At 42.2% G+C, this 244,241-nt stretch overlaps 1 protein-coding gene across 4 annotated transcripts; it reads right to left on the reverse strand.

Annotated features, from left to right (window-relative positions):
- Positions 1-115,600: 115,600 nt before the first annotated feature.
- On the reverse strand, positions 115,601-243,494 carry CHD7 (chromodomain helicase DNA binding protein 7). Of its 4 annotated transcripts, none has more exons than XM_055704495.1 (38): positions 243,378-243,494; positions 202,760-204,619; positions 173,107-173,528; positions 164,686-164,821; positions 161,274-161,411; positions 160,155-160,220; positions 155,527-155,582; positions 154,134-154,248; positions 152,667-152,750; positions 151,607-151,744; positions 151,389-151,510; positions 150,674-150,917; positions 144,802-144,978; positions 143,172-143,315; positions 140,530-140,785; positions 135,677-135,887; positions 134,925-135,120; positions 134,540-134,707; positions 133,784-133,963; positions 133,386-133,496; positions 133,072-133,277; positions 131,910-132,109; positions 131,149-131,308; positions 128,193-128,282; positions 127,550-127,653; positions 126,051-126,180; positions 125,698-125,770; positions 125,420-125,474; positions 124,466-124,694; positions 124,094-124,302; positions 123,276-123,953; positions 122,708-122,868; positions 120,841-121,068; positions 120,194-120,637; positions 119,412-119,633; positions 118,856-118,996; positions 118,284-118,388; positions 115,601-117,488 (listed from the first exon to the last, which is right to left on the reverse strand). In XM_055704495.1, exons 2-38 carry the CDS (start codon positions 204,443-204,445, stop codon positions 116,535-116,537), a joined length of 9,039 nt encoding a protein of 3,012 aa, XP_055560470.1. In that variant the 5' UTR covers positions 204,446-204,619; positions 243,378-243,494; the 3' UTR covers positions 115,601-116,534. The 4 variants fall into 4 exon arrangements, with proteins under 4 accessions (XP_055560470.1, XP_055560471.1, XP_027666901.1 ...); XM_055704496.1 differs by having other exon boundaries at positions 122,708-122,865; positions 164,686-164,824; XM_027811100.2 differs by having other exon boundaries at positions 164,686-164,824.
- Between the last annotated feature and the right edge of the window lie 747 nt (positions 243,495-244,241).

Here is a 244,241-nt window from a genome sequence, read left to right on the forward strand (position 1 = left end):
TAGTGCGCTTCTGTTCCTTGATACCCCTGGCTCAAAACCCCTAATGGTTGACCTTGGGTTTCTCCTGATTTTTCTGTCAGAGGCTCCACGTGAGACCACCCTCCCCAGCTGCAGTGTAGAGTACATTTTGCACAGCTGGTCCTGTCTGGACAGGCCTAAGAGCTACCTCATGAGATATTTCCTGTTTGATATGCTCAAAGGCTTGTTGTTGCTCAGGGCCCCCCCCTCAAAATAGTTCTTCTTTTGGGTTACTCAATAGATTTGGCTCATAAGCTGATTATAACCTTGGATATGCCTTCTGCAGAACCCCACAAGGCCTAGGAAAGCTTGTGTTTCCTTCTTGTTAGCTGGTGGAGACATAGCTGCTCTTGTTGACCACATCCATAGGTACTTGATGGCATCCATACTGCCATTTTATTACCAAGAACTGAATCTCCTCTGTACGTCTCTTGGCCTTGTTTTTTTTAATGGGGAAACTAGCTTTGGTAATAACTAATGCCCCACCTCCTTCTCCTTTCTCTTAGCTTTTATTGCTGAGCAGACATCATGTGGTGTGGAATACTCCTTTGGTCTATTTGGGTCAGCTGTCCTGGCTACATCCCCTTCCCAGATCTTGCCCACTCCCATCCTACTGGTGAGGGGTAATGTTGGAGAGACAGCCTTGATGTTGTGCAAGCACTGCTCAGCAGTAACCAAAATGCAGGTGTGTTGTCAACACCTTTCTAGCTGCCAATACAAAGCACAGCATTATGAGGGCTGCTATGGGGAAAATTATCTCAACCACACCCAATACAATGACAGAAAAGCTGGATAGTGGCTGACAAGTAAGGGGGCAGTCCCGAGCCAGTACTGTTGCAGATAGTGCCAGGGAGGCACTGACTCTCCCTTATGGACATTCATTGTCAGCAGTTTGTCACAGCCCCCAAAACACATAAAGAGTACCTAATTCTTGGCTCTAGTTACCTTGCAAGCAGCTGGAAGATCAGCAAAGGGGGATCCAATACTTCCAAAGGGACTTCAAAAGCATAAGGTAAAGTGCAGAAAGGAACTTGCCATTAATTTTGTAAAATCCACATCTAACTCTGACAAAGCTGAAACATTTCATTAGCAAACAGAAAAGTGGTTCACTGAATTCATGTAAAACATGTTGAGGCATGATATTAAAATGCTTTAATCCATACAGTATATACAGCCTGTATTCAACAGTTCAACAGAATAATATGGTTGGGTAATTTGTACATGAGTATAGCATGAAATTAAAATATAACGTTCAAATAAAAAATTTTTTGTCTTATAGAAATGGGCAACTTGGCTTGATCCCACTAGAGGAACAGCTGTGGAATATTTCCTTTAGTCTTTTTAGCCAGAACCAACTTCTCTAGTCATTGGTTTTAAAATACTTCATCAGCTTTAATCATGTCTCCAATCAGATGTAAAAATTAAGACATGGAGGAGTAAATGGCTTTTTGTTCAAGTCTACACAGAAAGCTATCTGAAAAATCATGAACCTCTCCCCCTGCAGGACAGTGCCCCTTGCAGCACTTACTATGACCACGTCCATACAACTGTAGTGTTAACTAATGAGAATTCAGATTTTCAGGCAGTGCTTTACGGTACCCTAACCCATTTGAGAATCCATCTTTTCTTTTCTTTCCTACACTGTTACAGTTACCTCAAACCCATTAAGCAGTAGATAGATATGGAAGAGCTAGATGATAGTGCATTCCACTGGAAATGTAGATACTGCATGGGATTGAAAACCCTACCTAAACACAGATGCTCATCAGCTTACAAAATCAATCACATCTGTAAGTCAAAAGGAAAAAAAATGTATTTCACTAATAAAATCCAAAGACAGTATTAAATAATCCCTCAAACACAGACACGTAATTTTTAAGAACTTATCACAGATACAATTAAAGTTCTGTATGAAGAAAAGCCATGCCAATTAATTTTCCTTTCAGTCTGAGAAGCTTGCTTCCCAGTGAGCACTTTCTGTACTGCAACCAAGACTGTAAACTACAACGCAGAACAGCACAGTGAAAGACGCTTCCTAAACCTGCTCCACGGACACACTGAGTAGGGCTGCTGAGATCATGATCCCTTTTAAAAAGAAAACAACTAGCATAAAAGAGGACAACATCCCTTCTGCCTGCCCATGACCTTGCAGCTTTCCTGGAGAGCTTTCCTGGAGCTTTGAGCTGGTAAGAGTTTGACCTCAGAGAACAGGGGCCCAGTGTCCCACCAGACCAGAAGTACTCTCATGGGGTGAGCTCCAAGTTGAAGGTTTCGGCTGGCCCTGCAGGAGTCCCAGGAGTGTGCTAGTTATGACTGCTCAGCAGGGTGCTGCAGCCTCCTGCCTCTCCCGGACACCATCCCTCCCAGCACAGCAATGTAGGATGCCGAATGTTTGGGTGCGATCAGACACCAGGTGATGGATGGTGGCCAGAGCTCAGACAGGAGGCACTGTGTGTGTATGAGTCTGCCTAAGGGCATGCACACAAGGAAACATTACTGCTCTGCAGAAGTGCCCCAAAACACCAAAACTTTACCTTCAAACCACCCAAAAGGCCTGCTGTGTGCACAGGCTCCCCTCGCCTCAGCCCCCTCCTGCACAGGCTGCTTTTTCGTTTGCAGCTACATGTGCCTCCGCACCTCTGCAGCCTTCCCTCTCTGGCTCAGCCTTTCAGTAACACCATGTTACCGGCAGCCGAGGTGTTAATGCAATACTGGCAGGCACTCGCTGGGAAATCAGACAGCACTCCCAAACGCGGAAAGTTCCCAAACTCACCCTTTTTTATTGCTGGTGATTTGACACAGCATCTGCTCAACTGCTGCTGGCTGACACGTTAGCCACACCTCAAGGACACAGGTCTGTGGCTTGGCATTGCCTGTATAGATGTTTGGAAAAGGTTCTTTCCTTTATGCTCCACCAGCTTGCAGAAGGCTGGGGGGAAATTCCCTTCCCCTCCCCCTCACCCCTTCATTTTCACAGGCTTTGCTCACAAACTGATTGGGAATAGTCAGTGGGAATATAGTCTCTGTAAATAGTTTCTTCTTCTGCCTGCCTCCTCTGTGCAGCCAGGAATTCATGAAGCCAGAGAAAGACAATTCAAAAGAAGCCCGTCTCTTTAGCACAAGCAGTTGAGGTGCTCCGCGGGGCTGAAGCAGATCTCAGTCCTGTCCTTTTGGCATTTATGCAATCTACGTTAGATAATGAAGTCAAATCAGACATGATCTGAAGACCACCTACTCAGCTACCACCCACCCTCCCCATCTATCCATTACTGACATACCAGCCTGAGCTTTCTTCCCATTCCCAGCTGGCCCTGCCGCATGGGAGCTGGAGCAGGACCAATGCCCCAGCCCTGCGCCAGAGCACGGGGCTGCTGGCTCACCGGAGCCCCGCTCCCCGGCAGAGCCTTCCCCAAGCACTGCAGATCTCCCCTGCCACACGACCTGGCTGCACCTAATCCATGACCCTGCTACGAGACCCTGTAGGGACACAAAGAAGTTGGGAAAACTTCGGAAGTTACCCGGTGCCTGCCCTCGGCCCCCCAGCCACCACCCTGCTGGTCCTGCAGCACGGAGCGCGTGGTGCTGGTGGGGGCTGTCCTGCTTTGCCAGTGAGACAGCCCTTCGGAAGGCATCGGGAGGCAGGCTGAGAAGAGCAAATTAAGACTCTTTGTTTTAACAAGCTCTGACAGAGGCAAAGGGAGCAGCTTCCCCGTTTTTTCCGAAGGTTTCTTTCCTTTAGGTGGCAGTATGTGTTTACAGCTCCCGCAGCACCGCCTGCGCTCCCAGCCCTGCCGCCGAGCATCCTCTGCCGGTGCTCAACCATCGCTGGGTTAATTTTCCAGAAAATCCTGCACAAGCAATTAAAATGTTAATGTTGTGAGGGAAATGCCTCCGTTGAAGTAAACTCATTCGAGAGTCAGTTGTGCTCGGTGGAAGGGGAACAGTCTATTGATTTTGAACAAGGTCATATCTCATCAGACTTGCCACCTGGATTATTTTTGTTTGCGCTGATCAGCTACCGAGTCCTTGATTTCACAGTGAGTTTGAAATCACCTTAATGAAGCAGAAATTTGACGGGGGGATGGTTTCCCTCCCCAGACTTTTCTTTATTACAGAAATGTGCTCCCTCACCTGTTTATCTCTGACCACCTGCTCACCTCTGCTTGTTAACCTTATTTCACTAAAGCAGTGATAATGGATGCAAAGCTCAGTCCTGGCAGCTGCCAACCAAATTGACACCTTACACTGGGATCTGTGCTGCAACCAGCCAGCGGTGCTTTCCCTCAGGAGGATGGGAACGCCTCAGAGTGGAATCCTGTTAAAACCCAAGAAATTCAGCAGTGACATTTGTGTGGGCATAGGGTAGTTCTGCATTGTACTTTATTGAAGAAAGGACTATAACAGAATAAAAGTTGTCCGCTTTTTTACAGCAATTCCTGCTGATGGGGAATGCCTTGCATACAGAATACCTAACCCCATTAAGACAAGGTATGCCCAGTGATATTGTGCTGGTATTTCATTACAAGCAAGAGACACCTGGGACAGAGAGGCAGAAGCACCTAAAGGCTGATTTCATTTGCAGATTCCTTGTGGTCTCCTTCCAGAGCTTGTAGTCTTTCCTCCCTGAGCCAAAGGTCTTACAGTGCTCTCTTTTCACGAATGTGGTCACGCTGGAAAAGGTGGATGTGCTTTTTCATCATATCTAAAATAGGTTATGCTATTTCTAGTGATACAGGCTATGACTCTCTAACCCAAATGCTAGGGTATTTGCATGCTTAATTCACATGTCTAATTGCCATAATTGCACATGCTCATTAGGCAATTTTGTGTGCAAATGCTGAGTTAGGCACATAACTAGGCATAGTGCTTGCAGTGTGATTTGGTTCAACAGTCGTGGAAAATTTGTGAACAAATTAGACATGCAATTGAATGCACATTTTCTATGTTAAGAAGCTGGGCAGGACCTGGCACCAGGCAGGCTACGGTCTAAATGAATGAGCAGAAAGTACTGCCCTCTCAAATCCTGGTGCGAGATTGAGTCCTTCATCCACAGAAAAATCAGACCTAGGCTGTCCTTCACATTATCCAAAGATTCACGCCTTTCTTTCAGGCTGAGCTGGAACACTGGGAAGCAAAATAAATTTAACGTTCATCTGGGGGCATAAAAAAAAAAAAAGACCAACTACAATCACGAAGCTCTAATTTTATGATCTGATTGCTGAGGATGAGAGATACAGAGCATCCCTGTCAGAAGGGAAACAAAGCCAGCCTGTCTCTTCCTATATTCTCATAGAAGACACAGCAGTGAGTAACCCAAGTAGCTCAGTGTGAGCAATAAAGGATACTAGCACGGCTTTAAACTAGCACAGCTGATTTGAGTTAGAGCCTGCCTTTGGAAGCATGACTACAAGAAAGCCCAACTTTCATGGTCTAATGTTTGTAATTTCTCTCTCTTGCTGAAGATATATATATTTTTTAATAAAAAGTACAGAGAAAAAACACCCCAAAAGTAAGAATCCAAAGCACAGAAGGACTGAGTTATGGTTTGTTTAATCCTTCAATTTTACCCTTCCCAAGCCAGCCTGCAAACTCTAGCTCTGAATTTATGACAAGCAGGACTAAAGGGACTGTCTATAGATTAACATTGACACTTCCTTTGTGCATTAATCCTTTGAATCTCATTTACCATACATTTCTGCTGAATGACATAAAGATGATTTTTTTTTATTATTACTGAGTAGATTATGATGAGGTGCATTTTCACCACCATTCAGGAAAATATCAAATGGGAGTCAGAGCCATCTTTTTATCTTTGCCTGTACAGTGACAATGTGGGCTCCGTGTGAGGGGACTGCCTTTTGGAAGACAACGAGGTGCAACTCCATCCTGCAAACTCCCATGAGCTGAAAACACAGGACATCACAAGGTCGGGGACACTACATCGGCTGTAACACCATGCAGCAATGAACCCCTGAGGTGGAAACACTCACAAAAGAGAAATCCTCACCTCTGCCAGGGCTGCCCAGAGGCAGTCCTGCCTGCCCAGGCCAGAGGCTGCAGTTCTGGGTCTATGTCACCTAATGTGGCTCCATGCCCGAAGTATTTTTGCAGAAAGCAAGCTTGCTAGCTGTAGGTAAGCACCGTAGCACTTACCCACCCACCACGAGACTCCCCTGCCACCAACAGCACAGCCTGACACATGCAGTTGTCTGCAACTGGAAAGAAAAGTTGTGATGGTCCTGTCTCTTGTAAACTGCAGCTTTGCATTACATTTCCTTAGGTCCAAAGTTGTGGAAAAGCTTGTCAACATAGTGTAAGAATATATACTTCATTGATATATACTTACAGAAACAGATACACAAGTATTTCTGAAGTGTGAAGTTCTTCGTGTGTAGTTTCGTGATACAAAGGATTTGGTGAAAAGACCAACTTAAGGAGTTTTGTCCACAGTACTCCTGCCCACCCCACCTCATGGTCTTCCCCACAAGAATGGATATTTTTAACCCAGACAGGTTCAGAGAAGAGATGTACTGGCATGAATGAGCTGTGGTGTAGGGCTGGAAACAAAGAGAGACTGAGGGAGGTAGGGCTGCTTAAGTCCTCTTTGCCACCAAAGCTACAAAGGGAGAGGGGAGGGGAGGAGGCTGCAGCCATCTATGAGCAAATGTGATGATGCTCTCTTCACCCAGGGTTTCACTGCTGTATCACTTTTTGTCCTGAAACATCACAGTTACTCTGACGTTATGTGGAACTGACTTGGAATCTCCTTGTGTTCAAAGGTTGAAAGAAAGCACAGAAAAATACATACAAAAAGTTGTAACTGGCTGGGAGAGGAAGGAGGGAAGAAAGAAGGGAGGGAAGGAAAGAAGGGGGAGGGAAGGGAGAAAATACCTCTGTACAATAATGCATGTGCCTATGGTGTTAGCAAATGGGGTTTATTAATATAAAATCCTCAATTAAAAAAATAAGCTTAAACCACACAGAACATAGAGAAGTTGATATCTTACTGAATGTGAACAGGAGAAAAAAGCACCCAAGTGAAAATTCAGGGGCTAAATACCCCATCCTGCTTTATAGCACACACAGCAGACTAAGCCTAGGAAATATTCCTTAGGCTATAAAATTACACAAAGGACTAGAGTGTCCCATTTTTCTTTTTAATTTCAAGAAAATAGCCAGAGCCACTGAAGAGAAGGAATTGACCTCTTTGGGTCTCTCACTTTCTCAGAGACGTTTCTGGTCAATCAAGCCTGCATGTCATTCCTGGAAGAATGACCACAGCCTCCACACTTCTGGCCTCTACCCTGGAAGAAATTGCTTATATTTCCATTACCCCACTGTATCTCAGACCTGTCCACAGCCTTCATCAATGGCAAAAGTTCAGAAGTCTGCCAAACTTAGATAGTGGCATGTAATATCCCATAAATTAGACACAGAAATTTCAAAATCCATATTCCTGAGTGATGGGGCATGTTGTTCCCCCCTTTCTGCTTCTTTAAAGGGGTTGCATGCAGTTTGGCCTGCGCAGCTTTACGATCCATCCATTTTAAAAACAATTAAAATGATATAACATTGATTTTATAATTTTTTTTTAAGCACCACAGCTTTCAGGAGTGCTGAGTGTGAGTGGCTCCTTCCCATATAACATAGTGTGTAATACCTTCCTGGGCTGGGGACCACAGCGGCTGAGCATCCCTGCTTTGAAGGCATCCCCCTTTTTAATGACACTGGGAATGAGAACAGACGACAGGTTTCTGCTTGGGAGCAAAGAAACACTGCAATGCCAAGTGCCATGCCCAAGCCTCTCAGAGGAACAGCTATGCCCAGCTGAGGCCAGGCTTAGCTGGGAGGCATCTCCCAGCACCGGCTGTGCCTCAGGTTATAAATCATTCCAATTTTCCTTTGCTAAGTTGTGGTGAGTTTTTTTTCTCTTTCTCTCATGGGGAAGACAAGCTCCTCTGTGAGGGTGGCACAGCCCGATAAGAAAAAAGCCACCCTCTGAATCTGAGGGATGCTGGGCATGCTGAGGGATGCACTTTGCCTCTGCTGTCAGAGCAGTGAGGCTGCTTCAGAGCCAAGGCTGTGCCTGGCTGCCAGGGGAGGCAATTACCCACCATGAAATATTGGGGGTATGGGACATGGGGGGACATGACACATACACACACACACACATAGCGACAATGCAGGGCCTGATCTCCAGAACTGCTGAACATTTGTGAGGCAGCAGACACCTCTGGTGCTCTAGGGCAGGAGTTTAGAGCATTTGGCACTTTAGGAGAGTTGCTAAGCATCCCCAGGAATTGCAAGATTGGGGAGCAGGGGGAGTGGTTTACTGTGGGGTTTACCTGGTCAAAGCATCAGATTCTGTGAGATCCCTTTACACCTAATTAAGAGAAATGGCGGAGAAATATACAAAGTTGCATGATTTATCCGCTCTTTGACTGATTTAAGTGTATCCCCACAGGGAACTACACCCATTTAACTAAAATAAAGTTAAAAATCAATTTAGTTACATTAGTGCATTTTTCGGTATGGAATAGCCCTTAATTTGAATGGGAATAAAGACCCGCAGTGGGCTGATTGATTTTGTTAGGTGAAGGAAAAGCTTTTATTTTCGATATAGCTAAATCAGATTCAGAACGCTATGGGATATTATATATGGGAGACATTAGGATCTATGAGTATAGTCTTGTTTTTTTTCACACAGCTCTGAACATTTTCATTCCTCCTGTGATTTCAAGCATTCCCACACAGAGTTATCCCAGGAAAATCTGAAACAGGGAACAGTTTCCCTTCCAAGAATCACAGGGGCTCACTTTCCATGGTAGAATATGCGGGCCTGAGAAAGGTCTTTCCAATTTAATGTGTGAGCTCAGGAGACATGGGAAAAGGAAAAGCCTGCCCTCCAGGAGCATGCAGGGGGAAACTGTGTACACTGGGAGGGAAAAGAATCAGGACAAAAAACGCCATCTCATCTGCCTGTGCACCTCCTCCGGGCAGGGACAGGGACAGAGCATGGCTCTGCAGGGGGAAGGGGAGGGAGCAGACCTCCTATTTGCATCCAGCGGGACCTGGAAGGGAGAAAGTGTCATCAGTGGAACAGCTTGAGCAGCATGTGTCCCCAGAGGAAGGATGGAAATGTCCCTTCACCTTCCTTAGCTTGTTCACTTTCCCCCAAGGTACAGAGGCTGAGCCTGGGGACATTGACTGGCCCTGAGAGTCTGTTTGCAGCTGCCTCTGGCTAACACACCTCTGGCTCCCTTCTGCTGACAGAGAAGATTCTGCAGCGTTGTGCCCCATGGGCATTCCCATTTGACCCCATTGCCTGCCCGCATCTCTGTCAACAGAGAGATCAGGTGAGGGAGAGGGAACAGAAAACAGGGGTTTTCCAGTCATGATGGTCTGCTCATCCCAGTTACTTAATTTTCATTATTGTCATTTCTTAGACCACTGAAGATCGCTTGCTAACCTTGCCCCCGCTATCCAGCCTCTGACCTTCATACAGGGTCCTAGGAGCAATGTTATAAAAGATATATGAAGTAAGACTCTAGGTGGCACTTCAGGCTGCATAACTGTGACCTTGTCTATCAAGACACAGCATTTAAATCATAAGTTTAATCAGGTAATCCTTAGGCAATCATGATGATCAGCAGAAGTACGTTAGTGCTGTGTAGTCCTGTGTAGTCCCTGCAACAATTCCCAGTACACCTTTCCTGCGTACCCCAACCTATAGTTCAGTTCCACTTCACCTGCAGAAATCAAGATAAATCTCACTCAAGAAAATGAAACTACTCCATGGAATAAATCAGAAACAGGCCCATGGAGCTCTTGCAAGACTGGAAGTTTGGCACCTGGACAGAAGCAAGAAGCCTAAATATATGTGTGAGCCTAAAATACCAGAGGTATAAGTGTTATAGCAAAAACCACGGGAAACTCAGCAAAACGCTGCACCACTCCAATACCTGCAGAAGGGATACACACGGTGTATATTTTGGTTCTGGTGAAAGTATTGCATTGTCTGCTTTCTGTATGTTTCATCAGTACAGAGCTAGCGATATTTGCTTTCCTCCTTTGTCTAAGCCCCAGTTTGGCAGTGTATCACTAGCTGGTGGGTGCCTTGGACATACGTTTGCTTGACAATTTACTAAGAATTAAGCAACAGAGCAGCAGTGAAGCATGCTCCAACATCCTTTTTGGAACTGGGGCCCAAATGCAGATACATCCTTTTTGGAATTGGGGCCCAAATGCAGATGCATTTCTCAGCTGATACCTGAAGATGTTATTCCACACTACAATTATCTAATGGCAAAGTTGCCAAAGGAGGACCCTGCCTTTTCTCACCCACAGCTATTTGTTACTCTCTCTCCTCCCTCCCATTTATCACTCCTAAGTGTGCTGATACCCTTTAAACTGAATTAGTGAAATGGCCAGTATTAGCAAAACCAGGGGGGGAAAAAACATGCTGATCTGTTTTAGACTTTGACACCAGAAATAACTACCTTAACAGAACCGTGGGAGGGGACAGGAAACTGCAGGAGGGAAAGGAGAGAGGGAATGCACTGGGAAGGACAAGGACCTCTTCACACTGCTTTCTTCCTACAGAAATATTAATGATGACCAGCAGCCAGCTGTCTATACTAACTGGACCAAAAAAATCGCTTGCTTCTTCCTAGCTCATGACTGGATCTGCGTTAGACTAGTTCATGATTCATCATTGGGAAGTCCCATAGGCTGTCTGGAAAAAGACAGGGGATTCAGGGCACACAAGAGATGCATGTCCCCCTCTGCGTGGGGTCCTCTCCTCTGCCACAGCACATCTGCAAGCCCTCAAATGCAATGCAGCCTTTATCTTGCCGCCCTTCCTATGCCTCATGCAAGGCCCCTGGGAGGGTTCATGTACCTGGGAGGAGAAAATCTGGCCCTTTCCCCCCCGGGTGTCGCTAGCAAGCAGCAAAGCTGGGCCAGCTGCTCCAGAAGGTCTGTAACACCTTCTCCCACTGGGCTAGCCCTTCCCTATCTGCTGCTGAACAGGCAGCAGCCAGCTGGCAGCTACAGGGGATTGAGGAGCCTTGTGAAAGGTGAAAAGTAAAAACAATAAAGAAGGTGAATCCCAGACAACTTGTAGAGGATTTGTAAAATGAGGGTCAAATTTTGACAAACATTTTCTTTCTTTCACAGTGAAACTGGTGGACTCAGTTCAAAGTCCACGACAAACTTCCCTCCATTTTCTCCTAGGGTGAAGTGGCCTAACCCACTGAAGCTGGCACCACCATGCACAGGTTAGATATTCCCAGGTAGACAGGTGTATGAATATACAGAGCGAAAACAGAACGAAAGGGATGCTGTGTTCATTTTTTATTGGGTCCTCTCCCTCTCCATCTGACTCCAGCCTTCCATGGCTGCAGAAACATTTAATAGTCATGGAATTTGGTAAAGCGAGTTCACCTTTCAGCAATGGGGACATCAGTCAGTCCTGCCCTCCCCACCTTAGCCTCTTTTGCAACAACATCAGAACATTTCACCATTATTTTATTGCTCATTATCCTCACAGTTTAACCTCAGTTTACCCCCGGGATGAAGTGAAGGCATATTTCACCCACTGAGCAAAGCTATAGACAAACTTTATGGCAGCCCCAACAGACATTTTTGATCCTAATTTCCAATGAAGGCCAGGAAGGTTGGTGTTGAGCAACACTGGTGCATAGCCTATCTGACCTCCTTGTGATCCTATAGATTGTGTGCACAGACCTGGTACCTTCTCACAGAGGACTCCCATTACCCTGAGGTCCCTTGGCCGGGTTTCTTCCAGACAGCAGGAGCCCAAGGAGATGCAGTGTCACGGGGGTCACCGCCCACCCAGGAAGCAAAGCAGCCAGGGCAACCTGCACCGATGGAAGCTGAAGGAAGGGGGGAAACAGACCCACAGGAGGGGCCCCAAGGTCACTCTTAGCACCCAAACTACTGTGTCAGGGTCACTGAGGGAGCAGCACACCAGTGCCCGCTGATGAGACAGAGCCTGGCACTGCACAGCAGGTCCAATGCTGACAGCGGCGAGCTGTCATTCCCAGGAAGAGACGGAGAAACACCGTCTGTGTGTGGCAGGCACAAGGCACCATGTGCGGGACCAGATCCGTTTCAAGGCACTGGGCTGCTGCAATACCCACCTGTGGGCTCCTGAGGCAGTCACTTCCCTGCTTCTGCCTTTGGTACCTACAGAACAGCTCTTCTTTTAAATATCTTATTGCTAATGTCTTCCCCTTGCGTCTCAGTGATAAACTCAACTGACATTTTTTTATGCTTGCTTTTATATATATGGAATATGTAACCTAAAAACTAGGGGTCTGTGTCCTCTGGCCCAGCTCTGGACAGTCATGTCGCGTAACGAGGGATGCAATAAATGTCAGTTTGTCCTAGAAGACACTCAGCAGGGGTTTAGGTTCACCATCCACAAACAGTATTATCTTCAGTGCTGCAATCAGCCTGGAGGAGGAATGGGTTCCTCGGACCTTTGGCATTTCAAGTGAAGTAAAGTTATACAATTAAACTTCAGTTAGGAAATATCCATAACTTACCAACAGGGGAGAGCAGTTAAGAGCATTACCAGCTGTCAGCACCTGGGAAACTAAATTGAATAGCCACAGCGCTGAGATATGAAAACTGAAGAGAAAAATCACATGTGCCTACTTTCTTTACGGCTGCAAAGTCATAGGTCATATGTTGTGCTAACCTGCAAGAAATAATAGGAACTTGGAGAGAAAATATAGCTCCAAATGTGAACCAGGCCATGGCATAGAAGAAGTTAAGCAAGGACAAACAGATTACTAGTGCTCTGAAGTATAAAATCACTGTCTCAGAGACTGCTCTCTCTACTCCTAGCAGCTTCATAAGCTAAACCAGCTGTTGCAAATAACACTGTTAGATTTTTAAGGACATCTATTTACTTGACTGTAAACAGATATACCATTTCTTTAAACTAAAAATACTCTCCCTGTTTTTTGAAAAAATTGAATTAGCAATATATGTAATGGCAGCCTTTCAGGGTTGTGTGATGCCTGTACAGATATTACTGAAAAATTTGCTATCACTCATATAAATCTATCACTCCCTTCCTGAATATCGTAAATTATTTGGGCAACATACTGCAATAAAGAAATAACAACTGAAATGGTTTGGTGGACTTTATGTGAGAGGAACCGTGGCCTTGCACATGGAAGAGGAGATGTCTTAGCCCAGGCTCTTTGAAATGGGAATAAGCAGGAGTAGCAGGGAAGGGTTCAACCTGTATCTGAGGAGGAGGAATATGAATGCACTGAAGCATCTTTTGACTGAGACTGAGGAGCCATAAACACCTCCCACTCCTCCATGCAGTGGAGTTACTTGTTTTCCCCTACAGCAGCAGATGTGGGACAACTACTATCACGTGTGCAGGCGTGATCTATCATCGCTGTGTGGCATCAACAGCCCAATTTGGAGGGTCAGTGCAGGACACAGCCATTTGGCATCGCGCAGCAAGAGGGGCCAAGCAGAGCACAGGAGCAGGTTGGGGGAAGGAGAGTGGTAGAGGAGAAGAGGCTGGTAGGAGCTAGGGTCAAGCCTAGTGTGGTGTGAATTAAGACCCTGGCTAAAAGCAGGAAATGTTCACACTTCTCAGAAAGCTTTATGAGCAGTGATAATGAAATAGCAACCCCCGAAGCACTTACATTCCCATTCACTTTTCTAATGCATCCATTTGAACAGTAGCTCCTGTCACAGGCTGTACCTGTGGAGCAATGGGCACAGCGTGCATGTGGCCCAAGAGAAGCACAGTGACACAGTGGTGTACACCAGCAGCATGTACCAGCCTGTTCAATGAGGCCTTCCACTGCTCCCTGCCCTGCTGACAGGGCGCTGTGGGTGGCACTGCCGTGAATGCCTTCACCAAAACACTTGCCTCATGTCAGGGAGGTGCACCCATTTGTAACCGCTTCCCTGGCTCTGCAGGCGCCTCTGGCCACACGCCACACTGAGGGGGAGGCAATGACCACAGCTGTGATGGAGCCTCCGAGGGAATGCTGACTCACCCCCATCCAGAGGTTGCAAGAAGCACCCAGGAGTCTCCCTCAATGATTCGCAGCAGATGGGGAAATCTAGGCAACAGGTGCAATACCTCCCCAGCCTGCCATAGCTTTGAAATGCCATGGCCTCATGTAATGTTGGTAAAACAAATACAGCAATTAAAAACCTCTGCGTAACAAATCTGGTTCTGCAAACATGCAAATGGGCAGCAGAGCGGTGGCGATGCTGAGTGTTGCCTGGTAATCCATTTGCTCAGAGCTATATAATGGCTACATCCATAAAGAAACAGGGGAGGAAAGGCAGGGAAGTGCAGGAAATCCATTACTGCCATAAAGGGAAGGAAACGGAACAGGAGCTTGGACCTGAATCTGGATCCTCCTAGATTCCTGACCTCCTGCCAGGAAAAGATATTAGAAACCAATAGCGGGGTGGGGTGGCAGTAACCACTGCAGTGATTCATTCCCTTGTGAAAAGCAGAGTCACCCAGACAACTGGCACAGCTCCTCACTGTGTGCGTGGCCTCTGAGAGCTCGCCTGGTCACTTAAGCAGCTGGCACACTTCCTGCAATTAGCAAAAAATGCAGATAATGTAGCCTGGCTACCTGAGCCCCATCCCTATTATTGTCTGATCTAAATGGAAACAGAGTCGTCCTGATGTGACTTTTGATCCCCAAAAAAGCATGTAGTACTATGTGAGATAGCCGGGAAATGAAAGTCCGGATGGAAAGAGATTAGGAATTGCTCCTTGAGTAGGTTAAAATCACAGCTGACCTTATTATTTGGTGGTTGAGCAGAAGGAGAGACAACTCCAAGACAGGGCGACATTCAGGTTTTCTCCTTACCCCCGCCTGTACTGCTGTCACCCATACCCAATTCTGGTCATGTGCTGTGTTCTCACAGTTCCTGCACAATCCCACCCTTGTGCTCCCAACTCGGGGACGAGGAAGCTGTTTATCACAGCATTCCGTTTGTCACATTCATTTCAGGCGACAATAATACCCCGTTGCAAGTAGATCATTTACATCAGCAAATGTTGCAGCCGTTCTTCTCCACATGGGGAATTGAAGGCTTAGGGGGGTAAAAAGACTTTCCTTTGGCCACCTAGCGAGTCACTGATCCCCCAGATTCCAGCGTAAAATTAAACATAGCTGCCTAGGCTTGCTTTTAGATTTAGCTTACCAGTACACCCCTCTGAAGTCCATACATGGGAACTGTGCCCAACAACTGCACCTTAAATTACATTTTTCTTGTGGGGAGAAGGTGAAGGGAAAGGGTAGTTTATGCCTTGGTGCTGCAATCAAGCACTCAAAACCCCGTGTGCTTTCAGCATTTGGCTAATCAAATTTCAGCAGAGTGCACATAGCACTGTATCCAATCTGTCTATTTGTAAAACTTGACAAATTTTTGGCATCAGCAATAGAGAAGCCCATTCACCACCATCTTCCCCAAATCGGGAATTCACAGCCTGCTTAGTGCAGCTTGCCTTCACATGCCTCACATGTCTTGAGGGAACAGTTTTACCTGTAACTGCATCTCCAAACACCGGTGGGGAAGGTCTTTGGTGTGATAGGCTGCATTCTTCCTGCACATCTTCTCTTTCTTCTCCTTTCCTCCATCCACTGCTGCTAGCCATAGCCAATGCTACAGAGATGCATCTTGACATTGAAGGTTATAGGGATATATAGATATTAGAGACAGAGTTCCTTCAGAGTTCAAAGCTGGCTTGCTGCGTGTTTTGTTTGCTTCTTGAACCTTCTTAAAGCCACAGCTGGGAATTTTAATAGTTTTCCCAGCTGCCTGTCCGTGATGGGGGAAGACACAATGTCACCGAGGGCCTGGTATGACTGCACTCTAACTTCCAGGTAAAATTTAAAACCCTCCCTGAAAGTAAACGGGGATTTTGGACTTGAAACCGCACAACTGCTGAGATGAGTTGTTCAGTTTCGGTGGCACCCAGTAGTTCAGTGCGTCCTCTGTCTAACCCATACCAGAAGGGAGCAGTTCAGGAGGGCTGCTGTGAAAGGTCCCTTACTCCAGGCCCACAGGAACACAAGACATCCTCACTGCCCTATAGCATCGCTTCTATTCCCCCAAGCCCCACAACTGCTCAGCAGCCCTGACTGGCTTGTTTAGCCTGCACTTCACGGCTCCTGCACTTGCCCTGAATGTTGACATGCTCTAAGCGTCCTGGGTCTGATGCTAGACTGCTGCAATACTATTATTACTGTGGATCGGACAATTATTAGTATTTAACTATGGCTTTATTTTCTTGGTTCTTCATAGCAAACAAATGAGAGTGTGATCTATAGCTGTTTCCATTTCGGTTTCTGCAGCTCTACTGCAGAATGCCATCATCCACACCTCTGATTCCTGTGAGTCCTGTTAGCGCATCTTGTTGGCAGCAGAAGTATTCTTCCACTGCAGGTCTGATCCAAAACAGCGTATTCCACCATCTGCAGCTACCTGCTGGTGTCCAAGATGTTGTGAGGTGGTTGCTTTCTTTATCCAATAGAATTCGCCAATATTTATCTTTGGCACTAAGTGCTGAGGCTATTTTTGCTTCTGCCAAGTCAGGTAACATGTCTTTCATTACAGACACTTGGTAATGAGCAGTTTGTGGTACTTTGACGAGGTCGCTTGGCCTTATGCGAATGAAGCATTTGCCCGTGTGGAGGTTGGCTCCACACACCCGACAGGGGATGCAGCAACTGCATCACTGACACCATCTCTCTCCGTTCACTGTAGTGATTGCTACTTCTCCTTTGCCCTTGGTGCACTGGTTACACAGGTGCCATCCTGGCTGAATCACTGTCTCTATTTCAAGGTGAAATATGGCTGGAAGATATCCCAGTCCTTCAAAAATATCTTGATAACCTTTCAGCAGTCCCAGCTACAGAAGCAACACAGCGCAATGCCTGCTCTGACTTTTCGTGGACCAGCTTTTCTGCTTTGCTTGTGTGGTTCTTACTCCAGCTATTACACCCAGCCTCATGTGCAAGTTATTTTCTATTAATTATTTTTTCCTACCTGGTATCTTCCTCTGCAGATTATTTTCTCCCTTCTTACTTGTCTTCTTGCACAAACATCAGTATTTCTCCTTTTTCCCTCCTTCCACCCCCAAAATGCAAGCTGGAGTGGCACTCCATCTGCTCTGTGGCTGTGAACTGGTGTGTACTTTCTTTCTACATAGCCATACCTCTCCTAACACCAGGATGGGCTCTTCAAGCAGCCTCACAGAAGTTACTTTCAAGCATACCACAAATTCCTTTTTTTAATATACAATCTATTAAACAAAGAAGCCAGTGATTTTCTTTGGGCATTTGGGGCAATATTCTGATCTATGCTGATTCTTTGATTTTGGGGCAATATTCTGATCTACTCTTGCCTTAGGTTCAACTACATTCTTTGAGGAGATTCTTTACTTGTGCTTTATCTAGGAGAGAGGAAAGTTTGGAAACTGTTAGAGTTTTTCTAGATCTTATATGAGTCCCGTTGATTTGCCTGAAAGCTGCTGCAATATGCCCATGACTGCTGCTAGCATGGATGCTATTGATTTACTCTCTTCTGTTTCTCTCCCTTTTCATCACATTTTCCCACACGATCCAAAAAGCATCCACTTGATAAATTCATTCCCTTTCACATCCATCTTCCCAAAGATGGAAATCTTGGATACCGTTCTTGCTCTTTCTTCCTCCTTCCTATCCATTTTCCTTGTAAATAAGGATGATCAGAGCTTTCACTTCTTATTACATGAGCAGAGGAAGCAGATCATCTCTAAAATCATGGTCTCCATGGAAAGGAGATGAAAAGGCCTAATGAACAAAAATGACCTGGAAAAAAGAAAATGGAAGAACCGTGGACTGTCGCCAGCAGCTCTGCTGAGGACCCAGCCTGCTTGCCAGCAACTGAAAAGCTGCTAGCAATTGTAGGTGACTCAACCTGGGACATTGTTTCAACGTCTGCCAAAATCAACAGTAGGCCAGAAGATGGCACATAGCAACTGCTGGACTTGTCTTCCAGTTCTGCCAACAAACTCCTGGCATATTCCCAATCTGTGCCTCAGCTTCCCTGTCTCTGGAATGGGAATTGCTGCTAAATTTTGTTACAAAAAAAGGAACACACTTTATGTGTGTCAGGAAATTAGCAAACACAACAGTGGGAAGAGATCAATAGAGCAGATTGTAATGAAAGAGCTAAACTAAATATCTCTTCCTTCAAATGCCTCATGCACAGCCAAGGCTGGAGATCAGCAGAAACCAAGGAGAAAAATCCCCTTCCCATAAAGAGTTCAAAGCATTCAAGCCATTTGCATCTTATTAATATGGAGTACAATTACATGGCGGAGAAAGAGATCCCATTCCTGTACTGTATTTGTACTGTAAGCCTTGCCTCCTTCCTTTCCTTACAAGAGAGCATAAAGCTCTTGTACAGGCATAGTTTACAGGGACAACCTAGACACTGAACCCAAAGGCCTGTCCTGGACTCCATCTGAGGGGTGTGCAACTGCCTCCCCTTAACTATTGGTCACCACATTCTTTACTTGGCTTAGTCTCAAGTACACATGGATCCCTATTTAGCAAGCTACTTATGTACTACCCAGCTGTGTTCAAGCATACTTTGCTGGATTAAGGCATAGGACATTAAAAACTGTAACTATATAGAAAAGAACATAAACCCAAATATATTTAACAGTCTAAACAGATTTTACTGCTCAACATGAACTCCTGGCTCTGCAGAGGGGTGCTTGTTTCTATCTCTAGCTCTAACTAATCTTGCATACTGCATTCAAAACAATGCAGTACTGCATACTGCATTGTTCCTTCCAGTCCCGTGCCTGTCCATGAGGAAAAGTGGGACCACAGGACACCCTGATGTGTTCCCAGATCACACTAGACCACATCCAGCCTTGGCCTTGGCACACTCATGACCAGACGTGGCTTCATATGCAGCTGTGCTGGCTTCACTGTGCACAGGTATGGATCTTTGGCTGGATCCAAAGAGAACAAATCATGGACCAAAGCCATTCTCCAAGGTACTGTACAAACACTGGAAAGAAGGAGTACCTTGACCCTAAAGAATAAATAGGAGATGTATGCCAAGAATGCTAAAGAGGATTCAATAATGTTAATGTTCTTTAGACCTTTCCACATGATGTTTTATAAATTAAGACTTTTAGCCAGGCTTGAATCAAAAGAGGTATCACGTGAAGATGAACCAAAGAATGGGCAAGGGGTGGTAAAAGAATATGTATTATACCTTCCAGAGAGGCAATTCTTCTTGCCACAGAACAAGATCAAACTGATTTAGTCACAGAACATAAACACTAGGCTAAAAAGCAGATCTGGTGTGCCTAGAAAGAAGGTAATAATTCAAGTATACCTGATTACCGTGTTTGTAATACAGCAGCTTTATTTCAGATGATAAAAGGCAGCGTCCCAAGGTACAGCTCCTCTGAAACTGAATCCATGCTCATGCTCAGGTTCAAACACAAGTGCAATGAGCCCCTTGCTTCTATGTAGTGAATGAGGTTGAGCAAGAACCAGCCCTCACAGGCTGACTGCTCTTGCATTTTCTTACCATTTTGAAACACTCAATATCAGAATTGCTTTCTTTCTATTAACTCTGTAAGACCATAGTATTTACTTCTTTCATTCACTAGGTGTTTTGCTTCAGCTGTTATACTCAGTAACTAACCCTTTCAGTAAACTTCTTTTAAAATCAGTTCCTAACAATACTTTGGTTTTATTTTCTGGAACTGGTTTGTTGAACTCTGGTAGATCCCAGCTCATGTCTGGTATCAACACAGGCAATGAAGGCTGCTTCCAGAAGAATTAATTTGCAACATTTTGTGAGCAGGACAGAGCAGAAGAAGAGCAAAGATCAAATGCAGACATACAATGACATACACGTTCATGGGAACCAAGTTTTTGGGAATACCTATTGTAATATTTCTTCTTATAAATTTTTTAGGAATTAAAATCTTCTTAATGTATTCCTTCTCTCCCACTCTCAGGAACAGTTACTATTGCAGATACTTTCTTTAGAAGATTTGCATCTGATTGAACATTTCCAGGACAAAGCCTTTAGCCCCAGCTGTCCAGGCTTCTGCACACATGCATTGGTCACAAGCAGCTCAGCAGGACTGCTCACATGTAGGAAGTTATATTTAAATATTTATTTATGCAGTTTTTTCAGGTTTAAATTATTTTACTTAGGACAGCTGGACTTAGAACTCTGATGTTCAGATGATGGGAAACTATTTCCTCCCAAAGAAAGAAATGTTACTGATGGACATTCTGCCTCCACCTTCTTGTGACAGTAGTATCTATGCTTCCTCAAGCATAAGTACCTTTCACATAATTGAGGTTAACATAATACAAAAGATCATGTTCTCTCGTTAAGCGGTATAGAACATGTATAAAGAAAACATATGTACAGAAAGAGAGGAAATAGCATGTTGCTGCCCTTGTCATCTGTGGAAATTATTGCCTTTACCCCTTGTCCAGTTTTGGATTTAGTTTCTAATCCCTTTAACAGGCTTTCCCAAATCCTGAGTAGTTTAAACTATTATTTAATATCTTATTTGCCAGGAAGATTTTCTGTCTGTGTCTATGTCTCTCTATGTACATTATATTATGTATGCACATACACATAATATTATTATTCCCTTAGTAGCAATTAAGCAGTATAATCCACCTCAAAGATATTTACAACAATTTAAACTACCCTGAACCAAGGAGTTTAGAGGATTAGAGATGAGATTTAAGCAGTTACTGAGGGGATAAATTTTACAGTTCCTGTGCACTGCAGCACCATTTGACTTTAAGGCCAGAGAACAGAGGGTTTGGAGGTGATTGAAGCAAAGAAGGAAATGAACCAAAAGCTGAGTCAAGTGTAAAGCCCAGAATGGTTTGTTGAAATCTTCTAACCTCCATGTTTAGAGGACAGTAGACAGCTGGCTCCTTGGATGAGTTTGTCCAACTTTTGTGCAACCTCCCAGTTGTCAGTGAGCACGTGCGCACTCCTGCACTGTCCCCAGCACCCCATGTGCCAGGGCGTGAGCAGGCAGAACAGGTCTGGCTTCAACTGAAAGCTCTGCTGTCTTCAGTAACACAGGGCATGCTCTGGGACGGAGGGCATAAACTGGCAGTGAAAGTTCAAACCAATCTGGATCTATCAAAGGAAAAGGGTACCCTACCCAAAGACACTACAAGGAGATCCAAAGATAAAAATCTGAATATGCTGAAGAAGCAGAGCACTGTAGTTTGATTTTTCTGATGCCTGCATAGCAAACCAACACACCAGCATTGCTTCATGTTTAAGGGCACACCCTGTCATGTATTTATATCAACATATTTATGTTTTTCAGTCTCAGACTTTTCAGCTGAAATAGCGTTTGGCTGAAAGTGTCTTTGAAGTAAAACTCACCCAAGGTATTCACCCCTTGCACAATCCCAGGGGCCCTTTCCTCTAGTCTACCTTGTCAATGAAGCAAGAGTAAACTCACTCTGAAACTGCCCCTCATCTGTGTGTAACACCTGGGATATTTCCCATTTGTCTCTCTTTCTGCCAGTGAGAAACTAATGCTAAAAAGTAAAAAATAGAGACAAATTATTGTTGCCACCTGGTAAGCTAAATGTACCTCCCATACAATTCCCCAATAAATTTCTTCTATTATTCTCAGAGTGTTGAGGGGGGAGGAGGGAGGTCCAAATTTATTTTTCGTGAGTAATATCTTATATACAAAAATGCATCAATCTTCCTGTCAAACCCCAGGTGTCAGCTCGCATTATCCACTCCAGAAGAGAGCAGCAGAGTCAGAGTAGGAAATGGAGCTATCTGGAGGGAGCAGGCTTTCCAAGCCATCGGTCTCCCACATGTGACTTTGCCCAGCAGCTCGAGGGCAGCCATGCCAGCAGCCCCACGGAGCAGCCCCACAGAGCAGCCCCCACCAGCGGTGCTCCTGCTCCCTTCCCCACACAGGGTTCTGGTAAGCCTGGGAGCCATGAAAATGTACCCCCCGCACAGTCAGTATTGCTTTGCTAATAAGAGTGTCTGCTGCTTGCTAGAAAGAAGAGACAAATAACAAAATGCATGTGGAAGACATGAGGATGGAGAAGCCAGGCACAAGGAAGCCCTGTAGTATGGGTGTCACCTCCTGGAGATCCACACTTGGCCATGAATGGCATGGGCTCTTGTCTCCAAATGCTGAGATGGAATGCTCATTACTCTTTCTCCTTGTGACTGTGGCTACTTTGCTTAGTAGAGACTCGTTAAGGGGAATGACCTATTTGCAAAGCCTGTAAAAATCCTAATTTGAGTGTGTGGTGGTTTTTCCTCTTATAAAAAAAAAAATATTTCAAAATACCTTTAAGTGACTGCAGCAGGGCCATGGGAAAGTGAATCGCCACATTCACATATTAGAAGGAGAAACAATCTTTTGTATATGGCAATGGATTTCATGTTTACAGTGCTAAGAAGGTTATCGCATTTAATGGGGAGTGGAGATGGAAATTAAAAAAATGATGATAAATAGCTTGCCATAGCCCATCTATAAATTTCACCTGCTGACGTGGTTTAGTGGGCAGACGCTAATACCACCCTCGGGAGGAAGAAGGAAACCAGCGCTGGGACAGGAAGGGGTTAGGCAAGATTTAAGTGAGTGTACAGGAAGCAATAAAGGTTGTGGAGATTTAGCTCAAGTCTGGTGAGTGTTTGATTCAATCCTTGGTTAGGCAACAAACTTGACAACATTATCTGGTTTTGTTGTAGGAACAACTGTTCACTTGTCTAAATCCTGCCCTCAGCACTGATATATATCAGCCTTCAATTTACTCTTACTCCCATTCGAATCACAGTATGAATCAAGCACATCCCCCCTGCTCCTATGCAGATGGCGTGCAGAGAAGCCCATGTACAGTTTGTTTTAAGGATTCTTTTTTTTTTTTTTTTTAATTGAATTAGGCCTGATTTGTTCTTCCATTTCCTGCCTAGGGTGAGTTTAGCACAGGTGGTGTCTTCCAGGGCAGGGCAGGCGATTTGGGTGAAACCTCAGAGCTGCCTGAACACGCCGCGCTCGCTCACTGCTGCCAAGCTGAGCACGTGTGTTTTGCAAGTCCAGGTTTGGCAGGCAGCAACACCAGCGGGGCCAGCCCCAGGAAGGGTGCTGGGAGCTCAGCCCCGGCCACCGGCAGGGGAGCCCGGCCAGCCGCCTCTCAGCAGCCCGAGCCAGCGCCAGGTGCCAGAGCCGATCAGATCAGAGGTCCAGCTAGCCTGAAATCCTGCCGTTCCCGCTCACCAGGAACACATGCAGAAGAACCCTCCCTGCAAAGGACAAACGCCCGTCCAAAAACGTGCTCAGCAGTCAAGTTTCACTGCGAGTGGGAAGTATTCATCGTCACAAGGCCTGAAGCAGCGATCTGAGTTATTAAAGTAATATTGCATTAAAATATGAGTTAATAGATTAACTTTTACCCTGAATAGTTTAACTGCAGATGTAGCTAGTATTGATTGCAATGTCTAACATTTTTTAATCCTGCTAGGCTCTTTACCTCAATATTTTCTCAAGGCCACAGAAGAGGCACTGTGTTAAAAAAGCATTTGCTGTTCTAGATTTAAACCTGTTGCTTTTATTTCCAAGTGTCTCTCTGATATTTATGACAAGAGAGGGTACACAGGAGTGACCACATGACCCCTTGGTACCATCTATTATTTTATATACTGCAATGACATCTCTTACTTGCCACCTTCCACTACTCAATTGTCCATATCTTCATCTCAAAGTGTCACCATACCTCTTCGTCACAGGTTTTGTTACTCTTCTCTGGACTTAAAAATATGTCCGCCATATAATCTTTTATGAGGTGAAACTACCCTTACCTAAAAACAGCATTCTAGCTGAGAACGTGCCATTGATCTTTCCATAAAAAGGCATTGTAATTCTCACAGCACTATTCTTTATGTCCCCCTTAACAGGAGGATAACCTGATTCTGGGAACCTATTCCCAGCATGCATCTAGCTGGAAATAGGTTCAGGTTCTCTGAGTTTTGACCAGAACTTTTATGATGCAGCAGAGCCCAAAGCTATATCTATCAGTGGGGTCACCTTAGCCGTACACACATGTAAGGCTCTGCCCTGCTGTCTGCACCCTGCTCAACGTGCATTTCAGCTGCCACGCGTGGCCTTTGCTTGCCTGCCTAAAATCGGATGCTGAGCACCATTGTGGGCTGGCCATTGCCCCCCACACAGCGGCGGTGGCAGCAGTGCAGGGACGAGCAATAGCAGCAGCTCCAGGGGGCCCAGGGCAAAGGTGGAGGTTATGACCTCTTGTGTATCATTAGGCAATTAGCCAGGGCCCTCTCTAACCTCTCAAAACACAGGGCCCTGGGCAAACTGTCCTCCCCTGGCTAAGCAGGGCTGACCCTCCTCTCTTCGTAGCCACACTCACATTGTTTTGACACTCCCTCAGATACTCTTCTGTTCTGCATATGAACCGCATTATTATATGTTTCTCTTTCTGCATCTTGCAAACTTACAAGATGTTGAGGAACTGGAAGACCTTATTCCAAGAATTTCATAGACCGGGAGGGTTTTAGACCAACACTCCCAGGATCACCATAGAAACAGGCTGGGTATTTACCAGTTTTGTCCAAGGTCCTATCCCATCTCAGGATCCTGCTATCAGTATCAAAAATGGAATGTTTTTACCCAAAGGGGCTTAGAAAAAGGAGACCAGAGCCATGTGTGAAATGAGAAGATACAGAAAGGAAAGATTTAAGGATTTAGACATAATTGAACCTTGCCAGCTCAGCTAAGCAGACCCTGTTGAGGTCATTCCTGACTCCCTTGTAAATGTACTCAGATTTGGTCATAATAAAATGGACAAATTTCAAATGCCTTTTTCTCATTTTTCTTCCCCTTATATTTTCAAACCCAATTTTAGAAGATATGTGCCCAGGTATACCTGGTACATTTCTGTTTGTACATTGAAAGGTTAGATGGATGGTCTGAATGTGCTGTTTTTAAGACAGTGGTGCTTTCTTCTTGTAAAATTGACATCAATGTCCTTTGCAAGAGACAGTAAAAACAAAGGAAAGGGATGATGAAAGGAAAGACGAAGGCAGGTAAGAGGAGTCAGTCTGACAGAAGAGGAGAAATCAGAACACCAGATGTATGCTTCATGTATAGCATTTTATCAGATTACTCTGTAAGCAATGGTGCAATTTTATGTGTAAGACAGTACAGGCCCTTCCCTCTCAAGGCTATGGGAAGAGAGAGAAAAGATGGTCGCCTCATTAAGGTAGTGACACAGGATTCTGGAGATCTGGCTCCCATTCCTGGCTCTGACACAAACCTTGTGTAAATCACTTAATCTCTCTGTGCCTCTGTTTCCCATCTGTGAAACAGAGATAACACATCCTTTTTCTCACCCCAGTCTGTCTTGTCTATTTAGATTATCTGCTTTCCTAGGCAGGGAAAGCTTCTTACTGCATGGGCTTGGGTTTTCAGTTTGTTTGTCCTCAGCGCTTTCTGCTGGATCTTTTAAGACCAGAGGGAACCACAGTGAACATCTGGTCATGACCCCTTATACAAGACAAGTCCTGGGAGCTCCCAGAATTAATTCCTGTTTCAGCAGCTGTGATAGACAAAAGAATAGTTTTAGGAGAAATATATTTTTTCTTTTTTTTATGTAAAAAAGAAGAAAAAAACCCCAAATCCAATGTAGCTTTCAATAAGCAACTGATCAGTAACTTTCACTGATAAAAGCTGTTGCTCTATTCCTTGCTTGATTTTGTCTAGACTCTTTTCCCACTACTAGAATGATGCTTCCACAGCTGGCCGCTATCCTTGCTGGGCTCAAGAGCCCTCTCTGATCAATGTGTGTGTATTTGTGGTGGGACTTCTTTAACTTTAACTATGCATGTAATCTAACCTAGCTGCCCAGTGACAGAAGAACCTGAATAGAGGAACTGATCCTAAAGATCTTGGATACCTGTCTTGGGATAGGACAAAATGGCCTCTGAAAGGCTCTGTATTGACTACCCATGAACCCTGGATAAACTTATTATCCTTGTTTGCACCTGTAGAATAATTCTGGAGCAGTCACGTGATTTTCTCCATTTTTCTTCTTGACATAGCTTTTCTTCACAGAATTTGCACTCGAGTTTCATTACACTTCATGATGAAAGCAAATGTGATTATAACTCGACTTTGACCGGGATTGTTGCTCCTGTTAACGTGTGTTCATTCTCTCCTTTCTCAACCATCACCATATGCCAATAACTGGTGAGATCCAGTGAAATAAGTGGATTTGGAATATTTTCAATGGAGGAAAGTATTCAGTCTTGAGTTTTTCTAAGCTGGGTGAGTGCTCTAACCACTGAGTAAGGGAATAAAAGCCCTTTTCCTGCGGTCATACGTTAAAGGAAGGTTGCATCTGCTTTTGCATTTTGTGCATAGGCTGTTCCTTCAAGTGTGCCACAGGCACACACCTTGGACCAAGCTCCGTAAAGGAAACAAGCAGACAAATGTATAGTTATGACATTGATACTGAACTGCTCAACCCTGTCAGGATTGAGGTGTCTTCTGGGACTGCACAAAAGCAGAACCTCAGTTGCCTTGGAAACTTCTCCAGCTGAAAACTGAGGAGATTAAGGCAGTTCTGGGCAGCCACTGAGCTGAGCTTTCAGGACTGCGGTTTTAGGTTCAGATGCCTAAACTCCTCCTAACTTCTCTCTTTAACCATTGTTTGTAGAGCTGGCCTCTGTTTGGATAATCAGAATGTCAAGCTGCACAAACATCTTAGAGAAAGCTAAAGCTATTGCATCAAAACTGTAAATTAAATCACCCCATCTGAAATCTGATTTAAAATGATATCAAGTTAGTTTGACAAGAACCATCCTGATTGCCATTAATTCTATTCCCTTCTTTTAATTCCTTATTACTCAAGCACCCTATCAGCCATTCCATTATTTTGCCTGGAATCGAAGGCAAGCTGACAGGCCTATAATTACTCGGGTCACTGCATTTACCTTTTTTAAATATTGGCACAACATTAGCTTTCTTGTAGTCCTCTGGAACATCCCCAACGCTCCATGGCTTGTTAAAAATCAGAATTAATGGTCTGTGGTGTTACTTGACTATTGATCTTAAAATCTTGAATGCAAATTATCCAGACCCACTAATTTTAATGTATCTAACTTTAGTATCTGCTGTTTAACACATTCCCTTAGTTACTGCTAGAATGGAAAGTGTTTCATCATCATTCTGTCCTGGATCATCTGGCTTTTCCCCAAATACTGAACAGAGGTATTGATTGACCACTTCTGCCTTTTCTGTGTTATTATTGAGAATTCTACCTGCAGATAAACAGATTAATACCATATGTAGTGTAGGCTTTATACCTGAAAACCTGTAAAAATTCCTTTTGTTCTGTTTATGCATTTCTACTTGTATCATTTTGCTTCCCTACTGCATTTTCTACTGTTTTTGCCTTGAACTTCTGGTGCTTGCTATATGCTCTTTTTCCATTTACATGTTTATTCCCCTGGTTTAGGGACTTATAGCAGTTCTCTGTTTTATGAAATTGACCCTTGGGAAGCCAACATATATGTGTTTGTGTCTATTGAACCAAAAATAGGATTAGGGACCTGTCTAAGCCTTTCTTCATCTAAAGTTTTTTGAAACTTGGCCTCATACACAAGTCCATTGTATCTAAATCTGCATTTCCCTGTATTCTTGGAATTAACAATCATTTTGTTAAGTAAATCGATCAACATTTAGCCTGTGATCCAAAATCTCAGGTGATGAATTTTCTGACATTACAGGAAGAAATTATGTGAAACTGGGTTCTTCCTAAAACTTCAGACATGTACTGCTGAGGCATGTAATAATATTTTGGAACTGGCAGCAGCAGATCCTCTTTCTGTTTCCACCAAGGAGACTCACACCCTCCTCTTGCAAAATCTCAACACTCTTCTACTAAGTGAGCAATGAACTTCCAACAGCTTCCTACAATGCAGGACATGTGCCAAGCAGATGAGCAGTTTTGATCTCATCTCATGCAATAGTGAGCAGCAATGCTTACATAGATGGGCCTGTTCTTAAGCATTTCACGGGAAAAGAAGAAATGACATTTGTTTTCTCAATCCAGTATCTGAGACAAAATGAGCATGAAAATTAGTTGTGAGCTGGGAGAAAAAGGGGACTTTCCAGGGGAAGTTAACAATTTCTGTGTTGGACTTTGTGTAGATCCCTTATGTCATTACTATGTAAGTACTTTAATAGCCTTTACCTACAGTGTATATGGAGCAGACACTAAGATGAAGTCAAACCATATTACTCCCTTCAAATCAATATTTGCTGTACTCATTCACATGGTTGAGCTGTAGTACTAACTGTTTTCAAGAAATAAGACTAATTCTCTGAATAATCAGCTCCATGAATGGCTGGGATTACTCTACACTTCTGTGGAAAGAAAGCAGCGCTTTCTCCTGCTAGTACCTAGTGATGATGGAGGATGTAATTTCTTTCTCAACATTAAAGCTACAAAAGCTGAGGTTGAATGTACGAGAGTACATCCCACTAGAAAGGGGTATGAGAGCTAAAGATGGCAAGGTTCCAACAACAGCAAAAAGGGTGCAAAAGTGAGAATGAAATAGCACTAATTCAGAGAAGTTCAGAGTAAGAGAGAAAGTTCCACACTTGGCCTATGTAGATGTATGAAGAAGCAACAGGGATTTCCAAAGCATGACTGATCTCACCACCTTCCAGACTGCAAAAACTAGTCTCAGAGCAAGCTGATTGTGGAGACAAAAATGGCCGCTGTCTAAGTAGACAACTCATAAATCCAAAGCATGACAGCACCACTTAAGAAGTCAATAAAATATCAGAACTAACTTACACTTCTAGAGTGCTGTTATGCACAGTAAATAAGCTGCAGAAACTATACAAACAAAACCTCAGCCCCACTGAACTCAAAGGGAGTGTTCATCTATGCATTTATACAAAGAGCAAAGCAGAATTCTCCTGACAATACTTTTTTGTTTAAAATGACAAACATAAGCTAGGAAGAGCAAGTTTAATGTTCCAGAGAGGCATTAGGGCCTACCTACTTGCATCAAGATGCAGGCTCTATCAGAAAACTCTTCAAAGCAGAGATATTTCTTCTTTAACCACTTTTAAAGATGCCAGCATGTTACAGTTGCAGTCATTTCTGAAGACGAATGCAGAATATGTTAAAGCACAGAGTGAGCAAATAAAGATTAGGAATCACAGCTTCCTAATGTGTAAGAAACCTCTTTTACAAGCAAGTGCTGGAAGGAAAAAGTTGGTAGCTTGCCTGATTTCAGAGCTGAGGGACCTACAGGTGCTGACAGTTGTACATCTGCTTTGCTTGCCTTCTGATGGACAGGAACCAACTCCAGTACAGGAGCTCTGTAGGCACAAGTCCAAGGTAACAATCTCAAAGTGGCCCAGCTGTGGTTCTTGATCAATTCAAGTGCATTTTACACTCATGATGAGCAGCAAGACCCTACATCCATGGGGACTTCCAAGTAATCTGAGCTCCCAGCTGTGGCAATAAGCAAATCATCAAAGGATGATAAAGTCAATATTGCTTGGTTGCCTTGGGAACGAGACAAATGTCCAGACATGTTCCCTTTGGTAACAGAGTGGGGAGATAAGTCATCACTACCTCCCTCATGTGAAATGTTCCCAGAGCTCCTGCTCCATGAGGTATGTGGGATGTGTCTTGCGGGTTTTGGAGAGGTGAACATTTTGGTGTGTGGTTTGTGTAATCAAAGTTTTGGTTAGCAGCCTGTAATAAGACATGCTGAAATGCAGGGTATATTTATTCGGGTTTAGCACCACAATAATGCAGCTGCTCCAGTGCTGGCCCACATGTGGCCAGCTTGGTGTGTGGGTGAAGGAGAGGTGTGATTGCCTGCACCCATTAGAGTAGACAAAGCCGAATGACTCAAAAGCAGACATCTGACTAAAGCCCCATATATCTGACTCACAGACCTATCCTTTAATCACCAGCCATTTCTCAGAAAATGTGTCTGGGTTAAATACTTAAACTGTATTCTTAGAAGTGGGGGGGGTAGGGGGTGGGTGAGGGTGTTTTGGGAGAAGAGTTTCTTTTAAGAGGAACATCAGTGTTCAGGTGAAGGACCCTACCAAGGCTCAAAAAACCCAGATTTAAACAGCTCTAATCCAGTTGGATCAGCAGCATCTGAATAAAGGCAGACCAATAAACCCTTCTCCAGGTTCAAATATTACCTGGTGTAACCATGCTGTCTTGCACTTATTTCTCATTTCTCTGAAAGCTACTTCTATTAAACTACCCAAATCATAAAAACATGACACATGCATAGAAAGATAGGGTCCAAAAATCAGTCCTACAGCTGTTGCAAACACTTAAACACTTCAATAGTGTTTATAAATGAATGCCAAACTGGAATTATTACTAATATTATGATGAGTATAGCAAAGAACTCTAAATTAATAAATGATTGTGTAGCATCACTCAGAAAGTAATTTTATACAAAAAATATTTGCCCTAATGTTTTGGTCCAAAGATGTTTCAGTAATGACAGCAGAAATCGAAACATTGACAATAGTATAATTTGTCTGATGTTATGTAACTGAAAGATACTGTAACATTACTCTGTCACAAATCATCATCAAGACACTTTTCAGAAATTACAGTAATGTGGCTGGCTCTTTCCTTTTTTAAATTAAATTCATCACTGACTTGACATGTAAGATGTGTAAAATGAGAAGCAATTCTTTAAAATTCCTATTGACACCTAAAATAAGAACATCTTTATAAGACCTCCAGCAATATCTTGTGTCAATGTATGCAATTAAAAAGAAAGGAGAAAAAAACCCTAAATTAAGTGAAAATCAAAGAGAAAAGATTCTTTTGAGGAAAAAATATTATATAACAATAATTCCAACAAGGAAAAACAAATGCAGATTTAGGAAGACAGCAAAGAGGAACTTTACTTATATTGATTGGGTAATACAAGGATGACAAGCAGAATACATACCTCAAGACCTCAGGTACCCAACCGTTTGCTGCCCACTGCTGAAAAGGCAAAAGACTACCCTAGGTATGTTCTGCAGGGAGACACTTCTGACATTTAAGGAAACATCTTCCAAATATAAAGCAGTAAGTGACAAATTAGTTGAGCCTTCATCTGAAAAAATGCAGACCCAGAAGATCTGTTGAATTTCTAAATATTTTCTAATCTCACTAATTCCTCATCAGTCTCAAAGGCAAAAGATTACCAACACTCAAGCTGAGCAAGAATTATCTAAGTGCTATTCAACAGGGATTCAGCATACTTTCTCCTCGAGGTTGATTTATGGCTGGTCATCTTTGCTTTAATGCCCTAGAAGTCTCTCCTACATAATATATGTTATCAAGATTGAGTAAATTACAAAAGAAGCATCATGCATAATTCTAATTCTCTTCTCACAACAGGATGTTTATTTCCTGTTTCGAGATAGTAAAAAGGATTTCCAGTTATCATATTACAGCAATTTACAAAAAATGCCTGTAGGCAGGAAGTTCATGAAGAGTGAAACTGGCTCATAACTAGGTTAGCACATGTGAATGGACTCTGAAATGTAAATTTATCTTATAAAAAAAAAAACAACAAAACATCGGACAGATACACCCAGGTATTCAATGAACCAAAGGTCACAGTGGCAAGATTAGTGCCTAGAACCAGAGGTCCCTGGTCCAGGCTGGAGCATCCAGGCACCCATTGTGAAACCAATTACAATAATGCTAAGCCAGTCTTTTACATAAATAACTCTTTGTGTCCTAAGGAACAAAGGAGAAAAGACCTTATCTTTCAGCCTCTGACTTTTCATTAGCCCCTTTGGGCAGAACTGGATCCTCACTCTGACCTCCTGCAGATGCTCACGGACATGCCTGAGGCTGTCTGAGAGCAGGGTTTGGACTCTGGTAGACTTCAGGCAAAGTTACGCGCTTGCAGATAAAATTCAGCTTTGCACAGAAGCCTGAAATTTACAGAAACTGTAAGCCCTAGGGAGTACTGAGTGGTCTGAAAACATATACACTCTTCAGAAGATGCAACATGAAGACTTGGTCTCTAAAGGTGGGATGGCATTCAGGGAAATGTCCCTGTGCTTAAATATCCTGTTCCCTTTGGAAGGTTCAGGCTGTAAATGTGATGTGGTGGGTGCTCAAAGCATGCCATGACTGCTCCACACAGCAATTGACACCAACCTGTGGCAGAGCAATCCTAAACTCCTCCAGTGTGCAGAAATCCAGAGCCAACATCACCAACTTTGTAGTCTCTTTCCTCCCCGCTTCCATCCCAGCGTGTCCCCAGGTGGAAGCACTAGACCTTGCTGAAAGCTGGTTTCACTGGCTGCTGCAGTACCAGGTAGGGTGTCCCTCGGGACTTCTCTGATGTGTGGGTGGAGTAAGCAGCCACTGGCAGCCCTGCTTCCTCTCTTACCAGGTTCTGCCCTGGACAAAGAGGCACTCCCTCACTGACAGCAGAGATAAAGAAAATTATCATCAGGAAATTAAATTCCTCAAGCTTCAAATGCCTGTGCAGAAGACTCATTAATCAGCTGTGTGAAGGAAGGGCGGATGCTCCGGTGAACTGTAGGCATACATGTAATTTGAAGGTGCAGTGCAACATCACAGATACCGTTAATTAGAAGAGCAGCCATCCTCTGAACTCTGAGCTCCTTTTTCATTTAACTTCATGAAACCCACTTGGCATGTGGCTCACTGATACAGGTACTTGCTGCTCTGGTGATTACACCAGGCCCTCCATATTTCCATGGATGTTCTCCAGGAACACATGCCTGGGAAAGTGTAGGGGAGCGTTTAGCAGGTATGGACAATGCGACAAAGATAATTCACTTGAACCGGAGAGGCATCCATCTTTCAATAGGGTGAAATTAAATACAGAGCCAAATGTCACTAAAACAATCTCATCCTTTTCAGAAGTTGATCCTCAGCTGTTATCGACTAAGAGAACTGCAGCATTTCCAGAGGGGCTTCAGACCCAGCTGGGTATCTGACTGAAAGAGTGTGACATACTAGGTACAAATCAGAGAATCAGAAGTAAATTCCTCTGAATTATAGTGATGTAAACCTGGAGTAATATCACTGATGTCAGCTAAGTAGCACAGATTGCCACCACTGTGCTTTAAAGAACTTGATATTTGATCTCGTTCTTTTGCACAAATCCACCTTCGAAGGCCATCAGGCATAGTCAGTTCCTTTGTCTTTGCTATGCTGCTACTGCTGTAATTAATCTTTTTGCAACCACCCTATTGGCAATTTCCCTAATGCACACATCCTCCCCCTCCCTCCCTCCCTCCCTCCCTCCTTTTCTCTCTCCTCCAATTCCTCTCTGCTGTGCACTTCCCCCTCCCCAGCCTTTTGGGAACACATCAGCTCTTCAGTGAGCCTGTGAGCCAGATTGTCTTTAAACTCTACTTATCTAGGCACAGAAGTCTTTTACTCAGACGTATCTGTGCCTTGAATATGGGCTTGGTTACTCAAATGGTGATATAAATTAAACCCAGGCTTCACATTAACATTAGTACTAACATAACCACTTGGCAGTATGGGTGTAAGTAAAATCTTGTGAATAAAGTTTCTGACTGGAGGACTACATGCTATTATTTTAAATCATTTGTCATTTTTCCTATCAAAACAAAACTTTTTGGCAGTAAACCACTTTGAGTCATGTGAATGATCTGAAATTAAAAATCATTCCTTCATACAATTTTAGCTAAAATTGACACTAATTTCAAAGCAAAATATTATCAAGCTAATAAAATCAGGGGGGTTTGCCTAGAAAATACTGACATGAAAATTCTGGTCACTATAACAAAATCAGTATCTGAAATGTAATTTTAGATAATCCTGATGGGCAGATCCTATTGGAAAAACATCTTCCAAGTGTTCTCCTCCAGAGCTAGAGGAAAAACAGTCCTTAAGTTCTGGGGTGCTTTTATCACGTGCTGTAGCTGAAGAGAGGACTGGAGGCTTTTCCCTGGACTGATAGGTCAGTGAACTCCTGGGAGGGAAGACAGCATGGCCAGGCAGCCCCTGCTTACCCCTGCCTTGTGCTCTCACAGGTGCCGGAGTCCGGGGGATGCAGCAGCCGCAAGCACTGGCCTCTCTGGCACTGTCTGTCACTTGTCCTTGCCCACTGAACCTTTTGCTTATATTAACATTTGCACTCCTTTTATTGCAACAGCAGGGTCGTCTGTGTTTGTACAACCCACCCAGTTACACAATCTACCGATTATGTGATTCTTCACAAAAATGAAGAAGCAAGAAGTTTAAACTAAAACTTTTCAATATATTCTCATAATAATAATAATAGCAAACAGACAGATTGATGTGTGTACTACAGCACTTCCCCAAATTGCTTTTTCTCTTGCAAAGCAACCCCTTTGTTTTCCTGACACAGCTTCTGTGATGACAGGTGCACTCTCTAATTGCCTGTATCAGGCCTGTGAACCATCTAAATTATCCTGTTCCTGGTGAAAGGCCCCTCATGCCTTCATGATCCTTTGCATTGCACACCCTAATAGTACAAATAACACTAGGGACACCGGTGTGGAAGCGTGCAGGCAGCACATCTCACCCCCAGTCAGCCAGGTGCATGCTCCCTGGACACTGAGGTAAGTGGAGCCATTTTTTCCCAGGTGCTTTTTCACCCAGGTCCACCTTCAGGAGCCAACACAAAACATAGTTGCCTGGGCCACTTGGGAAGGCAGGCACTGCACTGATATCTGTGTTACTGTGTGATAATGCTGTTCTTCATGATCAGACAGGTTAACTCCAGAAGACCTTACCACCCTGCTTTCTGTAACCAGTTAGCACATCCCACGTTGGTGTTGATGGTTGTCCAAAGACTGGATCATGGCCAAGTAGTATTTTCTTTCGCACACACAGAGGAAGACAAAGAACATATTTCTGTCACTAATGTTCTCAGCACAATTTGGGTGTTTTATTTCTTCAGTAGTAACCATGATTTTGGTGGGAAAAGTAACAATAATAGACTTCATGTTCTTCTATCACCCCAGTACTGACACCTGGTTTGCTAACGACAGTCCAGCAGATTTGCAGCTATGTCGTGTAAATTGCTGACAGAGGATGATGGAAATCTGCCTCAGGACTTCCTGAGGGTGTCAGGTCAGAAGTGTCCTAGCACTGAAGGAGGGAAGCACACTCTTTGCACAGTTCCTTGGAGGTCCCAGCCCTCCTAGATCTGTAGGACAGTCCTTCTTGAGCCAGTTTGTCCTTGTGCTCTTGCTCCACAGCCGGTGGTTGGTGCATAAGGACAATGAAACCCTCATGGCTGCATGGCGGTCTGTGTGACCCACTTACTGGTGTGTGAGATCACCTTCCGTACACCACCAGAAAGCTCTAGACCATGTCCCATGCTATCTTTCCATCCTCAACCTTGCACCAGCTTCTGTCTCTCCTGTCTCATACCCCCTTGGGTCTGCTGAATGCAGAGAGATGGGATGAGGTTCCCTGCCCATAGGGTCAGCATTGCCCATGTTTGCTCAGCAGTTCCGTACAGAGAAACAGTCACTGTTAGAACTATGGTATGAAACACTTCAAAGGTCTGCTTCAGCTTTTCAGAAGTCTTAGTACTGTGACAGTGTGGCCGTCACTAAGCAGGTTATAACTGCACGGTACAGCAGAGTGGACACATGCAAGCGAGCCTGAATGGCCAGACCAAGGTAAACCGTGTGGTAAAGGATCGGTGGTGCTTCTCCTGCCTGCTATTTGCCTCTTCCCTGCTTTTCAAGTTTCACTCATTTACTGCTTGTCTCCCTTGCGTCAAATTAATTTATGCAAAGTGTCGACCTGTTAGACTGAACGGATTTTTTTCTGAGCATTCTAGGGAGATGCAGAGACCGCCTTCATTCAGCTTGTTCAACTATCTTATCCATAACCTCTTCCTAACAGGTGTTCAACACATCCCAACAGGATACATTTATCCTGAAGCTTCCTTGCTGCTTTAAACAAAACCTCGCATTCCCTCTGCCTTCCCTTTCTCCTTCCTTTGATCCATCCCTTTTTTAAGCTTCGTTTGTGCTATTAATAATCGAGGGTTCAGCGCTGTCAGCACATTCAACACAGTGGAGAACAAAGGGCAGAAAACAGCCCCACCCAAAATGAGTTTACAGGCTAATGAAGGCAAACAAAACCCTGCACTTGGCTGGGCGCACAGGGTGGCAGGCTGAATGGTGACTTCTGGGCCGGGAGGGGGGCTGTCCTTTAAAAAGCACATTTTTAGGTGGATGAGAGTCTGCTTATTCACAAAAGAAAAAAGTGTAAGGGGAAAGTTCCTGAAAGTGAAAATGAAAGCCTGATGAAGCGATTTTGGGGCAAAGGGATGCCGGACAGATGGAGATAGGGAGATGGGTGGGTGCAGAATGTAAGTGTGGGGAGATAGACGGCTTAAATAGCTAATCAGTAAGAGGGCAAAGGCACCCAGACACCCTGTGAAGACACTTTTATAAAGAACCAGGGACAGATGGAGCTAGAGCTGTGCAGAGCCTTTGAAGGAGCAGATAAGCAGGTTGAATTTAATGGGGGAATGTGAGAGGTTGTAATTGAAGAGCTCAGGACGCTGAGGATCATTAAGAATTTGCAAAGAGAATTGAGCACTGCATGAGGAGCTTGGAAAATCTCCACATTTGAAGGTCTTAAGTACAAGTTAGATAAACATCTGTTGAGAATGTTGTAGATGTGGCTGATCCTGCCCTGGGGCGAGCGATAGGCCCGATGACCTTTTGAGCTCCCTTCCCGTTCTTCTGTGTGGGTGTGGTGGGCCAGGAAGATAGTTTGCCAGATGGTAAACACATTTTTGTCCAGATTGAAGTAGAATAAGGAGGGATGAGGGGTCCTGGGCTGCACAACTATGCAAAGGTATCACATAAAAGCTGGAAAGGAGGAGAAAGAATTAGGTTACTGCACTGTCTTTTCTGCTGAGCATCAGCCAAGTATATGGATGGGAGGGGAATAAGAGAAAGGGGAGATGAAAATGGGTCAGAGATTGCAAGTGTAAATTCACAGTTGTGTTCGATATGATGAAATCATTCCTATGAAAACTATTGTATCGCTGAATGCCACTGTGTATTCACTCAGAAGGCCGTAAGTATGTCTTTCCCAGACTAGCTATAATAGACATCTTCATGTCTCTACTCAAAACAGACAATGCCAAGGGGGTCAGCAGAAGCAAGGAGAAGCACTTTACTCCAGCTAGTCTGCAGGTGAAGTGGAAAGGAAAGAAGAGCCAGCAGCAAAACAAAGGAATGGAGTATTGGAGGACACACGCAGAAGACACTTACCTGAGATGGCAGCAAGAGAGGGTTTAAAGTAAGAGAAGGGAACAAAAAGATATGCCTTTGTAATAGGAAGACCCTCTTTACTGACAAGACCAACTGTACTAAAGTAAGCTGAATGAAACTTTTGGTTTAAAAATAATTTGGTGTTGCAGAGAAAGTATTTTCTGTGTTCTTAAATGGCTCTAAACTGAGCTCAAAGACTGCATCCAGAATGAGGAAGAAACAGAGGTAATGCAAACGCATGGAGGCTTTATGGCTTTATTAACCTTACCTAGAATCACATGCTTCTTGTATTATTCAGGTAAGATGAGTCAAGTTTTAGACTCTTAAGCAAACTCTGTGTGTATGTGTCTGTGTGCATATGCAGAGAGATTTTTTTTACCTGCACCTATGATGTGCCCTTGAAGAAACAAAATGTAAACCAGATGAAGACTGATAGTCCTTCCATGGGGTACAAGGAGATGTTACCTGCTGAGAAGAACTGGGCAAAGAAGGTACCAGCTGCAGAGCTAGGTTATCAGACCGAGGAATCCCTCCTGGTGCCAGGCGTAAGGCTTGCTTCTGAAATGCAGAGCAGATGCTTAAAATCAGGAACAGGGTTTAACCTGTTCTCAGTCCCAGCGAGATAAGGACTTATAGCCTCCAGAGTCTGGACACTATCATGACCATCTGGTGAGAGTCAAGTCACGTCGCTTTGCCAAGGAGCCTGGGGAATTCATACTGGTAATGGAGCAGGAAGGAAAACAAAAGATAAAAATAGAACCTGGTTGATATAAAGCTGAGTTTGGGTTGATGAGGACATCATAGCAATGTGAGAGCCATAGAAGACTAGAGACAGAATGGCCAGGCAGTGGGTCAAGAACAAGAAGATGGCCATGTGAGCTATCAGCATGGACAGGGGAATGGGCTGCCAAGGGATCACCAGATGATGAAAACAAGAACAGGCTAAAGACAGAGCCAAAATAACAAAGAATCACTGAAGGACTGGTCATAAAGGGAAGGCTGAGAAGGGGGAAAGCACAATCAAAGATGTCTGAGGAGAGAATAATCAATGAGAAATTGATTATTTGAGTTATCATTGGTAACTCAGTAGTCACAGACAGGCTGGGGAAGATGAAAATAGCAAGAAGCCTTGGCAGCAGCCAGAAAAGGTCCTGTTGGCCTTGACAAACACCTTGTTAGTGGATGAAGGTGCCTTATTTCAGCCCCATAGCAGAGTAATCCATAGGAGATTCAATGGAAGTCAGGTGGTGGCAGTAGGAGGCACTTTCACAAAGTTTGAAGTCAAAGGTAGATAGAAGCTGCTGAGAAAGAAAAAGCCTAGATGAGATTTTAAAAAAACTGAGGAGGTGAGGGGTGGGTCAGATGACAGAGGGAAAAGATACTTAAATAGTGGGAAAATAAAGTATCTGCAACCTGGAGGATAGGGATAACCCCAACAATTTTCAGGTCTTTGTTCATGCCTATGTGTGCTGCCTTTTTTATTTCTAAAACTGAAAAACCTCCTCACTTCAAGTAGTGATAACCTGTAGAGGTTGATGAATGGGTGACAGGAGAACTCAGGGCTATCACTGCTGAAAGGAGGCTCCTGGCACAACCAGCCAGTAACAGCAGACCTCTGCTGCTACAGCACAAGTACCATTTAGGTGCCCAGCTTCCACATCTTATCTACATAGCTTCAAAAAAGTATCCAAAGTCCATCTGGAGTGACTTTGAAACTGCATGAAAATTATGTTCCTAGTTCTATGCCAGTATCTTTTGTTATACAGGAGGCAAGGATCACAGCTTTATGACAGTGACTCACCACCCATACCTGGATGTTTTTTCAGCTAGATTCTCTGCCTCCATTTTGCCCAGCAGTAGGCATACCACAGTGCTAAGCTCGGTGAAAACCAGTAGGAACTCTCATACAGAGCTAAAAATCACAGATCTCGCTCTTCCATGTGGCAGCAGCAAATTTGCTATCCTCTGTGCATGTGAGTGTGCATGTGTATATGTATGTATATATACATATATATGCATGAATCATCAATGATCTATCATTATTAATTCATTAGATATTCATTGTAATTGCCCTGCTTGTGATTAATTCATTTGGTATTAATTTAGATGTCATATCTACGGTACTTTTGTAAGGCTTGCCATATGATTCAGCCTTAATTAATCTATATCTAAAGAAAAATGCTAACAATCAATTCACATTACTGGGATGCTTAGGCTGTCAGCAGGAGCACGTTTATTATGATTATTATTATTTATGGACACAAGGAAGAAGACATTACAATATTTGCAATCATCTATGTGTTCCATACAGTAGGATATTTTAGTCCCAATATAGCTATATATCTGCGTGGCCTTGCTTAACTGATTTGTCTAATCGATTTGTGAATGTCCTTATCTTTAAAGATGTCACCTTGTATTTACAATCATTGGCAGGTCATTATCCATAAAGATATCTCAAGTCATTTTTTTCTTCAGCAATGTATCTTGTTACTTATCCGCTGTACAGCAAAATCTCTTTTCACTCTCTTATGCTCCTTTTTTGGGGTAGAGGAATTTATAAGGAGGTATCAAAGGTTTAAAAACAATCTATGAGACATTTGTATTCCAGAATGGAACTTGGGTAAATAATGAAGTGACACTCAATTTAGAGAAGGCTTTATTACTAAAGAAGGAAATCTTATTTTAATCACTTCTCAATTCAGTTGAACTCCAGTTCCGTTTTCTCAGTGCCATAGTAAGAAGACCAAATGCAAACATTGATTAGGGTAAGATATACAGAAGCATCAAATAAGAACAAGCAATATTTCTGTTTAAATGCACCTCATACCTCACCATAAGAAAGCACTTAAAGCTATCAAAGTGGAAGTACTTTTGGAATAGGTAAGAACTATGAACTCTATTTAAATTAAATGTAAATAGCTAAACCCAAAGTAAAGCTGCAATACGTAAGGAATGTACTGCAGGAAACAATGAGATACAGAATTTCTGTTATGTACAGACTTCCATATTATTCTTACTATGATTTGGGATACATCATTATTCCTTGTAGCCCTCTTGGTACTTTCAGTTTCCAGTTCCTGGGAACAGGATACTTATGCCTGCTGAGATCTTTTTTCCTAAATTTTGTTTTCAATTTTTCTCTGATGCAATGCTCCATTCTGTGTAGAGGCACTGAATAGCTTATTGTAAAATAAAGGATTAATATTAATGCACATTCTTAACAGCTTTTATCAGGAATACAGTGTGAGCCTCCTTGAAAGATTTTTTTTGTCCTTTTCTTGGGATATGACAGTATGATGTATATGATCTATCATGCTCATTTCCTTCACGCATTCTTAGCCCTACTGGAGCAGCCTTAGAGTGATGGTAATCTTATGAAAACTCAAAATGATTTGTTTATTACTGAAGGTTTATTTAGGGCTGTCACCATGACCTATATCCATTAGTAACCTCAAGAATTCTTAAAGGGACACCGGTGCCATTACCTGCTATTTTCAGCCATACTCTGTGATAGTGGAAGGCTAAGGCTGTTGCTTCTAAGAGCTTTTTATAAATTATATTGCTATCCTTCCCTCCCCATCAACCTTCTTTGTTCTATAGATCTTTTGCCTGGAAAAATGTTTAATCCCTCCCATATCACTCAAGCAGCACATATAAAGGTATTGAAAGAAGGGAAATGAGGTAGCTACATCCATGTATTCCAGTGTATTGACTTTCAGCAATTTGACTCTACAGGCGAATTGTTTAGAATAAAAAAGAGCATGAGCCCAGATTCGGTCAGAGGACACAATGACCTAGCTCAGCACTGAAGTCCACTACCTGCCTGGCCTTCGCATTTCCAAGTTTCCACCCTAGTTCACTTAGAGACAAGTGACCTAAGGTGCCCCCTTTTCTTCAAAGGGGGCTGCCCAGCCATAGGAAAAGCCCCTGTCCCACCTCCCTACTAAGGCTTGCAAGGCCCAGAGCATGATCACAAGAGGGCTTGGTGCAGCAAAGGTAGGAGAGAAAATAGCGCAGTCCCTTGCCATCTCTAGGCTTCACATTTAGTACCTAATCATCACTCAGAAAAGTATATTTCTTCACCCTGTTTTGAAGAATTACATTCTTGCCTCCCACGTCCCCAGATGAAGCCTAAGTTATGACCCCTCATCACTGCAGCTAGTCCCGTCGAAGCCATTACACTTTGCATTTCACTCTACATTCAGATGGGAGACAGGGCTACATCCTGACTAGCTGCTACATAATCCTTCTGGCATACCTTTAGGCTGAATGATCGTTCCAATGCATGACATCGAGATACAAGTGAGGCAGCAGTTCAGTTTTTGCAAAAGAAGGGCAGGCACCATCCCCAGAAAGGACCTGCAGCCATGGGTTCTGGGTGGGGAGGGGTGGCCGGCCCCCACACGAGCACAGTCAGTAGCTACTTAGGACCTGCCCTAAGGATGTGCAAGGGTGGACCTACCTTACAACGTATTACAGCTATATTATATGTGACTGCATTACACCAAAGCAACACGTCTGTCATCTGCCTTTTGCTGAGTATTTACACTGCTCAGGGAGTAACAGGCTTGGGTTTGGGCTCTTTTCAGCCTGAGAGGCAGTAAACCCACATCCAAAGAAAAAGCCCTGACCACCAGCCCGCTGCAAGACAAAAGGTCTACCTCAAGCCTATAGCATAGGAATGGTAAGGGTTTCTTCTTGCAACCAGACAGGTGCTACTTTTCCAGAGAGAAACCCCAGTTACGTATTCACAGGATCAGAGGATAGCTTGGGAAGGGAGCTCAGGAAGTCTCTGGTCCAAGCTCAGCCCAGCTATGAGGTCAACGCTGGCTGGCCAGTGCCTTGTCCAGTCTGGTGCTGGAAACCTCCCAAAGGTGGAGATTACAGCCTCCAGGTGACCTGTTTCACTGCTTGACTGTCCTCATGTGGGCAAAGGTTTTCCTTATACCCACCTGAACCTCTCTCGCCTTAACATACACCCATCACCTCTCATCCTCCTGACATTCCCCTCTGCAGAGCCTGGCTGTGCTTGCCCAGCAATGTCGTCACATGTACTGGCAGGCTGCTAGGAAAGGCAGGGTTTTGCTCCTTTTGACCTGTTGCAGTTCACAGCAGTCAGGTTCCTCCAAAGCAACCCCAGGTCCTTCAGTCCAGCTACACAGGGTAAGGGCTCCAGATCCAAACCATCTTGGTAGCTTTCATCTGGACTTGCTCCATTTGATTGATGCCTGTCTTGTACTGAGGGGCCTGAAACTGGATGAGATATTCTAGGTGCCATCTAAGGAGTGCTGAGCAAAGGGGGATAATCACTTACCACCCTGTACTGGCTACACTGCTCTTAATATGGCCCAGGATACAGCTGGCTGCCTTTGCTGCTGGAGCACACTGCAGGCTCGTGTCCAGCTTGCCATCTGCCATGGCCCTCCAGGCCTTCTCAGCAGAGCTGCTCCCCAGCTAAAGCATCCCCAGCCTGTATCACTGCAGGGTGATCCCAGGTGCAGGACTTGGTGCTTGTCCTTACTGAATTTCATAAATTTTCTGTTGTTCCATTCCTCCAGTGTGCTAATGTCCCTCTGGATGGTGGCCTTCTGCCACGATGTCTTTTCCATCTGAAATCTCCCAGTTTATTTTACCTTATCCATGGACCTGGCTATGTTGAATTCTGCACAAAGTCTGCTGAGAAGTGAAAGAAGTGCTATTAAATTACGTTTAATACTCTAACCTCGGAGAAAGCAGAAACATCCTTCTCTTGCCTTCTTTCTTGTAGAGGGAGAGAAAAATTTGTTGCCCTATCAGAACCTGATATCGCCCAGTATAACTCTTTATGCTGAAGTCCTGGTCTAAGAGTTCAGATCACAGGCTTGAATCATCCCTTTGCTTGGTCTGTGAACTTGTACGTCTCATACAACACAGATGTGAACAGGCTGTGGCACAAAGTCAATCCCCAGAGTCAAGAGGCTGTAGGCTGTAAAGCTGTGCATAAGGAAAGACCCGAGACACTGAAAAAAGTGGTGAATAAAACCCCTTCTCAGCCCTAGCTGAGGACTGAATTCAGATGGGATTCAGAGTCCTGTACATCCACACAGATTTCAAATTTGTATCTTCCATACTGATAGAAAGTGCCCTGAATACCTAGCCACAGGAGCATTAGAGGGGAGGAATGAAGATCTGTATTACCTTCTCTTTTACCACAATTTGAAACTGTGGTTTCTGTGGAACAGAATAAACTCAGCAGAAGACCTATGCTGTACAAGGACCCTTAACAGTCCTTGTCACCTGTCACCAATGTGTCAAGCTCAAAACATCCAAGTTACAGACTTCATCTGGCCAAAGTGTCCACTAGGAAGATGCCCATACCCTACAATTCACTTTATCTGGTCAACTACCAAAAAAATACAAAACCAGCAGCATGAAGGGTCAAGTGCCTGACTCTCATTTCCGTAAGAGTTATGAATGCCCATAATGTGAATTAGGGCCCAAGCTTCAAAGTGTCTTTGGGCACAGAGATCTCTGGAAGCAGATAATAAGTAAAGTAAGCCACACAGCTTTGGGTCTACAGACCTGTAACAATACTCTGTAGCCACCTGGAACTATAGCCTGTCTACAAGTCCTGGTCCAAAGAACTGCATATAGAATTATAAACTTTAGGCCTTTTGAAATATTTTATGTTAGTCTAGAATATGGAGCTGTTTGCAAAATTAAAGGAGATAATTAAAACAAGATCTTTTAGAGAATGTTTTTATTCTAATTCTTTTTTGTATTAAGACAAAACTTTTGGCTCATGCAATGCCTGTGCTCCTAAGGTGCATCAACAGAGTACACAATTGAAACTAGTCCCTACAAATGTTTAAATGTGCCAGTGTTATCAATAAATAATGAGAATAGGGGTTAGTTTCAAATAAACTACTATTTCAGTCATGCCAAGTTCAGGATCCGAGGTACAGAGAAAAAAATCAGGACTTTTCTATGCTGTGTCTTCAAAATCCCCATTCTCTCTGATTATAAGGGTATGATAGTCCATATGGTGAGAGATGATTTTTAAAGTTTGCAGATTTCACTGTTCAGCTATTGGGAAACACATTTTCTTTGGTAGCAAGGCAAAATGAGGCATCATTTGAAATTCTTGCAGGGTAAGGAAACTTGGGTTCACTTTTAGCTGTAAGAAAGTGGCCCTTCTTTGGGACACTACAATTCCAATCACAGCAAATGTCCCGCAAGGACCATCTGTTGCTCTGTTGAAATGCTTGAATAAGAGGGTGAAGGAAGAGGAGATAGCTGATAAATTAGAGCTCTGCTGAAACATCTATGTGCATAAATGTTACATCGAAAATAGCTTAGTGGTGTCAAGGAGGGATAAGAAATTGTTCTGGTATGGGTGAGTGGAGCATGGATGGAAACTCTAATGGAGTGTTATGTTTCAAAGAAAATTTAAAGTCCAGGTGGGGAGTGGTACATAGGGCTGTGTGCATTTCAACTACCTTTCTATAAGCTGTGACTTAGCTCAGCTGCAAATTGCTCGCGTAAATGAAGAAATCACAGTGTGAAATCATATGCCCGGTGCTGTGCAGGAGGTCAGACCGGATGAGCATAATGGCCCTTCTGGCCTAAGAACCTATGGAGCCTACCAAACTGTGCAGAAGGCAATGTCTATGCAAACAAGAAATATGAAAATCAAGTACATAGTTACAGTAACACTATACGTTAAACAGGGATCTAAAACTAAACATTGTAAATGAGTTAGAGGTTATTTTTTATTTATTGAAGGGCATATATATATGTATATATACGAAAGATGTAAATTACAGTGATCTGCAGATTCAGTCACTGACTAGATTTGTCCAAATTATAGAGATTATTCTATCGAAATCCTATAAATTTCTGTATTTTGGAACGAAACTCAAAATAAACAGCGGCGTTAGCAGGTACTATCACAGAAAGGCCTTTCCAAATCACCAGCATCTGCCTCTAAACACTAACTGGCTTGCTCACAACTGAAACGCGCACAAGAAAGATTGGCATCTGGTAATGAAAGTATTGCTTCCCGGAGATGTTGGGTAAACACCATTTTGATTAAATCATTTGGGGTTTAATAAAGAAGAATGGGTGCTGCAGAAACACAGCGAAAGCGGCTGGGTCCCTGGCAGGCACAAGATCTGTAAATACACACATGTATGTGTGTGCGTCTATACATATATATATACACACATATACATACATATATACTCAAATACATATATATATATATATATATACACACTCTCCTGTGAAGGTTTTTGGCTGCCTTGTGCTCCGCGGAGCGCTCCGCGGCCGGGGGGCAGCGCCGGGGGGACGGGGGAGGCGCTCAGCGCCCGCGGAGCGGCGGCCCCGGGGCCGGGGGCTGCGGGACGCCCTGGGGCAGGGGGGACGTGTCCCCCCCCGGGTGCCGGTGCCGCCAGCCCGCGCGGCCGGGGCACGGCGAGGCGGCGGCGCGGGGCCGGCAGCCGGTAGGTGGAGCGCAAGGCCAGAAACGGGCCGGGGAAAGCGCTCGCTGCGCGGCGAAACCGCCGGGTATTTCGATTCATAAAATGCGCAAATCCTCCAGGATGAATAATAACAGGAAAACGCAGTGACTGTGCGTTTCCCACGAGGCGAAAATTTTCCAGGTCCCGGCACCCGTGCTGTGACCGGCCGTACCTGGCCTTTAATCCAGATGTGGACAGCGGTTCTGTAGGGAGGCTGCCGAGGTTTGAGCGCCTTCTGCGCGTTCCTGACTCGGTTTCACTCACCTTCCTGGTGCCAGGAAAAGTCCGTTTCCATCGCCCCCCTGCACCTGAACAGCACAGCATGCAATAGCTGCTGCCTGGTGCTGGGAGACCTAGCATGCACTGTACATGCAGCAGCGTATACAGTCTGAGAAGCAGAATAGTTCGGTTTGTTAAAAGTGTATTAAAAAAATAAAGACATTTTCAGGAGCCTTTAAAGAAAAAGTTTTTAGATACGTGACCCACGAGCAGAGATAAATCCCTGAATTTCAATGTCCTATAACTCTTGCAGAAGCTTCATCATCATTGTCACAGCTTACATACAACATCGATTTTTGTGTTATTATCCAGACCAGCCAGGACATAATGTATGAACATCTACCATCTATTTTTCCACTGGCTTTTCTTTCTAATGTGCCTCAGACTCTGAGCAAACGTGAATTTGAGCCTCTTAGTTCAGTCGAATTTATTATCCTTAAGGGAGGGGGGCCGAAATCACAATTGTAAGTGCTCCCTCCACTCACACACGCATGCACGCACACACACACTAGATGCGCTGTCTGTGCACCACTCCCCTATTGTTTTCACTGTAACTGATTTTGGCACCAGCTCTTTAGCACTTTGGAAGGGCCTTCATTAGCACTGGGACACTGTCCAAAAGGAATCCAGAAAAATCAACACATGGCTGCTCTTGTTCTCATGATAAATGACAGCTTTGGCTGAAAAACAACAACAGTAAGGAAGCAAAACAAAACCCAAAAAGCAACAAGGGTAGCCATAATGTGAATAGGAGAAGTCAGACATGACTAACTCAGCCTGGATAGGGGAACGGGCTTGGATGGGAGGGGGCAGGGGGATTCCTCCCCTGGTACTGTATTAAAAAAGTGGTTTGGCCTTCGTGCTGTCATGGAGGGTTCATTCTCAGAGGGGAGAATGCAGGGGAACGGGGAGAGACTGGGACCAGACAACACCGCTCTGGTGACACGAAGGAAAGGGCATCAGCACGGTGGGTTATGGACAATAAAATGTCTGCCATCCTCACAAGGAGGACGAGGGATCCAGTCCCTTATATAAAGCAGAGCTTACAAACGCAGAGAATGTATTAGGCTGCTGTATTAACCCATTTATTCCCCAATGGCTGTGTTTACACTCAAATCCTGAAGTGCTTACTCAGGCAAAACTCCCAGTTGACCTAGTCCTGAAGGCTTTAATCAGGAAGTATGCCCAGTGACTTCAATGGGAGCTTTGTCTCAATAACTATTCAGGATATGGCCCATAGGGATCTTGAAACTAGAACTAATTGAATTTTTTGCACGACATGTCTTTTCGTTTGAAAAGAACCCTTTTTATCCAAAAACAATTCTTCACAAAATGTACCACCCATTTTTCTTTATTATTGGAAATTTTCTATCGTACTTTACCAGAATGCTCACAGGCTTTTTTACTTTGTACAGCTAAAAACACAAACAAACAAACAAACAAAAAAGAAAAAGAAAAAAAAAGAAAAAACAACCAAATCCTTATGGAGACTTTTACTCTTTTGCTAAGAAAAAAAAAATGACAAGCAAATAGTTTTGAAACAATGCTGGTGAAAACTGTGGAAAACACCTAGGGAATGTCAAAAGAAAAAGTAAAGTCCTCTTGTAAAGCAAGGAAAATGAGCTTATTAGGATTTTGTTGTTGCTGCCATTACAATCTCATTCCTTGCATTTTGATTTCTTCCATTAAAAACTGCAATATACTATCACTGAACGCACAAGTTTGCATATACAGTTACCTAAATCATCACAGACAATTTTTAAACTCATTTTGGAGTCTCTAAAAAGGAAAGAAATGTCAGCCCTGACCTGCGAGGTCTTCCATACACGTAAGCATGTGAGCTATGGGCAGTCCTTCAAGTCACACAAATTCAACAAATATTGTAGAACAGGCTGACGTTCCGTACAGAAGACAGATGTGCAAAGAAACACCATACAGAAATTTTTGAGGTGAGCATCGACAAATCTGTGAAAAGTTGTACAAATGCATCACAACTATGACAAAATCCTCCTGAAACTTCTTAGAAAGTGGGGTTTGTGCCTTTATTTTCAAGTCTGACTGCTTTCAGTATTAGGCGGTATTTCATGGTCTGGAGTCCAATGCAAGAGAGCCTTAAAATGCATTTTGAACTTACGTTTTCAAATGAGAACTGCTATTGAATTTCATGGGCAAAAGACCCATTTTGCAAGGTGCAAATCTGTTGTAAATAAACCAAAGCAGCATTTTCCAGGAATCCTTCATGAGCTTTACACACCACGTGTCTCATCCAAACTTGGCATATATCAGATGGCTGGTCAACAGTGACCCATGAGAATACACACAAGACCCTCACACATCAGCTGCATTACAACTTGTTCATTACCACACACAGCATCCCACATTGATCGTGAATATATATCATTAGAAAACAAGCTGTACACTGATAAGAAGCAGTTTGTAAATTGTCCTGCTTGGAATTCACAAGGAATGCATTTCTGATAGATGTTTAGACTGTTGACTTAATATGGTTAAAAGCAAAACAAGTATTTCATTGGAACTTGCATCTAAATTTCTATTCATTCAAAAATATTAAAGGAAAAGCCCTACATACTGATTTTGATTTTGCTACAAAGCCAAAGGCCCAATGAGGTTTTCCGAGTGATCCCCTCTGGTCTCTGAATTTGAATCAGGGTTTTGAACAAGCTTGGGTCAGGCATCTCCTCTGAAACAACCTGAAATAGCACCTCTCAGTGTTTTCAGATGAGCTTCACGTAAAGCTAGATCTTTGCAGGGTTACAATTCAAACAAAAGTTCAGGGACACTAGTAGACAAGAGCTGATTCTGTCCCATATCTCCCTTATGAAGTTAAATCACTGGGAACAATCAGCTGGGTGACTTCTAAATTCCCCTTCACACACCCCCAATTAAACTTTTATTATATGGGTTGATCCCATGATATAAAACACAAGTGTGTCTTAATGCGATTTGAAGTCGCAGGCAGCCTTCTGGGAGACAGGCAGATGCCTGATGTACCTTATGCTGATGTATTGGATGCTGCTTTTTCCTGCTTTATGCCATTAGTACACTTGTTCACCATCTCCCCTACCACATTGCCATCAGGGAGATCTAAGCTTGGCAGCAGGCTGGGATCCCTGCCTCTAAGCTGAAAGAGGTTGAGCTATTTGCAGAAATAATGCTTTCCAGACGTACTAAACAGCACTCATCTTTCCAGATGGAGGGGCATTAGTGTTGCTTCCAGCCATCTCTTCACCTTCTGGTGTACTTGCCACTCCTCCCGTATGCACCATGATCCTCATGCTTCAGATACCTCTCCTGCATGCTGAGAAACTCTGTGATCTGCCTGCACCTTGCAGCCCTGGGAGCCAGCTGGAGCAGAGAGATACCCCAGCCCATTTTAGCATGGGATTCCTATCAGATGGGAAATGGGGGCTCTGGAAGGAGCAAAACATTCAGGGACCCTTTTTCACTTCAGTGGTGTGTATTTCTACTTAAAGGATTCCAAAAAGAGAGGATTTGGCAGGTAGAGGGTCTGCTGAACATGAGTGCTGATGGCAGCCAAGCTAAAGGGATATATATAGAGAGAAAGTCAGCAATGAAGAGGTAACGGCCCCATTGCTAAACTGAAGCTTTTAATGGTCCCACAAGACCTGCAGACTGTCTGGTCCAACGACTAAGGGCTAAGAGCCAAGCCTTGAACATGCAGATCTTGGATCTGTGGCACACCAGGCTACATCAACCCTGATGAGGTCATCTGGATCACATGAATGCTTCAAGTCAAACAACTGAAAAAAAATTTATTTTTTCTTTCTTTTTCTTCCTTTTTTTGTTCTTCATGTGAATCCCCAGTGGAAGAAATCCACCGAACAAGCATGTTGATTTTGGCAAAGGCACACACAGTCACTCTGTTCTAAAGATGAGCTGACACGTGCAGATTCACAGATTAGCCATTTCTAAAGGTTAATTAAATATTGCCATTGTTTTCCAAGCTATTAATGTATGTTATTCTATTTTTCTCTGTTAAAGAACATCTGGGTTTTGGAGTTAAAAAATATGCAACCCTCCATCCCCCTTCAAAAAAGGTCTTAAAAAACACACACAAAATGTCTCCTTTAAAAATATGGCATGACCATCTTCAGAGTCACATTACAAAGTTGAGGAAAAAAATCTTTGAAAAAATATTACGAAAAATGTTCTTCCATAGATCAAAACATTTCATGTGTGTTCTCGTCTGCCGAGCGCGTCTCAGAACTAGCTCACACACAGTAAATGAACTGTAGGAGAAGCTCCTGGTATTAGTCAGCCCTTCGTTATTTGCTGAAGTTACTGGAAGTGATTAAATTCAGATATGTTCCTGCTCCATCCTTTGGTGCCAGGATGTATGACAGCCAGTTTTGTTTACAGTGCTGGCACTGCCAGGTAAATGAAGTGGATTTGTACAGCTTTCCTTCTCCCTGTCCTGTGTCCCTCCTCGGCAGTTTGGACTCAGCTTATGAATAGATTTGAGGTGAAAGAAAGAATGAGTAGGATTAAGAGAATGGAGGTGTAGAAAACCTGATTTGGTAGCGGTTTCTTGGCAGGGATGTAAATGACTACAAAAGATTCAAGGCAGTCCAAGCCCTAGTGATCAGGCTTGGCAGCAGGAGCAAAGGAAAGTTAGGCTTTGCTTGCAGATTTACTCCACTGTTCCTGTGATACCTGAGACAAACCAGCTTCATTCTTTGCACCAAACCTCCCTCATTACACCTCCAAGCCCAGGCGTTAGGCAGTCTGAAAAACCAGAGCAATATCATTTGTCTCCTCTTTGCACAGACAGTAGCAACTGCTTAAGATGCCAAGGAAAAAAAGAATCTAATCCAGTATCGCCTGTGTCTCCATTTACCTTTCTGTAACTGGTGACAGTCACATAAAAGTAACTCCCAGATATGTCAGGAAGTTCAAGTTCTAATGCCAAAATAGTGCTTGGAAACTCTCAGCTGTAAGGAAAACAGAAACATAAAATACTGTTCTAAGAATGAGAATGTGAATTTGTGAATTCCATGGCTATTCCTCATCAGCCAGACTTTAAGCTTCAAGCTATCTGTGCTAACCAAAGTCCCATGCAAATCAAAATGAAGTTACTGACCATCCCCAGCACTGGTTCTGGCCCAATTCATGTTTAGGTCCCAGTCATCAGCTAGTGTATAGTTCTACCAACTTAGTGGCAATGAATGAACTAAGCCTGCTCATGACACAAGGCACAGAGACCAGTGATGGTCTGACTCATGTCCTTCTGCATGACCTTATAATCTCTGCAGCCAAGCTGTAGTAGTAACCGATCCCTTTCTCACCCCATTTCTAGGATGGCAGGCTGTGGTGGATCGCTTCCCTTATTCACCTGGTCATACGAGCAGAGGTGAAGGGAGCCCTGCCTTGCCTCCTGCATCCCTCTATAAGTCATCAGAGGCCAGAAAAGCAAGGGCATAGCACCGATGGTGGTAGGTAAGTCTGGCATGGAGCAAGACCAACCAGCTTTTTACAGTGTGCCTACCGTACCCTATGCTGCCATGAAGTCAGCTATCTGCACTCTATACCACCATGTGCAGTCGGTTTCCCCAAGCTACTGCCCGGTCCTATTATACTCAGCCCTTCCTGGTCCTGCTGGGATCACAACAGTCAGATGAAATGAGGATTACTCTGTTATTTATTTCTGTCATGTTCTGCTTGGAAGGTTTGATGATTCCTCCTAATAGGCATTTTACTACTTGACAAAAAGTTATCCATATTGCAGTGCTTGTTCTGACCTGTGAGTTAGCAAACAATAAATCTTAATTACACTTAAATGCCAGAAATCTGCAAAGAATGAGGCAACATTAGTCAGCTGTGAATTGGTCCTGACTCCTGCCTCTGCTTTGGCTGGAGATGCAGCTGCAGGAATACATAAATTAGTTTTTGATTTGTTTGTGCCTGTACAATCAGTTGTAGCTGTTCCTTAAGAGCATTTCCAGTATTAGTGGGCTTACTGGCATTCATCCTATTAGCATCTCAGATGCAGGTGCCATCTGGAAAGTTTTATTTTAAAAGACTTTTGGTATTGTACTTAGGTTAATAAGAAAGCATTATTTTTAAATATCGCAGCCGTTTTCCAGAGTATAACTCAAGTCTCCTGACATCTGCCTAGTGGATACTTGTTACCTTTGGGTTTATTGAAATAAACCCTCTGAATAACCTTTTTGTTAGCAATCTGCTTGATAGGCTCTGCAACGGAACAGTGTTGGAGTGCAAAGGGAGTCGCTAGCAGAGGGGAATTTCTATGCTGTAACAAGCTCTTTGGTATTCCGGCACTTACATGTCATAATGTTCAATAAAATTGCCCAGGCCTCCTCCTCGTTTCCCTCTTTGTGAGATTCTGCCATCTTTATCCAAGAACTGGAGCTCAGCTGACAGGCCGGTTCAGCTCAGCAGATGCAGTGCAGTTCCTATTTCGGAAAAGGGGATCTGGGGAAGGTCTCACTGCTGCAGTATAGGTGGCTCTATCACCTTCTGTTTTAAACACTGCAATGAGGCCAATCTGAAGTGACTGCTCCTACCGTTTGGGAGCTGAGGCCAATCTGAAGCGACTGCTCCTACTGTTTGGGAGCAGTGACGTATTATATACTGGCTGAGTAATGGCTCGTTCGCAATAAATGAATCACCCATTCCACTTCCAAAATTCACCCATTCCAATATTTAGCATTCAATGGGAAAACGATTCAATGGAAATACTGTTGGTGAACAAAAGGTTTTCATTTATACTGAGCAAATTAGGTCCCATTGCCAGGAAGAAAAACACACCCTTCATGAAATTCACCTTTATTAATAGCTGACAGAGCATAGCTGGTAAACCAAACTAGCTATTCAGCAACCGCCATAAATTAAACCAGAGCAGAAACTGTTTTTACAAAAGGATCAGCTGAATCTTGGGCTCCTATTTGGTGACATCATCCTCAATGCACTAAGCCAAACTTTGCAGATTAAAGAGCAAGAAAGCTGCAAACGTAAACCGAAGTCGAGAAACTGAAATGGTCTTTTTCTGTGAAACACCAGCATAAGAACTGTCACTCTGAAGAGTTAGGCAGGCCCAAAACCTCTGGCTGGGTTGGTTTTGATGTGGCTCCACAGAAATTAAGGCAGCAAAAGTGCAAACAGAGGCTGAGCTGATTTACAATCCTGAAGTGTTTTACAACTCAGTGTAGCTTCTATTCCAGTGTCAAGGCCTAGATCTCTTTAAATATAGCTGAGTAAAAATAAATAAATAACATTCCCTGAAGCTGTTGCAGGTCTTCTGTAAGCACTAGGAAAATGCGGTCATTCTAGCTGACAGCTAAGCTGGAAACTCCAGAATTGTAAGAGTGTTCCTAGCATACAATCTGCAGAAATCAGACACAATCTTAGGAGGTTCCTAAAGGTACACCACCTTTATCAAAAAATCAGAATAACACAGAAGTCACCAGACTGTTGGTCAGAGTGCCAAAATAGCCAGATCTTGCTTCAGCTTCAGTCAAAGAACATGGACTGAAGTCATAAAAGTTAGGTTTGGGAGTAGTTTTCTAGCCAAACCTCGGATTTAGGTTCATTTCTAAAGTAGACAAAGAATGTTGAGTTGGTCTTGGAAGAAAGAATGTCACCAGCCAGTTGACACCAGTGTGATGCTGTCAGTTTTTTACAGGGGTCTTTTCTTCTGGTGTCAAACCTGTCTTGAGGAATAGTTTACATGGTAGAGTTTAAAGAAAAAATTTAGAAGAGAGAATTGAGATTAGCCTCATGGTTTAGATGACAGCTACCAGAAATATGGACTTTAAAAATGAGGTAATATACAAGGGATATTTTAGGTGTCTTGGGAACATTAATTCTGGATACAAAGCCAAAGTTTTATCTCTGGCCACTGGGCAAGAGCTCTCAGAAAAGTCCAAGAATAATTAAATAAGCAGGTGGCATGTGCAAATCAGTTCAAACCAGGATGAACAATGGCAGCTTGTTTCAAATACAGAGAAACGCCTTTGGTAGCAAGGTCAGATCAGTCAATTTTGGACTGCCTATAAAGAAAACTTTCTCCACTTGGACAAATATATTTCCTTCTATGTTTTTCTACATTGTGTCAGGTTCCCTACAGATGTAGGGATGCATGTCTCTCAGTGCTACTAAGCCAAGCAACAGCAGTGTTGTCAGGTGCAGTGATTCTGGGTCTGGACAGAGTATCTGGCCACAGGGCTGTGAGATCAGGTCCAGGCAGTCCAGGAGCTGGATCAGAGGCTGATGACCATCTGTACTAAGTCTGTCAGCCAGAACTGTCTTGGCCAGTACAGAGCTGGAGAATGATCATGTCTTTTTGATCTTTCAGATTACCCTGGGAATCAGGGGAGCTACTGGAAAAGCATAATACAAGGCTCAGCAGGAGAAAAACAATCCAATAACAATCCTGGACCTGAGCCTCCTGGAGCAGAAGCTTCTATTCTTGGAGGTGAGCAAATCTGTTCCGGAGTCCTCCCCCTGTTGCCTCCATATACAAATACAGTCTGTATTTACTGCTTATGGATTGCCTCCTCAGAAAGATGCTGCATGGTTGGTTTTTTTCAGGATTGGATCCTGGAGCTGAAGGACCATGTGGATTCCTCAGGTGGATGTCATCCAGATCTGAGTGTGAAGCCTTCATGGAGATGATCTTTCTTTGCATACATCTGTCATGACTTTGTGAAGAGTATGCAGGATGCTGCTGAGTTTTGAGATCCGAATGCTGTTCAGGCCACTTACGTATCTCCCACCTCCAAGAAATTTGTATGTAATTTCATAACATAGTCTCTGGGCCAAAGTTCTCTGACTACAAAGGTGGCAAAAAAATTAGTGGTAACATGTTAGTGACGCAGCTGTGATTAAGGTCCTTATCAAGGAGAAGCTTTCCCATGTATTTTTATGTTCAAGCCACCAAACTCGTTCTGCAACAAGATGTGGCACCAAGAGTTTCCTGCCTATCCAATGTCTTATCTGAGAATAGACTGACTTGACTCAGAGCTAATGAGGTTGCAGACTAAATCCATAAGGCAAATTCACATATATCAGGCTGACATGAGATCTAATTATGGGGTGTTGGAATAATTTTGATACCCACAGGAATAAAAGCACTTGTAATAAAGGAAATCTGCCAACAGGGAACTAAGATTTTACTGATCTGAGGTTAGTCATTAGCCCCATAGGCTGAGAAAGAATTAGCAACAACTAATGGGACGCATAGAAATGTGCGTATTTATCTGAATGCCATGCATTCTTAGATGGGTACCTGCCACTGCTGGGCATTTTATAAATCTATTCTTGTTTATCTTGTTAAATCCTGTCCAAATGGCAGGATTTTGTGCATACAATTGTTTAATCCAACACACTGCCTCCAGTCTACTCTGCTCTTTCTCTTTTTTCTTGCTTCTTGGTCAAGAATTGACAAATCCAAAGCTCAGTGCAGACAGCAGATGGGACAATCTCTAGTTTTTGTTGCCATGCCACCAATAGCCATTGAGGGTGAGGAAACTAATCAAGAGCCACAAACACACCTACCCTTTTTTTACTCTTGATTAACTACACAGGGAAGCAGTCATCCCAGAGCTGCTGCTGTTTTAAAGAATCCACACATGGGTATAGGCACCTTAAGTGAGATCTACTCTCATACAGACCTGAAAAGCAACAGCACGCTTACAATTGCTCCTCAGGCTTCCTGGAAGAGGAGACGTGTGTGGAGAGGTGACAGCAACAAGTTCTAACCTGCTCCAGGAACTGGGGCTAGAGGCGGTTCACAAGGAGACTGACAAGGCACAGTAGAAAGGAGGAAAGGAACAAATAAATGTGTTTCCAAATGCAAAGCAACTTCTGCCAAAAGCAAATCCCTCAGCAAGATCCTTTGAAGAAAATGTGTAGGTAAGAACCATTAACTACTCCTGGGAGATGAAGACTTGACATCACATTTTTACTCTACACAAAAATGTGTTCCTATATACCTTAGTAAAGCATGCCTACAACTCCAGCTCTCCTACTATCCTCCAATATTATTTCCTCTTTTCTTATGCTCACCCAGTTGTAGAAAAACAAAACAAAACAAAACAAAACAAAACAAAACAGCCTATTAATGGAAAACCTCTTCACTCCAGTGGAACCAAAGAATGTGCACTGTCCCTGAATTCAGCTCCAAGGGACTGAAAAACGCAGGTAACTCACAGCTGTCTTACACCCGTCTAAGTTTCTCTTAGTCCAGGTGTCACAATGGTGTTACCACTCTGACCATCGCTCTGACACCACTTTTTATCTGGTCTCTATGAATTAACAGTGATATTTGAGACAGGATCAAATGCTAACAACCTCACTTGGAGTGTGCCAGTACCATCTAACTCTACCAGAGGTATGCCCCAAAGTTAAGGGCTCTGACTGCAGATCCTGGTGATTCTACCAAGTGCCAGCTTGAGCCCCCACCATATCTGCAGACTGCAAGTCTGTAGGCACATCTATGGGCATGGCTGGACCGTACCTTCCAAAGGATGCTGAGATTCAAATATCAGGTCTTAGCAGACGGTATGGAGATAGCAGGTGGATAGGGTACAGCACAGGCCATGTTTATGGCAACCCATATATCTTTCTTTCACAGTACTCTGAAACTGCCTAGTCCAAAGGAAGACCATCAGCATTCATCTCAAAGTGTTTAGATAGCACTAAGTCTCAGCTGATTTTGGCTCTTCATCTGCGAATCTGCTACAGCACACCACTTAAAACACCTTTTCCCTTTGCAGCTTTTTTTCCTAGGCTGACCTCGAGATGTGTAGATAGGGGAAATGGTGGCAGAGGAACAACGCTAGGCTTATCCGCTTCCTGCTGCTGGCAGGCCTGGCTGGGTTTACCTAAGGCTTGACCCCTATCTCTCCTGCACAGCTGCCCCAGCAGGTGCTGTGCCCATCATGGAGATGTGCTACTCATCAAGATAAAAGGAATAAGAATCTATCTCAAAGCACTTAGGTATGATTAAATAAAGGAGGCCATTTCCTGTGCTGCTAATCTGGTGCCTTTCAAAATCACTAACTTCACTTTTTTTTAAAGTTACCATCTTTTAATTCTCCTGGGTCTCCTCTATAGTTCTCCTCCCTCCTTTCTGGGAAGGAGTGATCCACTTCATGATACGACAGTGGCTCACAGGGCTGATTAAACTGAACTCCGTGCAACACAAACAGCAATTTTTCATGTACAAAATGAAATAATTGAACTGCTCTCTCTTTTGAGTTTTGACTGGGTCAGGATACCCAATTAACCTGCAGGCTCCTGTACTGGCAGTTACCTGCTCTTCACTTTGAAATCAAGTCACTCTCCTGTTTTGGGAGCTCTACTGCTCTGGAAGCCTTCTTTTCCTTTAATATTATAGAACAAAGCAGAAACAGCTACTGTGAAAAAAAAAAGAAAAAAACAGACTCGTTCAATATGGCCTCTTACTATACGTTTGAGCACTACAGTCTAAAGTTCAACAACATCGTAACTGCTTGGCTACTAAGAGACAAGATATTTTAGGACTTTAATATTTGATGAGTATTTACAAAGTCAAGTAAGTCTATAAGTTGTACCTTCACACTCACAAGAAATCCAGGGTTTAGACTTTGCAACTTCTGCACTTGTTTTTCTTTTTTTCTTTTCTTTTTTTTTTTTTTTCTGGTGTCATTCCTAGTCCCAGAAACTGTCAGACTACATACCTTGCTGGGTTTCCCACATTAAGTACTAGATACTACATGCAGATGCAGTTTCCCATGGAAAGCTCTAATGTTTGGCAGTCCTCCTTTGTTCTTTCCTTTTTAAAAAAAAATAAAAATAAAAATTGGAGGAATTTGTATATTTATCAAAATAAAAGTGTGAAGCAGTGAGTGTGATTAAGCTGACTTTTCCTGCAATAAACATACAAAATGGCCATTGAGCATATAAGGAAGGACCACGTACAGGCAGCAAAGCTCAGCCTGCTCTAGGCATAACAGCACCCCAAAGCTACAACGGTGGGGCTTGACACTTGAAGTGCAACAGGCGTCTAACCACAGTGAAGGCATCCCTTGCCTTTACTTTGGACTGCTGATCTGTGAATGTGTCTGTTGAGCAAAGCCACAGGCAAAAAAGGGTTGGATATATCTGATGAAGTGTCAAGATGCAGGGGGCTTGTGCTGCTCAGAGCACAACCCATATCTCCATCTCAGTTAGCCTAGATGGGAATGTGACTGCCATAATTTGTCAGAGCCCATCTTCACAGCATCCCACTTAGGGTCACCAGTAGTACATGAGTAATCAAATTACAGAAAACCATATGCAACTGATATTTCTCTGCTGCAAAGTATGACACAGAACTAAGTTATTTACACACTGAGCCTGACTTTCCCTTATCTTATGCTACGAACAGTCTTTTACATTTGTGCAGAATGATGGTAAACCACCACCATGACAGCACGATAGTGTAAGGTGTGAGAAAATGGAGAATGAAGTTTCTGCACCACAGAGGTCTGTTTTTCTGTTTTTCTTTTCTTGAAGTATAGACTCTTAGTCAGAGCTAATGTATGATTTTAAAGCTGAATATTTTGGAAACAAGTGTTCTTTACTCTTTCTCAATCCAACTTCACTCACTGCAATTTTGAAATATGTGCGCTGCTTTGGTGGGGACATTTTTGCTTCAACTTTAATTTCACGCATGTGCCGCATTGTAAGGCTATGCCATGCCATAAAATGCAATTGTATCTGTGAGAATGTCCTGCACTAGCTGCACGGAGGCTGATTGCTAAATCTCCCAGAAACCTTAGCTTTTCTGCATCCCAGAGCTTCTCATCATTAGAATTCCCCAGGTTTCCACCTCCTTCCTCGACAGCCATCTGGCCTGTCCACACTCCAGCTGCAGTCAGACGTCCCTCACCACTTACACCTGATCTTTTGACTCCATGCACCTGAAACAATTCTCACTCAATCTATCAAGCTATATACAATTAGACAATCAGGAAAGCTCTTCCAAAAGCTATGATCAATTTGCCCAGCTTAAAATCACCACTCCCTTTCCATGATATCCCAGACAGTATTAAATTGAGGAGAAGATTTATTTGAAGAAGAAAATGCAAGTACGTTTCAGTACTGCAGTGCATCCTGATGGAATAGGGTTTGTAAAAGTTTGTACTTCTTTGGCAGTTAGTCTTTTAATGCTTACTGTTGGGATATTTTGATGGGCAACTCCATCTTTGCCTCCTGATAGTTAATGGATCGAAGTTTAAGATGCAAAGGAAGGTAGCGTCCACTCGGAAGGGCACGGCAGAAAGGGAGAGCAGCACAAGGCGTGCTCACGTGGCAGGCACTGTGTGTTCGCAGGCTGTCACTGAGTAGCGGTGGGGCATGAGACTGGGAGGAAGAGGCTGCTGTGCTTTGAGCCTACCTTGTCTCAAAGCTGAAGGACATCCCCCTTATAACACAGACCTTTCTTTTCAGTCCTGCTTTCTCCGTCTTTATCTTCCGTATCAAAATGCAGTGCTAGATTACTTACAGTATTTTGTCCACAAAACATTTGAGGGGAAAAAAACCCCAAAAGAAACCTCTTTTTTTACTCAAGCTTTTTTGAACTCTTCCAAACAGCAGGTTTTTGATAGTTTATAGCTTAGTTAGGTTAAAACGAGCTGTTCTATAGCAGCAAGAAATCTGTTAAAGGACAGATGCCAGCATGATTATAAGAGATGGGTAAACTTCAAAAGGCCTGAGATCTGGTTTGGTTTCCATGAAGCTGAACCTCTGGGGATCATTGCTTCCTGTTGGGGGATCTGGGTTTGGAAACAACAAGGGCAGGGAGTATTGTTTCTAGTGTTATTTTTTGCTCCTGGTTTTAGGCCAAATTTGAGAGTGCAGAGGTGCTCGATTACTTTAATGAACAAATACAAAAGTTTCACAGCCTGGAAATAGATTTGCTTGTGGTTTGTTTCGCACACTCAATTTTTATTTTATCATTGAATATGCTGGCTTACCTCTAGACCTCTGTTGCATGGTAGACTTCTCAGAACTTGCCAAATCAAGAAAATCTGACTCCTTATACTACCTCTGTCACTGCCCCAGCAAGCACAGAAACACACTTTCTGTTAATATTTTTTTGCATTTCTCATTAAAGGCCAGAGCCCACTCTTAATGCCTGTCAGATTGCCATTGACTTCCACGTAGCAACTCCAGATTTACACTGATCATCATTAAGAGCTGTTATACCACCAGGCTCATAGCAATAACTTCATTAACATTAGTTTTGCCGATGTTACTCCCTGATTTTTCCCAGTCAAGTAAAACCAACATTAAAGAAGATTTCTTCACTGGTCAGCCTGGAGAGCCTGAATTCTGCCTCTCAGATCTTTCCTCTCTCTGGCTTCCCGTGCCCAGTCTCCCCTCACCAGTCCCCTCTCACACACGCTGTTTTATAGTAACAGGGTCAGTAGAAAACATAGAGTTCAGCGCTATAGAAGTGGAAACAGAAAGCAGCCATGGGCAATTAACCAGGGCTGTGACTGCTTATGTTTGGTTCCTGCTTCCATTTCTGTTTCCATGGAAATGGACATCAGATGATTGAAAACAAAGTAAATTTTCTACTTCTCCTCACCTTCATATCAGCTGGGCTATATGATCCAAATAAATCTAAACTTACCTAATTAAATGTGAATTTAGTAATCTTTTCATTTCATTAAAATAGATTGACAAAAGCAACGTCGCTTTGCTATTGGCTCAGATGCTATTGGCTGTCCTTTGGGAAAGGGGTAGGTAAGTTTGCCCACCCCTTTTTGCTTTGTAAGGTATGGAAACATGCAAACATCCATCTTACCCCTTGCACTGTGCTCCTGCCTGCCCATTAATATTGTTGTGCTGAACAGTACTCATCACTTGCCCATTAGGGGTCATTTAAGCATAAATGACCCCCCTTACAGAGACTGCTTGGGTTAAAGACCTCTTCTTTGTCTGGCTGCTAAAGCTTTGAGGTTCATTTGTATTGCAGAGCAGCTGCACAAAAAAAGGTTCAAGCCCACCTTTAAAGGTCATATGGTCTCAGAGGAGGAGCTTTGACCTAGAAGGGTTTCCCAGGTGAAAAGCTCAGGGTTTGGGAACAAAGAAAAAAAAGTGGTTTTTAAGCTTTCACATTCCTGTGAGAGGCTGAGAAAGATAAGACTTGTGTCTTTTGTAAACAAAGGTATTAGACACCGAACACTTGATTTCTCCTCTAGACATGAAGTTGATCTGCAAAGCTGCCGGACATATAAAGGGGTAATGATAATTTTCAGTTTGGCTTCTGTCACAGTAATTAGACAGACAAAATCTTGAGGGCCAGCTTCAACAAAAATATCCCCTGTCATGAGTCAAAATTCTTCCAGATGCAGCAATTGCCTTTACTGGTTGGAGAGGGAAGGCACAACTCAAAACAACTTGCTGGTCTACCAATGTACATTACCCATCAGAAGATGCTTTATACTTTCTTCTCAAAGCAGCCCCCTAACTCTGTTAAACCCAATGAACTAATAAAAACTTGCTAACAAAATAGCACCAAATAGTATCTCTGCTTGAATTGGCATCATGCTTTGTAATTTGCAGGGATTGAAAGCATAAATATCATTACTGTATTAATGCAAACCCAATGCCAATAAATAACTTGTTTTCTAACGGGGTCCATTTTACAGCAGGAACTGGGGAAAGCTGGCTTTTCCAGGGTCTATCAAAGTGTTAATTCCTGGAGTCTAGTAACAGGAACAGTAAGAAAGAAAGCAATCAAAGTGGATCTATAAAGGGTGGTAGATTTAAACCATTTAATTACTGTAGCTGTAGCTGCTTGTTGCTAAATGCATGGATCACAAAAGCTTCACTCCTGTAGAAATCAGTCATGCGAGGGAGATCAGGAATTACAGATACTTCACCAATGTGAGGGATTTGCTCTGGTCCTTCAGAGAGATTTCCTCCAGTGACAAAAGCCTCGTGCCTGTTACTAATGCACAGTACGTAACAAATGTACTTTAAAGAAAAGTAGCCCATCACCTAATGACAGTTAGTCCTAAAATATATGCTTTAAATGACTCATGTTAAACCATTCAGTCATGACGTAGATCTCTTTTATTTTATTATTTAAATCCACCTCTCTCGAAGATGCTAGCTTGTCTTGAGGAAATGGAGAAAGCTAGATGATGGGTAACTACATGCTGTCGATGCTAAAAGGTTTGGGTTTTTTCTCTTTAACCAAAAAGCAAGCTTCAAACTTTTTCTGCTATAATCCCCAATCATTATGGTCGCTATTTCAAGCATAAACACAATCTCCAAGACAAATCTATCTGTATGAGTTTCCTTCACCGAAAGGCATTGCACACACATTTTAAACATAGAATAAACACAAAGGCTATTGAAACTGGTGTGATCACCCACAAATTAATATGGATCGGGATCTAACTTCACAGCACTGGAGCACTCACATAGTACTGGGAAATTAAGAGCATTACAGACTGAATGAGGGAGAAGTCTAGTAAATATTATTTGGGTTTGCACAGAAATACATGCAAAGGGCAAGAAGCAAGGTGCAAAATATTTAAGAGGCACAGTAAAAGGAATAAAATAGCTCTAACTACAGGTTGAGGTCTAGTCTACAGTAGTAGGTTTGCACTGACAAGGCTTTCTAGGGGTGATGCAATATATGTTGATAAATAAGTAGGTACAGGCTGTATTTATTCAACAGTTCTCATAGACATGGAAGGCAAATCACAATTTCTTAAGAAAACTGCATCTGCACTTTAGCTTTTATTTCAATAGTTTAAAGAAAGAATCATACCCTTAATAGCTGTTACAATCAACCTGCTAGTTTAGAACTTGTCTAATTGTCATTTTGTAGAATAGATCCCCAGAGACCCTTCTGTTATGTGTATTGAGTTTGTTCATATCTTAGGAGACTTTTTTCAAGTAATAAGAAAGATTTAAAGTGGTTGTCTTTTAAAGGATAACAAATACCTGGAGAAGAATGAGGAAATACATTAAAGCTGAATCACTGCTGTATCACACCAATTTTCCCCTTTTACTCTCGAGATTCCGCTGAAATCAATGAAGTTACAGTTACTTAAAGCTGTAGGATTATACAACTGAAGAACCAGGCACATCGCAGTGCAATAAATGACTAGAACTTGCTGGCAGACTTGCTCAGAACCAAATATGTCCCCTTAAATTACACACTATTTTCACAATCTTGTAGCAGCAAAGCAAAACAAGAAGTTCACTGTGCAGTCAGAACAAAATCTTTTTTCTCTGGTCTAAGTATTTATCCAATACAGTATCACAGAAACATTGATTTCTGTTCCCAGCCTAAGAATCCTCCTGATAGTTTCGTACAGAACCAAAGACCCAATACAATCTCTTCTTTTATGGCTAAGAAAATGCTAGGAGAATCGTTATCCCTGGGAAAGATTTCTCTGATAGACGAGGAAGGACTGTTCATTAGTGTCATGAATGATGCTGCCTCTTTTTTATGCAACTTGCATTCACTGATGCTGGCACTGTCAGAGTCTCCAACTGTGTGCACAATTCAGTTCATCGAACAAGGCGGCATCCTTTCCAGATACACTCAACGTGAGGTATTATGGTTGGGAAATTCATTCCACAGAAGAGAAACATGAATTATTTCAATTCTAAAAAAAAAAAAAAAAAAAAAAAAAGACACAGTCTGTGCCTTCTTTTTCCGTGCTATTAGAGAGATTATCAGGAAAAAATAAACACAGCAGTTGTTCGCGGTTCAACACAAGCAAAACAAGGACTGCAGGCCACTTCATACACAGTGCTGAGCTACTGCTCTGTTTACTTGTAAGATGTAAACTACCACATTTTTCAATTCTTTTTGGTTTTTTTTATTAATTATTCAGTGCTGGCAGAGCAATTTTGCAAAAATTTTAAACAGGAAAAAGGGCCTAAACATTCACAGCTTTAAACACACTCTGTTCTCAGCTCCTCCGGCTCAGCCATTTCCTTTCAGTGTATTTAGTGTGGCAGCGACATATCAATTTGTCTGCAGGGAATGGCTGCCTCTCACGGATGCTGAGTGTAGGTAGAGGCCAGTCCCGTGCTCCTGAGTCACCTGCAGAGCTCAAGGTGCATGAACAGATTACATCTGGTCCCTAAGCAGCAAGGACCAGATCCAAAAAAGCCAAGCTACAGTGCATGTCAATGTATGTGCCTTGGTGCTTGCCATATGAGAGAGCCTGGAGCTAACGGCGGGGGAGCAGATACATCTACTCCAAGAAGCAGAGAGCCCTGCAGAGATAATAGCTCACGTCCCAGGAGCTGGGTAGGTGCTTTACATTGGTAAAGCTGACACAGGGCAAAAAGCCCATTCTTCTCCCTAGGGCTGAGCTGGTACTGTCCCAGCACGGTGCTGGGGGCAGCCTGGCTCCAGCTCGACCAGGGATCAGCTGAGTGGGCACAGCTGTGCAGGACAGGTGGGGTGTGAGGATGTGCTGATTCCAGCACCCCCTTCAACCTTGCCTCCCCCAGCAGACAGGGGAAATGCACAGCTGGGGGACAGGATTTTGTAAGATCACAGTATTTGGCCCTGATCCACGTAGCTGTGAGCCTGTACTTTAAAAGCAGCAGACTGAGCAAGGAGCCATCATAGCCCACCTCTAGGAAAACCCTGAGGGTGGGTGATAGGACAGCAGTTAAAATCCCTCTTCTCTCCAGAGCTCAGTTATTTCACATTGTGCATTTTCCCACTTGGGATGCCTCTTTCAGAAAGATGTCTTTTTCCTGCGGAACTGAGCAGGGTCACACAGTGTGGTCAGAAAAAGAACCCATGTCACTGGAATCCTCCATCTTTCCTAACATACAGAATAGTCCCACCGAAAGTGCTCAGTCCCCTTTTCTGCCTGGAGATTTGCTTCTCTGTGCAGAGCTCTCAGTCACCGTTAAGGTATTTAAGGTGGAAAGACCACCCTTCCCTTCTCTTTACAAAGCAGTCATGCTTTGTAGGAAGTACATATTTACCAGATAAGATAGATGAAACATGACAAGAAAGAAGAAACATTTGGCCTAATGGTCAAAGAAGGACCAGATCTGGCAGAGTGCAGCAGGTGGACTTGAAGTGTCTGTGGTGACATTGAGCCCTGCAAAAAGGGGATGAGCACACTGTTCGTGGTTTCTAATTTGACTTAATTGTCAGCTAAGTACCCTGCTGCACAGTCCGGTCAAGGCAGAAGCTCTGGTTAGGCATGCTCTGAAATGGCATTAGGTGACTTGGCAACTGTGATTGTGAAGACTGAAGGACCTACACAGTCTAAGTGCCTGTAAGACCAGATGGGAGCTGAACACGGGTTTCAGGGAGCTTTACAATCAGGTCCCTAATTTCCTTCTGGTTACATTTAACATGCCTAATTTCCCTCCTTCACTTGGTGCGAGATGCAGGTACATTTGGGATGCAGAGCCTGGGGGGAGCCGCTTTCCCCAGCCTTCTCTCACCGGGAGTCCTACAGAAATGACGAGCAATGTCCAATTCACTAGTGAATCACCCAATAAGGACTTCTTGGGGTCCTTTGAGATAAACGCCAACTTTAAAACACGAACAAAAAATCCAATGAACATGCAAATAATCCATGGTACAGATGGAGTGGACTGGAATGTGGAGCATTCATTTTTCCATTATCAGCCATCAAGGTAAAGGGAAGGAAGTGAATAAATTATGTGCCTGAAATATTTGTATGGAAACCTTTTCAAGCTAGATATAAAAAGCAATTATTTATTACTTCAGGAAATACTCTAGAATCAAGCAATGACCCCAGGTTGGTGTCAGTGCTTACCCAACAGGATTACCGTTCAGAAAGCTTTATGGTTACCACATAAAGTTTAATCAATGCATTAAATATAAATTAAAGATTTGCTAATTGTAATGTAATTAGCTTAATTTAATTACATTGCTCAGTGACTGAGAATTTTATTGTTATTGTGAGATCTTTTCTCATTTGGGGCCTGAAGTTAAGTGGCGCAGTATTGACAACTGTTTCTTCCCTTAATATTCATCTTCAGGAATGGGCTGAAATTTTAACCTGAATCTTGCAATTTATCACAATCAGTATCATCACAAATAACAGAAAGCATCCAGTAACATGATAACTTCTAAATGAAGTGTCTGTAACCAGGGCAGTAGCAGCCTCAGCTGTTAATTTGTCATATTTCATAGCCAGCCTGACACCCTGTCCAATTTGCTTGTAAGCTTTATCACAAAGACAGCTATGTGAGCTGCCTCTGACTATAAGCAGGATGGAGATGGACAGAAATTCAGCAGCGGCAGCTTGGCTCTTTGGGTTCCCTGGCTTTGAGTACAATCCAGCTGCAAAATAAATGGCCCAATGTCTTGATGATCTTTGTTTTCTCCATTAAAATCTCTCCCTGTTTCTTTTCCCTCCTCACTTCCTCATTAAGACAACCAAATTTTTTTCTTTAAGATTTCCTGCTAACCATAATCCAATGATCAATATAATTTATTGGCAGTTACAGGAGTTAAAAGTAATAAGAGGGGTAACAGTACTCAGGGATCATCGTTGCCTATCTTATGCAGGCTCTTCATTTCAGTCCAAAGCATGTCATCCTCTCAAATGACCTGCAAGTTTTTACTTTCGGGCAGAAGTTGTGCAGCATTGTAAAAATGGCCACGAATATCCCTTCTGGAAAGTGGTCTCTCTTATCCTGTTATCTTCCAGATGCTCTGAGGCCCTCAATCAATTTGCATTGATTTAAGCAACATCATTCAATACATATTATCAATCTGATCTGAGGGGAATTGTGTGAAGAGCAGGTCTTCCCTTCTGTTCCCAACATGCCAAGCACGACAGCACAAGAAGCTACAAAACCCATAAAATGGTTCCTAAAAGACCAACAGGTGTTAAAGGATGCCTGGACTTACAAAATGTGAGAAACTGCATTTTAATTTATCTAATGCATTAAAATCAGGTTGGCCAGCTTGGAGCGCAGACAGAGCAAACGTCAGCTTCGCTGGATTTTGTTGACAGTACTGGATCCAGGAACACCGGGTTTTAAATCCCTGGGCTGGGTACTTGCAGCACTACCTACTTTGTACAATACTGGGGTACAACCAACTAATGCCAGCCCAACACACTCGGATTTTTCTGGAAGAGAAAAATAAGGCTTTCCATAAGGCAGGAGGTATTGTGCTCCTTTCTACTCCCTGCTCCAGCAGGTGAGCCCCAACGCCCACCCTTCTCCTCCTGATGGCTGCCCAGCCGCTGACGTTGGGCTGTGGGCTCCACCAGAAGACCTAGCAGCCAGGCTCTGCAGAGCTCACCTCAGCAGCCTCTAAGCGGTTTTGCAGATCTGTCCCTTATTACACCAGCAATGAAGAGAGCAACCTGAGGGAAATTAGCAGACAGCATTCCAGTCTTTACAGCTGAGCCTCCAGAGGGGCTATAAAACCTCAGACGCTGTTAGGGAGTCAAGAGAAAACAGAGAGCTTGTGGTGCCTGCTGTTAAAAAGAGGAATTTGAGAATGGGGACTGTGCGCGCACACCGAGACTAAAGGGCACAGAAGAATGAGAGGACAGAGAAGAATGAAGTAAGGTAGGAACTGGTCAAGAAAAGCCACAACTGTAGAAATGGCAGAAAGAAGGACGACAAAAATTCAGATAGATTTTCAAGTTTGAAGGAGCTTATTTGACCCAAGTGACCATATGTCAGTCTCCTGAGGTTTTGCCTATCAGGTTGAACTCCAGGCCCACTGATTCTGTAGAATGCAGTCTTCAGCACACAGCTACCACTGTGAGTGAGTCATTTGGTACAGTTCCTGTGGCAAGAATCCCAAATGTGTCAGGCCTGGACTAAAAAGCAAGTTGGAAAATGAATACACCTGAAGGCACATTTGGCACTTTAATTCTGAGCAGATATCACTTCTAATTATAGCCAGCCTTATGCCAGCTGACTACCGTTCAAGCGCTTGTGGGTTCGCGCATTGAGTGCCAAATTTAATCCATTCAAGGTAAAGCGCAAGAGAACCAATTGCGTTTTGCATGCCTTCTACCTGAATGATTTGCTTTGTTGTTCCAAATTTGCAGTTTGACTGGAAGATTTGCACCCCTCTGGTTAGTTCTAGTTGGCTTCTCTGCAGCCATGGGGGCATATTTTTCAGCTGAATGGAGCCCAGCTGGCAGGCTCAATTTGCCCCACCAATGAGTCATATCTTTCTCTAATTTCACCTGCATGAGAGGATTCAGGTTCCTCTCCTAATTCCTCGAGTTCACCATTGTTCCTGCAAAAAGAAGGCTCATGGCCACCCCAGCACATGGAACTGTAACCCTGCTTGACTGGAAGACAGTGGCAAAGCTCCAGAGAAAGACACTAGTGAGCATTACTTGAATAGTAAGTTTAATTAAGAGAAAGCCTTTCCCAGTCTGATCCTGTATCAAATTTTGATCTTACGTGGTGCCTAGTGCTTCACAAGAACCAGTGCTCAGCACCTCACAAGGACATGTTGTTTTCCAATATGATGTAGGGCTTGGAGCAGAGGGAAGGTATAATACAGTCATGTGTCTGTTTTCTTTCCAAGCAGCACTGTGAAATGCAGAACAGAAGGAGGATTGCCTCTTTGCCCCATAAGTCCACTTAAGCTTGGATTATGAGCCATATTCACCCAATTTTTCCTGGAAGCTTAAGGCAGCACCATGCTGCTGTTGGTTTGTGGGATGCTGGGAAGCTGAGGCAGGATTCAGAAGGCTCCAAACTTCCAGAAGTGGAATAGCCACACTCTTTGATGTGCGGGGATGGAACACCATAGGTCTATGTTCAGCCATGCTCTAGGTCTGTGTATGGACGTAGATGAAGTGTACACAGCACAGACGGAAAAGGTTTGTTTTAATAACTAGTCTCATGCTAGTAGCTTTCAGAGCATGTGCTTTTTAGCAGCTCTGCCACACTGAGTTGACAAAGAAATAAAAGGGAACACTTCTCCCCACACAAATTGCTATTGATCTGAATATGGATCTTGTTTCAAGATAGAGAACAACTAGCACTGATGCTGTCAAACAGAGCCTTCTGGAATTATTTCAGAAGCTCCATTTTCCGCCCTTATGCCTCTTTTCCTTCCTGCTAACACAGAGAGAGAAAGGGGGAGAGGAGAGAAAAGGAAAAAAAAATAAAGAAGAAGAAAAAGAAAAGAAAAAGAAGAAAGTGAAGAAGAAAAAAAAAGAAAAAGAAAAATGAAAGAGAAAAACAGAAGAAAAGAAAAACAGAAAGAGAGCCAGCATGGCTGCTGGAAAGCTGTGTGAAACCTCTGCACACGTCACCTGCTGCAAGCACCGTTCTTCCCGTATGTACCCCAGTCCCTGATGAGCTGGCTCAGTTGTGCAAGGTAGCTCCTAATTACCTCTCTCCTGGTTTCTCTCTTTCCCCCCTGAGGCTGGCCTTACCAAGAACTAACTGCACACACACACACCTGGCACTGTGAGATAGGGAGCCTCACCATGGATACCAGCCCCCCATTCCCAGTCTGACCCACACTCTTGGGATTCGAGCAACTATCTCCAGGATGCTGCGAACTCCAGATGTGCCTTACCTAATGCCTGGAGACACTGCGTGCAAACGCCACTTACAACTGTTATTCTGCACTCATGCGTGCGCACGCACGCGCGCACACACACACAAGCACAGGTTCTGGCTATGCGTATCAAGCTTTCAGAAACAAAATAAAGCAAAACAGTAATCTTAATCTTCCCTTTAATATGCTACCCCATGCCAGATAAGAGCAGCTGTACTCACACAATGTGTCCAACTGGACATGATAAATAGCCTGGGAGAAAAGAAAAATACATACATACACACAGAGAAATACATACTTACATACCTGCTCCAAGGAATTTAAAATATTTTTGTTTTCAGAAGTGGTGGCCTCCAGCTCACAGGTTCCTTGATTAATAAAAGGGTTGATGAGAAGTAAATATGGCCTGCCTGGTTTGGAATTGTACACAAAATCCTAGAGTAAATATCTGCAAGAGCAGCCCAAAGGGTTAATCTTACCAATGCACAAATACTGGCTCTCCTCCTGTTACAGTTTAAATGCTGATTGGAAGGAAGAGATCATTCTAGGTCAGTATGTCCTTTACATTGTGAATAGCTTGACAGGGGCTAATAAACTCCCCTGCCTATGGCACCGATAATTTATTATATATTCCTAGGCATCACATGCAATTTTTTATTTATACATGTATAATTTGCCGGTTTGTTTTTAAAGAGGTGAAACAGGGCAGTCTGGGTCAAGAAATATGCTTAAGCCCAAGGATGCAGAAAGCTCCACTTTCCTAGTCTTAGCCTATGGTGAAGAATAACAGCTTGGTTCCTGCTCCCCGCACTGCTTGCAGGGATTTTGCACGGCAGCCGGGCATTGCAAAGAGCCAGACTGCGGGCCAGCACAGCTGACTGCTTGCACAGGGTTCCGATGGGTGCATGCATGAACACCCCCGCATGCCCCTCTCACGCTGTGAAACAATCCCAGCTGATTTATGAGGGACCTTTTCAATTGAGATAATTGCAAAACTAACAGATTTCAAGTTTATTTCCTGAGCGGCCGAGCAGAGGACCACTCCTCCGCAGCCTGCTGCCGAGGGAGCTGTGCCCCTGAGAGCAGCCTGCCTCCCTCCTGCCTTGCACTCGCTGCATTTCACATCGATGAGGTAATTCGACTGCAGATGAGGTAACCCTGCGAAGTTGCCCACGAGCTGGAGGTTACCATATGATCGCTCATGTAAACACGCAGCCCGGTCCCCCTGGACGACTGCTGACAGCTGCGCTCTGCCGAGGCGCAGCGACGCCGGGCTGGTGGGCGGCAGAGGCCGTGGGGAGCCCCTGGTCTGTGGGGGCTTCGCACCTTTCTGAAAGCAGCTGGGTGCGTGCCAAGCATGTGCCGCACGCCGTGCACAAATGTGCTGGGCGATGCTCAGCTTTTGACCTGTCCGGCGGGGGACCCTGTTTTTCCAGCGCCCCTGCAACCAGGTTCCCCATTCGGGTGGCTCTTTCTCACCCCGCACTGGGGTTTCTAGATGTATGTGGTTTCTCACACATCTCTTCCGCCAGCACTGGGGAATTACTTCCTCCTGTGGCTGCAGGCGTTAGACCTGGGGGAAATCCCTCCTCGCCCTGCCCAGGGGGTGCAGGGGAGAGGGGGGGCGAGTGTGCTGCAGGGCAGCAGTGTGGGAGCTGCCTGGGCAATCCCCGCCGGTTTGGTTTGCAAGCACTGATGTTTTGTGTGTGTGCGCTTTGCACAGATGCTGTTCCTAGAAAGTCCCCTAATTTGCAAGCAGAGAGAAAAGTGACTTTTGTGGTTAGGTAGGGCTGATGACTCTGCCCATCTCCAGTCTATGAGCATATGCATCAGAGGATCTATGGGTCTCTGCTCACCCAGCAGGCAAAAAGCTTAAACAAAAGCCCCAAAACCCAAATACCTTGTCTTCAGAGTCTCTTATCATTCCCATTTGCAGTGCAGCACAATCTAGCAGCCCTACTAGCTCTGCTGTGCTAAATAATCCCAGTGCCGATCCCTATCCAGGTGCTGGGCAAAGCAGACCAGTGTGATAAATGTGTGAGAAGGAAGAGGAATTCACAGCAAAAAGAAAGAGCGGGGCACGGGTCTGTCAACTCCCTAAGCCCAGGGCTCGCCTGCAGCCTGCTCAGCACCAGGATTTCTCAAAACCTCCTTGAGACTAACAGGATGGCCAGGATCAAATCATACCAGAGCTCCTAGTGACTACCTGTGCCTCCATGCACCCTACTTAACCTCACAAAGCGTGTTTGAGAAGTTCGTTTTAACAAACTTCATTACAGCAGCAGCAGCTGCTGATCTGGAAATCTGTTCCAGGCAGATCTCAACCCAAACTACATGTGACAAGTGACCCAGGAGGGCCCCGAGGGCTAACGTGTCATTAGGTGCAGGAAAGCAGCTAGGCTGAATGTCTTCTGCTCAGTTCCCAGGTTCTGAAGTTCAGCTGCCCTGGTCTGGCTGGTCTGGAGGAGGTCTAACCCAGCACCGGTGGCAAGGACAGCATGCCTATGCCAAGCACCCAAAGGAAGCCATTCCCCTCAGCCCTTTAGGGGTGCAAGGATCAAAGAGCTTCCAGCAAGAGGGAAAGGCTTTCCATCACCCTCTGGTGAGTTTATTTGGCCAAAAAAAGGAACTACAATGAGCAAGGCCTGGAGGAAGTCACGTCTCTTCTTCCCCCACCTCCCACAGCAGCTGCTTATACAAGGAACAGGTCAAAACAACTGACTTATAGTTGGGGTATACGGAGGGACACACACCCATTACTGCTGGAGCTGAGCTCGCCTCACTTACTCAAGGGCTGAGGCCAGGACTCTTCCCCTACCCTGAGTTCACAAGACTGCCAAAGGGACAGACAGATCTCCTAAAGCCTGCCCAGAGGCGATTCAAGGAAGCAAGGGGAGACGGAGGGCCACATCACATTCCCCTCCCTCCCTGCCAGCTTGGAGAGCTGGCAGGCTCCGCACCAGAAACCCTGCGGCAGGACCCCAGGGAGCCATGCTGTGGGATGTGTGCTGGACTCCAGACATCACAGCTAGATTTTTAAAAGATGTGGCTAATTTTATAAGCTCTAGTGGTTGCTGTCATGCATAATGAGGTACAGTTAATCATATCCCTGCCTCATGCTGTAGCTGGATCATCTGTGCAGCCTTTTACAGGGAAAAGCAAGGTGTGGCAGGTTTTGCACTTCCCTCTCTTGGACTGGGTGCCGGTCATCGTTCAGGGGAACACCAAGCCTGGCAGAACAACGACCTTCCTCCACCTCAAAGGGGTCCGTGAACAGCAGCTGGCAGAGGCCCAGGGCATGCTTGCTGTGACAGACACCAACCTCTTGTCCACATGCCCTGAGCTGTTCTGAGATGCTCTGTGTGGAGGGCAACACACGGCCATGTTGATGCAGTCCTGGTGGCCTGAGCTCTCCCAGAGCAGTGTGCAAGCAGCTCAGGTGGGATTTGCCCCTCCAACCCCTGCCTGTGGTGCAAATGTCACAGTCCAAGCTTGTCATCCTGCTTTATGGTTTGGGGGGACAAGCGTGCCTCCTGTGGGCACAGCCACCTCTGAGATAGTTACGGCCCCAGACGAATTGTCCTTCAAAGATGCCATTTCCTCTCTGGTGGCCATAAATGTTCTCTAAAGTCATTAGCTTGGACCCATCCCCTGAAGAAGGACATGTTTGGTCAGGGTAGTCCCACCCTCTGAACAGGCTCGGCAGCCAGGCTGGCACCCACAGCAGGGCCTGGGTGGCATGGGTCCTCAGCCCTGGGGCACAGACCCCAAACCTCTGCTGCCCTGCCTTTGGACGCAGCTTCCCCTCCGATATCTCAAATACAGGTGCCATAACACAGACAGGGCATTAATTATGGCAAGAGCCGATGGAGAACCAGCAGGAAAAGAGTTAAGAGAGCCAGGGCTTGTTGCTATTCAGGAACCCAGGCTATCTCACCTCCCAGGATAACCATCAGCCAGCCCCTTCTCAAGCCTTTTTTGGCAGGCTTCATTGTCAGAAAACCACCTGTTACTTGGGAGAGATTCAAATGCATAATGAATTAAAAAAGCATATTGTGTGTTACTATCTAACCCCCAGACAGATGTGTTATTTAAGTGTGGTTATGATCTGTGCTGTTAATTTTAAACAACATATGATCAAAGATCATGTCTGGCTTTGTGCTTTGCTTCCTTTCAGGTTCTGGCTTGTGTGTCCGTGCCAGACAGTTGTGGTTTCTGTCATATGGCAGGAAAAGCTTAGTTTACATGCTGCCTAAATTTATATTTTATAGCACATTAAAACAGCCCATCAGAATTAAGTTATCGCATTGTTTATAATGGTAAGTGAATAGCAGCTGTGGAAATAGGGCACCACACGAAACAATTTTTAGGCACACCTACTCCCTACACTGAAGACTTTCAGCCATTTTAAAGACAGCAGCAGGCTGAAGCACAGGCTGAAATATATAAACCACATCACCGCTCCTGTGGGAAGGCTGGAAAACTGTTGGAAATGGCAGTCATGCCAACCAATCAGTCCAAAAGCACCAGCCAGGCCCTCGGCAGACAGAGACACGCTTAACAGAACATGAGATTTTTTTTAAATAATACAGTTGGGATTCTTTTATTTGCTCCCTGGCCTGAGCCTTCAAGCTTTGCTGCCCAGCTAGAATAGCTAGACATCTGCCCTGAATGAATAGGTAAGTAAATAAACAGACCAAAAAAAAGGAAGAGCAGCCTCTTGTGATCACTCGGCTCCTAGAGGTGAGGCTTTAACTCAGAGGTAACACGTATTTGAAGACATCAAGTAAAGTTGCAGGAGCTCTGGCACACTCAGAATGGTAGAGGGGCAAATCTTCGCTTGATGTATGTATGCCTAACTACGCTGCTTTCCAAAAAAGCACACAATTTCGGGCAGATGTAAAGCACAGCCAAGAAGTCACTTCTGCTGGTTCAGTGTGCAGAATGTTTCAACCCTGTAGCGTGTAAGGATACAGCCTGCATCTCAGTTCAGACTTTCCCGCTAAATCTATGAAGCCTGTGTGGAAGTGGGATTCATCATAAGAGAACTGAAAGGGAGAGAACCTTTCAGAGAGATTTAAGGCTTGCAGACACGGAGCCAGGCTCAGCCCTCATCCGCACCGAGGTAAAGCAATGCTGCTGCCACGGCAAGTGCAGGGCTGTGAGCAGCGAGCCGCCGCCGCCAGTTGCCTGCCTCTGAGGTGCTGGGGCTTCAGCCCTCCTTTTGCTAACAGCCTTCTGCCAGGCTGCAGGCAGCTGCCAGGCTCTGACCACCCTGCTGGGGAGGTAATAATCCTCTGACTAAACAAACGAGTTACTCAGCCCCTTTACAGGAATCAGTCATCTCTGCCACCCAGGTGTGCCAGGAGGGCTGCTCTGACTCAGAGCCAGAGTGGTCTGTCCCTGCTCTCCCCAGCCTAGTGATTTTGACCCAGGTCCCCTTCCCAGCTTTTTCAGCCTCTGAGAAACTGTTCTTTGCTTGTTGCAGGGTTTCAACTCTGCCCACTCCAGGCCTGGAGAAGGTTTCCCACTCCTCCGACACCGATGCGCTCCCAACCCCACATGGAGCAGATCCATGAGCTGGGCTGGCCACTGGCTGCCATTGTCCCTGCGAAAGGCAGGCCAGCCCTGGATTGCAGCCATCACAGGAATAAATAAAGGGAAAAGACACGAACTCTCCCCCTCTGAGGCTGTACTGAGACATGCCATGGTGGCTCCAGCCCTGCCAGCCTCTGGCTGTGGGGCTACTACTCTCCGGCCATGTGGCAGAGGTACCGTCCCTCCTGCCTGAGGGGGAAAAAACATTGCTCTAAAACAGCTCCGTGAAGGGGACCCAGACAGGAGATATCCATGATATATCTGTGAAGGCTATCCCCACCTCTGGGAGCCAGGCTGAAATGCCGTGTGAAGGCTCAGAGGTGAAGCGGCGAGCACAGGCTAAAGGGATCGTACTGTGCTATTTTAAAATAAAATGCATCCTGCTCCGGGGCTGCAACTGTTAGAAGACCTGAAAACACCCTCGCCCACACATGCAGTACTGAACAGGAGAGCATGAGGGGTAAGAGGGGATTGTGTGAGAGAAGAGACTAGAGCTGAGGAGAGGATTTTAAGGAGCACAAACTTGTTTCATATGGCTGAATGCCGGCAACACTAGAAGAAATTCAATAGATTATATTGCACCAGAGGTCAGAATATAATTGTCCCTTCTGGCCTTTAAAACCTGTGAATGTATAGAGGAACCTTGAAATGACCAGATTCCTCAGGAATTTGATTCCTGGGGTTTATTTATTTATTTTCTTACCAGCTGCCAGACACAGCATGCTCCTAGACAAATAAGGAGGTGGTAGCTATGGGGGTGAGTAAAGCAGTAGTGCTAATCTCTTGCGGGGCTTCCCAGTAGAATTTCTATCTCCCTCAGAGGAGACAAGGTTAAGGGACACAAGGCAGTTTCGTCTTAAAAACTAAGAAAAACGGGGCTATTTTACAAGTGAATGGATGCTAGGGACAACAAGGGAGAACCGAGGAACTTAGCGCACAAGTATTCTCCTAATAGAATTTTTTTAAACAGCGCTTTCCCAACCCCCATATTAAATAGCTCTCTGTTGTCCTTGCAAAGGGCCAAAGAGCTAAAGATAGCTCCACTAATTGCTACTTCCCTTTGTCCCATAGCTCTAGAGATTCCCATCTTCTGTGTTATTACTTCATCATTTTAATTGTGCAAGAAGCTTTTATCCATCACAGTATTAATTAGAATAAAATCATAATGATGCAAAATATAAACAGTTATTAGTATCTAGGTAGCATCATTTTTAGAACTTTTGCAGAAAAGTATTAGCCAACCCTTCTGTCTGCCCGTGCTCATGATGGGTGGCCTCATTCTGCAAACCAGGGACCCGTTCTGTGACCCGCACTCACACCAAGGGGCCGTACCCGGCAAGTGTGTTGCTGTCTCCTGAGACATGCACTAAAGAAAGTCGACAAAAGTAAGTAATAGGGGGATGTTCCAGCCCTGAAATAACATAGGAAGAGAAAGCCTAGAAAGTTTAAGGTGACTTACGGCCACTGTCTTCTCCACACCCCTGGAGGTACAGGGCACAATCTACTCTGTAACTGATGTCCACATGGGGAAGCAACTTGGAAACCTCTGACCCTCTGATACTAGGCACAGACATTCAAGCAGACCAAATTACCAGTGTCATTCATTTGCACCTTTCAACTTAATGATACCTTACAGGGAAGGAAAATTCAAATTAAAAATTGAAGCTATTAATATATCTTTGAAAATGGTAAGGGAACAAGATTAAGACCAATAGGAGGCCACTAATCTTGGCATACTTCTGACTTGTGCCCTTTAAATCATTGTAATACCTTGTTCAAATTCAAACATAAGTAGGATTTTTTTTTATGAGGGCGTTAGTGCTCCTGCTGCATCAAAAGCCATATTACATTTTACGATTCCTAGAGATGAGAATATTCATTCCCAAATTAGAAGGCCTTCTTGCCAGGTGATCGTAACGCAGATGACAAAATAACATTACATTGACAAATACATCTGTAGAAAGTGAAACACAAGGGCAGACAAAGAAGAACTTTTCTCCTACACCTTTTGGGAGGGTTCAAGGGGCTTACAAGGTTAAGTAGGATGCATTTGCAACTTTCTAGCGGAGATACAGTATATTGCGAAGTAACCACATCCTCTACCTTCGGCTGCTTCTCCCTTCCTGGCGACTAGGCTCACCTCATACATGTGACAAGCAATATCCAAGGACAGGCAGCAAGAGGGAACTGTTTCCAACCAACTGCATCTTTCAATTTCTTCCCCCGCCCCTCCATTCTGCCTGTCTGCCTGTCTTTGTGAATGGCTGTTACCCTGGAAGTGGCAGGGGGGGACCCAAGCAAACCCTGAAGCAATCCCAAATTGCCTTGGTAGGGGAAAAAAACCTGTTCTCCAGAGATCAAACCTTCGGTGAATCATTTTCCACCGCTCTGACATGTCAAATACTCCAGTGATTCACCAGTCATGGAGCTCTGATTCACCTGCAGTAAACAGGGCTGATTGCTTCCCAGAAGCACTGTGGTTTGCATCCCTCTTTAGAGGCTTCACTTCCCCCACACAGCCCTGCACTTCCCACCTCCCCACCTCCCACCACCACCACTGCCCCCCTGCCACCACCCACCACCACTGCCCCCCTGCCACCACCCACCACCACCACTGCCCCCCTGCCACCACCCACCACCACTGCCCCCCTGCCACCTCCCACCACCACTGCCCCCCTGCCACCTCCCACCACCACTGCCCCCCTGCCACCACCCACCACCACTGCCCCCCTGCCACCTCCCACCACCACCACTGCCCCCCTGCCACCTCCCACCACCACTGCCCCCCTGCCACCTCCCACCACCACCACTGCCCCCCTGCCACCTCCCACCACCACCACTGCCCCCCTGCCACAGCAGCAGCCAGGGCAGCAACAAGGAGCAAAAAAGCCCAGACTATTGGTTTTAGTCCGAGGGGCAAAGAGAGAAGACAGTCCTGAGTAAAAGAACCATGAGAGGAGAAGTTAGGAGGGCTCATGAATCTTCCCTCATTCCCATTTAAACATGAAAAAGAGAAAGACAAGAACGAAGGGACAGGAGGGGGTTGGTATTTATTTGTGCCTTTCATTGGGTTCATCTCCCTCCCAGCACAGGACACCGTTTCTCCAAGAGGGAGCACCAGAAATAGAACTGACATTACATCTAATGAGCTTTTTGGTGGCATATTCATTAAGCTTGTAGAAAGGGTAAAGAAACGCAGGAAGCTTAGTCTTGGAAAGCCTCCAACTGGACCCCTTTGACTCATTAAAGGAGGGAGTAAAATGAACCATGCCCCAGGGCAATTGTAAAAGGATAAGCAGGAAAGCAGGAAAGGGTCAATTCATTAAGGACTGGGGGACCCCGGCAGTCCCAGTCCAGCAGTCCCAGTCTGGGCCAGGCAGCCGGGGGATGGGCAGCTGGGATGGCCGGGCACGCTGGAACCCAGCGGCAGGGATGCCCGCCGGCCCTTGGCATGCTGCTGGGGCCGCTGGTGCTGCTTTGTCCTGGCCCAGCCCCAAAAGGCAGCAGGCATCCCCCCGGCTGCGGCGCGGGGAGCTCGCTTTATCCCGGGGGCACTGCCTGTCCCCCGCCATCGCCACGAGTTCCCTGTCCACCACCACCACCGGAGTCCCCTTCTCCATTTCCAGCTCGGACTGGCCTTCCTCCCCACCGAGGGGAGGGGGAAGCGGGGGAAAAGTCACACAGACCCTCCCGAGCCTTGCGGGGGCAGGGGGAGGGGAGGGGGAGGCAAACTCAATTGAGCGGCTTCGCGGGGGGCCCCAGATTTGTTCAAACCAGTCACGCCAGCTGCAGCCCAGCCATGATGAGAAAGGAGGGGAGACAGTGCGGCAACGGCTCCCGACCCCGGGGGAGGAGGAGGAGGAGGAGGAGGAGGAGGAGGAGGCCCAGGCGGCTAAACTGACACCAGGCAAAAGTTGGCCGCGTTTTCCCCCAGCCACGGAGGAATAGCACAGGCAAGTCAGATGTGACCGTGCTACAGGAGCCAGGAGAAAATAAAAACAAGTGACAGCTGACTCTTGAGGACTTTTGGGGGGGGGGGGGGGATGGGGGAGGGAGGGAGAGACCTACAAATACTGGGGGAAGGGCAGAGCGCAGCCCAGGAGCCTTCTGCAGCGGCAGATGGAGAGGGAAGCTACTGCTGATTCCTGCAGAGTCAGGGAAGGAGAGAGCATCGCACCGAGGTGATCACATGAATAGGGAATGAAGGCACAGAACAAAGAAGGGGTTTGGGGTTTCGAGGAGAGGGAGCGGGAGGCCCTGCGCGGGACCCCCAGAGCCGGGGTGTCCCAGCACAGCACCCCAGGGTGCTGCAGCAGTGGGTGAGGCTGCACCGGAGCTTGGGCACTGCCGGCCAAGGCTGCTGGAGGACAGGGTCAGCATCAGCACAGGGACAGAGGAGACATTTGTGTGGTTAGTAAGGGGTGAAGTTCAGTAAGATCCCATGGAAGATATAATTCCTTGGACCAGGACCCAAGCACATAGTGGGAAGGAAACCTAAATTCACTTGCTCTGGGCTTGGGGGCTTCCTCTGACCTGCTGGGGGATGAAGCCGCAGAGCAGATCCCGCTGCCTGCCTTTCTGCTGGTCCTGAGGCCCCCAATGTGCTGGCGGTGACTGTTGTAACAGTCATTCTCACTGTGATTGGCACCTCCCGGTTAGATCAAGATCACTCTTACAACGCATCTTTTCATTAAAATGGCTGAGAGCCTGTCAATGACCACAGGTCAGGGCTAATTAAGGGAGGACTCAACGCCCCTGCGCGGGTCCGTGGTCAGGGCTGATGCCAAGCCACCCACCCCAAGGGGAGCCGGCGGAGCAGTTCTGTCCCCAGCATCTCGCACACAGGGAGGACATAGATGGTCCCTGCATGCCGGGCCACCTACCACCACCCTCGCTGCTGTCACACCAGAACACCAGTATCACCTCCTTTCACACAGCTTATGAGGAGCACGATAGCATCCCAGGCACCTGGGGACAGCCCTTGTGTCCACTAGGTCATGGGCCCTTGAAAGGGGAAGGACAGACAGCAACAGGCTCCTTACAACATGATCAGGTGCACATTTGAGGGACAGTGACCCATAAGTGGCCTTTAGATTTGAAGAAAATCCTTTTAACAAAAATGTCTACATATGACCACGGTGTTACAATAGCTAATTTCTGGGATAGTATGAGGTTTGTGCTGTGCAGGACCTAGCAAACATACCAAGGTCTTCTTAGGAAAGGACACTGTGGGAATGGGTCCATGTTGCTTGTATAAATTAGCAGCTCAAACCCTGGCATAGGTGGGATGCAATTACACTGACCGAAGAATTTTTTGATGTCAAACACTGAGGTGAAGCCATACACTGCCAGAGACCCCTATAAATATTAGTGTCTCCTATTTTACACACCTTTTGGATAGTACCTGCCCATGGTCTTAGTTTGGCTAAACAGTATATCAATAAAAGTAAGTTTCTTCCTCAAATAAAAACCAGAAATAAATCTTTCTTGAAAAACAGTGTTATTCCAAAGGCTACTGGTGTCTCTCCGTCCTGTGTTACAGCACTTCCGTCCAGATCCTTTCCTAGCACTCTCTTACTTAATATTCCATCACTGAATGATACAGCAAGAGTTCCTCATCATGGATAATGGGCCTCTGGGCTGCCTCCAAACTGCCACAAATGTCATCCGTTTATTTTTGCCATCCAGACACACTACCTTGTGCTCTCACGTGGCCAAACTCTCCCAGTTCATCACCATTCGCACCTTACAGAGGGGTTGTGCTAATCTCCAGAGCACTGTACAAGCCTCCTGCAGTGCAGTTCAGCGTGAACTTGCTCGCCGACGTGCTCTCCCCTGTTTTGGCAAAATGTTTCCACTTTGTTCCAGCTCAGAATGAAAAGACACTTGGAAATCTTGACTTCTTTTGCAGTGTCCAGGTGTGGCCCCCTTGTTTTGTGTCTGTGTAGGCCATGCCCAGCTTTCCATGTAGAAATAAGAGAGAACCAGTTACCGATGCTGGGTAACACAAATGCACAGGACATCGCATGTTCTGGCCCAGTGAATATGGGAAAGACGTTTGACTCCCTAAATATCTTCTGATATATGAGACACTTTCAACAGCTTCCTGGCAGAGGAGAAGGAAGCTCAATCCACCCAATTTGTTCTCCAGCTAAACAAATGCTTTTCCGACTTTCCATCAGTTTCTCCCAGTTACCATGGTTTATAACTTACCTATTAGGCACTACACCTGAATGTAGTTTTGTAGAATGTCCAGTGCAACTGGAGCCTGTCCTTAGCAGACGTTGCTTGGCACAAGGTATTTAAATAATGACAATAATGATGTTTAATTTTGTCTGTGACTGTGGGCAAATGGCAAAAGACACAGCAGGGACTTACTGCCTTGGAGACAAGACGTGCTTTCCATTGCAACTTTTTTAAAGTGCACTTTAAAGAATTTTTTTTCAAAATTGCTGTGAAAAAAAAGGTAAACTATGTGTAACGTAGTCGGCATTTCACTCTGATCTGTAACTGCCTAATCCAGGCCAGGACTTCGAAAAACCCATTACAGTGACACTAGGCACCCACTGTGAGAGTCAGTCTGGGAGCTAGACAGCTAGGAAAAACCACAGCTTTGGTCTGTGTCCAGCAGCCTAAATAAAAAGTTTCCTTTGCATGCTTTGCATTCATCACAAAAGAGCACTAGCTATCTCTTTTATACAGTAAATATGCACCATCACAGAAACGTATGACGTTAAAGTCACACTGGTAAAACCTCGAGAACGGGACGATAAAAACGAGGTATTGTAATTAGTGCAATCTCAGATGAATTCCTCCTTTTTATGACTTGTGGTGTTCACACAGAAATGTCAATCCCAAATATACAAAGAACATGTGTTTCTTTCTCCCCACCCCAGCAAAACACCATACAGTTTGCTTTAAAAATAATGATTTAGGTATAAATATACATGGTTATGTATATAGGTCTATTTATGGAATTGTGATTGTTTCTTTATTTTACGTTTTCCATTTGCACTTTGGTGATGCTCAACACGCCTTTCACAAATGTGAGGGTGCTAAAACTGAGATTTTTCTGTTATTCACAAGACTCCAGAGGCTCGGGCTTAAGTAACGTATCAAATGTTATGTGTTCACACTGAACTGCAAGAACTGCCAATGCTATTAACATCTTACAAGATAAATGATACATACTAAGCTGGAAAAAAATACAACTTGAAAACACAACTCACCTGAAATACCTCTGTGTTAAAATCACTAGGAATTTAACGGCTGCATCTCCTGACTTCAGTATTAACAGTGCTTTTCTAATAGCTTCCTATGCACTCAGTCTTCACGGTGCTATTTAAAAAACAAAGAGAGAAAGAGAGAAAACTGAGCACTGAAGTTCAGCACACTCAGAGGGGAATATGGTGGGGAGTAGCGAATTTCAAGCAGTGCTAATTCCCATGCTGCTAATTGGACAGAGGCCATTTCCTGCACGCTAAAGTCAAACAGGACAGGAGCATATGGGCTTTCAGAGAGAGAGTTGGGCCTTTGCAATGGAAAAGAAAACACACATTAAAAAAAAAGCACCCTAGAATCCCAGCAGAATATTGGTGATTGCAGAGAAATTGCAGACAAATTACGAACTTAAAAGCTATACGCACAGATGCTGCTCCTCTTGCTTCTGGGAGAACTGCACCTTTGAAAAGATGGTGCCTGTTCCTTGGGGACGTGACATTTTCAGCGCCCAATATTCTCCCTTGGCCCTGCTGTTAAAATAGGATAGGGTTTTATTTGTTTCCTATATTAATTTTTAATTATTTTTCACTTTGTCTGCAATCCATATAGGTTTCGATGGCAGGAGAGATCCTCTGGTAAGTTTTTCTGAGAGCAGCCAGTGCAGGTCTGAGGCCTGAAGGAAGGTTGCATGCTCTGTAACATCACGGAGGGGACAGACTCGCCCTGCAAGGTTGAAAGTCTTAGCAGACCACATCAGCCAGCCACAGAGGTTTTTTCAGCTGCTTCATATTCAACCGAGCAATATATTTATTTTCAGTGGGAACCGGTATTGGGACAAGTTTCAAGCATCATGTTAAATCCAAGCACAAAAGACTCACGTGCCTTGCAAAATGAGTTTGGGAGAGGCACAGAGAGGTCATGCCTCAGGGATGTGACAAAGCAGGGATCTTAGGGGTGAGGAGGATGCTCTTGGGGGAGATGCTGATTAGCCCACTTCCCTGCATCTTCCTGCAAAGAAACTGGTGTAGGGCAGGGTCAAAACCGGGGCACTGACAGAGCATCATTCTGATCCAGTGTGGCAAGGATGATGATGGTCCAAAAGAGTCGATTTTCTTCTATTAGCTGCTAATCAAAGGTGTCTCTTTTACTTTGTTTGGCAGTTTATCCTCCCTATAGCAATCTCTCCTTACTCAAACCCCTGCCAAAAACAGATACACGGAAGGTGCTGTGCGGGGACTGAGTATGAAAAATTTCAGCTGGTGGTTTAGAAAGTCGACAGCCACCTGAAGCCAGAGGGACACAATGGCTCTTGTGACAGAGCCAGTCGCGATGGGCAGCACAAGCCGCAGCATCCTCCGTAGAGGAGCGGACCTGGTGCATCCAGCTCCTGCCTGCAGCCCCCAGCCACCGCCGCCTGGCCGCCTGGTTTTGCCGCTGCTGGGCCTCCCTCGGTGGCTGTCACACCTGCTCTGCCCTCCCCTCGGAAAGCTGCCAGAGGAGAGAGCAGACAAAGGAAGAGCAACGCAGCTGGAGCCGCTGGAAGCTGCACGCTACCCGGGATTGTTTGTGCACTCGCCCAACACCCCTCTTCCGTAGGAAGCCTCTTTCCTGCCGCCCTGCGAGTTCGGCTCTTCAAGCTCCCTTGTGTTTATCGCTTGCCATCGTTTTTAAGGTATTACTGCAGAATTCCTTTGTGTTTTTGAGTATTATTATTGCTGTTTCTGGCTGGTTTAGCTGCCGCAGACCTTACATCTCCATTGCTGGCTATGCCCATGAAACGCAAACACTTCGGCCTGCCTTGATGGCCCCACTTGTTCGAACGTCCCAGGACAGAAGAGCCCTCCCGGAGCACGTGAACACCAGAGCAGCAGAGAAGGGGTTAATAAAGGGTTTAATACCAGGAGGCCACACAGCAAAGCCCAAGTTAGGGCCAGCTGCACCCCTCCCCCTGGCCTCCATCCTGCTGTAGGAGCCCTGGCAGTGCTGCAGCACTCAAGTGCTCCTTTCCCCACTGAGCTCCTGCCCCACTTGTGTGATGTAAAGCAATCCTTTTGTTTCCTCTTTAAGACATTAGCCTCAGGGGCCATTACAGGGAAGAAAGGTAGCTGGGGCTCTTTTATCTGAAGGAATCCATTAGGTGGTAGTGGGGGGTGTCCCTTCCTTCCTCTATGCCCAGGGAGCAGCTTCTGCCTTTGCAGTGCTCTAGGGACACCTCGCTGCTCCATGGCCACCTCCTTCCTGCTCCAGGAACATCTCCTCCCTGCTCCAAGGACATCTCCTCACTGCACCATGCCCACGTCCTCAGTCCTCACTGGTCCAGGGCCACCTTCTGACTGTACCATGGCCGCCTCATTGCAGCTTATGGCCAGCTTCTCATCCCACTCCAAAAATGGGTCAAATGCAGCGTCACCATGCAGAAAGCGTGAGTCTGCTGCTCAGCGGCCCCCCAAGTGAAATGAAAAGGAGGACGTGCTTTTAAATACACCTCAGTGTAACAGACTGGCTTTCTCTTTGCTGACATTTTGGGTGACTGAGTGGTGTTTAGTGCTCTGGCATGTCTTTGTGGCTACTGAAAGCAGAAACTCATTCTTGCTTTGTTTATTCTTGCACTGAAAGCAGCAGTTCCTTTGCATTTGCAAGACTCCAGGACATGAGGCTTTAAATAACAACGCCAGATATTATGAAACTCTTAATAAACTAGAAACCACTGAAAAAATAATAAAGAAATGAAAAAAAATTATGTCAGGGAAACTAATCGGGTAACTGGGGGGTGGTGGTGGTCTCTTTCTGAGCATACCCTTTGCTCTTTCCCAAATCATGAATCACAGAACAAACATTTGCTCTGCACAATGCATGCCACCGAGACCAACGAGGACCTATCTTAGGCTAATATAAATTGCCTCAGTTCCAGTAAGACATTAACAGCAGATAGGAGCCTGCCTTGCTTATGCTCCAACCTCACTGCAGACCAAGCAGCAGTGGTCAGCCCAGAGCCAAACCAAGCAAACCAGCCCAGCTCAGGGGCAGGGTGTATTTACCCAGGCTTGGTGTTAACTGCTAACACCATTATGGGGGTTTACCACAGATAGGAGCTGGCTTGCACATCAGTGATTCAGAAGACAAGCAGGGTGAGGACACCAAAATAATCTTAGCTAACAATCCTGTGCTCAGCACAAAAGGTGCAGATCTGGGTAGAAGGGGTGCCAGCATGCTTTGCTCCTAAGTCATGAAGGATAAGATTATTTTGAAAACCCTGCTCAGCACCTGCCTGCGTCTGTGCATGGGGAAGCACCTCTGAAAGCCTCCCCCACAGACACAGTCATGATGGGCACCACCGAGTAGCTGAAAATAGAATCAATGAGAGCAGCTGCCGGGGCTGTGGTGGGAGCTCCCGTGTAAGCGGAAATACATGTGAGCCCGCAGGCAGGGCTGGCCTGGGCAGGAGCGTTACCATGCTGCCTTGTCAAAACCGTCGGGGAGAGAAATGCCAGCAGGCTCAGAGCGGGGTATCACCTCGCCAAGTTCTGCCCTGCCCTGCCCTGTCCTGCCTTGCCCTGCTTTGCCTTGCATGGTGGTTCAGGAGGGAGGCGGAGCGCGCAGCATGGAAGGAGGTGCAGGCTTCCCTATCCAGCGCTGTTGCTTTATGAAATGTGGGATCTTGGGGAAGGGTGCATGGGGGCGTGCGCACTCCGCTCTTCAAAAATTGGTAGTCGTGTGTGCCTTGAAGCCACACGCCTAAACACCAAATTTTTTCAAGTTCACCCAATACAGCAAGAGAATAAAAAAATAAATGGAGGAGGACGACTGCCGGGGAGCAGGCATGGGAAGGCCACTGTCCCCCACCACCGCCCACTCTGTCAGGTCTCCCTTTGCCCTCTTGAAAACATCCTCCCCACTCACCATGTCACACACACCTCCCCAAACCTGCTGACCCAGTTATGCTGGGCCCTAGGACGGCCAGGGAACATCACTTCCCCGGCAGTCCCGTGCTGTTAACAGCTGGGGACATAACTGACCCCCAGTTACTTCAGCTCACAGCCAGCAGAGAACGGGAGTGTGGGTGAGTCTGGTTGCTCGAGGCAGAGACGGACAGGCAGACGGAAATGCAAATGTAGCAGGAACAGTGCTGGCATGGAAAATATTTAAATGTGTGTGATATTGCAGAAGATATCCCCTTTGCTGTGGTGCTCCTACTTCAGCATAGGCTAGTGCCATAAAAATGAGTGAAGATGTTTGGTGCTGCTGGTAGGGTAGCACACAAGCACTAACCTAAGCAGCCCCCACGGCTGGGCTCAGGCACCAAGATCCACAGCTACAGTCTGGTGTCCCACAGTATAAACTCATCAGCAAAGTGCCTATGTATCTAGGTAAATTTACAGCAGGAGAGGATCCTACAGCAGCTGTACAGCTGGTATGAGGGTTTTGCGGCAAGGGAGAAGGAGCAAGGAGGTGGAGATGGGCTGCTCGCACACGTCCTACCTGCAGCAACAGCCTCACGGGAAGCAGGGGCAGGTGAGCATGCAAACGGCTGGGCAGACCCTGAGCACACCTGGTGATGCCTGTAAAGATGTGTTAAAAGCAGCCTGGTTTCCAAGCCTGGGCATATACCTGCAGATTTCCTGCAAGGAAGGCAGGGGACTAGCGAACCTGTGGCTGCCCATTAGCAACACCTCCGGGCTACACACTTCTCACAGCTGTGCTGCCTGCTCCTCATCACTGCAAGGTACTGCGGCTGAGCTTGACACCACCTTTACAGTGCCATTAAGTGGGTGTCTGCTGGCATGGCTGAGACTCACTAGTTGGCTCTCAGGGAGCTACATCTGGTGCTGGATGCAGCACAGGTGTCTTGCTCATCCTAGGTTGATGTTCCCAGCAGGGCTGGTGAGCTAGCAGAGGTTTATTGCCTCCAGTCAGTGAGGATGGCTGCTCAGGTCTGCCCAGGGCAGCTCTGCACAGTATCGTGCTCAGCCACGTAGGTATATGCTCCTTGATCCATGCGAGTCAGGCTGGTAAGAGCCAGGAAGAACTGCAAGGGATTACATTTTACATCCAGTTGATACAAATAAAACAAGTCATCTTTAGGCAAATTGCAAACAAGGCTCATCTTTCTCTACCCAGAGAGTTACTGCCAACACTGAGAAACTGTCCTAACAAAGAGCTCCTACAAGACAGTGGTGGGATGTGATGGAAACCCCACCATTTGAGATGTGATTGACTGGACAAAACATTGAAAATATGACGGCTCTGAAGCTGCCAGAAAAATACATCAGAGCTGATCTCATCTATGACAAGTGTATTATGTACTTAAGGATGGATCTCTACAAAACCCCACATCTGACCCAGGGTCGCAGGCATAAAACAGTGGGAGTCACTATAAACACACTTATAATTATTTGGGAATTTCTTCCTTCCCTTCCATTCATTAAAGAAAATTATTTTCTTTCTCTTTCCACTTCTTTACTCACAAAGAATTTGAATGACAGCCGATCAAGGTTTGCAGGGCTTTGTGGGTTTTGGATCAGACTTTAAAATACGAACTGTTTAACTGGCAGGAACCAGCTCTGCCAAAATGTGGAGAAAATGTAATCCCTCTCTTGGGAGTTGCTTCTATATCTCATTGGTGTGCAAACGATAAGAACCACTAATGGTGATGTTTCTGACAGTCCTTGCAACCTCACGGGCAGGACTTATGTGGGGTGCCCGTTACACATTGCCATCCCAGTCCTGTTGCTTCATGTGCAATTATACTGGCCTTGGGAAGATGCTCTGAGCAGAGGTGGTACAACTTGAAGAGGATGCTGTGCAAAGGGCCAGAGGAGTTTTTTGACTGCTCCCTGTCTCAGTTCCCAGGGCAGGGGCTCGTCGTGCTAAGAAAAAGGGCTCATGCAGCCCAGTTAGCCTCACTGGGGGACTGGCACACTTTGGCAACTAGAAAATAACTAACGCTCAGAATGTGTTTAACCCTGCTTGATTGTCACTTCTAGGGTCTGGCCACGCATGCTCCCAACCTTCATGAGACCCTTCTCTTTCTTTAGGAAAAGCAGTGCCCTCAGAAGCAAGTGCCTCAGGCTGAGAGGACCTTCAAGTGGCAGGTGGGATGCCCCAGTCCTCCCTTCGTCCATTCATCCTTGTGCTCACAGAGGCAGGAAGAATGCCCATTCTCCAGGCATCGTGGTGGCTGTGGCTGGACCACCTTGGCCTAGACTTCATGTCATTCATTTCCCCTCCACTGGGAAAAGGCTCTTTGAGGCCTGACATCTGCTGCTGCTTACCCAGGCTGCTGATATGGAGCTGGCACCAGTCCAAGAAGGGACTAGAATATTTTATTGTGCCAGTGCAGTTCTGCCAAACCCTGACCCAGAGGCCAGGAGGGTGGGCAGACAGGGAAGAGGTAGATAGACATGGTCCTCCACATCTCGGTGGTGCAGGGGGGCTCCCACCGCGGTGGGTGTTGCAGCTGAAGTGCCCGTCTCCAAAGAGAAGGGCACTTTGCTTGCACTTGACAAGCGGCTGCACAAGGGGAACACATCCCTATGGAGGGGGGAGAGGACGTTTTCCTTGGTTTGCCTGGGGAGGGCTGGAGGCAGGAGCGGGAAGAAACTCACCCAAGAGGCAGGAAGGTAGGCAGGGGACGGGACAAGACAGGAAAAGCAGGGAAGTTCAAGCAGGAAGGCAACATCAGCAGGCCAGAAACGTAACAGAGGGCACCTGTTGGAAGACCTCCAGGGAAGTTCCCAGTTATTCAGGGAGTCAGGAATGTGTTGAGTCAAAGTGTATCAGGATCTGGTGGGCAGAGAGGGAGGTGCCCACCTCTATCTTGCCCTCAGAAATACTTTGGGTAGTATCTCACAGCAATCGCCCTGAAATGCCAAGAAACCCACTGCAAACTGCTGTGTGATCCCCAGGACAGCACTGCCCTCAGCCAGGAGTGATTTGTCAGCGTGTGGACAGCAAATGGCCATGACAGGAGCCACATACTCCCCCATAATTCAAGAGGAGAGATTTTTCCTAGCAGGGTCTTGACAAGCCCCCCAAGCCACCCCACAGTGCAACTGGGGTCAGTCCACCACCTCCCATCCCTCCCTCGCCCTCCTTCAGGACAGGGCCCTCAGGTTTTGTGGGTGTTTCTTCAGCCCTGACCAGATAGAACCCGAGGTGTACATGAGATGGAGCTGTGAAGCCCATTGCTGGGAGCAAAGTGGCTCCATCCATGAGATGGAGGAGGGCTGGGCTGTAGCAGCTCACCCCATGAAGGCCGCAGCAAACACCACGCTGAAGGATCAGGGTCTCCACTAGCTGGTTTCCCAAGGATTTACAGCTGAGCCATAAAACTGCACTGGGGTGAAAGTCGGCGGCATGGGAACAAAGTTGTGGCATTATTGTTCACCTGCAGGTTTGCTTTAGCCATTTCCAACCCTCACCCTGCTAAAGAAGAGCACCCGTGCTCGCAGCTGGGGTGGTTACATGCAAGCACTGCACGGCCAAAACAACCACACGTGCAAGGAGAGGTGGCGAAGGATCTGGTACAGGATCGGCATTACCGAGCCTGTGTGTGCCCCAGGGATTGCTCTGCACTGAAAGACGACAATAAACACCAGCGAGTGACGGCAGCAGCAGCGTGCCCTGCCGCACAGGGCTCTGCGGAGGATGCCTGCGGGATTCACCGGGCGCAGGCTCCCGCAGGCAGGACAGTGGCTTTGGTGCCCAGGTGGTGCCCAGCTCCACGCTCTGCGGGCAGGCACTGCCGCCTGCCACGCGGCAAATTAATGCCCCCCCTCCCCCACTTCCCACCCGCCCCACGCACCACCCGGTGGCCGCCGGGGAGGGGCCCGGGGGGCGCACCCGGCCGTGCGGACGCAGGTGCCCGTCACCTGCTCCCGGCGCCAGCTGGGGGACAGCAGGATGGGGCGGGCAGCCGGCCCCGGCCCCTGCCTGCCGGTGGCACAGCCTGGGCCTGGCCAGGGGGGAAACGCGTTTCTGAAGACCACCGCCGTTCGGGAGGTGAGCCGTGGGGGGCCCTTGAAACGGGCTGAAATCCTTGTTATTAAAAAACCAAACACCCCCCCCCCCCCCAACCAACCAACCAAAAAAACACCACACCAAAAAAAAGGGGGAAAAGAAGAAGAAGGAAAGGAAGCTGAGCGGCACGGCAATGCGGGTGGGAAGCAGGCGAGAGAGGGGTCAGCAAACCGCGGTGGCAGAGATGGACCGACCTGCCGAGGACACGCGGCGGGCACCACGGCAGCCGTTCGTGCCCCCTGCCCCGCCCCCCCAGCGGCCGGCCCGGTGCCGGAGCCCTCGGTGCACCCCCGCGGGGGCGGGCGCGGCTGCCCAGCGCCGTGAGCCGCGGCAGGTTGGACACGGCAGCCGCGCCCCCGCTCCCCCCTCCCCGCTTTTCCCTGTCCGACTTCAGGGTCCTTTTTCTTTTGGCTACAAACCCGTGCTGAAATCGAGTTAAGGGAGGCCTGGGCTTTTCCTTTTAAACAGATGAGGTGGGGGGTGTTGCGGGGGAGGGGTTGCTATAATTGGATCACTTACTGTGTGACTAATCACAGCTGCCGGTAACCACAGTGACTGTGGTTTTAACCTTACTTGGTCATTTGCAAACCACCCGGGTGACCCAGCCATCTGCAGCGGGGCCGCGGCCGTGGCGTGGGGCCAGGGGCACGCAGCCCCCGCCCCTCCCCGGCCGGCCCGCGGGGGGCGGTGGGACCCCGGCGCTGCCTCGTCCCCCTCCGCGCGGGTGGGCTCCCCAGCGGGGGCGGGGCGGGCTGCAGCCAGCAGTCTGGTTTCCGATCTGAAATTGGGGGGAGGGGGTCCCCCCAGGTGCACGGTTCAGGCTTGGCCCATTGGGCGAGCAACCCCCCGTAGCTCCACGCCTCGGTGTCGGGATGTGAGGGACCGCAGCCCTGCTGGCTGCGGAGGGGGCCTGACCCCCCATCTTGCCCCGGTGCCTCTATTTCTGGCAAGGGAGCAACGACTAGATAGGAACGACAGCGGAGATAAAGTTTTGATTCTTATTTATTTGAGTGAGAGCAATCCTTACAAGCCAACGTTAACCTCCTTACCTTTAGTCAGCCAATTGCTGGGAGTCCTGGTAGCCCTGCTTTTGCCGGGGTGACCCGGTGAACCTGAGTGTGGTTCAGGGCAGCAGCAGCACATATCACAGGCTGCCGCTCATCAGAAGCTGAGATACGGCAAGGTGTGTGTCAGGGCATCCTCCTTTCTCTGTGATGGACTTGGGGTGGCAAGGGGGGGCTGGGGAACACCCACCCGCCCCGGGCAAACGCAGCCACCTGGGAGAGCTGGGCAGCCGCTGCTGCTCTCTCTCCTGTTTGAGCCCGGTGTTCAATTTCTTGAAACGGGGACGGAAGGAAGCAACAAATGGGAAGGAAACGGGCCTGCTTGTGAAATCCAAAACCAGATCGGTAAGAAAAACATCATAAATTATGGATCCCCTAGCCGCTGGCAGCCTGTCATTGTGCATGATCTGTCTCCATTGTACTTTTCTGTGTGGGTGAAACTGTTGTAAACTAACACAGGGCAAGCTTTTTCTGCCGAGGATCACTGCCTGCTGCTGGAAGGTCCCTCTGCCTCCCAGCACAAACAGCCCATTGCGAACCAAACGTTTCGTGTAACCGATAGCGGCCCCAGTGGATAGGGAAGCCCTTGAAGAGGGTGAAGGGGAATGAGGGTTTCAGCTGATCCTGCTCACTGGAGCTTAGCACCGGTGGACGCGCCAGCTGCAAGGACGGGGACGGGCAGCCCGGGCCGGCACAAGGCCGTCCATTGTTCCCCAATACGCTGCTGGAAAAGACAACCGGATTAGGGGCGTTGAGCGGCAGCACCACGGCACAGGACACCCGTGTTGGGGAGTCAAGGGGGCTGCTCCTGGCCCTCAGCCCCCTGCGTCCCAGGGGCTGTGCTGGGGGTGGATGGGCAGCACCCACCGCACGCCCCGCCTGGAGCCGCGGGGGTGAAGGGGCGTGGGGAGGGGGATTTTCGGCCCCCCAGCCGCACCAGCCTGCCTCGGATGCCAGATGCAGGCGGGCAGGGGGAGGAGGGGAGTGGGAGCAGGAGCAGAGAACGAACTCAAGGTCAAACGGCGAGGGGAGGGGGAGGAAGAGGAGGTGGCGGGGAGGGGAGGAAGGGTGTCCCCGCACAGGCGGAGAATCGCTCTTTATCCACCCTCCTTCCCCCTTCCCACATGCCAGCCACAGAGGCAGCCTCTCATCAGGATATTTATGAACGCACGCACAAATGGGAGGCTGAGGGGAGGCAAAAAAAAAACCAACCCACCATCAACCACCCAACCCTATTTTGCTCGTTCTCTTTCTTCGAAGAGCAGATGTGCTGTGGCCTGCAAACCGAGAAGGACACTCCCTTGCTGTTAGCTAATTTAAGCTGACATGCTATGTTTTTTGCCGTTTGAAATGAGAAGTTTAGTAATCAGCCACTAACACTAACTAACACACCTCTCGCACAATCGCCTGTGCTGGGCGCGGGCATCCTTTAATGTTGTGGGCAAAAAAAATATTTTTTTTCCCTTGCAGAAAAAAAAAATGGGGCAAAAGGCTTGGCAGGACTGAGGAGCCAGATAGTGCCGTGGCGCCCGGCTGCGGCAGTGCCAGCGAGACCCCGGCCGCAGGAGCCAAGCCAGCAGCCTGCATTCACGGGAGCCCAAAAAGTAAATGAACAGCAGCAGCGGCAAGGAAAAGGCTGTCACATCCCCCTGGCGCTTGCCATATGCATGCTACCCCCCACAAATTCAAAGAAATAAGTCTTTCTGGTAGGTTTATACAATTTCAAGGGTCTTGTTTCTCCTTTTAAGCCACTTTCCTCCTTATTTTCTCTATTTCTGGCCGCGGTTCAGCAGCTCATCAGAAGGTGGGCTAGTCCCTCATTGCAGATTCAAACGCACTTCTGTGCCAAATTGACCTGCTGTTATCCCCCCTTTCAGCTACTGTAACCCACACCACACAAACAATGAATTATGAGATTAGAGTTACAGAAAAATGGCCTCATTCTGCAGATGTTGTGTCTGCAACCGGCTGCTGCACAGCCTCGTGTTTGTTGTGTCATCTTCCTCGCTCCCCCTCCTCCTCCTCCTCCTCCTCCTCCTCCCAGCCCCACCTTTGTCGGGTGGTGATGAGTGCCCTGGACCCTGTTGTGCAAAGAGTTAATTAGCAGCTTCCAATCCTCACACACACACACCCCCACACCCAAAAAAAAGGGAAGGAAAAAGAGAGGAAATGGGTGAGAGAGGAAAACATCACTGATAAGAGCATAGCCATTATATAGACAGAAAAGCAAATAATTGATCTGGAATTAAAAAAGCCATAGCAGAATCATTTGAAGACATGTTGGAGTTCCACGTGGGAGCTGTGCAGCAGGGAATGCACGATGCTGCAGAGGCTGGGGAGGGCACGGGGTTTCTTTGTTGTGTGTGTGTTGGGAGAGGCAGGGTGTGCATGTGCACACGTGTGTGCATGTGCTGGAACCAGCATGGCGCTGTCAGCTGCTCGTCACCACAGCATCTGGTACCTGTGGACTGAAAGTCCCTGCGTGCACCGTGGCAGCATCAGGATGCAGCACCACAGCCTCCGAAACACATTTGCTGAGGAGCATCAGGGTGTTGTGGATTGAGGGTTTTTTTCCAGAGTGGCTCCAGGTTTTCAGGTTAAAAAGTGGTGCTTTAGAGCAAATTTGGGGATGAGGAAATATAATAAAACAAACCCCTGAAACTCCTGATGCTGCTGAGAGTTTTGCTGTTGACTTCAGCTGGGTAAGGAATTTGCTGAGGAAGCCAGTGACTGATGTGGATCGAGCCTGGCGGATACACCTCATCATTCTTCTCTTTCCCACTATGCATGGTTTACACTGCTCAATAATTTTATCTTATGTGCGATCTTTAATGTACATTGGGGAGTGATGAATGGAAATACAGACTTTCTGCATACTGAAGGGCCAAGGCTGTGCTCTTGGTTCATGGTGGGACAGTTTATTTTCAAGGGAGTGAATGATTCGGAAAAAAAATGCAACTGTAAGTCCATTGAAAGTATTGGCCAAGTTCATTGTGGTTTTGGTGAACAGTTGTGACAATTAAAAAAAAATACTCCAGCATTTAATTTCAGGTTTTCAAATGAAAGTATCTACAATTTTCAAAAGGAAAATACTCAATTCTGTATTTTAAAATGATGTTTCACTTTGGAAATATTTATGTTTCAGGACTTTAAAAGGTAAAACAAAATGAAATTGTCTTCTTTGGAGTGAAATTAATCTTTAATTATTTCCTGTGTTGCTGAGCATTTTTTTCCAGTTCACTGAAACCTTTTTTGGTGGTTGTTGAATTTATGTAAGAGGGAGAGCTGGGTGCCCCCAGCCTGCCTGGCTCTCTCCCCCGGCACAGAAGGAGGTGTAATTGCTGGGGAAGGTAATTGCCCACGCAGTGACAATAACTCTCTGTTCATGAGGATGCGGCCAGGGAGCCCTGTGAAACCACAGGCTGGATGCTGTGCAAGCGGGACAAGTGCGGTGCTGGCCCGGAGAGGGAGGAGGGCCACCAAACCTCTCCCGCTCTCCACTCAGCGACCAGCCTGGGGGGCCCAGCCTGCACAGGATCCCCTACCCCCCCCTCCACCCCGCCTCTCCAGGAATAGCCTGCAGGTCATCTTGCACCAGAAAGCCGGGAGTTTCTGCATCCAACAGCAGATGGCTCCTTGCCCCAAAATGGGGCCGTCCTATGTCCTCCAAAGAAGACGCAAGTGTCTCTCGGAATTGCCTCGGGTTGCATCCATCCCCCCGCTGCCCCCCATGGGCGCCTGCTCCGGCACACTGCGGTGCTGCCGTGTGCCTTTTTAGTAACTGGGACTGCCGCGACACTCCAGAGGACGAGAAAGCACAAGGCAGGAACAGGAAGGCGGCTGCGAGAAGAAGCCCCATGGAGATGCTGCATCTGCTCCATCTTTTCCTTTTTTTGCTAGTATTTTAATCTCTCAGCTAAAATGAACAGCGAGTTGCAGAATTTGGCTTGATCTTTTGTGTCTTCTGCAAATTCTCAGCCTACCATCGCATCCTGTTGTGCTTCAGGCAATGAGTACTTTTCCTAGGCTTTGCTTGACATGAGGATGTGCAGGCAGGAGCTATAGGTAGGATCCAATATATTAAAAATACTTCATGTTCCTTGAGAAGAAACACACTTTTCTGAGATGCTGCAGTCCTGTTAAGTAGCGGGTTTAAGCTCCTTTTCTTGCTGTGTCTCTGTTCTCAACTTCTCCACAGCATCAGTTCCCTTCCTACCCTATGTTTTTGCCCATTGTTTTTACTACCTTTTTTTTAGGCAATATGATACTGGCATTCTTATCCCAGTCCTGTGCTAGTAAGGCAGGTTATAAACATCAGTTTCTCAATCAGCAAATTCAACTAATAATATGACCTATTGATATATATATATAATATATATATATATATATATCTATATCTCAATATATATCTAATAATATGCTATTGAGAGGTTGTTCTACAGTCCAGTTGCCCTGGGCATTTCAGTGGAGTTTATGCTTACGTATTTCGGTGGAATTCATCATGCTCGGAGACACTCCAGGAGAAGAAGATGGGGAAAAAAATTAGAAAGGTGCTCAGGAGCTCAATATGTGCATAGCTGTATGATAGCTACTCCCCAGCCTATTAATCCAGTTTTACCATGTCTATGCAGAAAGAATTACTTTAGTTTCCTTAGAATTTGGATTGTTCCACGGAGATCTGCGAGGTTGTGCTATGCCTGAACGAAGTCTGTTTGGTTTTGTTTGGAATATTCAGGTCGAATGGTTGCATTTGGTTAAATCCCTCTGTAAGAATTGAAAAGGAGACTGGATTTCTGGTTGCATTTCTGCCTTTTTATTTCCCTGACCCCTTCAAACAACAAGTCATTCATGAGGAAAGCTTGAGCAAGAAACCCTAGAATTAATTTGAGAAAGTTATGGGGAATCAGAAAAAGGTCCTAGTGATGGAAATCACATTGACTTGAGTGCTCAAATCCACTATTGCCGCAATCGCAGTGTTAAGAAGCCACAGTTCGGTGCTATGATGGTCTCAGCAACACCCACTGATGGGTCAGGGTGTGTGTGGTGTCACTCCCAGCAAGGGGACAGCTGTGGTAGTGGGTGTTTTGGCTGGATGATGCCAGGTCTTCCATGCCTCAATCCCGTCCGCTTTGTGCTGCAGCCATCTCAGGAAGGTATATGTTTTCCTTCACACTGGTGATATACAAGCACCTAGGTACCTGACGGCATCCATCGCTTGATTTAAATCCTTTTTTTCTATCTGCATTTGAGTTACAGCTTTAACCTTTGCAGCACCATCTTTTTTAACCCTTTTCAGAACCACCCCATGCCTCACACATGACATCTCTGCTCTTTGGTATTCTCTCTCATTGTTGCTACCCATATACGTTTTAATCTCTCACTGCTTGTGTTGTCCTTATATAGATGCTGTACCAAACTCCTCCTCCTCCTCAACTACAGCAGTGAATACCTGTTCTCACATCATTAACTTTATGTGCTTAAATTCTTCACGAATATCACTCCTGGCCTGTAGCACTGCTGCATGTTGAACCCTGATGGATAATCTATGAAATCTGCAAAATAGTTTCAAGGATGTAATGCGGAGGGTTCTCCACCCAGATTTACTTGCTAGTTCCCAACTGTCCCATCTGAATTTGTAATATATATGCTTGTCTGTTCAGGAATAGGTTTATTAAGCATCTGGGGTTAAAAAAAGCCCAGTTTATCCGTCCATTATTCTTCCAGCTCAACTGATGGTGAATCAACAGCCTTAATAAAGCGTTGCATTTTCCAAATGAACAAAACCCACTTCAGGACTTCAGGAGGACAGCACAGGTATCTTTCTACAGCTCCGTACAGCCACCATCAACTTCACCGCCTCCAACCCTTCTGATTTTTTTTTTTACTCAGATGGTGATGTGCACAGGAGCACCTTGGTGTGTAGTCTGGTGCTCACTGTCCCTCACCTGACATACCTGCTTCCCCTCGGTAGTGGTGTCGCGGCAGATCCTGGGCCAGGCCCCCTCCCTCCCTCCTCTTTTCTGAGCCATCCCCAGGAGGTGCTGTGTGGGCTCTCCCCACGTGACGGGGAGCAGCTGCGCTCCTGCTCTGCCCCCCCTCTCTCCCCCATGTTGCAGCTGCAGCCCATCCTGGCTACAAAGGATGAGGAGCTAACTTTTTGTGGCATATGCTGTTACAGTCAGCTTTACTGCATCTTTTGTCTGGATTTGCTGTCTTCGAAATAGCTGAAGCCCCTTTGCTTTCTCAGCATTCACCGAGGCTGAGCATTCAGCCAGCCAACGCATTAGTATTTTGTCTTCATAAGCACTCATGGCTGCTCTGAATAGTCAGGTCTGGGACATCACGGCACCCTCTTCCCTGCTCTCACAGCATGGACAAACTGATGTATCATGCTCAGAGAGGTGCAGCTGGCCAGCCCCCTACTCGCCTGTGGGGGCATCCCATCCCATCCCATCCCGTCCCGTCCCATCCCATTCCATCCCATTCCCAGGTCATCACCTGGGGCTTGTACATTCACCTTTGCTGCACCAGGGTCCCTGTTCAGCCCTATAATAATAAAGAACCACACAATAATTAGTGACCTGAGCATCCTTTCCCATCCCTTCCCAGCATCTCCCTAAGCTTTACCTTCATGGTGTTACAAATATGCCCGTGTTAGCAACAGCAAACCCTTTTCTTCTCCCTCTCCTGTCTGTGCTGCTCCCTAAGAGGTTTAGGAAGACTTAATTATTTAGGAACAGCAGTTACTCCTTCTTCACAGCCCGGTGTGCAAAGAGGTTTCTCTATGACACAAAAGTCACCTTTACAAACAGGGGTTGTGCTGGCAGCCCTCCAGCATGTGCAATGACGTTTGTGCTTAAGGTGGTTTTGGGCATTTGGGTGTCATGGCACCACCAAGGTGCCCTGAAAGCAGCACGCTGCCTGGGCTGGGCACATGGCGGGTCTGGAAAGCTTCCACAGCCATAAAACTTGCTGTGACTTCTGGTGAGGGTATCTGAAAACGTGATCCCAAACCTTTTTATGCTCTTAAGTATTCTTTAGAGTATGTAGAAAAATATTCTATTTTTCTTAATTTGACGCAGTGTTCAAAACACAACTACTGTTTTCTCAAATCTCTCTCCAAAGCCAAAGCAGGTGGGAGGGCTTCCTCACACCCGTAGACAAATGTGGTTCATGTGCAGGAAAAAGAGAGGCTTTACAAAATAACACCAAAACACCTCATGTGGTGTTGTCACATACGAGAATACAAACACAGCTTTGGTGCAAAACTGTTTTATGCCAGGGAGTCTGGAAGTAGCTGGTGTAGATAAATGAGTTTCAGAGGCAGTTAAGTATGTGCATATTAGGTGAGAAGTCTTATGCTCAGGAGAGCCTTACGGTGCTGCGTTACACACGTTAGCGGCTGCAAAAATCATGAATGTGCATTTAAAAACAGGAATTGGAGGAAATGATGTGTTTTTCTTCAGCATGTATAGAGAAAATGAAACATTTTTCACATGAACTTTTCAGACTGCCTTTTTTATTCTGCATACTCTGTGCATGATACCAGTCGTATTAACCTCTGCCTCCTGCGCTCACCCATCAAGTACAATAAAATGGCTCCTCTGATGTCCTTGGTCTGCAGGGAGTTTCCAGAAATGGCATCTGTGCTGACATTAAAATAATCTGCAGTCCAAGGCAAGTATGCAAGTTATTGACGAGGCTGCCTGGCAGCAGCGGACGGCTCTGTGAACTGCTCCATTCTTGTTTACTTAAAATCCTTTTCCTTCCTCTCTTTATTTGAGAACACAGCATGGCATGCCACAATGCTATCTAATAGTGGTACCCTACACACAAGGGCTGGCCGGGGATTGTGGCCCAATGTTCGCAGTGGCATGGAGGAGCTGTCACACTGCTCTGCTGGCAGAAGCTGCGGGCTTTCACCGCCTCTGAAAATCCGGTTTCTGCTCTCCTGGCATGGGTCCCACGGCAGGATCACAGTGAGAGCAGATTATACCCACCACATGACAGGAGTCAATTCCAACTGACTCCAGGTAGCTGCCACTGCCACAGTTTCAATCAGTGCGCTGGTAATTAAAAATTGGTCAAGGTCCAGCCACTTCCACCTGATATGTTGGGTGAAAGTGTCTGGATGAGAGGGATGGAGGGGTCCTGAGGCGCAGCTGGCTGCCTGCAGACCCTGCAGTGCCGGTGCGGGGAGCCGGAACCCCGTGAAGACTGTGCACAGCTCAGACCTACCAGAGCCCGTCTCTTCCAGCAGGCTCCAGAGAGGGAATGAACCCCCAAAAATTGCACACAGGGAGCTGCACCCCAGCAGGACACAGCACTGAGTGGAGCGGAGCAGGACACAGGCAGGCATGTAGGCAACAACAAAAAGTCTTGGGGATGATTTAGCCCATCCTTAGGTTGCCACAGCCCTCGGGAAGGACAGCTGTATCTTATGGCAACTCCCTGCACTTTTCAGTACAATGATAAATACATATTTATACAAAGACATTGGCATGAGAGCTTTCTCTGATAGCACTTGTAAGTCTGCTACGGCTGAGAGATAGAGAGTATGCTGTTTAACCCCCACAAACTTCATTGACAAGCCATAGTACCCGGCCTCTTGACACACCACTGGCTGCTTCCCAGTTATCCCTTCCAGAAAGGGGTGCAAAACCAGGACTGGGAGCAACTGTTGCCCAGATCCTGTACAGCCACTTCCAGCCTGTCAAAAACCATGGCTCAGACACAACATATTGAGATAAACCTGGCGCTCTGGCTTTGAGCCTCTGATCTTCAGCTGGTTTGCGAAGAGAGATAGAAGAAAAAGGTTAATTGCAAACAGCTGATGTAGAAATTGCTGGTCTGATATAAAAATGGCAGAATCGTCTGTACCTCCTGGAGCAGGAGCCTTCACCAAAAGCAGCTGCCTCCTCGTTGCAGGAGCTGCATGACAGGTACTTCCAGAGAGAAGAGCAGATGAAACTAGTTTTCCATCTAGCCTGGGCACAGGCTCATTAGGGATACAAGGAAGGGGCCACAAAATGAGCTCACAGGTCTAGCGGGTGTTTTTCATACACGCTGCATGATTTTTCTAGCTAAGCTGCAGTTTGAGTTTCTACCCTGAGGGTTACATCCTGAGAAGCTAAACAGGATGCTGAAAAGTTTACAGAATATATGCTTGTGTCCCCCCCCAGCTCTCACCCTTTTTCCAAGTGGGCACATATATATTGCTGACTATATGCCTGGCCCTTGCCTGTTGTTTCTACCTGCTCCTGGCGCGGCTCAGCCTGGCCAGCCCGGCTGAACCTGGCACGCCAGCGCTGCCTCCTTCAGCTTGAAGCCTTTCTGCTCAGCGCAAGCCTTGTGAACAGCGCAAACTGTTCTCCACGCCTGTGCCGCAGCCTCTTCTCCATTATATCTTGCTGGAAAAAGGGAGGCAATTGGGGCTCAGTGGCCCTTGCAAGGAAAGTGAGGGTCACCCCCAGCCCCAACATGTCCCCTGGCTGCTGCGCCGCTGCCTCCTAAAACCCGGGGCTCATCACCCAGGATTTTTGCCATGGAGGTTTTGGCACTGCCACCCTGTCTCTTGCCAGGTGCCTGCGGCAGAACCAGAGGCTGAGGATATCATGGAGGAGGGGGAGCAAAGCTGGTCTCTCCTTAGCCTGATGCTCACTAAAAATCCTGCTAGCGAGGAGGAGAGCCGGGCGTTACACCAGGCTCAGGCCTTCCCCAGCTCCATCTCAGTTTGCCACTGAGATGGGCAGCACCGGCTGAAACAAAGAGGGAGTGAGAGCAGCTGCGGGAAGCTTTTCCAGAGAATAAATATTTCTATTATTTCCCAGCCTGACTGGAAGCATTCATGGGCTGTGAGGACATGGTTACTCCCTCAACTGCTTTACTTATCTCAGACGCTCTAGGTGGTGGTTGTAGCAAATGGCACGCATGCAAGATAACAGAGGCTTTAAAGGGCTGCTGCCTCACAGAGAAAGGGAGGTGCTGACTCAGCTGCTGGAAAAAATCAATCAAAACATGGAGAAGGCACAAAAGTTTGTTTGCAGCCTGAAGAGGAGAAAATAAGGGAGGGATTCTAAGAATAGGAAGAAGCTGAATTCAGGGTGCATCCGCTGGCGAGGCGAGGGGGGAGGCCAGGCAGGCCAACAATGGAGCAAAACAAAACAGCACAAAGGCAGGAAATGCAGAAGTTCAGGTTCACACCAAAGTTCAGGTTCACACAGTGGAGCTGGGGCTGCCCCAGCCACTGCAGGTACTGGACCACATGTGGCCGTGGGACCCTGTGACATGGCGGCACCCGCCCGGGCTTTTTGTGGCTGTCCCCATACAAAGCAGTTTGGTGAGTGGTTGTTATGGTTGGTTTTTTTTTGTTTTTTTTTTTTAATAAGCATGTAACACCTAGTAACAGGGCTGTGGAGCTGCGCTGGTGGTGTGAATGGCACAGCATACCAAGTATCTACACAAAGATGGTTTTATAGTACACTGGAGAAGCGGAGTATTTTTTTCAAAGCCAAAAATGATTAAAAATCAAAACAGCAGATGTCCCCTGTGACTTCTGCTTGCTGAGGATTTGTTAACTCACCAGACAAGTTTTACAGTCCAGCTACTTTAGCTTTGATGAGACAACCAGACCACTGTAAAACATGAAATCTGTACTGCTGTGCATCCTCAGCGCTGATATTTCTATAGACATTTAGGCAGGTAATATTAAGCACCAAAGCAGGAGCATATCAACAGTTAATTTTCACTCATTGCTAATTGTGAGGGTTTTTTTGCTATAATGTTCATAGTGAACCATATTTACAGAGGGTTTTTCATATTTGTTAGCCAGAGGGTCTTCACAGGTTTATTTCTGTTGCAGAAACCAGTGTCACCAGATGCTTAGCAAGACAGTGGAGCAATGGCTGCAGGCATAAAGGACAAAACCACATGAAACCCAGCTCAGTTAGCAGGCATATTTAGACTCAAAATGATTCATGTAGACTTCAAAACAAAATCTAGATGGGAACCAAATTCAACCACATGACTGGGGGCCAAGTTTTGAGTGACTGCCCTCGGTCCTTTGCCATGGTGGTGATGGTTCCCAGGGCCATGGGCTCATGAAGCCTCTCCAGTCAGCAGAGAACAAAAGACATTGGATTCCCTCAGCCTGCCGGCACCCATGCTTGCAGAGTGCCATCACCCTTGCTGCCACAGAGGTGGATTACAGCTCTCAGAGGCTGGGTGGGGAAGGGCTGGTTTCCATCATGGGGCTTCTCTCTGTCATTTCAGAGATGCCATTGCCAGTGTTTTGGGGGTTGCACCCAGCCCACATCTGAGCCCCCCACATGGCTTTGCTGCTGTCAGAACAGCTGAGCTCATCGGCATGTAAAGGAAATGAAACTGCAGCTCCTGGTCTGCTTTGGGTGCAAACCAGGAGACCATAGAGCCACTCAGAAGACACACAGGTCCCCATGCATCTCAGACCCTCGCAGAGAAGCAGGGGACTACAACAATTTTTGACGGGGTGGCACTGTTTGCTGCAGATCCCTTGGCAAGAGGGAGATGCCTTGCTCCCGTTTGGCTTCGGAGCTGCTGCTGGAAGAGGGAAGGTAGAGCCTGCAGAGGAGACCTTCTCTCACTGGAGCCAAGCAGCAGCGTGAAAACTCTCCTGGGCAGCCAGCAAATCTTATCTAGCATCTGTAATTCTCCACGTAAATTTATAGCACTATATAAAAGTTTAAAAAGAAGGAAGAGGCCGCTGCTCTGTAAGGAAAGGAAGTGGTGGGGAAAGGAGTAGAAACAGGCTTAATTTGTGCAGTAGCCTGGAAAGAGTCCATAGGGAGTTTAAAAAGCAATTGTATTTTGGATCCTGAAATTAAGCAGCGAGCCGCTTGCTGTTTGGCTGAGGGTGAAGTGGTCAAATGTCATGACATGTGAGGGAAAACAGCAGCTTTCCATCCCCTGTGGGAGCCCTGGAGCGAAGGGTTTGGATGGGGAGGGAGGGTTACTGCACTGGAGGAATACAAAAACCAAACCAAAACAAACAAAAAAACCCACCCCCCCAAAAAAAAGAGGACAGGAAAGCATGGACGGAAATTTCAGCAGCAGGCCCAAGACTGCCACAGCACCAACACACAGAGGCTCTAGTGTGGCTGGAGAAAGGAAAAGGATGCACCGGGGTGGGGAGTGGCGAGGGGGTAGGAGGGCTGGGGATTATAAACCACTGTCAGCGTAATTTCATTTCCCAGGAAAATAAAAAACTGTTTGTAGGCACATGTTTGAGAACAAGGAGATGAGATGCAGCCAAGATGGGTTTGTCAAGAACATATTGCATCAAATCAAATTAATTTCCTTGTGTGGTAAAGTAATAGGCTTCGTGGATATTCTTACGGCTATCAAGGCTTTTGACACAGTCTTCCAAACATCCTCCTAAGTAAATTGTGGAGGCACGCTCTAGCTCAAACTTCTGCCACACAACTGAAAATCAACTTGAAAGCTGTAGGAAAGGATTTAGATTACGGTTAAAAGCAGATTCTGTGAGGCCTCCCAGGACCTGGTGCAAAGAGTGTTTACTAGGGAACCGAGAACATGCCTTCACGGAGAGTCATGAAATAGTTTGAACAGCAGTGTTCACGCTTAGAAAAGGGCTTCATTTGAAATGACGAAGTGCAGAAACGTTCATACAGTCTGACGAGAATCAGCACAGTAGTGCATTTACGCAGATATAACACGTGGAGGGATGCCTGGCTAGGGGACCACCAAGGGGACTGCTGGAGGAACCCAGGATCACAAGCTGAGCACAAAACAATGGCACACCATGGCAGAAGAGGAAAGCTGAGTAATGGGAGGTGTGAACAGGAAGACCTGAACCCCAGGTGAAGCAAACTGGCCACATGGAATGTCCCAGCCCAAACAGGGTGGCCAGTGCCAGGACCTGCCTTAAGACCAACTGAAGGGAGCAGTCTGGAAGGGACAACCTGCAGGGAAAGACTGGGCCCGCTGTGGGTGAGTCTGAAGATAAAAAGACTGAGGAGGAACACGATAACTGATTTCTAAGGTAGCAAACACTGCTGCCAAACAAAAGAGATTCTTTGGTTCTCCACGTTCACAGAGAACAGGAATAACAAGAATAGGCAAAAACTATAGCAAGGAGAGTAAGCTAAAATGCGAGCATGGTTTGTGGGATCTCTGTCTCTCAAAGTCTTTAAGAACAGGCTAAACAAACATGATCAGACGAGCCTAAAGGGTGGTTAGCCCTCTTTTAGGGCAACAGATTTGTTAGACCTTCAAACGCCCCTGTGAGGCCACTGAGAGGCAAATATACATTCACACAGTAGTGAAATAAAATGCTTGAGCACTAGCCCTTCAGCAATAACTTAGGGCATACAGTCTAATAACTTAATAGCATAATTTAAGGTATTTTGTTTAGGAACTGGATGCCGTAAGACCAGAATCCAGAGACATGATGAGTTTTACTACTATCTTTGATACAGCCAAGTTTTCACCCTGGGATTCCAACTCCCTCCACCACAAACCACAACTCTCACTAATAATGTTTATATCACCCATTTTTATTGGCTATTTCTCCACTGCCTGATCAGTCATTCTGTGAAAAGCCTAAGACAGCTTGGCCTTTTAAAATTACACGCAAACATGTAAGGGCTCCACCAGCTTTTCCCATACCCACAGGCACCACTACCTGCACCCAGGTCAACGTGTCCTATTATCTTCACGTTTTGCTTTGCTGACATTTATGAATGCCACTGCTCAGTTAAAGAAAATTTTATTGGGCTAAGAAAGCAGGATATGGTGATGTTCATTACTGGTATAACTTCTCCTTTCATTCCTCATAGCCGTAATTAATTTTCTAGCATGGGTATAGGCTGAGATTTAAAGCCGTCCTCGTGAAATGAATTAGCCCCTTTTCTCATCTTATTTGGAGTTCCCTATTGTGAATATACTCCAAGTGTAATAGAGAGGCAATTTATGAGAATGAAATCTCATCTGTGTCCTATTCCTTGCCCTCTCTCTGGTGATTTTATTATGCCTCTTCCCATTTGTTTAGAGGGCAGGCTGCGTTCGTTATTATAAGTTCAACAGGTTGTTTAGCATACATGAATGCACAGCGGGAAGTGGAGGCAGGCCTTGAATGCACGACTTCCAACAGTCAAAGCATGCAGTGGGGGTCTGTGCGCAAGGAATGTTGCTGCACGTAGCATCTCAGCACCAAGGAAATCCTCAGGGCTCATGGTGGTCCAAGACTCAAATCCCACTAAGACACAGATCAGTCCTTGAGGAAGAGCTGGATGCAGCAATTTGAGGGCGTGAAGCCTGACCATCAGGGCTGGTACCCCGGCACCAGCACACCTCCCATCACTCCCAGTCTGGTGGGCAAATGCAGCTGAAAATGCAAAGATAGGACGGATCAACTGTTTTCATCCAAAGATGAGTCTGCTATTGCTGAATCTGGTGAGATTTAAAGCCATCTTTCTGAAATGAATTAGCCCCTTTCCTCATCTTATTTGGAGTTCCCTGTTGTGAATATAATCACAGCACCGGGTGGAGAAAGCTGCTGACTTCTGGGAACGAGCATTCAGCTTTGAGGGAGCTCAGGAAAGCTGAACGGAAGCAGCAAAGGTTTTTGCAAAGCAGTGCAATGCGATGACAATGCTCTGAGGCCCTGCTCAGGGATGCTGGTGTTTGCAAGCAGCTAAAGCTCCCCAGGCCTTAGTAGAAAAGCTTGCACCTTTTGCTTGTGTCAGAAAACTCCAGTGCTAAAAATTTCTCTGTTGAGGTGGAGGCAGAGGTTTTTCCATGTTGCTGGGCTCTAGGCTTGTCAGTTTGCAGGCGGTTCTCTAGTTACGCCAAGGGGTAACTAATCAGAAACTTAAAAAAAGGCCCGTAGCATCGATTGTTGACTCCAAGCCTTTCTCTTTTGTTGTTTAAAGTAAACATCTTGCACAGAAGAGCAGATCCTGGCAGTAACACAGTTAGAAATGTCCTCTTGCAGGAGGACTCATGGATGTAGCTGGAACCGGGGAGGAAACAACCACAGCCGTCAGCAATGCCCCTACCAGCTGCTGGGGCGGCTGCACGGGCTGATGTCCCGTGACCGCCATCTCCATTGCTGCTTCAAGGCTTGTACACTGACAGGCTGTAATGCCTTATCTTAATGGGTTGGGCTGCAATGTAAGGCAGCTCACAAGGCACGGAGTGCCACTGCATTTGCAGTTTAAACCATCCTGCTCTCTATCCTGGGAAAATCTCCATCCACCTCAGTACTGAATTTTTATTATGAATTGACCACTTAGGCAGTTTGCGTGCAGATTTCAGATGAGACAAAGAGAATATTTTGCTGATTTAATTTCAGCGGAGTTGAAATAAAAATTAGCACTGGTAACTTTTCACAGATTTTTACCTTTGGAAAGTGGTTGCATTTGATTTTCCAGAAAACTGGGATGTAGCTAATTAAAACGGCACATATCATCCTAACATCATATCCTCACTACTGAACTTCTAACCTGACATAAATACATTGCATACTGTAACCTGTTTCTCCTGATTATTAACCTTGAACGTGGCAACCTATAAATCATCAGTGAAACAGCTGGTGCTCAGCATTGCCCCAAAGGTGTATGATTATGATCATTTTATATATATCTTGGTATGCAGACATGAAAAATTCATTGAAGAGCTTGGTATTGTAAGACTTATTGTAATGAATTTTCTTAAAAACATAGATCATGCTTAAAAAAGGTGTCTGCTCATTATAATGTAGCCATTTATATCTTCCTGAATTACTTGTGCACAGCCTGGCTGGTTTCTCAGAGTCAAATGTGATTCCAAAACAAATTCAGAGTGGTCAGTTTGCCTGTATTTGGGGGTGAGATTTTAATTTTTAGCTTTATGCCTTTATTTCTATGTGGGCCAGGACTCAAACTTGCAAAAATATCAAAAGGAGCAGAGTTTTCCCAGTTGTAGATTCCTCTGCTACATGTGGCGTTACATCCATTGCTACTGGGATTTCAGTAGCTGCCGTTAGCACTTTAGCTGTGGGGATGATAGCTGTAGATAACCAGCAAACAAGAATTGTACAACTGTAAACCAGTAATAAAACCAAAGGGAATAAACATACCATAAAACAGGACATAAAACCAGAACTTGAAAATGAGCTTGTAAAAACCACTAAATCTGCTGGCCAGGACCTCAAGGAACATGGAGAGTTAGTCCAGAGGGAGTAGGTGGCCTGGTAACATTTTGGGCTTCAGGATGGTGTCCTTACCTTTTCCATCCTCCCAACAGTCAAGTACATATATACAGCCCGCACCAGCTAAAAACGTGCTCCATGATGGAAAACTACCCAGCACCAATCTACTGAGCACCGGGAAGCTTGTGCCGCATGTTCCCATCCTACACACATTTTGCAGGGAGGCTTTAACTGCTCCTGTCCAGGGTTGAGTGTCTGATGGCAGGCGAAGGGAATCATGAGGGAAAGCCCTGCATTTTGCTACTGATTAATACCAGTAATGTATCATCTTGCAGACAAAAACATTCTTTTCTGATAGGTTATGAGAGGATTTTGTCACGTCTAGGTCCCCTCCCTCCTGAGGCTTCTCTGTCAGAAACCCTGTCCAGGATGGGATGGGGAGAGAGCCTTCTTGTGCCAGCCTTGTCCGTGCATTTTCCCCAGGATGACAGAGTTGATGAGGGAAGCTCTCCCAGCCCTTCCTCTAGTCTCCATTACCAAAGTGCACCAATACAAGGAAGGCTCCATCAAGGACCCCTTCACTGCATCCGCCACGTACCCCTTCAGTCTTCACCTTGTGCTGGAAGGGCATCACTGCCACCTTGAATCAGGAAGGGAAATCAAAGTATTCCCAAAGAAATCTCCACATTCTCCCCAGAACTCCTGGTTCTGATTTTCCCCATGACAATTCTTGTTTGCTACAAACAGCAGACAACCCTATTGCACACTGGTCATCAGAGAGATCAGTGCAGATTTAATTTGCTTTTGCCTGCTCACAGCATATTTTCCCTCACCTATCAGAAGGAGTGAAGACAAGCATGAAAACCAGCTCCACAATCAGTTGCAGATTTTTTCTGTAGTGCAAACAGTAAAGTTCCACAAGAAAACCTGATACCACTGCATGCAAATGTTGCTTGGGTCACCACAGGTGTAAGACCTAAGGAGAGATCCAAATAGCTACCTCTCCATGAGGAATAAATGAAGCACATGGCGGAGAAGTGTAATTTGTTCCAATTTAGTCAAGATCCTCTTCGTGTGCCAACTTGCAACTGCTTTAGGAAGACTTCATTAAACAGTGCACAAGAAAGCCCACTCATCCTTTAGCTTGTATACAATGAAATCTGATGAAAACAGTTTGGCAAATCCTGTTCCAAATCCAGGTTAAAAACATCCACCTCTGCAATGGTTGCAGTCAAATTCTGCACATATTCAAGGGCTGTTACTGCATAGCGTGATCCCTACTAGCCATCAGCAGAGAAGCTAATCCAAATTCATTAGAGGCTGTTACACAGAAAGGGTGCCAAGAAGAGCTGACAAACATGAGGTATTTAGCAGCACGTACCGAAAACAGGCTGAAAGATCTTTTGGAGCTTGCCTCTTGTGGCTTCTAGAAAATTGCTTTTTTCCTGTGGATTAAATATAAATATACAGTAGGTAAGAAATGATGGCAGCTCTTCATGTGGCAAGGGAAACTAATAGGGCAATGAAAAGGCTTGCTCAAGTGAAACACTGAGTGTTTAAAGCCAGCAGATGCCTTTTTCTTTTCCTGAATGCTCATTTTTGGTGCAGTTGTACAGCGCCAATGACAGAAGGTGCTCCTTGGTAGGAACTGGTACTTGGAAAGCTGGACTTCAGGCCTTTTTAAAGCTATGAATTTTTGCTAAAAGACCCGTGGACACTGGAAACGTCAGCTAATAACTTCCTGCTATCTGACAGAAAGCAGACAAGGCTGGAAAAAAACATGGATATTACCATCTCTCTGCCTGTCCCAAATGTATCCATGAGCTCCCTTATTGAGGCAGCTGTAAACAAAGCCAAGGAAGAACTAGGGGAGGACCTCCCAGGATTCCTGCATGACCAAGGAGAAAGAGAAGCCATGGGTTTGAAGTATACTAAAGCTTCAGCAATCTAGCATCTTAAATTCAGATTAGCCCCATCAGCAGAGCAGCGTGTAAAGCAGAAGCCTTACGAGGAGAGCATGAAGCTGTAATGACGTGAATCCTGCTGCTTAAAACCAGTGTCTGAACACGCAGCTTTGGTTAACAGCATTAGTCAGGTGAAGTGGCTCCATCATCAGATCCAGGTATGGCCAAAGGAGCATTAAAGAAACATGAGCGACAACCAACCCTCCTCCTGAAGAAGTCAGCGTACTGATTTATGTTCACATTTCTATGATGTACTACACAGTCAAAACAGAAAACGCACCCAAGGTCGAGTAGTAGCAAGTTGCACAGCTGAAGCAATAGCTGCAGTCCTAAAAGCAGGGCTCAACAGGACAGCGAGAAGTGAGACCCAAAGCCTGGCACGCGGTTTTCCGTGGAAGCAGGAGACAGCAGAAAGACGCTGACAGATCTGGTATCTCACAGCAGGGTAGCAGGTTTGCCATCGTACAGTGGCAGCAGTTGATTGAGGGGGGCTGCAGAATGACAGCCTGATATGTAATGAAGATTGTCATCTTCAAGGATGAGCTGAAGTCTCTTACCCAGGCAGTCCTAATCAGGGTGGCCTCAGTACCACATGATTGTTGCTAACATTAGTCTCACAACATCTCTGTGAAGAAGGCAAGAATCATTCTCCATTCTAAAGACTGGAAACCGCAATTAAAGCAACTGCCTGGGGGAAGCAGACAGAATTAGAAATTGAATCTGGAGTCCTGGTCTGCCGATTCGCCCACAGGCTTACCCTTCAAACTTGCGAGTAGGCAGCTTAGAACAGTAAAAGGGCACCTTTTACCTGCAGCCCGAGACACATGCTGCCCCAGACTCCAGCGATAGCTGCAGCCTAATCAAATGGGCACAAAAGAGCAAACGCTGCTTGTGAAACAATGCACATACCCCACTGGTCACTGGAGTGCTACAAGCTGGAATCAATGCGATGATTGTGACAGCTGAGAACAAATTCAGCTATGTTTGACAACTTCCAGAAAATATTGGCAGAGGACAGGGAGTCTGCACTGCCCAGCAGCACCTTTGTGAATTGATTAGCCATATAGCAGATGGCAAGCCTGCTGCAGACTGAGACAGCAGAAGATGGCCAGTCTGGTTGAGAAGAACTTGAAGACGACTGGGAAGAAAAAGCATGTTCTCACAGTGACAGCCCAAAATGATATTTTGGAAATGTCAGATGCATGGCAGATGAGGAACAGGACTAATTTTTAACATTTTCTTCAACTAGTTATTACAAGCACCTGTCTGGTTCATAAAACACAATCATACAGCTTAGTTTAAACCCTTCACCTCTTTCCTTCACAAAAATTCTTAAAGAAAACATAAAAATCCATTTCTTCTTTTAAAATATTCTTCTGAACAGGTTTTATATAAGTCATTCAGGAATCAACTGATATGTTTGTGAGAACTTACATGCATTTTCTGAAAGTGGGCATGGCTTGAAAGTTTGATTTTAGGAAAACACATGCTGGACAAAGAGCAAAAGCTTTGCTTTCCTTCTCCTGCCGCATAGTTTTGGGAGGGGTTTGGCACATGCTTGGGGAAAATTCATATTTTTAAAGGTTTTAGGAAATGCCTTAGGCTATTCAGAGTCTGCACAGCTGCTCATCAGTAGCCAGCCATGGCTGAAGGAGCAGAAACTATGGATTTGGAGAAATATGCCATCTTTGTCTGGTGCAGAACAATGCCACTGCAGTGAAATACAATGGCTGCCTCTTATTTTCTACTAGCCCTTAGGAAAAAAAAAAAAAAAAGGTAAAGAAAAAAAAAAAAAAGGGAAGGATCATGGAGTTTCCTTGCAGGGCCTCTGAGCAGAGGGAGCTAACATTAGCTCTTCGCTCACAGACATGCAAATCCTTCCCCAGGCGCAACAATAGCAGAAGCCCTGTGGGAGGAGACCGATAGCACAGACCTGGCGGATGCTGATCCCAACTCCTACGCCTGCGAAGCCCACAGGTTCCCAGACTTCCCAAAAACTGGAAGGTCAAAGCATCGTCCAAGAAGAGAACTGCAAAAGCGCTGGTATCACAGCTGACCACTTCCTGCCTGCGGAGCACACTGTTACTAGACATTTTAAAGCTTACAGTTTGCCTGCCATTTGTTTACGGATGCTACTGCCCAAAAGACTGATGAATCCATGGTTCACCATCTCTGTATTGCCCCTTAGGTTAATAAGGCTCATGTATAAAAAGTTTGAACTGAAAGAAAAAAAGGAGCTTCTCTGGTGAGACCCCAATTAACAATGCTTGCATCCACACACTCCGAGCAAACTTTCTAAATGGGTGGGACGGGTTTTTGTTTTTCACGTTGACTACAATTACCAGGATTTAATGAAGTCTCTGACTTGCAGCTATCACCGATTGCTTAAAATTTTTTAAGCAAAGACTGAGGAAGCACAAGTAACAGATTGGAAACTACCAGTATTGAGCTACTGCAACACAAATGGCTCAAACAATTAAGATTCAATAGTTTTACTAGTGCTGGCAGCAATCGATAAAAGTTAGACAAACAGAACCATTCAGTGACACGAATTTATCCCCCTTTAGAAAATATACTTTTGCACTATAGTTCCTGTTATCCTACATATTTAGTATTTTGCATCAAATCTATTACCTAAAGCTGCATGCAGACTGAGCTGGAAGGAGGTTTTCAACTGCTTCCGAATCTCCCATCGAACTTTGATCACAGCAGCTGGCGGTCCTGAAAATGTCATTTCCTTCATGTATTTTCCTCAGAACAGCTGACTCAAGCTAGTGATTAGAATGGATGCCTGAACCATCATCTCTCTAGGTAAGAAGCCAAGTTCAGGTCTCTCCAAAGCACGGTCACTTGAAGCCAAAGAGGGGTACAACAGGTTATTCACACAGCATGTACTGCAAAACCTGCAGCCAGTACCCCCTCCCATTGAGGGTGTGTGTCAGAAAACAGTCACAGGCTGGCACCTTTCAGGCCCCCAGGGAAGTTTGTAGGCAGCAGGACAGAGTGCCCTCAGATGCCCTGAAATTACCGGATCCCCGGCCCCAACATTAAGGATTCAGAAGTAGCTGAGCTGTGTGGTGCCGAGCAACAGGAGTCCTAAATGTCCCAAGCAGTTTTGTGTGCAATACAAAATTAAAGGGGAAGCTTAATAATAATAATATAGTCTATTACCCGCCTCTGCCCCCAAATCTTAAGCCTCTCTCAAATGGTTGTTTTTCTGTACTAAATGCCAAAGGTCCTCAACAAAAGCAGCATCTGTTATTCCAATATTCAGTACACTTTGACATTGACATTGATATGAAACAAGAGACCAAAGCCTGCAGAAGATAACTGGAACTAGTTTAGGGATTTGTCCACTATTTCATCAGTGAGTATTCAACACTCACGCTTGAACTGGTTCTCCTTTACAGTCCAGTTCTTAAAAATATGTCTTTAATAGCCTGAGCAGATCTGTTGTTTTGTTGTTTGCCTTGGCAGGACTGCACACCATGCACACAGAAAAGGTCTGTGGTAGCAAGCATACCATTGCTGTACTTTGACACAGGTACTTTCTTCTTGAAAGCAACAACAACAACAAAAGTAATTTGTATTCCTTGATAACCCCATTAACATTTCTGTGACCATTAGGAGGTCCAGCAAAAATGGCTGGTAACAAAAACCAGGTTTCTTGGAGAGACAGACAAAAAGGGTGCTCCAGAGGTGAATCAAGTGCAGAATAGTATCTGATCTAAGCATCTTACTCACGTAAGCTTTTATTCATTTAGACACACTTTAAAACTCCATAAGAATCTTTGCAATAATTAACATGTAAAAACTCTGTGTCAAATCAAAGAAAAACCTTCATATTTTCATGTAATACATTTCTCGGACATTAGATGGCAATCCCCCCACTTCATTTTTCATACCAGGGGCCCATATCCCTTCCAAAAAAATCAAATGTCACCTTTTCAACAGGTGAGTGGTCTGTCTGGCTTGCAGGAAGCAAGGCTGTTCAGAAACACAGTCAAGAGTACAGAGGCTCCCCCATTACCATGGCATTTGTTCTGTTGCAGCAGCTCTCCAGTTTCATTTTTTCTTCGATTAGGAAAGGCAAATGAGTAATACCATTAAGAAGGAACACTTACAATAGGGCAAGATGCACTTGTTTGTCGCTTGGACACCCTACGTCATGAGTTGGATGTTTCTGTGCCAAAAACCTACAGGCAGAAATAGGCAGTTACCAGAATTTCCCCCTCATTTCAACAATTTCAACAGAGGAGAAAGGAGGTTAGTGTAGCATTTAACAATACAATTTCTAGTCTTGCCAATTAAAAAGGGCCCTCCCAAGGGATATCATTAGTCTGTGTAAAGCTTTGCTGGGAATTATAAAACTGAATTATAAAAAAAAAAAAAAAAAAAAAAGCTATTGGGTGCCAGCATATGCAATATACACAACAGGAAGCACCTACCAACTTTTACAGTGGCAGCTCTATAAATAAGAAAAATATATATAAATAAGAAAAAGACGAGAAATTTAAGTAACAGCTTGAATGAATTCAACAGAGTATGTAACACACCTGATCAAGTTAATGTACCTTGGCTTTCAGCCTCTTGCTTTTTGACGTGGTCTACATGTGATGTTTTAGAAAGAGGCAGGAATAACGCACCTCGTCAACTGTTCAGTGATGTACATGGCGGGGGGAATCCTTCCTGACCTTCATTAACTCTGTATGATCTATTTAAGAGGCAGTACAAGACATCCTGACATCTATTCACTTCGACAGTGCGTGCCTGTGATTCATTCACACAAAATCCACTTCCTAAGCCTTCATTTCTCACCTACTTTCATCGTTCCCAAAATGCTCTTTTCAGGCCATAGATCACCCCTTTTTCATATGCCTCCCCCCTCAGGACCAAATTTTGGCCTTGCAACACTTGCCCATTTGAGCTCTTGTGTAAATTCACAGTGGACAGAAGAGTGAGGTTTAGAGCTCTCCAGCATTCCAAAAGCACAGATAATATCAGTCCTAAGACGGGGGTCCACCCACAGCTGGCAACTCAAATAGCTAATTTTTCATGTACTCCACTGAAAATCTAACCTTTCATCCTCACTCTCGAGATGGTTGTGTACATGTGTGCCAAGGTGACAACACTGTGAAAACAGAAGTTCTCAAATGATACATTATCTCGAATATCAAAAGGTCACAAAAGGGTACAAATCTGTAGCTCTCCAAAAGAGACACTGTTTTTTATGAAAAGTGGGTCAGTTTTAGTTTCATGTAGGTTGTTTGACACAGTGGTTTCTGGCATCACAAGCTCTGGTCTACAGGATACCACAGAGCCTTTGTATCCCTTGCTGTCATTACAGCATTGTGTTTTTCTACCCATTAACCAAGGATAAATGACCTAGATATTGTGCCTATTAAAGCCTCATTTTTCTTTTGCCCTTTTGTTCTTTAGTGTACCACATTATCACATGCTGAACACATTTTAAAGTATTCTCAGTCTCTCATGCCCCTTTGAAGGAGTAAAGTAGGGGTTTTAGTGTGCGTTTCTGTAGACTTACTCAGAGTGGAAAATATGAAGGTAATTCATGGTTTCTCTTCCTGCCTAGTCCCTTGAAGACGATCAGTTCAGCATTTACAGCCACTAATCTATAAAGAATATAGCAGGAAAATGCTATAAAAAAGCCACAATGCAAATACAGAAAGCAAACACCAGTTCTGATGTCTCTAAACACTACATTCTATAATTACATCTCTGCATATCATGGGTCACTTTTATTAAAAGCATCATTACTACAGTTGGCAGCAATTTACATCTTATCTTACATGATAGCAGTTTCCAAAGAAAAAAAATAAAAAGACATCACAACAAAGAAAAACAATACATTTACAAAGTCATGTCTGTAAACTTCAAGGCTAGTTTAGAGTTGAGGTAATGCTGTTTAGCTTTGTGGCTAAAGTAACAAAGTCCTTTAATTTAAAAAAGGTACCTGATTTTTTTCTTTTTGTTTATACCAGTGCATTACAAGATCACGAGACGATTAAACTGTAGCTTTATCCTGTAAGAACCTTCTCCGTGGGCTAATTTCCAAAAGGTACTCTTCACATTCAACAGCTGCCTTATTATTGCTGCGTCTCCAGACAGAGACATTCACACTATCATGAAGATTGTCAGAGAGAGTGTGTGTGTGGGGGTGTGTGCGCACATGTGAGTGGGTGAACTCCCATACAGTCAAAATGAAGCACGAGTACGATATGTATGGTTAAATTTCATCTTGACCTTCACAGCAAAAAAAAAAAAAAAAAAAAAATTAAATATATAACTTCATCCTTCCTTTAAGCAGCACTTCCTTCTATTAGTGCCACTTCATCACAAATTGCTGCGTAATTCATAATACCAATGGTACCAAAAGAAAAAAAAAAAGCAGAGCATTATGTCAATTTCCTTAAAAAGACATGATCACCTCTCAAATTTCATCTCTCCTAGGGATAATAAATAATGCACTGCACAATACTTAATGACCAAGATACCTTTTGACACATCTGTATAACATGACTTGAACTTTTTTTTTGCTACACTATGTTACAGAACAGCTTATAAAAACTAAGTATGGACATTAACTGTGAGTGTAAACAGTAGGACTACCACTTGTCAAAAGTTTAAAACACTTTAGCTGTAACTGGTACTGGTTATTCATCATTTTCATTGTTTTCTATTTCTTCCCCCCCATCAAGTGAGTCTAATTCTTCACCCTGTGCTATTTCATCTTCTAAAACGGAGGAATCTGCAGTTTTATCAAGGCTCTCCTCTGCATCACTGCCTTCGAGATTTTCTTCATCTTTAAAGGCAGTTCCTTCAGTTTTGTCAGTAGCCTTCTCTTCATTGGAGCCCACTGTGTTCTGAAGTCCTGCTAGTGCTGGGAAACCGGGCAGAGTCAATCCTCCCAGTCCTGGAGGTAGAAACATAGATGGATAGAAGAGGCCAGGAGCCATGGTAGACAGCAGGAAAGGATTGAAGGCCAGAGGGTTTGTGGGCAATCCAGTGTTGGTGGTGGTGGTAGTGGTGGCAGTGGCAGTAGTCACTGCAGTAGCAGCACTGACAGATCCATTTGCAGAGTCAGTAGCAGAAACAGTGTCTGTGCTTTTCTCAGAGTCTTTGTTCTCCTCTTCATTCTCATTTTTCTTCTCTTCAGCTTTTGAAGCACCATCTTCAGTCTCTCCTTGACCGGAAGCAGTAGTGGCATTTCCAGTAGTAGCCGTTATCGGGTTATTCAACAATCCGCCTAGTCCAAACATGTTGGGCAATCCTGCCATCCCTGGCAACATCAGAGGCAACATGGCAGCCGGATTTTTAGCGTCCCCTCCAGCAGCAGCAGCTGTTGCTAGCCCTGGTGGGAAGCCCATGAGGCCTGCGAGCTGGAGAGACTGCAGGTTCTGTAGGTTCTGGAGGCTTGTGAGGTCCATTCCAGCAAACAGACTGTTCATTAGTAGTGGGTTGATTCCCGATGTTGATGCTACAGCAGCAGCTGCTGCAGCTGCTTTGGCAATTTCACTTTTTGGCCTTCTTCCTCTTCTGCTTGCTCCTTCCTCCCTCACAACAGGTCCAGTGAGAAGACGGTCAAACATGGACTCTGGAACAAAACCCTGGAAAAGGAGATGCGAAAAAACAAGCTTTATTCTCCAGTAGCTTTTATAGCTTTCAACAGTAAACTGATGACAATGGAAGAAACAGAAGGGGATTTCAGCATACTCCAACAGTGGTTTGTTTTTCAACCCTGGCAAGTCACAACTAGCCAGCTACTAAAGTGAATGGCAGTAGAACATCTAAGAAAAATTGAAGAAAGGGAAGTCATAGGCTTTTTACATTTAAACACAACAGTAAAACAGCACATGCTGAAACTCTGTAGCTTCATTAAAAAATACACACCCTGACACAATGCAATTATGAATCTATACCTTTGTACCTCATACTGAACTTCAGTATAGTAATATTTTATTAAAGTAAGTATTTGCAGAATTTTTTCCTTTTATTTCCAAACAACTGATGTAAAATAAAAGGCAGAAAACCTAATCCTTTGATGCTGCCTGTTACAAAGATGATAAATTTATTTCTGTTATGAATATGACAAATATTTTCTTAAGTTTCTAATGAATGAATACCTGTGTTTATTAATGATTGTTGCTTATCAGAAAAAAAAAAACAACCAAACAAATGCTGAAGACTGCCTCACTGTAGCCGATTTTTTGAGTGTACTTCAATCCCACTCTGCAGCAGCCTCCTATCCCCATTCCCCCTAAATTGGGTAACTCCCACCCAGACACTACACTTCCTCAGCTCAAAACCAGGTATGAGATAAAGACTTAATCATCAATTTACACAGCCTTCCACTTTTCTGTGCTATAATCTACAATGAAGCATGGAATGAAAGCTTCACTTACAGACTGTTTAACAATGTCAGTCCAATCTGGAGCAACAGCAAATTCAGGATTTTCTTCCAGCCATCTCGGCAAGTCCTTCATTGGAGGGGCCATAGCTCCACCCATCTAATGCAAAAGACAAGGTTAATACTTCAAAAACAAAAGAAAAACAAACAGCTATTTATATGGACATTTTCTATCTGTACACTTTCATTTCTGAAGGATGTGAGTAAAGACTTTCAGTTCAGACTGTGGAAAACTACATGGAGACCAGCTAATACTACTAGAATTCAGAAGATCATGTTTTTAAAAAGACTGTAAAATGCTGCAGCTTAGGCAGGGCTAGTAATGAAACGTGTGCCTGATATAGGGGAAAGATGTTAAAAAGAAAAACTGTACAGTTTCAAAAACTGTTATTCACTCAAGTGTTTAATATAAAGGTAACAGAAGAGCAAAGAAGGAATTAAAGGAACTGGGTGGTACATTCCAGTAAGGATAACTGCTGGTGCCGAATTACTAAACTTTTAAAAAGAAACCTTGGAGTAGAAAATGTGGTTTCCACACGCAAAGACATCCACTAACTTAATTTTTACCTTCTTTCCATTTCGCTTATTTACAACAGGTACCCTTTCTTCTCCTGTCAAGGTGTTTATATCCAGTTTATTAGGGTTTCGACACCTGTGTCGTTTTTGTTTCGGCTTCTGAAATGGGGAAAACAGCACATCTGCACTCTTCTGGAAAAAAACAGAAATACATTGCTTTTAGTTTTACATTTTCTTGACAAAAATCACCAAGCATGGAACCCCTTCTCACAACACCTTTAAGGGGCCAATTACTTTACCATCAGATTATCTCAGAGACTTTTTTTTCTTATCAGATGAAGCAATTCTGCAGAACTTGACACAAACAGCGTACTAACACACATTGTTATATACAAATATTAAGAAAGGTAAAGCAACCTATACACCCTGATGCCACCTGGGTGTTTAGATACCATAGTCAGTGTGGCTGCAGAAAAAACCTTTACTGGAAACCAATAGTTACAAAATCCAATGACTATGCCCAATGTGAGGAAATTCATTTTGATGCCTGTAAAACTAACTTCTGTATTAATATAACACAACAACACTTTTAGAATCACATACTTACTGGTACATAACTCGGCATATCTACAGTGTAAGTAGGATGCAGTTTAAGCCATTCAACTAAATCCTTGTTTTTAGGAGCATCCTCTCCCACCAGCCTGGTCCCATCCTCTAGATTGATTACAGGGATGCGAGTGTCTGGGTCCAATTGACCAGGAGATGGAATGTTCCTTGCTGGTAGGGCTTCCATATCTTCTTCAAAAGCTTTGGTCACTTCTGCATCCTCCTGAAAACATTAATGTTTGTATTAATTCTCACTTCAAGGGAACAGTTACCTGGGAGAAACAATTGCAGGGACTGAAGCTAAACGCTCACGGAGATTTTGCATATGCAAGAGTTAATGGGGTTTAAATATTCATACTATGTAAAGCAATACCACTGCATTAGGGAGTTTTGTAAATTTAGCATGCTTGAACATTAAAGAACATACAAGCTAAAGAGAAAGCAGTTTTCGTGCATTTCCAGTTAGTGGCCCCCACGACCTTCCTTTTTCTACACAGTAAGAAAGACATACTTAAGCCTCCAAATATGTTATGCATATATTTTATGTTTTGTATTAAAAAAAAAAAAAAGTCTTTGGAAGTACGAGCTACTTAAAACTCAGCTACAATTCACTAGAGTAGAAACTTGATGTGAACAACATTTTGTTTGTTTCAAATAAAGTAACAGCTCTAAACACAAAGGTAAAAACTACATTACTGCTGGGGTGAGTATAACAACACTTTAAAGTCACATTCAGAAAGTACTAGACACAGAACAAATACGAGACAAAAAGGTTGCTCTTACTACAGTCAATGATGTCCGTTTGTTGCTCATAAATAACAGATCAAGCCCTTCTACATTTTTCCTCCTTCCTCTCCTCCTCTTCATGGGTGGTTCTCCATCTATTAAAGAGCCATTTAGTAGATGCCTTGTGGGTGTGCGTGAAAGACCTGCTTGCAGCAGCTCCATTTGAGTTTTAAAGGCATCAGATACGGGTGTGGAGACATTAGGCAAGATAAACTTTGAAGTAACAGATGAAAAATTTGAGGTAGAACTTGTTGCCTCTCGTGAGGCCTTTGATAAATCTACAACCTTTTCTTGTCCATTTTCTGAGACCACCTGAGACTCACGTAACTGGGCAACCATTTCCATAAGATTTCTCCTCTTGGCAGCTCTCTCTGCCTCAATTTCAATCTTTCTTCGTCTCCTCCTCCTCTGACGTGGAACCGATAAATTGAGTGCATCTTCCTAATGAAAAAAGAGCATTTCAGAACATAAGCAAAGCTCTGTTTGCTATGCTGAATTTATATAAAAGTCCAAGCACATAACCTTGAAAACAAAGCCTTCATTTTATTCCAAGAAACACTTTTCAATTATTTTTCATTTTTTTTATTATGCAAAAGAAGCACACGCAAGATAAAATATTTCATGTGAGAAAGACGCAGCCTTGCCTTTGATAACTGAGGAGAAGCAGTGACATCTTCACTGCCACTGACGCTGGCTTGACCAACCATGGAGAGCTCTGCAAAGCTCCTTTTTTGTAAAGGGCTGTCCACAGCTGTTGGAGTATACCCAGGTATGAGCCCCTGGAAATCAAACATCTGGCGCCTATTTACTGGCCACTTCCCTTTCAGCACTGCTTCACAGATGTTGTCTAATCGGTTGATCATTACTCGGTCCTGCATAAAGGAAAAGTATGTAATGAACCTTCAGTGTGAATGTTGCCTTTTAAACTCAAATAAGTATAACAACAGAGTCCAGTTTCCACAGCTTAAGAAACACATTCAAAACCAACTATTCCCTTGCAGGTCAGGATAAACTGACTGCCTTAGAAGAAGCTAATACAGACAGTTTTGTAGAATAAAACATCACTAGAATTTAAAAGCTGCATTTGTATCAGGGGGAAGGAGAAAGACCAAGTTTTCTGTACAACCATGTACTAACTGACAAATTTAACAGAAACTCACTATTGTTTTATGCTGCAGTAGTTAACAAAATCAACAGTTAGGAAGGGAAAATCAAAACATCTGCAATCAGTATCTTAAAGCTGCAGTTCCCGAGATCCAAGAGGCTGGATCTGCAATTCTGTCCTAGGAAGTAGATCCTCATTAGCGTCACTATTAATAAAGTTCAACATTATGAAACGGGCACCAACCTAGGGACATCTAATGAATGTCAATTTTCATTCCACGCCCATTATCACTTCAAATTTCACTGAAGCGTGTACACTAAAAATCTCTAATTATGTTTATTAGTCTACTTACACTGAACCTATACAGATGAAGGATTTTTTGTTTTACTTTTACACTATGACTGGAATAATATTTTAGTCCATGTTTCCAAAACACATGCTGAAAGCAAAAAAGATGAGTACCATTTGATTTCTTCTACTTCAGTATTCAAGCACATTCTATTCTAGCCTCTCTGAAGTAGTAGAAACTTCCGAACTATTGAGAAATACTGCTGGTTAGGGAATATGAGCATCAGTTAGCTTCCTGAACAGCAAAACTGTGCAAAAGCCACTAGCAAACCTCAGCAGCTGCAACAGACTGCTTGCTTTCCCCAGGAATAAGCCTATTAAGAGCAAGGTCCCCCCGCCCTGCTCCCCCATCCCAAACCAGATGGCCCTGTTATGGTGATTAGTAAGCTTAAGACTATTACTACTTTATTTCTCTCTCTCCCCTTACTGCAAAGGAGAGTACTAAATTATGTGTGGATTTATTACGAGTTTACAGTTTCATATTTTTAAAATCATTTTGTATTAGATAATTTTCTGCATAGTTACCAAAATAAGATATAGCTTTATCCTATCTAAAACTGCTGCTTATGTTTGCAGGATACCTTAATACAATTACATCTGTCAACATTACATAATGGCTTAGATCATGTAGGTCACCAATACTCCTCTACAATCTCCTCACCCCAAAATAAAAAGGTGACTTACAAAATCTCTGCTCTCAACATTGCAGATTGCTCTGCAGATGAAATCCATAATTTAAAATCGTAAGTTTGCTTCCATCAATAGAGGTGTGAAAGGTGTGATTCTGCTGACATACAGTTATGGAGCCTATGAGGAACTCATGTCTGTCAGTCATTTGTTTTACTAAATGACACTATTTACAGTGCAGCAATTTCTTTCATTTCCCCTGCTAATCTGCATGAAATTGAAGAATAAAATGCTATTCCGCAAATCATTCATAGAAAAAAGTCCCTCGCCCACTACAAGTGCAGAATCATACAAAACTTGCTGTTATTTTGCAAACATGTTTCCCATATTTTATGGGAAAAAAGACACATGCCATTCTACCCCTAACCAACCTTAGGCCAGAAAGAGAAGGCAAATGTTCTCTCATGAAGTAGCTGAACCACAGAGGGATCCCCATCTTCCATGTAGAATCCATCGCGTGTTTCATCCCTTGCGGTACTCATAGAGGCATTGCTTTCTTCATCAAAATTCTTACCCTGAGAAACTGCTCCTGCTGAATAACAACCATGACCAGGCATTAACTACAGAAATTTCCAAGCCCCCAATGTCAACCTAACTAGATAGGTTAAGACAACCAGGCTTGACACATTTCTGAGGCTTTTGTTCAGTAATTAATACAGCAGAGCCTTAGCCTTCTGCATTTGGCACACAGACATGCTTATTGGCTCAGTAAGCTATCTTGGAAATCATCCCTTGTGGGGGAACACCCCACTGATGCCCGATGTTTTTTACGAAAGCTTATTTAACCACCTGAATATGTGGAAGGGTAGAGGAACTGCTACGTGTAGCTTATCCAAAGCTCCATAATAGCTCCATGTGTGCCACTTACCAGCTGGCACAACTTAGAACAGCTGTGGGGCTCATGCTAAGCACACAGAATTGATCTGACCAATGCATTACCTTCAGGTTGGGAGGATTCTTCTGATTTATCATCATCATCCAGTTTCTCCTCTTCATCTTCTTCCGAACCTTTCTCAGAAATAGATTTTGGGTCTACATCTGTACTCATTTCTATGTCTTTCAATTCACATTTAACAGAGCCGGGCTCAGCCTCAGCATCACATTCTGGTTTAGTGTCCTTATCTGCAGTATCTGCCTCCTCTTTTATATCAGACTTTTCTTTGGCTGCTGGATTTTCAGACCCTTCAACTTTAGACTCTGCTTGTTCTGTAGTTTTTTCTTCTTGTACTGGTGTGGACGGGACAACAAGCGGTGTTTGATTGCAGCCAGCACCCAGAGGGTTTACAGAAGAGACAGTATTTGCATGACCTGTCCCTCTGTTTTGAGCAAAGTTTTTGTGAGCCTCAAGAAAAGAGAGTTCAGGATCATTCAGAATGTGATAGTCTGTCCTACTGACTCCATGTTTAGCAGCACCAATCAGTAAGTCTTTGTCATGTTTACCACACTCCCACCACTCTGGCAGGTCCAAGCTTGGTTGGCAAAGTTTTAGCCTCTCCCCCAACTGTGGGTGATGGAGAACCTGTTCACGGATTTTCCGCAACAGTTCTATGCGATATAAAGTTCTAGAAGCACGCTCTTCTGTGATTGGCTCAATCATAGTGGAAAGATCAGGTGGCTCTGCAATGACACCAATTTGTGTTGTTTAACATTGATTAAATGTACACATAGTTCAAAATCATTACACCTGGGCATTAAGTTTTAACAGTCCCACTGTCTCATAACAGTCATGTTGATTTCTACTGTCAGTTAAAACTTACCATCATCTGGTTTGACTGGCATTCGGCACACTCGTCTACACATATTCACAAAGCCATTAAAATACTTTTCCAAGCTTTCATCAGACTTTTTATCAAGCCTGGCAAATGCTCTGAATTGATTCCAGTCAAATTGATGTTTTACAGGATCAAAAATAATTCCAAAAGTAGACACCACACGATAAAAATCAGCTTCTTCTCTTCTTGTCCACCTAGTCAAGGAAGAAGCAAGAGAAGTGAGGCCACTGAATAAACAAGAGTCCAGACATAGTTTGGATGCCCCAAAACCCCCTTAGTTTATTCTTTCAAAACAGAAGAGTGGTACTGGTGGGCACAAGCTCAAGATTTAAAGAAAGATATCACTGAGAAACTCACTTTTGTCGTTTTTCAGTTATTATAGCTTCCCTTTCTGCTTCCAGTGCTCTCACTTCTTCCCGAGGCCGACGTCTCCTGCGGTCAGTCTTCATTAGTGCCTCTTGCCTCATTTGTTGCCTTTTATAGCTGCGCTGATAGGCAGTAATGAGGCGACGCAGACGGGTAGTCAGGGTTGAAGTGTTGGGCCAGTAGAGTTGGCCTAACTCAGCATTGCTTTCAGTGTGTTTGTCTAGAGAATAGAGAAGTATTTGTGCACTGCAAACCCACTGCTAAACATTTCAAAGTTTCTACAGCTATAACTGGATTCCTGTTTATCAGATAAGAACATAGGCCTTGTTAATACTGGTGCATAACAAATCAGAAAACAGGGTAACTGCATGTTGGTAGGAGATAAAAAAAAAATAGCATCAAACCACATCCAACTCTTAAGAACTCAGAAATGCTTGTGAAGCATTCAGAGATAACCATCAAGCATTACTATTCAATGTTATGAATGCAAACATATGAATACTGGAAGTATTAAAATTAATGCAATGCATCTTTAAATATATTACGAAGATTGTTCTACCTCTGAGGAAACACCTACACTTACGATTTCCCACTTTATTATTCTCACTTAAACTTGGCAGTTTTCCTCCATACTGAGGAAACAACATATCTATAACTTCCAATATTATCTCAGCAAAACCATCAACGGCTGCATTATGAAACATCCGGTCTTTATCATCACAGTTTCTACTATGTGATTAGAAATCCAGAAAGCCATAATGTGGATTATGCAAAGACAGTAAATAATTGTTTTGAAAGATGTGAAATGTGAAGAGACTTGGCAGTAAAAAGCTTACTGTGATGTTTTCCCAAAACACCACCTATCCCCTCATGTGGCAGTATGAACAGTCCACCTTTCACTAAATGGTGCATTTTTGCCTTTTAATTTCTTTGCTATACTCTTACTTGGGTGTATTTCTATGGACTCCTCTTTGTCTTCCGGAGGCGAGTTTGCAAATTCCTTGGGGAGAAGAGAGAAGTTATTTTAGTTTTCAGTCTTGACCATATGTTATCATTTCAGGAGAAAAATACGTCATCTCCCAAACACAGCCGCAAACAAGTGTTTTGTTGTAAGCTGTGTTTATCTGGTAGCTCTTAAAATGAAGAGGTGCACATGAAAATAAACAGGGAGAATCAGTTATAATTATATAACTTTGTAATTACAGAAAGTTGGAAGTTCTTACATCAATTTCATCCTTGAAAGGAGTTCTGGTTGGCTTATATTCTGGATCTTCATCCTCTCTGTCAAATTCACCACTATAAAATATTTAAAAGAAAATTTTTCAAGAAATATATTGGTTTTGAGAGGAGGCTGATTTTCTGGACAAAAGCAAAAAAGCTACAAAAGCGATCAGTATGGTGTACCAAATTACACATTCGCATTTCATGCTCAACTGTGTAAACAGTTCTATGTACTTTTTACATCATACAATCACTTCAGATCCTCAGGCAAGATGTAAGAAAAATACGACATATGAATTCATGCCAACATATACAATGCTGATAAAGTTTATTAATTTTTTCATGTCCTCCTTACCCATCACCACCATCTGCTAACATGTCTGTCCCTCTCTGTTCAGCAGCTATGGCCTTTGCATCAGGCATGCCAACCCGCTCCAGAAAGCACAGCGCTGGATCAGCTCTCATAGAATTGTACTTCTCATAACCTGCATGCAGAGTGTGAGACAAATTTTTTTAAAACCTGTGACCAGCTGTGAATAGAACAGGTTTAGGGAGCAGAAGTACAATTTTCTAGATTAACTTACTTATTTTTAAATAAAATAATGAAGCTGTCACCGTGCTGGAAACAACCCATTTCATTCACGTAATGAATTTTACATATTGGCAAATTCCATCAGCACAGAAGTATTTTCACATCAGTAACATTAAAAAATAGTAGGATACTGAAGAAAGAATTCAATTTAATGTCTTTATAAGGTGAACTAAAAATCTTTCACAAGTGAAAAACTTCAAGTTTTCTACACAACTTTCGCAGTGGTTCTCCACATTTAATACTCCCTACTGGAAACATGCAGATGCAAATGGGAACACACACACATGTATTTTCTATAGCTCCAGCCCTGCTGGAACCCTCACAATGTAGGCTGCAAAAATGCTGTATACATGGGTTATACGTAAGGCCAACGAACCTGTCTTATTAGGTTTAGGATGATGCATGTCAGTAAGATGACACTGTTCCCTCTATGGTTTTCAAACTGCTGTTTGCTTTTTTACTGCCCAAGTTGACTAGATGGAAAATGGCAGATCCCAACAGTGCACTGCAGGAAAATGATTTTTAGACTAGACTTGCCTCAGCTGAGCCCACAACACAGAGCTGCTGTACATAGGCAGAACAGCACAATTCAATTAGGATTTGTACTACAACACACTGCTCCTAACTGCTGTAGAGCCTCAAGCCAAACTGTAATCATGAAAGGTTTTATAAGCCATCATTCTCCCCTTTAGTCAGGCTGGGCTGCTGAGAATACCTCTGCGACCTCCAGAGAATTGGGATTATAATCAGGAATCGCTCACTGTATATATCATGCCAGCTCTGCATCCCCAGCCTTTCAAAGTTAACAAGGCTGCATCCCACTCAAGGGAGCCGGGAGTTCTCAACACTGACATTTGTGAAATATTGCTTGGAACAAAGCCCAGGAGGCACTTGTACAGATTAATAGCAGAGGTTAAGCCCACCGTCCACTTTGACACTGGTTGGCAGAGTTAGCAAGTGAAGCAGTGCTGGAAGCAAAGTTTATGGAGATCTATCTTACTATTTGGCTATTATTTAAACAAATATGGTTTTGTTTTATTTACAGCCATGAAAGTAATGTTTTCTTCTCAAATGTTCTGCAAACATTTAAAAACAGCATCTGATATTTACAGCTCATATTAGGTTTTTAATGCAGGCAAGAAAAAAAAGGGAGATACAAGCCAACAGTTCTTTGGAACAATGCTTGTTAATATTATGACTGAACAGTCCTACACACAGAAAGCTTTACAACTGAGTTTTGTTCAGAGTGAGACATCACTTACCGTGTTTGAATACTCCAATTAAAAGGGATTTATCCGCCTCCTTATCCCACCAGTCTGCAGGAACTTCAGCATGGAATGGCTCAGGTATCCATACATCTACTTCACTGTGAAAACAGCATTATATACATTCTCAAAGCTATTACGAGACAAAGATGTTTGAAGAAAAAAAAAAGTGGTTCACAATGTTCTGTAAATATGAATTTTGAATGAGGAAAAAACACCCAAACACAACATAGAAATTGAAATACCTTGAAAAATAATTAGGATGGTTGAACAAACTGAAAACAAAACCAAAAAAAACCCCCCACAAAAAAACTCCAAAGATCAGGCTATTTTGGGAGTGGAATGCCAATGGTTATTCCAAATAAGATTCATTTAAGGTCTTAGTATATTTTTTTTTATTTTTTAAATTGAGATAGAATGATCCTTAAATATTAGCAGAACTGAAAATCCACTTCTGTAATTTCTCACATTTTCCTCCCACAAGAAAATTACTGTGCCTGATAAAATAATAAGGCTGTTTGAGAACACAGACATTTAAGAGATAAAGTGCGACAACCTTTAAACGCTGCATTATTACAGTATGTGTACTTTATAAAAGCCAGCGTCATAAAGCAAAAAATAAACCTGCACTTGCACTAACCTTGAGTCAGCACCCTCTAAGATCTTGTCTGCTTGGTCCCCTATAACTTCTTGTCGTAGATAGTAGAGCATGCGGACACGCAGCAGGACCCTGGAGAGGAAGGCAGAGGGGGGAAAAAGTTCTTAACTTCAGGACTGTTTGCCAACAGTGGCTTTTGGCAGCTGCTGCTGTTCATCCATCATCCTGCCAAGGCTGATTAGCCATGCTGTATGGTAGGCTTGAAGCGTGACAGATGGTGGCACATAATCACCTCTGTGTGGTGCTTTCTGCTGGCTTCCAACAGGCCTGCCTGGCAACTGCTTACACTGCACAGAGAGGGACCCAGCTCAGCCCAGCCCCGGCGCATTTCATTTAGTTCTACCTAGTGCAGCTTGTGAAGTTTAGACACGTACTCTACCACTGCCTCTGAAGTATTGAAGCAAGTTTGTAAACAACTGAGCAGATGGCTTTCAGTAACTGTTCTGCTTCATTATCTCATAAAATTTCCTCAGCTGCTGCCTTAATACCATTTTTGGAAGCACATCAGAAGTTGTAGGAATAAACGAGATATAAAATCTGGTTTTACTACCTTACAATAAACCCTCAATATGGAATGTCAGGTTTTTCAGATTATACAACTTTTTGCTTCCGAGAATGAGGGGAAAAAATAATCCCCCATTTCCCCTGGGAGATATTAACTATTTTTACTCTTCATAGCTCAAACTGCCATTTAATTTTACCTGTGCACAACCTAACTGCTACAAGGAAGTGAAAAATCCTCATTGCCCATGTTTATTTTTCCCCATTTCTGCAATACTACAGTCATTTTTGGAAGCGCTGTAAGGTGTTATGGTCATACTTGAAGCTGGCAAGAGAGAGAATGTCAGACTGGCTTTTCAAGGAGACTAGAAAAGAGGTCATCCTTTAAAAAAAGTAAAGTATCTACCTGAAAATGATCCTGCTCTCCTATGTTTACCCAATTCAGGGCACCCCCTGCTGCCTAGTTCATGAAGTAAAATCAGTACCAACTAAAACGGAGATTACTCAGCTTGCCCTCTCACTGTACCCATATCCATCACAGCAACTGTTGAATTACTGCGGCTCCTGGTACAGCAAGGGTGACCAGGGAAGCAGTAATATGATCACCCACTTGCATGAAAAATTTAGACCACCACCAGTTTTGGGAGCTCCTCAGTAGAGATTTGATGGAAGTAGAGCAATGCCCAGTTTTACATGTTATTCAAGCAAACTCTGGAAGAGCAGGGATTTGAATGAAGGTCGTATGTCTGCAATTCAAAACAGGTCAGACTTGCTTCTTTTAGTATGCATGATACCAGTTAAGGTGTCCCTGCTCTCTGTGTGGCTATGTAAATAAGCTGTTGAGGGTCTCTATCATCTTAGTATTAAGCAATAACAGCTGTTACGTCAAGCCAAAGAAGAGGAGCAGGAAAAAAACACCCCAACATAAAAACAACAAAAAAAACACCAGAGGTTCTTTGCACCTTTCAGGAGTTCTATGCAGTAAACCAGCATGTATGTTACATGAGGACAGGAGACTAGTATCCTTGAAATTGTTCTACTGTATTATTACAGACGCAGTGTTTTTAAAATGAATTTATGTCTGATCTGCAAAGTGATATAACAAGTAATGAAGACATGTTACCTGGGAGATTAAAATAACGTTACAGTAAAGAATTTAATTACTTTACGAGCAAGAGAAATGTAATAACAGATCTGACTAACCGTTCAGAAAAAAAATCAGAAAGCAGTTTACTTGGAAGTGCACTTGCTAACGTAATTCTGTAAGTATCTGTTTTCATCAGTTGAGAATTAAGCTTGATTAGCATTTGGACAGGAGCTAATAAACCCCTTAAATACCTTTCCTCCTTCACATCACACCCCCTATTGACAGGCCATAGGTACTTTTCAAATCAATAATGTCTTTCCAATAACAGTATTAGTAAGACATATTGTATATTAAAACACAAAAGTAATGATGACCTTTCAGTAGCGCTGCATTACGTCTGTATGGTATATATACAACGAAGAGTGTAAGTTTAAAAACAAAACAACTCCCCAACCCCAAAAATCAAACCACCTCCTCCCCAACCCCAAAACAAGGGATTTTTGGGACAAGAGTTGGGTTCAATGTCTATGATGGAGAATAAAGCACAACTCAGATGGAGAACCAGGACGCTATCAGAGGAAGCTGACATAAAAATAACTAAGATATGACATTCTTTTAGCCTTTTTTTTTTCCTTTTTGTAAAGAAGAGAATATCTTAAGAGATATTCATGCAACAATAAGCCAACGTAACATCCAAATCAAAATACAATTATCTTTATCCCCAAAGGCCTTCAGTTTAGTAGTATGTTTAGAATTTCAAAAATCAAGTCGAGGCACTGATTCAGGCAAGACAACTCAGAAATTTTATCGCAAGCAAAGGAGAAAAATATTCTGTATAACGTGGAAAGCAAGAGAAGAAGGGAGAAAAAGAACGAAGAGAACACACACACGAACTACTGCAAGAAACTTTGGAAACTAAGAACTGGATATTTGAGTTTAACATCTAAGAAACAGAACTTTAAGGACATCAGCCTGAAAGACCCCACAAGAAGGGTAAGAAACAAACAGCTTTTGTTTAAAGACAGCCAATTGTCAAGAGAAATAGACTTAGTGTAGGGATATAGTCTTTCCTTTATATGGCAAAAAGAATAACTTCATCTGATTCCATTCTTATTTAGTAAGCAGAAAACAATTTTCTTCAGAACTGCACTGATCACTCATAAAGAGCTTACAGAAGTACCCAGATATCTGTTAAGATGATTATCCCCAAATTAAAAAGTAATAACGGCCTTTACATCCTATTAAATGGCCCTCTGTTCTATAAAAATATCCAGGAGTAGTCATGGACTTTTCAAAAGCATGTAGCAAAAAAACCAATCAACTCCAAATGAAACATTCATTAGTACTTACTTATTACAGTGATGTTTGAGATGTTTCCTATAGCTGTCTTCTTGAAATAATACATCTGGATTACAGGTTGCGAGCCAATCGGCGTCTTGCAGCATTGGCTGTGAACTCTGTGCTTTTACTTTCTTGCCTTTCCTCCCTCTGGGCACTGGTGCAGACAGACCTACATAAAACCCCAATATTTCTCACACAATCCGAATAGAAAAGCCCTCACCCTAAACTGCATTACGAACATACATTTAAAGCTAAGTATCGCTACCATGTTAATTCCCTTGTGGGCAACATAACCATCAAAAACTGAACAGCCATATAATTTACTACAGAAAATTGCAAATAACAAAATCAACCAAAACTTTCATGCAAATTTAGGTGTGAAGATTTCAAGAATTCAGCACACTAGCCAGAAAATGGTGTTATATAAATATTTCTTGTAAAAGCTCTCATGAATCTGAATAGCCATAAGGAAACAAGCTTTCTGATTTATGGCAATTCAAAAGAGATTAAGTCCAGCAGTAGGTGCCACTTAAAAATTATGCTAGAATATTTGTTCAAAACTGATTTAAGGAAAGAGCACTGCATTCTAGAAAGTGTCTGAAGGAGTCTTCCCCTTTAAGTACAGACCAAGTCAAAGCCCACCTTACTCATAAAATGTGACAAGATCCTACGACATGTCAGAATGGCTATAGTTTAAACTAAATACATAGCATGACTGAAGCAATTCTTTCCTATTTACTAGCATCATTATTTGATTGTGGTAGACATACCGGAATGATTAACCAAAGCTCGAGTTTGCCCATCTGCAGTTGGAGTGATCAGATCCCAGATGAAACTTTTGATATTTTCATCCCCTTTGTAATGATTAAGACAATATACCAGGATAGTCCGGCAGATGGTTTCCACATCTTGTTCTGTTAGCTGACGTTTATAGCGCCCATGTGAGAGGATGTCAGTCCACCGACCCCAGCTATAAGAAAAATATGTTCAATACAACAGCCAGGACACTGGTATTATAATCTGTGACTTTCAGTTTAACTCCTCGTACCAAGCAAGGTGGGACCTCCTGCGTTAGCACTAATGAATTCTGCATTTGCAGGTTACGTCAGGGAATCCAACCTCCAGCACCAAAGAGTTGAGAATGTTTATTTTACAGAACAGGCAATAAGTTCACTGCTCGTAAAGCTGCAATTGAACTACACTCAAAATAATAAAGTACATATGTTTAACTCTAATGGTCCCAATAAGCTACGAATAGGAAATTCAACCAATTCCTACAGTCATGTGATTTACAGAATCATTCTTATTTTGATCCTGAAATCCATTATTACCAATTGTTGTACGCAACTTCCTAAAATAAAGACAGTCATTCTGAAGCCCACCGCGTTAGCAGTCAAATACAGCTGCTTGCTTGCAAAGAGATAAAATTCAAATTTGTAAATCCAATGGGGAAAATTATAAAGTATCAAATAGCTGAATTTAAGTGGTGCCAAAATACCAGAATCTATGTTGAAAACCTCTAGATTGACTGTCAATTTCACAACCACATTGTTCTTTATAATACACTTTATTATTCTCCACAACACTTAGAAAAGAGATTAAACCTTGGTAACTCAGGAATTCTTTACACTACGGAGAAACCAGAAACACATATTTCATCATCACAGAACTATGTATTTTACCAATGAGTTTATAGGCATCTGAGACACATTCGGATACTTTAAGCTAAATAACATATATAAACAGCTTTATATATACATACATAGCAACTTAAAATCTCACTGATATGTATACAGCATAATGAGGTAAGGTTACACAGAGTAAGAGATTATGTGAACATGTCCAAGAGAGGGATGAGTTATTTACTATGTACCATTACCATATTTTCAGTTCTTTAGCCACAATCAATATATATAATCTGTATAACCTTACCCATAAACCAGCAAGTTCTTCTCCACCCTGAAACATTCACTTCTTGCATAACCCTGTGATTTGTCCTGAGGCCTACGAGGCTTTGTGCTAGGCTTTTCTTCAGAATCACTTTCCAGGTCTGAAAACTCCATCAGTTCATCCTCTTTGACTGCACTGTAAAGTCTGGTTTGTTTTCTTACTCTTGGTGTGTCAATAACCAGATTATTCTAAAATTAAAATGAAAATGTAGAAATTTAGGAGGGGGGGGGAAGAAATCTTCAATTAAATTACTGAACAATTACATTATTGTACTAGAACTATCATAAAGCTCTTACCCTTCCATTTAAAGCATCAATATCCAGCTCAGCTTTCTTTGCCCACTTCTGCCAAAAATTAGGGTCATCCAAGGAAATGTCTGTCCTGTTCCCAGATGCAACAAAACTAGCCTAGTAATGTGAAAACACATGCATTGGTTTCTTAACTGCATGCTACAAATAACACCTATTTTCACTGCTAAGTACAACACTTAGGACTTACAAAGTGGTAGTTTCAAGAAAGAAAAAAGGTAAGCCTGGAAACCACCATGACTGGAAATACAGATATCCCACATTTGTGAGGTAAATATCAAAGACAACTACACTGAAAAGCTAAATTGACACGGAAGGCAATTTAACACTACTTCCATTTATCCTGATCATATTTTATTAATTTTCCTCTAAATGTCAATACACACCTTTGCAAATGTTGAGCCTTTTCCTTCAGATTCAATAGTAATTGTGTGTGTTCGCCTTAAGAGAATCTGATCAATATCCTCTTCACAAAACTTAGACCCTTCATCTTCCTCATCCATCAGAGCACCATATGCCCCCTTTCGCAGAAGATCTTCTATTTCTTTCTTAGAAAGCTGTTGCACCTGTAACATGTAAGAAGGGTTTAGTGGTTTTTTGATTTATTTTTTTTACATCAAACAATATGTACATCTGACAGCATAACTGGACTGATTGTCCTCTTATTTAGCATTTTAAGAACTGAAACTCTTAAGATAATGTGGTGTCGATCAATTAAACATTCATGGTGAAGTCACCTTTAAAATAAGAATACAAACAACAAAATGCTTAGCATGAAGTTATATGAGCAGTTTAAATGATTTAATAATTCATTGTCACTGAATCCCTTTACTTTAGGTCTGATGACTGCTAAACTCCTCCTGGGAGTAGATTTAACTTACTAACCTGACAAAAAGCTAAAGCAAAGAAAGTCCAAAGCATAAAGGCTACACCAGAAAAAGCTGACTACAAGATCACCAAAAAGCGCCAGGATCAACATAATGTAAAGGGTGGAATGATGAGAATGGATGGATGAGGATTGAGGGAACATGCCATGCTCCATCTGAAACCCACTGTTCTCCAGCTAAAACGTAAGCAAGCAAGAAAAGTGTTACACATTCACAGCATTTGTTGATTGTGCACCTTAGCGTATTAATTCTCACCCCATTTGTAGCATTTTCTCTTCCGCTCATAGACTGTAGCACAGCCTTATCAAGGCCCAGCTTCAAGCTAGCTTTGTCAAACATTTCCCTTTCATAAGAATTCCTTGTTATCAGCCTGTAAATTTTCACCGATTTGCTCTGTCCTATTCTGTGACATCGTGCCTGAGCCTGATGAAACAAAGACAGATACACAGAGGTAACAAAAGGAAGAAAAAAAAATAATCAATACAAAGAACTTACTTTAAAAGTTATTGCTTTCAATATAAATAATAATCTTTATACTTTCAAGAGAGGGACAACAGATAATTTCTCTTGTAGGTGAAGAAAATTTCACAGCAAAAAGGCAAAGAAAAATTTTCAATAAAATCATCCCTTGTAATATTACCTGGAGGTCATTTTGGGGGTTCCAGTCTGAATCAAAAATGATGCAGGTATCAGCAGCAGTAAGATTAATGCCCAAACCTCCTGCCCTTGTACACAGCAGGAAAACAAACCTATCAGAATCAGGTCTGGAAAACCTGTCAATAGCTGCCTGACGCAAGTTGCCTCTTACTCGGCCATCAATTCGTTCATATGGGTACCTGAAATGAAGATGCATTATAAGGAGAACTGTTTCTTTGTAAGAATATGCAATAACGAAAAAAACAACCAACCAACCAAACAAAAAAGAACAAAAAAAAAGAAAAAGAGGAAAATACGCAACTACAGAACTACAGAGTCAAAAGAACTACAACAGACTGAGTGACTGTTCCTCTACCACTAATTTCATCAGTGGAAGACATACTACTTTGTATCCTGCTTCACATCTTTTGGTAAAGAACAGACTTGTAATCCAAGGAATGAAATAAACATTAAAGCTTAAGCTAAAAAACTCTAGAGCCACTAAAACATTTAACTGAGTAGTGAACTAAGAAGTTTAAAGCTCTCCAGATGAGGTCATTTTGTATTCAGCTGAGACAAAAATCTCAGTACCGGCAACTTAGAGGTATGCTTTTCCCTTTACATTATTTTCTGTAGTGATCTGTCTGAAGTGTTTGAATTTCATTCCTTTTCAATATGGATTACTCACAGGTTAAACACTGTGGCCACTGAGGAAAGCACAGCTTATTTAGAATTGTACTATATTGTTGCTCTCACCGTCTTTGAATGAGGTAGTCTTCCAGTATGTCCAAGCAGCGCACCATCTGGGAAAAGATAAGCACCCTGTGGCCACCAGCCTTCAGTTTTGGCAGCAGCTTGTCAATCAGTACTAGCTTGCCAGCAGCCTGGATCATTGCCTGGAGCTGAAAATCTGGAGAGTCGGCATTGTGTGTTTCTTTAAACTCTTCCAAAATTTTCTCTTCAGCACCTGCAAAGATTGGACAGCAATACATGAACACTGCAAAGGGTTTTATTAATAAACAATGAGCTCGCCTTCAATACCCTATAGAAACTGCAGGAATGTTTTATGCATTATGTGAATAAACATTTATAAAAAATATTAAGCTTAAATTTAAAGCAAACATATACACAAATACAGCATAAATAAAAAGTAACTGTGAACATTCTTTTTTTTTCCTCCCCCTCTTTTAAGCAAGACTAAACCCTTTCCTAAATAAATTCATACAACTATTTGATGCGCTCAATTTAATGAAAATTAGGGGAAAAGATGAAAAAGTAAACCATATTGAAACTGATCAAATGGACTTTCTGCCCCATTTTTAAATACCTCTTTTCCACAGGAAAATACAAGGAATACAAGTCACACTTTATGTCTGTGCCTCCAGAACCAAAACAAGGCTTAAACACGTGCATGACCTGGATCTGATCCTTCCATAATTAATTATAGAATCAACATTCAAACAATGAAAAAACTAACTGGGATGTGTGTGTGTGAATAAGCAGCTGTGAAATTTATTTTACCTTCTATTTACCTTTCTTTTCTCACTGAATGTGTTTTTTTTGTTCAATTTGATGGAACTATCCAATGTATACATTCTTTCCAGAATTAGTCAAAAGATCTTCTTGCCACTCTCTTTGCCTATGAATGACATGCAAATATATCCTTGTACTGCTCATTACCAAAAGACTACAGATCAAGTTTTCGCTTCAACCACTCCTATGCTTTTATCTCATTTTTTATGTCACTTCTACACACAGTGGACTATTCCAAGAATGATCATACTACTATTCTTGGCTAAGTAAATGGTTAGGAATCTTCATTCTAAGCTTACTTCACATCCAAATAACCCTTTTTTGGAGCTGTGTTTTCCAGTCCCTCTGTTTTTTGTTTTTGTTTTAGGTTTTGGTGGTTTTTGTGTGTGTGTGTGTTTTGGTTTGGTTTTTTTTTAAACAAAATGTAGCTCATAAAGTATTCCTGGTTTGTATAATGTTCAGCTTCAATACTGCTTTTGAGTAACACAAGGAAAGGTGGGAGGGTTGGGGGAGGGGCAAAGAACAGCTTACTGCCAGGCTTCTGCTGAGCATCTCTCTCATATCCCAGTTCTAAGTAGATGCCTGTAAACAAACATGCAAACACACCCTCCCTGTGTGATTGCTGGTTCAGTGCCTACTGTAACATGGTGTCTCAACTAGACACCACCCTAAGCAGGCTGACAGCTTTGTATTACTCAATACACTTGCACTACTAGCTTTTACACAACTTAACAGACTCAAGATGTGACTGCACTTGAAGGCAGTTTTACATCCCTGAATTTTCCTTATCTGGATTCCTGACTCCAAGCATTACTGATCCTAATGGTTTGCACATAAGAAAAATAAATCCATGTGAAAGCAGTACAATCAGACACTCCTTCAAGTTCCCTTTAATCATAACACTTCCCTTCCTTGTGAAACGGCCAGAATTTAGGTAGTAAATCTCAGATTCCGTACTGAGCTTAGGCAGTTTCAGGATCTAGTAGGCTATCAAGTAGTTCATATACAGTAACTTCAGCAATCTTTCTTAGTTACATAATTTATTTCTTAGTTAACAGTGATACCCAAATTTAAGTTTCATTACTAAGTAAATCAATATGCAAACACAGCATGTGCAAAAGCAAACGACCTAAGCCAAGCACACCACAACAAACTCACAAACAGGTCTAATGAATGGTGAATTTTCAGTATGAGAGTTCAGTCTCAGGAAAACACACTTCCATAACAGACCATGACCGTCAAAAATCTGCTCTTTCAATAAACCTGTCTGAGCCATATACTGTACAAGACCACCCTGTCTGTTTCATTTCTCCTTGAAATGCAATCAAGTGATGTACACCGAGTAGCCTGTTACACAAAAAGTTACTTGACGTAGTAGCACCTGTAGGTTTGTTACACTAGTTCCTATCCTAGCTGATTTTTAGTAGGGAATGAAAGCAAGGTGTTTGACTGTGTGCTTGGTTCATTAGGGAAACCCCCACTTCCCTCCTAATTAGGAAGACTTCCAGGGCACAAGAGGGCAAAAGGAACAGAGTAAGAAATGTTTCCAGTGTTCAGCACTTTAGGATGTGTAAGTACAAACGCGCTCCCCACTGCTGCCTCTCTCTGAGACAGAGAAAGAGGAATGATGTAGAAGTACTTGAGAATGGTTGCTATGGAGAAAACAAGGTGTCCAGCTCTAAGAAAAATGACAGACAATGCTTTGCCCAAGTTGGTTGGAGAACACACAACGCAGTAACTCCCTCGAGAAGTCTACTCAAAGACAGTCTCAGCAGACCACCATTCTCCCCTCCACAGAACAGATCTACCAATCAAGAAACAAATAAAAAAGCACCTCACATTCAACTCCTACCACACTAATTCCATCATATAACCTTCTATGGCTCTTAACTGAAGATTATCTAGAAGACTTGCTTGCAATTTTGATGCAAAACAAAACATACAGCGTTCTACTTGGATATTCAAATGCACAATGCAGTACTGTAAACTGGGAAAAAAATCACAAAACCTGTAAACTGGGAAAAAAATGAAAAGAATTCAGAGACACCTTTATAAAAGCAGTTCAGTCTCGAGAACCTGCTGCTGCAACAAATTGTTCATCAGGAGAACGCTATACAACATTCTGTACTAGCACTGCAAGACCTCTTGGTACAACTAACAATAAACTCATGCCATCACTCTAAGTATAAAGATGTTAATTATCAATCAACGAAACAAAACTGTAGGCTCAGACAACTACAGGATGTAAGAGTACTTTCTGTCCTAGAACTACAAAGAACATACTTATTTAGTTCCATCCACGCTAATTATAGTTAGGATTTATTTATTTTTCCCTCAAACCTGAAGGCTTGACGTGCCTGTCATATTGCTACATGACACCAAGCAAGTCCAAGTATTCAAAAGTAACAAAAGGGTTATTACAAAAGGCAAAAGCGTTCAAGAGACAAACCCACTTCCCCTTATGAGGGTTAAAATACAGTAATCAAAAAATACTTGAAATTTTCTATATAGCCAACTGGACTTCAGCACTCTTTAACAACAATAAATGATAAAAAACTTGTGAGGGGAGGAAAAAAAAAAGCACTGCTGTAGGCAACACTAAGTTTTGCAACTCATGAACTCTATTTGACAAAACAAAGCGGCAGCAAAATATTCACTTTATTTCCTTTAGCAAACATGAAATAAAGCAAAAATATTGGCATGGTTAAAACTAGCTGAAGATCAAGAAATGTAAAAAGCATCAAGTTCAGAAGCTCATAACCTGAAACATCTAAACCAGTTTCTGACAAACTCATTTATGTAATGGATTTTTTTAAAACAAAGAACAAACAAAAAAAAAACCATCCTACACAAAACTACTTTACTGTATGCTCATCTGAGTTTAGAAATTGAGCAGCCCACCAGCATGACTGGGTTGAAGTACTTTGGAGTAACCCTGTATTAGGTCTTTGGTATAATTGCTTGCGCATGAAATATAACTAGGTGTCATTTCATTAATCAGTTTAAGCATTTATTCTCCCCCCATTTAAACAAAAAATGTCAAGAAAAAATGTAAGCACTGCAATATTGAAGCCATACAATAAAAAAACTGAAATCACATATGGTTCTTGAACAAACCAGTCTTTATCATGATGCTTACAACCAGCATTAAACCAACCATAGCATAAATCATATATATACAGTAAGGAAGAGGAGCTGGGAAACTAGAAACTAGCAGAATGGAACCCTGTATGGAGGCTTGTGTTACATCCTCAAAGGGAAGATCTCCTTTGGCCAACACGCTCAAGTTTAGCATACTTCAGACAGCTGTAGCAAGCTGGTTCATCATATGGTCGGTCACTGGAACAGGGTCCCCAGGTAAGTGGTCACAGTACCACGCCTGTCACAGTTCAAGGAGCATCTGGATGACATTCTCAGTCACGTGATTTAGTTTTATGTAGTCCTGCCAGAAGCAGGGAATTGGACTCAATGATCCTTGTGGATTCCTTCCAGCTTGAGATATTCTGTGATTGTATAGTATTTGCCATGGATAATACTGATCTAAAACCAATAGCATCATACTGAAAACCAGTATTTATCATTAAAGTCTAAGATGACATTTACATTTTTTTTTCTGACTAGTTAGATCAGGAAAACGAACAGACAATACATGGCCATAAAAACAGGCCTGATCTTCCACAAGTTTTATTCAGAAATTTTAAGTTACTATCTCATGAAGTTCTGTGGCAAGAAAATAAGTAGCAGCTAACTAACTCTGAAGAAAAAATTGCCATATTTATGCCAGCAGCCAACAACCTGCATGGTAACTGGAGTCTTGTTCATCAGAAATAACAGAAAGGAAAACTTGACAATACCAACGCTAAGTCCATCAGGGCTAGGAAGCCTTGGAAAAAATGTCTTCAAAAGCAATGCCATCCTGGCTAGCAGATATCCATACCAAAGAGAACTTAAAAGGTTATCTCACTTTTCTACTTAAAATAAATACCTAAGTAAGAAGTCACACTAGGACATAATTTCTAACTCACTGAACTTCCTTACAACCATTTGTCAAATGAGGAGAAAAACAGGCAGCCTACCATTAATAAGGTATGGATGATTGCAGCATTTCCTTAGTTCCATCATAGTGTTTAAAAGATTCGGTACATTTGCCTGACCTCCACCCTTGGAAAGAAACGTGAAATTCTTTTCAAGAATAGCACGGTAGTATTTCTTCTGAATATTCGTCAGCTCAACTTCAATGATGGTTTCCTCTTTGGGGGCCAGGTTCTTTTCTACATCCTCCTTGAGACGTCTCAACATCATCGGCTTCAAAATAGCTTGGAGTTTTTGCACCTAGGAAACATGTCTTTAGTAAATGACTGAAACTGCAAGGCTTTAAATATTTATTTTTCAGTTTCCTTAATTCTAAAATCCCTGTTTCCTACCTCAGATCCCATGTAGAGAGCATTTATAAAAACATCTTTCCTCAGTGACCTAAAGACTGAGTTCTCCTTGTTAACTCAGTGGCATATACATTTCTAAAGTAAATTTTTAGCATGCGACCCTACTGCTTACTGCATGTTAATAAACAGACCTTCCTTAGAACTATCCTTCTGAACAAGGACAGTACTGCACACCAGTCATCCAGAGCTAACCCCAAGTAAGCAGAGCTATATAAGCAAATCTGACTGTAAGATTGAGTTTTGCAGTTAACTTCTGGACACTAAACACAGTGTTTAAAGCTGTTTTACTTCTTTATATATCTGCTTCTAATTCTTCTCTTATTTCCCTAGTTTTGACATCCACTGAAATAGAAAAACTATTTAGGCTTGGTCTCAAAATGAAAACATTTATTTTTGTAAATTTTTAACGCACTGATCATTTTAGTGTCTCCAGGTCTTGCAATATATACTTTGAGACATATCCTAAACAGGGAAGGGGAGAATTAATGTCTATTTTCCTTAAAAAAACCCCAAAACCAAACCCAAAAAACAACCAAATTTTGTCAGATTTTTGTAAAGTCCTTTACATAAAAAGCTCCAACATATTCCATATAGAAACAGACTGGAGTTTAGGGTTGTTTTAGGTAGTCTGTCAAAGTAAAAACCACTTGTGTTGAAAAGCTGGTAATTCACCCTGAAAATAGTTATCATGTCCTGATGCAGAGCTGCACAGCAGAAACACAAAGAAACACTTTGCACAGCAAAGACACTTTCTCCTGAATTCACATAATCCCCTTAATAATAAAGCAACTTTAGGAGAAAAAGATAAATTAGTACAAAGGGATGAACCATTAAAAAAAATACATGGAATAGGACTGCAAAGAATGGAGAAAACCCAATTCATTAACACATAATCTCTCCCATCACTTGAAAGATAAATTCTAAAACATCTAATGGTGTGTCAGCAAAGAAGGCAGTTCTTCTACAACTTATTGGCCCAAGCAATCCAGGCTCCAATTCTGTTCATGGCTGATGGCATTATTTTAGCAATATTTCCCTGTATGGCTTCAAAAATTCCCAGTTCAGCTCTGCTGACATTTTGAGCTGGCCAGACAAAAGCTGAGAGTTAGGATATATTAACTCCAGCTTAAACACTGTATTAACGGGACTACATGGCTTCTGGATCAGAGCTGGCTCACTTCCAGTCAGGTCAGAGTCCATTCTGACTGGCATGCAACTGCCTGCACAATCTGTGGAAACATATCCTATGATTCCCGTGGGACATGCTATGATTTTTCCAGGAGGTAAGGGGCTAGGGGAGAGCTGGTTTGTAATTTAGACTATTACCTATGAAAGAATGGAAGAGTTGCTCTCAAGGAAAGTTAACAAATTCAAGCAGTCAAAAGTTAGAAATACCAGAAATTGAATTTTCAGACAAAACCAACAAAGCTGCACACCAAAATGCATGCAGTCATAAATTTACTTTATCACAGGGTACAAAGGGCCCAATTAAGGTGCCTAAATTAAGATGCCATGCTTCAGTTAATTCCTAATGTTAAGGTGACTGGCCTGTTACCTATTGACTTTTTAAAACATTTTCCTGCATACAAGATGACATTTAAATTTTATATATAAATCATGATACATAAATCATATATGATCATGAGAAGCTTTTACATTTTAGATCTAAAACATGCTGCACTGAGGTCTTTCATTTTGCATTGATTTATGCACTTCTTTTATTGCACAGCCTGAGAAATCTGTTTCCGAGTCAGTCAAAAATTTTTCTTTCCATTTGGTTACCTCTTGCTAAACTAGGTTTCAAATATGTTCTTGTTTGCACAGAAGTCATTGATAAAACTCTCAGATGTTAACTCCACAGAAGTTACAGAGGACAGTCTCCTCACGCTGATACTGAGGCTTAAGGAAGAATGTCAACTGACAAATTCATTCTTTTAGAGTGAACAAACAATTTAAAAATATTTTCATCCAGCAACTGTTAGAAGACACCCCACTCCCCATTTTCAAGTAACACATTTCAATGAGAGGAAACTTTCCCTGTTTCTGCATGACCAATGGACAAAGGATAAAACCCTCAGTGATAAGGCAAAAAGCCTTTTGGTCAAAAGCAAAAAACTTAACAAAATGAAACCAAACAAAAAACCAGGGATAAAACTTTTTGGATCTTCCAAAAAGTAAATAGCTATTATTCGTAAAAACAAGTGAAGTTCAGATATAATAAAATGGATAAATTCACTCTACCTAAATAAAAAAGTAAGAATGAAGGAGAAGTTTACCTGTTCTTCAGTTTTCAGATCACCAAATTCTTGCATGAATGTGGTTTCTGAGGGGAAGCGACCTGGTTCCAAGAAGTGAAGCAAGCTAAATAGCTCTTCTACTGTGTTTTGCAAAGGGGTTCCAGTAAGCAGCACTTTATGTTCCTGAAAGGTTAAGAAATAGCTGCCTTTGAATCTATCTAAATTAATTTTCAATGGAGAAATACATATAGGAAGGAAAAATATTTGTGTATCTCTCATCTTTGCTTCCCTCCCCTCACCCTCCCAACTACTTACATATTGCACAAAAGACACAAAATGTCTTTTCAAGACATATCTAACTAGTATTCTGGCCTTCCTTCAGTGATAGCCCAGGAAAACACTCTGCTACTTAAGCACCTCCAAAACTCCTCCAGATAAAGATGAGATTTTACTGATCCCAGCTGTTTCACAAGTACAACGAACTTTAAATGGCAAAACAACAGCTGAATTTATCCCATCACTTCCAGTATAAATCCATCGATTCACCACACCTCCAATAGACTCAGTGCATGAATCTCTTCAGGGCAGGTGTAAGTTTCTAACACAGGAAAACCTGAAGTAGAGTCTTACTTTCCATCTACACACAACAGAGCATAAGACTGGCAGAGACAAGAGTAAAAGCTGCATACTGCTTTACAGGAGGAGCCCAGAGAGTTTAAGAAACTACCCAAGGTCAAAAATGAATTTAGTAGAACATGAACTGAAGTAAGACATCCCTGATCTCCACCTATAGCCACACCTATAAGTTCAGCTTTCCTCTAATAGCAACCATAATAAGAAAAACAAATTGTATACAGCATTTTTACAAACTTTCATTCACTAAGTCTTCAGACTCCTTCAAGAAAAGTATTGTTTAACAAACGGAAAAAGAAACTAAAAGCAACCTATAGGTCACCAGTGATTGCGCAAGCTAATGTTTATTCCTCTTTATCATCAGAAATAAGACATCCTGAGTTCCAGGTTTTAGCTTGGCACGATGGCATTCCTCTCCCATTTTTAAAGAATCTTCTGGTCAGGAAAAAAAGTAATTATTATTTTGCCTTTAAAATGGTAAAACCTTTAAAAACCATCACCTTATTTTTCTCTGTGTGCTTAATACATGTATTTTGTGTATATAACATTTATATTAGCATCAGAAATCAACTCACTTTTCCCTTCCTTAGTCAGCCTGAAAGAACATCCTTATGGCCACAAAATAACTTAAAATTAGAGTTGACATTAATGCACAGCAGTTTAAGTCTCATACCTGTATTTGGCCACCTGACCACATTATACCTTTAAATAAATGTCTATGTGAAGAAATGACTATGGAGTAAGTCACATAAAAAGAGAGAAAGGAAAGCACGAATTTACCCTGATTATCTTAACAGAATCCACATAATTCTAGGTCTAAACCAAAGAAGAGACTTAGGAAACGTCAGCACTCCAAAACCGAAGGTATGCATATGCTTCTAGGTATTTTAAAGACTTTCTTATGTGTCCCTCATTCTTCTTAGCACTTGATGATTTTACTTGAGAAGAAAACCTTTTATTTCACTTTGTGATGCAACTGTAGATAAGGAGTAATAGAAACACAGAAGATGCAAATGTAAGAGATGTACACACTAACCAGGTCCATCATCTTGAGGCCTTCCAAAAGCTTACAGTTCCTGTTTTTCAGCCTGTGAGCCTCATCAATGACCACACAACGCCATGGAATGTTACGCAGCTCTGGGCAGTCAGTCAAGATCATTTCAAATGTTGTGATAATGGCATGGAACTTGTAGGACCCCTTTATCACACGGCCCTAAAAAGAACAGAAAAAGTTGAAGTAAACTCCCTGGCAAAGAAAGGAAGTACATTTGTTTCATTTTCAAAATTCATTCTATAAAAATACAGAACGGTACAATGGGCAAGATATTTTAAGTAAATGTAGTCATTACCATTGATTCAATGAGGGAATACAAATGTGTAATTTACTACTGGTTTCACGCTAGCTATGTTTTTAATCCTGTAAAAAGGTTCACACAATCATTGCATATTCTTTACAAACATGTTATAGAAGTATTTCAGTCATAATTCATATGGATTATACTAATGCCTTGAAGCATTAATGTATTGCTGCAACATTCACGTAAGGTTTTCAGATTCTGTCAAGAGAATTTTCTTTTAAGTCAAAGGTGTGTGATGGTCATCCCAAATGATCCAAATAAGCCCGAAGTATGTTAAGGCTTCATTTTTATTACCATTAGAACATTTTGCTCCCAATAAACAATTATTTTTTCCTGCTGGACACCGAGTATCCAAAACATCTACAATTCTAGTAAACAGCTTTGAAAACAAGCAAATCTCTGACCTCTTAAATGGAGAATGTATATCTCTGCATACATTTCCCTGTCATTTTTGTAAACTTGTGTCAAGCAAAGTTCAACAGGACAATTTACATGCTGTCTGGCACCATATTCACTATTTATTTGGTTAGTTGAGGGTTTTATTTTCAGGACTGATACTAAGATGCTGTTCCAAAAATAACCCTGAATAAACTTTACTCAAGATAATGAAATGAACACCTTTCTGACACTATGCTTTATTTCTTCCCAATGTTATTCAAAGAAATACATAACTTGGTATCTCCAGTGTCACTGTCTCTTTAAGGACAGGCCTCAACAAGTTCAAAGCTACTCTATGTTTTCAAAGCATGACTATGTCATGGGTTGTATTGAACATGTTTCCTAATAACAGGTATTATAGAGTAAGGTGATAATTTCTTCCTTCAAACATGTGCATGTCTGAATCCTTTTATAAGTGGCCTGCACATAATCCTCTCCAAACTGTGGGGGTCAGAACTGGCTACCGACTCAATAAAATGATTGGAAACCTGATATCCTGAACTCAGTATTAAATCTGCCCATGCACATCCAAGAGTATTTCAGACTAAGTAATGACCTGTGCAACAGTTCTTTCTCATGGTATAATCCAGAAACATATATCTTCAGGAGAAAAAGAGTTGTTACCCAACAAAAAGCAGATGAAGATACATTAAGTGGGCAACTTAGAAAGCCAGCAGTTTGAAATGCTGTAACCTTTTCATGGGCCAGTTGTAACTGTGAGAATACAAGAATGTAGCCCAGGAAATTCTTTCCAAGTAGTGGAGAACACTTCCATGAGCAACCTCATGACTGTATGGCAAGCAGTACTCCTCAAAAATTATCACTACATAAAAGCAGCATATCCAGGTGAAGCAAAACTCATAAGAGGGACCCTTGATTATATATGTAGCGCTAAATCTCACATTAAAATAGGCACAGTGGTCTTGCCACAACAGCTCACATTATTTGAAAGACAGTCAAATGTTGTAGTGAAGAACACAGGAGTACATCAAGCAGGAAGTTCCAAAAGCTCTCCAAGAGCTTTAGAGGGTGAATGACATTGTTCTTCAACACTTGCAGGCCTCCAGCACTTGGGGAGTATGGGAAAGAATCCTAAAGTAATCCTATTAATGTCACATTTGAGAAATTCAAACGCAGAAACTATCAGGAAAGTGACCTATGTCATTGTCACAGGTGCATTCTTAGGCAAATAGGAATCAATTTATCCCGTTTCAGCATGGCATTCAAATGAAGTTCTCTGATGTTGGAACCACAGGAATTTCGTATCCATTTACTCAAAAAAGGTCCTCCATTGAGGAAATCAATCTTCCTAATAGGTAGCAGTTTCCTTTTCTGTTTGGAAAATTCTTCTGGAAGGAACTCAAACAACAGAGGTAGCCACAAGGTACAACAATTAGATATGAATATAAAAGTTGGGTTATGTTTTGGGGTATTACCTCTTAGATAAAAACTGAGAAGATCAATTGGATGTGTGTAAGTGGACTTCTAAAAAGATGCACATGCCACCAATGGGAACCGTGAAAGATTATTATGGTCTTTTCCCACCAACCTCAGACTGCAGTTTGAGGAATAAGAAAACAGATGCAAGAAATGTGCATGTTAACCAATTATTGCTGGAAGACATCTAGAAAACTAAGTCATAGCCACTTTGTAAAATGTAATTTGATGTCATCTTTGGTGAAAGATGGAGTCTCTGTTGATGAAATACTACCTTAAACTGCTGCACGCTAACCATTCTTTGCAGGACTCTGAAGTAACCCTATGCTGATGGCACGTTCATAGTTTAGTAGCTTCTCAGCAGGGAAGAAAACCACGCAGGCAAGAAAATATTCTAGGCCAACACTCACTAAGCCCAAAAGGAATGAACCAGGTAAGCCAGATAAAGTCCTGAACATCGATAGCATTATTTTCAGTTAAAAATCAACCAAGGCAATTTCTACATGTGAGCCAGGTGGTTTATCTTTTTAGTCCTTGTGACACTGTGAAGTAAATTTCCCTCACAAACAAGTCAACTGTTTTGCAGGGCTCTGCTACTAGTTTTATTTGCTATATATAATTTTCCTGATCTTACAACAGAACTCTTTTTCAAAGGTAGAATACTACAGAAAACCAACTGGTTTATTTGATATTCCAACCAGGGAAGGGGGCCAGAAGGACCTTTCAGTTATACTGCTCAAGAACAGCAGAACAGGCTTTCCTACATGACCCTCACAAGCAGTAAGGGTTTTTATGGGAACATCTCCAGTCACATGGTGTCCTTAGTGTTGAAGTCACACCACTGCAGAAATGTAACCTGTTACTGACTCCTCTCTAGCTTTTCACAGCAACTTGAGTCTTGTTACTGGTGTTGACTTTGAAAAAAATCGTACTACTGCAGATGGGGTAGGTGCTTCATATGCATGCTGTCTTATTACTGCCCTTCAAAGCCACTCAGATTTTCTCGATGTTCAATTGTCTTTCTGAGAAACAGTTCAGCTTGAGAGGCCTCTTTTCATGTTAAGGCCTAAAAAGCCAAAGATGCCGATGTCTGGGTTGACGAGTTTGGCAAGGGAACTAGAAAGAATACTGCCAAAGCCTGCCTGCTTTCTCTCCCTTCTCAGCCCCCTTCGCATGCCCACTGATGGTACTTTAGAGGATGCCAGAATGAACACTACATGGGGATTCTTTTTGTCAGAACATAAAGAGACTTTTTTTCCTGTAATTCACTTTCTACCGTGCATTTCACAGCTGACACTGTCTTACAAACAACAGAACACAGAAAGGATTTCATGACATATCTAAGCTAGCTTCCACCAAAAGACGAGTTCACTCCATTTCTCCTTTATCTCCAACCATGGCAATTGTCTGATTCTCATCTTAAGCCAGTTCAGCGAGCAAAGCCAGCAGAAAATGATCCATTTTTCTGTGCCAGGAGTGTTTTGTCATTACTCGCTATGGGGTCAAATGACTGCTATGGTCATTGCAAGGGACGAGTTAAGAACATGACAACAGGGGGAATAAAACTTCCTGCAGCATCTTGCTTGAGATCCTTTTAGTTGCTGTTAAATCAACAAAACAATATTGTCAAAGTAACACCAAGAATCTGCACAGTAAGTGGGATTTTTCTGATGACATTCCTTCAGGTTTCATGCTATGTAACTGCTGCATCCTAAGGGGAAGAATGTGCCGAGAACAAGCACCATTTAAATAACAAACATGATTTTTAACACAGGAAACACTTCACAAGAGACAAACACAAATTTTTAAATTTTATATCAAGTATCTATCTCCAATAAGAAATAATTTTTAAGCCAGAGAAAGTACAAATCAATTCCAGTTCATTTGTGTATTATACATCTATGTAAGAAGCTAAATATGGTTATTTTTGTAAGGAATATAAGCCATTAGTTCTTAGTGTTAGCAACTGTTACTCTTTAACTGTTCTTTAACAACAGCATATATGATTTTCATTTGAAAGTTGCTTTGATAAATTGTTGAGAAAATGGTTATTTTCTAGGCCAAATAGACATAACTTCTAACTACTATACATTACTAAATATTTTTCTACATTATTTAGAGCATGCGATTCTGTTTGCTCTAATGGCATGTCAACTTGTGCCATGCTCCTCACTTGCAAAACAGTTTTTACTCAATTCTTTCCTTGTGAAAGCATATTATCTGTCTCTCAAGCATCCTCATAGCTTTGCTCTAAGACTCTGGTTTCTCAACGCTGTTTTTGAGGACAGGAAGTGAGAGGTAGACAGAGGCAGAACTGGACTACCCGCCACATGACTGACAAAGAGAAGAATGCTGCAACTTTTCTACTCGTTAATATAATTTCTTTCCTCCTACACACCTGCACTAGGACTAGCCCTTTTAACCAGTCTCACAGTATGAACTCATGTTTAACTGGTTGTGTGTCATGACACAAAAGGATGTGCATTTGTCTTGCAGCCTTCCCAGAACTGAGCTCTCCCTACTGTAAGAATCATCTCCATTCCGTGTCCACAGATAGCCCTATATTTAGCTGTTCTTAGTATTGTTAACTTGGAGCCAATTTATTAAGTAATACAGCTTACTCTGTATCCACGAACTGTCTTAATTATTTACCACTCTCCCCATCTTTGTGTCATTTGAAAACTTCCTCAGTAATGATTTTATGTTTTCTTTCAGGTCATTGATAAAAGTGTTATATAGCTCATGGACATGAACCAATCCCTGAAGAACTATGCTGGAAATGCAAATAATTTCTCATTTACAATTACATCAAGAAATATCAGTTAGCCAGTTTTAAATCCACTTAATGTGTGCCACATTGATTTTATATCATCCTAGTTTATTAATCAAAATATCTAGTGGCATAAAATCAAATGCTTTACAGAAAATCTAGATGTATGAATTCACCACTATCACTTCTTTAAAGCTGTTGGAAAAAATACTCCTCAATATATCAAATCAGTCTGAACTTCCACTCTATTCCTCTCTTACATGAGGAGGATTACGTTGTTTTGCTATAACATTCAATATATGCACATTATTTCCCCTCAATCCTGTTTATTTGCTCTGGGCAAGGCCATGCACGTCAGCATAGAGATCTGTTGCTCTTTATAGCTTCAGTTTTCCAAATAACTTTGTTTCTACCCTCAGCCTTTCCTTTATCTGCTTTCCTTCTCTCATAGGAATTATTCAACCTGAGTGCAGTAACACAGATTCAAAATATATCTGACTTACAAAATCTGATAAAGAAGCATCAACAAGTTTAATTTCTGCAAGCTGGTATTTTCCTGGGATGATAGGCAAAGATTGATTTTTAAGCTTAGTTCCAATTAAAGTACTTTCTCCATTAAGAATCTTTTCTGCCAGCTCTCCTCAGGAATGCAAAATAATTAAAACCTTGCACGAAACAATGAAACCCTGAATAAGAGTTGCACCGCCTCAGTAACTGTTGGTCCCCTTCCATTTCCAGCTATCTCTTTGCTACCACTAAAAAGCACTCTCTCTGCTAATACATATGCCTTCATTACTAGCTAAATCCTACCGTATCGTTACTAAAAACCTAATTGATGCTTAAATTAATAAACAGCAAAGCATACATAAAAAAAGAGATAAAGAAAAATCATGAAGAGCTTTTACCTGTGGATCTTTGAAGTACATTTCATACAACTGAATGGTCCGCCGGCTTGCTTGACTCCCATGATAGACAACCACATTCAACTCTGTCCAGGTACGGAACTCCCTTTCCCAGTTGGGAATTGTGGACAATGGCGCAATAACCAAGAAAGGACCATGGATTCCTTTCAAATATATCTCATAGAGAAACGTAATGGACTGGATAGTCTTTCCCAACCCCATTTCATCTGCTAAAATGCAGTTTCGTCTGAAAACAATAATAAAAACAGTCTGAACGATTTATTCCTAACTTAAAACATGGAAAATCAGTAAGAAACTTAAACTGAGTAAACCAGAAATTTCAGAATGGCAAGTTTACACTGAAAAGACATAGTATTTTTGCATTTTCAATAGGTGTTGTGATTCGTGATGCAACAAGTAAGTATGGATATATCCATTTTATGTACCTCTCAAGTTCAATTGGGGGTGGAACAGGCAGCAGGGGTGCGCATGAACATATGCAAAAGTATGCCACAAGATCTATCCAAAATACTCATGTTTTATATAATGTTATGTTATCCACCCAAAATTAGCTTGTGTATGACTCCTGCAGCAAAAAGTGAGACATAAATAACTCTAAAACCTAACTTTTGAAGATCACTTTGAAAGGTTATTGTTTCAAATAAGCTGTAAAAGCTTTTCCAAAGCAGAATTCAGCAGTAAGCAATGTTTTACGTACGTGTTGTACCAATTGAAAAGAAGCCAGTTTACTCCCTCCAACTGGTATTCCCTGAGTTTGTTATTGTTTTTATACTCCCTGGAACTCTCCGATTTTTTCCAGTCATCGGCAGGAGGTCGCTCCTGTTTCAAATACAGCAAATCCCATTAGTGGTTTCTGAAAGACCACATTACTTTACTATTTTCAAATAAAATCCTCTATATGGAGCCAATTCTTACCACACGCTCCATTTCTGGCTCCCTAGACATCAGTTTCTCAAATTCTTCGATCTTAGCTTGGTCGATGTCTTGCTTGAGCTCCCAAGTGCTGTCTTCATAAGGAAGCGAACACCATTTCACCAGATAATGTGTTACAGGCTTTAAGACAAAAATAAGATTACATCATAATTTAGAAAGAATAAAAACATAACCATTTTTACAGGAGATGTGCAGGCTAGATACAATTCAAAAAGCCTTACCAGACCTGAATGTCTGAATGGGGGAAAAAGGATAAGCTAACAGCAGGTTGACACCCTGACAACCTAACAAAGTAAGATTAGAACACGGGGAATGCAGGCTTACCACCAAAATGAGCAAACCACTACCTTTGAAATCACTGAAGTAAGACTAAAACGTAGAAGTAAAACAATATTCATTTTCCAACTGCTACAATTCCTATGCTTTGCTACATATTTAAACAGTCAGCTGTTTTTTCTTATCAGCATTATCAGAAACTTCCCAACAGGCAACCCAACCACCACCATTCACTGATAGAGCAATATGGAAACACTGACACTGCCAGTGAAGCTTTCTATTCTCCCAAGATCAAAAAGAAATCTGGAAGACAAAGTGATCTTGTCCTGCAGAATAAGTCATTAAAAAGTAAGAAACAGTGAATTTAGGAGCTCTTCTGCAACACACAGTCTAAACAATGTCTAAACTATTATAACATTTAGCTAAGATTCTTGCATTTTTCATTTAAATTCTGTATTACCTGCATGATGTTGTATTTCAACAGTACTAAGTACCACCTTAGAACTGCGTATCAGAGGGCGCTTTTTTGATGGGGTTTCTTTTGAGTTGTATTTTTTAAAATACAGGTAACTCGTAAGTTCAGAATTCTTACTTAAACCCCTTTATTTTAGAGAAACTGCTGTATTAATATTTTCTCAAACATAATCCTATTTTCTAATCATATATACTCCGGTAGCTTCTGAAGTTTTCAATATATTCACTTTTAAACAATAAATTCTAAACACAATGTCTATATGACTAGAGACACACTAAAGGTTTTGTTTACCTCTCCATTATCATCTGTGCTACGTGAAAAATCCATGATTCGATCAACTTCCACATAATCTGGATTAAAAAGCTCATCATCAATCTGTTCAAGGAGAGAGCAAAATTATGAAAGATATCTCTATTAGCCCTTCCTGAGAGGAAAAATTATTATATATTTCACCAGGCAATAATATTTTGGGTCACGGTGACATAGAATTTATATTTGGCAAACTCCAACATGTTAATTGAAATGCTACAATTCAGCAAGATCATTCCCCGTGAGGGAATCAGACTTCTCAGACTTTGTTAACTGGGCCTCTTAATTACTGTGTGAAACCTTTTACTGTGAGAGAATGTTTAAGAATATTTTAAATGAAGTGTGAAATTACAATTCACTAATGAGCAATCGAAAAGGCTTATGGCATGCAATGCATTTAGCATTCTTGAAAACTACAGCCTGCAATAAGGAAATTAGAGCCTTGTACACTAAGTGCCTTTGGATTATTTTAACTACAGGAATTGTCTAACTGTTTTAAAAGCAAGATTTAAAGATTATTATTTCAAAAACATAGAAAAGACACTGCACGCATACACAGTTTCCCCAAAAATCACAATTTGTCATGTTCTGTCCTATCCTTTCAACAACTTACAGGATTTTCTGGAGTACTAAAGTGTTGTGTTTCATTTTATACTTTTAATATCCCCTCCAATAGAAAAGGCAGACAAAAGGACTAAAGACTATGTATATTTTGATAGCTCTTTCAAAAACAGGAACAAATTCCAAGAATTTACAGTAACTCGTGACCCACTCGGAAACAGATTTAAAAAAAAAATTCAAAAAAAGCAATTCCAGGCATCTTCACCTAGAACAGATGGAAGTTTTCAATTTGCAACAGGTTTTGATCTGCTTGAAATAGTAAAAATAAATATAAATAAATAAATACAGTAGCACATGAACCTGGTTTGGTTTTTTTTTTCCCTCAAAAGACAGCATTTTACTGAAAGGCAAGCTTTCAGAGACACAAATCAGTAGAACTGGTCTTTTATTGACAGGACCCCTGCCACACTACTGCTTATGGCTCTAAGTGAAATTAAATTGATGATAAAAAGCTTAGAATCCCTAGTGAGCAGCCGTCCATAACACAGAAAAATGTGATGCATTTTTCTGGCATAATCAGTTCCTGAGAAAAGAGACCTAGTACTGATTCAGCAAGAATCATGCTTACAATGCAAACAACTAAGTACTCACTTTAAAAAAAAAATAACAAACACAAACACACAACTATAGTAAAAAGTATAAAGTCAGAACAGATCACTTGAGTTTCATAAACTTGCAAGACTTGTATCAAGAAAGGTTATACCTTATACCAGAATAAACGCTACTGATTTTTCACACAGTTGTTCAAAACCTTCTGCTTGTATACAGAACAAGAATTTATAAGAACATTTCTTAAATACCTAAAAGAAACAAACAAACAAACCGTACTTCTGAAAGGAATTTGCTCTGGCCCTGTTTTGCCTTAAACCGCTTAATTTTCTGCTGAATTCTCTTATCTTTGTCCAGCTCTTCCACAGATGCCCACTGACAATGAAGGTAAGAACTAGAAAATGAAACAGAAAATCTTATTCAAAACTATGCTTCCACTGTATACTCCTATGTATCCCAGTAGTATAGCTAAATATTTCCAGCCCATTGTAGTGTCACACTTGGAAAACCGGACATTGTCGTCTTCATCATACAGGTTATTAACAAATGGAAGTAATTATACTTACTAATGGAAAAAATTGTCAGTAAATAAAAACTACTCCCACTCAATATTTAAATACATACCTCATACATTTAGTGTTTGGCATAAAGGTAAGATTTTTATTAGGCATGTTTAGAATATAATTACTACTCAAGGCGTTTATCATACATGTGACTATTTAACATTACATTCCAGCAAAAAGTAGGGGGTTTCGAAGTTAATAGAAATATATAAAATTTTAAATATTAACATGCTCTGCACTGTTTTTTGTGAGACCAGCATTGTAATTAAAAGCCCCGTATTAAGTTTTAACACTGATAGAAAGAAGAGAGAAACCCTGGTAAATGCAGTTCCATGGTAATAATTCATCTTTAAGAAAACACAAAGCAGGGAACAGCATCTCTGCCAAAATAACCAGTCCCACTTTATAAATTTAGAGTGTCAAAAGTTATATTGCTAAGAAGTCTAAGTCACAAATAGTTAATACAAAAATTACATGCCAATGTAATAAAACTAAACAAAGCATAATTAAGCTATTAAACATCATGCAATAATCAATATAGTGCAAAAGGTACAAAGGTGGCAGCATATTTAAAGCTAAGTCAACTATCTGCAGTTAGCAGCAAGAAACTCACTTTAAGCAGATTTCTGTCTCTCAGATGGAACATTTGCTGAAATTAAAGAGCTCATACATCTGTCAAGTATTTTATTTGCCATCCTGTTTGTTATCTTAGATACTTTGTTGAACACAAATCTTGTTTTTGAAACAAAGTTAAGGGTTATTTTTGAGTAGTTTGCAGGCAGGTTACTCAAGAGTTGCAGTTAGATCTACACAGCTACATAGGTATGTGCTGCTGAATCTGCATGCATAATGAGCCTTAGATTAAAGTTTTTAATAGCAGAGCAATTTTACCTATGGATTTCATTTTGGAGAGAACACAGATTAAGACAACGCTATCAATACCACCAATGCAAGGTATTTCCCGGTTTATTCACCACTGTTTTGGATTAAATGTTAGAAATGTTTAGAGTAGCATAGTAACAGTTACACCATTTAAAAACAAGGTTTTAAAACATATTTGGAAATTATGTGAACTTAGAGATAGTAATCTAACCTATAACTTTACTTACAAGTTTTTGTACTTTACATAGAATTCTTCTATTTCTACCTCTTCTCCATTCTCCATCTATAAGAAAAGAATTGTTGGAAAGTGAATTAAACCACTAAATAACTCAATTTAGTTGATGATTAAAACTAACTGAAATACAAAATTCAGTCCCCTCATACAGAGACAAGTGGAGGTGTAGGAAAGCGTTTGTGGGGGGAGGACACGGGTGAGGAGTTTCCTCCAGCACTTTACCCAAGTACATACTGCACTGCTTACTACAACTTCCAAGACATGAATCATTTGAACTCCTCCCTAACCACATGCAGCTTCATTCACAACCTCACCCCAAACCTGGCTTTCTGCCAAACCCACAGTGTTAAGTAGAAGCCAAGTGTACCATTTTCTCAGGCAGCAGCCAATTAGCAACTGCACTCCTGAATGCCATATGTATTATTTTTGGCTGGCTCATGGCAACTTTACATTGTCGGTTTTGTAATGTTTTAAAAAAAGAGTTTTAAAGGGGGTTTATTCCTCCATATAGTTAATAACTCCAAACAAGAAGCCATATAAAACTAAACCTTATACCTCTGCTAGAATTTTAGTGCATCAGTGTTCATGGCTTTAGTTTTACTCAATGGTGCAATTAAATTCACTCAAGCAAGATGTCTCACATACAGAGCAGCCAAATTAAATTAACACCCAAAACCTACATTTAAAGCAAGGTTAAAGTTGTGATATAAACCAGCAAAACCAAGGGCATTCAGTGCTAAGGGTTGAGACTACCCTTAACTCATCCCTAGTGCCAAAGTATTGCATAACATATGGCATGTAATACTTTGTTGAATTACTCCTGAACCCAGCCATAGGACAAACTAAGGACAGTGCACCAGGCACACGTTTAGAATTCAGTTTATGTCACAACATTAACGGTTTGTGTTTACTAATGAACTTTGGAACAATTTTAAATAGAAGAGGATTTTCTGGTTTACATACTTTATCAGGGACAACATAATCTGTAATACTGTAAGTAGTGCTAAACAGACAAAACTGTTGACCCCTATATAACTCAACATCCTGTATATTTTTATATATCTACACACACGCACATATATAAAGAGAGAGAGAGAAAAAATATTTCAATACATGAAGAGAGACTACTCTGAAACCAGAGAATGAATTGTCATCTTCCAAATTCTCTCTCGAAAAGAAGGTGCTGGCTAGACATTACTTCCATTGCACTGCAGTTAAAGAACAGGAGCAGCTGCATTAAACTGTTCTAGCACAATAAAGAAAAAGTTAATGCATTCCTAATCCCAGATTTACATAGTATTTCTTCTTTTCCAGACTAGCAATGGATTTTATCATTTTAGCTGTTATATCACTCCAGTACAGTCTGCTTGTGTTCCTTTCTAGAGAGAGGCACAATAAAATATTCCTGGTGCTAAATCTTCTTGAATCCTCTGTTGAAGAAGATAAACTATCCCCTATCACTAAACACAGGGAAGAAGCTTCTCTGTCACTTTCAAAGATACTGTCAAAGGAAGGAATTTCAAGACCACCAAGATTTACTTTTAAAACAAAAAACTTAAAAGGCAGTATTTATCAAGAAGGTATTAATATTTAGAGGTCAAAGTTGTATTTTAAAAAAAGCATTAAAAAATGGAGATCCCATTCTCTGAATCTGTTCACTACCCTGAGGCAAAATCAGTCTTCTAAGAAGTCATCCCTAATTTTAAGACATCAACTTCATTTTCTGAAGTGTATTACAGCCAAGTCTCTTTGATTAAAAAGTATTTTTAAAATCTCACCCTGGCATTCAGGCTAATGGCCAAAAAAAATTCTGATCAAGTTACAATCACCAGCACTCAAGTAAGGTTTAACAACACATCAGTTTAGGAAGTAAGACAGAAGCTTATGCTTTGACGTCACTGTCCATCCCCCACAACATGTATGTTTACACTAACCAGGAAAAAAGGTGAGATAGAAAATTTATGCAAAATTCTCCAAAAATGATTATGCAACCATCCTAAAAGAACACATGGCAGGGCAGACTTGGCCAACACAGGACACTTCAAATTACAATTCATGTGTCTCCACAACTGACAATCTGATCCACAATCTCTGTAGATAATTGAAGACATAAATGATCCCTTCTTTCAAGCAAATAATTAAAAGCACACAATCTTGCATTGCCATTGCCACAGAAGCGATACAATAATACCTGCTAATGCAAAAGTTATTTGAGCAACCCACTCAGGTGTAGAGACAAGAGTGAGCTTAAAACCAAACCAAAGCAAAACAAAAAGGCCCCAGAAATATCAACTGCTAGAAAAATAGCAGACAGAACACATTAATAACAGATACAAAGCAACACATAAAAAACCCATCACACAGCACAAGATTGTAAACTAATCAGTTTGTGGAAGAGATTCACTTCAATTAGATCTAATTCTCACCATGTATTGGTAGGTGAAAAGAGAAATTCTGATGCGCCACGTGCAGGTATAACAGTTCTACAAACTCCACATCTTTCCATAATATGTGCTATTTGTGCTGAACGGCCTATTTAGTTCTAAGCCATTCCTTTTACAAAGTTAAGGAGCAGAAATGCAAAGGGGACTGAAGCTGGCCAAGAAAATAATTAGAAAAATGAAAAATTTCCACAAACTGAAGACGTCAGGACCATGATGGTTTGGAGAGTGCTACATGTACTTAATGGTTTATGCAAGAGGGAAGAGTATAACAGAATTCAAAATTCCATGTTAAGAACAACACTGTCTTTTATACTTGGAACATGAACTTTTATTCCACACACTTCAAAAATGGCTGCAAGCAAGTGCTGTGTCATATCTGGCAACTCCAAAAGTAGACGAAGGCCATTTCTGAGAAAAACAGCATAATTTTATGATAAGAATACTGCTCCAAAAGCATATTCATTATCTAATATCCTTTACTTGAACGTGACATCTTTGTTACAATCTAATCCACTGAAAGGTTTCCTAGCGAAGCCTTTCCTCATGTTTATTTTATGCACTGGTCCTGATCGCAGCAATTTTACTTTGATTAGTAATCTAACAACCAAGGTTTTGATGACGTTAGTAAGAGTGTAAAAGACCTTTAATAAAAGCACAGTTGGATACTTCAGATGTTAAACATTAACATCCTGAAATCCATTTTTTTTTTTTTTTTTTTGGATTTTGGAGAGGAGGGCTGGGGAGAAGAGCAGGGAAAGAAGAGACACCCCTCAAACCTGCAAATAAAATCCATAAAAAACATTAAAGAAAGAGCTCAAAATAGAGCTTGCCTCCAGCAGAGCTTGCAATCAAAGACATGTAGGCAGCAGACCAACCACTTCCCACAACCTGCAGCAAAATACACACTCCCCATGAGTAATCACACCTTTGTTTGCAGGGGAGAGGAAGAAGAGAAGAATAATTGGTGAAAAACAGCTTCCAATGTAAAGACATTTATGAAAAAACCATTCTCCTCTCCTGCCTAATAGACCATCAGGACAACTAATTACTGAGTTTATATCATACAAAGTTTATCTGAAAGATAAGTCTATGGTTTAAAATATAAAATATAGCTCTAGACTTCAAAAAAAATCCTAGAAATTCTGTGTTGTAAGAGCTGCAGAAACAGGTCAAATTCAATCACAGCCAGTCATGATATTGCATGAATTTAGGTTTACAAAGCTGTTAATGATATTATGACTGCAGTAATAAAAATACCTCACCCCACCCCACAAACCAAAACACCACAACATAAAAGATAAAAATAAATCCATGAATAAAGGCAGCTTTCCCTCCTCCAATTTGAAAATTATCATTTTGAGGCAAAGAAATATTTCTCGTTAACCAAGATCAACATTGAGTACCGTATCTATATTCATGACCATATTAAAGACAGTTTTCTTCCCAACTGCAGTACAAGTCAGAGAATTAGGTACATGAAAGAGTCTATAAAATGCAATAATGCCCTTTTTGGAACAAGTTCTTTTTTACTTCCTACTCGGAATTGTAATAATTTGAAAGTGCAAAGACCAATCAAGTTGTGAAGCAGATTAGAACAATCTAAACCAAGTAAGAATGTAACTAGCAAGAAGGACATAACTAAAAGAGAACTACACTTAAAGGAAGTGTTTCTTTCACCATCTTAGCATAGTGAGAAGGAAGATATTAACCACCTGTGCATGCAATACTCTTAATCACATAAAGTTGTTTTAGCTGCTAAGCACAACCATTATTAAAAAACGCAATGACTATGGGCAAGGACTTTTCTTAACTAGAAAAGGCAGAAACTTAGGATGCAGGAGAGTTCTCTCACTCCTCAAACTCCCATGAAACATCACTCTGAAGCAAACAGCACTACAGATTTCACCCAGGTATGCATAATCGCAAAAATCAAAATTCTCATCCAAAGAAAATGTAAGAAAAGAGCAGAAGACTAAACAAGTAATCTCTTTTGTGTGTGTCTATCCAAAAGCATATTAAGTACTATGTAAAGACACTTTCAGGGAACCTCCTCTATGCAGTAAAACAGTTTTTGAATTTGGAATATCCAAGGTATCTTAAGAACTTACTAGGGGTTTCAGAAATATGTTTAGCCTGCTTAAAAATATGAAGGGAAGGGGGTTTGTTTTTGTTTTACCTTTTTCTTGACTGAACGGCTACTCATGATTTTCTCCACAACAGGACCTTCAGCATCAGCAGATTCCTGTGTCATAAATACCATACAAGAGTTACGGGAGTGCATCTTTGCCACTTAAAGACTTCCTTCCTTAGAAAAACTTTAAATATTTTTTTTTGCAACAGGGGATTAATACACAGGAGGACTTTTTCCCTCTAGCATGAGAACTTAGAGGATTCAAATAGATTTAACACCATAATAAAGGACTGAAGGATACTTGTTTAAGACCTTTTTTTACGCACTAACACAACTCCAGCACTCTCAGTACGGCTGACATGCACAGATACACAGATATAACCACATGGGCAGTTCACCTCTCCTAAAATAACACACACTTTCACCACACAGTCTAGATATTAGAAGATGTTCAAAACCTTTATTGGCTGTGTAAGTGTCCAAATGATAGCTATGAAAATTGCCTGCAACTCCCTACTGCATTAATTCACTATTGCAACTGAAGGCAAACCTACCAAATTCTCCTTCTGATAAGACACAATTAACGATGGAGGTCACATACAATATTTCACAGGGCTTAACAAATTGCCAAATGAAATAGCAAAGAACGTGTATATATTCTCCAATAGGTCATCAGTTAAGTGAAGTAGTTCTTTGAAAAAGCACTACAAAACAATGAGATTGTTACAACAGTCATTCCTACGGTATTACCCCTCATCTTATTCAAACTGTTTTATCCATCATTTACATTGCACAGAGAATAAAGTGTACCCTGCTGGGTACTACAAGGCAGTAATTTCATAAAGGGGTTCTTATGGTGCCTAGCAGCAGGGGACAAGCTTGAGTGGTTTATTAAAGTCACAGAAGCCAGACCACTGAATTCACAGAAGTAAATTCAAGACTTCTAGCAGTCCAGTTTAGATTTCCTTTACGTAGAGACCAGTACTTTCAAAGAACTGTGTATCATCAGCTTGTAAACAAAGTAATGAATTAATATATTCTTTAAGAATGTAAAAAGCTAATGCCTCCTGAGCATACTGTGCCAACCATGGGTGAGTATCATTCAGGAAAACGGTCCATATTTAAATGCTGTAGTTACAGCCACTTTTCAAGTTTGTATCTAACCTGTTGCTCTGATTGAGAAGTATTTGAAGGAGAGTCTCTTCCAGCAGCATCAGCATCATCGGCCTCCTCATCTGAAATCTTGAACTCCAGGTCTTCTGTATAACGCTTCCTCTTCACCTGCCTGCTGGAGCGTCGCTTCTAAATAGAAAACATTGATATTTTTAATGAGAAACAGCACTGGTAAGCAGCAGAATAACTGAGAAAACTTCTTTGTGTTCCTCATATACAGTAGCGAATGTATAGTGAATGATATTATTTTTACAGCACTCTGGTAGAAATAGTGAAATCAAGGCATTACTATTCTAAATTTCTGCCTGTTAGCTGATCTTAAATTTATAACAAAAAAACCAAACCACAAAACACCATCCAACAACAACAACAAAAAAAAAGTACGCCATTTCATGCACATTGAGTTGGGAAGTGATTTTTTTTTTTTTTTTTTTAGCGTTACTAAAACCACATCAGAAAATTAGAAAGCATATGTATCTCAGAAAGCAATTAAAAATCACAAAGTTGCACCTCTCAATTCACATCTACAACAAACTTTGACAGATGGCCAATGCAGGAACCAAACACCACCTTGCCACAGCACGGCCCACAGTGTTGCTAAGCAGTGACAACACACGTTCTTGCTCTCCCCATCCGCCCAGTTGTACCCGGATTATCTTGTAGGGGAAATACAATGAAATATGATTTCCTCACTCCACTGACCCAACACTGTTCAGAAAGACATCCTGCAGCACAGCATGGGAAAAGACCCCAAATAGAGAATGAAAAACTTGAAACACCCCAAATTGAAAACGCGGTTTCTGTGTTACCATACCCTCATCTCCAGGAGGAGAGAAAGCTTCAGAGAAAGCACAGAAAACAAACTGTAAAATATACAGGCATGCATTTGACAGCATCTGCAACTTGATGCTCAGTGCCAGTCACCATTTTCTGCAACAATAAAATTCAAATTCCCAGATAGTCTGCATCAGGTTATATATTTTGAAAAGCTGAGAGCATATGCTGCTGTGTCAACTGAGCTTCAAATATCTCAATGGACTGAGGTATATATTAAAAAAGATGTTGAATATCAACTGTTAAAAAACCTCCCACCTTTATGAATTGATACACTACTTACTTTTATATCCTTCTCAGCTTAACACAATCTTCACCAGTACATGCAAATACTTATGTAGCTTGTTTAACAGATCTATGCAGCCAGGTTTCTCAACATACACAAAGTCAAATATTTACTTTTACATAGTTAGTCATAGTTTTTTAAAGCACAAATATCTGATGCACTTCACAAAATTAGAAATTCTTTAGCTGAAAATGAATTTTTGAGCAAAGGTTAGGTTTACATCACCCTTTTAAACAATGGTGATGTGGCTTCTACCTTTAACACAGTAACTTAAGGGGATTCCCACAAAACTGTACCAGTATTTTCACACTTGAAAACAGATACCACTTGGCAAATTTTCACCCTCATTTCCATAATCACTGATGGGAAAATACCAATTTTCTTTTGGTTCAAAGGCAAGTCTTACCATTATTTTTGGTGCCAAAAACCTTTTCTTCCATTTTCCTAATAGAAAGGATGCCTAAAATATAATGGTACTCCTCTATTTGATTTTTATTGACTTTATTAGCTTCCTGTTTCCTCTTACATCCAGACAAGGCTTTGCAATTGTTATGGATTGTTGTCAGAAACTGTGCATATGTTTACCTGCATCAGATTATCTTTTACTCATTAACTGATCTATAGATAGAAAGGTGAGTAATAGGCTCAATAATGGAATATAAAAAAACCTGTATGGTAACACACAAAAGTGTTTCTCCTCTCCAAAGATAACAATGCATCACTGTGCATTACTACATAATATCGTTACAGAAGGCTCAGTATTTAACACTAAGAATGCAACGGCGTTTTAGACAACTGCATGTGTCAGCTGGGAAATGCACAACAAGTTTATTACTTCTAGCTGTCCTAGTGTATGTGGTTGTAACCCTTCCCTAAGTTTATCCAAAGAAATGTGGGTGCAGTGTAACATTAACAGTGCAAGAAAGTATTAAGAAAATTCAACATTACCTGACATTCTTGATTACGTTTGATTAAGAAGTGATACAGATATTGTAAATACAAGTGTTAGGCTAAGTAAAAAATATTTCAAATGTAAAGTTTATCACCCAACTGAGTTTCACAGACAAAGTTTTGTCCCACTGAACTGAAAACCAGCAAACCATGCATCTATATTGCACTGTAGACAGTATATCACGTATCTGCAAATCAAGCCTAAAAACCATCAGCTCCAAAAGTTTCTTCTACTTCTTTTGTCAGCACCATTAATCAGGCTGAGATTTGTGGCACAGGACAGACTTACTCTTCAAACATTTTAACATTTGCATGGTGTATCTCAACTTTTCACAAATCAAAAATAACACATTCTTCTGTTGCTGCTTTTAAATGCTCACACTTCCTTATGCTCTACATCCTTCTGGAAAATAGTAAGGGGGAAGGCATAAACCATGTTTGCATTAGGATACCACTGTTTGTAACCCCTTCACCAGGCTGCTCTGAGCATTCTTGAGTGATCATCAGTCTCAACATCTCTCGTAACTACAAGCAAGACAACCACAACTGATGTGCAACAGACAAATGGCATAGATTTTAGTAATGCCAACATGACTGTTTAGGAGTCTCATACTTTCCCCATCACAATTTGCCTCTACCCCTTCACTAGGGAATTCTTATTGTTAATGCCCACTCTGACCACTGCCAGCAGAAGCAAGACACGAGCTGACCACTTCTTAACACGGTTAATGACAGAGCACATAGAAGTTGTCAGATATGCTATTTCTATTACCAGACTTTCTTTACGTGAAATAAAAGTTTGGACAGAAAGTGATAGGTGCACCATGTTCAAATTATCAACGTTAGCAGGTGACTGGCAGTCCTACAAAAAGGCCCTTCATCCATTAGAGCAGCACAGTTACAAGTCCCTGACATGCACATTTCTGACAAGCATGCTTCTGCTTTGTCATGTCTTAATTCTTGATCTCAGAAGGTTTGCATAGCCAATGCAAGAAGAAACACAAAGCTTATAAACAAGATCTCATAATGGTACATTAAGTCTACAGAACAGAAAATTCAGCACTATAATTGCAACAGTGACAGAAGAGAACACATGAAAACTCCACAGCACCATCCACGTATCTGCAGATAACAAGACTGCAAAGTGAAATTATGATGAGGAGTACTTGTTTTAATAAAATACTCGCCATGGTGATTTCCAGTTCTCACCTTCTTGGTACATCATTCTAAATGACACAGAAAATTAGTATCTCTGTAACAAAGACCATAAGAACTACCGTTTTATGCATCTAAATTGTCAAAGGCTACACTGAACTTGCATAACAGCATTACCTGAACCCCTGGGTCATCTTCATCTTCAGGATGAGGTGACGGTGGTGGAGTTTTTTCCAAATCTGAGTTTTCAGAACCTTCCTTTCCCTTGTTAACCTTTTTCTTTGCAGCACTAGTTTCTGAATCCGGTTTCTTGCTACTGAAACAGAGGTATCTTTAATCAATATTTGTACAAAAATGCAAGTAAAAGGTGCTTAACAAAGTATTAATCTGCAAGATGTTTGTTTTCAGTGAGTTCATTATTTTCAAATGCCTTCCTTGTTAAAAGTATTTAAGCATAATTGTAAAATTAGTGATGCATTGGCCATCACTATACATTTCCCATTCCTTAACATTGGACACCTTGCTTTTTTCCTTCAAGATTTTAGACAGTGACGCTGAATATGTATTAAACAAGAAACTAAAAACGACACTGGAAAGGAAGAGCTGCTCTCTTCAGAACCTGTGCTTTCTGAAAGCGGTGTTTGGGCAGCCTGACACATGTGAGGAGAAACAGGATTATGCATGCACTTATCTTGGTATTAACTGTGTGGACCAGGTGAGCAGAACCAGAGGAAGCGCTACCAAAACAAAGGACCAAATGTGAAAATTCTTCATTTTCTTCTACCATCCCTGCTATTTCCAAGCTGGAAAGGCGCTTTTGTGTCAGCTCTGAGGGTACCCATACAACCTCAATGCATACAACTGCAGCTTGCACAGGGGGAAAAAAAAAAACACCCAGCTGCTATCTCAGCATCGATGCGATACTAGAAAGCTATATCCACTGACAGTAGAAAAAGCCTTTGGGGGGGTGTTTCTCCCCTTCTCCCCCATGAAACCATTCACCACCTGAGAAGCTGGGAACCCATCTCTCCAACTGCACACAGAGGCCTGGAAATGGGTGAGGATGCACATACCAAAATACAGCTTTAAATACACTGTCATGGAGTCACACACTGAGACTATCTTCAGCATCGCGGGGTGAAATTTTTAAATGGCAACAAAGAAGAATCGATGGTACAAGTTAGTAATGTTAAGCACACTCCGCCTTTGAGTCTTGTGTGGGTCTTCGCTAGCCTTTTTTCCCCTCTGTGGTCAGCCTCCCCCCCCGGCCTGTTACTGATTTGACAGGCTGGTTGTGGAAAGTTGCTGAGATGTTTAAGAGCGGAGTAGAGTTATGTGCTGGTATCTGACAAATGGCAAGCACAGGTCACCAAATGTTATGTCAGCCACTTTTATAGGGCTTCTGCACCCTCAACATTTTAATTTCATACCCGTGATGCTGCCTGCCGTTTGGTTTTCCTTCATAATCCCCAGCCCCGGAACTTCTCAAACAAACACCAGCTTTAAGCTTGTTCATGTTGATCAGTGCACTGGCCCACTGAAAGCGTGTTCTGGAGCCATAATGTAAAACCCCTAAATATGGTTACATGTCACTTTGCGACTAGGACAACACAGTTGTGGCATCATCCTCTTTCACTGCCTGCGTTTCAACTAATGCTGATTTTAAAATACATTTAGAAAAAAGAACCCTGACAAGTGAGAAGACCGCGAGTTTTTAAAATGACTTTGTATCACTGAAAAATTACAGGGCCAACACAGCTTTCCTCTCAAAAAAAACACCTCAAACTGTGACAATTAAAAAAAAAAAAAAAAAAGAGAGAGAAAAGAAAAAGACAGGAAAGGGGGGGAGGGGCGCGGAGTTTGACACCGCGGGAAGAGCGCGGGCACGAGCCAAGCCCTTGGGAAAGGCGGAGGCGCGGCGCGCGCGGCCGGCCCTCCCCCCTCCCTCCCTCGCGGCCTCCCTCGGGCGCGGGCCGCGCGCGGGCCGCGGCTCCCCTCGCGGCGTTTGTTTCCGCTCTAGCTGCCACCAATGGCACAAAGCCGCAGCTGAAGCGGGGCCCCTTGCCTTTCATCCGCGCGCCGAGAGCGCTCCCGTCGCCCCGGCAACCCGCGGCCACGTGACCAGCACCTGCTCCGCTGGCTGGCGGCCACCGACTGCAGCCATCTGCTTCCCTCAATCAGCGCCCGGGCGCTGCCGGCACCTGCGCGGCCGCGGCCTGTGCCCCCCCGCCCCGCTCCCCCGCGCACCCCCGCCGCCTTTCATCAAATCACCGCGAAACCGCTTCCAAAAAAAAAAAAAAGGGGAAAAAAAGCCAACAACAAAAAAACCCCAAACAACAAACCAACCAACAAACAAACTTTACATATTTCTCGGATTTGTTCAAATCAAAGGTAAGCCTGTCGGGGCGCTGGACGGCCGCCAGGTGAAGTGAGCTGACAGGCGGGCGCTTTGCGCCCCTGACCCCCGTAAATCAGAGCAAGGCGCGCAATTAAGTTTAGTAATCGTTACCGTGCCCCGGGTGCACCACCGCCTATGAATAACAGGCTTAAAGTCGGGAAGAATAGTGTGGCCTAGGTCTGATAGAACGTCAATTTGCTGAAAGGCCGGGCCGCACTAACGAGGGCCCGCCGGCCCTGGGCTGCCCGCCCGCCATCGCGCTCCCCGGCGCTCGCCGCGGCCCAGACAAAGGCCCCGCCAGCGGCTCCGGCACTGCCGGCAGGTCCACCCCGACAAAGGTTTCTTTCTAGCCTCTGTTAAGACCTTTCCCCGCTCGCAGCGGCAGGGGCTTCAAGCTAAGAGTATTTCGTGACCTATATATACCCCCGAGCCATGCCCCAGCACACCGAGTCACTCTCGCTATCACAGATGCTGGTGAAGTGATTCACACGCAAGTTTCACATCTGCCCCCTCGCCAGGCCAGTTAGAAATGGACACACGAAAGAGCCACCAACTTCGGAAGAACAAAGCCCGTGTGCAGCTCCACCAGGAAATTTTAAGTTCTAAATTCAGCAGAAGAACTGCTCTTTTTAAATGCACAGCTACAGTTTCTTTCAAGGAAAGAAAAGAAGGTGAAGTACAAAAAAGCCATAGAGGAACAGCACCATCCCTTTGAGGGAGGCAACACACTGCTTCCCAGTGCATCACGCACCCAGGAGGCTTCCCCCAGCCAGTGGGAGCACCAGCTTCCTCCAGTTGTCAGCAAGTGTTCCTCTCCAACTTCCCACTGAGCCAATGTGATTTGGTCCCGATGATTACATGTACCCACTTTTGACTCAGCCTTCCCACTTCCCAGCAGATCATACTCAGGCCATTCAGGAAAGATGTTAGCCTGCACTAGAATTACCCTTCCACGTGTAAGTACAGGCAGGTTAAAACCTGATCTTAAGAGACTCTGCCATTGCCATTAGGGTCTGCGTGTCAATGCTTAACTCTGGATGCGCATCTGATAGTACTTCACAAATTTGGCAGCCAGGCAGGCAAACTGTAATATACACATTTAGACAACTCTCTCTCATTTGTTTTCACACACGCATGATTGCAGAATTCAGCCAAGTCCCACTAGAGCAAAGCTAGTGTCCAGTCCCAAAACAAGAACTAGAAATCTGTGAGAGACTGAAAGTACTATTTGCCACACACAAAACACTAAAATATTTTAAAACTGTCACCTAAAGCTAGTCCTTCTATTCAAGTGATATAAACACCGACAGATGAGATGCTGTACGACCTAGCTGTCCAACACCACTTTCTGATTTCATCCTCTTATCCCCAAGGACTGCCCAGCATACTGACCGAAGGGGATGTATAAGATGACAACCTGCAGAAGGCCAGACGGGTGAATGACACGAAGGAAAATGGGCTGAGGAGGAAAACAGTAAGTAGGACAACTGAAAGGAAAGCTTGAATTACAATTTGAGAACAAGCACCCAAACTCTGACAAAGTGTTTTGTGTCAGTTAGTCAAGCAGCCACCTACAGAGCTAGGTCAAACTATAGGACTTACCAGGCCAAACCATCCAACTCAAGAATACCCCAAAAGGCATGGCATGCTTTGCCGGATTAAGAGGGGAAGTAATTAGCCTGTACGTTTACACTGGGCAACTTACCTCACCTGATCTGGGTAACTGACAGATCTGTTTATTAGTGTAATTTATGATGGCTATCAGGATTTGGATTATGCCTTTTTCTACAATTTAAAGACATAAAATAAGTCAGACAGACTATTGATCACTATTTCACTGTTTGGGAACACTGTCCTGTGACAAAATCATGATTACAACCTGGCTTAGGGAAAACAAAAAGTTACACATCCACTGTGGAGCATCAAAACCATTAAAAAAAATAATCCCACCCTCACAAAATGTCAGAGCTGTAAGAATTTCTCTACCTGCCTTACCTGAGGAAAAATTTATTTTTTTAAAACCTCCCAGTGTAATCAAAACCTTTTGGGTTTTATTTTTCAGATCAGTTTTTACATGTCACAAATGTGGGAAAAAAAAGAGCACAGTAAGTTTTTTTCCAGCCTGAAAACTCAGCCAAATTTGTATTTGAGTATGCTTTGGTAACAGCAAAGCCCACAAGGCCTGCCTGCAGCAAAGGTAAGTATCTGGCAGCTGAGCTGGTTCAAAAGGGAGGTGAGGACAAGGTGTGAACAGGAACAGCCTCAGTGGACACGCACATGGAAATCTCGCACGATTTCCTGTTCTATCCCACAGGCAGCCCCCTTCCTGCCTTGCTCAGGATGATCTGAGCTCGGGAGTGGAAACTACCACCACCGCCCCGGGACCTCGCTTCCTGTCCTCCAGCTCCCGAGGGTGCTGTGTGCTGCTGTCCACACCGGTCCCCCAGTGCAGCAGCCTCTTCCCACTTCCGCGGCCAGGAGCCATCCCCTTTCCGATACAACAAACAGCGCATCTGTGCGCCAAAAAAGATAAGAGCAGCCCTGCAAAGCACAGCACACTGCTTTGAGGAGATGGGAGGAGGGACAAGCTCCTGCAAAAAGCTACCATTTGGCCCTCACAAATAATTACTGCTTCTCCCACTGTAATCGGTGGCCACTCTCTAGGGTTTCATAGGAAGCAGCAGGAGAGAGATCAGCTGTGCTGCAGTGTGATCTTCTCAAACAGGTGGTCCTCATCTCCTCCAGGGACAGGCACAGGAGGAACAGACATCTGAACCATGACTTTGCAATTCAGTGAGACTACTTCCCTTTCCCTGTCCATTTACTTTTAGAAAAAGCTGCCTACTTTGCATGCACCTGAAGCTGGCTCTGTAACATTAAGAGCCCACAGAATACTTAAGCCTTAGCACTCCCACTATTTAATAAAAACCCTTTATTTGTGATCCTAGGTATACATACATTTTGCTTTCAGACCCATCTAGTTTGCTCCACAATAGATTTGTTTTGCAAATATATTTTTTTTTCTAGCCACCACTGTATTTGTCATTCTGTATTGGCAGGATTCATTAGAAGTTTTAACAGTACAATATTACTGTGTGATCTTTCTTTCAAGATCACCAAGTATGCAGTATAATGTACCAGAAGCCCATTTGGGTGTTTTCTTTCTTTTTAAGATGCTATGGGGGACACAATTCAGACAAGCATGAAATTAATCAGCTTCTTCCATTCTGACTGTTGTCCCTCACATGAAGGTGCATTTCAGTGAGGCAGGCTGCTCATTTTGTCACAACTAACACCAAAGATAGAGGAGATGTGAAAGCTAAAAGTTTCTGGGGTTTTGTTGTTTGTGTAATAAAAAAGGATTATACTGTTAGTCAAAACTGGAACTGAAATAACAGGGTTATATTATGAGCTATAATAAATTACAAAAATGTAATAAACAAAATGTTTTAAGAGACTTAAAGACTGGATTTTTTATCTATGTGTATACCCTAATACAGCCTGTGTCAAAATTAACTATCAAGGACTTGTTATGCTCTATCCAAAAAACTGTGGCTCTTCAATGAATACGTTTTCTATGTCTGTCTTTATTTACCTGAATTTTATGTAAGTGCAAAACTCTTCTGTTAAAACTGATCAGCTTATTCAGGAATGAAAACCGTTAGTTTTGCACAGCATTTAGAAATTAAAAATCACACTACTTTCAATGCTTAGAAGGAAAATACTGAGCAATAGAAACAGTAATAGTAAACACATGCCAGATACTAACTTTATCAAAGTATTTTACTTCTACATAATCATCCATAATCTATATTAGCTTGCATTAATCTCACTCATCTCGGCTACTGTAATACTTCCTTTCTGGAGTCAGTGCTGCTGAAATACTGTGTCTCAAATGATTAAACGTTTGGACTGTTGATTTATTTGAAAACTTGATTCAATGATCTGTCACTGGACAGGTTCTCCAGTCTGTGATGTTACCAAAGTAAGCAAGTTTCTTTCACCAACTTAAAATTCTTTGGCAGCACATTATCACAACACAGCTTCAGAGTTCTTCAGAGAAGTTTGATACTGAAGCTGACAAGACCACAAAATGAGAATAACCTTGTTTTCAAGAGAGCATTTGGTAACAGAGACACGAGCCCATTATAGGAAAAGTAGGACTCTCTCCACACCCCTGAGTAAGCATAAGAACAGCAAATGCTCTTAATGCTGCTCCAAAAATGTTTCTCTCACAGGTAAAACAACAGGGCTTAGTACTTACTAGAACACTGTAAGTCATCTAGCCACCCAGGGACAAGAGTTATTGCATGGGAAAGAAGATAAAAGACTCCTACAAACACAACCACCCAGGGACAAGAGTCACTGTAGGGAAAGAAGATAAAGACTCTCCTACAAATACAACTAAGCAAGCAGTGATTTGTTCCTTCAAAGGAAACGCTGCTCGTTTAACCTGCATGGCATGTCCCAAGATTTAGAGAAGATGCGCAAAGAGATACTAGGATTGAGTGGATGGGACAGACCAGCTCTGAGGTCTGACATCCAGCACAGGCACAGGAACCCATGCATGTTTTTGAGGCAGACTCCTTCTAACCACTGCTTATTAAACAAAGCTTCACTGTAGTCAAGACCTTGTAAAACCGCACTAATTAGGAAGTCCTGCAGTAAAGCTTTTTTCATTTCTGGTGGCAAAAATTGCTGGGAGATGCTCAATACCAAGTAATATGGCCTGGTCAGCCTTTAAACCTGTGAGTATAGGGAAATGGAACAAAACGGTTACTTTAGCTGATACAGTATTTTGGTTTCAAAAACACATAGTAGGAGATAGACAAGAGAGATTTTGTAAGATGTGAATTGCTATGTATGTAAACCCCATCCTTGGAACAGTCCGGAATGCAGCCGAAGTAACTTCTGCAATACGGATAGGCTGATCAACTGTAATTTACTGAAATGTTAATATAACCCGTTCAGGGAAACATTTGATTTTACAAGCCAGCATTTATAAATCCTTCAGGAAACATCATCTCTGCCAATATAGAAACTTCTCTTTCTTACTGAAAGAACAAGTAACGTCTTACTGTCCGTGCCTCATTTAGCCATATAGCTATATCAAACCTAACCAACAGTCAGCCTTGTAGAATATATGCAAAGCTGATTCATTAACTGCAATTTTTAAACCCTAATACAAATGGATTTTGCAAACTGATTTGGATTAACCAAGTCTGGCTGTGCTTCCATCTGGAAGTTATATTTTATAACACTAGCCACATCTTGAAAAACAGATTCAGATGTTTGGATCAAATTCAGAACAGTTGTAAGAAATTCTAGGTACAAATGAAAAAAAAAAAGAAAAAGCTTTAATGTCTTTTTCCTCTCAGTTTTATTTCAAGTAGGCATTTATAATGATGGTGTTTAGGGAATTGAGGGGTAAGGAAAGAATCTGTGTTATTATCTATGACGCATTACTCATGTGTAACAGCAGTTTGTTCTTTCTCTTACTACTCTGTAGCATTTTAAGCCCATCCTGATAAAGGGACATGATGCTGAATGAAAACAGTTAGGAAACAGGGTTGAAGCATCTGGTCCATCCACAAAGATTTTCTGCCATGAAAACTGTCTTTACATGCAATAGCAAAATGAATGTAGTCCCTACAGTGAGAATACATCAATATCCATATAAAAATGCCTTTTTAACAGCAGAGCTTATAGCCCATGGGTTGTGTCAGTCTAAAACACTGTCTGTAAGGGTTGTACAACTTGTAACAACGCTAAGTACCTAACTTTAGAGAAAAACATCATCAAACCTTTTACTCTAAGTCTTAATCTCTGGATTTGGTCAAACCTACGTTAACATTGAAGCAATTTAATTTCTTAATACACAAACCACACATGAGGACAGATGAACATCAGAAGAGAAAGAGCTAGTTTTGAAATCTAATGCATCCAGAAATCTTTATGCCTTGAAAAGAAAAATTAACCCTCTGCCTTTCCAGCTTGTTTAAAATAACTGTGAAGCCATAAACAGGAAAGCCAAACAAGAGAAATGTGCCCAAGTTCCTCAAAAACATGATGCTGTAGATAGTAGCAAGCAAACGATAGAACAAGATTTCCTCTCCACCCACACCTTTTAGACCAGATGCTCTAGAAATCCCACAGACGACTGGTTTTCTCTGATTGCGTACAGAAGTTTCCTGACTTACCTAGCCTTCTTGCTGGTCTTGGGTTTTGGCGCGGTATTTTTTGCTTTCTTTTCCTTTGGCTCTTTAGGGGTCTTAGGGACTTTGGGGGTCTTGGGTTCCTTCTTTTCCTTGGGTTCTTTAGGATCCTTAGGTTCTTTTTTTGCCTTGGGCTTTTTCTTTTTCTTCTTCTCTTCTTGGGAGCAATCCACTGAGTTCCTGCTTAGATTCTGGCTGTCAAGTCCCCCAGGAAAGTCCTCCTTACCAAAACCTTTACTGGGACCTTCTGCAGCAATATGATTGTTTTTCTTTTTCTTTTTCTTTTGCTGTGTCTGCGGCTCAATTGATGGCAGATAATCATCACTTTTCACTAGCTGGGTATTCGGTCCGCTAACCTGAGTCATATCCGGCACTGGTTTCTCTAAAAAGGGTTCCGACGGAGAATGCTGAGAGAGAGACAAACAGAAATAAATTTGTAGATTTGCAACCTTGATTTCTAGAACTTTGCTCTTTTGGAGCAAGAGGTTACAGAGGGAGAAAATACTAAGCAGAAGATTAACTAGTAGCATATCTGAAACACTGTAAACCAGTAAAAACCCAAAGCTTTCTGCAGTTAAACCAGTAGCAAAATAACCAGAAAAGGGCAAATTACTCTAAAGCTGGTATATAAAGTAGAAGTACAGAAAATATTTACAGCTGTCAACATTTAGATGCAAAAGGAAATCAATTGTTATTTCAAATATTTCAGAATAGTTGTTAGTAGAATTAGTAACTTGTTACAAATTATTTAGTTGCACTGGAATTTTGTCCTCCAGGAAAAAAATTCTTAAAGTTTGTTTCTAGACATGCAAAGGAAAATAAAAGTATATTCACAGGCTGTATTTATAAAGAAAATAATCAAAGCAATTTACATTGGTTCAGCTGTAACAGAAGGTATTTTGATCAGTACATGAAGGATTAAGCCACTTTAAAACATAATATAATGTTACATTTTATGTCAAAGATCCACAGCTCCTAATTGTAACAAACAGATTTGTTCCTGCTACAGATTGGACAGAGAACTACCTTAAGTGTTTGTGAACCTGCAAAAACATCCCAATTCAAAGTCTGGATAGTGCATCAGGTTTATACCAGACTTAAAAAATGAAAACTTACATTTAATTACACAAATGTCAAGTGCCTGGACTAAACATATTGGATATATCTGCAACTTTTCTCCTCTTAATCGTTCTCTTCTACACAAAGATCTATGAGTTTGCAGTGAAAAATTGTCTAAGATCTACCATGACTTTGCAGCATATCAAAGCTCTAACCTGCTTCTCCTCACAGCCTGCCCATGGTTATAAATGCAGGACAACAGCGCTTCTCAAGAAGAAAAATAATAGCACGACACTGTACTGATGCTCTCTTGCAACTGCATATACAGTCAGATCATTTTCCCATCTTCTCTCTCTCTCTTCCTTTTCACTTTTCTAAAAATTAAGTCTGGATGATTCTAGGCAGAAAAGCTCCCTATTAGCTGTGGTCACAAAGTCTAGCCATTTGAGATGTTTGATCAATCGAACTGGGGAGAAGAAAGGTTTATAGCATATCAGAATTTTACTTTTAGGAATAGCAGTGCCTGTGTAACTGTTTGTGATGTTATCCACATTTCCTTTTCTCCACTCTTTCTTCAGACTGCACTTACTTAGGACTGGCAAGCATGCAGATGAATGACTGTAAATCCAGTCCCTGAGCATAAGAAGAACTGATGGGCATACACTGAAATACACTTCAGCCACCTGCATCTAAAAAGCAATGCACTTAAGATTTAGGAAGTAAAATTCTTAATATCATTATACAAGAAAGTGAATGCATATATATTTTTCCAAGTATATTAATATAGATTTCTGAATGTAAACAAAGTGAACCAGTGCAGTCCTATTTTCAGCATTTCTTTACAGCAGCAAAAAAATGCTGTTCCCTGAATATACTCAGATACTCGGAAGCGACCCAAGCAGCAGAAGGAGCAAGGCTGTCAAGAAGTGAAAACAACTCTTCATTGCTGTCTGGGAGAGGTTTCAACAGTACAAGCTTGATGCTACAGTTCTTCATGGAAGAGACTCCAGGACAAGAGAAGGTGGCCTATGTGACGAACTGAAGATTTGGGTCCATGTGGCTGAACCAAAAACTTCCAGGGTGACTTCTGCATGTTTCTATCCTCCACCTGTTTACTAAGATGCTTTTTAGTGCAACAGGGCCTTAGTTGCAGTGAAAGCTCAACTCTAACACAAACCTGATGCACCCACTGCATTAGCGCCACATCAATCGGCCTCACCTCAAAGGCAATCTTACGTTACGTATCCTGAAGTATGAACCAACACCTCTTCTAGAAATTTGTAGTCACCAAACACTTGCCTATCTTCATGCTGGAAAGTTCACAGAGACTGGGTATCTGTACAGAAAATGCTGATCCCAGGAAGTCCGTGGTGCCAATGAGTTTTACAGTCCAATTATGCATTACATAAAGTCGAGTTATTTTAAAATCTTCTAATTGGTTTTGAATTTGGTTGACTGAATTGAATTGAATGTCTCCTCAGATTTGTTCTGTGACACAGAACAGAACTGTCTTCTCCCTCAGACCATTACGTATTTGTACTGTCTAACACTTATTTTTAGGTTGGAAGAGATAGGAATGTCACACAGATCACCTGTAAGTACTTCTTATACATAGGTTTTCAGACCAGTACTTTTAACCTGCATTTTCCCAAGGTAGTCAACATATTTCTATATTATCTGCCATTTCACATCTCACCTATGTTTTTCAGAGACCTTGTGTGCAAGTTTCATCAGTCTTCACTGAGCTGTCCACTGCCATACTCAGTCCTCTTTTTATATACTGTTCACTTGCTGTATCTAACTTAGAAGAAATGCAAGTTATTCCTTCCATGGTTTGTAAAATTTGTGTTGAGCAAGTACCTTGTGTTTGGCAGTACAGCATTTGTTTGCCACGTTGAGACTTTTACAACTATCTACAAGCTTGTGTATAAGGCACAACTTCCTAGAATAAACTAGAATTGGTAGTTTAATTTATTTTTCTTTGTCTTAAGCCTGTGAAGCAGCCAAGCCAACAAATATTAAAAACCACAAGAAATCCAGTAAGGCCAAGTAAATGTAATTCTATAAAATCTTCAAGGTTGTACCTTCACTGGAGATATGACTGTGTCAGTGAAATCAATATGAAGTTTTATACATGCTTGTGTATGCTCATTATCTTTTCAATCTACTTAAAAAAATTAATACTTGTCTCCTTTCTAAGATTTGTAGGTTGTTTTTTTTGTTTGTTTGCTTGCTTATTTTAGAAGTCTGAACAACAGCTTTTAGTGCAGTTATAAGGAAATCTGAAGGTAAGGCAGACAGCTTTCCAAGTCTCTACAACAGCTATGTCAGCCCCTCATGATCTGACATTTGTAGTTTTAATGTAAGGTCTGGTCAGAAGGTAAAGCACCGAGAACGGCAGCAGCGATTGTTGTCACACTGTAGTACTCAGTAACTCATTCTGGAAGATGTCATCTTATGAAAATCCAGATTTTTACCACCTCAAAGAGCTTACCCACAAGATTCATTCACAGGCTCTGAAACAACTTAGACTATAGATTAGACTCAAATGTTATGCATGAAACAAATATTAAAGAAGAAAACCTTACTGCCTTTTATTTACAGTACCAAGCTATATACACTACCAAGCATGCAAATTAAAATACTATGGTTTTTATTCATATCGTCCCCAAAACATCAAGCTACAAAAAGCCAACTCTGCCCTAATTAGGCTTCACTTATATCTCCCATTACTTGAAAATACATTACTTTTGCCATATTCCACTCCCTTTGCAGTTTGGCACATTTTGTAAATCACTTATATGTGATCATTTAAAGTATAGCACTCTTTCAAAGAAACGGGTGTGATTATTTTTCTAGGAAGTCTGTGCCTACACTTTCCCAATATGCTAAAACAGTTTATCCCTAACTGACAACCCCACATTGCTCCCTAGTGTGAAGCTGTGTAGGAGCAGCACAAACCTAGTGAGAAAAGGAGATCGGAAACAGCTTGAAAGATGCATTTTCTTACCCCAAACCAGTTATCTGCTCTTTCTTAAGGTAGAAAAGGAAAAAAGAACAGGCTTTCACTAGTAAATATTAGATTAAGCCTACCACAGGGAATTATTTCAAATAGTTCTACTTCTTTAAATCTACAAAGGATTAACTCCAGTTACAGGGTCACAATTTCTAATGAAAGAACCCCATTTTCCATTTACAAAATTAAAAAAGTACATTACAAGTTTTTACCAAAAGACTGAAAAAAATTATCTCCATACTTCACAGAAATCAAAATCATCACTTCTCCTGCACTTTCAGTAGAAACAAAGCCATAATTTAGTATGTTGGTACAGAATTTAATCTTCCACAGGAAAGAAAGCAGTGAAGATTAAGCACAAATAGGTATTCATCTTATTTGATATTGCAGCAGTATTATTTTTGGTATTATTTGAAATAAGGTGAAAAAGGTGCTCAAAAATATTGGCGTGTTTACTAGACCCACATCTCTTTATATCTTTTAGAGAAAAGCTGTTTTTGTAAACATTTAACAAAGAACAGATGGCCTGTTTTAATCATGTGAAAAAACCTGGAGCTCACATTAATACTCCTACCACCGACTACTGGGGCTAGTCACCTCCCTAACCAGCAGCATGGTATGGTCTTCAGTAATATCATTTGATTTTACAATGGACATTTTCTCATCAATTTCACTGCTTGACAGTTAATCAATGCTATTAACATGCAATATCACAATGCAGGACACTCCTAAAGATCGCAGCTTATTAGAATAGAACAGATTCTTCAGGAACTCAAAGGAGTTAAAATAATTTGCAGCTCAACAGGTTACCCAGAACAGTAATATGCTTTTGCGTTATCAATAAAATCCAACAATAGCCAAGCACATAATACAGGAAAACAATATTTGAGAAATTGATTCTGGAATGCAAAAATCTCACTTTTCTGGAATTCAAACTTATTTTTAAACTTCCAAACAAGTATCATCAGGATTTGAAAAATTAAAAATGAAGCTGCCTGCATTTCACAGCTTCTTGTGCTTTTAGAGTTAAGCTCATTCTCTGCAGCCCATATAGCTGTCTCAAACCAGGCCTGTTAACGTGAAGTAGCAAGATGGACAGGATGTAGGATTAATCCAGTGAGGGTTAATGGCAGGGAGGGAGGTTAAGGAGAATCTTACTGTTGCTTGAACAAGGATTGAATCACAATCAACTGTACTTAAGCACTGAAAGTAGCTGAGTGTTGCTTCCCTAGCAGAGCAGCAACTTGAGCCAATATTGAGCTTTAAGAAGTATGAAGCCAGAGCAGCAAAGTATGCGACATGACTCAGCTAACTCTGTGAAATTTGAACATCAGCACCAAACAACAAAAAAACAAAACAAAACAAAACAAAACCTAAAACTTTTTACCAGGACTACTTGCATTTCCCTCACAGGTATTTCCAGACTCCCTGGTCTTTTACATATTTTAAAAAAGATCTACTATAACCACACTTCATTTAAATGTTCTTGAACATTGGTTTATTAGCTGAGTTGAGTAACAGTAGAGCAAGTGCTCCGTCAGTTCCTACTGGCTCCAAAATACAAGCCTTTCCAATATGATAGCTATACAATGGATAATTCCATGTTAGGTAAATCATTACTGAATATTCTTATTTGCAGCAACTGCAGTCCTGTTAAATTATCACCTTCACTTCGGGAAAAGCAACCTGCAGCAAAAGGAAGGTCTTTTAAAACAGAAGACAGACTACAGCATTGCTTCTGGAAGCAGCTCAACCTAGTGCTGTACAGATCGCTCATTTTGAATTTGGGTCCTTCCCGATAGCAGTCCACAAGGCATTAAAAGCCATCCCATGCAGAAATTGCTCCACGATGCTTCCTTTTAAAGGTTAATGAAAAAAGTATTTATCATCCCTCTGGGTTATTTAAAACAAACTACTACTCTTGACTATCCTCCAAGCAAATCACTTGGAAAGTTTCCGTGTCATGTCTCGATACATTGCTCTGTCCCTGCAATTCTCAACTTGTCTCAACAGTTTCAGCATTAGGCTTGTCTTGGTACTCCCTTGATTTGAAGCATGCTTCAGCTTTTCTAGACCAACATATTTTTCAGACATCATCCATCTGCAAAGCTCAACATATCAGTAAAAACTCCAGAGTAAAATGGGATCAACAGCACCTCTGAAATTGCAACAAAGTACCAGTACCTACGCTTAACAACAGTACAGCTGTACAGGATTTTTTCCTACAGTAGCTAATGTCCAGAAACATGCTCAAGACTACCTGCACACTGAGAATTCTTTCCAAAATCTGTTTTACCTATCAGATTCTTCTCCTATATTGTGAGTGATGATCCCCTCCCTTTTCTGTGACACTACCACCTTAAACTGAAGATATGTATGTCTTTTTTTATTTCACTATATGGAAATACTTGGTACTACCTTAAAATATTTTGGGCAATATGATGCTGTTTAGAAACAACTGGTATCTCAATACTTCAGAAATCCTTCAAAAAAAATTGTAGTTCCAAAGTGACAACTTGCATTTGTAAACCAACAAGTGGTGTCATTAATCTTCTCCACACTAAAGGGAAAGGCATCACACCAAATGAGAATGAAAGAAGTCGATTTTTCAAATATGACTCAACAAGGAACCTTATAGTTTACCAACACCCTTGCTATACTTCTACAAAACACAGATGAAGATGTATGGAAAACAAAAGTTCTATTAACACCTTCTTAGCAAGACATAACTTGACAGTTAAAAATCACTTTGCATGAAAAAAGTTCACATTTTAGTGAAGTGCTGCTGCAATACCACTTTATTTCCTAAGCAAGCCTCAGAACAGAATAGAATATTTTAAGACTTTCCTAAGTCTTCCTGCTCTGTTACTAGTAATGGAGACCATCTTTAAAAAACAGGTGCAACTAATAAAAAGTTAAAACTTGCCGATCTGAAGTTTTCAGAAAAACTCTTGAGTCAAAACAATGAGAATTTTGATGCCAGCAGCATCCTAACAGTGGAGTGGAAGTGATTAAAACTAATCTTAATGCCCTCAGCCACCACTGCAAAAGTACACTCAGTGCTGATTTGGTGGAGCTGAAAATATCCCCCAATTAATGTATGTGGAAGAACAAAAACATGCTATACAAAATATAGAGTTCTTTAATTGCACCTCAGCACAGCTACAGCATTAGAATTTATTCTGGTCATGTACTCTGTGGAGTAACACAGATTACAAAATATGAATGATACTAATGTGGCCATCCAAAAAGCAAAGATCCCATTATCTTTTACAGTAATCTCACGTAGCAATGCTATTTCATGCTCACAAAGTAAGAAATATTGCTAAACCTATGGAGTATCAGCCAGTGCTCATTGTTCACAGCTCAAAAACAACTAACTTGTCCTGTAAGAGAGCTCTTACATTCCTGTCCATCAATCAGAATCAACATCAGGGTTGATCAGAATCTCAGACAACAGCTACTCCTATGATAACAAAGTGTGTATCGTCCACATTAGCTTTCCAGGTAAGAAACTGCAATAGCTACCATAGGGATTGTATATAAGTGCTGTTGTGATGGTCCACAAGAAAAAAGCATTAAGAGTTTTTTGCTATAGACTACTTTGCTCCTAATGCAAGTGAGGCAGTCCTAAATATTACACAACAGTAGCCAGACTTTCCATCATCACCATGTAGACTGTTCAAGAACTCAGGATTTTGGCCAGTTTTTACTAGCTCTAGCTGTAGAAACACATAGAAAGTGTGGGGCAATTAGGTACTGAATTCTAATGGCAAAAGCCATATTGCTCATGCTGACAGGTCATCCACCTCAAGCCTGCCTTCCCTGCACAGCCACAGACAAAGGAAACCTCACTTCTGCGTACGCTCCATTATCAAGCAACAGACATGCCAGAAACATGCCAATGTGAATTTTACCACAGAAGTCTTGCAGAGTTTATGCTATGCAGTCTATATCACCAGTAGGAAAATGACAGGCACAACAGCAAGAGCTCTGTTGTAAAATGGCCTATAAGCATCTTTTTCTTAACACTTTACTTCTGTGCCAAGTAAGACCTGTATGCAAAAATGTAGATATTTTCTTTGTGAAGCTACACCCAAGCACAGCTATCAAGGTACCTAGAGCTTACCAGAGAATTCCCTGGATCAGAGAAATATCCAGGAGGTTTACCACCAGTTTTCTCCAATCCCTCTAAAACAAGGTGGTAGCTGCACATCTCCAGGCAAGATAGGGAAGTCACATAGCAAAGCAAGAACACGCCAGGATGAAAAGGTTTCTGGAAGACCTAGTACAATACTTCAGCTTCTCCAAGAAAGGGTGAATAGGAGAGGAAAGGCCTTCACATATTCAACTGAAACAGTAGTATTGAAACTGCTATTATTGAACACATAAGCACTATAAAGATTAACCAAACATTTTTAGCATATATACAGGCTGAGTTGTTGCTCTTGGCCTTGCCTCCATGTTCCCCACAGCACTTCAGCTCCACTGTGAAAGCAAAACAGTTCCTCTGAAACAGCAAAATGCGAACATCCTCCCTCTCTTGGGCACGTTTCACAGTCACACTTTGAAATCCAAGGTCCTGAGGGAAGAGGGGAAGCGTACTGCTCTGCACGTGTAGCCGCCTCCCTCTGCCAGCAGAATTCCCTCCATTCAGTTACGGAATGTCAAATACATAGAAATCTATCCTCTCTGAAGGGTAACCCATTCCTACATCACACTGCATTGCCATCACTACGGGTTATGATGCTCTGGTATCAACTACAATTTCCGCTTAACACCCTGTTACCTACCCAGAAAAAGAAAATCTGACAAAACTGTCCTGTCTGACTATCTATTGAGCACTTCCAGCCTGCCCACGGTAATTAAAGCAACAAGAGTCCCCTAAAATTTCGTTTTTCTACAAAAGACTTAAAGTTACTCTTGAACCATTTTAAGAAGGACCTTAATTAGCTCGCATCTACTTCTATCAATACATTTCTCTACCATTATCAAATCTTAATCACAGTGACAAAGAGCAAAGAGCATCAGGTTTATGACTAAGGAGAAAATCAAAGACTAGCATATGTGGTACAAACACTGCTGTTTCTGACCACAGACAACCAAAAAAGTTCCATCCGTGCTTTTACTGCTGCAAGCAGTAACAGCAAAAGCACTACATGCCACAACAGTAAAAGTGTTTCTATTCTGGTACTTTTTCACCCCACCCCTTCTAACCCCCAAACGAGTTAATAGGAAAACTTATTTAACAGGTTATATTTGTAAAAAATATAAGGTGAAAGGTAGTAAGACATGTATATATCTTGCATGTTTACGTAAGATACAAACTATTAAAAAAATATGGTGTATACGTAAATTCAGAAGTGATTTGCAAAAAGTCTAATAAACTATGCTTTATCTGAATTCACATGAAGTACACTTTATTGTCTCACACCTTATATCAAATAAAGTGCATTTTAATCTAAGGAAGGGAGAACAACAACAGGGAGAAAAGCAGTTGTTTGGGTTTTCTTTTTTTTACTAGATGAAACTGAAGACTAGCAGGCCAGGAAATTTTTATTTCTCCTACCTGCTGTGCAGCGCTTAAGGATCAAGTAAATGCAAGCTTCAGAATTACCACTTGTTTGACGGACATACGGTGAGCCCTACTAGTCTGCTGCTTGTAGTAACAACATGAAATGCTTTTCAACAATGAATCAAAAGGACCAAACTGCAATGAAGACTGTAAGGAAGTACATCAGGAAAAAGAGATGAGCACAGACAGGAGCAGCGTGGATTTAAATGTGTATTGCCCCATTCTGTTTACTTGCAACCAGTGCACACATATGTATTTTTTCTTCTGGGCTTGGTCATCTTGCAGTCTCTCCCTACCAGCCTGGGAAAGCCTTACAAAGATACAAGTCATAGCCAGTTCCTTTGGCCTTCTCATGGGAAGCCATGCTCTGTTTTGCCATGCACACCTGCCCCAGGGCTGCCTCTTCCCTCTCTTCTGAGGGCTCTCTAATGCCAGGGCCTTCAATGGATCTATAGCCTACCTCTGGGGAAAGCTGGCTCTTGGGAGACAAGCTGGCAATCTCAGCTGCCCACCAAGCCCTGTCTCATAAATATTAATGAGCAACTGAAGGGCTTTATTTCATACATTCATGAAACAGTAAGATGTAGCAACCACCAGCAAAATGCTTTCAAATATATTTATAGGCAGTTGCATTTATTAGCATACACTTTTTTTCCAATACATTAGGAAGATTTTAGGTAAGAGATAACTTCTCTATCATTTTCCTAAGCCTTTCCTTATATACCTCAGAAAACAAAAGCCCAGCATTTTTGTTTTAAAAGCTCCCCCAGCTCAGATTCTAGACTTTCTAAACATGCATGTTTAAGAGGCCTGCACATATATATATAAAAAATATCAATTGACAGTTTAATGACAAACATGCACCAGATTAAGAGGTTGGTGAAAAGAGGATGCAATTCATAGACAGCCTTTACTAAGAACTTTATTACTTCTCCTATCTGCAAGCCTTTACAAAAAAAGACCAAGTTTTCCCCAAAGGTATAAATATGTATCACATTCTAATAACACAAGAAAAGGGCAATGGTCTTAGATGTTTAAGATTTCAACTGATGCAACAAAGGACTAACTCCTGAGTTTTTACTCCTGTCCCTAGAAAGGAGGTCCCACTGAAGTCCCACAATACTACTTGTAAGTACTTTTATTACATAATAAAACATCCCGAGTTCTTCCATGGTTTGCAGCAAGTTTTGGTGGGTTTTTTTTTTTCAATTTCACCAGGATACCTTGCAGATAGAGTGTACCAGCTTAAGAAAGATGAGCTTAAAGCATTAGAAGAAACACTACAAGCACAGATACCACACTTTCGTTTCAGTTTGGTGCTCACAAACTTTTAGTTCATCACTATTTTAATGAGGATGATTTGCAACAGACCCCACTAGACAAATAATACAACACTCTTTTTCGTCCCTTGTCATCCACAGCCTCTGCAAGGTGAAACTGCACGGTATCCACAGTCAAAAGATGAAATGTTTTTGATGCGTTACTTGAGCTGATGCCTTTTTTTTCCCCTGTGTAATTTTAACTATAACTTGTACTCAAGGCTTTTCTGCTACAAATTTTAACAACCACACAGAATTCTCCAATCCCATGGACTTCTAATACTGTAAAATACATAAAACAGCACCAAGGCAATGAAAGCTAAACCAGTCAAACCAACTTTTACAATTACTCATTTATTCTTTCAATCGAAGTTTGCTGACTTATTCTGATTAAGAGGGCCTCATCTCAGAAGTTCCTCAAAAAGGCTGTATTTGGTAGGTGGTTTTTGATATCATTATATCCACAGTAGATCAATCGTCCTGTCTCCACTGTTTACATCTATTCCAACTCTCCAAGTGTTTTTACTTGTTGCTCTTTCAGTCTCACAGTCCAGGTGAGCACACTTTGTACTAGGAGATTCACAATGTAGAATTATTTAGAAGTCAACATTTTGTTTTGACATTCTAAATGCCATTTCCTTAGTCACAAAGAAGTTCCACATAACCAGAGAAAAACAAAACTCAAAAATCCCACTACCACTTTTATTTCTAATAGCTGTACCTAGTAAGTTGGAGTGACTTTTCTAACCTATTTTTATCCCCACCTTAAACTGTTCTTGTCCAGCAGAAATTCAAAAGCTTTCCTCAGACATTGACCAAATGAGTCAACTTGCAAGTGAAATAGTAAACATGCAATGTTCTCTTGGAAACATAATTAAAGTTCACTGTAACTCTAAGAAAAACTACTATAAACACATTTTTCTTTTTTAAAATGGCAGTCTAAATTATTAAGTATTTCCAATACTTGAAAACAAAAGAATAAATGTCATTAGTGTCACTTACAAAACAAATTTAATTCCTAGTACTTGACTTTTTACAGTAATATTTCACAGGGTGAGTCCTCCCTAGTTACTTCCAGAATTTCTGCCTCATTCAGCATACAGGCTGGATGAGACTCCTAGATTAAATCAGATCTGAATGACTAAGATATTATCCTGAAGAGAAGGCTCATATTACCTTGAAAACTTCAGTACAGAAAAAAGAAAGACTGCAAGGAGATGGTCTATGATAGAGCAGTGAACATCAGGCAAGATTTTTCCACCAGCCTCAACTCACCATGATAATATTCTATTATTTTCCTGAAGGGGTTTTGTGTTTCGGGTGGGTTTTTTTCTTTTAAATTCCATACTCATTTCTTTCTAACATAGTTCTCCATCAAAGGACTTGCCACGAACCCTCTTACTGAGAAGTGCCCAACCATGACTGCAAGAGTACCTGCTTGGATAACTATTGGCTTCAGCCCAGCATAACACACCCTAAGAAGCCCCAAATCCCACGTCTATCACTCTGGCCTCAGGCAACTCCCTGTCCCTCTGTCCTGGTTTCCTTGTATGTAAAATGGAGAATACACATTGTAGGACAGTTTAGAAGATGAATGAATTAGTGGTTGTTGAGATTTTTCTATGTTACAATTAAATTACCATAAAGAAGCTCATTTAGCTATTAATTCTTTGCCAGAAGAGAGACACTGTTTGTAGGAAGAGTCAGTCTGTTTCACAAGATACAGTGATATTCATGATTAGATTTACTGGACAGTATACGGTCCATACCTCAAATAATAAAACCAAATTAAACAGCTACTTCCACCCACAGAAGACCTTCCAGAAGTAGAAGAAACAGAACAGACAAAACATGGTTGCATACACAGATTACATCCTATTTCATTGGTACAAAGAACATGTACTGCAGCCCTACTTCAGTTCTTAACATCCCGTTTTGCAGCTTGCTATCACTGTAAGCCCCATCACTTAAAATGTGTGTTAAATTACATCGTTTAACATTTTTGTAACTTTGTTGTTTCTTGATACTTCAACAAAGTATATAAAAACATAACCACCAAAACCTTTTTGCCAACTGTAGATATAAGCAAGGCAGGCTCTGCAGACAGTAATGAACAATTAGTTTTTTGGGTATCCTCATCACACCCCTTTCAGAGGCATTCATGCTTACAGCAATATAAATACTTGAAAGTTCTAACGTGTCACATATGAAGTATGTGGGAAGACAACACAAGTTAAAAGCTACTTTTTTTTGTCTTGCATACATATATATTTACATATATATACATGTCTGTTCAAATATTTAACTTCCAGTGTTCTTTAAGTTTCCTCTACTGATGTGTGACCCTCTTCCCAAACTACAGGTGTTTCCATATTCACTTTCCAATATATATACAAAAAAGACACCAACAAAACCAACCTGCAACAGAAAAAAAAAAAAAAAATCAGCTAAATGGTGTGGGTTCTTCCCTAGCTACATACTCAGAGTAACGCTTTCCATCCTGGCATGTAGAAGAAGTCCTCAGGTTAAATAAAGTTCTGTGAAGATAAAACAAAACATGATGGAAAGGCAGGGTTTTCTTTTCCATCTCCTGTCTCTAAACAGAAAAGGAAAAGAACCTGAAAACAATGTGTGTGATGGTTTTCTCTACATTTTTAGATACACTCCTGAACAGTTATGGAAAAGCAGCAATCCTAGAAAATCCTCTCCAATTAACTAGCTTTTAAACACCTATAGTTGACCAACTCATGGAAATCAGAGGGCAAAAGGCACAATATAACTTCAGCAGTGATGCATTTTACACCAACGATATCTATTTTACAAGAGAAAAACTACTAAAGATTTAATGGTGCCAATTAAAGAAGCCAAGAGTTTGCATGGCTCAATGGCTAAGTCATAGACCTTTTCTCTATAATAGGTTCCATTATAGCCCTGAGCTCAAGCAGTGGTAAAAGGACTGCAGAATTCTAAGTGTTATTGCAAAGGAAGGTTTAAGCATTACGCAGCTACAAGGCTAGCAGCAGTAAAGCAGCTTGCACTTACTCAGAATCCTAGTTGTGGGCATCTCACAACTTCAAAACACTATCAAAGAAATGAAGCACAGCAGCGCAAAGCCCTCAGAAATTTAACTAGCATTTTATACACATTTCCAAACTTGAAATACTTCAGTATTTGTAATTTTTCTACTATGGTATTACCCGATTTGGTATTCATTTATGTTTACATAAAATTGTGTAGCTGAAGACTGAAAGTTTTTACTTAACCATAGGATGTCTATAAACAACTGGTGCAACGTACAATGAGAAGAAGAAAATTAAAATGTCAAAGTGCCTCTCGAGATGGCTCCCAGTAAACCCAGGAAAGTATCTGTGCCATCATAGAGCACTGTACAAAATTATCATCTATATCAACAACGAGACCTCACACACAGTACAGATTATCTTGAAGGCAAAGTCTAAAGGGCATTTCACTTACTTTAGACAGATTGCTCTTTATGAAAACATTGGCAGATCCTAATACAGGAAATAAAAAGAATTAATATGGGTAAAATTGGCACCAGAGCAAACTGGGTATAAAACCAGTGACTAATAAATTTAGGATAGGAAGTCAGATACCTGTTCCAACATTCAGAGTAATCTGATTTGGTGTAAGAATTTCAAAAAAAGGAGTACGGGGAGCAAAAGCCAAGTGCTCTTTAAATTGAAGTTTGATAAGCAGTTTCTAAGACTGTACATGTGACAGCCAGAGGCTCAACTCAATGGCCCAGACAACCATTACAAGTACTTTGCTCCTAATAAATGGTGACAGTAAAAATCAACAGCAAAAATCTTGTTTAGATTAAAAAATGAATGTATTTTAATAAATATACTTTGGAATATGACAAACACTGAACATATTAGTTCAGAAATGAGTTAAATATGCTTAGAACAACCATTTCTGTTTGATTTTCTAGGGGAAGAAAATCCTTACTAAGCAGACTGACTGGTAAGAGAAGCTTCTGGTCACGGAAGTTTTACCTTCAAACCCGAAAAAAGGGGTTGGTTACCCAAAAAGCTCTTATAATTACACTGGCCAATATAGTCAGAAAAAAACCCTTAAGTATTACCCCTTTTGTCAGTCTTACTTCATTCACATCCTCAAATCATCACAGCTATGAATGTGACTACTCAGATACTTCAAGGAAAACCTCCATGATTTCAAATGCTTGCACTTACATCACCTTTCTTTGACTAGAAATTGTCTTCATTCACATCATGATTATCATACAAAAGGCAACAGTGCTGTTTAAAACAGAAGGGGTTACTTTTTAAATAAAGATGTCACAGTCCCAGTGTCCTTTTGCAGCAGCTGCTTCTATTCCATGGTTTGGACAATTCTCCCAAAACAATGCAGAAGTCATTTTTATTTTTAGGTACTGCAGATGATAGAGATTTGAGAAAAGTAGAAGCAAGCAATTTATGAAATTACCGGTCATCAGTTGTTCATTTACACAGTTATGCTACTTTAGTATTAGTGATATACTTGTAAGGAGTGGGTTAGTGCAGGAGATGCTGGTATCCAATTGCTGAGCATGTCTTAAATTGCAACAGGAATATGGCAACTAAAAAGGCTCCCAAGAGAATTTCATTTCTTTCTAATGTTGTGCTAGAAAACTTGATCTTCCTCAAGGGCTCCCTACACACAACATCCCTAAAATACAAGGGATCTGAATCAAAGAGGATAAATGAAGGTAGAACAAATTAAGAAAAAAAAAAAAGAAATAGAGTAGTTTTCCATAGAAATTACCTTAGTGCTCCCACACCAGAAACCCCTGGCCTGCTTTGATGGCTCTCCAGGCCAGTTAACTAACCATGTAAACCCCTTCTCCCATCCCCAGCCACTGAGGCATTTAGGTGGTTTACAGGAGTGCTTTGTTTGGGACTAAATTTGTACAAGTTGGTGTAGAGACAGAAGAGATGGAAAGGAGCATGAGTTTTTATCTTTTACACCTACTGGTACGTCTGAAAGAGCAAGACAACCTGCAGATCATACTTCAACTACTTAAGAGTGCAGGTTTTCTTGTACAATAGTTATGGTGTCTTCCCCTGTTGTTGTTCCCCCCATTTTCTTTGCTTTACTTAGGAACAGAAGCATCTACAACTCACAGAGTATGTTCCTGAGTTAAAAGGAAAATATGCTGATCAAGATCCAAGTAAATCTGTGTTTGTGACTTGCAAGAAATAAATTGGTTGTTTTCTAGGACTGAACTAAGTAAGGTAGGTATTTTCATGTGCACTGCTAATATTCTTTTTATGTAGGAGTCCCTACAGGTTTGCACGAGAACTTTTGGTTATCCAATTAGACATAATTAGTAAAAGCCCTTTAAATGCAGAAAGTTAACTTTTACTTTCTGAAGCTGCAGTGGTTATATTTTGGATATACTAAAAGACAAAGCAAAACAGAAGATTACATCCAAAGGCTTTTTGCGTTTTTAAGGACATACAAATGCACAGAAGTCAAGCTGGCTTTCAAGAAAATGTGCTGGAGTGGAGGAACACACAGTGTTAATCCTTCTCAAGGCAGGGCCCCTGAGGCTAGCACCCCACAGGCAGGAGCCTGCCCAGGGCAGCAGAGGCGGAAGAGGGAGGAGGTTTGTGGCTGCCTGGTAAACCCAGGTGCTACCCGGCTGCAGGTTTCCACTCTGTCAAATGGAAACAGTGATTGGGTTTGCCTGCCCCATTAGTGTATTCCCACTGACTCAAATTACTCAAAGGTTCTCTGACGGAATAAGTTAACAGACACAGAGGGTACATATCACAGGCTAAAGCCATCTTTTTCGAGCTGGCTTACTAATACTAACTTGCCAAACAACTCAGGTAACTGTGGTTTCATGCCATCACTCCACTGCAAGATTCACAACTCCACAGAAAGGCTCAGTTATGCCCAGTATCCTTCAAATCCAAAGGCAAATACATTTTTACTATATGTTCTCTTCAGTCTTTCCAAAACCTTTCCAAAACAGGTGGCACTGTACAATCCATTACTTCCAGGTGAGATAAGGCTACACCACCTTCATCAGCCAATACAGAACTCACCATTTGGACTCCCCCCTGAAGAGATCATCGAACAGTTTGGGTTGGAAGGAGCCTTTGAAGGCCATCTGGTCCAAACCCCCTGCAATAAGCAGGGACATCCTCAACTAGATCAGGTTGCTCAGAGCCCTGTCCAACCTGACCTTGAAGGTTTCCAGAGATAGGGCATCTACCACCTCTCTGGACAACCTGTTCCAGTGTTTCACAACATTCATTGTAAAACAATTCCTTATAGCTGATGTGAATCAACCCTCTTTAATTTAAAACCATTACCCCTTGTCCTACCACAACAGGCCCTGTTAAAAAGCTTGTCTGCATCTTTCTTAAAAGTCCCCTTTAAGTACTGAAAGGCTACAATAAGGTCTCCCTGGAACCTTCTCTTCTCCAGGCTAAACAACCCCAGCTCTCTCAGCCTGTCCTCACAGGAGAGGTGTTCCAGCCCTCTGATCATTTTTGTAGCTCTCCCCTGGACCTGCTCCAACAAGTCCATGTCTTTCCTGTGCTGAGGGCTCCAGAGCTGGATGCAGCACTCCAGGTGGGGTCTCACCAGAGCAGAGGGGCAGAATCACCCTCCTCAACCTGCTGGTCATGCTTTCTGGGCTGTGAGTGCACATGGCCAGCTTATATTCATCCACCAGTAATCCCTATTTCCTTCTCCTTAAGGCTGCTCTCAAACCCTTCATGCCCCTGTATTGATACCAGGGGTTGCCCCAACCCAGACACAGGACCTTGCATGCTTGGCCTTGTTGAACCTCAGGAGGTTCATATGGGCCCATTTCTTCAGCTTGTCCAGGTCTGTATGGATGGCATCCCATCCTTCAGGTGTGTCAACCGTACCACTCAGGTTGGTGTAGTCTGCACATTTCCTGAGGGTGCACTCAATCCCTCTATGTTCTTGATGAAGATACTGAACAGCACTGGTCCCAATACACTTTGCTAGGACGGGGGGACCCTACACTTTGCTTTACACTGAGGTGTAACTGCCGTCATTTCAGACGCCAGCCTGAGCAGATCCCATCTGAGGTAAGATTTACATTACAACACAGAACTCTGTTCTGTCTATTCCCCCCCCCCCCCTTTTTTTATTTTTTAATCTGTAAGCCTCTAGTAACAGAGATGTAACTCTCTTAACTCTCTTTTAAAACCTTCCCATACGCATATTGATGCTTAGCGTATAAACCAGCTCTTCTTAATAGACCACCTAAAAGCTATCTACAGAGGACTTCAGAGATATACAGACAGGTTGAAACCACCAACTCAAAGAAATCTTAACGGATACATGGGAGATACAAAACCAAAAGAGATTGTCAGTAATCAACCCTATTTTTCTGCTGAGGTGTGAAGACAGCACTTCTCCAAATGGCCTTTCCATTGCAGTATTTTATTAACTGCAGCATGACAAAGTGGGCTTGAAATCACAGACTTGTTAAAAAGCCTTTGATGTTATATATGCAGCCCAAGATCCATTTATGTCAAAGAGTGCAAGATACTTCTCAAGCTCTAGTTCTTTAGTCACAGCAACAAATGAAAAAAGACTTTGAATATGTTATCTGTGGCACGTCACAGGTAGGCCTTTTCCCAGCTCCTTTAGTAATTGAGCTAAACTAACAAGTAAATCAGAAAGAGTCATTAGAACTGGAGGGGAGGAGAAAAAAAAAAAAAAGGCAAAAACCCAACCAATAACCCCACACTTCCTTTCCTGTGGACAAACACCTCATTCAGCAGTACCAATTGAGATAACTCTTAATTATAATGATTAGATCATACTTCAGTTCTTCAACCAGTTTGATTAACATTCTTCTATCAAACATCAAGTATCTTATCTTTACTGCATGTATCTTTAGTATCATAGCTCCAGCTGTTCTTTACAGAACCTATAGTAAAATGTGAAAAACCCTAAACACAGGTCTTATATCAGATGTGCCTACAGCGATATCAGGTATAATTTTGTTTTATATTGTAATACTATATTAGAACCAGAGAGGTGTGTCTAAATCAACCCTTTATAACTTACCCCTCATTGCCAGTAACATTTTTCAGTGATGTTGTACAGCATGCCAGGGAACTGCAAGAACTGCTCTGCTGTCCCCTGCTCACCACCACTGCAGAGCACCTCTCAAGCACACCCAACAGCAATACTGGCAATACATACATGAAACAAGCAACCTGTGTCAGACAGCAAAGAGTCCCCAAATCCCAGTCTAATGCCTTAGTTACTGATTTATCTGATTTTCAACAACTTTTCCCCAAGTATTTCAAAGGAGACTAGCAGAGAGAAAGACTTAAAATGAAGTAGTCTTCAAGTATCGTAGGTGTTTATCCCTATGTCCACAACTGACAATGCCTGCCCCAGTAAACATTTGCAATACCCCATTAACAAACTGAGTAAGATTTGAGAAACAACTATAAAGCCCAAAGTTTTAGACTAGTTTTAATGACTGTATTTTTCATATACAGCTGTACAAGTAAACTGTGATGTCAACCTTTTATGGTAAGGTGTCATTTTAAATTCAAACACACACTGTACATTATAAGCCTCCCATTATATTTAGCAACAATTGGCTGGTACAGAAAGATTTCTTCCAAAAATAAAATAAAGCACTTCATATCATTCAACGCTCACACGTAAGGAAAATTACAGTATTATCACAGTTATCATAGTCTTCCAGGGCCAAAAAAGATATGAAGTACCAGAATGCAAGTGGATGGAGGGCCATCTGGAGAGAAAGGAGATGTAAAAGGAGAGTGGAAAAACCAGAGTTCATATTGACTACTAGATATTAGGATGTTTGTTATGAGTCCTCTCTCTCTTTCCTTACAGGAACACTAAACCCAAAACTCCACAGAGGTATTAACTTCTCAGTTACTGTGGTGATTACGTTATTTTGGTTGTGGGAGTTACAGAGACATAATAAAACACAATTTCATTAACACAACTAAAAATTACTAATGTTCTTCTGATTCAACTGATTTAAATTATTCAGTCTGGTTTAAGAAAGAAGTCTTTTGTAAGAGGGTATACGTTCCTTTCGGGAACTCTTGTATTACACGTGAAAACTTCCTCTCTGATTAAAAACCCAAGAGTTTGTGTTTAACAAAATACAAAAAAAGTGAAAGATTAAACTTAAGTTTGGCACTCCCTACAACATGTTATATCAATATAGCAAAGATACATTTGGTGCTGTATACTGAAGAGTAAGTGTTGCACTTGAAGACATGTATTTGCAATTTTCCAAAAATAAAAGGTTAATAATATTCCATAGAAACCTACCAAGCTCCAGAAGTTAAGATTTCTTGATATTTGATTTCTACAGCAGCAACCCATGCATTATGAACCCACTCCCAGTAGTACTTAATTTTTGTGCTTTTCCAGTGTAATACATGAGCTGCTGTCTCCTAAGCTTGGCTAACACAATGAAACCACTGAGGAATAGTACAGGAAAGAGTTGCATCCTGATCCTTGGTAGTGATTCAGGGATGAACAGGAACAGGAGATGGAACAACAGAAGCAAAAAAACTCAACCCAACAGTGGAAGATCAGAGAGAGATCCACTTGTTTTCTTCCGTATCTTGTATACCTGCACTACTTTCAGGTTAACCTCTACAATTACCAAATTCCAACAACATGAAGTGGGATTTCCTGCTCTGAACTGTTAAGACTAGTCATCTCTACCTTCTTGAGTGGCACTCTTAAGCAAGAGCAGTACTGGAAGGAGTCACAAGGACAGCACAGGGAGATCGCACATTTTAGAGTAACAGACTAAGAACTGGAATCAGAATTTTTATGAATTTGGGTTTTGAATAAACAACAGTCTTTATGCCCATCATCTATATGTTCCTCTCCATAAACAGGGGCAACACTATTAGCAATCTCGCCCAGTAACTGAGAAAGTTTTAACTAAATTGGTGATATATCAAGGTCAGTAAAACCAGAAAGAATGCAGATTCCAGAGTTTATTATAAATCAAACCCACACTCAGATCACTAAACCATCCTATCTCTCAGATTTCTTTCCTCATAAAGACCACCAAGAAATTAATCTGAGTTTTATTTTTAACTTTTCATGCTTTTAAATGATTCTCTATGTTGAAGAAAAAAATCCCACTCAGTGCTCATGGAAAACAATTTATTGACAGATACTGGAGGCATCTTCCCTCATTTCAATGCGCATGACGCACATCTAATGAAATTGTGCCAAGCTCTTTGCTAGAAAGGGGATGTTCTTTCATCTCTTCAATAACAAAATAGCTGCAAATACTTCAGCTGGAAGAGAGGAAAAAGTCTTCCTTTTCCCGAAAAGAAAACACACCTCTGAAACCAGATCATTCATTTATATTTGTGTGGGGGAAAAAAAAAAGGAACAAAAGGTGAGTGTTAAAAAAAATATCTGGGAGAAGTTGAAATGTGACCTGTTTGTCACTAATTCAATGAAACAAGACAAAGCTTTGACTTCTAATGGAAGTTCTGATTTATCAAAATTTGAGGCAGGACTCAAGGACTGGTTACTGAGGAAAAGTGCTACGGAAACCTGAACTGTTTAAGGGGCCTGAAAGCTCCCTGCCAGTCAAAGAGGCCGTCCCCATTTTCTCCCACCAAGCATTCCTACTCCCACACTAACCAGCTTGGGTGATCTTGTGGCCACACAGTGAAGATATGCCAAGAACATGATCTGGCCAGAAGCAAGCTGGCCAGATAAGCCAGTTCACCAAATGATCAGGTATGCTGATGCAAGGAAGGAGCTACGGCTATGTATCCCAGACCTCTGCCACCTTTATTTGCATGGATTATTCTTTTTTTATATAAGAAGATTAGATATTGAGAGTTACTCAGTTCACGCAACTACACTGGCAAGCTGTCAGCAGACTGTCTGCCCACAGCACAGCAACACAAAGGTGCACCCTGAAGCAGTGTGCTGAGCAGTACCAGGCACCACTGTGCCAAACAGCTACCTCTGGCAAAAGGGCTCAAGAGGCAGGTGACTCAAGCAGCTGGTGCAGGAGAGGGGTGACTCCCTGAACTTCTCTGTCCCCAGTTTGACACAGATGTTGCCCACTTCCTCTCTTGTTCTACTGCTCAGCGCTGCTCCATCAGCTCAGCCTTTCACTGTTCTCTCCCTGATCACTGCTTCCTGCCCATGCTTCCTACTCTGCTCCTACCAACTGCCGAGAAGCAGCTTCACCATCTTTAAACCACACGTGCAAACTTGGGAATACTTCAAAAGACCTGTATAAGCAGATGCTTTAATCACTCAAGGGTGTTAATCTCACTCCACAACTTTACAACTCTGTTGACCAAATACTTATAGAAGACATCTCTAAGGAAAAAAACCAAGCTGTTTGTCCCCCAAATCCAGATCACATTACCACCTGTATAATATATACATCAACACACAAATAAAAGAACATTGATACCTAGAAAGGAAAGCTCCCAAAGATAATAAAGAAAAGAACAGCAGGGGTACTAACATCCATTCTGGTACTTTGTTCAGGTGAGACTGTCCCTTTTTAAAATACCATTCCAGTATTTTAATTTCATCATCAATTCCTTCATTATAACTCTAATATGAAAATTTAAAGTGAAAAGCATTGGCTCACTGAACTCCATAGACAAAAGCTAAAAATGGAACTTCAAAGTGATGGTGTCCCATCATAGTGGGAACCCGGACATTTACTCTCCCCAGAAAAACAGAGGACACTTACGCAAGTTTGTGACACCTGCATTCAAGATACAGGCAAAGGCGGATTAGTTTAAAATAAACGGATGCCTCAAATTCCTGCCTGCATGAAAGAGCAGGATGGAAGACCAGGAGCAGGATGAAAGACCAGGAGCAGGATCCATAATAAAAAGGCAGGAATTTACTACTTCACCTGTTCCTTATTAAGATTGCCATTGCATTTAAAGAAATAAAAAAATACACGTGAAACAAATAATTAAGCATTTCTCCTTTCATTTGCTCCAATTTTCCATCCTTGTAAGTTATGTAGGCTGATGATGACACAGATGTGAGGGTTTGTATTAGACTATCAGCTTTCAGCCATGAAAAAAGCTTCTCTGAAACAACAGATCTAAATTTGTTCAAATAAATATAAAATAAGAGAATGTGTTCGGCCATGGGAAAATAAGATGACTGCCAAATCCCACTGTAGTGATCATCAGCAGATAAGAATACAGTACTGAAATACTGAACAGAAGCATAAATTTAGAAGTATTTATAGTTAGGCAAGTCCTCAGATAATGCTAATGATTTCAAGAAAACACACATTCAGGTCACAAACATGTTGTAGAAACTTTTAACATATTCATGCCGAAGAACAAGTCTGGTAACTCTTAAGCCTACAAAATCAGTATGCTGATGCAGACTTGTGTTTTTATGCTAATGTAGCAAACTGGCTTTACCCAAAACTCCAAAGCAGGTAATTTAACAGCACAAATAATTTTCATCACGGTCAAATCACGGTGCCTGAGGGAAGAAGTATTCTTCAAGTTGCTTCTACCTCCTCAACAGTAAAAAAGACCAAAAAATCCATAGCCAAACCACCTAAAAAGTACAAGTCTTTGGCCCAAAGGCCTATTCACTGCAACCCCTTATTTATGAAAGCACATGCAGGTTTGATAAGGGTGTGGAAGAAATAAGCCTTTGCATATGTTAATATTAACTGTTAGACTAGAATATACCGAAGGAGTTTTAGAACATAAACTTCTGTTGGACAAAGTATTTCATATTAATTATTATATCCTTTGAGAGACCTGCATGTGAACCAGCTCACACATGGATCAGGCTATCAACGTAACAGAGTAGCTTTAATGGTCTATTTTTCTTTTATTTGGAAATTTATAGTTAATTACATTGCATATATTGCTTAAACACGAGTTCTTCAGAGCCTCAGCAAAATACAATAAAAGCCTGTAAACTTCTAAGAAAAATTTGCTATTATCAGCTTTTACTTTTAGGTGAATACTATGGATTTTCTTCTCAGCTTTTCTTTCATTGTTCTTCACAACTACTGATTTGGCCTAGGTTTTTAACATATATATTGCATAAATATGCACACACACTTGCTTATCTATATATAAAAAATAATACACAGTTGTAATCAATTTTAATCAATCAAGGTTCAGTATTAGTGGTTTTTAATTCCATTTAGCCTAGCACCTTCAACAATGTTGCCAGTGTACACTAGTTCACTGGTCTATGAACACTTGAAAAGGGCAACTAGAATTTCCAGGGACAGCCATGAGATTTTGCTAACATGCAGCACGTATGGTACCCCAAAAGACCAGCTAGCAATCACATGAAATAGCCTCTGTATCAAAACAAAGAGTACCCAACAGTGTTGACAAGTTAAAAAAAAACCAAAACTGGAGTTGTTCTACTTATTGACAGGAAAACAGTCAAAAAGCTAAACACTCAAGGGGTGAATAAGCTAACAGTTCTCTCTGGAGCTGTGAGACATTCCTTATGAATATTAATGTATGGGAAAAACCCTAACCATCTGAAATGATACCATATCTTATGAAATAAAATTATAGGACACACGTTGAAATGTAATTGGTTATGTGAAGACAATAAGGAGGTATGTAAGGAGTCAGTTTCTTCTTACTACTCTTAGGCATTAAAACAATTAAAATACCCAGGAGAAAGTCAACTTCATTTTAGTGTGCCAGCAGTAACTGACTTAACCTGCACTCTCTGTCAGGTTAGAATATTGCATCAAACCACTCCAGCTGATAGTGGTTTTCATTAATATCACTCTTCATTCAGGTATATCCAAGCACAAAGTAAACTGAGGCAGCAACACAGGGTTTGAAAATGCAGGAAGGGCCTGTGACAAGGGTGACCCATCTGGTGACTCAGCAGGACTTTCCCTGCAAGCTCTTCCCCTACAAGGGAGGGCAGGAAATTTCAAAAGAATGTGTTCATACCAAACACAGCTATGAGTTATGATTTAAAGCAAAGTCACATGCCCACAGATAGCTAGGCCAGCAGAGTAAACTGGCAGTGAACCCATAACACACACAAAATTAATCTCTTCTCCACAAGAAGCTGGCCATTGCAACCCAGCACCCATCAACACTGTTGGTGCCTACCAATGAGCTCTACCATTAAGTCAAGCATGGAGGCTATACCATAACTGTTTGTCATTTAAGTACTCCTATGTTTGACTAGAAATAATGTAGATCACATTTTTGGAACATGATTAATGAACAGGACTCAAAATTTCAGCCCATACAGTAGCTGTGGATAAATAAGAAGTTCTGTATAATAACACACCCAGGATAGCCTATTCTTGGCAGAAAAAACTCTCTATCGCTAACAAAATTTTCTGAAAATAACAATACACAAGAGCAACTACATAGCATTAGACCCCCAGAGGCATGCCTAATATGATAGCCCCTCTCTGATAGAAGTCTGTGGAAGAGTAAGAGAACCAGACACACACAGCAGATGCACTCCAGTAACAAACTCGGCCACTTATTTATGTGATAGATCTTCTGAGCCAAACGTGCTGCCTTCATGTTTAACAAACAATAATTCATTTTTCTGCACAGCACCTCAGAGATCAGCATCTTAACATGCAGTTCTGAGTTCACCACCTGATAATTTGCGGAACACCTTAAAAGAATTCAAGGAGACAAAAACAAGTGACAAAGAACCCTAGTTTCACATTCACCTTCTTCATGCATCCATATCACTCACAATTTTAGAGGCTTTCACCACTTCTCTCCTTCCCTTTCCCCCTAACTCATTCCCCTCTGTGCTTTTTCACACGCTACTGTATTTTTATGAGGCCTGGAGAAAGGATCCAGAGCTGCACAGCATTTGCCACATCAGCATACCATGGATACATGTAGCAACATAATAACAATCTCTGGGTTTGCCCCATACTACTTCCATAACAATTCCTACTGTTTCATTTCTTCGACTGTAGTAGCACATTTTCAGATAGCCATCTAACACCAAGACCCTGTTCCTAAGGAGAGCTTTTTGCCTGCTATTTCACCACTCAGGTACCACAGAATCATATAAATTGGAAAAAGACCTTTAAGATCATTGAGTCCAACTGTAAACCTAACACTGCCAAGTCCACCATTAAAACTTGTCCCTAAGTGCAAGATCTATGAGTTTGTTACATATCTCCAGGGATGGAGACTCAATCACTTCCGTGGGCAGCCTGTTCCAATGCTTGACAACCCTTTTGGTGAAGGAAGTTTTCCCAATGTCCAATCTAAACGTCTCCTGGCCATGCCTTCACTCGTACAGCTTACAGACAAGTGACTGACATTCCTGTTCTAACCATTTAGTTTCATTATTGTTAGGTGCTTCACCTTGTCTGCACTTGGCACTCAGCTTTGAGTATGTTAGCAGCAGCAAGATTTGCCATCTGACTCTTCACTCTTCTCCAGATCATTTACGAGTATTTTGGAGAGTACAAGCTCACAAGCCCAACACAGATGCCTCCGCTGTGAAAATAAGCAAGCTACTCCTACCTTCTGCTTTGCACCTTGGCCGACTACCCTGCCACAGCAGAACCCACCTTTCCACTCCACAGCCATTGAACTCTTCTGAAAACCTTCGGTGAAGAATGTTTCAAAAGAGGGCTTGAAAAACCAATCACACTGACTGAATGTCCCAACTATACAGTGGTTCTTATAAATCTATCAAACTCCACTGAAGCCAGTAACTCACTGCTAACAAGGTCCTAATAACCAGTTCTAGTTTTCAGCTATTACTCTAAACCAGCTGAACTGTCAATCACCCAGCCAAAACACTTTGCAGTTTTGCACACAAAAAAGAAGTAACAAGCCCTAGAACCGACATGGCAATTTCTTTCAAGTTAAAAGCAAAAGAACTTCACTTTCCTTCCAATGTATCTAAAAACAAAACAGCAATTTGGTTAACCACAAGTATTACAGCCTTCCCATGATAAGGCTAGCTTCAAATCACTGAAAAATAATTACTAAGATGGCTTCTGTTGATTTAAAAGCATATAGTGATTTCCTTTTCACTGACTATATTCATTTGGCTGATTCATTTTACACAAAGAAAAACAAACCAGTCATTTAACTGTTCTTCAGTGAACAGTTTTCTGCCAACCGACATGAAGGGAAACCCACGACACAGGAGAGCTACCAACTCTGTATTCAGTCTTAAGAGCAGGGGTTTCACACGTCTGCATTTTTCCCCAGGGGGTGGGGAGGAGTTGAGTTTTCATTGACTTGAACAATATTTATTTCGTCCAGTTTTCAAGGGGAAATGCCTGCCTTCAAGAGTTTCATTACTACAGTCAGGTCTCAAGCTAATTGCTTAATGGGAAGGTATGTTAACTATAACTTTTACCAAATAAAACCTTAACAGAAGTAGGCTAACAGAGAAATTACTTGGCTACCTACAGCTGTTTGAATTACTGATTTTAATCAAATACCTTGAGTTATCATGTGGTTTTCTTCTAATTATTTAGTTTCAGCACTTACCTTTGTTCAAGCTATTCATCTGCAGTTCAGAACCTTGTAATAGGTTATATAGCTCATTTAAGGGTTGAGCTGCCTGCATTTTACCTCTTCACTGATAAAAGAAAAATTAATGTCCCCAAAACTTTTAACAAGCCTGTCCATTCCCCAGGTAAACCTTCTTCCTCCCAAACCACCTCTTACTGCTAATAAAAGGTTTACTGGATGGTCTGATGAAAACAAGGAATGCCAGTGAAGAACACTACAGCTTGAGGGCATGGTCGATCTTAAGTCTTCCCTTTGCAAACCCCCACCGTCACTAGCTGTGAAAGGTCCCAGTGATGCTGGGCTTTGTTCCTTTACTGTCTTGTAAGTCTTGCATTACCATTTCTACAATTTTCTTTCAAGTTTTTTCTGCTAGATGTGTCAGCTCTCACCTTCAGCGTAAAAAACACATCTTGCACTTCTTTTTCTGATTCCCAGTCTTTCTGTACTGTTTTCTCCATGCTGTCATTACCCTCTTTCCAAATACCTACTCGTTCTCTTGTTTTCTGCATATAGTCTTGAGTTCTCTCCTTTTTCATCCTACTCAGTTGCACAGTCAGTAACACACGAGGCATTGTCAAGAGCTGCTCTCTCAAGAAGGAACACAGAACTCCATGTGCATAAGAGAACTGTAATTTAGGTTCTCCAAACCTATGTGTGGAGCTTGGAGGAGAGGAAGGGCCAATACAGGTATAAAATTTCACACCAATTTTGAGGGGGGCAGGAGAGAGGAAGACGGTCTTGAAGATATTCTTTGCCGCTTCAAGATAGCAGCTTCCTCCTCCCTCCCAGAAAGACAGTATCCTTCCCCTTGCCCAGCTTAGTCCCTGATCTCCCTTCCCAGGGCTTCCCCACCCTATGGCACCTCCAGTGCTCCCCCCTCCTCTCTTCCATGGGGAATGTGGAAACCTCTCCCCAGCTGCTGAGCTGCTCCATCTACCACTCCTTGTCAGCTGCCTCTCTGCAGTGCATACATCTGATTCCCAGACCCACCTCACGCTGTGCAGAGCGGCTAACAGAAGCAGCCGGCAGGCAGCAGTGGAGGGGACTGCTGAACAGCTGCTTTCCGCACAGGCCTGGGACACTGGCTAGGACAGCTGTTTTTATGATTTATTAAGCTTATTGTAGCATCACATCATTGTGACTACATTCCAACAATTGTCTCCAAATATTTACAGGCAGAGCTACTTGGCATTAATTACCAACTGGTTTAAGAAAATAAAATAAAATTAAACCTCTGATATCCTGACACCTACTAATTCAGTACCACAACCTCCTGAATGATGACCAATAGAGCAAGAGGCAAGTAATGGCATATGTGAAGATCCCAAAAGGCACTTTTTCAGCTGAAGCTTACTTGACTACTAGCATGTAGCCAAACCTACTAAGCTACAGCAGATCTAGGTGTTTTACCATTTTTAGCTTTTAATCGAAATATTACATGAAAGCAATAAATTTTCATTGAAACCTGGAAGATCACAGACTGTGTAAAATAAAACTTCTATCCTATTTCAGATTTCATTTAAGCCTCAGGTTTTATTTCAGACTATGATTCACATCTGCTGTCTTCTCCTTGCATGAACTACTGCCCCATCACTTCTCAGTTGCATTACTTAATGCTGAAGTTCATCCTAGAAATTTTTTCACATGTAAAGATTTCAGCTTTAACTTAAAACCACAAAACATTCCCTCAAGATTTAAAGAAAACTCTCAGTTTGACCAAAACAAACACATTATGACGCATACTTCTTTCTCCAAGTTGCAAATACAACAATTAATAGTTTAAATGACAGTTCTCACACATGCTTTCCATTTTCCCCTCAAAGGAACCACCACACAAATAAAAAGCAGGTATTCAGCTTGTCTTGTTGCTGTAGCACATTTCAGTCTATCCATGTTATCCTGTAAAAATTACTGTAAGGACATTAGCCAGCTACCTGGAACCTCATTTTACCTTCAGGTTTTGTGCACCAAGCAAGCCATATAACCAGTAACAAACAGTGGAGTCAAACAGGAGCAACTATTTTGAAACCACGGATCTTGTGTAACCTGAAATGCATTTACAGCAATTTAAAACATCTTCTACTCAGTGGAAGTAGCTTACCTGAAGGACAGGCACTTTTTGTGGTGTGTTTTGTGGTGACTGGTGAAGCTGTGCCCAAGGCTGATGATGAGGATGTGGAGGTGGTGAAGACTGATGATGTATCCCTGGGTGAGGCTGCATGGGAGGACAGGTTGGCATTTGCTGTTGAAAAGACTGCTGTTGACTAGGAAGCTGCTGGCCAGATATTAGTCGCTCTTGTATTGCTTGTGGATCTGCAAGGCCAACACCTGGACAACCATTTGGTCTCATGTGCCCACCCATCTCCCGTGGTGCTGAAGACATACCCATAAATGGACGATTCTGTTGCATGTTTCGGGGGCCCATATTCCTTTGTCCAATTCCCATGGCACCAGGGGGCTGGTGTGACGGCTGAGGATGGGGTATATTTGGATAACTGCCAACTTCCATTGGTATTCCAGCACTACCAGGTCTAACCTGCGGAGGAGGTGTACCTGCTGGATTACTCATTGCTTTCATAGGTGACATGGGAGGTGGAGAGGCATAAGTTCCCTGAGGCTGTGAAGGGTGCATAGTTTGCGTGTTCATTTGGTTAAGTGAGCCACTAGGGTGGATGGGTTGCTGGTGCATTAGTCCTTGACCACTGTTTGATGGAAATCCGACAGCATTTGAGTATCTTGGTACAGATTGATTCATTGGAGTGTTATTTGTAAGGCCTAAATTCTGATTCATCCCTGTATTATTAACTAATCCCTGATTAAGGTTACTGTAAGGATATCGAGAATACTGCCCTGAGTTGTTTATAGTAGGTGAGGGTACCGTCTGGCTCCGAGAACTAAAATTAAGTGTTTGCGGCCTAACAGCACCCTGCTGGGGAGGATTAGGGGAGAATCTGGGACTGTGGGCTACTGATTCTCCATGGATAGCAGTGGGGGGATGGTGGTGAAATTGTTGGACTGAATGTCGCAAAGAAGGTGCCATACTGGGATTCTGCTGGGGCACATGAGACAAGTGGCCAGGTCCTGAGGTGGCAATGAAAGGGTTTCCCTGATTGAGGCCTTCTTGGCCTTGAGAGAACTGGTTCATCCTCTGCTGTTGTGGCTGACCATGCTGCTGCATTGCAAAATCACCACGAGCCATGTAGTTTCCCATCTGCTGCATGTGCTGAGGATGGCCCTGCCCAGGGGGTCCGGAGGGCGCCTGTGGTGGCTGTGTCGGTTGCGGCTGCTGCTGCTGCTGTTGCTGCTGGTATGGTGCTCTTATCTGGTCTGGCACTTGAACTGCCCGTGGTCCCCACATGGAGCCACTGTCTACGAAGGGTTGCCCGTGTCTTTCGTTCTGCATGCTGGGATAGACTCCCATTTGACCACCAGCACCACTGCCGTGAGGAACCTGAGGAACTGGAGGGTTGTGATACTGTGAATGAGGAGACGCTATACCATTCCCAGGGGCATTGCTTATCATCCTGTTTGGCTGATCCATCAGGTGCATTTTCTGCTGTTCGTATTGATTATAGTGATCAAAATGGGTCAACTTGGCTTGATTTTGATTTGCAGGGGGATGATGAAGAGATGACTGTAAAGAGGGAAATCCTTGATCCATGGGCATTTGCTGCCCCATAGGATTTACTGTATTTTCAGGATATCCACATTCTCCAAGACCTTCCAACCCTTCACTAAAAATATTCCCATCTTCTCCAAACAGACTCATCATTCCTGGATCTGCCATCTTTTTTCAGCACACAGCTCCTCGGAGCTACAACTAGAATGCTAGTCTGTGCTTCACCTCGGCGAGGTGTTTTGTCCTCAAAGCCTTTAATCCTCAACTAATCTCCTTCATGTCATTCCATATTTCCTTAATTCTTTTGGACCACGCAGTGTCAGGCAAGTCTGGTTACTGCTCCTAGAAAAAGCGGGGGAAGGGGGAGAAAGAGAGGAAGATATTGAAATAAATAATGTCAGGCAATATAAAGAAAACATACTTGACTTTTTCAGACAATGCTACCTAGTTTCAGCCCCTGAGATACATCTTAAAAATCTATTTCACTTTACGAAGGACTCATTAGCTTTATCAGAAGCTTTATTGTGATAGAGAGTTAGGAAACTAGCAAAACACTAGCCTTAACCTTAAATTAATCCATTCACTACACTTCCTAGTGCTCCTTTCTTGGGTGGAACAGAACAAAAGAACACAACATGCAGCAGCAGCAGCTGCCACAGCAGGTAGGCAGATGTATGAATATAGCCAAGCAGCCCATCTGCTGAACTAAAGCCCTGAAAACGCTCTAGTTACCAACAGCATGTCCTTAACCTTATTCCCTTGAGCTGCGTAATCAGATGAGCAAGCAGAAGCACCAAGTCCTACAACAGACTGAAGTTAGTTATACAGACAACTGATTTTTCAAACGCACACAGAGATGACCCTCTAAAACATACCAAATTCCAAGACTTAGCATTTAGGAAGGAAAGAAAAAAAATATTTCTTTTTTTTTAAACACACAGGTTATGTTAATTTTAATGAAGTTATAAACTGAAAGACATGATGATTCTTCCCATTCAAGCAAAATTATATGCTCATTTTGTGTAAAAAAAATAAATTCAAAAGCTTCATTCTATGATAGGGTAGGTTTCTCATTCCATAACCTAATTTCTCTCCTGATGATAACAGGAACACTATCACTGGAGTTCATTACTCATCCTCAGACAATCATGCTACTAACTGCAACTACAGCACTTTATTAGACCACACTGAAGTTCTGCCCCCTCCAGAATTATAATCCTGAAAACTCACTCAGGAGAATTAGTAATGGCAGAAGAATTTCACAAAATGCTAACCTAATAACATACACACTTGGACTTGGAAAAAAGAAAAAAGCAACACATAGTAATAGTGCAGATTCAGAAAATTTCCCCATTTACGTTTTTCACAGGGAAGACTGGTATTTCCAAAATGCATCCCACATCCTCTCCCCACAACAACTCCAAAGATTTTGTTTGGATCTGCTTATTATGAACTAGTCTAACGCTATCTTTTCTACTTAAGATCAGAATTTTAAATGCTATGTCTTGTATCTCAAAATAAACTTTTAAGACAATAGTCAAGGAAGCCCATCCACGTAGCAAATAAAAACAACTGGGTTTGCATCTTTGTTGTGATTCAGTAGCAACTGTACTTGCAGACACCAACTTGCCCTTCACCAGTGATCAAAGAAAAGATTTACAAGTCTGTACATTCACATCTCGCATTCTGCTGTCGAGAAGGGATGCTTTCAGTCACTTTGGATGCAAAATGCCAGGCCGGCCTATTTCAATTGAAGGTGATTTGTCCCAGACAAGTTTTAGGGGGTAAATATCAGCACATTTATTACACTTCTTGTAGCCATTGTCAGGAGGACCTTCTACAGTATGAAGCAGAGGGCAAGAGGAAAAGCACAAGCATTTATCACTCCTCTTAAAATAGCATTTGAATGTCACCTTTAAAACCACACTCTTAAATCTCTTTAGCGCTCAGCTGGGATATTAACACTTGTATTTCTAAATCACTTGGGGGTAAATTCCTATAAGCCATCTACATATCTCTGTTATCTATTTATTTTGATTTAGTTTTCTTTATTAAGCAGAAGCCATCTGTAATATTTTCCACCTCAATCAGTTTATTAAAGCACAGTATAAGGAAGTTCCAACAAGGCAAGAAGGAGCCTTCTTCACCAAAGCAAGCTTTTGGTATTAAGACTGCTCCAGAGCAGACCACACTGTTGTGGTGAAGATGCCCACAGTGATTTAAGATTGCTGGAGGATTTCAGTCACGGCTACCTCTGTTGATGCACACTGCCATCAGAAACCGGCAAAGCTGGAAATCAGTGTGCACTGAGAGTCTCCATCTAACAGAAAAGTCTCTTTGCTTGAAAATGCTAAAAAGCATACTGCACAGATACTGTTACCTCCCAACCACTGAGATAATCTGGGCAATGTCAAACTTGAGCCAAGTAGAGAATGCCACCGGTCAGAAAACCTATTTACAGCCACAGAATTATGAACAGGTAAGAATTTTCACTCGTTTTATTATGTAAGTCATGCCTACTAAAATAACGATTTTTGAAGACAAGCATGCTCTACTCTTCTCAAGCACTAATGAAACTTTGCAATAAAAATATCTTGAGTCTACATAAAAGAATTACCTTTGCTATCTGTTATAGACAAGCTAAGACAGCATCTCCAGAAACAAGGTTACAAGCATCCAGCACACATTTGAATCTTACTGCTTCGTTTACTGTTTTTCAGCTGACAGGCTTCCAATAAAATTCAGGCCAGAACTGGCCACTGGCAAGAATCAACATAATCTAACAGTAGTTACAACCTTCTACTATATCCAGAAAACCAAAACAAAACAGGGTAAGGGTTTTGTTTAATTAAACACACCTTATTTCTGCCCAGCTGACTCCATCCCCATTTGCAGGTTTGGGCTAGGGACTGTCCCTTACAATGAAGGAGACGTGCTATGGTCTTAGCATTCAACGGGCTTCCCAAGCACATACACTTTTAAAAGAAAAGTAACTTCTAAGTTTATGATAGTCTGTACACAAACAAATCTGTCATCTAAATTAAGAGCAAAACCACAGTTTGCCACTATTTATGATTTTAGTTCTGAATTTTTATCTAAATGTGCATCGATTCCAGGTTTGAGATGTTAAACCTAAAGCTATTAGGTTTGAAACACAGCATGAGAATGTGTTTGCGAAGATATCTCAAAATTGTAGTAGTATTTGTTTAGATTTAAGTTTGGCCTTAAATTTAATGACCATGGCCCTTTACAGTCAGTTGTGCTCTTGCCAAACCTTCTACTTCCCCAAATAAAAGTCACACCTCTGATGTGATACAAGGACAACAGTACATGTTAAAGAACGAAAGACAGCAGCAGTTACAGCCTGATCAAAATAAATTAACCAACGTTTTGATAAGAAAACAGTCGATACTGGATTTACCTAATAAGCTCACAACCTTCTACACTAACAGGATAGATTTCTTCCAGATATTTAAGCAAGTCATGAGAGTCACAGCTTTAAGTTGCAATCATTTCTTTCCTTCTTTCACTACAAGTGATGTATTTTCTCTGCATAAATCCTCAAGGTTGGTCAACCCCCCCCCCCCCCCAACCCCAAAAGAAATCCCCCACACAAAGAAAGCAGCATCTTCGGGGTTTTTTTTAATTTATTATTTAAGACTGCCTAGACAACCTATTTCTGTTCAAAGCAATGGTATGATCCCAACTACCCAGACACAGCCAATTGTTTAACAACCCTGTTACCTCAACAGACAAAGCTTAAATTTACTCCAGTCTGCAACATTCCAGTCCTAAATAACTAGATCTCAAATTAAGTAGTAGTTAACGACTGCTCAACTTAATATTTCAGAGCTATGTGGACTCAGTAGCCTTGGGCAGCTTCCCACTTTTATGAGTGGAACTAAACTGGCTGCTGCATACGCATAATCTGATCTCAGGCTGCAAACACTAAAACTTGAACTTTATTAGTCTTGCTCCCAAAGCAGCAGAACCAGGCAGTCAAGACCAGGAAGCAGCAAGGGCAGCACATGCCCTCCACAACACCATCCTCACATTCTGCCGTTCAGAAGAACTTCTTGTAAATGAACAGGTTCCTTGAATCAACTATCAATCATTAGATACAAGAAATTTAGCAGCATTTCTCAATGGCCATGCAGCAAGTAAACTAAATAAACAGAACATGAGATGGCAGCTAATATCAACTGCTTCAAGCTTTGAAGTGAGATGTGTCACGCAAAGTTGGTATTTTTACAGCTATTAGTTGGTATCTCAGACAAAACTCTTAAGTACTTGACAAAAACACAAACAAAACAGTTACTCAGGTAAAGGAACTATGCACCTACAAACCAATACAATAAACCCTGCAAATACCATGCTATTTTGAAGAATTAGGCTAAAAAGACCTCTCATGTTAAAAACCAAAGCCATGCCAAAGGTTATTTTGAGACAGGAGCCTCAAAATGTAGGATTAAACATTAGGCTACTAAATCTGCATTTAAACATTGCGTATTTAAACTGCTTTTCAAAACTGCTAAGCTCCTGCTGGCTGTTAGGGGTAGTAATTTAAGCATTTGCCACATGGAAGTAGATGACACAAATGACAGCAATTAAAGTCACATTCTTATTTTATGAACAAAGTTGGAAGAAAACATCCACCAAAAACTTCATAAACGCTTGTAACACCCTGACAACACAGGAAAAGTCATGCCAAAACGTTCGAATTGGGGAAGATCACTGATGAGACTTCTACCTTTCAGCTTATTTACCTACTGAGCGAACAGCACTGCTGATGCCAGGACAGTTATGCAAGTGCCTGACCTCGTCTGTGGGAAGCATGCCTAGTCTCCTGTGTGTTTTAATGCTTAGTTCTCATTGCTGTCACAGACAACTCTTCATGCATGGTACATTCCTCCTGCATATAGATTTGCCAAAATGTAACAGCAGATCTGTAAAGCAATCACAACGTGATTTCTGACCATAGCTTGCAAAGAAACTTGGTTATCTGAACACTTAAAGATGCTTTTTCCCCCCCTTCATATAGAATGCTTTCCTGGTATATGCTTCACACAGTACAGCTGTGTTAAAAATTAAGTCCATATAGTTTGTATCAGATCAAAGGATGGCAGGACTCTTGTTCCCCGCTGCCCCAGGAGAGACAGGACTTGTAAGGATGAAAAGAATAACCTCCTGCACGTCAGGAATATTCTGCCTTCAGTGGGAAGAGTCAGCAAACACGGTATAAGCATTTCTGAAAAGTTTAATTTCACACCTATCGTAGTAAAAATCAGTTAGTTCTTCACAGAAACATATCCTTACAGAAGCGTGCAGTGGCAAATTTAAGGCAGTCAATCTCTCTTGTTAGACTAAGAATTGAGGAAGGGGAGTGGGAGCAAAAACGTCACGTGCCTTTCCTCAAAAGTCACAGTTTTTGCATTATGTGCAGTGAGCTAAATGCCTTGAATGCTATTTAGTAACATCTTTTGGGCAAGAAATCCATGAACTCCTAAATTTCCCATACAATAGTCAAGCAGAAGCCAGACTGCATTTTATTTCCTTAATGCATGATGTCCTTTGGCAAAGAACAGGCTTTTACAGAGGCAACTGAGGGCACATCAGCCTTCGAATATTTGGCAGCTTGTTGCTGTCAAGCAGCTGATGCAGGAATGACCAGCTAGAGTTCAGCCTGTGCCACACATTTGGAAACAATATCCTACGTCATTCAAGTTCACAGAAGCTCTGACACGAGACCACAACAGCATCATGTAGGAGTCTCTGAAGCAAACCTACCAAGCCTCGTTGTTACATCATATGCTCCCACTGCAAATGACTTCTGCATTCGCCGTACCAGCTGGGTACTGTTTTTCTTAACATGGGGCACTGCTAATTTTAAGTCAGCACCTATAATGCTAAATAAGAAGCCTCAGCATGTCTTTCCAGTCCAACAGAAAAAGTGGAAAGTTTATAGCCATTTATTACAAGCATGTATTTAGAAGTTTTTAATGAGGTAACCAGAGAATTTTTTTTTACATTTAAGTACATTACAAACATGAGCTGGGAGGAGAGGGAACAAGCCTAAGCCAGAAACACTTAAGTTTTAGTGCTACGCTGCCTGGAATTTTAAGTGGCCTTTTTTGGTCATATGACCACCCTCTCTCCCAATGTAAGTTTAAAATACAGATGCAAGGAGGCGTTTTATCTAAAAATAGTCCTAGATAAGCAAGAGAAACAACCACAGTCGGAAAAATATTTCAGGAATACTCTTTAAAATATTTGATAACAGTGTTACCTTGCAAATAACTGTCTAAAACGGGAACGGCGACCCATCTAACATGACCCCAGTGAGCTCTGGCCACCAGCAGCGCTGCCCGCCGAGGGGACACGGGTTGTGGTTCCGGGGGACCAGCAGCCAGCCCCAGGCCCTGCCAGCAGTATGGCCCACTGAGGGGACACGGGTTGTGGTTCTGGGGAGCCAGCAGCCAGCCCCAGGCCCCGCCAGCAGTATGGCCCACTGAGGGGACACGGGTTGTGGTTCTGGGGAGCCAGCAGCCGGCCCCAGGCCCCGCCAGCAGCACGCCCAGGCAGGGCCGGGGGGAGGTGGCGGTGTCAGGAAGAAGACTCACATTGCTGCCATCAGTCACTACGAGATCTCCCAGCAATTACCTTCTCTTACGAAGCCGACACTAAACCGGCCCGGGGATTCAAGAGGTGGGGCCAGCGGCGACCCGCTGAGGCACTGAAAAAACACCCCTCGCAACTGATTACTCTTGTTAAGGGCCGTGCTTTTTGTGCACCTACTGCAGTTGTCACTGATTAACCAACTGATCTGGCAATTTCCTACATTCTTTTGCATTTTAAAAGGATCTGAGAGGCCGGGAGTCATCCCTTTTCATATTCCAGGGGGAAGGGGAGGCTGCACCCCGTCCGGCTGGCTGCGGTGCAGAGGGGCCCCGCTCATGCCCTCCTCCCCCAGCCCAGGCCTGCCAGGCCCGCAGCTGAAAATAATTTATCTGTTCGCTCCGCCGGGCTCCCGGCATATGCGATTGGGAGGGAAACGTATCCATCACGGATAAACTTGAGCACAAAGCCGGGCCGAGTGTCACAGGATACCGGAGGGCAGAGGTCGCCGCAGCGAGCGGGCGGGCTGGCGCAGGGCCGCCTCAGGCCAGCGGGCCCGGCAGCGCGGCGGGCCGCACCCCCGCCCCGGCGCACCCCGCGGGAAACAAAGCCCAGCGCGGCCGCAAGCGGCGGGGGCGGGAGGCGGCCGGCCCGGGGCGCGGGGACTGTCCCCCGCGCAGGGAGCCCCGCGGCCTGCGCCCGCCGCGCTGCCACGACGTGGGTGCTCGAGTGTTTCCCAGCGCCCCCGAACATGTGATTTCCAGTGAAATGTATTTTTTTAATCACAGGCAGGTTTTAAAACTTAATCGTATCCCAAAAGGCTATTTCCAGCTATAGAATTATAAGCGCTTTAAAGTAGCCAGACCCTATATTTTACTTTACCCGTTATAAGGCCAATACAATCATGTTTCATTCATAGTTTATGAAGTCTGAAAAACCACTTGATGAAATTACAGTCTACCAATACCACACATGGTATATTTGTCCACGTATATTCTATAATCATTTCAATTTATGACTTGTACTTAAAAGTAATTTTCCTGTACATGTGTTCTTCATAAATACTGGTAGATCACAGTCTGCACTTGTACAGGAACCACATATCCACACTCATTTCTGTGAAGATAAATACACCTTATATATTCAAAGTGAAAAGCCAGAGTTTTCACAGAACTAAAGGGTACATACTTCAGGACTGTGGAGCAAAATGGTAGTTCTCCCTTACGCTCTTCACATGTGGCAAGATGAATCATCCTACATCTGAACTCAAACCCTTATTCAGCTTCCAGTATTGATGATAATTTTTGCCCAATACACTTAAGCATATGGTCTTGAACCTTTCAGCAAAGAAAAGAAAAATTACACATTACCTTGGGAAAGGATTACAAATTACCTTTTTTAGAAAAAAAAAACACATCTATGTGTCATAAAGTATTTTAAATGAAATCACACATGATCTACTGTATTCCACAAATCTCAACTTTGTTACAAAAAAGGCCTGTAGTACCAGACCAATTATTTATGATACACAACGGACTATTTAAAAGAAGTGTTAAATTATTTCCCTTTAAGGTCCACAACAAAGAAAAAAGGGCCGGGGAGGGAGGGTGTGGAGAAAGGTGGTACACTGCGGGGCACAATGCAGTATATGGAGTGAATGGATTTCAGGAACCTTCATTCACTGCCTGAACCATTAAGTAGGTCTGATAATAGCCCACAGAATATGGGAGACAGCTGAGATACAGGACAGATACCCAAAAGAGCTTCCACAGCTATTTATTGGACTACTTAAATGACAAGGGTTTTTTTTAACAAAAATAAGATATACATCTTGAACGTCCTACTGTTTCTTTGAGGAAGCAGAATGCAAAAAAAAGGTGGTTCATTCTTAGTCTGTGGAATTGAAGCAGACTCTTGCATGTACCAATGAAGCTTGATTTTTTTGGTTTTTAACATAATGCCTGGCTCACAGTGATAATCAGTGCTTATTTAGACCACAACATACATGACTATACCAAGATGTTCTTTACAGCAGAGAATGCCATAGAAGAAAAGTTTGGCGCTCTCAACAGCTCCCAGTGTGTAAGACCAAGATATTAAAGAGTAAACAAGCTGTGTATTCAAGTTCACTAGATATGGAAGAAAGGTGCGTACACAGTATCAGCAATAGTGCCAAGAATTATACATTGGAACGGGAACTGTCAGATGAGTGCAACCCTTATCAGGCAACCTGTGCGGTGTGCCTTTTCTTTCTAGGTAGGACTGAGCTAGAATGCTTTTCCTCTATGAAAGCAGGGGACATTCAACAGAAAGAGAATCAAGTTTTCTTGTGAAAAAGTTCAGTAGGTCTCCAGTTTCTTCTCAGTGAAGAACTAAACAGGGTGTTTTCAAGTGTGCTGCTTAATTTATATGCACTCTTAAAATGACTCCAGTGTAGTTACGCTCAGACAGACAAAGCCTTCCAGGGAAAAAATTGTCATCTGAAGTTTTAGAACAACGCATCTCACTCCCCTTCTCATCAAGATTTCGAAGAAACTGGAAGTAGTTTCCAAGTCAAAGATAATTATTGACCCAGTACCCAGAGCCACAGTCATTCAAGCTACTGCAAGCAGTAGGAGCAGCTGACATTCATCTACCACAAAATCTTTTTTACCCAACAGGAAACTCCTTGAGCTACCTTCAGTTCCCTGCAAGCTTTTCAGAGACTGATGATGAACGTGCAAGAGCAGTGCTGTGTTCATGGATAAGATGTGAAAGGAAATTTTTACTCATCTGAAAACAAACTTGGAAATTGGTTCCATTTCACGGTAGGTAGCTCCACCTCCTCTCAAAAAGCAGAGCTCTACTTAATTTTACAAAAGAAAGCACTATCTTCACTGTTCCTAATGATTCACATTCCATTTAAATTTACCTTTCAACTTACAAATCTTGCTGCAGCATCTACAGAGGACCAGAAGTTTCCAAATCCTTTTACATAAACAAACCAACCAACCAACCAACCAGACACATTCCCAACACTGCCCTCCTCTCAAAAAAAATCAAAAATATATTTCTACTCACTAGAAAGCTGTGAGATTAAAATTTAGTGTAGAGGGGTTTTTTTGTGGGTGGGGGGTGCTTGTTACTTTTTTTAAGTAAGAAAAACAACTAGAGTACTATTTTACAAGTGTGAGAAACAGGAAGTTTTATTTTTATAACATTTTTTCGAGTTCAGATGGCAAACTTCGTTGGACTAGCAATTTCTTTATATTGTATTTGTAAATACCTGGAAAAGTGAAACTCTGACCCATAAAATGGCTCATAAAAAAATCCAAACACCAAGCAAAAAAACTTAAGGAGCAAAGTTCCCAGAACAACAAAATTCAGGACTCTTAAGTACTATGTGAAGACTGCTACCATACAGTTTTGTGTAACCAGCCAAGTCTGGAGCTATTTCACTTACTATTCAGAGTCCAGTTGTCAGAACAACACCTACAACAGCTAATGTATTATCTATGCTACAGTTCTATGCAGAAGCACTGCTAGGAAAATCTTTATTCTATCAAGGGTCAAAAACCTGCTGGTCAAAGGTGAACAAACTCAAATAGCTAAAAGTATATTCTTTTGCTTACTAACTACGTAGAGAGAGAAACTGGAACAGGTACAAAGAACTATGACGTTCCAGAGCTAAACATTTCCAATTTGTTTTATCTCTGCAAAGAAACCCTCACTCGGAATAAAACAGCTATCAAAAGACTAAAAGCATGAACTCTTATACTATGTTTTGCTTTACTTAAGCATACAGTAAGTGGCATTATTATAGCACAGACTTACATCACCTGAACCCAAGAATACAGTGCACAGCTAAGGAGAAAGCATGGATGAGGCTCTGCTAGAGATCAATTGATTTAGGAGTCACAGGAATTAGTGGCAGATGAAATGCTTATGCTGTGTAAGCAAGTATTATTTGGACTTACAGCTTAGACTCAAGTAACTTTAATGAATGATGCTTGCAAAGCAATAAAATCTAGCTCTTTGTCCCCCCAATTACATAAAACTAGTTATGAAAGTAGAAGTACTTAGAAGTACTTGAAAAGGCATGATGAACTGCCTGCTGCCACTAATAAAACCTCCACAATGGGCTTTCCCAACCAAGTTTTTACAGCACCTTTGAATTTACTGTATCTGATCATAAAGCATCATCCAAAACCCTCAAACACGTAGGAGTATGACTCTTCCTTTCCTACCCTGCTCAGCACCTGAAATCCATGTACCTCTGTGTTTTCAGATAACAGTGATCCCTGCACTTAGTCTTGAAATAAAAGCAAGAAAAAAGATCACTTCAGAATAGTACAGGTTATGTCCTCAACTGAGACTGCAGCTTCAAAGCAAAGCAAGCAATGAAACACCTCAGTAACAGCCAGTCATCAGAATCAGGTCCCCCTGGACACTGTGTACTGGTGTGACAAGCTTGGATGAGAAAAAGATATTTTGGGGGGTGGGAATCTATTTGAGAAGCTTCAGCATCTTACCACTCTAAAATACATGAAGATGTAACTTGGTAAGACTGACCTTCTACCACCTGGTCTTTATAAAAACTGATAAGGAGGTTCTTTCATTCAGACTTCCCTCAAACCCAGGTCACTTCTCAGCATAATGGATGCTAACAGAAGGACTTAACGCCAACTGCACGCATCGTATCTCCGTAGCATCCAATATATTCTGTACAGCTCTGCAAATTACTCAAAAACCATAAGAGAAAAATTAAGCAAAAGATATTGGGAAGAGCTTAATCAAGAGATGTCTGCAAGACAGTAGCAACAGCAACAGCTGTCAACCAGATTTTCCATCAGAGTTGTCGGCAGTTCCAGCCAGCTTCTGAGCATCCAGGTAAGCCACCTGCCATCTTCCCTTTCAAATGTACCCCGCACTAGTCAGTCATGCCTTTCATGGCAAGCTTGGGTTACAGCACAGGCTGCACTCTGAACTTACTCAAAAGCTGCTGCTACCAAAACCTAGAAGTATTTATTTAAAATAAAGATTTTTTTTGTCTGTCTTTTTTTTCCTCTGAGGAAGATTGCATTTGTGTGTTTGACGTGTGGCTGCTCATAAAGTAACTTTCTAGGGGCAGGCTAAGTGAAGGTTTTATTGAACAAATTCTAAGCCTCAGACTTGACAATATTGACAGCCTCTTATCAAAAAAGAGAATATCTATAGTTATACAAAACCATAAATGGCATCAGACTTATTCTTCTGATTATTCAATACCTACATTTTTAGTCATCTGCATTTATAGAAGCAGCAGTTAAGTACTGGTAACATTAAATGCTACATGGTGTACGTGCTCTAGTAACTCTTCCTGATACCTCCATATAAAACAATTTTCTTTAGAAGGTATCGAAGATGCTATGAAACAAGGAATTTCTATATATCTATAATATTTTTATTAAATAGTAATGGAAGCATTGGGTGGAAAGAAAAAAAAGAAAAAAACGCCAAGAAAACCCAACAAAACCACTTCAACGTCTGTCTGCTTAAAAGGAAAATTTCCCCTATCCTTTAAGGATCTTAAGATTGTAAGCAGCATCACATACAGGAGGGATTACTAAATTTTTTCACAACATCAAGATGCTCTACTAAATTACTTTTTCTGTCTACATTAAACGTGTAATTGATTTTAGTTCATTTAAACCAGGAGAGTCAGCTCCATGCTATCAGCCTGGTCCACAAATAGCCCTTGCTCATAATCTGGGAATTTGAGATTATTGAAATGGCCACAACATACTACTTTACCTGAGAACATACAGTTAATTTTTTGTGTCTTACACCCATTCCTTATGTCTTCTCCACAACAGGGACAAAATTCTCAAACACTGAATGAATTAACTGCACTGAAGGAAAAGTTACTTTACAGGTAAGGTCCAGAACAGTACCCTAAAAGCTGCCTTTTCCAGGGCCAGAGCCAACTAAAACAAGTTTAAAGACAGTTTCGTTTGAGAGGCACGGAGGGAGGAAGTATACATCAACAAGGCAGTGATGCAAGGAACATCTACAAGATAGAAATCTATGTAGCGCCTCTATTTCAAACCTATGATAGCAATATAGTCCAATCATTTACACTTTGTTGGAAAAGCAGTGTCCGTCTGTTATTTCACAAAAGATGTACCACCTTTTATAATAACCGATACAAATGAAATGTGGCTACAGAACACACTGAAATCTTTTCACAGTTTTGAGAACTAGACTGGAGATTTCAGTGCTTACCACAAACTTCACATTTCACTGGAGCCAGGAGACTGTCCAGTCTCCCCTACTTCTTTTTGACCGAGGCATCTGCAGCTTCAACCAAATTCAAACCCAGACAACTGCTAATTCACCCGTTTAAATTAATTTCCCATTTCTGCTGCACAATACAGTAGCTACTTAACCTGAAAGCCTTGCAGCTAGATAGACTAGCATACTAAATAGCCTAACTCTTTAACCCATCAGCAGACACTCTGTTGTTCCCAAACTGCAGAAATCACAAGCTGGATTCCGCTTGATCCTGACCTCATATCTTCCCTAGTAATACTCCAAGTGCAGAAGACAGGGTAGGGAAGCTTCTTTCCAAAACACAGCAGAGCCTCTTACCTGACATCTCCACACCCTTTCTCATTGCTCAGCTGAACTGCTTAACTATTAACAACATAACAGCTGCTCACAACTGAGCACACAACTGCTGATGCTGAGTCGCACAACTGTTATCCATCAATATAACCACTCCTGTTTCATGGAGTCCTCTCCTTCTTGGTCACAGTTTCATTCGCTCCATGTTCTTCAAAAAGGCAACACATCCCGTGGGCATGGAGCCTCTCTTCTCACTCTGCATAGAAAAATGTGTGGCAGCTGCACTGACAGTCATGCACTTGCATAGAAAACCATCCAGAAGCATATTACATCTCTGATAATGCATTACATCTATTGTCCCAAAAGGCAAACACAATTGCTCCTATCAGCAACTCTATTACAATATTTTTTTCTCCATTATCAATTTCTGCCAACATCAAGCTAATAAATGCATGATCCCCAGTTAGAAATTGGTGGTTAAGTTACATATACCATATTAGCTGGGATCTGAGGAGAGAGGGGGGCTAATGTGAGAAATACATAGAAACCTTGCTTTCAGGAGAATGAGCATTAGCACTTTTAATGTGCTCTGGGATTTCAAGTTTAATGTATGAACCACTTAAAAAAAAAAATAAATCACTTTACAGAAAATTTCAACTGGTTGCCTAACACCCATCTCCTAAGTGACTATCATCAAAACACAACCATAACACGAGTGATGAACTGATACTAAAACCCTTCAGTGAGATCACATAAGTCCTCAAAAAACAGCCCCAGTTGTGAGAGCACACTTCTCCCACATGCTGAGTAGTAGTCAGGTTCAAGAAATAAAAGCTTTGTTCAATTACGAAAGCGGATGGTAGGTATGTTTCTCATTTACACGTACAATTTTGAAATCCAAACCAATCTGACAGTGTCTAAACAGATTTTAAAGCAAAAAATTAGTACTTCCAAAAGGAAGAAGATGCAAAAGTCAGAAAAGGGAAGCTACTCACTCACTGGGACAACTTGACTAGTAAGAGACCTCAGCCTGACAATATCATATGCTTCAGCAGGAGTAATTAATGAAATTTTGCAGGGCTTCTGCCTACCAGCAAGTCAAATTGGTTACAATTCTTCAGATATAAAGTGGGCATTTCGTTGTTCACCTATTTTGCTTTGCAGGGATACTTCTCAGTTGCATGCCTGCATTGCCACCATCTCTGCTGCTGTTGGTAACTTACTAGTATCACTCAAGAGAAAGCAACAGCCCGGCAGTCTGTGAAAGGGATAATCTAAGTGACTGCAGGATGGAAGAAGTGCTAAAGACAAGAGCAGCCTAGAATAGCAGTCTGAAGATGGGCAGCAGGCATCTGCCTGCCAAAAGAGAAGACACCTCACAGGGTAAAGTTCCACAGTTCCTGGGCCAACACAGCAATGGCCACTCCAAGGTTTCTTAACACTTCCCTTGGCTCCCTGCTACTTTTTACTAGCTGCAAATTTTTGTCTTCAAAGATAAGGCTTCAGCTATTTCTCTCCTCACTGTCTGCTGTAAGTTAACATTTAGCATCGCTGTACATCATTGCCAAGCCCATCACAGATCGAAGCACGGCACTCCTCCCAGGGCGAGGGGCAGCTGCCATGTAGGGTAGTTCTACAACATCGCATACACAACTAAGATGAGTAAACATGCTCATCACAAATAAATTAAAATTCACCTAATGAAGTTTTTCAAGATATTAGAAGTGCATGTCTTGCATGCCAAGTTTCTGAGAGAAAAAGAAAATAAGCACGTGAGCCATTTTCTACAAAACCACAACCCCCTGATTCCCCGGGTCAGCCCAGCGTCTGGTCCTTCAGCAGTTTACTCAGCTCGGCAGATGAGGAAACAGTCACACCAGAAGGGCCTGTAACAGATGGAAACCAGAGCAGCTGGAGAGCAGGGAAATGTCTGCGCCTACATGGGGCGAGGGGGTGGGGTGGGGGCAGAAAGCCCATCCCTGCTCCTGAGCTTTAAAGCTGCGCGCAGCCATCACACTGTACTGCAAACTCAGCCCACAGATCTGCTGGGGAGAAAGTTGAAGGAAGCAGTACGTGGCCGGATGATTTAGTGCTTCCCAGACTTCTCATCAGGACAGCAACACTGAGCCATGCAGCACAGACCTGCAAGCACTGGGTGAGAGCTCCTCAGAAGAGCAGGAGGTAGCAGAAAAGGGCAAGCTGGGCATTTGTCTTCATGAAAAGCACAGCAGATGAAGAACTGCTGGCTTGAGAGAGCCTAGAACTGGAATGGTGAGGACAGAAACAAAACTACATATGCATACTGGAGAAACGAGTAAGGAAACAGCGGATGAATTAAGATCAAAACAAGTCAAGGTTTGAGGGATGCTTTTTTTCCCCCCTCCTCCTTTTTTAAGAAAGAGATATTACAGAACCAAAGCACCACGGAAATACAATTTTAAAGAAAAAACAAACATGGTAAATGAGAAAGAATAAAAACTGAAGAAAAACCTGACATATGGTACAATTATCCACCACTGTTCTGACTCACAGCTTTACAACACCTGCGCAGTTAATAACCGTATTAAGTCATACATGATGTCACCAGTATTTCCTTCCTCAACTTAGTTAACTATTAGGGAAATACGTCTAACAGGAGTTTCTACACTTTTGGAAATACAACCGACTGTCCGTGATTAAGATGCCCACCCCCTGGCACAGTTTGGATGGCAGCCTACCCGCAGTTCCCAGATAAGGGAAATGGACCAAGCCCTGTGAGGGAAACAGAGCCACTAAGCAGAGGTACAAGAAAAGCAGGGGTAGGGTTTTGTTCTTGTTTGTTTCTTTTAATCCTGGTTGGAACTACCTTCTGCAATCCTTTTGGCTCCTCAAGTCAGGAGACAAGAAACTAAACTGATCAACGCGTAAGACGGAAGTCCTCATACGAGAGCAGCAGATTACAGTGTTAACCCAGATAACGCAAACAAGGTCATTCAATGCTTGGAAAAGGCACACAGAAAGACTCCATTATATTACATATATATAACTGTTCTTTACCCAGCCTGCCATGTAGAATTAGACTTTGAACATCGATTTTCAGCAGCTGTGAGCAAGTGCAAAATTGACAGCACAGCAGAAAGTTTTCATGACAATTTTTCCTCCTTAGTTATTCCTGTTCCTAACCTCAACAAGATGCTTTTGTTCTACTGTTTAAACTCAACATCTCAAGAAAATGTTCAGGTACACCCTGCCACTAGAGGTAAGCTGATCTAAACATCAGTTGCCATCAGATCACCACCACAGGGGCAGCTGAACAGCAGTGACAGCACAAGGGAAGAAACAAGAATGGTACAGCTGATTTCAAGCAGCACGACCCATTGGATCAGTTTATTACTGTACCACTCATTCCAACTGCCTTCAGGCCATGGCCAGGTGGCTCAACACCTTAACCTGAAAAGCACAGCCTTAAAACAAGCCAGAGATTTGCTGTATGGAAAGAGCATGAGAAACCAGTGCCTGCTGGTATGACTTCCAGAGGAAAAACAAAAAAGAAATTCTAATTTGATCAAATACATGAAAAAATATTTTGCATCTAACTGATCAAACACACAATCAAATCAACACCGAATACTACACAAAGCATACAAAATCTTGCAGTTACCGCTAGCTACTCCTGCTGGCAGGAAGGGAAGACTGCCGACTTGCAGTTATTTCATACCAATGTACTACTCTAGTGAAGGATGTGCAAGTATTCTGTGATCTGGCGCTAGAATTTCTTTTAGACAAGAAATGTTATATCTCAGTGTGATTTAGGAAAATAAAGGCCATTTGTGAATACTAAAGACATTTGTCAAGAGAGTCAAAAGAACAGGTTTTAGTTAAGACATTCCAAAAGCAATTAATTCATGGTGCTCAGAGGAGTGCCTCCAGCAGTTCAAGCCAAGCACACGCACAGTCCCTCAATGAATGGCTGTGATGGATAAACATGCTACTTGAAGGGAGGATATTTCATCTGCATCCATTCAACACCTAGGAAGCCTTCTAGACACAAAGAGGTAAAACTTTCTTAGATTTCTCATAACGCTTTCCCTGCTCACATTGTACTCGCTTGCAGACTTCTCCAAATCCCAGTACTAAAAGTCCATTAAGATAAGATTAAGTTTTACATATTCTTTTTTAAAAAACATATTCACCACAAGAATTTTTAAATATATCCCACTATTTGAAACACTTTTGTTCCAAGAGCTGACCATTACAGACTATTTTCTAGATATGGCAGGACAAATTCCTTCCTGTCTGAGAGTTTCCATGGTAATAAAAGTCCCCTTTAAACACATTCACGGTGGTTTGGGCAGGCCAAACAGGCAGCCTTTGTACTGAAAAGCTCCCTCTTTGTACTCCTCTGTGCTGATCCTGCACAAACTACCGTAAAAGTGTATTTTAGTGGAGGCAGAGTAAAACTAAGGCTCACATCGGTTTCACACGACAACTGTTTATTCCACAGCACAGATACAATCCTCTGGAAGATTCCCTTCGCAACGAATTTCTAGTGGTTGGAGAAAGCAAGCTACAGGGCAGTCTACGGCATGTTTCAAGCCGACCTAACCCAAGCAACTTTGCCACTTATACCATTAAAAAAAGATGAACTGCAGTGCCCATCCTCCCCACCCCACCACCACCCCCCCCGCCCCGTAGTCTCATTGCTATTTGTAGATGGAGTATTTACATCAGTGCATGCATCTCTAGTTAACTAAGGGTAGTCTTAACTGATACCTCCAAGTCAGTATGTAGACCTGCCGTGGAAAGGGACTAGGAGAATGACCTAATGGGTGGTTCAAGTTGCTGTTTGGAGGAATATACAGAAACAAAAAATGTTTTGGGGATGTTCGGCAAAGCATCTCCCTTTACATTTCTATCTATTCACATTTGTACTCTGACACCTTTAAGTACTAGCACAAATTTTGGCACATTTAGGTCTTGCTACAAGTGAAGCGTTTTTGTTTTGGGAGTTTACATTTCAGTGAATCTCACAGTATTTCAGATTTAGAAAGACTTCTTTTCCACTACCACTACAGCAGATCTACAGAAGTGGAACCAACTCTCCAGGCAATGGATTCTCTTAAGGAACTAAATCATTAAGCATAAGCATACAACTTTAATTCACCAAGAAAGATTTCAGACATCCCTTAGATTTTTTTCTTTTGTTAGCTTTTGAAAATTTCTATGATTTTATTTTGGATTTAATTTTCATTTCATTTAGATACTACCAGATCAAGTTTGTTAACTAAAGTTTTCAAACCCCGTATTTTCAGACATGTCCATAAGATTCTGAAGTGCAGCTCAGTTCCTAAGCCAGTTTTTCTTTGCTTACAATAAAACAAGGAAGAGAAAAATTAAGCATGTAACTTCCATAGTGAGCTTTTCCTCAGTGCTGCTGGCTGTTCAAATTTGGGGTTGTTTTTTTTCTTCTACCTTATCTAGTGGAAATTTCAGTATAGCACAGACTCTCATTCAGGCTTCTGAGAAAACATATGAAGGAAGAAGCAAGAACAGCAGGAATAGCTCTAAGAAATCAACAAAATGCTTCCCATCTCAACTGTTTCAAAACACCCCTCACTTGCACACCCCATTTCTCAACTCCTGCTCTGCCATGTAACTCATTTCCTATTGGGTGCCTCTGCTCCTGAGAGGTCCGATCTTGAGTGCGGACTCTTCCTTGCTTCCCAAGGATTGAAGCTATTGGTATGGAAAGCTCAAGATGAGTGAAAAAAACCCGAAAAAAACCCTGGTCTTCTGATCGCTTTCACAAGCATAAGAATTAAAATACTTGATCTTTGTCAGATCTAATTTAGAGGCATTTAAGTTTCCTTTTTGGCAATAGAGGAAACAGCCTCAAAATTAGAGCAAGTTTAAAATTGTGGGAGGCAGTCCAGTTAACATTTAAGACAAGCAGATCAAATAGAAAGGAAAGGTTTGAGAAAGGCATGTTGTGCAGAATTGTTTGGACCCACAAACCAAGCTATAGCTCTAACTTTCTGGAGAAGCTTTTTTCAGTGGGCAGGTTTTAAGAACAGGACCAGAGCAAGTACAGGAAAAATCAGAAGACAACAAAGTATTCATGAAAAGTCTCTCAAAATAACAGGTCTGGTAATTCACTGACTACTTGAAACTGAAAAATTATTGTTTTAGCTGAAGCAAAAGCTAACAGCATTTATTTTTTTCCAATAGAAAATTTCAACTCAGGAAAAGAAACTGAACAGAATTTGTTTTGGTTGCCAGCAAAACCTGGTCTATCGCTTTCGTTGAAACTAGTCCAATTTAAACAAACATCAATGTAACATCCCACATTTCTCATGCTAGCAAATCTTATTAAGAATACTTTCCACCAACACATGGTATTGCTCAGTTATTAACAACAACAAAAAAAATCTCTTAGGATCATTTGTAGTAAACCCATTTACTTTAAGCAATCTAGCTATGAATCTATCTCCTTAAACAGATGCAACATGTTAGATGATTTTCACTGTAGGTTGTAATATTTCCAAATATGTTTAAATTGCCCTCAAACTATGCTTTATCAAGCTACCATGCTGACTGTAAGATAACTGAATATAATCAGAAAAGGTAAACTGTAGCCCCTATGTCTTATGCACCCACTTCTTAAAATCAGAGTCACAGTACAGCAAAGATTTCATTACCACCCTGTTCTGACAGAAACCAATATTAATTATTATTTGAATTAACCTTTGAGCCATAGTTTTCATCAGTACTCAGTAAAGACACGGACAATTTCTAATTACATTCTACTCTCATTATAAGTCACTAGGCTGTAAAGCTGTATCTGACAAGACTGCTATACTTGGCCTTGAAATGCTTTGGACTTCACTATAAATCTTTCAGAAACATCTAAGAACTCACTGAATACAAGAGCTATCACACAGAATGCTTCTCCAACAATTTAGAAGTGTTTTTAAAGGAATACCAACTGTGATGTCACTGAATTGCAACATTATTGCTGAAGGAAAATAACCAGTGTCTTTATCACTGAGCATCATCACATAGATGATCTTTTACCTAAAGTTACATGTAGTGGATCCACTCAGTCTATCAAGTGCAATTATGCAGCGATCATCAACTGAATCATAATTATACTCAACAAATAATATTAAAAAATATATAGACCGACAAAAATCCGATTCTAAAGCTTACAGCAAATATCTACATCATAGGATATTCTTACTACAGACAAGAGACAGATATTTTATCTGCTGAAGACTTATTAGTTCTCTAGTAGGAAATGTGGATTTCCAAGGTCATAAATGAAGAATAACCTGTAATTAATATACAAAAATTAGTGCAAGAGGACAAATTTTCTTTTGTAATTTTTCTGCTTTACCTCACATAATCACTTTGCTGCGGTCAGTTAGCTAGCCAACAAAAAATGAATTATACACATGGATACAGGGAAAGTGAACGCCATTCTAGAGAACAGGTTTCTACCCCTGACTATGCCAAATCTCTTGAACGAACAAATTAAACTTCTAAAAGAGTGATTTCTGGCTCTGTAACCCGAGCCTCATTTTCACAACTTCACAAAGCTCACATCTATGACTAACTCCAAATGTTCAATCTCTGAGCAAAAGACAAGTTTTATTTGAAGGAACACCAGAGGCTGGGATCTATCAGGTTTCAAAACCAGAACTTGACTTAGCTGCTGACTCAAGACATATTTCAAGGTATCATTTTTAACTTTCCACCATTGAAAATACCTGTATCTTAAAACAGAAGCCTGAGTATCAAATCAGTTTAATTCCAGTGAATGACATTTCACGTTACAGAAATGTCTTGACTTCAACTAAGATGCACAACAGATACAATTTTAAATATTGTTCATCTCCAAAAAAAAAACAAACAACAACAACAAATGGCCTTTCCTTCACAGATCATTTTATGGATGTGTTAGTTACACACAAGATCAAGTTACTAATTTCACAAAGATTTTAAAGAGGTATTACAAGACCAAAGGAAACCCAATATAAAGTTTGGACTTATTAACACAGAAAATGCCAGTTGTACATGTATTTAAACATATTATAGATTCTATCAGTTAATGCACAACAGCTTTGTAATCACATTGGGCAAATGATGGTCCATGACCAGAAGAATAGCTAGATACAATCAGGTTTATCACAAGACAGACTATGCTAACAGAATCCTTATCTCTTCATTTTTGGGAGAGGCTACAGATGATGGATGGGACTTCAGTCTATAAAAATGCAAAGCGTTTGTAATGTTGGTGTCAACAGTTACAAACAACTGGTGTTACCAATTCTAAATATGCATCCATTTAAACACATAAGTTGTATTTTTCCTTCCAAGCCAGGTGACTAAGACTACTGTCTTAAATTACATTCCCATAATCTGAAGCTATCCAGATCCTTCACCTTAACGCTCCAACTTGTGTGACCACTCAAAAAAGCAAGAGTGGGCGATACTGTTTGTTGCTCATTTTCCTTGCAGTTGCATGCTTTTCAGAAGTTACCCCAAATTTACATCTTCTTTGTATTACAGTAGTATCTACCTGAATATTCAGATAAGCATCTTCCTTTTATACCTGATATATTAAATGTCTGGATTATTCTCCCACTCTTCCTGCTAAAACCACATAACTGGCAGTTTGACTATTTATTTTGTAGACATAGAAGCGTAAAAGGGGAAGAAGAGAGGAAAGAAACAGCACCATTCTTAACCATGCAAAAACTGTGCTTAAATAGAAACAAATAATTTATTTCCTTGCACTTATCCTTATCTATCTCATTAATAAGAAAATGAGGCTGAGTGATGGGCAAATGTAAATCTACTCACGCTCCAATCACATGCCTGTCTGACTCAGATCAATAATCACACAGGGGGAAAAGGTGGCATCAGAACCACAGCAGGATAGTTTGTCTTTATGAACACTTTAAAGTACTTTCCACAAAATTTCCAAGAGCTTCCTGTTGTAGTTAACTCGGGATGAGCCCTAATGCCCTATTAAACTTCAGGGTAGACCAGAAGGAACAAATATGTATCCAAGCCTTTGAAAAAGCAAGGAACACTGACAACTTACTGTCAAAGAGTCAGTTTTGATTTATCCTACAACAAACACTATGCTGGGACTCTATTCTGCTAGGGCATAACTGCTCCATAAATCCTCTAAAAGAGGTATGTGCAACCCAAAGCACATGATTTCATTTCATACTATTCATCAACACACATGCCTTTTCAATTAAAAATAAGATAATACTAACAAGATCATTAAATCATCAACACCAAACACACCCAAAAGACTCCTTTGGCCTCCAGAAAGGCTGTCCTGCCTTTCAGTTTGGTATCTTTTTGCGTATTTCAAACTGAAAACACTGAGCTTCTGACATAGTTTAATGTAAGTAAACCTAATACACAGTTGTCTTGATTTTCAGCAATTCAAAGTTACAATTTAATGAGAATTCTCATTTGTGGTACAGCACCCAGCTACTTGGAGGTCTTTGTTAAGAACGTACTTGATGGAGCACAGCCTTTTAAAAGCCTGTTGCCAGTCCCAAAAGATGTTGCCATATTGGTGGGGGACAGGGGGGAACAAAAGTAAGATATGCCTTTGATGAGGATCACAGAAACAGAAGCAGATACCTGTAATCCATAGCTTTGCTCATGCTGCTAGATTAAAACCTACTTCCCCCTCCCAGTGCACATTCAAAATCCCACGCGCATGGGGGGATAAGGGACAAGGAGTTAAGGGAGGGAATGACAGCATTATAGCACCTCGTTTGGTTTTATCAGCTATTCATAGACCATAACAAAATATTCTCCGACTGTCTTCAAGCTGTTTTTTCATATCAAATTTGCTAGCGACACTTTTAAACAAGCCTATAAGCAACGTATTCTAATAAATCAGCCTATAAAAGCCCCTATTCCCTTTAAACTGGGGCACTAAGTGACTGATAGCTTGTGATCTTCCAATAGCAGAGACACATTGTACTAATGCACAACTATGCAGCTTTCAAACCAACAACTTCCAGATTTCTCCCTCTGAATGTTACTTCAGAGAAATTCAAAATGCGTCAGTTCAGGAAGGGGTATAAAAAATGGCAAGAGCATCCCTCATTAAAGACCACCTAAGAGAATTTACCATCTCACAACACACTGCTTTTGATTGTGTCTAGGCTGGATTAGTTTCAACCTTTGTTACTTCAAGTTCTGTTACCAGCCTGTACTTTGCAGACAGAAAACCACCCTTCCGCTTTACTCTAGCTGTTTTGCTATTATTTGAACTAAGAAACGACCCCATCCTAGAATTCCTTGAAGCTCTTTCTTAAACCAAAAACCCGTACTTCTATATAGGTTCTTTCCCTGTTACCCTCAACAAATCTACCTGTAAGCATGTTGATTGCAATTTAACTTATTTTAAGATGACAATAAAACAAGTGAAGAGCTTATCTTGTACATACAGCACATTATCTAGACGCTGAAGTAGGTTTAATGAGAAAGTTTAAAAATTCACTTATCAAAGCACAACCGTGACTCCTCAACAACTGGAATGGGCACAAGCCTTTTGTGACACCTGCATTCTTGGTAGGAAAAAAACAAAAGAATTTTGTAAAAATTCTGTTTATTTCTAAGCATTATGAACTCATACTTACCACCTTTCAGAGCACCCATTTTGAAAATGCAACTGCTCCCTCTTTATGAGTTTGCCTACTTTCACGATATGGGGTCTCAAGTATTTCACGATCTTTACACAGCAGACATTTTTTCCCTTGCTGAAGTGTAAAACTCCACAAAATAAGAGTTGATGCTGCTGCAATACTGCATGAATGCATATTACAGACTACTTTGAAAGTCCACGTAACTCTCGGAGTAGCCTCTTCTCTAACAAATTATCAAATGAAATACAATCCGTGCCTATGACTTTAGATTTACAGACTTGCTACTTCCCAAGTACTTCTCAGCTAAGCAAAGCAACACAATTTTCAAAATAAAAAAAACAGTACTAAGTGGTTATTATTTGTGCAAATGTTTTTCTAAATATGGTACTTGCATATCTATATGTGAAGACATGAATAAACTCCTACTGTTCCACCACTGCTTCAAGCACCAAAGGTTTTAACACAGAGTGGTACTGTAGCATGTCACATACTATGATGAAACAGAGAGACCTCAGTACTAAACAATTAAATAATACACTACAGTACAGCTTTTCACATAGAAAGCCAAGAAAAAGAAAAGTTATGATTCCCATGATAACTACAGCTTGATTATAATACTGTTTTATACTGTATATTTGAACAAATGCATCAATTTACAATTGATGGGGAATTATAACTGAAGGACACAGTCATATACTTTGTGTCATTCTTAAATAAATCAGTGGCATTCAAAATAAATTTCCATGCCACTTGTACAACTTGGTAAGGTGAATGGTTTGTTTGCAAGAAAAAAAAAAAAAAGAGGCTGTAAAAGCATATAAACCGTATTTATCAAACAACTTCAAAGTTAACAGTGAAGCACATAGGGCAACACTGCTGCATTTTAACTAGATTATGGACTATTTCAACATCCAACAAATTATATTCAGGTTTGTCCATGTCATATTTGCCTTGACTATACCATGACTCACAGCTACTGCAAATTAAATCTATTAAATATATTTAAACCAATCACAGGTAAACCACAGGCTGGGGAGACTATCAGTAAGAATATTTTTCATCAGGAGCGGGATAAACCAGACAAAAAGAACTAGCAAGTAGAACTGCAAACAAAAGCTATGTTCATAAAGGGGCAAAGTAATAAAAAAGTCCTCTCACAAATGCCTGGTACACGAAGCCCGCTAGAGAATCCACTGGGCTAACATATAACCAAGATAGGAAAGAAACACTCCAAGAAAATAACAAAAAAACTTAAAGTTTTTTGCATCTGCTGTCATTGGAGAAGCCAAGGGAAGCTTTCATCTTTTTCATCTCATAAAGCCTCAGAGGTAGCTTTGGTCAAACCAAAGCAAACAGTAGGAAGTTACCAAAACAAGACAGTATTCACCCAAGAGTTCTGAAAAGCTGAAGGATAAAAATAGCCTATCTGTCCACTATACCATATAATGTCTTGGTGTCAAGCACTGCTTTCACATCAGTGGTCCATCAGTTTTGAGAAGTGGTCACACCTTTAGACCGTCAAATCAGTAGAAAATATAAGAAACAATGTTAATGGGCACACAGCTAAGTACAGGTTACAAAAGTGACACTGACGCTTTCCCACAGAAAAGTTCTGTCTCACTAATACCGGAGAATTCTTTGAAGCAATTGGTAAGTGGTCTAAGTCTGACCTAACTTGAATGACCAAAACATGCCAGCTGCTGAACAAATGTCCTCCACCAACAGTTCCTAAAGAAACTATGCTACAACAGCAAAGAGGGAAGGTCTTCACATGGATAAGTAACCGGCTCAAAAGAGGAAAAAAAAAAAAAAAAAAGGAAGTTAGGAAACCACCTGCATCTTTTCCAGACCCATGTTATTTAGCATGCACATAAAAGATCTAAAAACAGGCGGTAAGCCTTGAAGTGAGCTTGCTGATAATATTAACAAGTTCACTTTGCTAAAAACGAAAATCAACTATGCAGGAAGCAGCAGACCTTCACCTTACCCAGTGAAGGTGTAATAAAATGCAGATGACACTCAGTGTAGGTAAATAGGAGGCCATGCACCTGAGAAAATACAATCCAACTGTTTTACATACATTTTACTGAGCTCTGACCCGATTACCTCGTTGTCAAGAAAAGAGATTTGGGAGCTAGAATAAATACATCTAAGACGACAAGATTTGTCAGAAGAGTAAACAGAATGCTAAGCATATTTAAGAAAAAAAGAAAAAAATCCAAACACAAAACTGTACGAGAGATGAGATGCACAAGTCTATGAGGTACCTATCTGCAGTGCCAGTGTTTGCTCTGCCCACGTCCACTTCTAAAGTAAAATTACTGAAGGACCAAAAGGGGATGACAGGCATCTGAATACCCTTCAGAATCTCCAGCCTCGACAAGGGAAACCAGAGAGAGAATAAGTGAGTCTACAAAATCAGGAGCAACATGGAGCAGGTAAGTAGTGAACCATTGATCCCTTTTTCTTTTAACAAGGAAACTAGAGAACATCAAACAAAACTAGCAGGTGGTAGGTTCAAAATAAAACAAATAAAAGGAAGCAGTTCTTCATACAATGTGTACTTAAGCTGCAGAACTCATTGCCACGGTCCCAATGGAAAGCCAAGAGTTTACACAGACCAAGAAAAGACTAGATGAATTCATGCAAGAAAAATTCATTAGGTGTTACCTATCACTTTTTCCAAAGTAATTCTGAGCTGCAGAGTTGTGGAGGCTAAGGGGCTTGGCTCTGTTTCTGGACAGCCTCCACCGTGGTCACTATGAAATAGGATTCTGGGGGATACAAACCTCTGGTCTCAACTGGCAGAGGTATTCTCTAGTACTAAAAAAGCAAGACTGTATTTGTAACACGGTTTTAATAGCTCTTTACAAGTATGTTACATCAATAATACACAATTTCCAGTAAATAATTTCACCTTCCTTTCATGAAGAAACTATGTATTTCAGTCCCTGTTATCAGTACTTCAAGAATGCAAATGAGATTACAATATTTGAGAGGACCACAGCATGAAATGAGACAGGGACCCAAAATAGCAAGTACCAGACTCTGCTGAAATTCTACCTTTCCTATATAAAAGATAACCCTACTTCAACAACAAGAAATTCAAAGATTTTATGATCTGCTTTTAACCCCTTGAGGGAGTAAAAAAAACAGGTGGATAAGGGTAGGCACAGAAATGCTGACAATACTGCAGCACAAGCAGTACTTCTCTGGGTGCTACACAGTATCTGCAGTGCCTTTTAAGTTTGGTTTGGGAATAACTTGAAACAAAGTTGTATTATACATTGAAATTTTAGGAATACTGAACCTGTATTAAAAACATTTTTTCCACCTTTGAAAGAGAAAGAATTAAAACCAACATTAAGTAGTGAAAAAATATTTTTTCTGATTTAAACAGCAGTTTCAAGAGATAGTATCAGCTCTAAGCACTGGCCTGAAGCTTTACTACTGTTATAAAAAAGGTACTTAAAATAACTACAACATATTTAGGTTAAGTACTTAAAGGAATTACTGGAAGACTGAATTCAATCCTCAGCTCCAATCCACAAGTCATTGTGCAACATCTTAGCTGCTGAAAACAAACCCTCCCTTTTACCTACAAGGTGGGGACCGTGCCCATCTCCCAAATTAGAGGTATGAACTTTTCCCCCGACAAACACAGAAGACACAGCAATTGCTGTTGTAAGCAGTGGCAGAACTCTGCCTCTTTGCATGTTCCAGCCTTCCTCCAATACCAGAAGGGTGCTGCTGCGACTGTGCTGAGCACAGCCCAAGCTTGAAGACAGCAGCGTACACCCAGTGCAGAACAGGCCTTCTGCTAAACCTCCACCAGACGCGAGGCATCACAAGCCAATGGTTTACTTTCAAGGACTTGTAGCAATCAAAATTTTCACAGGTACAGTAAAACTCACCATAACCCCCTGATCACACCCAAGAAATTACATACCCTTGCTTAGAACCATGCAGTTCTTCAAAGAGATTATTCAGTTGTAGTTTAGTTCAGTCAAGTTAAATACTTGACCTGAGAGGGAAGAAAAAACTTACAGTAAACGTGAGTCAGAACAGCTAATAACACAGTATACTTTCTATTCTATGCTATCTAAACTCTTTCTACTTCTAAACCTAAGCTCAACATACAATAATCACAGACTGTTTGGCAGAGCTCATTCAGGAAACGGTGTAGGAAGTGGGGAAGGAGCAGGGCTTATAGTCCCTAAACTCAATACACAAAATATAATCGCTTAGAATTTACTCCTGAGAAAAATTTAAAGGAAGACATAAATTCTGAAAAATAGCAGGCTATTCAGAGACAGACTCTAAACTCTTGAAACAGGTTTTTTTTAAGTGCTAAATAATAGACCAACTCTGCTTCATGAGACCAATAGTAAGGCAAAATTAACACTTGTTAAAGAACTGTGATCATCTGATGAGAGCTGCTAGGTAAACAGCGACTATTACAAATCCCAGTATGGGAGACCTCAAATACATCATTATGAACCTGGTATGCCAGTTTGGAGTAGCACTCAGGTTCCTGGCTTCTGATCATCTGCTCAGGCCACTAGCCTTGAAAAGAAGAAAAACCACCCAAACACTCAGAGATGCATGCACTCAACAGATACTTTTGCCTTCTATCACTTCTGTGCATAATTGAAGCAAAGAGCGTCAAATTCACTCACTGGAAACGAATGTACTTTTTCTTACGGTACAGCAGAATTACATTCTCAAAACTTCTCCTGACCTTTCAGCAAGCCTCATGCTATTGCACAGACCATGCATCAGCAACAGTCAGCATCGGCCAGTGGAAAAATACCCCTGCTGCCCCCATTCCCCCCTACCTGTTGTGGGTTTGTTTGTGGGTTTTTTGGGTTTTTTTTTTTTGGGGGGTGGGGTTGAGGCAACATAATTTCTCAGTTCCTGTTAAGCTCTTCCTGTAGCAATGCCCACCATTCCAGACACCTCCAAATTTAATCCACTGGAATAAGCGGCCTTTAAATTAAGGTGTTATAAGGTCATATAGCAAGCAAGATGATCGGATTAAAGAGGAAGTGGAGTTAAGTTAATACTGAGTCACTATTTTAAGTTCTGCGTTCAATACAACAGCATGATAGCCTTTTGAGTGTAAACCAGTCTTCAAGCAGGACAGCTAAAAGCTTTTCTATTTTTTTTTTTAATGTTTTATTTCTTTTTTGAATCTGAACATGAAATGCAGGACAAAAATTCATCAGACAGCGAAGATCTGGTCCCAGAGACAGATGTTTTACAGCTGTGCTTTGGGCTTCCTAAAGCCCATTAGAGCTAGCACATACAATTCCTAATGTAAACAAGCTGCTTTTAGTAACTACAATACTCACTCTGAACACACACAACGCTAGTCAGGGCCAACACTCCTCACACAGTTTTCACCAAAGCAGCTTGCAGGATCTTTGGTGGCTTGGGACAGAAATTGTAAGTCCCTTCTCCTGCTCCTCCCACCATCTCCTGTAGCTCCTGAAAGGGAATTTTTTTTAGATGTAAAACCCACAGAGAGGAATCTAGATGGTGCACTGCATTGGGGTTTTGTGGGTTGGCGGGATTTTTTTGGATAATTTTACTAAGTGTTTACCTTCCATTAAAGCACCAAATTAATTCCATTAATTGCCCAAATCTTGAGAAAAACAGGAAGGAAAGCTCTTCCACCTGCTAAGAAGCCCCTTTCTGTCACTGCAGGCAGTGTACACAGATAACTTCACAAAACAGCCAGGGCTTTTCAGGAAGCAAGCAGTTTCTCATGCCATGCTCCTGCTATGCTGAACGAGTCACCTCAAGCTGGCAGGTGGCTTGAGGAGGAGCTACAGGCAGAATCCCTGATTTTTTGTGAAGTGTTCATTCCTCTGCTGAGCTAAATAGTGTAAACTGCCCATTTCTCTCTCTGGAGAACAGCAAGAGTATAGTTATTGCAGGAGTAACTAAGCAGCATCTTATTTTACTTGCAGTGAGATTTTTTTCACCAATTTTAAACAAAAGTATCTTCATTTGGCTATAAGAAAGCTTTAGACTGTGATGGGAAGTAACAGTCTTAGCCACCTACTATGATCGAGAGCTCTCACACTGCCTCAAACTAACAGGAATAATGTAGATACTTGGGATCAAACTTGGGAACAACTGAATCCACTGAATTAAACATTGATTTGATAAAATTTGAGGCATACAAATTGACTCAGAAGGTTGATGAACCTAATGGAGAACTTCAGGCTTGCCAAAAATAATAATAATGAAAAAAAAAAAAAAAAATCACACTCCCCCAGAGCAATGTACTTTCTTGTGAATAAATTGTTTTAAAGATGAAATACTTTACATTTGAAATATCAGACAAGCCATTTATACATTAGCAAATCTTTAAGGCTTTTGTTCTCCTACCTCAGAAGGAAAACCGATTTCTGGGCAGCAGATTATTAATTCTAACAAACTGTTCATAGCATGCGAGCTGTACCATCACTAAATAAACGAATTTTAATATCAATTTGAACTCAGGCCAGCACATTTTTCTTTTGGTGTCCTTTGCTTCACAGATGATTACTCTATTTCTATTTCTCCCATGAAGGTTCCCAGGCAACTGATCCAATCCACTTGCTCACTGCCACCAAAATGAAAAGATGAAAAGGCCTTGCTGCTCTCCAAGCCACCGGCCCCCCTCATCCTTAGTACCAGCTCTGGTGTTCATCAGACCCTTTTATGAGCCAGTTTGATTCATTACAACAGCAAAATGCTCTCCATTTTACAGAGTTATTTTTCTGCCATTTTAGTGAACTAAAGTGGTTCACAGAAGGACCTGACAAGCACTGCTGCTGTAACAAAGTAGCAGAGCCATGTGGTTGGGAGGAAGGGTGCAGGGGGACAAAGGCGGAGAGGAAACTTCTCCTTTCAGAACAATGTCCGGTTAAATTAGCTCACTGCATTTCTCAAACCGTACCCTGACTTACAAATGATTAGATGGACCATGAGAAGACATTCAACAGCTTTCAGCTACCTTCAAAGCTAAAAAAAAAAAAAATTAATCTGTTGCACAAAAAATATAATAATATGTATTTGTATACAGATTCCAGTATCATACTCCAGCATAAAAATAAAGAAGCTCATGGAAACATAATAGCAAGATAAGGATAACTCAATTAGAAGGGGAGGGTAAAGAAAGCTTGGCAGATTGCACCCTGAATTTTATTTTTTTTCCCCCATGAAAAAAGTCCCTGGGAAAGCGACCACCAATCTCAATATGCATTATGATGGAGAAAAGCTTCAAATATTTCTGATAAGCAGAAAACAGCAATAATTTTGCCTTCCCTCCTTAAGTTGTCACCAGTATCCAAGTAAGCTTATTAGGCGAAAGCTGACGCACCTAAGAGAAAGAATCTAGAAGGATGCAGTTGAACCAAGGAGTTGCAAGGTGTTATACCCCTGACAAGTGACAATGTGCTCTAGATGCCTAGTCCCCAGGTTTTCTGCCCAGTAATTTCTCTCCATGGATCGATTTGCCTCGTTCTGTGATGGACTGCCTACTGTGGATGTGCCATTTCACTTGAAAAGCAAGAAGTGAACATGTATCAAATACATCACTCCCACAGCCAAATTGAATCGATGACAGCAGCAAACGGGACAGCTCAGCTGCTGGAGCCCTTATCTTGCTATTCAAAGTTCATTGCCTACCTGGAGGCACCTCAAAACAGAAACAACCTATTTCAGAGAGCACTGAAGAGAAAAAGCACCCTGCCCCAAACAAAACACCACCATCATTACACCTTACCAAGTCAGACAAGGATTTTTCAGCCTTCCTGACCCTACCGGCTGCCTACCAAAAATCTTAATGTCGGGCAGCCACAGAGCACACCATGAATCTCTAAGTGCCACAGAGCCAGAGCTACAAAGGAAGACAGCAGCAGATCCCAGAAGCCCCACCAGGGAATAAAATCGGGCAGGCAGCCTGCATCCCAGCTGGCTCTGTAATATCCGCCTCCAAGAGCCCCTACTAGTCCAGTTCCTCCCACAGCAAAAATTCACATTGCCTAACAATCCCCACACCGCACAGTCCAGTTGTGACGCTAGTCATGTGACAGTCTCAGCAGGGGAATCACACATGAACCGCTGACAAGCCAAAGGTTGACCATCCTTCATCTGGAGAGGCAGGCAGAAAGGCAGGCGTTCTGGCTTCCTTTCTTTTGGGGGAGGAGGCAGGGAAAGAGGACTGGTGGCGGAAGGAGAGAAACAGATCAAGGAGATTAGTCTTTTAAATAACTGTATTAGGGAAATTTCTTATTATGAGAGTAATGGAAGCAATTCCTTCCACCTGCCATCTTTTTTGTAACAAAGGTTTTCTTCTTTAACACCTCAATATTAAGCAATATCGGGGGGGGGGGGGGGGGGGGGGGGAGGGCAGGGGTGAGAAGTGTTAGCCTATTTCCTTGAGAGCTAGCCCTCCAAGAACTCACATTAACCATAGCATTTCTCTAAATCTAACCATAATAAGTGAAAAGCCACACACAACCTCCCCCCCCTTTTTTTGTTTCAGTGCAACATCAACATACTTGACTTCCAAGACTACCTGCTACAACAATTATCGGACCCAAGTTGGAAAGCATGCTTCAGTTCTAGCACTGCCTTTAACAGGCTGATTCTTCCAACAGCCATACTATTTCTATGAAACAACCCCTTCCTTCTGCAGTTCAAATCCTGTTTAAAATACAAAAGTACGTTCACGAAGCGTCGCTTCTGTAAGGGAAGGTGGCATGGGCTGGGGATTACTGCAGAAGTGTAGTAAAAGAGAAATGCAGGTGGAACTGATGCCATTTTTTCAGTAACCTCTAAGGTTACAACAGAATTAAAGAAGCACAAAACTGCCTTCACTTACTTCTGTACAAAAAAACCCCAACAAAATTACGATGTACCTTTGCAGAGATCAAGAAAGAGGAGGGAAGTGAAGCTGAAGCCTGCTTATTCACTTCCCCACTGACTAAAGAATGATGATTAAACTAAGGATGAGTAAGGCTGTACCCCATTCACAGAGCCAAGTGAATGCAAAGCACAGCAGACACCTCATAACGGTACTGATAAATAAAACTGAATTACATAGCAGGTCTCTCCCAGACTTACCTCCTAAGGCAGTCCAGAAACCCCTATTTAACTCACTTTCTGAACGATTCCTTCCTAAATTAAGAGAGATACTAAACTGCTCACTATAAACTCTCAGTTTAATTCTTCACACTTAAAACAACTTGAGGCAAGAATTATACTCTTGCTAAGAGTCCCTGACATGACCACACCACCTTGTGAAGTCTGCAAAAACTTCCCAGGAACTAGCAATATAGTACAAGTACCTCCCAAACCAAGAACCGGAGATGACCTGCCTGCTTTTTGCCTTGCAATAAACCACCAAATCCAACAAACAGCTACTCCAGTCCAACAGCAGCACAAACCAGAGCACATTCTCCAAAAGCCACAAGACTTGCCCAGATATATGCCACACAGTTGAGACCCAGGAAGAAATACAAAATCATATTCTTAGATCTTATTTCAAGCTAACAACCACAGTTACAGCTGTTTAGGTATTTCTGATCCCACACAAACAAACAACACACATTCAAATAGAGAACTACAAGCAGCAAGTTACCTGGGATGCCAGATTCCTGGACTTCAGCTACGCTCTCCTAGCCAGGTAGGATTTTGACAACATCTGTTATACCCTACATGACTACTTAAGATGCAAAAATTTACCAGTCTCTCACCTATGTGCAATTTTATTTCAGCCTCATCAGAGTGATTTTGGAACATCCGCTAGCCTCATCATTACCTTCCTTTCTTCAGTCCTCCTTCTATTAAGCATTAAAAACATAGTAAGTCGTATCTCCTTGGTTGTCTTATTTTCAACTTGAAGAAATATTGAACTGCTATTCTCCACAGTCAAGACCAATATGCACTTTCCTGTAAGACATTTTACCAAGTAACATTTCGGCTTTGGATTTCAATCTCCACAGCTACATCAAGAATCCTCTCTGAAGCAAGGAATATTTTCCTATAATAAGTTATCATCAGCTTGGACTCAGGGGCCGAGCACATTCGTCACAGCCACTTACTGGCTCACCCAAGTTGTTAATACTGAAGACTTTAATCGAATTTCTCCACTTCTCTCACAGAAGGGCTTGTTTCACATTTCTCCCAAAAGAGCACTACCCCCATGCTTTCTACGATGAAGACTTTTTCTCCTCATTTTGTCCTATCCCTATCTCTCAACTTCTAAAATTCCAGCTTTCAGTACAGTTTTAGTTAGTTTTTCCCTGGGTTCTCTCTCAAAGAATGACCACTATGCCTTCGCACCTAAAGACTGCCCATTTCACAAATCCTGTTTACCCTGTAAATAAATCCACAAGCTTCCTATTTTAAGATCCAGGACAAAAGTGCCTTTATTAAAGTCTTCCCTGGAGTTGCTCCACGTTCTGATCTGCTTTACCACTGGTCACATAGTTCTGGGTCTCCAAACCTTCCCCTTACTCCTTTCAAAAACATCACAATCCCCCACAGGAGCTCCTCTTCACACTCCGGATTTCTGTTTGGCAAGGGGTACCCCACAACAGCTATCCCCATTTCACACGAAGTGGGATGGGACTAGGCTCTCCCCACTCACAACTACTCCATGCACAGAGCAAGAGAAACTATTACAGCTGTATTCCTCAACTATTGACAATGGGGGAACATCATTTTCATGAAGAAAAGGCTTGAAATTACAAGAGGCCTTTCCAATGCAAAGGGTCACGAAGAACCTTTGGAAAGCTGCTGGCAGGCTGGGGCACCCCAGCGGCCTCTGCTCTGCCTCTTCGCTGCCAACCGTCCCCTTGCCAGGTGGCAACCAGGGTCTAACGGGAGACTTCATCAGGCTTTGGTGCAGACAGCCAGCTCTTCCCACACCAACAAAAGCATCCTCCGTGCCTCGGGTAGAAAGCGGTATTATGAGGAGTTGAAACGCATGTTTGTTTTGCAACGTACCCTAATTATCTAAGACTGGCAAGAAAACGCAACTCCACTAAGCAAACAGAAAGCAATATAAATTGGAATGAAGATTAAAAACCCAATAGGAAAAGCACAAGATGAAGAGGAAGAAAAATCTATGGGAAAGCTGGGGGGTGGGGGTAGGGGTCAGCAAAGAGAAATAGAAAGAAATAAAGGTTTAGGTTTCAGAGCAGGACTGGTTTTGCTGCGTAAAAGGAACCATACTTTGTACATCTGATGTACGCATCCATAAAAATGCTTTAAGAAGTGATGCTTACTTTGTAGATAGAAATAAAAATAAACTGTTGGTAGGCCGATTTCTTTCGAAAAAAAATCACTAAGAAATTTTAAAGCCAGCTACCTGTTGAAGTTCTAGCAGTAAACAGAAAGCTCAGCTGAACAGCTTAAAAGCGGCTCAAGGACACTGAAATTCAAGTGCTTCCAAAACTATCCAGCACTGGGTTCTCCGCATGCCAGCTACTCCCAGGCAGGTGAGTTGCCATGCTGCTCGCTATGATAACCAGCCCGTATTTAAATGAAGCCTGAACAGAATAACCTCTAGGATCAGCACTGTATATGTGAAATTTAATTTTCCTCTTGGAACCATTAGGAAGGTGGCAGACATTTTGGCTGCAATGACTTTTTCCAGACAATTGATTCCCAAAGTTATTTATTCCCCACCATTCGCCTCAAGGCCCTCTCATCACAGCAATCGTCTATGTCAGAGGAAGGTTCGACGCAGCTCCCATGAAAGCCAAGCAAAACCACACCCAAAATAGCTATATAGGTCACTATCACGCAAGCAAGGGTTTCTGGTTAGTGCCTATATGCCAATAAGCTTTCAAAGTCGCATCTCTTAATGATGCTCTACGACTATGGTCGCTTATTTGATAATTCTCACTCTTTTACTGAAGTCAAACTTTTAAATGAAGATGCCTAAATTACGTAGTATCTCTTTTTTTGAAAGCCCACCCCCCCAGGAGAACGCATTTGGTGTAACGGCACCAAAATAATCAGAATGGTTAGAAACCACTACTGAGCGGCATGCGTGAAACATGAGAGCCCAACAGCATGAAGATCCTTGGTTTTGACTTGGCTTCTTCTAGGTGCATGTTTACATCTTTGAAAAGTCACAATGTTGGAAGCTAAGAGCTAATCAGCTTTTGTATACTTAAGGATATTCTTAAGAGCTCTGTTGTCATATTCAGGCGCTTGGAATGTGTCCTTTAGGTCACAGCCTCCTTTTTATTTTTTGTATCATGCCTTCCAACCTCATTTTCCAAGTAAGAATTTTAGTGTGCAACTACAATGTGGTACTTCCATGACTGCTGATCTTGGGTAAGATATGAAGCACTGAAAGTTACAGTTAGATTCCGCAGACAGAAAGAAATCAAGAGGAAAACTCTTCCATCAGGTTTCAGTATCTTGTCAGAATCCTAATAAAAGCATGGGATGTTTTCTGTGTATCGTACCTCACTCCTTCCTCTGAAAGAGTTCCAAAAATAAATTATACTCGGAGCTTCCCTTTGCCTTTTTATCTATCGCCGCCAAAATATAAGACTGTATTTGAGACTTTCTTCTACTAAAATCCAGTGGTTTGTTTGTGCAAACAAGCTATTCACAGAAACAGATACGATGAGAAACTATGAAGTCCATCTTAATGATAAAGCTAAATAGATGCAGTAAATTAATACAATAACTTTTCTGTTGGAAAGCGAAATCTAAAGCCTCACCTACACACAAGAGACTCATTTGTAAAAAAGTTTAATTATTTGCTAAAATTTGCAGGTTTCTCACTTTTATGTTATGTATACAGGGAACATAAAAGTATCACCCATGTTACTTAGGGCAACAGTTAACCAGCTCATAAATCTGAGCAGCCAGTGGTCTGTTCATAGCAGACAAATACAAAAGGGTTTGGAAGTCAGGATTTAAGGGGACTGGGGGAAGGAGGACCTTCAGACACACAGCACTTGTCACACAGTTGCGTGTATCCTTGCTAGCCATACAGATTTATTTGCATAAAGCTAGGTTTGCAAGAGCAAATACCAACCACCAGATTCTAAAAGCTTTCCCTCCAAAAAGTAATGTAAAAATAAGATGAATGGGAAACAAGGGATAGAGTTAAGGCACAGGATTCAAGGCAAGGCGTGTGTATTTCCACTCTCTTTCTTTCTAGTTACCTTTTTTCCTCCTCCTCCTCCCACTTTAACATCCCTCACGTACCACGCCATACACCAAAAACAAAACAAAAACCGAAGAGCCAGCTGCCATGGGATGCCATGGATATGGCAAGCCAGAGACTCGCTGCCAGATTTCAGCAGCTCTTTGAAAACGTGCAAAGTTCCTGTTTCTCAGGCCTTCCACCTTTACAGAAAATCACATCTGGGTTGGGTTGGGTTGTTTGTTAAGGTTTTTAAAGAAGTTTTGTATTCTTCACCTCCAGCGAAGAGCCTAGGCCACGTCTGCTCGCACAGCCGCCGCCTGCAGCAGGGCACGGGGCACAGCCTCCCTCCGCACCAGGGCAGGATGGGACCCGGCGACCGGCCACCCGCGCCAAGCCCAGCGGCACATACCCTTCCTCAGCGTACTTTTCCCAGCTTTGCCATCGGCTGGTTTCACCTTTACTTGCAAACAACTCATTTTACGTCTCATACAGCCCTCGTGCTATTTGAGTGTTAACGGGAAATACCATAGACGTTCATCAAAAGCTTTCAGTGCAAAAGAGCAAATACCTCGCGTGAAAAAAGGCTAGGCTCTGGTTAACTGACCCCGCTACATGGGCTGGGAAGTCTTTACAGCGCTCCTTTGACCTAACTCTTCAGGTTTCTGCATTAACCAAATTCAAAAGAAAATGGTTACAACTCACATCTCCCACCACTGTACAGAATCGTGATGGCAATGAAGAGCATTCCGCTATACCTCATTCTGACTGGTATTTTTTACAATACTACATCCTCAGAAATTGTTATTTACCTAAAAGGCCTGTGTGATCTTTACCTATGATCAAAACTTTCCATAATTACCGAAGGGGCAATAAAATCATTTTGGGTTTCAAATCTGAGCAAGTTTTTTTTTTCCACTGTTTAAATAACCTAACCAGGATTTACAAGTAATAACAGAAATTATCATTACACTGTTAAATATTTAGTAAGATATTGGTCAAATACGATTATCCAATTAGTATCAGTGCATCACTAATTCACTTAAACTTGCAATCACAAGCATTTAATGCTCTTCTAAGAGCCTGTTCTACAGCTTTCATAATGATCTTTACATATTTATTTAAAAAAAAAAAACACTAAAAAGAGATTGAAAATAAGCATTTAGGTTAACAGAAAGGCAGGACAGGGGATGTGTGAAGCTGTGGCATTTTCCAATGCTACAGTAGGGAAAATCTTGGTTTGTAAAACTGTTTCAAACTTCAAATGATGTCTCTCACAAAAAATAATTACTTTTTCCAAGCAGTTGTGGTTTTATCCTAGAGGAAAATAGTATGCTATCAAGAGGATCTGTGCGAAACCCTGAGTACACTTACACCACCAAACAAGAAGAAACAAGTAACGCTCCCGCTTGTAGTAGCTGGAGACAGGAAAACGTGCAGAACACAATTGTTCTAATCACCTGTTACAAACCTCAGAAACAAACGGTTAATTTTCCTCCAGACTGCATCTTATTTTAAAAGGCATTACGAGAATTTTTCCGCTGCTGTTAAAAAGGCAGCGGAAGGACCTCTTGGAAGAAGCCCCCTCTATTTATCTCCTCACCGTTGTTTGTCAGTAACACTGCCATCCAGAATGTGTTTTATGCACAGCAATGGGATATTTTTTTTAAATTACAAAAAAAAAAAAAAAAAAAAAAAAAAAAAGAAAACGTATTGGAAACTTTCAGGATAGAAACTAGAGAGCTTCGAAGTTCCTCTCTTAGCAGCGCCTAGCAATGGCAAGGAGAGAGTTCTGCAAACGCGCCCCAAGCATCCAGCTACATTTAGCTTTCAGCCTTTTTATTATCATTGTCAATGAATGGGCCCCAGTCAAATTAAAGCTGCCATTTTAGGTTAAAGACTAGAGAGCCTCTGTTGTGCAACAGCGAGACAAAAACACTCCAAGCGACAGATGCAGCACTCTCATTGGAAAACGATGGATTTCAACTTTTATAAAAAAAATATAGTAATAATAACCACCGATCATGCTTGTTAATATGAATTATATATTGATACTCACACATTACCGCAAACTAACGGGATTTATAATTGGGATAAATCAGCTACCCGTGCTGCTAAGGTCATAGTCATTAAGATTTTTTTGCCGTCGTTTAGAATGGACGATCTGTGAGGAAATGAACAGAAACATTTTTTGTTCAACTTGCTTGTTTGTACCTCCGCTAGTCCCGTATACCACGAGAAAAGAAAAAAAGAAAGGGGGGGGGGGGGAAGAGAGGAGGGGGGGGGGGGGGGGGGGGGGGAAGACAAACACATTCCCCCGAAAGCCATCTTCTAGGATAAACACAGCTCGCAATCTGCTTTGATGAAAGTAAAATCGAGGCGCACATCGACACTGAACAAAACTTATCGCATCGGGGTTATTCCCATTATTCCCCGAGCCAAAAATCCACGAACGGCCAAGTGGCTGGGGGGCGCGGGGGGGGCGGGGGAGAAAAAAGCTGCTCGCAAATGACCAAAATCGCCCATTTCTGTAGTTGGAAGGCACGCTCGGCCCCTTCCCAAACGAAAACAAAGGCAGAAAGTGGGTAAGTGCGGGAGAGTTGCGCGGCGCGGCGAGCGGCCCCGGCGCCGGGAAGGGAACTCCCGGGCATCGCTACTTTCCTTTTGTCCATTGTCTGTTTAAAAAACAACTACTTTAAACCCGGCGTGAGCGGGGGTGTAGGAGTGCGCCGAGGAAGCCGGCTCCATTTCCAGCCCCGGCCCCACGGCCGCCCCCTTGCCGGCGCGCGGACCCCCCCGCCCCGGCTCCCACCCGCGGAGGCCGGTCCGGCGGCGGGGGGCGGCCCGCGGGGGCTCCCCCGGCGCGGGAGCGCGTCCCCCGATTTAACGCTACCGGGATAAATGAAGGCAACGTAATGATGGC

This window comes from Falco cherrug, chromosome 3 (genome assembly GCF_023634085.1).
Source record: "Falco cherrug isolate bFalChe1 chromosome 3, bFalChe1.pri, whole genome shotgun sequence".
Classification (NCBI taxonomy): domain Eukaryota; kingdom Metazoa; phylum Chordata; class Aves; order Falconiformes; family Falconidae; genus Falco; species Falco cherrug.

Excerpts from the sequence above, each read along its gene's own strand:
- CHD7 (XM_027811100.2), bottom strand. The coding sequence starts at position 204,445 with ATGGCAGATCCAGGAATGATGAGTCTGTTTGGAGAAGATGGGAATATT. Across the intron at positions 133,497-133,783 it reads AAGGCTCAACATTTGCAAAG|GCTAGTTTTGTTGCATCTGG; the intron begins GTGTGTATTGAC and ends TCACATTACTAG. Across the intron at positions 125,771-126,050 it reads TTAGCAGATGGTGGTGATGG|TGGTGAATTTGACAGAGAGG; the intron begins GTAAGGAGGACA and ends AATATTTTATAG.